Source organism: Vulpes vulpes, chromosome 4 (genome assembly GCF_048418805.1).
Source record: "Vulpes vulpes isolate BD-2025 chromosome 4, VulVul3, whole genome shotgun sequence".
In the NCBI taxonomy this organism is placed as follows: domain Eukaryota; kingdom Metazoa; phylum Chordata; class Mammalia; order Carnivora; family Canidae; genus Vulpes; species Vulpes vulpes.
The window spans coordinates 130,213,178-130,501,535 of NC_132783.1; the positions used below are offsets into that span (position 1 = coordinate 130,213,178).

At 35.2% G+C, this 288,358-nt stretch overlaps 1 protein-coding gene and 1 non-coding gene across 3 annotated transcripts; one reads left to right on the forward strand and one right to left on the reverse strand.

Moving 5' to 3' along the window:
- Positions 1–13,161: 13,161 nt before the first annotated feature.
- NIPBL (NIPBL cohesin loading factor) lies at positions 13,162–214,264 on the reverse strand. Of its 2 annotated transcripts, none has more exons than XM_026016660.2 (47): positions 213,729–214,264; positions 125,750–125,892; positions 123,558–123,723; positions 121,085–121,212; positions 117,156–117,255; positions 116,436–116,587; positions 111,124–111,284; positions 110,092–110,188; positions 106,223–106,849; positions 98,549–100,174; positions 80,811–80,993; positions 76,161–76,358; positions 75,836–75,907; positions 75,657–75,746; positions 73,995–74,098; positions 71,160–71,246; positions 68,461–68,692; positions 67,339–67,490; positions 66,692–66,772; positions 65,855–65,955; positions 64,151–64,289; positions 62,218–62,300; positions 61,497–61,629; positions 60,494–60,637; positions 57,878–57,967; positions 56,595–56,809; positions 56,382–56,484; positions 55,656–55,754; positions 55,422–55,568; positions 52,608–52,742; positions 51,652–51,750; positions 50,240–50,293; positions 36,757–36,865; positions 35,150–35,286; positions 31,342–31,482; positions 31,155–31,248; positions 30,573–30,727; positions 29,967–30,057; positions 28,356–28,529; positions 27,768–27,958; positions 24,889–24,996; positions 24,219–24,419; positions 20,269–20,415; positions 18,190–18,464; positions 17,135–17,309; positions 15,021–15,209; positions 13,162–14,457 (listed from the first exon to the last, which is right to left on the reverse strand). In XM_026016660.2, exons 2-47 carry the CDS (start codon positions 125,811–125,813, stop codon positions 14,092–14,094), a joined length of 8,415 nt encoding a protein of 2,804 aa, XP_025872445.1. In that variant the 5' UTR covers positions 125,814–125,892; positions 213,729–214,264; the 3' UTR covers positions 13,162–14,091. The 2 variants fall into 2 exon arrangements, with proteins under 2 accessions (XP_025872445.1, XP_025872446.1); XM_026016661.2 differs by having other exon boundaries at positions 14,980–15,209.
- On the forward strand, positions 33,860–33,961 carry LOC112933558 (small nucleolar RNA U13). The gene has a single exon (XR_003237691.1). It is a non-coding gene; the product is annotated as a small nucleolar RNA U13 (small nucleolar RNA).
- Positions 214,265–288,358: the final 74,094 nt, after the last annotated feature.

The window sequence follows — 288,358 nt, forward strand, 5'->3', positions numbered from 1 at the left end:
ACTGTTTTGTGCTGCATGGTGTCTAATGTCTAACAGCAGTTTCCTCACACATGATTTTGTCCAGCTTTGTGGTTGAGACAGGTAGACTAGTCAGGTAGCAGTTCCTCTGTCATAGGTGGAAGAAGAAGTCTTCTCTTAGGGAAGATCCACACAGTAAACCTGAAAATGAAGGATGAACAGGACAGAGAATATCAGCAGAGGACTGATAACCATAGGGAGTCTCACCCCCTAGCTTGAGTACATCTTCAGCCTTAGAAAAAACTGCAATATGGGGCAGCCCCGGTGGCCCAGCGGTTTAGGGCCACCTTCAGCCCAGGGTGTGATCCTGGAGTCCCGGGATCAAGCCTGTGTCTCTGCCTCTCTCTCTCTCTCTGTGTGTCTCTCATGAATGAATAAATAAAATCTTAAAAAAAAAAAAAAAACCTGCAACATGATGACTTTGCTTAGTATATCTAAACAGAGGAATCATCCAAAGAAGTGTTTTAGATCCGTCTAGACTTCATGCCCTCCATACATGGATTAAAGGGAAGCATTTTCCATATATGGATTTTAAACATCATACTTGGGAAATATCTCTAGTTATCAAAAGTGTTCCCAGTTTCTCAAAACTGAATCTTAACTTTGCTCACATTTTATCAGAAAATGTTATACAGGGACGCCTGGGTGGCTCAGTGGTTGAGCGTCTGCCTTCGGCTCAGGTCCTGATCCTGGGATTGAGTCCCAAGTGGGGCTCCCTGCATGGAGCCTGCTTCTCCCTCCGCCTGTGTCTCTGCCTCTCTCTCTGTGTGTGTGTCTCTCATGAATAAATAAAATCTTAAAAAAAATATTTTAAAAAAAATTTTTAAAAAAGAAAAAAGATGTTATACAGCAGTTAGCATGGTAGTATCACCGAACCAAAGGATTCTGGGTGAACTTGGGATGCACCAGCAAAGGAAGCTCAAAGCTTCTGCCAAGAAGCTACATACTTGGACCTGGATTTAAAACACTGAATTCAAGGTTCCCTGGGTGGCTCAGTTAAGCATCTGCCTTCGGCTCAGGTCATGATCCTGGGGTGCTGGGATTGAGCTCCACATCGGGCTCCCTGCTCACTGGGGAGCCTGCTTCGCCCTCTGCCCCTCCTTCCCTCTCCTGCCTGTGTGCTCTTTCTCTCTCAAACAAATCTTTAAAAATTAAAAACAAAAACAAAAACATTGATTTCAGACTTCCCTACTTTCTCACTTCAGCACCCATTGTTTCCAGCCAGTGTCCATACCTGATAAATGTTGGACTAATGACAAGCCGTTACTGCTTATACAATTTTCCATATGCCAACAAATAATTATTAGATACTCTGCTTTATGTGTTGCTTAGCTTTTCTCTAAGAAATCAAACCTTGGACCTTGCTGAGGACATACGAGAAAAAAGAAAATGCACTTGACAATTGCTCAGAAGTCACACTGGGTAGCCCTCCAGAACCCTACTTTCCTGTAAGCATTGCTCTACACTGACCATTTGTGTTCAGCATCTGGACTGTGGCCCTATGCAATGAAGGAGACCCTTGGTAGAAACTAATGCTTTCCTTTCCATACAAGTATTTGATCAGGGCAATAAGTGAGAGGGAAAATTCCTGTTAGGTAAAGTTGGTTTGTGAGTTGGGAATGAATGGCTCAGCCTTTTCCTATATATGTGGGCTGGGGGGCCAAGATATGTGACAGGAGTTGCTGAGCTGAAGGGAAATTTTCTCTATAGGGTCTTTAAAAACAATGATCCTAGGCAGGAGTCCAGCTTTCTAGCTGATCACCTTAGAGCAGATATCAGCAAGCCTGGCCTACTCTCTACTCTTAGAAATTAAGGCATCTATTTCTTAAGCAGGATCCATGCCCAGAGTGGATCCCAATGCAGGGTTTGAACTCGCAACCTGGAGGCTGTGATGATTTGTAAAGACTAAAATACTTATTTCCTGGCCTTTTACAGAAAAGGACTCCCCCAGGTGAAATCCACCTACCTATACACTCAGAACCTCAATAAACCTTTTGGTACTTTGCTCTGAAACCTGAAAGGTGAGATGCCCGGGTGGCTCAGCGGTTGAGCATCTGCCTTTGGCTCAGGGCATGATCCCTGGGTCCCAGGATGGATTCCCACATCGGGCTTCCTGCATGGGGTCTGCTTCTCCCTCTGCCTGTGTCTCTGCCTCTCTGTGTGTTCTCATGATAAATAAATAAAATCTTAAAAAAAAAAAATAAAACCTGAAAGGTCAGTTAGGTATCACCAGACACATGGAGAAAGCCTTCATCATGAATGGTCGAGTTAAATGGGCAAAATAATAGAACAGGTCATATAGGAACTAAATGTGGCTTATTTTCGTGTAATCTCTACACCCAATGTGGGGCTCTATAGACTGAGCCAGCGAGGCACCCAGAGAAACATTTGTTTTTTGAAACAAATTGGAATACTCAACGACAAAGGAAACCCTATTCCTACATTTCCATACGTAGTTTCTGTTGAGGATTTTTATTTGATCGGTGAATGTCATGAGTTCAATATCAATTGATTCCCATGTTTAAAATGAGTGCAATACATGAGTTAAAACCCAAGTGAAGGGGGGACACCTGGGTGGCTCAGTGGTTGAGTGTCTGCCTTCGGCTCAGGGCGTGATCCAGGAGTCCCAGAATCAAGTCCCACATCAGGCTCCCTACAGGGAGCCTGCTTCTCCCCCTGCCTATGACTCTGCCTCTCTCTGTGTCTCTCATGAATAAATTTTTAAAAATCTTAAAAAACCAACCAACCAAGTGAAGGGGTGCCTGGCTGGCTTAGTTAGTGAAGCATGCAATTCTTGATCACAGGGTTCTAAGTTTAAGCCCTACATTGGGTGTAGAGATCATTTAAAAAAATAAAATCTTAAATACAAGTATATTTGTGAGGCACCTAGTTGCCCCAGTCAGAAGAGCATGAGACTATTGATCTTGGGGACGTGAGTTTGAGACCCATGAGAGGTGTAGAGATTACTAAAAACAAACAAACAAACAAACAAACCAAAAACTCAAACAGGTGTATTCGTGACTTTCATTTCTGCCCCTGTTGGTGGTGCTTTGGAGTGACAGGCAGCAATTTCTCCTTTGGTAGGCTGAGCAGATTATTTACCTTGCAAAATCCACATGGCAGATGGATCTCAAGGTCTAGATTTGGGGCAGATGATAGCAAGCCTGCTTGTGGTTGCAGGTCCAGGCTACAATGTTATTTATTTATTTATTTATTTATTTATTTATTTATTTATTTATTTAATAATGATAGTCACACACAGAGAGGGGGGGGCAGAGACATAGGCAGAGGGAGAAGCAGGCTCCATGCACCGGGAGCCCAACGTGGGATTCGATCCCGGGTCTCCAGGATCGCACCCTGGGCCAAAGGCAGGCGCCAAACCACTGCGCCACCCAGGGATCCCTACAATATGTTCTCTACTCTGGCTCTATTGACAATAAAACGTAATTTTACCTCTATCTTTCAGACTCCAGTTTATAATTCTAATCAGAACTTGAAAGGTGAGGAAGTGTTTTTATCAGCCTCCTTAAATCTGAACATATGGTGCATTGGCTGTGACTTGAGCTCAGGCCTCTAAATGCCAAGTGAGAAATCTACTTTTTAATCTGACAGATATAAGGGGATATTGAATTCAACAATAAGTTACTGTACAAGAGGAACAATTAAAGAAGAAGAAACTCTTTGAAATTTAAAATACAACTGAAATAAAACATTTCATGGAAGAGTTAAAAGATAAAGTTGAAAAACTCTCAAAGATAGCCAAAAGACCCCCCACCCCCAAACTCTAATGGGCAAAAAATAACTGAGAAGGGGAGCCTGGGTGGCTCAGTCAGTTAGGTGATGGACTCTTTGATTTCTGCATGGGCCATGATCTCAGGATCATGAAATGAAGCCCTGAGTCTGTGGTGAGTCTGTGAGATTCTCTCGCCCCTCTGCCACCTACTCTGTCTCTCAAATGAACATCAACAACTGAGAAGATCAGCCCAGGAGGATTACCTAACAGAAACTACAGAGACACTAAAGAAACTTAAGGGGGGCGGCAGGGTGCCTGGCTGGCTCAGTCAGTAGAGCATGTGACTCTTGATCTCAGTGTCATGGGTTTGAGCCCCATACTGAGCATCCAGCCTGCTTAAAAAAAAAAAAAAAAAAAAAAAAAAAAAAAAAGGAAACTAAAGGGGAAGAGATCATAAAAATTCTCCATAGCTAAGGACACAGATTAAATGATTTAAAAGTCTGTATGTGCCTTACAAAATGAGTTTTAAAGACCTCCATTAAGGGACATAATAGTGAAATTTTAGAATATGGGAAATACACAAAATATCCTAAAAGCTTCTAGAGGGAAAACACAAGTTGTATACAAAGGAAAAATGATCAGTATGGTATCAGCACTTTTAACAGCAACAGCACAGGTGAGATTATAATGAAAATGATTTCAAAGGGAAAATTTTCAATTCAGAATTCTATACCCAGTTATCAATTACAAGGTGAGAATAAAGACATTCTCAAATGATTAATAACTCAACAAGTTTGTTTCTATGTGTCCAGTCTTAGGAAGCTATGGCAGGCTATGCTCCAGCAAAGGAACATTTTAGGCAGAAAGGAGGAAGGCACGGATTCCAGACACAGGTTCTGAATTCAATCAAAAGAGGGGCAGGGAAAGTCTGTTACAACACCTTTGCAGCAGTCCTGGAAAATCAGTCCATACTGGTGCAAAACGTTAGGACAGAGAGCTAGAGGAAGGACTTTCTTGGTGGAGGAACAGGGCTGGGGTTTGGGAGGGAGAGTGGGGAGGAGACTCCAATGATACAACAGAGCACTCCAAAAGAATTACCGGTTACTACCTGGAACTTCTGTGAGTGAAAAGCAAAGCGATTTCACTAAAGGGTACACAAGAAAGAAAACACTCATCTAGTACACTAAATGCTGGTTCCGACTGAACAATATATACATCGTTTTCTATTACATAAATGCTCAGTAAATATAGTGATATCCATACTAGGAGGAGATGGGAGGAGCATAAGAACTAAGTCCTTATCCTTCATAAAAAAGTTAATAGGTCACAATACATAGTCCAGAATTAATAAATTGTAATAGTACATTCTTTAGAAATATAACTACGTAAAGAAAGAGTAAAAAAGTTCAAATTGGTTGCCTTTATGAACAAGGGATTATTTATTTAAATTTAATTAGAAAAATCAAAGCAGGGCAGCCCGGGTGGCTCAGCAGTTTAACGCTGCCTTCAGCCCAGGGCCTGATCCTGGAGACTCGGGATCAGTCCCACGTCGGGCTCCCTGCAGGGAGCCTGCTTCTTCCTCTGCCTCTCTCTCTCCCTCTCTCTCTCCTCTCTGTCTCTCATGAATAAATAAAATCTTAAAAAAAAAAAAAAAGAAAAATCAAACCAGTAAACAATAGAAATTATTATTGCATTAAAAGCCTGTCTCATTAAAATGTTTATCTTGAGATCACTTTGTATAAAAGGCTGGATTTTAAAGATTCAATGAACAGTTACAAGCTATGCAGAAATCCACCAAGGCTACTTTTCTCCTTTTTGGATAATGTCACGTCTTTTGATTTCTTTCCTCACTTCAAATTGTGGTTCTTCCTCCTGGGCTGTCCTCCAGATGAATCCTGTGTAAGTCACATTGCTTCTATGAGGTACCCACCCAGGAAGGCTTTTCTCACTGCATCTTACAAAGGAAATTCACACCTATTCTCTCCTTATTACAACTTAAACAGTATCTAACCAAAGCTATGTGACCCAGGTCATCATCTTAAATAGTTTTACACACGAGGCCACTTCTCCTGCCACCTCTACCCCTACCCAGTTATCACCATCTTTCACAGGGACCGTATGGCCTCCTCCAATCACTGTATAAATTGTAGCCAGTGAGCATCTAGAAATGCAACTCTGATTTCACAAATGCAAATCCCTATTCTACTCCCACCCATCTTCATTTCTTTCATGGTTTCCCATTGCTCTTAGGACATCCTTAACATGGTCTGGTCTACAAAAGCATGAATTTAGCCCATCTAGGTCATCAGCTTCATTCTAGTCTGTCTTGCTCTCTGCCATCCCCGGGAACCATGAAGCTTCAGAAAGTACCTTTGCATATGCCGTGCCATCAATCTGATATTCTCCTTGCATCACTTTCCTACATCTATTTTTTCCTCTTAGAGTTCATACCTCAACCATCATGTCCCTAAGGGATGAACTGCTGGGAGGAATTAAAAATTATTTCCCATTTCTTAGTGGTTCAGCCAACACTGTTTGGTACCTGTTAATACCTGTTATAGCTATTTCATTCAAGCTTTGAGGATTAGTTTCACTTGAAGGAAGCCTATCTTACCTCCCCCAGCCCTCCAGACTTCAGTGCTACATACTGTCATGTATTGTTACTTTTCCTCTCAAGCACTCTCAATTGTTATTTAATAACTGTATAATTGTGTACTTTGTGGCTCATTTCTTGTCTCTCCCACTGGAACACAAACTCATTGCCACTGGCCCAGCACAGTTCATTGCTCATAGTAAGCACCCAGCAAATACTTGGCAAGTGATTAAATTTGTAGAAACTAATAATAACCAGTGTCAGTACCAAATGATCCCTAAGAGAAATCATTAGTAGGATAGGAAAGAAGAATCCAATGTTTTAAGTGCAGGAAAGGATAGAGCCTGTGATTTCTTGATCTCTCTCCAATGCCAAACATCACCTCTTTACTAATCCATTCCTACAGTCACACCCTTACACCTCGTTTCCAGAACCACCCTACTTCAGAAATCTCACACATTCCTTCCTCTGACTTTATCACCCCATTGTTTCATTTCTGCTACTCCCATTATACTTGCTTTTCCACTTCATGGAGGCCTCTGACCCTTGATGCTTCCCTTTTCTCTCAATCTAGCTGAGTTATGCCCCCACCCCCACTCCCTGTTCCCAATCCTGGCTCAGAGACAAACCACCTCTTTGTTGAGCAGCTGGCCCTACTGGAGAAAAATAACACCATCATGCATTTGGGCAGCATCACAGTTGCCCACAATGTAGCCAGTGAGGGATCTTTCTGAATCACAACCCCGAGTACATTACAACTAGTTAAAGCCCCTCCAAACTAGAGTGAGGCCTGTCAGACCTGCTTCTCTCTCCAGCTTCACTACTCAGCATTTCAGTGTCTTCGTCTCTTTCCTGACTGGCCATTCTCCCTGACAAGACTCCCACTCATTTCTCAAGGTAATTGGCTTTGCTCTCATTCTTTCTGCAACTACTTTCCCTAAAGGTTGCCCTTTACATTCTGGATGGCAGGATCAATAATTTTTCAGTCTTGATCTTATTGCTGCATTTCACATGTTCCTTTCTCTGTCCTTGAAATTCTTGAACTGCTGACTTCTGGATTCTTCCCATCCCCCTCTATTTCTTCTGTCTCCTCCACAAACTCATTGACCTCCTGTTGCACCTTAAATGTCTGTAGTCTCCAAGGTTCCTCCCTTGGCTCTATGTTGCTCATTCAACAGCTTCCATGCTGAGCAGTCCCAAGTGCAGTCTCAGCCCAGAGTTCCCCACCAAAGGTGTCATGTTCCCCTTTTCGATATCATCTGAACATCCCAGAGATATTCACTTCCAACATGTCTAAACATAAAAATTGAAAGTAGAGAAACCTGATAGCTATCCGCAACACCTCTGTCTTCTTTGACCTCAGTCAGTTAACTGTCAGGTCCTGCTATTTTTATTTCCTAAATAGATCTGCAGTCTCTCTGATCTTCTCCTTACCCCTACACTGCCATCATCATCCTCTTCAGGCTCTCACCATCGGAGATGATTGCATTAATAAGTATCCTTTTCTTGACACCCTCAAATCTACCCTCTACGTAGCAGCCAGAGTGAGCTTTTACTAATACCTTGCTTAAAGTGTTTCCAATGCCTACACATTAAAATTTAAGTTCTAGAAAGTATATACTTAGCTCGCTTACTTTCTATAACTTCATCTTTTGATACTGTACTCCTCACAAGCCAGTTTTTCCACAAAGTGCTGTCTCCACTTTCAGAATTCCATCCCTCATGTCCCTGCTTAACCAAACATTGTGATGATCCAAATGGGCACAAAAGACAATTAGTTTTTTTTAAAAAAGTAATCTTTGTGCTCAATGTGACATTCAAACCCATTACCCTGAGATCAAGAGTCACATGTTCTAATTTCTGACTGAGCCAGCCAAGTGCCCCAATTACGGGTTTCTTTAAATAAGCTCCCATAGGGGTGCCTGGGTGTCTCAGCTGTTGAGTGTCTGCCTTCAGCTCAGGGTATGATTCCAGAATCTTGGCATCAAGTCCCTCAACAGGCTCTCCTCGAGGAGCCTGCTTCTCCCTCTGCCTATATTTCTGCCTATCTCTGTGTGTCTCTCATGAATAAATAAATAAAATCTTTAAAAAAAAAGAAGCTCCTATATAACATACTAGGTGATTTGACTTGCCAAACTTCCTATTACACTTATTTCACTAACACATGGCTTCAGACCATGTTCTGAATTCAAAGTTAATACTCTTTTCACCAATCCAAGTTTTAGTCTTCTCCATCAGCCCGGGTAAATTAAATAAAATAAAAACAGAACACATAAAATCTCAAATTTTACCTTCTACACTTACCTAATAGGATGGTAGGCACCTAAAAATCTTAACTAGAAAGTCAATCTTTTGAAAGGTACAAAAAAAAAAAAAATCCACATTTAGTCATTAAGTTGTCTACATTCAGTTCTTACAGGTGACTGAATAAGGACTTTCCAGATGAATCTTCCTTGTAAGAGCAACTGATCTGGGAGCTAAGAACTCTGAGAATTGGGCAGCCCTGGTGGCACAGTGGTTTGGGCCCACCTTCAGTCCAGGGCCTGATTCTGGAGACCCGGGATCAAGTCCCACGTTAGGCTCCCTGCATGGAGCCTGCTTCTGCCTGTGTCTCTGCCTCTATCTCTCTGTGTCTGTCATGAATAAATAAAATATTTTAAAAACAAACAAAAAACCCTGAGAATTGTTCTTGGCTCTTGGTACTAAGTAGTTGAACGCAGGCCCTTGAACGCAGGAGTTAGACACATTGACCCCTCCCACAGTTGTAACTTTTGACTCAAAAACTTAGCTACTAATAGCCTTCAGTTGACTAGAAACCTTACTGATAACATTAATACTCAATTAACAGGTTTTTGTGTTATATGTATTATATACTGTATTCTTACAATTAAGCTAGAGAAAAAAAATCTTAAGAAAATCATAAGGAAAATTGTTACAGTATCTGCATATTAAGTGGACTTGCACAGTTAAAACCTGTATTGTTCGAGTCAACTGTAGCTTGTAGATATCAATTCACCTGTTTGAGCTTCAATTTCTCTTAACCTATAGTTCATGGATTTCCAAGGCAGATCATACATGTAACTGGGGTGGGAGTGACCATGAATCCCTTGAAATTGCACAATTCTGTTCAGTTTTCTAAGTAGAGATTTCAAGGTTTTCATTAGATACTTATAAGAGGTTCATAAATTCCAAAGTGGTTAAGAATGGCTGGGTTAAATTTCTCTGACCCCTCATATTGAATGATTCTATAAATATTTTTTAAAACTATGATCCATTATCGGTTTAAGTCTTATGACAAACTTAGATTATAATTACTCTTTCCTGTTATGCTGTAAATCTAGTAAGGTTAGGCCTGAATTACCATTCTAAGCAAGTTATGATGAAGACAAACTTTCTCTGTCATTTCTTGCAGAAAAAAAGGGTGAAGACAGTAGAACTATATGACAAAGGAACAGAAAATAACTTTTAATTTCTAAAGTTCTAAATGATGGAGAATAAGGACTGAAAAAAGCCAATACATAGAGACAACATTACATTCAGCAAAAACTGCAATGCCTAAAAACTATATAATAAAAAAAATAGTCATAACCTATTGTCCACTTATTTCAAGCTACTGGTGGATAGCAATATTTCTGACTAACATGGGAACTTGAATCATAGGACATCTTCTGTTATGTATTTAAGCTTCTGTTTCCTTACTTTAGTTCTTCATCTCTAATTGCCTGCTTGGCACTTGCCAACTAAAATTCAAAGGATGAAAGGCTTATCACCATCGTTCTTAAAACTGGACCCACTTCCTTACTTCATTCTCTCTGTAATGGCACTCCTGTTTGAGTTATGCAGTCTTAAGAATTAATACATAATTCTTAAGAAAAAGGTAAGAAAAAGGATTATAAACCAGAAAATAACTGTCATTTCTCTATTTAGAATCAACTATTTCTTAACAACCCAAGGACAAATGACTCAGTTTCTTCATAAAATATTTATAAAGAATAAAAGGCAGATGAAGAAATCTATAGATTAAGACCTAAAACTAAGAAAGACATCATAGATCAAATGACGTATCTGGGATTTGTTTCAGTAAAATATGTAGGAGGATTGTATATGGAGTATAGCTGACATAAGCTTGGTCAGAAATTCAGAATGACTGAAACTGAGTGATGGGTATGTGGTGATTCTGTAACAAAAACTTAAAATCATTAAAAAAAATCCCCCCCCCCCAAAAAAAAATCCCGGTAAGAAAAACAATTGCATGCACACTGCATCATTGCAAACAATGAAGCCATATACAAGTGGAGTCTCACAAAAGGGGGGAGTTGGTGGTATTCACTCAATTATCACATAAAATACACGGGAATTGTATGACCACTTGGTCAGTAAACTATGCAAACTGGAATTTGTTGGTCAGTGACCTCTCATACCAAATTTACGCCAACTTGTTGTGTAATGAATAATATGCTTCCGATGACAAAAATTAGCCAAGGGGTTAAACAAACATAAGTTTTAAAATGAGCAAGGCAAACAGCCAAAGGTTCAAACAAGTAAGATTTTTGTAGAGCAAAATTTACTATCAAGTGTTTGAAATTACATGATCATTTCAAGTGAATGATCTGATGGGTTTTATATTTGCAAAGGTAACTTTATTACAGTTTCTATCAATATTCTGGAGACGCAGACTACTTGGACACTGCACTAGTGACCAAGATGAGCTCTTTGTGCAACAACATGGGGTGTATGGAGAGAAAACCATATATCTCCCTGTCTTAAGTTCACCTTCTAAATGAATGTCTGATAACTTTGCTCAGTGTTCGTGAAATCCACATTGGACAGAAAAGCTGGACTTACCTGTCTTCATGGATAGACTATAGTCGTCAATAATTGCCTGTGTGCTTCAGTTACCTGCTAATAATTCAAATATTCAACATATCAACAAAGTGAAACTACATATTAATTTTTTTAAAGTTCAGAATTTCTTTTACTAGAGATCACTAAATTATTTTCTGCATTTGTATTTTGGTATGGATTTTAAAAAAAACCATCCTTCAAAAAACAAGAAACAATTTAAATAATACAAAAATTTCATATTGATATATTAAAGAGAAGAGGTATTTGGCAGTTTTTATATCAAATATAACATCTCCTTTTCAATATAATAAAATATAATTTGGCAAATTACAGTATCAACAAACTATAGATTAAGATTGAACTGTGTAGGGCAGCCTGGGTGGCTCAGTGGTTTGGTGCCTGCCTTTGGCCCAGGGTGTGATCCTGGAGACCCAGGATGGAGTCCCACGTCGGGCTCCCTGTGTGGAGCCTGCTTCTCCCTCTGCCTGTGTCTGTGCCTCTCTCTCTCTCTCTCATGAATAAAGAAAATTAAAAAAAAAAAAAAATAAAGATTGAACTTTGTAAATCTTTACTATAACTGAGAAGTTTGATTTTGTAGATTTGACTGTCAAAGCCTTAACTATTTTACTGTTAAGGCCTAAAAAATTCATATCTGAGAAATCTACTTTTTGAAAACTTTGGTTTAAGGCTTAAGGCTTATAAGTTATACCAACACTTGGCTTACATTAATAGCTAAAATACTGGAGCTTAGAATATATGGAAAATACCTTAACACAGCAATTCACGAGGCAAAAAGAAGCTGTAACTACTGTGTGCCTACCCCCTAAAGCACACTCTAAACAGGATCCCCACGTATATACATACTAAGCATCCTTTAGGAACAGGTTTACTTTCAGCAAGGATCATTTCCTTTAATGCCTGATGTTCAATTACCTTAGAGTAGTGAGACAATGACTCCAACTTCAAATTTAAATTCCTATTCTACATTTATAAGGAAATTACTGAATCTGACACTGAGACTCAGTTTTCCTTATCTACAAAAGGTGGTAACATATTTAATTAGTAGAGTTTTTCTAAGAATTAATAATAGCACACATGATTGTCAGGCTCATAGTATTCAAAATTGGCTTTTTTTCAAAAACTGCATCTTTATTTTTTGGTACTCTACAGGCTGTACTTTATATTCTTATATTTTTTCTAATTACTTATTGATAAGTAACTGTTGTTTTCATAGTCCTTTACTGATTAAACATACTTCAAGGGGGGAAAACCCAATCTAGTTTTGTTCTACAGAGTTCACAGTAAAAAGGAAGTGCAAACATGCAATTAAGTGGATGAAGAAGAGTGGGAAAACATTTCTTTCAAGAAAATGTTCTGAAAGAATTCCACATAGGAAATAGATCCTGAAAAGTTATTTTCATTGTGGTTTAATAGGTGTTCACAAAAAGGTATTTTGTGGCAATGTCACTCTTCCTCACAAATTGAGTATTTTCATTTATTGGCCAATTTCATAAAACTTAACATTCTAGAGGTCAACTTTTGAAAACGAACTTAAAAATAAGCACACATTGTTTAAAAACTTAAATTTGAAACAGATCTTCTCCCCTGTAATTTTAGGCATTACTATTTCTGAGCATCAACTATGCAGATCAAATGATCAAATACCCAAATCTCCCCGTTTGTAGTAACAAACAACTGTTCCCCAAAGAGGTATAAAATGTTTAGAATAGAAAATGAATAAACATCTCAACTAGTAAAATTACTCCTTTTTCTGCATTAAAAAATAACTTGTGAAAAATGTAATTACGAAGTTGTCATACTCAACTCTATTTCTAAAATAACACACGGCATAATTTTTAACTAAGAGAATGCTAGTTTCCCAAAATAGCATGACTGTTACCTTTTCCCGAGGTTTAAAAAATAAATATTACCATCATGACATCACTAGAAAGAAATTGAAGCATACAAGGAATAAACTATAGTTTCTTTTTATATCAAAATGTACTCTTGAAAATGTGTTTGGCACAGTGCTAAATCATATATAGTTAATACTAAATATTGCAGGATACAATAAAACCCTGGAGTTAATTGTTTACACCCTCTTATGGGAATGAAAATAATAGATACCAATTATTCAGAAGTCAGCCTATACAAACTGTATAAACAATATTTTATGTTTTGCTTTGAAAACCAGTGATATAATAAATTTTACATAAAAGACTGCAAAATAATATAAATGGATTTAAACAGATCTTTACAATAAGAAATTCAAATGGAAACAGACAAGTAACAAAGAGAAGTAAAAAAATTTATTGCAGTATTCGCTCCACCAGATTGCCTGGGGATCCCTTTTCTCGTATTTTTTTCAGGGTGACCTAATACATCAAAATCTACATTTACAAAAACTCCTTCTGCAGATAGGTCATAGATACTGCATGCTTTTTTTTTTTTTTCAACAGAATAAATTATATATCCAGGAGACTCTGCCATTTTACAGCCTGGAAAAAACAATGCTTCCCTGGAAACTGGGCTAAGCTAAAGAAAGCCATCCGCTGCTAGGTTAAACTCCAAGAACACTTTATTAAGAACATTAACAGACTAATTTCCAACATTCACTTGTTTATTTTTTAAACAGAAAGTTTTTTTTCCAAGATATAAACAATTTTTGTTAAACTATAATACAGTGGGAGTAAAAATGAACTGAGAATCTGTTTCTGCTGCACAACAGCGAAGGGAGCTCCCACAAAAATGTTTGCCCAACATTTCCTTCTTTTGTTCCTGCATCCCAGGTTCCATTCTTACTCTTCATAAAACTGATTTTTTTTTTGCCAGAATGTTGATATTTCAAGTTTTTCTGCCTTTTAAAAAAATTCCTGTAAATTTGGCTGCATGTACAAATTCATTAGCTGGAAGTCCCATCCTTGGCGGCATACAGGGATCGTAAAGTCTGAACAACTTTATTAGTCAGCTTATTAGCACTCGTTAGAGCAATTTTTTTGTAAATAATGTCTGACTCTTTAATAGTGTCTACCCAAGGCACCAGTTTGCGGCCATCACGGCGCTTAGCCTCAGTCCAGGAGCCACTGTAGGAGCCTGCCATCCACTGAACACTGAAGCCATTGCTGGTTTTCTGTACTACTCTTGCAATTTGTGGTCGATCTTTGTACTTTGGACAGCAAATAGCGATGACATCCATGACGTCAACACTTTCATTCATCTGTGCTGCCAACTCCGTAGAGTCTGAATTTCGTTTTGACCTTCTCAATGACTAAAACATTGGGGGGGGGGAAAAAAGACGAAGTGTTACACAAAAGAATTTTAGTGAAATTTTTGTTTTTATTGCTTTTAATCCCTTGACGCCGGGAGTTGGGATTTCCCAGCACACTTCCATTGCCGGCAATGAGACGCACCGTGACCGCCAGCGCCAAGGGGTTAACATATACTTGTAAAACCATATAACTCTTAATTTGTACCCGTGTCTTTACTCTTATTGATATATAAAATTATATATACATATGAACCATAAAGCTACATAAAACTTAGCAACAGTAAAAAAAGATAACACACATTAATACAATCCAAAGAAAAATTAATAACCCTTTATGCTGGATAAGTCTCATTTCTGTTTTTTTTCTTTTTTATTGTCTTTTATGTTAAACTTTCTACAAAAGGATGTATAAATGGTTAATTAGAGAATCTCTATCTACAAAATGTTTTCTCTCATAAGTATTACATTACTTGGTGTACATTTAATAGACTGACATATATAAGCACATAAAAATCATTTTACGTAATACGCTGCGAAATACGTTGACTCCTCCTCCGCCTCACCCCTGAAGTGCCTCCTCCTCTATCCTCCCCATCACTTTCATCATCTTCTGTCTCTGCTGCTGCATTATTTTTAGGGCTGCCTCCTCCAAGCAGCGAGGTAATTGCTTTGTTCCGAGCATTTGTACTAGCTGACACCTCCCCTTCTTCCTCCTCTTCATCAGGGTCCAGATGTTCCATGAGAAGTTTGAACTACAAAAATTAGATATGAATTTAGTTAAGTAAATAATCTCAAAAAAGATTTTTAAGTCCCTAAATGTTTCTTTTAAAAGTTTTTTTTTCCCTAAATGTTTTCCAGGCAGCAGTCAGGTGTGGGTATTAGTTTAGTGGCTAAACAGACTAGCTATTGTCCAAGACAGGGCCTGGCAAATATTTTGTATAAAAAGCCAGATAGTAAATATTTTTGGCTTTTCAGGCTATATGGCCTCTGTCACAACTACGCAACTCTGCTATCATAGCGTGAAAACAGCTAGAGACAATACATAAATGAATGGGCATGGCTGTTTCAAAAACACCTTATTTAAATGGGCAAGGGGAAAAATTAAAAATAAACAGGCAGCAGGGCCAGATATGGCCCATAAGTTTGCTGATCCCGGTCCAAGTCATCAAGCAACCAGATGACTAATAATTACTGATGGAGGGACGCCTGGGTGGCTCAGGGGTTAAGTGTCTGCCTTTGGCTCAGGGCGTGATCCTGGAGTCCCAGGATGGAGTCCCACATCAGGCTTCCTGCAGGGAGCCTGCTTCTCCCTCTGCCAATGTCTCTGCCTCTCTCTGTGTGTCTCTCATGAATAATTTTTAAAAAAGAATTACTGATAGACATTTTTCAAGTTCTCTGTTCCCTCTGCCCTCTGCCAAAATAAGAAGATATAAGAGGAAGAAAAAGGATGTTAAACAATTTAAAAAGAGGATTAAAATAATTTTTAGCTTTAGAGTATAAGGTTTGCAGTCTATGAATAATATGAAAAACATTGCAGATTTCATTCTTTTTTAAAAAAATTATTTTTAGAGAGTAAGAGGGAGGGAGAGAAAGTGCGTGAGTGGAGAGAGGGTGGTTGGAGGAGGGAAGGAGAGAGGAAGAGGGGAAACAGACTCCTCGCTGAGCAGGGAGCAGAATGCAAAAGTGGAGTTCTGTCTGGCCATAAGGAGATCATGACTTGAGTCATAACCAAGAATCAGACACTTAACTGACTGAGCCACGTAGATGCCCCTGTGTAGGTTTCATTCTTGGTCAAAAATATTATTAGTTATGTTCAGCTAGTTGCTTTAAGTTGATTAAAATAAAAAAATATATTTTTTAGGGACAATCTCAAAACAAAACAAAACAAAACTCCATGTTTTTAAACATAAAACTTTACTGTGGTAAAATATACATAAAACTTACCATTCTAATGATTTTAAAATGTTCAATTCACTTCCATTAAGTATATTCATATTGTTGTGTAGTCATCATCACCATCATTTCCAAAACTTTTTTATCATTCCAAACAGAAACTCATTCTGTACCTATTAAAACAACAGCTCCTCCTTCCTTCCTGCCCCCCAGCCCCGGGTAACCCCTATTCCATTTTCTATCTCTAATGAATTGGTCATTTTAAAAGCACATTCTACACACACATTTTCTCACATATTTGTTAACTGGTTATGTATGTAAGGGTATGGTATATATGATACAAATATATAAACCAGTATTATACTTCTGTAAGAATACATGAATAGGTAGTAATACTGGTTGCCAGGAAGGAGAACAACAGAATGGCTGAGGAGGGCAGGAGGATGACTTTTCATGACTTTTGCTCTTATGAACTATAAACCATGTAATCTACTGAATTAAAAAAAAAATCCATATGCGGGCATGGTTTTTTCCTGAAACTTGCCCATAAACTCATTCTCACTAAAATAAAATGAGTAGTGGGCTGGCATTTCCTAAGACAAAATATGATGCAATGTGTGAAATGGGAAAGGCAAGATTCCCCTAAATCATTAAAACCACATAGAGAAAAATAATCTGAAAGTTCATGAATTTTCCAGGTAAGAGAGAGAACCATCTCCCCCAAAGAATTTACTTTTCATAAAAGTATTATTAGAAGGAAATATATTTTGGTTTTACTACTCACATCTAGATACTGTTTTACTATACTCCTCTTCACATCTTCAGTGATTTTAGAATTAGCCATATCACTCCGCAGGAAGTCCAGTGTTTGTTTGGGATGAAAATGAACTCCTGTTTTCCGGTTTATCGCTTTATCATATACTTTTGCAGATTCAGATGGAGAGTATTTCTGAATTTTACTGTTTTGGGAAAACAAAGGCATTAAAATTTTTTCAGGCATTTATATTGAAAGTGATTGTAGTTAAACTTCATTTACTAATAATTAAACTTTTTGTCATACAGATTTCGACCAGTGAACTTGTACACAAAAATAAATATAATTTTAAAAAGGGAAGTAAAGACATAAAGGCAAAGATTAAAAAGAGTAATATTCTCTCGTTTCCATCAGTATTTGTCTTGAGTAGAGGTATCATTAAACGAAAGTAATTTCTCATGTCTGTTTTTGAATACCATGATTGTGACTGTAGAACAGTTTCAATATAAATACTGGTTTACCTCCTACTTTCTTGCCCTCCAACTATTCATCCTCTACACAGCAGCCACAATGTTTACAAATCTGTTTCATATTATTAACAACTCTGGCTTAAAAATCTTCCCAACTTCTTAGCACCGCCCCAAGACCTTACAAGGTTTTACATTATTTTTAATTAGTTGCCAACATTTAACACCATTTGGGTTTTATTGAGTTCAGCTTGGTTGGTCTATTCTTTACTTGCAGCTCTTTAAAAACTTAAATTTGCAATCTATTTTAAGATTATCCTAATTCTCTAATAAGATCTATTTAAGGAAATCAACAAAATAAGTCCTTTCATTTATAATGCAACTAGGGAATGCTTTTCCTCTTTTCAATAAATGAATGTACAAATTGTGGCATATTACACAACAAAATACTATATAGCAACAAAAAGGAACAAATTCCTTCTTTTAAAAGGAACTTTTTTTTTTAATAAAAGGAACATTTTTAATATGAAAGTAAATACGCAGTCAAAACTGGGTTTCATGTTTCTTTATAGTTTGAACAGGGTAAAGTTTTTTCTCTCATTGCTTATGTAACCTTACCTATCAGAAAATCCACAAAGATTCTTCAAATGTTGTTTTAACATCAGAAGCAATAAAATACCCTGGGAGACATTTGCAAATTCAATTAAAGGAGCTGAATTTTCTGGCAAACATTTCATCACTGAATTTATATCATCTTCTGAATCTGAATCTGAATCTGAATCTACACGTTTCCGTGACTTCCGAGGCCTGGAAACTTCTTCTTCACTCTCACTTGACTCATTTTCCTTACTAGGTGATGATTTTCTCTCTTTCCTTTTGTCTTTTACCATTGACTGAAAAGAAAAAAAGAAAAAAAAAAAAAAAAGGAAAAATAGTAACAAAATACCATTAAAAAAATTATGCTCTATTCACAAGCTTCAAATAGCATCTCTAAATTAGTATTTTATATGTTGAAACTCTCTGACTTTCCATAAACAACAATTAGGTTCCAAGACTAAACAAAATCACATAGAATTCACTCTGATTACCCCCTCCCTAAAAGCCCTTATCAAATATCAAAGGGAAACATTTTTGTTATAGGATAGAGGTGAAAGATAAATTGGTTATAAAAGTATTGATTTGTTACACAGGTTAAGCCACTATAGAGAAAAGGCAGTAATCATAATTTAAGTAAGGAAAAGGATGCCTGGCTGGCAGTCAGTAGAGTACGTGACTCTTGATCTCAAAGGTCATGAGTTTGAGCCCCAAGATGGGCAGAGAGATTATTATTTTTTTTCAGAGAGATTATTTTTTAAAAATAATACTAAATATAATTTAACTGAGGAGAATATAATAGGCTTGAAAACCCCAACTTTTATCAAACTCTCCCTTTTAAGAACTTTTCAATAAGATAATATGCAACTTTTTCTTAAACAGTTAAATTCTATGTTTTTTTTTTTTTTTTTTTTTTTGTACTTTATGAAACTGTTAGCTCTTAAAAAGAAATAAAGTTAGCTGGATTTAAGAGAGGGAAAAGACCAGATTACAAGGCAATTATTAAAAATGTAACTATTAAAGAAGAAATATAAAACCCGAGGAACATTTACAAGTATGTTCACAACAGTAAGTGAAGTAAAATAAGATAATATGATGACTAAAGATTCTGGGAAATTATTAACTTCTCAAACTTTAAGGACCACCTAGGGTTCTGTTAAAAATGCAGACTGTTTCAGCAGGTGTAGGGTGGGGCCTGAGGTTCTGTAGTTCTAACAAGATCTCAAGTGAGGCCAGTGCTGCCAGGGTCTTGGTGCACACTTCAAGCAGCAAGGGTTTAGTTACTTCTGTAATTCCAACCCTTGGGTGTTATAATAATCTCCCTCATTTACTAGTGTGATCAAGTGGAGTTCTGAGCACAACAATTTTGTAAAATGAGATCTACTTGTATCATCAGGTACATGAAAATATTGTAATTAGGTTTTAAATAATTTACTGTGTGCCTATTATGTCTTTAAATGCCATATCAGGTGCTATTACAATGAAACCAATTATATTTCCTCCTAAAAACCACAAGAGAAGACATAAGGTTTATAATAAACTCGGTAAAGATTCTGGGCACGCAATACACCAACTCCATTATGATGTTAGGTGTTCAGGGATACAGAAATCAACAGTATTACACATTTTCTGTTTTTCCATATAAATAAGCTATCTATCTCTATTTATATCTCTTCAAGTATACTACTGTAATCTATAGCATTACCAGATTTACAGAACAGCAAGGTGCTTTAAAATGGGGTTTAAATGAACATATGAATGAACACCAAACACTTAAGATCAGTGCTTAAAGTAAAAGAAAAAAAGAAGTGGGATGGCTTATCAAAAGAACAATCCATATATAAATAAATATACATATATATGTATGTATATATTCCACTTAAATGATCTGGAATGGAATGGTTTTAGGTCTTTCTTAATAGACATGAAATGGCAACCCACTTCTTCTCCCCAATTCAAGCACTGCCCAGATTTTAATATATTCATTTAGAAAGACTTTATATACCTGTGAAAAGAAAAAAAAGAACAATGGAAACAAAACAGTGAGAATAGCATGCCTACACTTTGACAGATGCATTAAGAATAGTAATGTGTGTAACTTACCTCCTTGAATGACTGCAGTAGGTTACTACCAGAAACTGAGAGTGTAATGTCTATATGATGCATTATAAACAACGGCTCTTCCTGTGTCTGGTATGGAAAACAGGCTAGATTGTCTGCTATATACAAGAGCATATTCACTTCTGTTTTCTGTAAATTTTAAAAAAAGGTACACGTTTAGTGGATAATCTAGAAATCCATCCAAAAAGCCTTTTCAGACAAAAAAATGTTAGAGGGCACTTTCACCTCAGTTAATGTTTCAGAAAGAGAAGGGTAAGGGAGGGAGGGAGAGAGCAGGGGAGGGAGTTAAGAAACAGGGATGAAGGGGAACAGAAATGGATTTTATAAAATAATCTTATACCCATTTAAAGAGATTTCATAATGACTTATACCATGGACCTTAAGAAGGGAAGAGGTGAAATTTTTTAGTGTACCCCAGTGGAATTCCCTGAAGTTTTCTCAGAGTATATGGAATCTTTATGATAAATCCATACCACATCAGAAAGTATACATATGAATTCATAGTGATTTGTCATTGTGCTTCTAAGACTTTAACCCATATGGAGATCAGTTACACACAGTTACTATTCTGCCCTAAAAAATAAGCACGAATCATAGTACTAACATGTAGGTTAAAAAAAACATCATACTAACATGTAGGTTAAAAAAACATTAAAGTTCGTGTATTCAAAAAACATTTGTCAGCTTCCTCTATGTACATAACTCAGAATACCAGTCCTTCTGACAGGGCCATTCCATAGTCTCACATGACAAAAACTCTGATAGGCAAAATTTAAGGCAAAAGTTATGGCTACTACTAGTTGTTTGCTTTAAAAAGAAGTAATAGAGACTTTTAGCATTTCTTTTTTCTTTTTCTTTTTTTTTTTTTTAATTTATGATAGTCACAGAGAGAGAGAGAGAGGCAGAGACACAGGCGGAGGAAGAAGCAGGCTCCATGCACCGGAAGCCTGATGTGGGATTCGATCCCGGGTCTCCAGGATCGCGCCCTGGGCCAAAGGCAGGCGCCAAACCGCTGCGCTACCCAGGGATCCCAGACTTTTAGCATTTCATAATCATATAAAATATAAACAGAAGGGCATATTAATAAATTCCTTTAAAACACAGCTTAGGAAAAAAAAGAAAAAGAAAATACAGCAATCAAAATACACTTCCTCAAAAAACAAAAAACAAAAAACACTATCTCTGCCATCTCACCTATCCTGCCATGCAAACAACACAAAATCCAATGGTGGCATGAGCAACAACAAAATCCTATAGGACAGAAGCAATAATCTTGCCATCACTCTATTTTTTATTTTTAATTATGTATCAACACCCATGTGTTGAAAGTTGGGGAAATGCAGACATAGAACTCCACCATGTCTATTAGTTTTAACACTAATTTATACATACATATATATATATATTTTTCCTCCTAAAACTGAAAATGTTCAGGACTACTCTGAATAAACCTTTTTAAAACTGAAATTCTTCAACTTTGTTCATAAAAAAGTCCTATATTGCTCTTTCCTTTCAAAAATCAAATTTCTTAAAAGAATCTTAAGCTGCTCTTCCCATGTCTTCCCCACTATTCTTCAATCATAATCAAGCTTGTGTTCCCCTACTGCTTGACTGCTGCCATCTAATCTTGCCCCATTTCATTTTTAAAAATATCTTATTCTCCTTGACTTTTTTTAAAAAAAAGATTTTATTTATTTATTTATTCATGAGAGAGAGAGAGAGAGAGAGAGAGAGAGAGAGGCAGAGACACAGGCAGAGGGAGAAGCAGGTTTCATGCAGGGAGCCCGACATGGGACTCGATCCTGGGTCTCCGGGATCACGCCCTGGGCTGAAAGTGGCGATAAACCACTGAGCCACCTGGGCTGCCCTTATTCTCCTTGACTTTTTTTTTTTTTTTTTTTTTTATTATTTATGTAGTCACAGAGAGAGAGAGAGAGAGAGAGGCAGAGACACAGGCAGAGGGAGAAGCAGGCTCCATGCACCGGGAGCCTGACGTGGGATTCGATCCCGGGTCTCCAGGATCGCGCCCTGGGCCAAAGGCAGGCGCTAAACCGCTGCGCCACCCAGGGATCCCTTCTCCTTGACTTCTGAGTAGCACTGGACGCTACTCTCCACCCTTTTCTTCCTGAAACTTTCTTCTTAGTTTTCTCTTCCTACCTCTTTGATTACTCCTCTTTCTATGTCCTTCTCAAGCCAACTCCTTTCAACAATCCTATTATTTCCTCAGGTGCTCAGGACAAAAACATTCCAGTTACCCATTGACAATTCTCACACAGCCTCATTTAATTTATTACTTCTCCACAACACTTCTTTCCTTTCCTACTGTCATCAAAATAGATCAGTCCCTGGTTACCTCCAGGATGAACACAATGCTAAGAAATACATGTTCCTAAAATGCTCTTTGGCATCTGTCCTCATCACTTTATTCAAATGCTTTTTTTGGATTTTCACTGTCTACAAGATCCTCCATAAACCAAGCTTTATTATGACCTTTCTGCTCCAGTCAAATAACAATCTATTCATTATTTCCCACACATTCTTATCTTTGTGCCTTTATTACGTTTTTATCCCTTGCTTAAGTAGTAGATTTATCTCATCTAACTCAGGCCTTCAGTCATTTGTTCCTCCTCTGACATCCTTTGTTGGAAATAGTCGGGAGACAGCACTGCATTATGATAGCTGAATTTCCAGCTTAGCATTGTGCATGCTGGGTGGACAGAACATTGAGCTAATGACATATAGGAGGCAATGAAACCACACAGGAATGAAGTTTAGGAGACAAGATAAGGATTAGGGTAGTATCAATAGTATAAACCACCTGAACTCAGAATATGCTAATCTTAACTGTATTTACTTCCTTTAAATTGTGTCCTATCTCCGTAACTGGAGGGAGGAAAGATCCTGCGAGGGCAAGACTACTGTATCATACCATTTCCACTCTTAGAATGATGTCCTACACACAATGAAAACTTAATACTGATGATGTTATGATGATGGTGGTGGTGGTGATGATTAAATTATATTCCAAGTATTTCTGAAATAGATGCTTATAATATTTGCTAGATATCAAAAAATTTCATGTAGTCCTTAAAAAAAGAGGTCTAGTAAGGCATCTATATTTGGCAATTTAAATTTTGTTTTATTGAAAGAAAATCTGGTTCAGGGATAACAAAATCAATTTATAAGTGATTAAAATACAAAAAATACTCCAAGCGCTTTTTTTGTTCTTTTCAAAGCTTTATACACACATAGACTAACTGGTAAGCTCTATGTGGGCAGATGTTACATCTGTCCTATTTACTATTTTAACTTCATCTCTTACCACAATAATTACCACACATGGTAGTACTGAATAAATATTTGTGTAAAGTGAATGATAAATTAAGAGGTAAGCTTAAAGAATAGGACACCCTATTTTCTTGGCTTATGGTCCTGGCCAGTGCAACTTGTGCAATAACCCAAAGGGTCAAAATTGTAATTACACAAAAGTGGGCTCTTCATTAAGGAAGTTGAATAAATAAGGATTTCAGCAGCCAAAAACCTACAACAGTTATTCTAACAATATTTGAGTGTGACAGAAATAAGTGAAATTTCACCTTATTTATTGAAGTAACCTATCCCCACCCCCCAAGTGATAGTTTAGTGATATAGCTTATTTAAAGTTATGCTTAAAGGAACTGTTATCAAAGTTTTAAGATACTCAGCATGGAGATACAATGATACTTTATCCCTCACTGTATTTTACACATGCAAAATTTCCCCTCCAAATTTGACTACATACCTTGAAATTAATATACAAGATGTAAAAAACCCCATTTAATACAGTCACTATTATTTACTAAAATGGTAATATTTTCAAAATAGTGACTACTTAAGGCATAAAATTTATTAGAACATTTATTTTCTTAAAATAGTAAATTTTTTATGCTTACAGCTGTGTCATCAAAGAGGTTGAGTAAAGAAATTAGAAAGGCCCGTCTGTGTTGGCGGTTTCCACGGATCATGGAGTAAAGGTGAGAACACAAAGCACTAGAGGACTCATCTTGCCTGAAACCCCTTACAGGATCTTTTAGGCATGTGTTGATTGCTTGTTGTACCTGGTAAGACATCTTCATACCAGCCACTGCTTTCATCTGAAATCAATAAAAGCCTCGTTATCGAGATGGAAATTAAGAGTCAAATTAAAAATATACTTTGAAAAAGCTAAATCCACTGTTTGGCTTTCTCATTTAAAATAAAACCACAGGACACAAGTGCTGGAAGGAACATCAAAGATCATCTATTGCAACCCCCTCATTTAATGTAAGAAAAAAATCAAGACCCAGAAGAGCTGTTACTGCCAAGATCACACAGTGAAGACTAGAACCCATGCATCCTTATTTATTCGGGCATGCTTGCTGGACTATCATCTCTAGTTCAGTCTTAGAAGTTAATCTTAAACAAGAATAAACACCTTGGGTGACAAACTTAGTTGCATGTTTAGAAATAAATACTAAGCAAAATATTTTATGCTAATTTGAATATGGGCTGGACATTTGTCAAGGAAATGGTATACCATAGAAAGATGTTTAAATTCAGGTTATACAATTTAAAAACACATACATGAATGAATCCAGCATATTTTTTGTCTATTTCCACAAGTTGCTGATCAGCCTTGTTCCTCATAGCTGGTTCTGGGTCTGTTCCCATAGCAATTAAATATGGTACACACTAAAATAAAAATAAAGGTATTCTTTTAGTGCAATAAATAAATAAATAGGATTTATAAGGCATCACAGTGGTAAAAGCTCTATATGTATCATGACATATGTTAAAATTCACTGTATATCTAGGGTATATGTCTTTAGTTTTATAGGCCTTTCTACAAATGTCGTATCTCAGTGTTCTTTTAAAAATGACTAATCTGGGGTGCCTGGGTGGCTCAGTTGGTTGAATGTCTGCCTTTGGCTCAGGTCATGATCCTGGGGTCCTGGGATGGAGCCCCACATAAGGCTCCCTGCTCAGCGGGAGCCTGCTTCTCCCTCTCCCACTCCTCCTGCCTCTGCTCTCTTTCTCTGTCAAATAAATTCAAAAAATCTTAAAAAAAAAGAGAGATTTATCTTAAAGCAAAAGAAAAAAAAAGTGATGAAGCGTCAACAAAAATAGTGATGTGGTGAAACTGAAACAATTTCAGTGTGAAGTAAAGGTTCTTTAAACATAAAGAGCTCATACATTAAGAATATCCGTTTAAGATTATGACATAATAAAAATATATAATCCAATAACTTTTCAAGTTTGACTGAATTTGCTATGTAAAGATAATGTAGGGCAAAAAGTAACTTGTCTTTCATATTCAAAACTAGGAAGATATAAAATTTTCCAAAACACTGATTTTATATAGAGCTTTAATGATCAGATAGTCTGATAGCTAGTATTTTGATAATAGCCTTATTTACTGGCTTTCTTTTTTTAAAAAATATTTTATTTACTTATTCATGAGAGACATAGAGAGAGAGAGAGGCGCAGAAACATAGGCAGAGGGAGAAGCAGGCTCCACGTATGGAGCCCGACATGGGACTCCATCCCGGGTCTCCAGGATCATGCCCTGGGCCAAAGGTGGTGGCTAAACCGCTGAGCCACCGGGGCTCCCCCTACTGGATTTGTAAAGTCAAAAAACACCTTTTTTTTTTTTTTAGATTTTATTTATATATTCATGAGAGGCAGAGAGACAGAGAGAGAGAGAGAGAGGGAGAGAGAGAGAGGCAGAGAAACAGGCAGAGGGAGAAGCAGGCCCACACAGGGAGCCTGGCGTGGGACTTGATCCTAGGACTCCAGGATCATGCCCTGTGCTGAAGGCGGCACTAAACTGCTGAGCCATCCGGGCTGCCCCTAATACTTTGTTAAATGAATCTGAACCAGTAGTGAGACCTGAAAACAATAAACAGATAAAAAAAACTAGTTTAAAAATATGTCAACACAGCAACAACTGAAAAGGATGATCATGGATTAAATCCTGAATTGGGGGAGAAAGTCCATAAAGAATATCATTTGTTTGGGGCGCCTGGGTGGCTCAGTCCATTAAGTGACCAACTCTTGGTTTCAGTTCAGGTCATGATCTTTGGGTCATGAGATTAAGCCCCATATGAGTTCCATGTTCAGTGACGAGTCTGCTTACAATTCTTTCCCTCTAATCTCTCCCCCTCTGCTCCTGCCCTGGCTTGTACTCTCTCTCTCTAAAATAAATTAAAAAAAAAAAAATCTTTAAAAAATAAAAGAATATTACTAGCTTAACTGGCAAAATTTGAAAATGGAGTGTATATTAGATAATATTGTATCAGTTTTAAATCTCCTGAATTTGATGACTGCATTTTGGTTTTGTAAGAGAATGTCTTTGTTCTTAGAAAATATTTATGCTGAAGTGTTTAGAGGTAAAGAATTATTGTGATATCTCAAAATTACTATCAAATGATTCAGAAAGAATTGTGTGTATGAAGAAGGAGAGAAAGCAAATACAGCAAAATGTTAACATGTGGTGAATATAGGTGAAGAGAATACAAGGGGGTTTGTTGTACACTCTTGTAATATTTTTGTATGTGTGAAATTTTAAACAAAAGTTTAAAAAAGCAAATATAATAATAAAAAGTATAACTAACTAAGGCCATTCAGAGTATCAGCAAAGAATCCTAAGTATCTCAAAAATTTAAGAGTCTCAACATACATTTTATTACATGATCTTATTGATAATGACCCTGAGTCATGAACTGGCTAAATATTCAATAGTGTGTTTTATTTTGGGATATAGGGAAGAACATAACATATTCACATATAGCATATATTAGAAAAAGTTCTTTTTTTTTTTTTTAAGAAAAAGTTCTATAACAAATAGCCAAAATAAAAATTTTAAAGGATACAGGCTTTTGGCTATTTAACAAATTCCCTTCTATAGCTGATGGTACTCTCCTGAACATGTCAGATGGATGGTGTACATATTACTACATCAGCATTAGCTGCCTATCCTTAGTGAAGCTAATATGTCTTTATTATGTCAGTCCTCATATTAACGCTTTGAGGTATTAAGTAGTTGGTATTATTTCCAATTTACAGATGAAGGAACTGAGCTTAGGTAATATAATTTACTTTTTCTATGGGTAAAACCTACCCTGCTTACCAGTCTTAACCCCAATTAACTCTCTTGACATTACAGGCTATGGGTTCTTATAGATATGACTCATTATGGATTAAAACAAATCATCCCTACTTCAAAAATTGATTCCAAATTCATATTCTACCAATATAAGTTAGAAATTTGTTCAAGAGACAATATTGTGAATATATGCGTATTTTAAAGTAATTATAAAACCCAGGAGATGGATTCTTAAGCATTTAGGACAAAAAAACTTAACAAGTAAGATAAAGAACTACTTTTCTCCAATCACAATGTCATCAAATGGTAACAAATCTGGCTCTTTTAAGTAAGCTCTGCTGCTATAAAACATACTTACCTGAACTGGATGAATAAGACCCTGGTTTAGGGTCAATGCAATGACATTCAGGGCAAAGTGGCGTACACTTGATTGGGTGTGAAAAAATGCTTCAAGCACCTGTTTGAGGTAAAGCTGCATGATGGAACTACTCATCCCTGAGGATACATCTCCCATTTCTTTTAGATCTTCCTGTTTTGCAACTTTCTTCCCTACATAAGGAAGTAAACATATTAAGAACATGTATATTAACTTTACGAAACATCAAATTAGACCACAACAAAAAGCACAAAACCATAGCTGGCACACTTGTTCAATGGCTCTTAATCTTGTGTGTATGTCTTTGTCAGAGGCACCTTTGAGAACCTGAGAACTATAATCTCTATCCTACTGCAAAATGTTAACATCTGCATTATACATTAAAATTTAAAAACTATTTTAGGGAGTTTATAAATACCCTAAAGCCTAACTATGGACTTAAGGACTCCTCTTTAACAGAATTTCTTCATATAATAGATAAATAAATTCAGGTGTCCGGATTAAAAAAACAGTCATAGAATATTCTAACTCTAGTCACACTATGAAACTTAAAAATATATTTTTACTTACAGTCTCTATCTGCTTGTTGCATACGTGTATCCTCTTCTTGTAGGTAAGTCTGGAGGTTTTTTAACACTTGTATTTTTAAATTTACTGAAGAGTTCTTATCAGATAAAATGTTATTATATAGATTTTTCACCTCTTGCTCAAACATTAGACTTGGATGTTGAATAAAGGCAAATCCTAAAGAGAGAAAAAAAATCTTGATATATTCATATTAAAATTAAATATAATACTTAATGAAAATTTTGATAAATTATTTAAAGAGCTCCTTATTTCAAAAATTAAAACTTAAAATGACTGGAAGAATATATATGCTAGTGGCCTTACCCAGAGAAGTATTAGAGCAGGTACTTCTTTCCCCATGAATTAAAAACAAGAAATTGCATTTCAAAGGAGAATTTCACACAAGAGGAAACCTTGAGGAGGGAGCAGGGCCTAGTGGCTAGGGGAGTGGATTAGGAGTCAGGTGTCTTGGGTTCTATTCCTGGTCCACCACTGACTTGTAGTGTGACCTTGAGTGAGTCACATAATCTCTCTGTGCCTCAATGCTCCATCTGTAAAATGGGGACAATAATATTTACCACCCACCTACCTCAAAGGGATGTTTTCAGGATTTAAGAGGTAATGTCTGCAAACATTTTTTAGATCCCTAGCAGAAGGTACTACATTGGTATTATTAAAAAATAATTAAAAAAATATATCCAGTTGATGAAACAATAATTCTACAATAAACTAGAGCCAACAATATCTTCCATTTATTTTTTATGGCATTATAATTAGAAGCCACAATGCTGAATCCTATAACCATAATATTCATGTTTTTTGTACAAAATGCTTATTTATGTAAGACAAGATGAAGATCCTTAATGATAGCAAATGTTACTGATGCCAAATAACAAAACTAAACTCAAAGCATAGAGTGATCAGATAACTAATCCAAGGTCACACAGTATAATGTATCATGGCTCAAGTAAGATGTCATTGGTTTAGAGGCACTATTTTCTATATAGTGCTACTTTTTCAAGTCAAAATTTATATTACTTGTTCTCTGAATTAACATTATTAAGTTTTGCCACTTTATATAACTTATGTCCAGGCTGAATATTCAAAGGTACATTTGGCTTGAAGGTAACACTGTAACAATATAACTCCCTAAAGTAAGTGATATATGAATGTTTAATATATTTGCTATAGGTAATTTTCTGAAAGGGATGAAGGAGGAATAAGATACTTAAGATTTAAGTTTATTTAAAGAAATCAGTAAAAATTTAGTGAGGTTTGGGCAACTAAAAACTTATTAATCATTTTTGTTCAAAAGACTAATATCAACCAATTGCTCATGCATATTAAATTATAAAACTTGCTAATGTTACCAAAATAAAGTTTCTCTGACGAACAGAGAAGTTACATGACTTGCTGAAGGTCACCCAGAAAGTCACTGGCTGAGCCAAGAATGGAACCCAGGTGTCTTAACCCCTAGTCCTATTTTCTATATACCAAATCCTACTGAGAATGGAAATATACTTAAATAAAACAACAGTTTAGACTCACATTATTATAAAATTTGCTCAACCTCTCAAACAACCAAAACTATAAAGAAATTTAGACTTAACTCACCTAGACCAATGATAGCTTTCGTTTGTACCTCTTCATCTGAATGTTTGGTAAAATACATCAATAGTTCAAGTACTTTATCCTTTATATTAACCTAAGGGGGGGGGGAAACACATTAAAGTGTATGAAGAAGAGTAACTTTGATCAGTTTCAACTATAAAGGGAAAAAAACCTAAACACAATGAAAATTTCCGCATAAAAACTTTACTGAAGAATAAATCACCAATATATTTATAAATCCATTGATTTTAGAATAGTGACACCCAAAATAAAGGTCTGTGACAAAGAAGTTTGTGACAGATTACAAATAACATACTGCTCCTTCATTGAGAAAGTTAAAAAAAAAAAAAAAAAAAAAAGCTGCTTACCCAGGGTGCCTACTGTTACAAAGCTGATAGAATTTGTGTAATCTTGTTACAAACCAGTAAAAACAGTTCCTGGATCAGAGGCCAGTCTAAGGACCATATTTTGGGTAGCACTGTTTCAGAATTCTCATTAAACCAGACTACTCTAATACTGCTTTCATCCTGGGTCATCAATAATTTTCAGTTCACAGGGTCACACAGTTCTTTTAGAGCATACTAAAATAATTAATGTTAGAATCTTTACCTTACTGTTGCCTTTAAAATCTTCTAGATCAAAATCAAAATGCCGACATAATGCTCCAACAGTGAAAAGAGATCTGAGAAGTGCTGGTTTGTTTGTTAAAAGTGAGGTGTTATTTGGGTCTTCCTGGTGCTGACTTTTTAATTTTGAAATGGCACCTAGTAAAGATAAGTAGTATTTACTTACAATAAACCTTTTATCCTTGAATTATCTTCAAATAATTACTGCTAAGTTGTTAGGATTAAATTTTATTAATGGTTCTAAGTGTCATGCACATGTAGAATTATGAGGGCATGCCTTACAGCCTAAAAGAATTAATGTAAGAAAAAAAATACTTAAGTTTTATTTTACATAGTGGGCAAAAAACTTACATTTACTTATGAGGTAAATTTCTGAAGTAATTATATTGAGTTCTTAAGGAAACACAAAAGGTACTAGAAAATTTGCTTCTGAGAAAGGACCAGAGGACAATCACACCTCTTAAAATTCCCTCCATGCTGTCTTTATCAGCTGTGTTTTTAAAAAGGAGGTAGACATACTACAGGATGTAGCAGACTAATTTTAAAGCCTAGGCACTGAACTTACCATAGTATCTATTGAAACAGGCCCATACAAATTTAAAATTTTGTGTCACTTTATTTACAACTGCCCCAAGACAGCTCACACAATGTTGTACTACCTAAAAGATACAGAAAATGTTATGGTTTAGACAAAAGTTAAAGACAAAGGTCTTTTATATAATCATTACAAACAGGGTAAACTGAATGCTTACAGTCATGCCATATTTGATGATAAGCTTCATTAGATCTTCTTCAATAGTGGCAAGGAAAGTTTCACTTGGATGCTCCATCAGTGGTACAACCAGCTCTAGGATTTTTGCAACATTGCAGATAACCATGAAGTCATTTTGTGTCTACAACGATAAAATTAGTGCTTTAAAACACCAAAATCTAACAAGAAACTATATATACCTTTATGTATTTTGGGACTGAGGTATTACATATGTAAAGTTTCAGTTAAAAAAAAAAGACTTTTAGAAAAGAGCTTTTTTAAGGTATGGAAGGAAGAACATCAGACAATGTCAGGAACTTGGATTCTAGCTCTGCCACTAACTTATCATGTAACCTTTGGGTCGTTTAATCACAATGCTACAGTTATTCTTTTTTCCCTAAAATGCAACACAAGCCAATTCTGAACAAAGGTGTTTAAATACTGAATATTTTACCAAGACTGATACTGTTTTTACGATTAGTATTTTTCAAACTGGTGTATGTTAACCTAGTAGTACTCAGTTGCAGCGGGGAGTCTGTCCCCACAGGATATTTGGCAATATCTGGAGAAATTTCTGGTTGTCACATTAGGGGAGTCAGGGGGTATTTTTGATATATCCAGTGGATAGAGATCAGGGATACTGTCAAGCATCCTATAATACACAGAATAGTTCTTGACAACAAAGAATAATTCAGCCCTCAGTGTCAATTGTGCTGAGGCTGAGAAGCCTTATATTAATGCTTTTTATGATAGATGCAAATACAGAATCCCAAAATAAAGTATAGGACTTTATTTTAAATTTTAAAATAGTAAAATTTTAATTTAAAAAAAGTTTAGAACTTTGACTAAAAACTAAGCAATTTTAAATAAATAGGTGGAACATTAAAAAAAAAAAAACCCAAAAGGTTTTTAGTAAAGAATTTACAATAAAGTCTCTTTAAAAAAAAAAAGTTTCTCATCCACTATCCTCCAGTCACCCAGTTCCTGCCCCAAGGCAACCAAAATTATTAGTTATTTTTGTTAAGTAAGGCATTCAACATGTTGTTATCTACTCAAGTTAACACTCTTTATTCTTAGCAACAGGTTACTGACACTCATTTTGGTCTCTTTGAGCTAATTATCTCTCACTGAATAAAAACGTTCCCACCTTACATTCATCCATCTTTTCAGGACTAAATAAAAACATAAATAAGATGAATGCTTCTAAAGTAACATAGAAATCCTGTCATTTCCTGCCCACTCCCGTCTGCTTTAAGCAATAAGTGATTAAAGTGGTCTAGGGATGAAGAGTTTTCATTAAGATAAATTCATCTGAGCATCATAGTTAAAATTTTACTTTAAAACTACTCTTGGGATCCCTGGGTGGTGCAGCGGTTTGGCGCCTGCCTTTGGCCCAAACCCGGGATCGAATCCCACATCAGGCTCCCGGTGCATGGAGCCTGCTTCTCCCTCTGCCTGTGTCTCTGCCTCTCTCTCTCTCTCTCTCTCTCTGTGTGACTATCATAAATAAATAAAAATTAAAAAAAATTTTTAAAACTACTCTTAACATTTTAGGTATAGAAATCAAATAAAAGAAATAATATCTAGAAGAAAAATTTAAGGAAAGATGGAAATCATGAAGGAAAAGATCAGAAGAATATAATACTAAGAAAACATTCGAAATGACATAAGATGCAACATGAAATGCTTCAATATCTCAAAAACTTAAGAGTAAAGAGTTTTCAAAAAAGGAAAGGAAAAAAGCTCCACAATTCAATGGTAAAATGGTCAAATGATATAAACAGTCAAATCACAGAAAATCAAGTACAAGTGGTTAATATCATAAAAAGATGCTCAACCTTCTTAGAATCAGGGAAGGTAAAATGAAGCAACAATGAACTATCTTTTTACACCTGACTGGCAAAGAGTATAAAAATGACATAGATTGTCATATACTGGTTTCCAAAGAGGCTATAAAACATGTCCATCAGCAATCTGGAAAAATCTATTTAAAAACCCAAACCCAAACCCAAATACTCCCTTAATCTACTAAGTCCATTCCTTAGGATCTATCCCTGGCCCCCCCAAAAAGCACCACTATTTAAAGATACATGAAAAAAAAAAATAAAGATACATGAATAGGAATGTATATAGTGCCTATCAATAGGAAGCAATATAAAAACCTGTCAAAATGGGAAATGGTTAAATAAATAATAAAACATCCATAAGATGGATAATGTATACTTATATAACTTGATTTTTAAAAATCTGGTCAACCAGTTATGCGCGCGCGCGCGTGTGTGTGTATGTGTGTGCAATTACAGAAGCATGGGTATAGTATGTAAGGATACTCTAGGTTGTTCATCCTGAGATGAAGAAGAAGAAAGATGGAAGTAGGATACAGAAAACAAAAAAGATTTAAATGTGTCTAACATATAGGAGATGGCTTTACTTATATAAAACATTGTGTGTATAAAACTATCCAACATTCACCCTTCCTTTTAATATACACACAGGACTAAATAAAAATATATTTATAGATCCTTTTGTAGTTCATAAGCATGATGACTGGGTGTTCACGCTGTTATGTGACATGTGCCTTCCCTCAAACCTTGTTATAATCTTGGCATATTACCATGATTTAAAAGAAAATTATATATATGCATATGTGCATGTATATTTACCTACACATAAAAATTCTACAAAATGCTTTCAAAGTAATCTTGCTTCAAAGTAATATTGGTTCAAACAAAGTCTATTTACACAAGTTACATTATTGTCCAGTTCCTAGAAGCAAACAGATGTGGGGTTGAATTCTAGCTCTGGGACTGGTCAGCTGTGTGAAACTGGGCAAGTTATTTATATTCTCAAAGCTTTAGTTTCTTATCTGTAAAACTAATGATACCTACTTCACAAGGTAAATGAGATAATGCATGAAAAATTCTTCATAGTACTTGGCACTGAGCTCAATAAATATCAGCTACTATTACTGGGCATAGATTACATATTACTCAATTTATTTCTGGATTTAATACAAGCCCTAAAGATAGAATTAGGATCTTAGAAGTATTATATGTTGTTTTTATAGATTTATCTTCTGGTACTTCCTGCACTTAAAACCTCTTAGGTTTTTCATCTAGAACTTGTTAATTTAGGTCACCAAAAAACCAGACCATAGCTGCAAAACAAATCTAGTTGAGAAAATAGTTAAAATTAGCTTCTTAGGAATACTGAGAATGTAGGAAGTAAAAAAAAGATTTACATTTACAATTTTTAGAATATTCCAAAATTTAGTGTTTGTAATAAGTCACTTAACTCACCATGCTGTTGTATAAATTGCTGGATTATTTTATTTTATTTTCGTGTTTAATCTTAAAAACAGAGTATGTACAATATTAAAACTAACATCTCCGATATACTAGATTTTCCATATTCAACATATCTATGGTATTATAAAATAAATACAATATACTCATAAAATATATTGAAATGACAAATGAAAAGCAGATTTAGAATCTAAAAGACAGTAGATTTCCCAATGAGAGGAACTTTGCCTCATTCAACCTTTGAGGTCTTAACAATAGTTATAACATTTAGTAAGCATTTACTGAGGGTTTAACCTGAGGAGCCTATGGAGGAAATGAAGCCTGAACTTCATTTATAATACATCAGAAAAATGATGTCTGTAGATAACTTGCTACAAATATTAGAACATATATTCGAGTACATGACACAGTTAATCAATCAAGTGTGGATGACACAATGTGAATTCTAAATTTAAAATACTTACTACATGGTAAGAAAGAAAAATAGGACAGCTCTATACTTACACTACATTTAGTGGTAAGGTATGGCTGCATAGTCATGGCGTGTTTAACCATGAGCTGAGGTCTTATTTTGCTGAATAAGAACAAAGTGGTTATGCAAGCTACCAATCTTCCAGAATTCACACCTTTATTGTCAGAGTCTGGAAAAACAGAAATGAGATACTAAAATATAACAAGGCAGTGGAAATTATACAGATTTCTTAAATTACTCAATATCATCCCCTGAATTGATTTAGTACATGCCTCAATAAAAGATTAGCGTTTCTTATGATACTAGACTTCCTATATTTTTTTATTATGCATATTACATATATTAAGAATAAGAAATGAAGACGTTGTGCTATTGAAATAGAATTTTACACTAAGGGGTGGAGGACCAAAGTTAAAAAGTAGAATTGAAGTTAAGTTTAGGGATGGGCTTTTGGGAATAAACATGATATTGCTTACTAAAAATGGATGGAAGTAAGTATGAGAAACTCAGCAAAGGGGGACAAAAACAAGTTAGCTAGGTGATACTGTGTTTGAAAGGACTGGGAAAAAGATGCTACAGTGGTAGAAGAATGTTAAAAGACTGGAGTGATGAATTAAGAAGCTGGACCAGTACTACATCAAGAATGGTAAACAAACCGCTGTTCCAGTGGGAGGAAAATGCTGCTAGTTAGGAGACACAGTGGTTCTTAGGAGGCAAATTAATTTTTAGAAGAGATTAGCAATTTTTTCAACAATGACAACAGTATCACCCTTAAAATCTAGGATAGGCAAAAACAGGGGAAACAGAACTAGGAGATAAAAAGAAAAAGAGGTACACATGGAAAATGAAAAAAAATTAAAGAAAAGAAACTGCATAAGGATATCAACAACTTCCTTAGGCGCCATAATGGTACCTCTGCAAGGCCCCCAATTCTGGAGGATGACCAAGACTACCTACTGTTCCTCATCAATGTACATTAGGATATGGGAAGTAATATTAGTCTTGGGTGCTTTAAGCAATAGATTATCAATGATTACTTTTACAGCTTTATGTAATTATTTACTTATATTCTGATTAATGACTTCAAATTTGTGACTGGTAAATATTGTAATAGATAATATAAAATATTAAGTAAGGAATTTGTCAATTTAAAAAATATTAACTGCTTTATCTAGCTCAAGATTAAATGCATTTTATATAACAATTATAAATGATATTAGGAATATACTACAAATCTTTTAAAAACATTTTTATCGTAGTTAAAACAATTTCATTTTGAGAGAATATTTTATATCATTTAAAAGATAACAAACAGTTTTTGGATGAGTGCAACTAGCTAAATATATATTTAGCCCTTGGACTTTTAGGTCTGTTCAACATAACATCTAAAATTATACGCTACTGAAAGATGTACAAGAGATGATGCCTATGCTTTTATTATACTACTCTAGATAATCTTAGTCAACCTAAACAATATAATCTAGGATGCAACATCAAACAAAAAAACCCACTTCATTTAAAAGTGAAGAACTTAATTATTAGGCTAAGCAGAACCAGAAGCAAAATTGAGAAATGTGCCCAAAGTATTTTAAAATATCTTATAAAATCAACTTAATGACCAATATATAAAATGTCTTACCAGCTAGAGATTCCTCATATTTAAGAATGTGCTCAACTAGGTTATCAACAAGTTGAGTACAAGCTTTCTTCACAGGTTTATATGAGGAATCCTCTTCGGACTTCAACAACTATATATGTATATATATAAAAAAAAAAAATCCCGGTATAATTATTCATTAGGCAATAATAATATAAATGCATTAAATGTGTCCATAATAAGCTTTTCAATTTGTCATTAACAATTAATATGGAAAATGCAAATAAACAAAAAATATATAACAGATGTTTTAAAATCTTATAAACCAGTAATTTATAAATAGTTTCAAACAATATTAGTATGAAGTATTTAAACTGTTGTGTGTAGGACCTGAGGTAAGATATGAGAGAAATGAGAAAGGTGACCTTCCTTAATGCTCAGGGATAGGATTATTCTAAAGAATTAGAATTCTATTCTTCATCATTTCAAGTCCTCTGACAGCTCAAAAAAGGTATGAGTTAATTACATTTTTAATATAATTATAACTTCATCTGAATTGTACCTTCAATTCTGTAATTATAAAACATAAGGCTAGATTTCTTTTCTGTATTATCCTTTGTCAAATTACCAATAAGCAATGTTAGAAAAGTGTTAGGAATGATGAGAGGAGGAAAAAGATCATAGCCAAAAAATAAAACCAATTCAAACTTTTATAATCATAGGTCAATTATAAAGTCATCTAAAGTATAATTGTTTTGTTAATATAGACTAGCTAATACAACTCTGGAGGTATTTAAAATGTTGAAATGTGTATTTGATTTTCATGAAGAGTTTCAGTGCTGTCCAATATAACTTGCTGCAATGATGGAAATGTTCTAAGTCTGTGCTACTCAGTATGGTTGCTGCAAGACATATACAGCTACTAAATATGTGAAATGTTGCTTGTATGACTAAAGAATTAAAATTAAATAAAAATAAAAATTCAAATTAAGTTAAAAAAAAACCACGTGTGGCTAGTATTGGATAGCTCAAGTTTAAACTTTCACTATAAGAGGCATGAATGATTAAAACAATTGACAGCAATCAGGATAACATAACACATGTTGCCCCCATCCTCTTTAGCTTAAAGAAATACATCGAAAAGAAAATTTCAATTTTCAGTTTCAACTCTGTATAGCAAATTCTCCTTGTCCTGCTCTATAACTCAATCCTTAAGCAGCTACTAAAATCGCATGCTAGCCTTTTCCAGGCAGGAGCAGAAAGCAATCCCGTCTTTTTCTTTTTCCTCTCTAAAAGATCAAGTATATACAAAAGTATAAATCTTAGATTTTGGTTCATGATACACCATCAATACTGCTATGAGACCTTTTGATTTTATAAGTAAACATCATACTATGACTCCAACTCAAGAACAAAAATATTTTCATGAACTTTTATTTTCCCAATGTGCTCCTTCCCTTATTCCATTTTACTGTGTCACTTCAAGGTAACCACTATCAGGAACTTTAAAATTTCTTTGCTTAAAAAAATTGGGTAAGCTGTATACTGTTTATAGTTTTGCTTGATTTTCAACTTTCTAAAACGTCTCATACCAGATGTAGTCTTCTGGGATTTGCCTTGTTCATTCAACATTATGTCCCTAACTGTAATCCAGGTTGCTGCAAATGACAATGTTAATTTTAACTGCTATACAACAGGTGTGTCAGTACTGCAATTATTTTATCTATTCTGAAGACAGGTTAATTACACTTTTTAGTGGCATAATAAGCATTCTTTTATTTGTCTCCTGGCACACATATTCAAGATTTTCTTGGGTATATACCTTGAAGTGAAATGCTCAACTTTATGAAATAATGCTGTATTTTTTCAAACTGGTTGTAGTATTTTTTTCAATTAATAGTTTAAGAGATATTGTTTAATCCATCTTTTTCCCATCACTTGTATTTTCCATATTACTAACGAGGCTGAACACCATATAGGCCACATGTGCTATTTCTTGTATGAAATGCCTATTCAACTTTTACCTATTTTTCTACTGGGACTCTTGCCTTATGTTTGTAGAAAAGGAGTTCTTCACAGATTCTTAATAATGACCCTTTCTTACATGTTATGTGTGTGTCAAATATCATTTCCCAGTTTGTGACTCGTGTCTTTAAGACGTCTTTTGATAAAAAAATGTATTTCATTTCAACATAGCAAAATTTATCAATCTTTTAAGGTTAATGGTTTTGGAATTTAAGAAATCTTTCCCTACAGAAAGGTCAAAAATATATTTATATATATATATTATCTTCTAAAGGTTTTAAAGATTTCCTTTAATCTATATGGAAGTAATTATTGAGTTGAAATAGGAATCAATTCTTTTAAGATTTATTTATTTTAGAGAGAGAGAGATAGAGAGTGCAGGTGGGAGGGAGGAAGGGTAGAGGCAAAGGGAGAGAGAATCTCAAGCAAGCTCCCGCTGGGTATGGAGCCCTGACCTGGGGCTCCTGGGCCTTGATTTCATGACCCTGAGATCATGACCTGAGTGGAAACCAAGAGTTGGATGCTTAGCTGAGTAAGCCACCCAGAAGCCACCCAGGTGCCCTGAAGATAGGAATCAATTCATTAAAAAAAAAAAAAAAAATTCTTATAGCCAATTATCCCAGCCTCATCTATTGAGAACTCAATCCTTTCCCCGTTAACTGCAGTGCCACTTTTATTTTATAAAAAGTATATCCTATAAGCTCCACATTCAGCATGGGGCTTGAACTCACAACCCTGAGATTAAAAGTCGCATGTTCTACGACTGAGCCAGCCAGGTGCCCCATGACAACGGTTTTTTATTTTGATGAGATCTCTGAACATTTTCCCATTTTGCATGATTTTCATTTCAGGTTTGTAGTTATTTTCTGTCAGATTTTATTCCTAGTTTATTAGAAGTTATCATTCAAAGTTATCAAATTTTATCAAAAATTTTTCCAGTGTTCCCTGGAATGATTATTTATTTCTTTAGTATTAAATCATACATGCACACATGTGTGTGCTCATGTTAAACCAGCCTTACACTTATATATGCGTTAAGAACATGTGTATACATATATACATATATATATATGTATATATATATACACACACACATCTTTATCCATCTTATTTTTGATGTATTTCAAAGTAAACTGTAGACAGTATACTTTTTCCCTGAGATAACATTTACACAAAATGAAATGTACAAATATTCAGTGTACATTTCCTCAGTTAAGTGCATTCACCATTATAATTCAAACTCCTATGAAGATACAGAAAAGTGACCTACATCTTTAATTTGTATCAGAATCATCTGGAGACAATAAAATACAGAATGATGGGCCTACCCTCAGAGTTACTGGGGTAAAGCCTTAGAATTCCTAGATCTAATTAGTTGCAGGTAATCTCAGTAACTTTTAGAACCACTGACATAGACTATTACCATCATTCTTGAAAGTTCCCTCATGTTACTTCCCAGTCAATTCCTGAACCCCTGCAACCACCCTTCTGATTTTTTCCAATACAGATTAATTTTTGCCTCTCCTAGAACTTCATATAAATGGAATCAGAATATGTACTCTTCTGTGTAAGGCTTCCTTCACTCTGTGCAACGTTTTTACTATTCACCTAAGTTGTATGTATCCAACATTTGTTCCTTTATGATGTGGAATACTATTAAATTGTGTGGATAGGTCAGTATTTTTACCCATTCCCTGGGTGATGGAGATACAGTATTTAATTATAAACAGAAACCAAACTGTACCTTCAACACTATTACTTAGAAATCTCCTTAGCTAAATATCCACTTTCATGCTTAAAGTTCTACTGTTCACAAAACACTAGAACAAGAACACAATTCAACCAAGTTCTTTGCCACTTTATAACAAAGACTGCTTTTTCTGTTATCCAATAGCATGTTTCTCATTTCTCTCTGAGACCTCATCAGAATGGCCTTTACTGTCCGTATTTCTACCAACATTCTGTATGTGATTATATGCATTCTCTAAGAAGACAAAAGCTTTCTCTATGTAGTTTCTTTTCTGAGCCTTCACCAGAACTGCCTTTCAATACCTCTTCACAGCAATATCAGCTTTTTCTATTATGTACCTCAAAACTCTTTGAGTCTCTACTAATTATCCAGTTCCAAAGCCACTTGTACACTTGTTTCAGCTGCATCCCATGGTACCAGTTTCTTAGTCAATTTGGGCTGCTATAACCAATACCACAGACCAGGTGGCTTAAGCAGAAATTTATTTCTCATAGTTTTGGAAGTTGGGAAATCTGAGATCAAGGTGCTAGCATCTTCTGGTGAAGAAGATCCTTTTCCTAGCTTGCAGATGAGGATCTTCTTGTTATATCCTTATATGGCAGAGGGGAGAGAGAGATCATCTCTTGTGTCTCTTCTTAGAAGGGTACTAACCTGATTCACAAGGGCTCCACCCTCATGACCTAATTATCTCCTAGTATCATACTAGTGGTTAGGCTTCAACATATGAATCTTGGAGACATATATTCTGTCCACAGCTTTCTCCGAGAAATCCTCTTGAGGAAGGAGTCCCATACTCTATAGAAAATATATTATTAATTTTTCCCCCAACCTTCCCCAAAGGGGCCTATGATCTTTTACCAGGTTAGTACACTGGAGAAAAGAAACTGATCAGACCTTCTAAGTATTATCAGATTATTAGATTATTAGATGCTGGTTCTGAACTGGCACTAATTCTAGGAGACCCTAAAGTAAGAGTGGGGTCTAGAGGTCAGGTGTATAACTCTGGTCTGTTTCACAGTAGTCCAGTGGGTCCCCAAATGCATCCTGTGATTATTTCCCAGTACCAAAATGCAAAATTGGAATAGATATATTCGACAGCTGATAGAATCCCCACATTGGTTCTTTGGTTTGGGAAGTGAGGGCTATCACAGTGAGAAAGGCCAAAGAGAAGGCGCAAGGAATGCTTCTACCCAGGAAAACAGTATATGGAAAGCAATACTACATTCCTGGAGGGGCTGTTAAGATTAGCACTATCATCAAAGACTTGAAGGATGCAGAGATGTAATTCATACCACCTTCTCATTCAACTTGCTTATTTGGCCTGTGCAGTAGACAGATGGATCCTGGGGAATGACAGTGGACTAGCCTAAGCTTTACCAGGTGGTGACTCTAACTGCAGCTGCTGTACTAGGTAATAGTTGAGCAAATTAATACATTGCCTGGTACCCTCTGGCAGATGCCTTTTCTCTCCATCCCTGTCAAAAGCCCACCAGAATCAGTGTGCTATTGGCAGATAGTCAGCAATACACTGTACTGCTCTACCTCAGGCATTTATTAACTCTCCAGCTCTATGCTATAATTTAGCTTGCAGGATCTTGATTATGCCTTCCTTTAATAAGATTATTACACTAGTTCATTATATTGATGGTGTGACGCTGACCTAGTGAACAAAAAATAGCAACCACTCTAGACTTACTGATAAGACTTGCATGTGTCAGAGGGTGGGGAAATAAATCCAACAAAAACTCAAGGGTCTTTTACTTCAGTGAAATTGCTAGGGTCCTAGTGGTGTGGGGTATATTGAGTTATCCCTTCTAAGTAAAGAATAAGTTGTTCCATCTGGCCTCTCCTATATATAACCCCCCCCCCCCAAAAAAAAAAGGCATAATGACTAGTGGGCTTTGGATTTTAGAGGCAACAAAATCCTCTCTTGGGTGTATTACTCTGGCTCATTTACTGAGTGACCAGAGACTGCCTGCACTGAGTGGGACCCAGAAGAGAAAAAGGCTTTGCAAAAGATTGGGGCTGCTATCCAAGTTGCTATGCAGCATGGGTCAGATGACCCGGTATATCCAATGGTGCCTGCAGTGTCAGTGGTGCAGAGGGATGCTGTTTGGAGCCTTCGGCAGGACCCCATAGGTGGACTGCATGCAGTACAAACCCTTAGGATTTTGAAGCAAAGCTCTGTCATTCTCTGTGGGTAATTACTCTCCTTTTGAAGAACTCCCGGCCTGCGACTGGACCTTGGTAGTCACTGAATTAGTCACTTGGTAGCCATTGGCCACCAAACTACCATGCAATTTGAGTTGCCCATCATGAGCTGGGTGTTACCTGACTCATCAAGACATAAAGTTGGGTATGTACAGCAGCACGTCATCATCAAATCTAAGTAGTATATATGACTGGGTGAGAGCCGGCCTAAGGGTTCAAGTAAGTCACATCAAGAAGCAGCTCAATGCCTATAGTTCTCATTGTTGCTATTACTGCCCTTCTCTCTTCCAGCCTGTACTTATGGCGTCATAGGGAGTTCCCTATGATCATCCCTATGATCAACTGACAGAGGGGGAAAAGACTGAGGTGTAGTTTACAAATGGGACCATTCCAAAGTGGATATTTGCCGCAGTAATGTCTGGAACATCCCTGAAGGACGGGGCTAAAGGGAAATTCCTCTACTACGCAGAACTTTTGAGCAGTGCATCTGTTCACTTTGCTTGGAAAAAGGAATGACCAAATTTGTGACTATATATAGATTCATGGTGTGTGGCCAATGGTTTGGCTGGATGGTTAGGGACTTGGAAGGAAGATTAGAAAGCTGTTGACAAGGAAATTTAGCGAAGAGGCATGTAGACAGACATCTCTGAATGGGCAAAAAATATGAGGATATTTATGTTCTACATAAATATTCACCAAAGGATGACCACAGCAGAGGAAGATTTAAATAATCAAATCAAGTGGATAGAACGACTCATTCTATAGGTTCCTTCTCTGAAGATATCAGCCTCTTTCCCCAACTACTCGTTATTGCTCAATGGGGTCATGAACGAACTGTCCATGGTGGCAGGGATGGAGGTTACTCTGGATACAGATTTGCCTTCCCTGCATGCAGTGCTTCTGCCAAAAACTACCACTTTTGGATTTATAGAATGCCTTATCCACTATCAGGGTATTCTACACAGCATTACTTTTGATCAGTGAAGCAGGTGGAAAGAATATGAAATGGCCTTTTGAAGAGTTAGAGATAGCACCAGATAGGTGGCAATATCTTACAGGGGTAGGGCAAGATTTTCCAGAAGGCTCTGTATGCTTTGAATCAGCATCCAGTATTTGGTGCTGTTTAGCCCACAACCAGGACTCACAGTCCAGGAATCTGCAAGGGGTGGAAATGGGAGTGGTATCACTCACTATTACCTCTAGTGACCCACTAGTAAAATTTTGCTCCTGGCAACTTTATGCTTTGCTGACCTAGGGGTCTTAGCTCCAGAAAGAGCTTCCAGTAGGAGACACAAAACTGTTCCCATTCAACTGAAAGTTAAGATTACCACCCACTACTTTGGGTTCCTCATGCCTCTGAATCAACAAGCAAAGAAGGGAATTAGGATACTGGCTGGAGTGATTGATCTTGACTACCAAAGAGTGACTGGACTACTACTCTACAATGGAGGTAAGGAAGAGTATGTCTGGAATATAGGGGACTCCTTAGGGCAACTCAGTGTTACCATCTCCTGTGATTAAGGTCGATGGAAACCTATACCAACCCAACCCAGCCAGGACTACTGTTGGCATAGACCCTTCATGAATGAAGTTATGAGTCACCCCACCATGAACCAAGACCAGGTGAGGTGTTTGTTGAAAGCAAAGGGAATAGACAGTGGGCAGCAGAAAGCAGCCATGACCACATTACAAGGTATAGAAACAAAAACCTTAACTGTCATGAGATGAGTATTTCCTACTTATTTTGTTATGAATACATTGTTTTTTGGAAATGAAGTATGGTTTAAAGAGATATATATGGGTGCCAAGTTGACAAAGTGGATTTGTGATGGTTAATCTTATGTGTCAGCTTGACTGGACCAAAGGATGACCAGTTATTTCGCTAAATATTACTTCTGGGTATGGTGAGGCTGTTTCTATTTTTTTTTTTTTTAATCAGTTCAGCTATGCTGTTTTTTGTTTTGTTTTGTTTTTAGATTTACTTATTTATTCATGAGAGACACAGAGAGAGTGAGAGAGAGGCAGAGACACAAGCAGAGGGAGAAGCAGGCTCCATGCAGGAAGCCTGACATGGGACTCAATCCTGGGTCTCCAGGATCAGGCCCTGGGCTGAAGGCGGCACTAAACCGCTGAGCCACCCGGGCTGCCCGATGAGGCTGTTTCTAGATGATATTCACATTTGAATTTGTGGACTCAGTAAAGCAGACCAACCTCCCCAATCTGAATGGGTATCACACAATCCACTGAGGGCCTGAATAGAACAAAAGATGGAAGAAGGAAGAAATCAACTCTTCTCTGAGTTGGGACATCAGTTTCTTTTTGCACTCCAATTAGGATTTATACCATTGGCTACCCAGGTTCAGGCCTTTAGACACAGACTGAACTATACCAGTGACTTTTCTGGACTTCTAGCTTGCATACAGTAGGTTTTGGGATTTTAGAGCCTCCACAATTGCATGAACCAATTCCTTATAATAAATCCTTTTATCTTTCCTTTCAGGATCCTGTTGGTTCTCCTTCTCTGGAGAACCTTAGTACATGTTCCTTCCATGTCAATCCCTGGCTCCCTTGCAACCACTCTTCTGAATTTTTCCAATACAGATTAGTTTTTGCCTCTCCTAGAAACTTATATAAATGGAATCAGAATATGCACTCTTCTGTGTAAGTCTTCTTCACTCTGTGCAATGTTTTTAATTATCCATCTAAGTTGCTGTTTCAGTAGTCTCTTCCTTATGATGTGGAGTACTGTTAAATTTTGTAAATATATTAATTTTCCCATTCATTCATGGTTGATTAAGTATTTGACTATAAACTTTAAGGAGACCTTGTTTTAGATTACAAAGGCCAGGAACATATGAGATACAGGTTATTCAATTTTTTTCACTGCCTGTATTTTCTTTTTTAAAAAGATTTTATTCATTCATTTGAGAGAGAAACAGAGAGACAGAGAACGGGCACGAGTGCACACAGTTGGGGGAGGGGGAAAGGGAGAGAGAGCAGCAGATTGCCATCTACTGGAGCAGGGAGCTTGACAGATGCTTAACCTCATGGAGCCACCCATGTGCCCCATCTGTATTTTCTTATAAACTAAAAAAGGACCACAGTCTTGGATCATAAGCAATGAAAATGAGTGTCACTAGAAAATCAATTCAATTTATGTGTACCTGTTAAAAGGGATATGATATTGATTTAAATTAGACAACTTTATAGAAATAAAAAAATACAAGAACTTTTATAATAGAAATTTTTCTTTCACATGTTACTGAAAAATGGTAAAAAAATACTATGAATTCGTTATAAAAGTTATATAACTATGAATTCATAAAGGTTATGAAGGAAATGAATCCACATATATTTAAAGTGTGTGTGTGTGTGTGTGTATTTAACATATCAACAAAACTATTTAGTTGGTGGACAGAGCTTGGTGCATGTCTGAATTTGAACCTATTTCATAGTACTACAACTTTCCCTAAAAAACCAAAAAAACCAAAAAAACCAAAAACCGTATCCATGAATTGGGAATCATTGATATATAAGAAACTCACACAAAAATAATAAAAATGAGAAATAGTGGAAACTGGAAGGAACGGAATGTGTATATAAGGCTCATGTGGAAATAAAGTGTGCTAATTATTCTTTAAAAAAAAAACACAACTCAATCCCTAATGTGAGGCTCAAATGCACAACCCTAAGATCAAGAGTTGTATGCTCTATCAACTGAGCCAGCCAGGTGCCCCCATGTGTGCTGTTCTTGACTCAAGAATTTCCAATGATTCTAGTGGTCCATTCTCTATATTCTTCCTAGCGTCTCTTAAAATTTATGCATATATATATTGTTAAAACTTCTAAGAGTGGTTATGTCTCTGTTACATATATAATATTTTGCGCTTTATTTCTTTCATTAAACTAAATTCTGCTTGTCTAATGACTATCATAAGGTCATAGTGTCATTGGTAAACTAAATTGTCAGAAACTAAAGTAAGAAATTAACAATAGGGAGAAAGGACTGAAAGAACAACTAGCTAAAGAGGACTAGAAAGTAAAGATATAAAGAATAGAAAACGTAACAGGTAAGAGATTATAAATCTAGTCATTTCCTTTCTGCTTCTAACTTGCCAGTAATACATATGGATATTATATTAGATCCTTTTTTTTGGAATGCTAAATAATGACATTTCTAATAGCTATAATAAATTCTTATTTATTGTAATTATCAGATACAACATAGTTGTAGAGTCTTTTAGAAATTATGATGTCCAGTCTGGAATAGCTAACATAAATATAACTAAATAGTCACAAGACTCTGAAACATAGAGCTAATTATTTGACTTGAGAGGGAAATGACACCAAATATATTATATAAAATTATGAAACAGACGATGATTTATGGAAGATGATTTAGGAGGAGAACCTAAGATATTATAGACTGAGAACATAAGCAAATACCACAAAGATGTTTAGAAAGGGAATTTAAAAAATTTTTTTAAAGCAACATATTACTGCACACCGTCAGATGACTAAAGTTTTTAAAAAAATTTTTTTTATTGGAGTTCAATTTGCCAACATAGAGCATAACACCCAGTGCTCATCCCACCAAGTGCTCCCCTCAGTGCCCATCACCCAGTCACCTCAATCCCCCTCCCACCTCCCCTTCCACCACCCCTTGTTCATTTCCCAGAGTTAGGTGTCTCTCATGTTTTGTCACCCTCACTGACATTTTCACTCATTTTCTCTCCTTTCCCTTTATTCCTTTTCACTAATTTTTATATTCCCCAAATGAATGAGACCATATGTCCTTTTCCGATTGACTTATTTCACTCAGCATAATACCCTCCAGGTCCCTCCACGTTGATGCAAATCAGACAGCTAAAGTTAAAAAGACTGACAAAACCAAGTATTGGTGAGAATGTACATCAACTGGAGCATTGCTCCAAAATGGCTCAGCCATTTTGGAAAGAGTCTGTCAGTTTCTCACTTACCACATGACCCACCAATCACACTCATAGGAATTTACCCAAGAAAAATTAAAACACCCACCTACACAGAAACCTGTATACAAATATTCATAGTGCTTATTCAGAATAGTCTAAACTGGAAACAACACAAATTTATACATTTGTGAATTCATAAAGAAATTACCATACATCTGTACTGATACTAGTCATCAATAAAAATGAATAAAATATTTATATGCCAGCAACATTCTGCTAAATAAGAGTTTAACACAAAGAACTACATGCTATATGATTCCACTGATATGAAATTCTACAAAAGGCATAACTCTAGTGATGAAAAGCACACTGGTTGTTTCCTAGGGCTAATGGAAGAGGACCAACTACAAAGAGGCATAGAAAACCTTTTAAGAGTGATATTCTGCATCTTGATTGTGCCTCAATAAAACAATTTTGGTTGACTTAAAAATATTGTGAAACATACAGAAGTAAACAGAAACAAATGGACTTAACTAGACACTAGATTGTTGATATAATGATCTCAGGGTTGTGAAATCAAGCCCTCATTAGGCTCCATGTTGAGCATGGAACCTGCTTAAGATTCTCTCTCTCCTTCTCCCTCTGCCCCTCCACCACCTCTCAAGATAAAGATAACTTTTAATAATATATATTTAGTGAGCAATAGATAAAAAGAAATGCAAAGCAATCTTAAAAACTGTAGCGAATAATGTTACTGTTAATACAGTAGGGCAAAACAAATAAGAAATTATATTCCTTTCCCTGGGAACCAAAATATTTAGCCTAAAGGAAAGAATAAAACCAAGGAAATAGACTTTCATAATCAAAAATTTAAATTAAAAAAATCAATATAAATTCTTGATTTATTTTTGCCTTTCTAAGAAATACCTATTTCCTAGCTCTATCCTCTGGGAAAGGTCCGAAGCTATGATAACCCATTAGTGAAGAACATCTGCAGCACCAAATTCTTCTCCCCAAAGGAAATTAAGGCCCTTTGGAAAAATGGCTGATTTCAGGTTTGGGGCAGAAAATGTACAAGTTAAGTTGAAGGCATCTTGTAGAGGAAAAAAGTAATCAGGCTACAAAAAAGTAATAAGTTTATATCAAAAGATACAAGACCAATATGAAGAGACTACCACTGGGCAAAGATAGGACAATCTGAACTCCAAAAAGAACTACGATTACAGTATGTTAAAAACAAAGACAGAGGTGGCTGGGTGACTCAGTCAGTTAAGTGTTTGACTTGATTTTGGCTCAGGTCATGGTCTCAGAGTCATGAGATTGACCCCTGCGATGGGCTGGCGCTGGGCATGGAGCCTGGTAAAGACTCTCTCTCCCCCTCCTTCTGCCCCTCACCCCTCTAAAAAATTTAAATAAAATATAAAGACATACAAATCTATTCATTCATGAAGATGTAAAAAAATGAACAGAATCTTTATAATAGGTGCACCAGGCTGACAACACCTAAACTAAAACACCACTGAATGTGGGATAAGCAAACATTATGTGCCTCCTGATGTGATGCAGTGATATTCGGCATCACCTATGAAGTATTTTTGCCCTCTATTCCCAAAATTGAACTTCAATATTATTAAGGCTCTAGATATAACTAAGAGTTTACAGAAAAAAAAAAGGCGAATAGAGGAACAACTTAAATGACACCAGAAGGAAAAGATCTATGAAATCTAGAATGTGGGACATTCTACAGGAAAACATGTAAGTGGCATGAAATAAAAGAGAAGTGAAGGGTCTAATCATAGATTAAGAAAAGAGACTTAAGAGCCGTATCGACCAAAGCAACTGCAAACCAACTACACAAATACGTTTTTGAGACAATCAGGGAAATATGAACATAGAATATTAGGGAATGACTTAATATTTATTTTGACACAGATGATAATGATATCCTGGTTATTTTTAAAAAGTAATTCTGTTAAAGAGAGACACTAAGGTGTGTATGGTGAAATGATATAAAGTATAGTTGCTTTAAAAGTATTACAGCCAAGAAAAAATAATTTAAAAAAATATAGGGGAGGGATTAGAGATAAAATAAGATTGGGAAAATGCTGATAATTTTTGAAGCTGGGTGATGGGTACTTCTACCTATTTAAAAATTTCTGAAATAAAAAAGTTCCTAGGGAGATGAACATTTCCATTTATGAAATTTTTAAAGAACACGAATTGTGGTTTAATTCTGTACTATCATAGGAAATTCTACACATTTCATAACATGTCAATAATGTAAATATACATTTAATGCAATCTGTAAGTCTGTAGATTTCATGTCTAACATATAGATTAAAGGGATAAGAAAAAATTATCTGGAAGGCAGGAAAGACAGAATTTCAATTACTGATTTAGAAAACTTACTTAAAACAGGCAATTGACTAAGAAATTAAACAGGGATATTAACCAAAACATTCAGCTTAATATACTGAAATAAATGTTCCCTACCAAAAGGTAAATACTTAAAAAATAACTGAAAAGTTTCTTTTAAATCAAAAAGCCTACAAAGAACTGATCCTCTATTAAATTTCATGTTGTTATCAGGAGTCAAAATAACACTCACATTTTGAAGGAGTTGCTCAAACCAGTCATATCCAGTATCTCTGCATGCTGCAACCTAAGTGGGAAAATATGGTGAAACTATCAAGATTAGAAATTTACTTAAAAATCTGAAAAACAGGAAGTAAAACCTTTGCTGTGTTTTAGCCTGAAGTTTATAAATGTCTCAGTGTTCTCACTTAAAAAATTATTTTTAAAGTAAACTATTCTTTTAGTAAGCCAAAATTTACCAAGGTTAAACAATTTAATTCTAAAAATACCAGAGAAGATATTCAAGAAATTAATTTAATGTACTGAAATTAAATACGATATTCAAGAAATTAGTTTAATGTACTGAAATTAAATAAGGTATTACAGGGGAGGTGGATGGGAGGATGGGTGAAATAGGTGATGGGGATTAAGAAGTTAATTTGTTGTGATGAACACTGGTTGTTGTATGGGAGTGCTGAATCACTATATTATACATCTGATGCTCATATTACACTGAATGTTAACTGGAATTTAAATAAAAAAAATATGGGATTACATTTTGAATAACTTCAATTAGTCAGAAAAATATGTAAGGTTTAAACAACACAAATAGAAATGTTTGCTTATTATTTTTCTTCTAGATAGCAGATTTAAAGACATAAGTAAAACAGAGATGAACTTGTAACTGATAATACAAAATTTATGTTCAAAACATAAAAACATTATGGGTCAAAAACGTTTATAGCTGATGTGTATAATTAAACATAATAAAACTAATCTTAACTCATGTTTTCTGAAAAAAGTACTCTCATTTTAGGTTGTTATCCCTGGGCGACTGTTACCATTCATCCTCTACTTCTTTCCCTCTCAATTTTCAATCACTGGAGGAATATGGAGAATTTCAGTATCCGTGCTTAAGTGAACAAATACCAAGAAATGGCTATGTAGAAACACCAACCTCATGTTCCTTGCATCCCTTGTGTATCTCCGGAAAAGTAAAGTATGGGAAGTACAGTTTATCCTGAACAATGCAGGGTTTAGGGATGCTGACCCCACACACAGTTGAAAATCTGTGTATATCTTTGATTCCCCCAAAACTTAACTTTTAATAGCCTACTGCTGACCAGAAGCCTTACCTATAACATAAACAGTTGATTAACATGTATGTTGTATGTTATATACTATATTCTTACAGTAATGAAGATAAAGAAAATAGTAAAAAAATCATAAGAGAAATAGAGAAAATCATAAGAGAAACTTTTACTATTGTACTGCATTTACTGAAATAAATACGTGTATAAGTGGACCTGTGCAATTGAAGGGCCAACTATAGTATTAAGCGTCAACATTAACCAACTAGCTCATCATCGTCTCTCTCTTTGTAAGAGGGGATAGGCCTAATAAACTAGGTCTGCATCCACAGGGACCACATCTCTGAGTCCTTACCACATCAGTGATGTTTAAGATTTTCCTCGTCATTGCTTCTTTGTCATTGTGTGGAGTTGGAGTAAACCAGAGTTTTTGGAATGTTTCATTTACTAATTTCTAGAAGAAAGAAAATTTCAAACTACACAACTACAACAAACATGGCAAAATTCTCAATCCCAAATTCTCATGAAAGCCCAAAACAAAGTTGGGGCACCTGGCTGGCTCAGTCAGTATAGCATGCAACTCTTGATCTCTGGGTCATAAGTTTGAGCCCCATGGAGGGCAAAGAATTTACTTAAAAAAAAAAAAAAAAAAAAGGTTCAAAACAAAGCTATAAATAACTAATCAAAACACAAACTACCAGGAATTTTTGGCATGAATTTCTCAGTTTTTAAAAACAATCAATTAATTTCTTAAAATTATAATCTTTTAAAATTGATACAAATTTTAAATAGGTGATACTATGCCTAGCCTAGAAAATTTGCATAGTACACATTCAAATGTTTTTGATCAAACAAAAAAATATTTTTATTACTTTTGGGGGAGAGGTTCTTAAAAACAAACACAAAAAAACAAATATAGGGACAATCATATACACTTACATTCATTAATGAACTCAAGATTAAACTTTTAAAGAAGTATTTATTAACTTAGAAAACCAAGAACAAACCATTTAAAAATTAAAATAACTTTAATTTGATAATAAACTTCCTGCATGTAATCACTACATTGACATTAAATGTTATAACTGAATTGGTTGAGAAATACCAGATTTTATTAATGTAAGATCTAGAAATATAAATGTATGAAAGTATGTCTTTTTTGAATTTTATAATCTAAAAATGTTTATTCACTTATAAAGGTTTTAGCCTTATTTTACATATATATCAACAAAATTTAGATACAATAAATATTTAAATTATATAAAACACTAATGAAAAGTGAATTTTAAAGTAGTCACCATTTGATCTTACCTTAATGCCCTCTTCATCATTGACTCTGCGAATCATTTTTACACACATTTCTGTAATTTTCGGAAATGTTGGTTGTTCAATACAGATATCTCTTAGAATCTTTATTACCCTTTTCCTGACACTGATACCAGTATCCTAAGAAAAGAAAATTATTTTTAAGTATCGGAAAAATCAAGATGTTCAGGTGTATTTATGTGATAAATTAGAAAATAAATACCATTAAGCAGTCTATTAACATGATAAAGATGGTCTATATATTTCCTCTATGTTTTCTTATTAATATTACTAAAAATGAGTCATATTGTTTTACTTTTAAAATATGATATCCAATACATGCAAAATTATTAAATAGCACCAAAAACAAGATTAGAACCTAAGTTTGCCAAAATTAAATGGGATAACAAATATGAAGCCTTTCAAATAGTGGCACTTAAACAGCATATGAAGTATTTTTAACAAATATCTAATCAAACCATTGTCCCTACCATCTTATAGTTAATAAGAAATACAAGAAACAAAAAACAAATTAAAGCCATGAGGAAATAACAAGACTGACTGGTCTTTTTAAATGAGTCAATGCTGTGGGGTAAGTGTATAGAAAGAGGATATTCTAAATTAAAAAAAAAATTATTCATGAGAGACAGAGAGAGAGGTAGAGATATATGCAGAGGGAGAAGGGGGCTCCCTGTAGGGAGCCTGATGTGGGACTAGATCTGGGAATCCTGGGATCATCACACCCTGAGCTGAAGGCAGAAGCCACCCAGGCATTCTGAGAATACTCTAAATGTTAAAACATGATCACCAAATGCAAAGTATGAACTTTGACTGGATTCTGTTAAAAAAAAAAACAAAAAAAAAAAACTAGAAACCGCACCCCCCCCACCCCCAGTTTTTGGGACAGTTGGAGAATATGAACATAATCTGGTTATTCGATGATATTAACAGAGTGTTAATTTGGTTGGGTGGGATAATAGTTTTGTTTATAATGGCAGCACCCACATTACCCACATTCAGTAGGCTGAAGTATCCACAGAAGAAACTGCAAAATGTTTGATTTAATTTAAACTAATTTAGCAGAAAATATAGATGAAATATGGTGGTAGATACATGATGGTTCACTGTACTTATTCTTAACAAATTTTTGTAATTAAGGAGTTTATCACTCAGGTGACCCAATAATTAAAGAGTTTTAAAAATAAATAAAAAGCACTGGACACTTAATGTATAAAATTATTTCTATTATGCAGTCTGATAATCATGAAAATATTTTAGGATATATTACTTGGGTAGGTGCTGTCAAGAGTTCATTAGCTCTGAGAAACCTACTGATTTTGCCTTTCATTTTTGAAAAGGCTAAGGAACTAAAAGGAAAAAATTTCCTCTACTCTTTCCTGAGGTACTTTGTTTATTTTTTTTTCTTTTTTTGGTACTTTGTTTCTTTTTTTTTTTTTAATTTTTTATTTATTTATGATAGTCACAGAGAGAGAGAGAGAGGCAGAGACACAGGCGGAGGGAGAAGCAGGCTCCATGCACTGGGAGCCCGATGTGGGATTCGATCCCGGGTCTCCAGGATCGCGCCCTGGGCCAAAGGCAGGCGCCAAACCGCTGCGCCACCCAGGGATCCCTGGTACTTTGTTTCAATCAATATTTTATGCTAGTTGAAGCTGAAATTATCTTGAACTCTCAGTCACATAATATTCTTATAGCAGACTAAAGGTGATAAACTCTTGTTACTGTGGAAATACCAAATCTTGTGCTTGATGCACTTCATTTGAGGTACAATGGGTGATGTGAAGCATAGATATTCTGTAATGCCAATGCTTCCTATTTCCTTTTATTTTCTAGGAAAAGGCTTCAGGACGAGAGAATTCCATAACATACAAGGAAAAAATATTTTACAATAGTATTTCTTAAGTTTGATCTTAAGACTCAAATGGTTTTCTCATTTCATTTGCAGGTATCTAAAGCTTGTTAAAATTCAGCTTTAAGGAACATGCAAATATACACAAAGGATCCAAAAATATTGTCAGATACCAAAATTCTGTACTTAGGTTTCAATGAAATAATTCTGTTTATATACATACAAATTTATCCTAGATTCCTGTCCAAAATATTTATGTCATTGTAGTTCCTATCATTTACTCAATGCAAACTTGCATCATTGAAAGGCAGTACTAATGAAAAAAAGGAATCCAATTTTCAACAATGATTTGTTTTACAATATTGAGCAATCCTCTTAAAACACGTTCTTCAGTTCTTTGTTTGGGCCTGGGTGGGGCTGAGGGGGCTTGAAATCTGTATCCCCTGCCCCTGCTGGCTCTCTGTTCAATCATTAGGACTCTTAGCTCTCAGCTCAAAGTAGGGTAGGAATGGAGGATCTTTTGTCTACTTTCTAAATCTGGGAGACTGGAGATTAGAATTTGCCCAATGCTCTGGTCTAGTCACCACTTTCTGGATCTAATTCTTGGCACCAGGAATACCTATTAGCTTCCCTTGCTTTCCAACCCACTGACTCATCAGCACTAGGGTCACAGCCTTAGCTTTTTTTTTTTTTTTTTTTTTTTTTACAGCCTTAGCTTTTAATTTTCAATCTGGTTTAAGATGTCTTTAGGGTATGTATGTAAAATTAACATTGACAGGCTTTCTAGGGGGGAGAAAACAAGAAACGTCATCCTTTAGGAAGTTGCTATAGTATAGATATTAGGCATTATAAATAAATAACTGATATTTACTTTTCTAGTTTAACAACTAAAAAAATGTTGATATTAAAAAGGCAAAATTATATTTGAGTTGTAATAAAAATGACAAACATACCAATATTCTTTCAATCAGCATATCATAATACTGCTCAGCAAGCTGAGGTCGACAAAGAACAAATCGACCTAATAATTCTACTGCTGCTTCTCGAACACTAGTGGAGTTATCCATTAATCGTCCATGAACTCCTCTTTGCATGTCAAGCTAAAGGAAAATAAAATATACTAAGTAGAGCTAATATTTTAACTGGAATGCAGTACTCAAATAAGAATAATTTGTGCTCTTCTTTACCCTTGCTAGAATACTGGGGTCTACAGCAACAACTTCAGATAAACATTTCATTGCTTTTGTTCGAACGGCAATTGCGTTTTCACCAAGAACTCGAAGGATCTGCCAAGCAAACATCGATATTTTCAGAATTTTAGAACATGTAGTGTTTAACAAAAAAATAGCATGAAAAAAAGCGAAAGAAATGACAATAAATATTGTATCTACATCCCTTTAACTTTTATAGGAGTAAAAGATGTTATCTTACTGATTCAAAGTTTTAACTTGAAGGTTAGTACAGTAACGGAGGCATTCTATATTTTAGAGCCTTTCCTTTATTTTGGCATTCTCAATTAAACCTGTTTTTTATTGCTATCTTTCATTTGCAAGGATGTGTAACCCTTAAAACCTTGCTATGAGTAACTAATTCAGGATATATATATATTTTTTAGGATATTTAGTATCATTTAAGTAATAATTTGGTAATTGAATATTTTTATAACATTCTATCCATATCATGTATGTATATTCATACAGATATATACTTATTTATCTGTAAAACAAGAACCAATACGTAAAAAGCATGCCAAAAAATACAGACCTTTAACGAATATGGAACACAGAAATAATTGCTACTTTCAGAATCTTTTAAAATATCTGTTCTCAACAGGAATAGATAGAAACTATCCCACAAATGTCCATAACCAGAAAAATCAATATCATTGCATACATAATTTTGGTCCAGTTTACCTGTGTCAAATAAATATCAAAGCTCTGGGCAAACGGCCTCATAGAGGCCAAGTATCGAACAATCAAACAAGCATCGTCATAGTCCACAGTATCAGAGTTCATCCTACAACAAAAAAATCATTAAATTTTTATTTATTTAATTTTTTTGCAAAGTAGATAAACATATCAAAGACATAACTGAAAGTGTAAAGATGCTTTCTCTCCAGATCTTACTTTAATGTGCTGAACTGAGAAGGTGTGGTTTTGATAATGCTTCTAAGAAACTTTTTCCGGTTTTCAGCTCGATGCATGATTTGACCAGTTGTCTCAACTTCCTTCGCATGATGTGTTCCTTCAGATGATTCTTCATCTTTTTGTGATTTCATTGCTTTTTCTGTTTCCAGAGTCGTATCACGGAACCATTGGGCTATATAGAATTTACGAGAAAACTGAAAAGAAAATAGATTAAGACTTGAGTTTGACTAAATTAACAAAATTTCAAAATGAAATTAGTAATGAAATTTCCAATCCACTGATAAGGTGCTCACTATCAGGAATAAATACTAAGGTATACTTTAAAGCAACTTCTAGCAGATAAATTTTAAGAAAGCTGGAAGGTTTGACTCTCTGATAGAAAATTCATATTTTACTTTGTCCTAACACTTGTATTAATGATGTCAAAAGATAATTTGATAAACACGGTTGTATTAAATCTAGAATACTATCAATTACTTAACAAAGGATAGTATCATGTAGGTCACTAAAATTAGATAAATGATAGGTCAACTGGGAAAGTTTAGAACAATAGGATAAAATGCTAAAGGTAGAGGACTCTAGTTATTTTCAAAATACTACCTTGCTTCTTCAAGAAATACACAACCAATTATTATTGAAATATTTTAACGCTGAGGCATACCTATAATCTGTTTCTTTCAATGCAGATAGAAAGCCAGCAGCAGTTGGCTGAACAGTTATCTCCAACCTCTTTAGATTGCATATCCCATTAGTAAAAAAAATTAAAAAGTACCCTAGTATATGCACATTGCTTCGTAATACAGTTTATAAATTTTACATATAAATCTATTATACCAATAATTTGAATATATAATATATAAAATATAATTAAGGTTTATATTTAAAAATAAATATATACATGGAATTCTAATACCTTCTTTTCATGTGCTAATCGATCACCTCAAGTACAACCTGGGCCATATTCTCTGTGAGAAGCAATGATCTAGCTCAGTCTCAAAGAGAACTATGGAAAGATGTCTAACTATTTCCATGTCACATTAAAACGGGGTGTGTGACATGGGAAACACAATATCTGTACCAGAATTCCATATAAGACAAAATCAATCCATAATTATTCTTTATTGTTTAGATTATCAAGTATTTTTCTGTTTCAAAAATCAGTATTCCAAACAACTTTCCGCTTCAACACACTTCCCAATTTTCTTTCACATCCAATTTGAATTTGATGCTTTATTTCCAAAAAAGAGAGAAAAGATTCCTACCACTAGTGAAGGATCAGTCTCAGTATTTTCATCCAAGTAGTCAAGCAATGCTTTTTGCAGTTGTTGTATTTCATCTTCTCCTCCTGAAACCTACAAAATAAACCAAGAAAGAACAAAAAAGATATTACTAGTGTATTTTAATAATTTATCTAGTTGTAGATACAAATCTGAGGGAAAAACTGATAAATGATAAAAAATGAAAATGTAAGTGTAGCAACTAAAAGGAAAAAACAGAAGAATGGTATTTTTGAAAAACACATTATAAATTGATAGCTGAGACTGGCCTTTATTTTTATGAACTACATGTCTTTTCTTTGAAGGAGGTGCATAGGTAGCAGACATAAAAATTATCAGAATAATGTGTCAAGCATTCAGAGATAAGAAGGTCCTAGCATTGGTTTTTCTGTATGGAAAAAAAAAAAGGCAATTCCAAACTTTTAATCTAAAAATGGAAACTGCCATTATCTGTTTTACTATGTGTTATAGCTTTCTTTGGGATATTAAAAAAACACTATGGAAGATAAATATTTTTATAATACAAAACAGTACTTTATTTCATGTAGGATATTAAACATACAGTAGGTGAGCTGTTCACTTGATCTAGGAGCAGAGAGATAGTGAATCTTTAGGACCTATCAAGAACAATACATAGCCAGAAACTAATTGTGAGTTGACATTCATGCCTATGGCTTATACTACTCTAGCTTTATCATACAAAATGCCAATATGGTTTGGAATATCTCTAAGTAGAAAACAAAGATTACAGTAACCCATATTCTAAGAGTGTGGTGAAATGGATACCTGGAGAAATACATCATAGCACTGTAAACTAGGACACTATAAACTTCCAAAAGCAAGGTGGACATATGTCAAGAATCAGAATATTTACAAATGACCCCTCCTCTGAGTTTTACAGGGTATACTCTACATGGTCATATGTAACAAAGGAGTCCTAGGTCCACTCTAAGTTACTGAAATGTACTTTGAACCTAGACCTTGGTCTCTAAATTACCATTCTCCAAGAAAAAGAACCAGTATTATTTGGTGAAATGGCACACTCCAGGGCTGAGGCAAGGAAAGAAAAGAAGATTGAGGATCCTGAAACATTTTGTTATGCCACAAAGTTCTCAGAGAAAGATGGGAATATCAAAAAGATACAAAAGCCAGCTAAAAGGGCTCTCACTGGTTATATCCTGGACAACTTGAGCATTAAAACAATGATAGCAACAAATTATAGCCTATGAAATACTATAGGAATGGTAGCATTATATTAGATGGCAGTATCATATTAACGCTAATTTCTTGCTTTTGAGAATTGCACTATGGATATTTAAACAAGAGTTCTTGTTTATAGACAACAGACACTAAGCAGTGGTTCTCAAACTTAAGCATTCATTAGAATCAACTGGAGGGTGATCAAAAAACAATGCTGGGCCCACCCCCAGAATTTCTGATTCAGTAGGAGTCCTGAGAATTTGCATTTCCAGCAAGTCCCTAGGTGATGTTAATATTAATGCTTCTTATCCAGGGAATCATACTTTGAAATTCAAGGGTAATGGGGCATTTAGTCTGCTCAAATAGTTCAGGGGAAAACACACACACACACACACACACAGATATGCATGCATGTATATTTTGAAAAAAGGAATGTTACACAAAGATAAAGCAAATATTATAAATTACCAACAACTAAGGAATTTGGGTGAAAGTGTGTGGGAACTCTTTGTACTATTCTTATAACTTTAAAAATAGTTTAAAATTATTTCAAAATACAATGTATACTAAAAAAAAAATATGAGGCATTTCTAATGGCCAGCATGTATATGCCTATGAATGTTAAAAAAAGAGCAGAAAGAAAATGAAAACAGTTTTGTAAGAAGGATTAGAGTTCATTTACCTATCAATTTTCTTTCTTTCTTTTTTTTTTTTAATTTTTATTTACTTATGATAGTCACAGAGAGAGAGAGAGGCAGAGACATAGGCAGAGGGAGAAGTAGGCTCCATGCACCGGGAGCCCGAAGTGGGATTCGATCCCGGGTCTCCGGATCGCGCCCTGGGCCAAAGGCAGGCGCTAAACCGCTGCGCCACCCAGGGATCCCACCTATCAATTTTCTAAGGTAACTTCTAACATTATTATCACCTCACCCACATTAAAAAAAAAAAAAGTGAAGCAATAAAATATTTTCTGCCAAACATGAAGTATCTATCCAATATGATGAAAAGAAGTCTTCCTCAATTCCCCAAATAAAAAGATAATTAAAATGCAAAGGTATAAAATGATCTGACTGGGAATGCTAAATCATCACCTTAGTAAACTAAAGATTCAAATAAAACTTAGTTAAACCAAAAAGAAAACAGCATCTTACATTCGTAAAAGCAGTTCACAGAAAGAAAGTAAACTAAGGATTTATATAAATCACTTGAAACTTCTGTTAGACACTATAATTCACCTTAAGGTTATTAACTTTCTCTGCGGGGCTTTTGAAAAGACCACTTTTGGAAATATAAGATTTTATTTTCAATCTATAAAATGAAATACAACACTAATATAAGACTACCTAAAGAAAGTACTTAACTAATATTTATCCCCATAATTTTAATCCTATATCTCAATACCTGTTTTAAAATTCGTTCTATAGACCCTTGATCCATTTTGCTTGTAACAGCATCTTTCCTTAATCGTGCAGCAACAGTTCCAAGGTAATCAAGAGATGCCACTCTTAAAGCCATCTCTGTTGACTTGTTACTGAACTGATGAACCTAAACATAAAAATAATTTGCTTAATTTCATCAATTTATAACATTTTTAATAGCAATTTATCATATGAATTCCAAATGTATGTTGTATTATCTGAAATTTAAACATTTTCCCCCCTTGTGATATTGTTCCATAAAGTGATTGCCTTTTGAATTTCTGGGATATGAACATTTTCATTAAAAAAAGGTATATAGATTAAATCTCCCTAAGAACATAGTCATTATCTTTAAATGTAGGCTCAACTCCTTGTAAAAAAATGGGATATTACTAAGAATGTCTTATGCTGGAATTCTAATTTCTATGAAGCATTATCTTGGTTTCAGAATAGTATTAAAACATTTTCCAGTTCACAGAACATAAGATCTCAAAAGCTTTGTAACAATTTGCATTGTACAAGTTTAAATATAGTTTAAAAATAAAAAGAGAGATTACAATATTTCTTTACATTTTTCTTGTTTTACATGAGAACTACAAAGTACCATGTTTTCAGAAATACTCTTAATGATGATAAAGAGTTCGTGTTAATCAGTTTCATGCTTTGAAATGAATTAACTGCAGTAACTTATGGACTCAGTGAGTGTTGAGATGCTTTTAACTAACAATACAGTACTTCTAAATCAAAGAAAAGTTTTTAAAGCACCGCTATCTTATGTAATGAAATGAAAGCACCAAAACCACAAGATTTCAAAGTTTTCTACAAGTATTGATAATATTGTGTACAGTTATGCACATGCAAAAAAAAAGATGCAATGGTCATATTTCCTTACACATTTTTAAAGAATTCATCATCTGTGAATCAGAGTACATCCTCATTATGTTGTCTTCTAGTAATCTAATAATCTTTAAATGCTATACTCTTACCAACAGTCTCCCTAACAAACTAAGGAGTAGTTCAGCAGCTGGCCATTCAGGCTTATTGACTGTTGAAAGAAGGTCTTGAACAAAATTTTCAAATAGTGGTCTGTAATCTTCTTCACCTTGCTTACTACCACATCTGTTCAAAGATAAATAATGAAAAGACTATGAATTTAGGTGACACGTCCACCAATACGACTGAAATTTTGTTAACTAAGTTTTCTCTTCTCCATATCTATAACAAGGTATAAGAGTACAGTAAATATAACATGGCTTAAAATGAATCTGTTTCTGAAATTTCATTCTTCCCCTGCTAGGGAATTCATTTATTGCTTAGTATAAACATTAGTTTCCAGCAAGTACACCACATTTTAAAAAATGACTACTCTTTCTCTGAGATTACCACAAATTTTTATGAAGGCCAACTAAATCTCTCTCTACAAAATTTCCTTTCAGTTAGAATACCTCAAAATTGACTGAAGAAAAATTACAGAATTTCAATCTAGTACTTTAACTTTTGGAGGAGTCAAACGTGTAAGTAAGTTCACAAGATTTTAGATTTTTAATACTTCAAATGCCTCATTTGAAAGACTAGTAGATCAAGGGCTAAGGTGACACATTCAAGGTTCAAGTTATGGAAGGAAATTGGATTAACCATTTACCTAAAATAAATGAACGACTTTTTATACCAGGGAAATAAAAATCAGATTATGTTAGTTTTGCTCACTTTTTAAGGAAGATGGAAAGGAAGTTTTGGGCTGTTCTCATGGCTGTTTCATAAGAGTTGGTAATGACAACATCTTGGTCAACCTAAATTGAGAAAAATGAATTTACACAGATATAAGAAATAACCAAAAAATTAAGTTTGTTCCATTGCTACTACGGTCAGGTTATTACTGAAAAGGGGTGATACATTTAAACACTAAAAAGCTTGTAAGGCACCTGGGTGACTCAGTTGGTTAAGCAACCAACTTTTGACTTCGGCTCGGGTCGTGATGTCAGGGTTGTGAGATCAAACCCTAAGATGGGTGTGGAGCCTAATGTTTAAGATTCTCTTTCTCCCCCCTCATTACCTCTCCAAAAAAAAAAAAAAAAAAAAAAAAAGGCAGCAGCAGCTTAAACTATTCTTTTATATACAAAGACAGAAGCTACAAATTAGTAAACACATTTCAATACAAAAACTAAATAAAAATATTGAGTTCATTATAGTTTATTAAAATATGAAAGAATACCAATATGGTTAACAAACGCAGTATCAATAACTTATGATCTAGGTCAGAAGAAAAATTGATTGAAAATACAAAAAGAATTTAGAAAAAGACATTTCAAGTTTGAAGTTTATGAAATGCTTCAACATAATACAAAAGAAAATTCAATTCCTTCATGAGATATTTTGAGATTAGGAAATGAATAGTCAATTCAAATTTTTGGAAACCCAAAGGTGAATAAATACAAGAAAAAGCTCACCAGTTACCAGGAAAATGTAAAAAAATACATGTACACAAGAAATATATGTACACTATTTAATATTCTACTTCTAAGTATATCTTGAGAAACTCTTAAGTTGTGACAGATAACAGTTATATATTTTTAACCCAAGTCAAAAGATTCTGGTATTAATTATTATGTATTAAAAGCAATGTTGACTGAAAAAATTAGCTATAAATATGTCACTGTATCATTTATTTAGGTTTAAAAAATTCCACATCAAATGTATGTAGATATCTACATAAATAAATGGAGGAAGATAAACTTCTCTTGATACCTGTCACCAAAGACAAGACTGGGGAGAAAACAATCAGATTGGGAGAGTGATCTCAACTTTTTTGATATGCATTTTTCACTTATTTATTTACTTAAACATATACTATTATATACATACACAAAATTCTGAAAATAATAGAATAGAGAAACAAAACCATTCCTGTTTCTCTTTAACTTTTTATTTTTATTTATTTATTTATTTATTTATTTATTTATTTATTTATTTAAATTTTTATTTATTTATGATAGTCATACAGAGAGAGAGAAACAGGCAGAGACACAGGCAGAGGGAGAAGCAGGCTCCATGCACCGGGAGCCTGATGTGGGATTCGATCCCGACTCTCCAGGATCGCGCCCTGGGCCAAAGGCAGGCGCCAAACCGCTGCGCCACCCAGGGATCCCCTCTTTAACTTTTTATAATAGTATAAGAACCTGGAAAAATTGTAAGCTTTGATGGATAATAGCTACAAAACCAAAAAGCAAATCTCAGCTATGTGTTACTCAACAGTGAGGGCATAAATTAATCTTCTGCATGAGACTTAGATTAATTATATTACAATTATATGTTATGCAGTAGTATAGATATTACATAGTATAATATTCCCTTGCACATTCATTATCCAACTTGAGACTGAGTGGCTGGTATGAAAGGCTTGGTAGATATTATCATTCCTATTTTATAGCTGAAGAAACAAATTTGGATTAAATCTATACGTCTCATGACTCATAGACAAAGTAGTAACTGAACTCATGTTTCCTAAAAGTTTGTCTCGTGTTCTGCTTGGATCCTAAAGACCAGCCATAAAGCTCTAATTAAGAACTTTAGTTTTATAAGAATAGCAGAGAATTTAAGTGCTTTTTCCCCTAAAAGTACAAAGTTATAAAAGATTCCTTACTTTTTTATTTGAGTCCTCTTCTGAATTAGAGTCCTTCTCCGATGATGGTAAGTGTACAACACACTGAATTAGTTGTAAAACCAGTGCTGTAACCATCTGAATATACATAGGCTCTCCGTCCATATCACTACTATTTAACCTTTAATGGAGAAGAAAACATTTAAATCATACAAAGAATGAAAAGAATTTCATTCTACATGTCATCTATCATCTGAAAATTTCAGGATGCTTTACTACTATTTCTAGGCATTATCTTTAGTGCTTGTAATAGTGTCCTTATGTCTAATTGTTTTTTAATAAATTAGAAAAAACCCCAATTCAATGTGTAAATTAAAATAGTCAAAGGAAAAATGCAATTGTATTTAATACAAATTTCTATATTCTATATGCACTGCAGATAAAGATACATACATGAAAAATATCAAATATTTCTCAAAATGATTTTTATTATTTACTTATTTATTTTTAAAGATTTTATTTATTTATTCATGAGAGACACACACATAGAGAGAGAGAGGCAGAGACACAGGCAGAGGGAGAAGCAGGCTCCATGCAGGAAGCCCGACGTGGGTCTCGATCCCGGGTCTCTAGGATCACGCCCTGGGCTGCAGGCGGCGCTAAACCACCGAGCCACCCGGGGTGCCCTCAAAATGATTTTTAAAATGAGAAAAGTCTTCAAGATTTCCATAAGCCCATGCAGTCTGGTACTCATTTTCTTATTAAAATCTGCTACACAGTCAGCTCTTGATGATCTGTGCTAGGGTATGAAGGCATGGCATAGAATATAAAAAATCGAATTTAAATCTTTAATGCTAAAGATACTGTAAAGGTGTAAGAATTTTCTTATATGTTGATAGCTTTTCTTCAGATTTAATAGACTATATACAATTAATCCAAAAAACTAAAGTAAAAGTAATTTTTTTTACATAAAATAGCCTTCAAAGCAATCTAAATATAACCCTATATGCCAGGTCAATACATTTAATCACTCAGGAATATTACAATAGTTATGATAATGATGGTGATTCCCTATGACAACAAAGACAATAATGTTGACTACAGCAGTAGATAACATTTCTTGGTTATCCTGTGCATAGTGATTTAAGAGCATTTAATCTCCATGTCAATTTTTCATACTGTTGCCAGAGTAATCTTTCAGCTCTCTTTTAATGACTTCCTGCTGTATAAAGAATTAAGTCCAAGTTCCTCATTAAGGCTTATAAAACACTTGAACTGCCTTTGCCTTTTTCAAGCCATATTTCCCATCATGGCTTAATCAGGGTTGATTTTGTCCCTCAGGGGACATTTGCCAGTGTCTGGAGAAAATTTTCATTGTCACAACTGGAAGGGGGTGGTAGTTCTCTTGTCAACTAGAAGTTACAGGTCAGGGATGCTGCTAACCATCTTACCATGTATAGAACAGCCTTTCATAAGAAAGTATTAACTGCCCAAAATGTCAATAGCATCATGACTGAAAATCCCTGTCACAGATTCTTACACCTGAGAATCAATGAACTTCCTTAGGTCCTCCAAATGTGCACTGTTTTTTTCATATATCCAAGCTACTCTTTGTGCTGCTCTGGCTGAACTGCCTCTCTTTTATTTGATCACTAAAATAAAGATTCACAGATGATGAATCAATTCATAAGGACAACAATATAATGTAATTCTTCATGGTACTTGGCCCTTACTATAATTAGTTACCTGAAGTTCCTCAAACTCCTCTTGCTGGTTGGTAATCTTGCAAGTGAAGTAAAAATTTCTTCCAAAATTAACTGCCTATGTTTTTCGTATCTTGAGAATACCTGTTTAGGAATTATAAGATTTCAAATTTAGTTTATAATTCTTTGAAAACAAAAGATATATCACATGATAAAAAATATCATCTGCCATTTAGAATGAAAATGTTAAAAAAAAAAAAAAGAAAATGTTTTCAACATCAATGACAATGATTTAATTTGCACAACTTTCCCATCATTAATTATAACATTCTTGTAGAAGAGTATACTCATTTACAGGAGTATGCTATGTTGGAGATGGAAAGACAAAATTCAAATGATTTTAAACACTTCTGATTTAATTGTAGATATTAAGGAATTATTAACTAAAATGTTGTTAAAAATTTAGAAAGGGAAAATGAAACAAGATGAAATCAGAGAGGGAGACAAACCAGAGACTCTAGATCATAGGAAACAAACTGAGGGTTGCTGGGGGGGAGGGAGAGTGGGAGATGGGGCAACTGAGTGATGGGCATTAAGGACAGTACATGATGTAATGAGCACTGGGTATTATATAAGACTGATGAATCACTGACCTCTACCTCTGAAACTAATAATACACTATATGTTAATTAATTGAATTTAAATAAAATAAAATTTGAAAAAAATTAGAAGTTTAAAATATAAGGCACAAATAGTCCTTATGTTGAAATAAGTCTATGCAAAACTTCAGTCTGCATTAATTTTTCTAAGTTTAGATTAAATGATATCAGTATTATTCTTCTGGGGGGGATAACTAAAAGTATGAATTGATTATACTTACTGCAGTGACTAACTTAATGGCACATAATTGTAGCTCACTGACATTTTCCACAAAAAATGGTGTTATTCCCATTGATGATACCTGCACACGCAAAAAGTAATCAGTATACATCTCTAGTTGATTTCAGTAACATTCTATCTTAACTAAATTCCAAAACATTCATAAACTCTGGAAAAAACTTAGCATTTTCTTTCTCCTTATTAATCATTAGGATCGATCTAGTTCAAGAATTTCTCCGCTCCTTTCACTCTCAAGCACATTAGTATATACTTTCTTTCATAGCCATCATTCCTCTGATCTCCACATTTTGGGTTGATGAATGTCACAATATAAATATATTAAATATAATATAAAACATTTTGCTACTCTGGATGAAAATATCCTGACATATTTCAAAGGAAATAATCTTTTATCTTTCAAAGAATTTAGAGTTTTGGGTTTCTACTACATTCACCTATCTTCCACCCTAAATGTTTCTTTTTAAAACTTCCCTGGACTTTTATTTCATTTTAGGTATACTCTGAGTGGAAAAAATTAACATAGTGCTGGCATTATTACTAAGCAAAGCTATACTGAACTCAGTTAGATCCTCTATTCTTACAATGTTTGATCCAGAAATATAACAAAATGCTTCAAAAAAAAATTACCTGAAGAATTGTTGTGTCTGTAAGAAGCTGTATCTCTAGCAATTCTGATAGGCTGCTAACAATGTCACAAACTTTATTATAAAGCATTACTATTACTCTCTGCTTATGGGTAGAACACTTAGCCCGTTTTGCTTTTGAACTTAACAAGCCTCCTAAAATGAAAGAAAAATTTCAAATAATTTATCAACTTTTAATAATTTTTAATAAATAATAATAAAACTGTTTTCTGAATTAAGGGAACACTTTCTTGGGGGTGGTGGGGGAGTGTGCTACATAAAAATATAACCTGGCAAATAAAGCTGGTCATTTATTAAAACAGGAAATTGTTCTCTAGGGATATTTAGATAGCAATGGCACATTCCAGAGGTTCCTAAATCTTATAAAACATTTATCTTTATTTCTATTTTTTCTTATTGGTGCAGGATAAGATTAAAATTCCCTTTAACTTGTAATTATAAAATAATAAGTAATTATAGATTATTCATAAACCAGGTATATCCTCCTTTCGTTAAATGTTCATGTTAGGGACGTCTGGGTGGCTCAGTGGTTTGGCGTCTGCCTTCAGCAAGGGGTGTGATCCTGGAGACCCAGGATCAAGTCCTACATCAGGCTCCCTGCATGGAGCCTACTTCTCTCTCTCTGCCTGTGTCTCTGCCTCTCTCTCTCTCTCTATCTATTTCTCATGAATGAATGAATGAATGAATAAATAAATATTCATGTTAACTATTTCACTGCTCATTTATAAAGGTTATAAATTCAAGAAAGAATATATATCTTGAATCAATCCATTTTGTAGATAACTAATATTCTACATAAAATTAGGGTGAAGTGATAAATAGAACCAGAAGCCAATATTATCTGGGATTTTTCTCTAACCAGTAGAAATTACTTCTGTTATATGTAAAGATTTGCTAAAGAAATTATACTTGAATAAGAACGGGATTAACTAAAAGTTCTATACTCTTAGTCAAATCAAAGCCAGTATTTATGGCAAGTTATATGATCTAGTAATTTTTGTGCCATTTTAAGTTATTGCATTCTGACCTATTCAACATAATAAAATTATATAACATAATTTTGACATCATACTCAAAAACTTTCAATATAAAAAGGCAAACCAACCTCCATGAGGATCTAATCTGTAAACAGGATCATACTGAGGATAGAGTGTATTCTGCAAATGAAATTTAGTGTATTGTATAACTCTTTCAATTACATCCTCAATATATACAGCTTTTGGCATGTTAGGAGATGTCATAATGTTGATAGTTGTAAGACAGGCATCTGCTGATTTTGTAACTCTCTCCATAATAAGGTCTCTCCATAATCTTTCTTCTTCTTCAGTATCGTTATTCTATAAAATAACATACAGTTAATGAAATGGAAATAAACACATTTATAGGTTAAAATATTTTTAAAAATGATATATTTGATTTTCATGGTAAGTGTTTTGATGTATGTACTTTTTTTTTTTTTAATGAGCTCTACACCCAATATGGTGCTTGGTCTTATGATCCCAAGATCAAGAGTCACATGCTCTACTGACAGAGCCAGCCAGGTGCCCTCATGCATGTACATGTATGTTTATGAACATCAGGAATGAAGTGCTGATGTTACTTTAAGATTTTTGTTTCCAAGTTTTCAAATATAATATATTCTATCTCCTAATTTCACCACTAGATGACACTCCAATAACAAATTCATAGTTATCTTTATCTTCCATGTATTTTATTCAAATCTAAGATAAAGACTATAATTGTATATAAATAATTCTGTCTTATCATATAAACATGATAGTCAAAACTTTGCAAGTTCTGCTTGCTGTTGTGAGAACAAAATGAAAATTAAAACAATGAATGGTAGAGCTGCATTTAAAAAGCAGTTAAATGTTAATCATTCCCAGTATTTGTTTCTCAACAACACAGTATTTTTGAAATAGAGATTAAAAAGTAGTTATTATGCAGACTGCTGAAAATATAATTTATTTTCTAAAATGGATAAATCAAATGATAGAAGATTATATTTTAATTTACACACTAGCAACTCAGTACAATTGGGAAGGAGTGCTTTTAATCTCACTTTGAGAGTGATAATTCTTCTATCACATCCTTACTTATGAAATACTAACTTTATACTCTAGGAATATTTCAAATGCATGCTATTTAAAACTTATACATTGGGAAATGAAACAAAAGCACAATATGTAAAGCAGAGAAGGGCTTTCTAATCACTAATGCCTACAAACTCCATTATTTTTTCCTAAATCTCTAGGCTTTCTTCCATTTTACTGCTTGCATACCTATTTAAGAAAAATATGCTAAGAGTAGCTTTTAATATTAAAATTGCTGTATGGATGAGTCAGTTAAGGAGGTTCATCATTCATGCCAAATGTTAATTAAGACTATCTGCAACACATTAAATAACGCTAAGGCTTCAGGAATTAAAATAATTTCATTAAGACTGAGTCAACCAGCTTAGAACTCTAGATCCTTGAGATTTATTTCAATTTCTTGTCAAAGTGTTTTAAATAAAATTTGCAGACTAAGAATGTAGTAGATTGCCACTATGGGTTTCTCTAAGCCCTTTGTTTCTGATTCAAAAACTAATTTAAAAAGGGCATTGGAAAAATATAGATATATTTAAGAAGCCATACAAATACCATCTGAGATTATTTTTCTACATTTTTTATTCCATGTAGATCACTTAGCAATCTTGTGGCTTTGGCAAACACCAAGAACATTTCTCTCATTAGATGAGATCCAGTGCATGTACTATATATATGTGTGTGTATATATATAATATATACATATCTATTTCCATATATCAAAAATGTTAATAGTGGTTATTGCTAAGAGAATATGGACCTTTTTGACCTTGAGGTTTGGAAACTTTCTGCAACAAGGAAAATTCAGTAATTCAACTCTCCCAAATTCTTATCTTATATTAGCATTAGTGTTTGTATTCATTAATGGTAGAGCTATCAAGATCAATTCGAATACACATATGATTTGAAAGTCTGCTACAATGCTAAGATAGATTCCAGGCAATTTACTTTTATCAGTTTATAAACCATTACATTATGTTGCTACGTTTTTGATATAAAGGTACTAAAATATATTAATAGTTGATGTTAAAATTTATTGAGAACTTAAAATGGGAGACACTGTTAAGCACTTTACATGAATTAGTCTACTTAATTCTTTCAATAATCATTTGAACTAGGTATGAAAATGGTATGTATGGGGTGCCTGGGTGGCTGAGGTGTTTTAAGTGTCTGTCTTCAGCTCAGGTCATGATCTCAGAGTTCTGCATTCAAGCACTCAGTGGGGAATCGGTTTCTCTTTCTCTCTGTCCCTCCCCTGACCCTTGTGCACGCACATGCATTCTCTTCTCTCTCAAATAAATAAATAAAATCTAAAAAAAAATTGTATATAAGGATTATTATTTTAGGATATATTAGGAAAGTAGTATAAGGTTTCTAACTAATTTTCCAGGAAAGGTCAAGAAGAAGAATTACTATCATTTCATAAATGAAAAAAAATATTTTAAACATAATCACACATAAGGAAGAGCATAATGTAAACTTAAACAGTTCTGTAAACTGAAATGAATTTACATCTGTTGTCTGTTTATGTCAAAGCTGTGAATCAACAATGTAATTTTGGATTACTAAAAGTGTAATTTAATAGCACTGCTAATGAATGTAACTAGCTCAAATTAATGACATTTAAAATTTCCCCTATAAATCAGAGTTCTTTTGAAAAAAATTTGTATCTTAACAATAGTAAAGGTAAAATTAACAATATGGATCTTGAACTTACATGATTTAACAAAGTGGAAAGCTTTGACCCATCTTGAATATTCTTCTCCAAGATATTTAGGACTTTCACAGTTTTGTCAGTGGAAAGCTAAAATAGCAATGTAATTTTTTTTAAGAATCAATCATTGGTAAAAGTGATAAATTATTCAAGAAACATGTACAATTATCACCTTTGAGCTATGGAATATATAACAGTACCACCCGCTTAAAGAGTGGGAAAAGAAAATTTTCACTTAGATTCTCTACTTAAATCTGAATTATGTAGAGAATTAATCACTTGTTTCTGAAAGACAGAAAACAAATACAGAACAGGAACATATATACACTACTAACCCAATTCTTACCATAAAGCTAGTCAAGAGTTAGTTTGTTCTGATGCCTGGCTCCCTGTTCTCGTGGCAGTGAAACTGAACATGCATATGAACACACACACTCTTTTCTCAAGTTTTCATCTGTTGATTTAATTATAATATGGTTTCCACACTACAGTGTTATTCAGCAGGTGTCTTAAAATTCAAGGTGGTATTATGAATAAAGCATAAAAGTGTAAATGATGAAAGTTACATATGTAAAGTAACACTTTTTTTTCCAGAAGAAATATTTTATTTAAAAAAAAAATCTGCTATTTCATTTCTTAGAAAGGATGCTTTCTCTACTTAAAAAAATTATAGCCGATTTAAAGGTTCTGCTTGGAGGCAACTGTTATCATATTCTCCTGACTAAAGTTTTAGACTCCTACCATGCAACTACGACTCTCAATCAAACCATCCAGAAGAGTCAAATGGAAGAATCAACAGAATAACTGACATTAAGTACATTTTGATTATCTATGCTGGAGTATAGAAACAAGTTCTCCCCAAATACTGCTTTAAATAATTTCACAACAGATTAAAGTACTAAGACTTTTGGTAAACTATACTTTGAAAAAGTCAGCAAATTCACCTTGTGAGATTGAAATATTAGCTATATATAATTATGGACTTTATGAAACAAAATCTAGGATTGGCAATATCACCTCAGAAAACTGATGGCATTTGCTATATAAAAAAAATCAATACATCCCTCACTATATACATAATATTATTGTGTACTAATAGCACATTAATTATTAGTTAACTAGGTGATATGTCTGCCTTTAAAAAATCAAATTTATGGAAACTCTTGTGCACTGTTGTTAGGAATGTAAAATGGTGCACCCACTATGGAAAACAGTATGGAGGGTCCTCACAAAACTGAAAATAGAACCACCCTGAGATCCATCAATCCCACTTCTGGGAATATATCTGAAGGAAAAGAAAACACTAACTTAAAAAGATATATGCACGCCCATGTTCAAGCATTCAAGTGTCCACTGATGGATGAACGGACAAAGAAAATAAAATGTGTGTGTGTATACATACCTACGTGTGTGTGTGTGCGCGCGCGTGTATATATATATATATATATATATATATATATATATATATATATATATATATAGTCAATGAAATATCTTGCTATAAAAAAAGGAAGTCTTGCCATCTATGACAACATGATTAGTCCTTGAGGGCATTATGGCAAGCATAGTAAGTCAGATAAAGACAAATGCCATATGATCTCACATATGGAATCTAAACCACCACCACCAACCAACCAACCAACCTCACAGATACAGAGAACAGATGGGTGGTTGCCACAGGGGCTGGGGGTAGGGGCTAAAGTGGGTGAAGATGGTCAAAAGGTACGAATTTTCTATTATATGATTTAAGTCCTTGGGATGTAATGTATAGCCTGGTGACTAGTTAATACTATATTGCATATTTGGAAGGTCCTAAGAGAGTAGAAGTTAAAAGTTCTCATCACAGGAAAAAAAATTGTAACTATGTGTGATGATGGATGTTAACTAGATTTATTATTATAACCATTTTGCAATATATACAAATATCAACTTGTTATGTGGTAAACATGAAACTAATATAATTTCAATTATACCTCAGTAAAAAACCCAAATTCATAGCACATTCATTACTTAGAATGGAGGCAATATATAAACAAAAAATGAATAACTGATTATATTTTAACTTGGTAAAAACATCAAAATATTTTTCAGTCTACTTTAAAGTTAAAAACTAGGATATTAAAAAAAAAACAACTAGGATATTATAGACTAGGAAATTAGGGAACTTACAGAGTAGATAATTCTGTGCAACAGGGAACATGCCCCTGGTTAGAAAAGGGGGGAGGACTTGTCTTCAAATTATATTTGCACAGCAATTACACAATAGTTTAGGGAGTAAATGATGGCTCATAAAGATTATGGGAAACCATTCCTTGATGCTGTCAGTATTGTTAGAAGTTATTATCAATGAAAAAATACTCTGCTATTCCATTTGAATAAAATGAGACTATTTAGCAACAGAGGGCTCACAAGAAAGACAACTTAAAAATCATAAAGCCTACAGCAATGAGGCAAGGTATTTATTACAGTTAATATGTTGAAACTGTAGCTTTACTCTGTCACCATTCACAATGACTAAGCAAATGCCAAAGAAAAATTTAGTGTATTTCTACATTTAAATAAATACCTGAGACAATGATAAAATAAAAAACAGTAGAAAAAAAAAGTCCAGGCCCATGCTTCTTTCAATGCAATAATATGGTTTTCTTTAGAATAATTTACAGATTACTTCTTTGAGTCTTGTTTTTTAAAAAAGAAATAATTCAGTGAGACTCTCAGACGGTAATCGTAAATTGTTTTCATTATTTACTTTATGTAAACTTTGTAATCTACCTTGAGAAGTTTAATATCAAATATTAGCATTTAAGTAAATATATAAATTTTTCTTTACTGAGATACCTTATCCATTATACCCATTGCTTTAATTTTAGCAGATTCACTGCCGAGTTCATTAAGCTGATGTTTTCCTAAAAGAAGTTCCTGAGGAATTTCATCATCATCACCTGAAAAACCAAACCAAACAGTTTAGGTACAATAAATAGCTCAAAATAGTAAGCTTAACTTTTTTAAATAAAAATTTTGGACACACAAGCAGATATAAACAAACTAAACAAGTAACAACCGAAGAGGCCTCCATAAACCTCAAGCAAACCCTGAATGAGAGAAGACAGGGATTAAAATGAGAATTCTGACTAAGATGGGGGGAGGAGATAGGTCTCTTATCTTCACTACTTTAGATATACTGTTGACCCTTCTCAACCAAGCTCTCTGCCCCCACCCTCGAGGCTGACCTGTATGGACTACATCAACAGTCTCCCATGCCCTCTGGCTTCTGTTTGGGTTCAGCCAGTGGGGTGCCCTGTCAGAAGATCAAAGAGAAGGAGAGTGAGGTCAGGGTATTTATATCCCTGACTCCTTCCTTGTAAGGTCTCCTCAGGCTAACCTTTCTGACCAAAAGGTTACTGCTTTTTCTCAAGGCAGTCTACAACCTTATTTTCCCTACAGAATGAGTTTTAGTAACTTCTCTTTACCCTTGTTCCTTTTAGAGTAGGGTTGGTAACAGTCCCATGGTTGTTAACCCTAGATTCTGGCACTATTCTGTTCCCAGTTCTCTAACTGGCCTCTTTGTAAATTAGTCCTCCTCAAATTATCCTAATTTGAGAGTGCCATCTGTCTTCCTGTTGGGATCTTAAATGAGATGGAAGACAGCTGTTCAGCACACAACTGGAAAGTTTTTGAAATGATGAAAATGGTACTCCAAATAATGGAGAAATGCATTAAAGATACTTAGGCAAATAACTCTCACAAAACACTTTTAAAATAAAGGGTAATATAATACAAAGGGTAATATACTTTTCAGGTATTTTCAAATAGGTGGATTCATATCAGAATTATTGTATGTTATATGGCTTTTGTATAAATTAGACACTAGTGTTTGTACAGCTGAAGGTGGCATGGATTTGTAGAGACTAGTTCTCAATACTGTAACCAGTGTTACATTTTTATATTTATAGATATGATCTTTACATATTATAAAAGGAACATATGAATATATTAATCATACTGTATTCTAATTGGTTTACTATTTTGTTTTCCATACTAGATTCTGTATTACTTAAAGCCAGGGACTGGGGTATTTATCTTTGCATCTCTAGCACTTAATATACTGCTGACAAAGACTAAGTATTCAATAAATATTGGCTATAAGAATTACACGAGCAGATGCATGGGTTCCAATTTCTGTATCCTTGCTCGTATTAGTACTCTCCTTATCTAGCACCAATTCAAGTCTCATTTGAATCAATGCAATCAAGTTGCATTCTTGGAATTCCTAAGACACTACCAACAATACTTGATTTTTTTTTAATACTTGATTTTTATACTAAAATTTTCAGTTTCTTGATAACACAGACTAAACTTGACTCTATAACTAGATTTTAAGTTTCTTGAGAGCACAGACCATGCCTCTGTATACACTGTATTTACCTAGGTAAATAAGTATATATTTAAAACTGATTTTATATTTAGAGGTTAAAAAAATATATCTTAAAATGATTTTACCAAATGCAGTAAAATCCATATCTTCTAAATTATCCAAAATATTCTCTATTGAGGCTGTGAATCTCTTAAAAGTTGAAGAATCCATCATTTCTACAACAGAGAAAAAATAAAAACTTATTATGTTCACATTACACATAGAAAACTAAAGTTGCAGACTGAAAAACAAACTAAAATGTTACCTTCAGGTGTAAGTTTTGGTTCATAAGCTTTCCTCTTCTTCTGTTTTTCTTTTTTCTTCATTTTTCTAGCAACTAAAATAAACAAAAAGAAATATTGAAATACAGGAATGACAACTTAAAGTATTTCTATTTTTGCTTCTAGTTTCCTCCAGAACATTAAATACTTGAATAATAACCACTGCCATTCCAAACTAAATATATACTTTTGTCTTGATTAGCAATGGAGTTGTTAATTAACGTAAAAAAGGTATCAAATATTCTTCAAAGTTAAAGCCCTAAATTTAAAGCAGCTTATGTAAGAAATCCGTTGACACTGATGAATTACCCTCACTAAGGCTCGGAGGAGGAGAATAATCTTCCATGTCAGAATCTGAAGGGCTTCGGTTTCGATAACGACCACCACCTGAACTTCTTCTTCCTTCATGAGAGTGGCCACTTCTCCTATGATCCCCAGAGCTTCTTCTGTCACGCTCTTCATATTCCCAAGCTTTATCATCATCTTTTTTATGTCGTTTCCTAGAGGCTAAAAGCAAATCCCCATGACAAATAATTTACCTCATTTAAAAAGAATATTAAAACTTGTACTTCACAAATGAACCACATGGGGGAAAATCATTGTGTGGGCCTAGGAAATTGAGTCACTCTGTTTAATCAGAAATATAAATTACGGTATAGAAATGGTATCACTTATTTTAGCATTATCTATTATTTTAGATTTAAAGATTTTTACGTGAATTTGGTCTGCTAATAAATAGGAATGTTCTGGGAATTAAACAGCATTCATTTCAAAGAAAGGTATTCAGTAAGTCAGTAAGGATAGTATTACTTAACCATGAGGATTAATTAAGGCATATAAAACAATCTTTATCAAGGATTTGCAGGAAAAACAGAAACACTTTAAAGCATTTGGATTATTGACGGGGAGCAGGGTTTGGAAGAAAAGTAAACTTTTGAGAAAGTGCTATAGAATATAGAGTAACCACATATACCAACAATTAAAAGCCAAGTTAAGCCCACAATTTAGGTATAAATTCAATAGACTCTGATAATCTTGCATCACAGGCCTTCAGAGATAGAATAAATCTGTACAGTTGTAAATATTCATATATTGAATTCAGTTCTCTCCAACAGTATACTTGCTTAAGCCCAAGGAGAAAAGCTTTTAAGCTTACACATGCTACACAAACATATATATGTATGTTACCTTCAGTCACTTCCCCAATCTTCCAAGGGTCTAAGCATTCATTAAAAACACCAGTACTGACAGGAACTTCTAGGCAGAACTGGCAAACAGATTTCATCTGACACATCAACTCTGATCAACTGGTAATAGCTGCCTAGAGCATTATATTTCCCCAAGAAAGCATCATATTTCCACAAGAAAGACTGATTAGAAATGTCTGTCCTGTGAGAGCTGGAGAGCAGTACAAGTGACAAATATTTACCATACCCCTTCTAGGGTAGAGCATCACCAACTTTAAAGTAGGATAGAGAACTGATGTGTCCTGTGTCTTGGCATCTTGTTGTTTTGACCACTTGTTGGTGACAATGAAATACTTCCTAGTCTGTTGAACTAAATGTGACTCCCTTTCTTTGAATTGGTTTCTATTTTGAATCCCCAATTATGATCAATATCCAAATACTTAAAACAAAATTCTTGCTTGAGTCCCCTTAAATCCTGAGATTTAAGGATGCCAACCTTTGGCCCATGCACTCTATCTATGCTTGTGCTGGGGACTTTATTTGTGGATAATCAATGTCCATAATCAATGTCTATACCCTGGCTAATCTTACCCTGACATGCTGCCTTAACTACTCCTATTCAAGAATCTACTTTGATTTCTGGTTCTGGACCCTTCTGTCCAATCTACTGATAGCATAGCAGAAAAAGATAATTTTGTTTCCCCTTCTTTTTGGTCATAGACTTGGCACAGCAAGATAGTTCATTAAAAAACAAAAACAAGAACAAAAAACCAAATGTAAATGCATATATTTAAATCTCCAATGATTTTCTTTGTAATAAGGCATAAATTTGACATGAAGTATGAGGAAGAAAGAATTTTCCCCTTATACATTAGGGTACACCCCAGGACATTCTCTTAGTGAGAGACTGCCTTATAAACTAACATAATGTGTGTGTGTGTGTGTGTGTGTGTGTGTGTGTGTGTTTCATAGAAAAAGGTCATCTATGTAGCATTCACTAAATATTTTTTCAACAAGTACTAAAATACTACCAAATATGAGGAATAACAACTAAGAAGCTTGTTCAGAAATGTTTGAAAGTAGTATTCTACTTTCTAATATGACTTACTTAGTACCTTTTGAATTTCAATTTCATCAGAAATTCATTTCAAGCATTCAATTCTATGATTTGAAAATGCTTGAAAAATCTTACATTCGTCATCAAGAACATACAAAAATACTGTATTGGTAGTAATTTTTATAGGCCTTTAAGATTTTTGTTTCACATTCATTAAACTTTAGGAAATTTGGATAAAAATGAGATGGCAAATTAGGAAAAAAACCCACCCAACTTCCATGATACAGTGTGTTGTAATAAGGCTATCAGGATTGTTACTAGTTTCTCTATTGCTTTCATAACCCTGAAAGAAATAAGGGGGGAGCTCAACAGACAGGTAGGTAAAACATGCCTTGAATGTCTCCCATCTTCCCTTTCTAAATTTCACCTACATCGCTCTTTAACTTAGGTCTTCTCTCTCCTTTCCCCAGCAATCCAGTGACCTTGTGTTTGTGCTATGGTTACCCAAATTTATGTGGCCCAACAACTTTTAAAGATCTATGTGGCCCTCAACCCTTCCCCAATCCTTCAACAAAACAATTGCCTTAGTTTTAGATTTTTAGGAAACCAATTTGATTAAACTGCAATAAAACCTTAAGTTTCAAATAAAGTCTCTCTCAAAGCAGCAAAATGCTTGAGCTTATGTTCTCATAATACTTTTACATCTTGTACTACACTGTATTTTTACTACATTCTTTTTGCTGTGGTATAATGAGAGTTTGGTTGTTTATGTCAACTACCAACTGGAATACTTTCATTTCTCAAATCAGTGGCTCCAGAGTCAATTTTTCTGTAGTTACTTATATAGAAATAAACTAAGAAAGACAGGCAGCTACTCTGAGGTCTCTTGAAGAATCCAGAGAAACTTCTCTTTTGTCTAGCAGGTTGAAGCTGAGGTTCTCTAACTAATACTAAGCTTTCAATACACTTGGGAAATATCTAGATATAACAGGATCCATGGCTTTATGATGACACTCTCAGCTTCCATAAGATTTTTCCACAACAGGAAAAGAACAGTGGCTGCACTGATGACACACATCAGGCATGTGTGACTCTCTCCCCTATTTTACACCTGTTGGGCATTTCTGATTATGCTATTCTTTCTACTGAACTGTGAGGTAGCTTCAAAATTCTCATCGGCTTAGCAATGCAGGGAGCCACTCTCAGTTAAATGGAGTTGAATTGTGATTTGAAATCAATCTGCAGTTAAAGAACTCCTCCTTCTTAGCTATTCCCTTTAGAAATGGGTGATGTTTTGAGGTGGGCGGGGGGAAGGAGGAAGAGTAAAGGAGAGGCATGTATATAAAGGGGAGTGAGTTTCTGGGCCACCAGATCTCCTTTTTCCTCTTCCTTTCCAGAGCATATATTCCCATATGACCAAAATGTTTGAGTATAATAAGAAAAGTATTAACTTTAGCCATTGAATGAAATATATTGCATGTAAATACATCTCATAACAAATTATAACAATTATACATATAATTAAATGTCAGATTAACTTTGCTATATATTTTATTTCAATTTTAAAACTTTGTTCATATTTGTTCAATATTCATAGTCTACTCCTCATAGCTCAAGAGCTCACAATTTAAAGAAGATCAGAGTAAATGAACATAAAAAACTTTGGAGGAGGTGAAGGATTTCCATCAGCAATATACATTTAAAATTGGCAGCATGCATCTGTCCTTCCTGCCCTTGCTTGTCACACCTCAATCTATGGAAACTAGGTGGAAAAGGTAGAACACACTGGTGGTCTTCCCACTTCTTTTGGTCATAATGACTAAGTCAGTTGGCACACAAGTGAAGATCTCCCATAGTCTGTTTCCACTGAATGCCGTTTAAGTCAAACAAGGTTGCTGACCCCTCTTGGCTAGGCTCAATTCTCTTGCTCCAGAAGAAGGAAGATAGGGATAAAAGAGAAGAACTTTTTCAGTGGACCAGTAGGAAGACAGGCGAGGTATAGCAAGTCTAGTGCAAAGACAGGTGATCACAGTGTTGTAGAGAGGTAGCTGTGTAGTGAAGAAGCCAGCTCTGGAAAACAGTGAAACAAGGGAGGAATTCCAGGACACAGCTGGGCAAAAAGGAGAAGCCAGGTCCAAACCACACAGATAATTGGCAATGTGGCTAATTCATTCATAATTTAGTGGTAGTATGGTTTTAAATATTTCTTTACCTGGCTATCTCCTATGTGTCCTTCAAGACTCAACTCAAGTGTCACCTCTTCCAGTAAGCATTTCCTGAACCCCAAAGTATAATTTTGATGCCAATCAATGTGCTCCCATAGCATCCTGGATTTACTTATTATCACTGTACTTTTTTCACTGTGCTACAACTGTTTACATATTTCCCCCTTTGAAGGCTCTTCAAAGACAGGGGCTACATCTTATTTGTATTTTTATTTTCAGTGCCTAGCATATAGTAGGAACTCAATAAATGTTTGCTAAATATAGACACATACCTGTGTTATTTGACACTAATTATGGCTCATTAATTTTTTTCTTGGTGCCAACTGATCTCATCTTTTGCACATTTTTTAAGTATAAAGAAAAAAACTTGCTATACTATGTTAAGAATTAAGATCACTGTACTCTTCCTAACCCCCCAAATTATGAATGAGACAAACACATCAATCTACTTTTTAATTCTAAAATAATAATAAAGTTATGTGGTACTTACATTCAAAAGCTTCATCACTATCATTATCTTCATCTGAACTGATTTCAGCATATTTTGGCTTTTCATTAACTGTGCTACGCTTGCGTTTATTCATTTTCACGCGTTCACAAAGTGGCATGGTGGATTCAATTTCTGCCAGAAGTTCAGGGGGTAATTCTTTTAACACTGATTGATCTATACTACCTATTAATGAAAGGTAAGAAAAGAATTTAAATCTGAAGATAAAAGGGAAATTTTAACTAAAATAACACAACAAAAATGAAATATTAGTATTCATATAAGTTTTCTAAGTCAGTTTTGTATTCTAACAAAACACATACTTAAAACTGTAATAGGCTTCACCCTGAACTGATAATGCAGTTTTTATACATACATTATATAATAACTTAAAAAAACATAGGGTAGTTATATCATCAATTTTTGATACAATTCCTTCATCTGTCTGTACAGACCGAAACCTTTCTAAAATGAGAGATCCACTGGCATTAACCAGTCTATGTGTAGTAGGGGATTCATCTCACATTCTTGGTAGCACCGAAATTTGTGTTACAGAGATCTGGACCAGTTAGTTTGAAAGTAATACTATCTCTCAGTGCAAACTGGAAGAGTTGGAAACACTTATCACACCCTTCTCTTCTTCCTCTATGATGTTGGTGGTTGTGTACTGTGATTGGGATAAGAATTTTACATGCTTTTACCTATCAGTGTCTATTTGAGAGGCACAGTAATCTCTTTAGTATTATAAAGAACTCCTTCAGGGATCCCTGGGTGGCGCAGCGGTTTGGCGCCTGCCTTTGGCCCAGGGCGCGATCCTGGAGGCCCAGGATCGAATCCCACATCGGGCTCCGGTGCATGGAGCCTGCTTCTCCCTCTGCCTGTGTCTCTGCCTCTCTCTCTCTCTGTGTGTGACTATCATAAATAAATAAATTAAAAAAAAAAAAAAAAAAGAACTTCCTCAGACAGATAAACCAATATGTGCATTTAACTGAAGATAACAGAAATGTGAAACGCAGGATCAATAAAAATATATTAAACTATAGATATTTATGGTTAAAAATAATAAATTCAAATGTTATGAAGTAGGTTTGTATTTTCCCATGAAAGTCTAAGACAGGATAAAATTATACCAACATAGTAACATTAACACAAAATTTACTACTTAATCCTACACACATATACACAAGTACACTAACAGTTGCTATGAAGAAATAAATTCTTAATATCCTACTGAGAGCTTAAAAACAAAGAAGTAGCAAAAGCTATTTATTCATGATAATTTGTCCTTGATGACTACTAAAGATGACAATTTTAAATTACTTACCCTTGCAAATCTTTGAGTGGAAGTATAAAAATGATGTCTTACCTGCTGAATTTTAGAAATTAGGAGCAAAGAGTACCTTAGTGGCTTATAGCACAGAATATTAGTAATAACTATAACCAACCTTAACACTACAACATTCAAATGATAATAGTACTTATGTAAAGGATAAAAATAAGCCATGACAAAAATGAATGGGTACTGATTAAGACAATTTCAAAGTTTCAATATACAATCCTAATAATTTAAGAATAGCAGAACATAAATTATTAATCTCATTGGAAGAATAATCCTTTTTTATTCTTTGTGCAAATTTCATTCAACATCATGAAGGAGTTATTTCAGTAACTTTTAGTCTTTTAAGAACACACATAGCAAAGTAGCAAAAATTTTTACCCAACAAAGATGTAATATTTGTGACTGGTAATATTCCAAAGACTTCATTGCTGAAAATCCTGACATACTAATGTTGAGTGTACCTTATCTGTGTTATTCTCAAATCACACATTTCTCTGGGCTTTCTTAATTCAACTGTATTTTATCAACGAGGTCCCCTTTTCAGAATATTGATACAGGTAAAAGAAACCAACGTTAGTTTTGGACTGTCCATACATTCAGCCCCAAGGTAAACACAGCATGCATTTCATTTAAAAGTTTTTAATGTCTTGGGATGCCTATGTGGCTCAGTCAGTTAAGTGTCTGACTCTTAATTTCAGCTCAGGTCATGATCTCAGGATCCTGAGAGTAAGCCCTGTGTTTCAGTATGAAGCCTGCTTGGGATTCTCTCTCTTCCTCTCCCTTTCTCTACTAAAAAAAAAAAAAAAAAAAAAAGTCCTTACTGTCTTGAACACCCCTAATTAAATGTGTGGGTTTTTTGACAGAAGGATCATGTTTTCTAGTATTTATCTTCCCCTTTCCACATGACCTATAATATCAAATGTGTATATGTGTATATATTAATGATCAATAAATAATTTTTGACTGTCCGTCATTCACAATTTCCTATGATTACTTACAAGTATATTTCCTGTATAACTATAGTTTATGGGCAAATGAAGACATTTCCCAAATTTAAAACAATGGAAACGCTTTTCTTTTTGCACTACCTAAAATGTTATAATCTTTTTGAGTCTTTAAATACAGACAGCCTTCAAAGCATTTGGCCTTTAGCCCACCACAAAATTTTTTAAAAAGCATATTTCCTGATTATGTTCTGCTTAGACTAAATTCCCATTCTCAGAGATATAGTGACCTGATACTAATATCCCAGAATTAAAATTATTCTGCAGATAAATATACAATAGATAATCAAGGGTCAATATATATATATATTGGTACTTGTACTCTCTTTATAATGGTTTATTATATCCCCAGAGCAAGGAGTCTGCTCTCTACTTAAAAAAAAAAAAATTCCTCACAAGAGCCAGACACAGAAAAACTTATGTCATATAATTGATAAAGTAGGCATCGAAGTTTATTCACTGTAGTTTACCATCTCTTAGTCCCTAACTTAGAAAGAATGCTATCAGATTTAAGAGCTTTTCTATTCCGTAGATCATTTTAGCTTCTATATAACTCTGAAAGTTACAGCAACATAATTCAAAGGCCAAATGTTTCATTTCTGAAGATGACCCAACTTAAAAAAAAAAAAAATCCAGGAATGAGAAATGTCTCTCAATGTACCATCCTCCAAAAGTGAACTCTGGTTCATTTTGAATAGAAATACCTATTCCACAGGTTCATGCATTTTCTGAATCAAACATCTTTTCTTCCTTTTTGTAAAAACACTATAAATCGACTCAGCCAGATCCCTTGATTACAAAGGGTAAGAGATAAAATGCTTGACTTTCCTCTACTCACAATCAGCATATTTAATACATTATCAAGGACTGAATAACTGACTCAGCTTAAATAGATATGAATAAATAGCAAGTACCTCAAATGATACCTATGATGTATTTGGTTATAGTCTTTCCCCTGAATTAGGAAATAATCCATTAATTGCAAAAATAATGTCTACTTCTTAACACAATGATTTTATAAATTATTGTTGCTTGTGGAATTATTTGTTCTTAAAAACTTCAGATTACTAGTACTTTATGATCATCTTTCTCACCTCATTTCTCCCATGTCAGTTACTTTATTCTTTAATTCAGGTGTTTGAATTACCATAAAATTTTAAGTTATTGGCCCCAGGGGATAATGTCAGTTAATAAAAATTTTGTGAAGTACCACACTCAGCTTTTGTAGCTATATAGTCCATTAGACATATTGCACCTTTTTTTTTTGTTGTTGTTCTCATAAGGCTAAAAGAATACATTTACTTTTAGATGTGCTACATTTTAGTAATCCTGGATTTCAAATGTAAATCATTCATATTAGCAGAGTGAACAGATTATTATAACCAGACTACTAAATACTAAAAGTCTCAAAGAGCCACTAATTTAAGAACAGTTTTTTTTTTTAAGTGAAAAAACCACCCTAAGATTAAAATAAACCACCTCAATTAATGAACTCTTTAGGACTGAAGATTCAGATAATGGAAACCAGTCATGTTCAGAAACAAACCAAGAAAATTCACATAAACCTCCATATTATGTAAGTCATAAAAAACATCTTAGGTATAATGTAGTTCAGTGACAATTCTTCTAATAACCTACACAAATTACAGGGGAGTAGCACCAAATGGATCTTTAACTAGAGTTCTAGGAGCAAGCCCTAAGTTTGGTTCCCTGCTCAGGGGGAGTCTGCTTCTCCCTCCTCCCTCGGCTCTGCTCCTACCCCCGGCTCATGCTCACAGGCTCTCTTCTCAAATAAATCTACAACATGAAGAAGAAAGAAGAAGAAAGAAGAAGAAATGCATCCAAGGAGCATAAATTATAGATTACATAGCTCTGAAATATGGCATAACAGTTGGGAGGTAGGAACAAAAAGCAGCAACCTAAAAAAGATGTATGGTTCAACTAGGAGATCAGGACATCGAATGTTCCTTTCACAGGGATTCCAAGGTTATAACCTGATGGAAGTTCTAGGAGTAAAGAAGAAGCCTATGCCAAATCCTCAGTGAATATAGGGAAGATTGGTGTCAAAAGTTTTGAGGACACAAAACAATGACCTTAGGGGAAGAACTTTGACATATGTATTTTAGCAATTATAGTTAACCCCTAAACAACACAGGTTAGAACTGCACGGATCCACTTCTACACCAATTTTTTAATACAGTACAGTTCTGTAAATGTATTTTCTTTTCCTTATGATTTTCTTAATAACATTTTCTTTTTATTAGCTTACTTTAGTGTAAGAGTACAGTATATATGTAATATACAAAATATGTATTACTTGACTTTGTTATTCCTAAGGTTTCCTGGTCAACATTAGGCTGTCAATAAATTTGGGGGGAGTCAAGAGTTATACAGGGATTTTAAACTATGTGGGAAGTGAGTGCCCTTTGCCTCCATATTATTCTAACATCAACTGCATTTTTTTAAAAGATTTTATTTATTCGAGAGAGTGTGCCCGCGCAGGTGCACATGCACGTGTGCACATGAGTGGGGGGAGGGGAAGAGGGCAAAGCAGACTCCCCTCTGAGCAGGGAGCCCAACATGGAGCTCAAGCCAGGAACCTGGAATCATGACCTAAGCCAAAAGCAGATGCTTAACTAACTGAGCCACCAAGGCATCCCCTCAAACTATATTTGGAAGGAGCAACAGCAAACTAGGAGAAAGGAGATTCTGCTTTTCAGTGTTAAGGCTCCTTCAATGAGTGAAAATGAGGAAAGTGAAACTCACAGTTTTGTTTTGTTTTAGTTAGACTCTTTATTACAAGCACTTTCTCTTAACATAGGAAGAAAATGGAACACATAGGATGGTTTCCAGCGTGGCTCAGGATTTATCTTTGACTATACTTATTGTAAGTGATTCTGAGGAAGGTCCAATAGAGAAATAAGGCATAAGTTTCTCTGCAAAAGATTCATTGAAGGTATATAAATATGATCTGCTACTCAAATTGTAAAATGAAACCTCTCCTAACTTGTAGTCCAGAAAAATGCCAATCTGTCTGAGGTTTCTGGAATCCTCTTGGCCAAGCATACTAGCTCAGAGCTGAATTTGCCAGCAGCCATTGTTCGGGGATGGGGACAAAACAGCATTTCTGGGGAAGGACTCCTTACACACACCTAAGGACCATTCCTCGGTGCCTCATACTTCCACCTGCCAGAAATGCCTGCTGGCGTCAAATCTCTCACAGGGAGATGTTAACAGTCATCAGGGTAATAAGAAAGTAGGATCTGTTTAATACCTGAAGATGAAATCTTAATTTAAGAGAAAAGAGCATCAGGGAAACTACCTCCTCTAGAAGAGAAGAGTCAGGAAACAGGTTTGCTTTTTTTGTGATGGTTTAGGATAAATGGAAGTCATGTATAATGAGATTATCTGGTATAATGTTGCCTTAATTTTGATAGAATCAGAGAGATTCCAGGTATTGGCTGAAGGCCTAATAATGCTTATTCAGGATTACAAAAAAAAATTGTTTTAAAGATTTTTTAAAGGGAAGAATAGTATTCATCATTGGCTAGAGAGGGGTGGTCAGGATCAAATCTGCAGCTATTCTCTTTCTGATGGTCTCTGAGAAATACTAAAACTAATGCAAACAATCATTATATAATCTCTACCCAAAGAGATTATAACCTAGAACTGGTAAGCCTCCTTTTCAAAGTTAACCAGCAATATTTAAGTTGTAGGCTATAGCCCATAAGCATGTTGTGAAAACAGTTTTATGGGTATCGACTAGCAGTTGTTTTAAAATGAAAGTGAAAAGGTCAGTTTTTTGCTTGTAGTAAGGGTGGAGATTGTTAACATGTGTCTCTATGCATGTATTAGTTCACAACATGCATTTTATTTCTTAGAGCAAAATCAAAAAAGTTTTAAAGTCTTTTAAGTTTTATGGTTGCCACTTCTTTCAAAATAGTTGGGTCAATTCAGATTGAAAAGGTCCTTCTAAGTAATCAAACTCAAGGTGTGGACTCTGCCCACTGTTTCTTAAGCTATAGGTTCGATGAAAGAGAAATAACAATTTGAATAAAATATTCAGATTTAAATTGGTTTTACTCATTATAAGTTGACAGGATAGTGATTATCCACAACCCCCCCCCCCCCCCCCCCCCCCCGCCAAGATTTTACTTATTAGAGAGACAGACAAAGTAAGTGCACAGCAGGAGAGGGAGAAGCAGATTCCCTGAATAGAGAGGCAGATTTGGAACTGGATCCCAGGATCCTGGGATTATGACCTGAACCACAGGCAGATGCTTAACCTACAGAGACATCCAGGGGCCCCAGGATAGTAAGTACCTTGTATTAGAGAGCTTAATTACCTAAGCCTATAATTCTGATATAAAAGTTGCTGTTTATTTATTTATTTATTTAGATTTTATTTATTCATGAGAGACACAGAGAGAGAGAGGGAGAAAGAGAGAGAGGCAGAGACACAGGCAGAGAGAGAAGCAGGCTCCATGCAGGGAGCCTGATGCGGGACTCGATCCCGGGTCTCCAGGATCATGCCCAGGGCCGAAGGCAGGTGCTAAACCGCTGAGCCACCCAGGGATCCCCCAAAACTGCTGTTTATTTTTGAAGCCTCATTACAATAAATTCTGGGGCTTTCAGATGGAGCCCTGTATTGGACTCTGTGCTGAGCAGGGAGTTGGCTTGAATATTCTCTCCCTTTAGCCCTCCCCTCACTCTCTCTCTCACTCAAATAAATAAATATTAAAAAAAAAAACAAAAACACCAAAACCCACCCCCACCCCCAAATGAGACAACTTGACTCATGACCATTATTGAAAAGATCAAGTTCTCCACAATGCTTTACACAACAATACTTTTAGGAGAAACTGCTATGCATAAGGAGTCTGAGACGATGTGAAATGATTCAGGCTTTGTTTTTAAGTTCTGTAGGTTTGCTTGTAGCTTACTGAAATACGGACACTGAGAATCTGCTAACTTGTGTAGAATATACAGTACACAGCAAATGGAGTTAAAAATCCTTTTACCTTTTCATATTATTCATGGAAATTTATTCCAGAAAATTTATACAACAAAAAAGTTCTATGAAGGAAAATGTTTAGATCAGTTATATCTATTGTAACATCATTTTCGAAATGAAAATTCTTTTCTAGGGATGCCTGTGTGGCTCAGCGGTTGAGCATCTCCCTTCGTCTCAGAGTGTGATCCCGGGGTTACGAATCAAGTCCCACATTGGGCTCCTTTCAAGGGGCCTGCTTCTCCCTCTGCCTATGTCTCTGCCTCTTTCTCTCTCTCTCTCTGTGTCTCTCATGAATAAATAAAAATAAAAATATCTAAAAAAAAAAAAGAAATTTTTTTCTAAATCCTGAAAGCAGTTCTTAGTTGTTCTATATTGATAATTATAGAAAAGTTTATCCACAAAATGAAAAGATTTCCTGATTGACATGCAACAGGTATAAAATATTTTAAAAGCAATTTTAAGTCAGTATATACTTGTTATATATGTTTTACATATTTATTATATATTAACATATTAATACTATATAACCCACTAAATGAGGTATTTTCAGATATTAAATATCCCGCTTAAAATATTATATTTGACTAATTTCATACTGCATTCATAAATACTGGAAAAGAACTAGACAATGACTTCAAAACTCATTTCTAGGGGTGCTTGGCTTGTTGGTTAAGCGTCTGCCTTCAGCTCAGATCATGATTCCAGGGTCCTGGAATCGACATTCATATCAGGCTCCCAAACCTTCGGGGAGTTTGCTTCTCCCTTCCCTCTGCCCCTTCCCCTCCTGTGCTCTGTCTCTCTCAAATAAATAAAAGATGAATCCTTTTATATACACATATAAATACTCAAATGGCAAGGGAAAATCCAAATTTTAGGTCTCTTTTGCTACAGAATAATTTAGTTATTATGTTTACCTACATTAAAATTTCTATTTTTTTTAAATTTCTATTTTATATCTATAGTAAACACAGCAAACTATAGTCTGTGGGGTCAAATTTGTTCATCAAACATTTCTGTATATCAAGTTTTATTAGAATACAGTGACACACAATCATTTATTTGTTCTCTATGATTGCTTTTTTATTACGATGTTAAGGTAAGTGGCCCACAAAGCCTAAAATATTAATGATTTGGGCTTTTACAGAAAGTTTGCTGACCCCAGATCCATATCATGTTATTCTTTAATTCAAATTGGAACAAAGTGCCCCCCACCCTTGCCAGTGTAGTCATTATAGTTACAGTCTGTACATTTGAGGTCATAGAAACTGGTTTATTTAATGAAGACAAAAACCAAGGAGTTGGACTATAGCAATTGAAAAACACTATTACAGAAGAAGCAAGCAGAAGATTCTAAGAAAAATCTGGTTTTAAGAACCACAATTTTGATATTGACACTGGTACTACAAAGATTTCATCAATGTGCGCCTATTATGTTACTATGAGGGAGAACTATAAAAAGAAACGGATCAAATGATTCTTTCTTTGATATGTATGCACAGGGAGAAAATAAATAGTGCAAGCATAACCTAACTTTGTATCTCAATTAGCTATTAAAAGAAAACAAACTAAGCTCAAATTTAATAAAAGAAAGGAGATACTAAATACTAAAGCAGAAATAAATGAAATAGACTAAAAATAGAAAAGATCAATGAAACTAAGAGCTGACTTTTTGAAAAGATAAACAAAACAGACAAACCGTTAGCTATACTTACCAAGATAAGAGGGAAGAGAACTCAAATAAGTAACATTATAAACAAAAGAAGAGGCATCAAAATGGATACCATACAAATACAAAAGTCCCTAAAAAATATATATATATATTTATATTCCTAGAAACATATAACCCACTAAGATTGACTCATGAAGAAATAGGAAATCTGAATAGATTATTAGGAGATTGGATTAGTAATCAAAATCCTCCCAAATAAAGAGAAGCCTAGGACCAGACAACTTCTCTGGTGAATTTTAACAAACATTTAAAGAATTAATACTAATTCTTTTCAAACACTTCCAAAAACAGAAGAGGAGGAAAGGAGAGAACACTTCCAAACCAGTACTACCCTGATGACAAAACCAGAAAAGGGCACTGCAAGACATGAAAATTACAGGCCAAGGGACGCTCCATCGGTTAAGTGTCTGACTCTTGATCTCAGCTCAGGTCTTGATCTCAGGGTCGTGAGTTCAAGTACCACATTTAAAAAAAATTTAGGCTAACCCTCTTGTACTTGTGATAAACGTAGATTCAAAGTCCTCAACTAAATACTAGCAAACAGAATTCAACAACACATTAAAATAATCAGGATTATATACCATGGTCAAGTGGGATTTATTGCAGAATGGTTCAAAATCTGCCACTCAATGTGATACACATTAACAAAATGAATGATAAAAATCATATGATCATCCTAATACAGAAAAGCATTTTATAAAATTCAAAATCCATTCATGATAAAAAAAAATCTCTCAACAAACTATATATTGAGGGAATGAACATTAATATACTAAAGGCTATATATAAACCCACAGCTAATATCATACTGAATGGTGAAAAGCTTTCCAAGATAAGGAACGAGATAAAGATGCCCAATCTCACCGCTTTTATTCAACATAGTACTGGAATTTGTTAATAAATTTCTATGCTCATGGATTAAAAAAGAATTAATGTGGTTAAAATGTCCACACTCCCCAAAACTATCCACACATTTAATGCAATCCCTATCAAAATTCTAATACTTTTTATAGAAAAAGAACAAACTACCCTAAAATTTGTACAGAATCACAAAACAGTCAAATAGGCAAAGCAAGCTTAAGAAAGAAGACTAAACACCTTGGGGCACCATGCTTCCTGATCTTAAACTATATTGCAAAGAGCTCTAATAATCAAAACAGTATAATACTGGCATAAAAACACATATATTAAAAGAACAGAGAGGGCAGCCCAGGTGGCTCAGCGGTTTAGCGCCGCCCTCAGCCTGGGCGTGATCCTGGAGACCTGGGATTGAGTTCCATGTGGGGCTTCCCTGAATGGAGCTTGCTTCTCCCTCTGCCTGTGTCTCTACCTCTACCTCCCACCCCCCTCTGTCTCTCATGAATAAATAAATAAAATCTTTTTTTAAAAAATAAAGGAACAGAGAGCCCAGAAATAAATTCATGCGCATATGGTCAATTAATTTACAAAAGAGTAGCCAAGAATATTCAATGAAGAAAGGACAGTCATTTTAATAAATGGTGCTGGAAAAACTGGACAGCCACATGCAAAAGAATGAAACTGGACCACTATCTCACATTATATATAAAAATCAGCTCAAAGTGAATTAAAGACTTGAATGTATGATCTGAAACCACAAAACTTCTAGAGGAAAACAGGTGGTAAGCTCCTGGACACTGGTCTTTGCAATAGTATTTTGGATTTGATATCAAAGCAAAGGCAACAAAAGCAAAAATAAACAAATGGGACTACATCAAACTGAAAAGCATCTACACAACAAAGAAAACCACTGACAAAGTGAAGAGGCAACTTACTGAATGGGAGAAAATAAGTGCAAATCATATATCTGATCAGGGGTTAGTATCTAAAATCTATAAAGAACTTACAACTCAACAGCAAAACAAAATAATCTGATTTAAATAAAAGTGAGCAGAGGATCCGAATAGACATTTTTCCAAAGATAACATACACATTTATGAAAAGGTCCTCAACATTACTAAGCATCAGGTAATGCAAATCAAAACCATAAGGAGATATACCTGTTAGAATGGCAAAAAGAAAATAAATAACACATGTTGGTGTTCTTTATGGAGAAAATGTAACCTTGTGCATTGTTGTTGGGAATGTAAATCAGTGTAGCTACTATGAAAAACAGTATGGAGGTTTCTCAAAAAACTGAAATAAGAACTACCATATGATCTAGCAATACCCATGTCTGGGTAGATATCCAAAGGAAATGAAATCACTATCTCAAAGAGATATGCTCCAAAACCTGACCCACCATGATCACTGAAGTATTATTTACAATAGCCAAGACATGGAAACAACTTAAGTTGTTTAGTCTATTGACAAACCAATAAAGAAAAAAGTGTTATATATGTGCACGTGCACACACTCGAATATTATTTACCCATAAAAATGAAGGAAATCATATAATTTGCAATAACATAGATGTACTCTGAGGGCACTGTGCTAAGAGATGGAAGTCAGACAGTAAAAGACATATACTGTATGATCTCATTTATATGTGTAATCTTAAAAAAAAAAAAACGACTCACAGAAACAGAGAACAAATTGGTGGTAGACAGAGACTGGGGTGGGAGGTGAGTGGTGGGTGAAATGGGTACAGGTCAAATGGCACAAACTACCAGGTAGAAGAAAAGTAATTTCTGGAGATGTAATGTATACTATGGTGACTACAGTTAAACAATACTATACTGATATTTGAAAAAGTTGCTAGGATAGTAAGTCTTAAAAGTATTCATCACAAGAAAAAATAAAACCGTGAAGTGATGAATGCTAACTAAATTTACTATAGTAATCATTTTGCAATTTATACATATAACAAATCATGGTACACTCTAATAAAATGTTATATTTTAAATATATTTCAAAAAATAAAAAAGAAATGGTGGTAGCAATGTCTTCAAATATACTGTAAATATAAAGTATATACACATAAAAAGATTTTCCAAAATTACTCTCTTCATTAGATATTTAATAAAAATGGCATAATGGCATTTCTTCATATAAAAACATTAGATTTTGGCTCTTACTAGAAGATTGATTTTGGTCCTCATAACTGAATAAGGTAGGAAGAAAACTGGTTTCTCCATCTTGAAAGTGAATGAACCAAGGCTTTGAAAGGCCAGGATTTATTCAAAATTCTGATATCAGTGCTCTTTGTACTATCATTTATAATGGAGTTAAGAGAATTTTCAATTTCCAACATCAGAAGCTAGAGAAGGCTAGTTTTTTTGTAGGTAGAGGAGGGGATCTGGATTTAAAAATCCACATTAAAAAAAATCCACATTATATCATATTATACAGTATATCATAGATAGTGTGTTATATACTATTACTCTATTATTCTAACATAACGAATTCTCTAATTCTAAAAAAAAAAGTTATTGAAACCATCCTCTACAAAAGGGTTGATATAAATATTAAGATAATGATGCCTACCTGATATTATCATACTAAATTATACTATGTACTACTACATTAGACATACAGTTGACCTTGAATAACATGGTCATGATCTACACAAGTCCACTTATACACAGATTTTTTCTAATACAGTATAATACTATAAATTTATTTTCCCTTCCTTATGATTTTAATAATGTTTTCTCTAGCTTACTCTATTATTATAAGATTATAGTATATAATATATAGGAATACAAAATATATGTTAATCAATTGTTTCTGTTATCAGTGAGTTCTGGTCAATAGGCTGTTGGTATGTTAAGTTTTAGCAGTCAAAAGTTTTACATGGATTTTCAAGCGCATGGGGGCCAACGACCCTAACATCCATGTTGTTAGAAGGTCAATTATACATTAGACTATATAATAATATTAACTTATTACTACAATAATATATTAACAATTTAATATACTATGACATAGTATACTATCATCTTTCAAGTAGGTATTTGTTATCTTAGCACAGGTCTCAGGCTCTTGGAGGATTTCAGTAACATTTTTTAGAGCAAGAGGGAATTCAGTATGTTAGAGTACTGATTGTTTCTTCAAAAATAGGAGGTTCTTTCACAATTATTTACCCTCAACCATATTTTATAACATATTTCTAACATATCGGAAAACCTTATAGAAGCTTTGTCTTTGAGCTGGCTTGAGAAATGGAAAGAGAAAGATAAAAAAACACCTCTAGTAAATTTTAATACATTTAATTTTTATGAAAAAAATTATACTTAATCTCTTTAAATCAGGAGCAATTATTAAGCAAAATGTGAACTAAAAATTTTCTATGAACAGAAATCATGGACAAAAGTTTTCAAAATACTGCTATAAAAATCACACCCAACAACAGTTAGGTATATATTATGCCTTCTGTAATAAATATTCTCCAAATGTTTTCTAAAGATACCATTGATAATAAGGTCTTTACAGAAACTGAAAATTTTGGTTTATTGAAAAGGATTTTATAAAACTGTTCAAATGAATCAAAATAAATTTCTACTGCAGCACTATTAAAGATTCTGAATATTACTTTACGAAGAATTCCTCAATTTAGAAATTCATCAACTATGCCAAAAATTCACCCTGAGACAGTAGTTTCTCTCAAACTTACAGAAGCCTAGAATCTCAAACACAATCCAACTAGATTGTTCAATGCCACATAAAAGGCAGCCAATTAATGTACTTTTGTGATCAATACTGAGTAGTGTAACTGGTAGTAGTAACTGAGGCGAAATAATGTGACTGCAACCATTACCTAATCAAATGAACACTAGATTTTAAACACTCTTGACTATCGGAGCTGCTACATTAGTACACATTCCCAGTAAAAACCATGTTCAGTAATGGTTTAACTGTTTAAAGGCCATGATCTCAAACAGGGATGGTATGGGATATTTCTGAAAAGTACTGAGTACAAGTGATGTAAAGCACTAAACTTGTTGAAAGGAAGTAGGTGGAGGCAAAACAAATTATTTCCTTGTATATAAAGGTAAAATATTGTGAGACACTCTGGAATTGTTAATAACCAAAATCAAATTGTTAAGGCTTGTAATTACTGATACTAAGCTGTTAACAATATGTAACATGCCAGTCTTAAAGACTGCCTAACTTTATATTATTTTAATTGGAGATATATTGTACATTAGGGTATATTAGGATAATATTCTGAATAAAAATATTTTAATAAAGGTTATTTTTGACATTTAATATACTGAAGTATATTATAATAGAAGATCTTTTAGAAATTTAAAAGGTTTTACAAAGATTATGTTGGTTCTCCATACCCATCCCCTGCTTGAAGAGGAAGAAACAAGGTAATGGTAGGAAGACAGAAGATGATAGAAGCATCATGAGAGTAGAAGTGATACTGAACCAATCTATAATAGCTATAGAGCAAAATAAAGGGAAAGGGTAATTAGACATAAGTAAGAGTAAGTCTTCTTGGGATCTTAACAAAAAGTAGGTAGTTGACTGGGTAAAACGAGTTATTACAAAGTTTAGGAACAGAATGCTGAAAATTATGTAGCTCTTGAGCTAGGGTCTATTGGTGGGAACATAAAAGATGAATACACAATTTTAATCTGCACACAAAGCCTTTTCTGAAACATGATGGCAATACAGTCACTCAACAGTTATTAAATAAGCTCTAAGTATGTACTAGGTATTATGCTAGGTACGAGGGATATACACAGATCCCCACAGAAATCAATTAAAATATAACTATGCAAATTTACATATAATATGTTCACACAGATGACAAAAATAACCAATACATATTAGGAGTCATAAATCTATATCCCTATCATTCTAAATTTATCGGCTTAAAGCATACTCAAGGAATTTTAAACTACCCTAAAGAATGAATATTTTAAATATGGACATCAGGTAAAATATATAAAAAGATGGAATTTCATGGCTCTTCCAAAAAGGAAAATCTACCAAAAACTTTGGCCACGGGATCCCTGGGTGGCGCAGTGGTTTGGCGCCTGCCTTTGGCCCAGGGCGCGATCCTGGAGACCCGGGATCGAATCCCACATCGGACTCCCGGTGCATGGAGCCTGCTTCTCCCTCTGCCTATGTCTCTGCCTCTCTCTCTCTCTCTCTCTCTCTCTCTCTGTGACTATCATAAATAAATAAATAAATAAATAAATAAATAAATAATTAAAAAAAAAAAAAACAACTTTGGCCTGAGAAATCAACCACAAAACTATCACAACAACATTCAATCTAATTCCTTTACTCAGAAAAAAACACCAATATGTCAGAATATGTGATTTTCTATAACTCTCCAAAAGAAAATTCCAAGTAATGTGTATTACACAAAGGACCAATAATTCTCAACCGTGCTTCCCATTCATGTAATTTTAAAAATTCACTAGTGTGTAACTCTGCTATTGCTAACTTAGTAGCAGAGGTCTAAAACAAAACCAAAATTAGTATATTAAAAAGTAACAGATATGAATTCTAAGGTATAAATAAAACCAAATGATATCTACATGGGATCTTGAAATAAATCTAAGCATTAAAATAATATTTTTTGATGAAAAGGTCCACTTAAGTATAATTGCAGATTTAGCAATATAAGTGTGTATATATACGTACCTGCACATGTATACACACACACACACACACACACACACACACACACCCTACTCTAACAGGCAGACACACCCAGAAAGCCTACTTAGTAACATGAACATATCAAGTATACACATTTGTGTTAAAGGTACATTTATGAGAAACATGGATTAGTATTAAGAAGTTTACATTCACAGGCAATGAAAAAACCATGGAAAGAGTACAGCAGTTACTATTAGGAGTACTGTGTTAGGAGCTATATTCATTTCTTGATGCTCAGTTGTAAAGATTCTTTGTTAGGACAGAGCTTAGAAAGCAAGGGTAGCATAAGCTGACAGAGGGCAGGGGAGAAAAAGATGGTCCAGATCAAGGGACAAGAGGGTACCACTTTCCATCTTTCCATCTAACTCTTCTAAAATTGTATACCTATACTCTTTAGTTTACACTGTATATAAAGCCACTCCCAAACTTCCAGTAAAAAATTTAAAAAACAATCTTTATCTAAAAGAAAACAATTCTAGCGATGGCCACTATATTCTAACAACTTCTTTTACATAAACAATTCTGAAGAGATGCATTCAAGTTAATTAATAAAGACTAAAGTCTTAATTTTTTTGTTAAGTCTGACAGCTATAATTTAAAATCTGAAAGTTTTACAAAAAAGTACAAATGTTAGTGACAGACAATCTTTTTTCATTTTTAAAACATAAAACCAAATAGTGAAAAACTAAATATTTGATAAAGATCAAGTAATAATAAAAAAAGACTGATTATGACAAGTCACTTCTTTGAATACACAGTTCTTAGTGACACTATGTTCTAATTGAGCTTTTTTTATAGACAAGATACAACATTTTACAAAAATAATAACAACCATTACACCTTTTGGATCTCCTAATACACCACAGTACTATGTAATACAACTTTTTGTGATGATGAAAATGTTCTCTAGCTGTGTTAATAAGGGAGCCACTTGTCACATGTGGCTATTGAGGATATGAATTCTTAATTTTATTTAAACTAATTTCCATTTAAATAGCTAAAGAGGCTAGTGACTATCCTATGGAACAGCATAATTCAAGAGCTTATTTATAAGTAAATATAAATCTAAATTCTTAATGAATCTCTTTCACAGAATGAGAACTTAAAAACCTCTATTGCCTTAAAATCGGTATCTTCATGTATTTATATCACATGGGCTACATAGGTCTTGGTACACACCATCATCAAATTTTATATGTATATATGTAAATTATATATACATGTGTATACATGTAGATACACTTAGATATTTTAAAAGCAATATACAAAGGAACACAAAACTATATTTTCTGCACAAACTGCCACTGTATTTTCAACACTTAAGACTTTTTTCCTGAAATAATTCTACTCAAGTAACCAAAGAATTTAACTCAGCAACCATATAATAAACAAAACAAAAAAACCCAGCCCCAAACCTCACCAACTAGTGATTTAACCTGATTAAAGAGGTTGACTATTCCTTAAGACAAAAAAGGCAAAACTATGCATTTTTTAAATAAAATATCTGTAACTGACCACCTCTTCCACAAAAAGGGAAATAACCTTTCTATAATTTCTAAATTATATAAATTTAAACTATGCATCAACAATTAACTCAGAGATAGGTATGTAAGAAAACAGCACTATGAGACACAATATTCTTAAGAACTTATAACATTGATTTTTGTTTACGATATAGCTTTAGAGATGTTAGAAATTAAAATTCAATTTACTACCTCCTTGTAGAATGAAATATCTCTATAGTCTAAATAGCTTTTTAGAAAGTTGTTACATTTATCCATTCTAATCATTCATTTGATTAATGAGCAACTTTCAAAAATACCTGAAATAACTAAACAACAAAAGAACTTAGCTCTGTGTACCAAAGTAAAAATCATGATTTATAGTGAGTAGTTCAAGTAGGGGTAGAAGACAAAGAATTTTCAAACAACTTTTTATTTATATTGCTGAAAACAATTCACTGTTTTATATAAATGTCATATTTTCCTGTAGCAGTGTTTTTTATAAATTTCAATTTTTTAAATCCTTAGTAACCCTAAAACTCAAACAAAAACTAGATAGAAGTATTCTTACCTTTATTTGACTTTGATGGTTTATTCTTGATAGGTTTAAGGGAACTTCTTGATTTATCTTCTCTATCTTTAATAAGTTTCTGAACATCATCCAAAGACAGTTTTTGTAGGACAACTACAGGCTTAGCTCCTTTATTTAGATCTTCAACTAATCCCATTTTTTCTACTTTGTCTTTCTGCTCTCCTTTCATTTCCATTTTCTTTGTCTCCTGAGTAATATTACCATCTTTATCCCTCTTGATTTTTGGAATGACAAAATTTTTCAATGCACCAGACCTGCCCCCCAACAAGTAACTTGGAAATTCTGCCTTATTGTCAGGATGCGTTTTATTACTGTCTACTTTACTCTTATTACCCTCTGTCCTTTTGTCATCTTTACTGTTTGGTGATTTAAAACCAGGCTTATCAGGTCTTGATTTATTTGAATCTCCTTGTTTAACACGAGGACTGTCAGGCCTTGATTTTTGCTCCCCAGAAGATGGTCTTTCCCTTGAGTCCCCTGATTCATGTCTATGTTTTCTTTCTAGTTTATCAGGTTTTGAACCATCAGATTTAATGCCATGTTCATTTCTATTAGAGGATCTCAATGTTTCTGGTCTTCGAACCCTAGACTGATCCCCCCGATGTCGCTCTGATTCACTTCTGTCATCTGATTTTTGTTTACTATCATGGTCGCGTCTTAATGACTCAGAAATAGATCGCCCATCAGGTCTCTGCTTTAAGGCTTCAGCTCGTTCTGATTTTAACCGAGGTGAATCAGATTTAATATCCTGTTTATGTTTAGACACTTCAGGTTTTTTCTCTGTTGATGGCTTTCCAGAATCCCTCCTATTTTCATGTCTATGTTTTGGTGTTTCAGGCCGACCTTCATTTTTTTGCTTTGGAGTTTCAGGTCGGCCCTCACCTTTCTGCTTTGGAGTTTCAGGTCGTCCATCACTCTTCTGTTTTGGGGTTTCAGGGCGCCCATCACTCTTTTGTTTTGGAGTTTCAGGTCGGCTTTCACCCTTTTGTTTTGGGGTTTCGGGTCTTGCCTTTGTTGTTTCTGATTTGCCATTATTTTGTTTGTTGTCATTTGGTTTTATGTCAGACAGTTTATTTTCATTCTGTTTAGGTTCGACTGTGGTGCTCTCATTTTGTTTGGATTCATTTGTTTTGCTCTCATTCTGTTTAGGTTCTTCTGTTTGTGTCTCAATTTTAGTTTCTAACTTACTTTCACTTGATTTTGTCTCCACCAATCTGTTTTCATTTGGTTTAGATTCTGCCAATCTACTTTCATTTTGTTTCGTTTCACTCTTTGAAAGCTCAGAATCAGACTTTTTTTTAGGAGTCTCAGGATGGTTTTCTGGTGTAGCTTTAAGATTTCCAATAATATCTTCCTGAAGAACAGAAATAGGTGCATCATTACATTGTTTGATTTCTTCAGGCTTTTTTATGGAGTCTGAATCCTGAGTTATAGAAGCCTGAGAGTCCACTCTTCCTGCCTGATGAAGATCAATGCTAACCATTAATGCTGGCCTTGACCCATTTCCCGTAGAACCCGTCTCCTGAGAAGCTGGTCTATTACCTCCTGTAGCACCCCCAGCCTCCTGTGGGTAAGAATCTTGTTTTCTTTTTTTCAAAGGCTTATCTGAAATTTAAAGATAAATATTCAGTATCAGTAATAGACATATATTCTTATTTTATTAAAAGCCATATGGACTTTGATATTTAATCCACAATGTTTTTTAAAATGTGGTGAATGCAAATGTCAATATGCATGTATAAAATAGCAGGCATGAATCACATAATATTTTTAAACCAAGGTTTAAGGAAATATTCATGCTTGCTGTACCTCAATAAATACTAGCGACTATAGTAACAAGAATTTAACAGCATATATGTTGAGTATATAAATAAGCCCAAGAGTATAAAATAAATAGAACTTATCATACATTAAACACAAACATATATTTATGTTTGTATATGTAAATGATAAACCGAATTCTTCACATAAGAATAAGGTAACCAGTTATAAATCACATGTTCTCATTTAAGATCATTTTAACCATCAAACCAAAGACTAAGTGCACCACATCTGCTAAGATACAAAATAGGAAACATAAGCTTTTACAACATGTAAGACAAATATGGAAAAGGATAAAACCCAAAAGAAAATAGAAATCACGCCACTGAAAAAACGTAAATGAGGAGACTAAAGGGAAAAAATAAACCCAGTTTAATAGTTTGTCATTAACCTCTGATCCTGGATTCAAATTCTTCAAGGTATCAACAGCACAAATGGAATTTAAAAGCTAATACACAATTAGAAGTATATTTAAAATAAGGAAACATCAATATTATAAGTATAAAAGTGAGACGCATATAAGGACTTTTTAGATAAATCCTGTCTTAAAAGCCACTTCTACTTAAGAAAAATGCTTTGGTTTTTCAATGCTATGTTCTAAAGATCTATATCTTGGCCTCAGTAAGAAATAATTTATGGTAAACTGAAATGTAAAGACAAAAATACACACAAACACAAATCTACCACCACAATAAAATGTCAAAGTATTTTTAAGTCATGTATTTCTGTGCATGATTCCACTTGACTCAAGAGGCTGCTAGGTCATTTTCTATAAATTGAATCTCTAGTTAGTTCTTGGGAATAGTTATATTATAGCTTAAAGTTCTGTCTGCTTTTAATATTTACTTGCTGAATTGCCTGGCTTTGTTTTGATGGGCATTTTAAATCATTTTTATAGGAGAATCTCTAGATTCCCTTATGATATTCATTAATGTGATATATCATTTAAGAAAAACAAGGTTAAAAGTCAAAATGACCACTGAAAAATAACATCTTATTGTTAGAAAACTAAGTTCGAAAAAACAAAAACCCTTAATGGTAACTGCTTTTATACACCAAAGTTCCATCATTTTGTTTTAAAGTGAGATGCAGCAGTCCATTCTAGCTTAAAATCTAGTAAAATCTTTTACTAAAATTTAACTCAAATATTTGCTAGTAATTTTTTGCAGACATAGGTCATTCTGGTTCTTAGTTATTCAGAAGTCAAGTTTACTGTCATATATGTTCCATTTGTAAAATACATGATATTAATAAAGTATCTTACCATCTACTTTTCCCAGTTAAAACTACGCTGGCAAGAACTTATATGAAACTTTCTGTCTCGATACTTAAGAAAGCGCTCAGAATATTAATTTATGTTTCCTTAATTTTATTTTGTAATGTTTTACCACACAAAATAATCTTCATATCTTGCCATAGGGCACACCAAATCATTATTATCTCATAAATGGGATGCTTTATCACCTTATACCCTTTAGCCTTTAGGACTAGAATCTAGAAATTGAATAGTATAATCTAGTTGAAGATTTTTATATTTTTCAATGAAACATGCTGTGAAAGCCATTAAAATGGTAACTTAAACACACTTAAAAACCATAATGACATCATAGATCTCAGGCAACTTGAAGATTTCTCTCAAGAAATCTGTGGCTCATTCTTTTATTAATATGAACAATCAGTCTTTCTTCTGAACATTAACATTAAAATATCTTGAAGGCTAAATTTTAAAGGATTACAAAATACCCAAGAGTTTATGTATCATTAACCTCATTTCAATTATCGTTTATCATTAAAATGGAAATTTAGCATAGTTTAACTTCAAAAAAATTGTTATGTTTGATTTAGTTAAACTATAGATGCTGTGATTATTTATAATAAAAATGTATGAAAGCATTTGCACATGAGTAATATATTAAGATTGGGAAAGACCTTGTAATTTTTTCCATTATGCACAATAAATTGCTAAATACAAAATTTTATTTTTTCAACTATTGAAAAGTACATCACCTCTTCTGTAAAACTGGGAAAAATTCCATTACTGCTGCAAGGATTCTTGAATATGTTAAGAGCACGCAGGTCTGATTCACTTGATCTGATTCAGTTCCACCATGAACTTATTCCTGTAAAGTGGCTCTGAATCTGCACATCACTTTTGTCTATCCACTTTTGTTATTAGTCTTCATTACATCATAACCTTCACCTAATGATGGAAAGCCATCTCTATAAAGATTAATTTCAATATCTGGGACACTGATTATCTTTAAGCGCTCTTCAGCATTGGGTATCACAAGTTTAGCTATCAGAATGCATACAATCTTGAAGAAAATGCATACAGAAAGATACCATCATTTCAAAACCAACAATATTTGTCATCTAAGATGCTGATATGTAAATAAGATCCAGCCGTTAGAGAAATTCTGAACTTGAGTATGCTTATAGGAAAACACTACATCACTTGCTTAAATCTACAAGTGATAACTGAAAACACTTAGAACAACACAATTATACACATAGTAGCCACTTATGAAAAATTAAAACATCCCACCCCTAAACCGTAGTATAAACTAAGTGGCTAACTGTCCTATTTCCATCTAGTCTCCTATATCAAATGACAATAGATCATTTATGTTTTATAAGGGTTATAGTGTAAGAATACTGTAAAATTATAAAAGACATTAGTAGCTAGGCTAGGCCATTCCTCATACTTACTAACTTGGAAAGTGGACCTTGGGAAAAGATGAAATAGGCAAAGATGACAAAGAAACCCCCTCTTTGACAAAAGAAAGCAGGAATTTTCAGCACATGAAGGATATTAATGTCTACAATAGGTCATCCCGGAAGCAAAGATGAACAGCCTTTAAAATTAATTTATGTAATTAGACACCGAAAATATGAGCAAAAGATTGAGCAAAAAGGTCCTTTAAGAATATTATAAAATAGTAGGTTACAGAGAGTTAACCTATCAGTGTATATAAAACTATCCAAAGAAGGGAGAACAGGCCAAGGGACATAAATACGTAGCAGCCAGAAAAGTGTCCTCTATGTGTGGAACAGAGGTACGTTACGTCCTGCCACAGCCTAGGTAAAATATTTCTTTTTCTTTTTTTTTTTTTTTTGGTAAAATATTTCTTAAGAGTACTCTATCCCTTTTCTTGAACTCCATTTGATCAAACAACCATGTGTGTTAAACTTTCTAATCTTATTTACAAGGCATAGTTTTTTTCATTTCTGGTCTATTGAAAGGAATGCTTCTCTCATTACAAATGAATATAATGGAAAACAAGATCAGAACCTAGAACAGAACTCTCAGTAAAATAAGTAGTCTTTTTTGTTCCTTACCACCATCAATACAATAGTTACAAAGTTCTCAGTGCCATACCGTAGAATGCAGTAAATATCAATTTCACAATTTAGTCCTAAAATGCAGTGGTAACTAGTAATAAACTCATTTCAAAGAAATATTTCATTTCTCAAGGGCTGACTATAAAATTACCACTTCAGAAAATGTTGTGTTTACTTATGATCCTACCTACAGTCTTAGAGCAACATACCAGACCCTTATTCTTTCCAAAATCTCAAGATAATTGCTTATGTATAAAACACTATCCCATCACACAGTGCAGAAACTGAATACAAAATGAGGTTCAAATCACAGATATTAGGTGGCACCTAAATTCCAATAAAGCCACAAAATAATGGAAGACACCAAATAATGGGAGCATGGCTTTCAGCAAACAAGTCAGAAATGACAGCACTAGTATGAGGTTGGCAAAATCAACATACCCAATTTGGGAAAATACACATACTAACTCATCTAAAACAAACTACAAATTAGGTAGTTTCAATGAACATCCATTGCTTTAATCGTTATAGCACCAGATACCTCTGTAGGTCAACTTACAGAGTTCAAAATTGTAAGTCCTTTCTGCTCACTCAACTCTTCAATTAACCTTTGTTATGGCCACACTATCATAGATTACAGAGAAAACTGATTAAATAATTAAAAGTAAAATATACATTACAAATTTCTGAATGAACAGTATGCTGTTTGCTGAATTTATTTCACCTCACAAAAGTTAGTAGTCTAAAATAAGTTTGCTATTATGCAATTAGCCATATTTACTATCCTTATTTTCACTCAGTTTTTAAAACTTCAACAGATTGATACAATAAAAGTTCAGGAAAGTAAAAAAAAAGAAAAGAAAAGAAAAGAAAAGAAAAGAAAAGAAAAGAAAGAAAAAGAAAGGAAAAGTTCATTATTTCTTGTTTCTGTTCCTATTATTAAAAAATAGTTTAAAGAATTAAGCTCCTTTTTGAGAACATAATTTCCCAAAACAGATTAAAACATCATGTAAAAATTCATTTATCAAAGCAACTAATATTTATCAGTCAGGAAACTACAATTTTATGTTTCTTGCATAACTGTCAGAGAATTCAGGGATTTGGGATTAATACTTTCAAGAGAAGTTAAATAATGCTGCTTTCTTCATTTGCCAGGCATATACTTTTACAAGAGGTTAGAGGAGGAGATACATTTTGGAATTCATATAGTTATTGTTTCCTGAACTCCTCATTACCAAAACAAAGAATAAACAACACTATATAATCCTTATCATCAATAGTTTGACAATTAAAAAAAAAATTCAGTTCCCTAGCTCTTAAAATAAACACTTCTGACAGTCTCTTTTGCACCAATCTGTGATCTAGGCACTTAGCAAACATCAAAGTTCAACAATTACTAAATAATGTCTATTTTTTCAGTAATGTTAAAAAGACCCATAATGATAGGAAATACAAATCTCCAGCATGTTTCTTAGCCTAGAAACACAATTATCTACAAATGATCCTATCACATAATTAACAAGATCATATATAAAAAGGAGTTCTACCCAACATTAAGAAGTTTCATTTTAAAAAGGAAATATGATTACTATATATCAACCCAGAATTTTGACTATGAAATTAAAGCATAAAGTATGCTTTGGTTTGGGTAGTCAAAAGTGTATATGAATCTGTTAAGACATCAAATCCGTAAAATCCATAAATTACATAATTTCAACCACAGATTCATCAATCTATCAAAAATTTCAAGAGTTTTATATATAGTATACACCAAATAATCAAGAATTTAATAGGGACTTACTTTCGATTACAAATTTTTATAAAGCACAAAAAAAGCCCACAAATTCATAGAATGGGTGTCTTGAAAGTACACCCTACTCATACTCATCCTACTTAAAACTCAACACTACTCAGATAAAAGGGAACACTTTAATCACCAACAAAAGATCCTTGAGGCTTAAGGTTTGCTACTTAATATTAATTTAAAATTCTTTCTGTAATTTTTTTTACTAAAAAACCAAACCCAAGTTTTATTATTAAGAGATGGTAGGACTGGAAACAAAGTGAAAAATCTAACTAAATAAACATACACACAAACTTTTCTTAAATGTACTGATTCAAATAATTCTATAGTGGTTACCCTTGTTTTGACAGAAATAAGGTGAAGATGCAAAACTATACTAACATAACTTCTGGAAAATAAATGTGATAGAAACACTAATGTTCATTTGAGTAGACAAGCACAGGTAATATCACTTGATAATAGGTGACAGACCAGTGATACATAACTACCAAATCTCAAATAGTTGTTTCAGATTTAAAAAATGAAATCAACTTCTGCGGTATGAGCATTAGCAAGAAAAATAACTGAGAGACATAATGAATTCCAAAATATAATAATAATAAAAAGGAGTAACTAAAAAAGCCTTTTTTACAGTATAATTACATATCTGCCCAGAGTATGAAGGGATAGTAATGAGATTATTTTACCTTTGTCTTGAACTTCTTTTGAAAAGCGCTCCCTTTCAATAGCTGATTCTCTCTCTATCCGCTCAATTTCAGCTAATGCATCCAATTCCACTTCATCATATATAGGTCCCTGTTGTGATACCTGCTGCTGATTCTGTACCACAGAAGTCTGGGGCTGTTTTGTAGCAATTGAAGTGTTCTGTTGTAAAACAGGCACTTGATTTGCTGGAAGGAATGCTGTTTGTTCTTGCTGCGACAAACACTGAGCAGCATTTAGTGGGCGGTTTACATCCTGTGGAGTAATGGGTGTTTTTGAAGTCTGTCCTGGGTACTGCACATTAAAAGGAATATCATTTTCTGAAACATTGCTATTTTCCATACCAGAAAGCATATCCTCTTGCTGGTCCATGTCTGAAGACCTTACACGAGAAAGTCTTAATGTAAGTTTAGTAGAGTCCTTGGATGGAGAACTAATGATATCATACATTGCAGCTTTCTCACTCTGGTCTTTTTCATCCTTGCCTAATTTCATCTTCTTTTGCTTCTTTTGTTTTCTTTCTGGAGAATCTAGCAAGATGTCTGGTGGAACATCTCGAGGTGATGAACAAGGTAGAGGCTGAGACTGAAGGATTAAAGGTGGTCTTGATCCTGGAAAAGCAATTCAACAGGAATGAACAACTGTGCTAGTTTTATATTTTCTTACACTGTGATAGAAACATTAAACAAGTGCAATATAGGAACGCTAGAAAAAATACCAGGAAATTATCCAATTTGGCAACTTATTTACAAAATACAAAAAGCAAGCCTAAGAGCTTGTCCCCTATGGTATTTGAGCTTCCTCGTAGATGATCCAGGTTTAAGCTGAAGTATGAATATTCCATCTTCCAGACCAGTATTATGGCATTTCTATTTTTGTTCCTATAAAATATACTTAGCCTGAAAATAGCAAAGGAGTTCACTGTTTCTAAAGATGATATAACACAAATATTTTGGGCAAATATTCTCATTCTTTCACTTATTATCTAAGGAAACTGACAAGTCTAAAGTAAGAATAAGTCTGTCAAATTATAAAATAACAAATTAATCCTATTACACTATCATGAATATTTACCAGTAAAGAAAGTGGAAACAATTATAATCTTTTGGATCTTCACTTACTTCACGAACTGGTGGTAAAATATTGATTTATACCTTTATGTGGTGTTCTCTTTCTCCCTCCACTTAACATCATTCACATACTCTCTTCAGCTTGCTAATCCTCCTTCTATTAGAAAAATATGCAAGTCCAGCAAATTTCAAGGCTCAATAAAATATCTTCAGCCCAGATCCCATTAATTTAACAAATGCTATATGATACAAAGAAGCAGGAAAATAAGCTAATCAAATGGAAAAATTCTCCTACTTAAAAAGCTTTTAAATGAGAAAAAAATTCATTGATACGCTTCAGAAATGAGTATAATTGTTACATTTCTTATCATTAGATTATAACAAGTTTAAAAACCCATAGGAAATTATAAAAACCAGGATGAAAAGTGCTTTATAGAAAAAACTTAAACCTAGACTTGTCTTAAATTAACATTTCAGTGTTTAAATATAATATGTATGATTTTTTCCATGATACATATTTGCCCTTTCAATTAGCAATGTTAATATATTTAAAGTATGATATATAAAAATATAACTTTTTAGAGAACATATCTATTAGAATGAGATAAAGATGCAACTGGAGCAATTTACTAAAAATGTTAGTTTGAAATTATATCAATAGATAGTGGTTTTAGACAAGTTTATACGGGATGTTAAAAAGAAACGAAACTAACATTTTTTGGGCCATTTATTTTGTGTTATAGCTTGTGCAAGGTGCTTCGCACATCAATTCATTTAAATAATTTACAACAACCTTGATTTGTAACATTATCACTATTCTGCAGAAAGGAACATGAAGCTTGTAGAGGTTAAACCTGCTGAAGGTGATATAGCTAGCAAACCTGAAAAATTTAAACCTAGATTTTTTTAACATCTGAATTATAATACACCATATTGCCTTTTATTTAAAATTTAAGTGACAAATTATATATATTTTAGAACAAACAATTCCAACAATTCATCTAAAAATCAAATTGGACTCACAATGCATTCAGCCTTCAAAACAAGTTGGAAAACAACCTCGTGAACAGAAGTAAAGGTTTCTAATGAACAATGTGTTCATGAAGTTGTTTTGAAGTTTTTTTCTATCTAAAGTTATCCATTCCATCCATCCATCCTCAAGAGTTTGAGGAAAAATAGGCTGATTATCTAGATCAACCAGCTATCCCACTGTTACTCCTCCCTGGCAGTCTGAATAATTTCTCACCCTAACAATACTTGTGAGGTATGTACCTAACTTTGATGCCTAACCTACAAATAGAGTTATTCTGAAAGTTGCTCTCTCTTTCATAAGCTGGGTTATTTTTATCCCTGAAAATTCATAGAATTATAGAATAAGAATGGCTCATAAAAGTTCAACTTTCACCTCAGGAAAAATGTGTTCCAACTCTGTGATCAGAGACAATCTGTGAAAAAAATACCGTTATGATAAGAAGCACACCAGACCATGATTTATCAGGCTAGAATTAGAAATTCTTATGGATAGAGAAAGTTTACTATCAGCTATATTGCATTAATTAAGCTAATTCTTTAACATGGAATATAATACTCTTTCCCAATAACTCTGGTAATTCAAATTATCACACTTTAATTTTAAGTACTTCTAAAAAAAGCCCAAACTTGGACTTAAATTCACAATTTTATGAATCTAGTATACACAAAAGTCCATACAAGATTCTTTGGGAATTTGAAGATAAAATTCACGCCCACAAGATAGTATAGGATAAGTTATTAGAAAAAATATAAAATGGTTTGAGAAGATTAGAGAAGGGTCCATGGAAGATCACCCATTTAACTTAGAACTTGAAAAGATAGGATTTTTAATAAAAAGAAATGAAAGTCTGTGTAAAAGATTTAGAGAAGTAGTATAGAATAGGCCTCATTTTGACAAGTGACTACATGACAGGTAAGAGACAACTTTATGATGATTCAGGACTGGAATGGCATTAATAGAAATAGGAATGGCAAAAAGAACAGTGAGAACAATTTTGAAAATGAATTTGAAATACCAGCTAGACACGAGGAAATTGTCTGGAAACAAAAAAATGTAACTTGGGACACAGGACTACAGCCAAAGACATTGATTTGGCAACTCTATTCATGAAAGTAATCAATGCTGTTACTAAAACTGAGTAAAACAGCCAAGGAAAAAAGTACAACAGGAGATTAAAAAGTCTGATTACAGAAATCTTGAGGAATGAAAGGACAGAAGAACTAATGAAAAACAATAAAAGAAATGAGGAAAACTGGTGGAACTGATATGAAATAAGTTTTTTTGGGAAGGTGGAGGATGGGGAAAGTAGATCAAATTTCAAATGTTGAAGAGAAGGCTGTGTTTTGAAAAGATCATTGGATTTATCAGTGAGGACGATACTATAAATGTTTGAAAACACTATCAATTTATAGGGAGAATTACAGGTTTGTTTCTTTCCTACAATAAATGAAAAACAATAAAGAATAATTTTTGGTATCTGCAACTAAGAAGTTTGAGCTCTTTACTCAACTTGAAATATGAAATGCTAGGGGCACCCGGGTGACTCAAGTTACTTAAGCGTCAGACTCTTGGTTTCAGCTCAGGCCATGATCTCAAGGTTGTGAGACTGAACCCTGTGTTTGGCTCTGCACTGGGTGAGGAATCTGCTTAAGATTCTCTCTCCCCACCACACCCTCTACAACTAAAAAAAAAAAAAAAAAAAAAAAAAGGGAATATGAAATGCTGAAGGAAATTTTAGTTATAACAATACCTTTAGGAGTTCCATCACTTCCAGCAGGGGAGCATACTGGTTGTGGAGACCTCAAAGGAAAAGATGCAGCATTCCTCATTGTTGAAGAATCTCCATCCTAAGAATAGAGTGTAAAATTTATACCTAAGTGATAGGAGAGGCTTTAGAGAAGTTTTAAATGACCAATAAAAGACATAAACTACTGACAGGTAAAGTGTTGGTATTCAAAAGCATAATTCTTCTGCACTTTCCTGTTTTCTTCATGGTAAATCTTAGAAGAACTGAAATTGTATCCAAAAGAATCAACAGCCTATGCATGGCAATGAATAAGAAAACTGGTATTACTACTATGCTCCATTTTCGTTTACTGTTTTCTACAAAAGGAGCTGTGAACACCCTCCCAGGCTATAAATGTCTAGAGGGCAGAGTTCACGGTTATCTTTGTTATCCTTATACACATGTAACTTATCTGATAACACCAGCAAACCAATAACATATAACTTATTTGATAATACCACAAAAATCAATTCTAGCATGTGGAATATCTTAAAACACCAAAGTAACCTTAAATTTCAGAGAATAAAGTTTTGTCCATGTCTTAGAGAGAAAAAGAGCTAAGTGCTAATAAATAAAGGTTCATTATTTAAAAGAACATTTTTGCATAAAGAACTATTTAAAAATGAAACTACATTTTGTTAAGAACCAAAACTTCTACACCAAGGACTGGCAAACTTTTTCTGTAGAGGGACAGATAATAAATATTTAGGCTTTGTGGGCCACATACAGTTTCTGTCACTCACTATTCTTTGTTGTTGTTGTTTAAAATGTAAAAGCCATTCTTATTTGTAGGTCATACTATTGGCCAGTTTACCAACCTTACTCTAGTCTATGCTCTGTGGGTATAGACCACATTGTTCATAGACAGATTCTCAGACCTAGTATAAATCTTGATATATAGTAGATACAATTTAAACTGTGAGATCAAAATGCTAGGTTATGAAACAAATATCAGGACTATTTTATTACCTCAACGATAACTAATATATTACATACGTCACTACTTAGCCTGTGCACCATGTGTAGGTAGTCGTCACTTGAGCCATGTCTAGGATTATCAGCATGATGATTAGCTGAATTGCCAGACAACGGACCAGAAACTTTATTATCATGTATGTTTCTCAAACCACCTGCAACAATGGGACTTGATACTGATGCTGAAATTAATAAGAATAAAAACAAAAAGCTTTATAAAAATAAACTGTTAAAATTCTTAGAGAATAACTGTTCACAAAATATTTTAAACATACATAAATTACAGAAAACAATATAATGAGCACTCATGTACTACCTAGAGCTTGATCAGCTCTTAACACTATGCCATATGTCATTCAGATCCATTTTTGAAAAGAAATAAAAAATCAGATAAGGTTGAAGCTCTCCATATATCTGCATATTCCTCTCCTGTTTCCTTTCCTTTACTCCATAAAAGTAACCACTATATTGAATTCACAGCTCACTTCATGAATATCTTTATGCCTTTACTATAAATGAATATATTCCTAAATAATACAGAGCACTATTTCACATAAACTTTACATAAATGGTATGCTATACATATGTCCTTCTATAATTTCCTTTTTATTTCATTATGTTGAAATTTATCCATCTTTATATATGTAGTGTTAAATTCACACATTTTATTTTTATTTTTTAAATGTTTCTTTTTGTTTTGTTTTTTATTTATTGAGAGAGAGAGAGAGAGAGAGAGAGAGAGAGAGGCAGACACAGGCAGAGGGAGAAGCAGGCTCCACGCACAGAGCCCAATGTGGGACTAGATCCCGGGTTTCCAGGATCACACCCTGGGGGCTGACGGTGGCGCTAAACTGCTAAGCCATCGGGGCTGCCCAAATTCACACATTTTAAATAGATACATATATTCTGCTGTATATTATATACAATATCCCATTCTTATATTCAATGTTTAGATTGATTCAGTAATTTTGTTGTTATAAACAGTGCATATTTTTGTACATGTATACATGTACTTGTATTGTACATTCTTGGACATGACTTTTTAAAAAAATGTGTGTAGGAGTGAAACTTTTGGATATGCCCATTTTTACTTTTATTTGACAGAAAGAGAATGAGAGAGCACAGGCAGGAGGAATAGTAGAGGGAGAGTGAGAAGCAGGCTCCTCACTGAGCAGGGAGCCCCATGTTACCCTATGATCATGACTTGAGCTGAAGGCAGACACATAACGAACTGAGCCACCAAGATGCTCCCAGATATGCCCATTTTTAAGCCAGTAAATAGTAACAAATAGCTTTCCAAATTACTTATGTCCATTTGTATTCCACTGGTAGTACATGAGAGTTCCTATTGCTCTATATTCTTGTCAACAATGTTTGTCAACCTGAGAATGGAAAAGGTCCCTGATTTTCATTTTAATTTTTGCATTTCCTTGATTAATAGTGAGGCCAAGCATCTTTTCATACTGGCCATACTGTATACTGGCCATTCAAAATTCCCACCTTAACATAAAAATAATGAAAAGATAGGCTTCCACATTTTCTTTTTAAAATTTTAGTTTTGTTTTTTTCCACACTTAGATCTTTAATCCATCTTATCTTTCTGTATAGTTGAGATAAAAAATTCAGTTTTACATTTTTCCATATAGATAACTGTCTTAGCAAAATTTATTACAGAAAAACCAGTTTTTGCCCATTAAGATCTAATACCATATGTGTCAAGTTTCCATTTGTTCATGAGTATGTTCCTAAGGCCTTTACCAAATTCCACTTCACCATATTTTACTCTTCCACAGACCAGTAATATTACAGTAAATCTTGGTAACTGTTAGATTGAGCTACATCTCATTCCACTTCAAATTATCCTGCTATTCTTGGACTTTCATTCTTCCATATGAATTTTTAGAAGATGCTTAAGTTACACAAAACCCTGCTTGGGATTTTTATTGATATTGTATCAAATTTACAGATTTGGAGCAAATTTTTAATCTTTACCCTATTGAATCTTTCCATTTACGAAGAGGCATAATTTCCTTTTCTTAGGTTTCTTTTATCTCTTTCAAAAGTTATGATTTTCTCCACAAAAGTCTTATACATGTTAACTTTTTAAAGATTTATTTATTTATTTTAGAGAAAGAGACAGCATAAGTTGGAGGAGCAGAAAGAAAAGGAGAGAGAGAGAATCTCAAGCAGACTCCCTGTTAAGTGCAGAATCCCAGGTGGGGCTCAATCCCATAACACCAAAATCACAACCTGAGCCAAAACCAATTGTGTGCCACCCAGGTGCCATTACCTTGCTAAATTTACTCCTAGGTATCTTACGGTTTTCGTTGAAATTGTTGATGGTATTTAAAAAGATTATACTTCAAATTACTTATTTTAGGTGTATAAAAATGCAACTAAATTTCATTATAATGATCTTGTACCCAGTAACAGGATACTTTTTTGATTCTATTATCTCATATGTTGCTTCTCTTAGATTTTCTATGAAGACAATCATATCACCTAAAAACTGACACTTTCATTCCTTCCCTACCAATAATTATTTATTTTTTATGCTTATCTTCTTGTATTAATTAAGACATCTACTACCACACTAAGTGATGATTATAGACTCTCATGTCCTATCCTTGACTTCAAGAGGAATGTTTCTAACTTTTTACCCCAGATAGATAGGCTTTATCACAGAAGGATTATACCACTCTATTCCTATTCAGTAAAAAGCTTTTTTTAATTTTTAAATAAAGATTTTTACTTATTTATTCAGACACACAGAGAGAGGCGGAGACATAGGCAGAGGGAGAAGACATAGGTGTAGGGGATTGATGTGGAACTCAATCCCAGGACCCCAAGATCATGCCCTGACCTGAAGGCAGATGCTCAACCACTGAGCCACCCGGGTATCCCAAAAGCTTTTAAATCATAAATAAAAGCTGAATTTTTTGAATGCTCTTTTGGCACCTATTAAAAGGCACACAGGATTCTTAACCTCTTACTTTGTGTTAATTATCTAATATTAATCCATGTATTCCTGATAATACATACAGTTTTATAATACAGGCTGCTGTCAATCAGTACTGCTAATTTGGTTTGGTAGGGATTTATTTAGAGATTTTGTTTCTATTTTCATGGATGTTGACAGGTCTATAATTTTCCTTTCTCATACTTTTCCTCATTACACCTGATTTTGGTATTCATATTATTATCTAACTATATAGAATGAACTGGGAAAATGTTGACATTTTTCTTTTGTCTGGAATATTTGAAGAGTAGAGTATCTCTCTTTTAAATACTTGGTAGAACTTACAGATAAAATTGAGTTTTATTCCCTTCCATCTCTTTAAGAGAAAATTTGAACTACTAAAGGCTGCATATACATTTTGAATTATGACAGGTATTTTCAAAATGCTCTCTAAAAAGATTGTACCAATTTATATCCCTATAAAGAAACGTAGGAAATTCAAATTTCCCTGCACATTTGTTGATGCTGGGTATCACATAACTAAAAAATATTTACTAAGCGGTTGACACAGAATTTTATTTCATTTTAATTTTGATTTCCATCTCTAATTAGATCATGTTCTGAAGAGAAAAGAAAACATGAAAGATGTATTTGGGACAATGGTGAAAACTGAATACAGACTGCATATTAAATGACAGTACAGAACTATTCTTAATTTTCTTAGAGGTGAATTATTACATTTGGTGTTTATATAATTTTTTTCTTCTTAGCAGATGTATTGAATGGCAAAGACTTATGATGCCTGTTGATGAAAGAGTTCACTGTGCTCATCTTTCAACTTTTCTGCACAGCTAAAAATTTTATAACATAAGGTTGAAAAAAATGTTTTAAATGTTATCTTCCACATACTCTAAATTTCCATATATATTTGCCTTATTTCTGGATTCTTTTCTGTCCCACTTACTATCCCATTTGTTCCTTACCACACTACATTTTCTTATTTATGATAACCTTAATATCTAGGTGGGGCTAATCCCTGAATAACATTTTTAGTTTCTCAAATACCTGAGAATTTCCAAGAAATGAGTCATTACTGAAAAGGCAGATGCTCAAACTAATATTTCTCTTTTGATTTTGTGATTTCAATTTTTCTTTTGAAAAAGCCGGGTTTATCTTGTTTAAAAAACAAGAGTAATCAAAGCAAAAGTTTATGTTCTTTCCTACATATATGAACGTGTATGTGGATATTTCTGTAAAGAACAAATGGGTCCTTCTTATAACATTTTCCTTTCACTACAGTTAAAATGTTCCTCATACTTTTGTGTGCCAGAGTATACTAGTATTTCACAAGTATCAAGAAGCTACAAAATATATGCATACTCATGTTCAGCATTCAAGCTAAATTCTGTAATTTTGGAACTATCTATTCCAAATGTGTGATCTGCCTCCTAGTTTTCCCTTAAATTAGTGTATAAAATAGTCTTAACCTAGTATTTCATTATCTAGAAGTTTGCTGTTTTGATCAATGCCTAAATTAAAGGTTTGTAAGTTACAAAGTTTATAAAGGATGTTTGACTCCATGCATAATAGAAAAGAAGAATATATACAGGAACTTATAATTGATTGCAAATGTTGAAAATTGCTGTTAATTACAGGGGACAAAACACAGATAGATATTTGTTATATTTCCTTTTGTACTTTTTAAAATTTCTCAAAAAAAAGGATATGCTTTTTCTTCTTTTTAAAGATTTTATTTATAGGCAGAGGGAGAAGCAGGCTCCCTGCAGGGAGCCTAAAGCGGGACTCAATCCCAGGACCCCAGAATCATGACCTGAGCCGATGGGAGATGCTCAATCACTGAGCCACCCTGGTGCTCCCCTCCCTTTTTTTTTTTTTTTTAACTTTTAGGTATATACTTTATTTATACTACTAATAAAAACTTATTTAGAAGCCATGACATAGTCCCAAAGCAATATAACCTTAAAAAGACATATTATCAACTAATTTCAATTGAAAACTAGTAATCTAATTCCAGAAATTTTTGCATCTAAGATTATTTTTTCTACCAGCACTGTATTTACTTCATAGTAAAATTTTCACACTATTTATACGTTAGCAATTAAAACATAATCCTTTTTTGGCTTAGTGCTATGTAAGAAGAAAGCCCAATTAAGAAAATAAATTCCTAATTTCATAACTATAATATATTCCATTGTATAATAACCTAATATGACTCAATAAAGAATCATATGACAGGGATCCTTTTACCTACCAAATGATGAATTTCAGGATAGTCTTTTAGTTTGTATTTTAAAAAATCATAAAAAGAAAAAATAAATTACAGGCATTCCCTATAAATAATCAACTTTCTTACCTTGCTGCATCTGGGGATGTGTTGTGTAACTTGAAGGATGGGAATATGGCATGTATCCTGCAGGGCTTTGTGGGGCATATGGACTAGGCACTGGGCTATTTTGTTGTGGCATAAATCTGTTCCCAGAGCTTGTCTGTGGTGGCACAAACCGGCTAAAACCCAAAATCCAAATAAACAATATCAGGAAATGAAATAAATATGCTACTCTTTGAGATTTCACAGTCATAAAATTCTCCAAGCTCTGATCTGTATAAAACAAAATCTATATGCACAGTAAATTTTGAAAAATAGAGAATTTAAAAATTATTTATGGTTCATAAACTAAGGGTTACATTAAATAATTTGTAAAAACAAAACAAGTAATTCATTTTTACTTGCATATAAGTATCTATTTGTTTAAGATAATATAGTCATGCTCCTTTATCAATTAAATTGTCCTTTATAAATATTCTTATTTATCTCAAACACATTATTTTAACACATCTTTTGTCTGTGTAAAATTAAGTCACAAAGATGGTAGTTAATGCAATTAGTATATTAGAACATTATTGAATCTAACATTTTAAGACAAATGTTCATGTGAATTACTATTTAAGGCTAAGCATTTCAACTTTTCAATTACATATAATTCACCATTACCTAAAGATATAAATACAGTGTACATCCACAAGCATATTTATTACAGAAAATAGTACTTCATAAAATGATGCATGTTATTACCTGGAGGGGCTATGTGAGATAGTGGTTTGTTGATAATTGGAAGATGCAGGACTACTGTGCATGGAATTCTGAGAAAGTTTATACTGAGACATCATCATTCCTACATAAAAGTGGAAAACATGTTATTTTAATAGTAAAATATCCTTTAAATAATTTATAGTAATGGCTCTATCATAAATATTTCAAAAGTTCTTTCCTTTTTTTGACCCACATATTCATTTTGAAGAGCAAAACAGAGAAGCTAAGTATCAAGTACAACCAATGTTACCAAAACATCCTTTTACTATATAACTAATCCAGGACCAGAGATAGAGATTTAAAAAAAAAAAAAAAAAAAAAAGGTACTTGTTTACTTAATGTCCTGTCATTTAGCCTTATAACTAAAAAGAACCTTTAGAAATCACTTTATGTGACCTCTGACCAAATACCAAATACTACACAATTCCTCCTACAATAGGTCCTTGGGTGGTTTTTCCATTATATGGAATACTTTATTACAGACATCTCCAGTCTTTAGAAGCTTCATTTCACAACACCATTTGTTTCACTGTGATTCAGATCTCAGTTTTAAAATACTATTTTACTGAAGAGCCCAAAGTATGAGTTGCTGTGATTTCCATATTGATGTTTTGATGTGAAACAGAATGCTCCGATTCTTTCTTCCACAATAATTCTTTGCCACATAGTAAGGATTAAATGAATATTTGATTAAAAAATGAAAGTGTGAGGATAGCTTTCAGATTCTCATATTTCTTTTCAAGCTAGACACTGTCCCTTCAATTATTACACAAATGGCATTTTGTTATACAGGAGATGCGGAAAAATTCAGTTATTTAGACATTTTAAAATAAAAAATAAAATCTATGATTAACCCCGAACTTTCTTATGATACCAATGATATGATATTCTTTCTTATGATAGCCAATCTTTTGGGGAGCTATAAGTATCACATTATATTCCCAAATTCCATTTCCTACTAACTGATATGAAAAGTGCCTTTCACAGCCAAAGAAACAGTCAACAAAACTAAAAGACAACCTACAGAATGGGAGAAGATATTTGCAAATGACCTATCAGATAAAGGGCTAGTATCCAAGGTCTATAAAGAACTTATTACACTCAACAGCAAAGAAACAAACAATCCAATCATGAAAAGGGCAAAAGACATGAACAGAAATCTCACAGACGAAGACATAGACATGGCCAACAAGCACATGAGAAAATGCTCCGCATCACTGGCCATCATGGAAATAGAAATCAAAACCACAATGAGATACCACCTCACACCAATGAGAATGGGGAAAATAAGACAGGAAACAACAAATGTTGGAGAGGATGTGGAGAAAGGGGAACCCTCTTGCACTGTTGGTGGGAATGTGAACTGGTACAGCCACTCTGGAAAACTGTGTGGAGGTTCCTCAAAGAGTTAAAAATAGATCTGCCCTATGACCCAGCAATTGCACCCCAAAGATACAGATGCAGTGAAACGCCGGGACACCTGCACCCCGATATTTATAGCAGCAATGTCCACAATAGCCCAACTGTGAAAGGAGCCTTGGTGTCCATCGAAAGATGAATGGATAAAGAAGATGTGGTCTATGTATATAATGGAATATTACTCAACCATTAGAAATGACAAATACCCACCATTTGCTTCGACGTGGAGGGACCTGGAGGGTATTATGCTGAGTAAAATAAGTCAATTGGAAAAGGACAAACATTATATGGTCTCATTCATTTGGGGAATATAAAAATTAGTGAAAGGGAATAAAGGCAAATGGAGAGAAAATGAGTGAAAATATCAGTGAGGGTGATAAAACATGAGAGACACCTAACCCTGGGAAATGAACAAGGGGTAGTGGAAGGAGAGGTGGGCGGGGGGATGGGGTGACTGGGTGATGGGCACTGAGGGGGCACTTGGCAGGATGAGCACTGGTTGTTATGGTATATGTTGGCAAATTGAACTCCAAAAAAAAAAAAAGAGTGCCTTTCACCAAGAACATTCAAACAGAAGTTAAATGCCCATTTGCCAGGAATACTGAAGAATGGGACTCTAGCCCTAAAACAGTAGCTGAATGAGATGAAGGCTCAAAATCACCCCAGAATCTACCACTAGCAGTGTGTTTTCTTTTATATGAAGTCTGAACTAACTTCTGAGCTTTCTGTTCCCACTCCAATTTGGTACTAAGTGTGTTCCATAGCTTAATAATTTAATTACTAAAAAAATAATTTAATTACTATAATTATTTTGGTTATTATTATTTTTTTTTGAGGGAGAGCAATTCTCTATGAGATGAGAGCTAAAAAATATCTGGGACAAGTTGGAATTACTAGTTTGACAGCAATGGCTTTATTAAAAAAAAAAGAAGAAGGCAAATGAAATTTCTAAAAGTCCTTTCTGATTATTTCAAAGTTCCAAAGAATTAAAATAAAGTGATTTGCATATTATTAAATTGGCTTCATATGTGTGACTCCCATTTACATTTAGCAAACAAGAATCACTTTTTAAAATTTTAAGCCGACTATCACCAGGGAAATGCTTAGGAAAAAAAATCATAATATGCACTAAATCAATTCATTTTTTAATGCTAAGTTTATGTTTTCACAAAATATGATATGGAGAAATCAATATTTTTGAGTAAAATATAACCGCAAGTAGTATAAATTACAAAATGTGTGACTGAAAGATGAAAACTCAGTTTTTACTAGAATGATTTAGTACCCAAATTAAGTATTTTAAAATGTTACATAATGTAGTTTAAATAGCTTTGGAAGACATCTTTTATTCAATTTTATATCTATTCACATTATCTTAAACTTAATGTTCCTATCCTGTAAGTTTTTCTTCCAATCAATGATCTCTCCGTAATTTCTTTCATTGCAACATTCTTTCAGAGCATTTTAATTCTAAATTTACTTTCACTATGCCTATCTGTCTCCTCCTACAGCAACCTAGCTTGTTGGTTCTGGTACACAGATAGTGTAGTCCTGCAGATCTGCCTTCAATTTGATGAAAGGGGAATTTGGGCAGAGGCATTTCTACAGATGCAATTTAGGGAATGGATAGTAACTATACAACTATTTTAAAAAAAACAGCTCACAGAGACATTTACAAAATTAACAAATACTATTTTAAAAAAATAAGACAAAACTAGGAGATGGAGTGGAGGGCTTCATGGAGGTATTGTAAATAAAATTGACAATATTCTTGAATACAATTCATCAGTTAACTAAGTCGGACCCTCTGAGTTGTCTAACCTCTTCCCTTCTGACTATTTTAATTTTGAGAGGCAAATAAGTACCTGGGCTTGTCAGATTTAGTAAAGATGTTCATGGGTACTCCTTGACTACATAAAAATTTTATCTATGTTGAATATCATACTCTTCTGCTTTTTATGGTATTTATTATAGATTTTTTCCTTAATAATACAATAATACTTACAAGCGTACTTTTCTGTTGCTATGGCAACAGAAGTGTTAAACCAGTTACTATATAACTGAATGTAATCATCAGTACTAAAATTAATACTTGGTATAATTATTTATACAAGTACTACAAGTACTATATATTGAAAAGCTCTATATATTTTTATTATTTGATTAATGAAAAGATTCCTTTCTTATCAATTCCATGATTTCCTAAAATAAAAAAGACTTCTAAAGCTCTTTGACTGAATAAACGAATACATTCTGAAATATTTAACAAAATACACTTCTAATTCCCAAGGAATTTAGTTACATATTAAACTGCAAGAATATTAACACCCATTTAGTTTCCTACTTTCTCTTGGCTGGATTCAAGGTATCAACACAGCATTCAGAGACTAGGCTACCTTATTAAAGGAGACACTTTAATTTAATTACATGCAAGCTCTGACAGGAGAGCCACAAAAAAATACAATAATATAAAATTCAATGAAAAATCTCACCACTTTGTACATATCTGTTCTGCATACTTTTCTCCCTGAAAACATTAGGACTCCTTGCCAGGACGGCCTGCAACAAGACTGGTATGTCACCTTCTGGATCATCACTGCCAAGGTTATCTTTCAATTCTCTGGAATTAAAAAAATAAGTATCAAAAATTAAAATAGTGATTGAGAATTCCCTATTCTATGTTTTAGTTAGATAGCAATTCACTAGTGAAATTCAGAAAAGACTGAGGTAGAAAATCAAGAACTTACAGCAAAAAAAAAAAAAAAAAAAAAAACACAAAAGATGTCTATCAATTTCACGGATTTCAAAGATGCTATTCCTGGAATATAGTTATCAAAATGACAGTGAAGAGTTCTTCTAAGGAAAACATTTTTCCTCATTTTATTTTAAACAGAGTGAGAGGGGACAAAAAGGCCCAAACATTATTTTATGGAACTATGAGTTTATTTAAGAATGTTCTCATTAGGGACACCTGGTGGTTCAGCAGTTGAGCATCTGCCTCCGGCTCAGGACGTGATCCCAGGATCTGGGATCGAGTCCCACATCAGGCTCCCTGCGAGGAGCCTGCTTCTCCTTCTGCCTATGTCTCTGCCTGTCTCTTTCTCTGTGTCACTCATGAACAAACAAATAAATCTTTAAAAAAAAAAAAAAGAAAAGAATGTTCACATTAGTTTCAAAGTAGAAAACAGAATCTACTCTAAAGTATTCAAAATAATGGATGATATAATTATCAGAGATGATAATTATGCACAGAAGCTGATGTTTGGGTTTAGAATATATTTTCTCTCTTACATTTGAATATGAGTCTGCCTTTCTGAGAATGTTCTCTGAATGAAATAATGCTGCCACACTGGTTAAGACAAGACCCAGAGATTATGTAATTTTTCCATCTAATATTCTTTTCTCAAATAAAGACATCAGGTAGCAAAAAACCCCAAGCAAGTGGTTAAGCATAGTTGTAATTGTCAATATACTTGAAAGTAAGGAGCAAATTAAATTTTCAACGATGGAACATAAATGGTAAAATGAAATACACATAGTGTTTTCAACTTTACATTCTACATGTCTCTGTTCTGCTCATTAAACCTAATAAGAAAGATTTATAAAGATGGTGTCCAATGATAAATTTCAATTATCTCTAGGGCAATCTTAAAGCAGTTCTCCAAAAAATAAATCATAAATGTATATGTGCTATTTATCTTTCTAAATATTTGGTGATAATTATTAAGTATGTATAGATATAAATAGTAATATAATATTTAGACACTTCAATTTCTGGAGTGACATTATTAGTATTAGATTTCCTTTTAATTTTTACCAATTATTTCTCAGTTTTTCCATCAACAACTCACATTAAATATATTACTGGAAGAGTCATCACTTCTCCATTATAATATGTTTTATTCTCATACCTCTAAATAATGAATCTTTAAATTAAAAACAAAAATTAGGGATGCCTGGGTGGCTCTGTTGGTTAAGCTCTTGATTCAGCTCAGGTCATCATCTCAGGGTTCTGGGACTGGGCCCTGTGTTCAACTCCATGCTCAGTGGGCAGTCTGCTTGAAGATTCTCTGTACCTCTCCTTCTGCCTCCACAAACCCCTGCTCACATATGCACTCTCTCTTTCAAATAAGTAAATAAAACTTAAAAAAAAAAAGCAAAAATTAAAAAAGGAAGAATACATGAGTACCACTGTATAAATGAGATGTGAAGGGATAAGAGTGAGAGATTTAGCTTTTTTTTTTTTTTTTTTTTTTAAGATTTTAAAGTAATCTCTGTACCCAAGGGGCTCAAACTTACAACCCTGAGATCAAGAGTCACAAGCTCTATAACTGAGCCAGGCACTCCGAGAAACTGAACTTTTTATACATTTCCATGTTAAGATATTGTAAGTATGTACTAGTTTTGCAGTAAAAATTTTTAAAAGTATATTCATATGCAAAGATTTTATAAACAAGATATATAACTTATGTTTCTGTTATTTTAAAAAATCTACTGTGTGAAAATAAACACTTATGTTCAGATGGTATGATAAATCCTAAGGAAAATTACTCTCAATTTTGTAGTAGCCATCCATAGAGGCAGTCCTGGAGTTTTGGTTAACTTCCTTTGGAAAGCATGTGAGCCTATTCCAAATAAAGCTAGTAGTGTAGTCCCTAGTGTGTGGGAATTATATCCACTCTAGCAATACCAAGAGGGTGACAGCTTCTTGAGCAACTTTAGACCTCCCTGCCCCAGATCCTTGATGAATCCCAAAATTATTCAAAAAGAGTTGAAAAGATCTTCATATAGCTACATGGGTCAGAACTATCGTCTCAAAATAACAATAAATCTCATTGTAAGGCTCACTTGGATATTCATATATTTTAAAACTAAACTATGTATGTAAAATTTCTGAAATAAAGAATAAAACCAGGAATATTGACTCTCTTAGACCAAAATTTTTCACTTTTAAATTATACTTACATGTGATCTGTTGATACCTGGTTGAGGCTATGGACAAGCTGTGAAACCAAATTATCATCCCTACAGGCCAAAAGGCAGTTCACCTCTTCTGCTATTCGTGCATTAAAGAGAAGGCTCTTTGTAGTTGTAGCAGGTAAAGGGGATGGAAGAGGCAGCTGGTTCAGGACTATTTGGAATAAAATCAGATTATTAGAACTTGGGGGACTGTAAGAAGTCTTTTCACAATATTTGCTTATAAAAATTTGCTTACAAAAAAAAAATAAAAATAAAAATTTGCTTACAAATATTTTGGGATTAAAAAAAGTTACAAATATTAATGTGACAAATTATTAAAATGCATTCTACCTCTCCCCCAAAAGCCCCAATCAACTCTATAGAACCCTGAAACATCACTTGGGCAGTAACAGAGTTTATTCCTCTCTAAGAATAAAACTCAACTCCTTTATAGGCATGACTTTCCATATCTTAAATCTTTATTCATTTAATAAATGAGTAGCCAAAAAGGTAGGCTTAAAAAGTAACTTTTAAGAATTGAGAATACATTCATTAATCTCATTTATTTTTGCTTCTGAGATTTATCGGAATCACTAGTCCCATATAAATAAACCAAGTAATTATACCAAACTTTTCACCAGATAGACAAGTATTGTGTTTTTTAAAAGCTTAAGTATACATAAAAAATAAATAGATCACTTTAGCAGAAGGACATTTATAGAATAGGGATTCTGGAGGAAGCCAAATATCTAAGGAGTTATGCTTTCAGTTATAAATTCCTAAACCATTCTCTCCTCTCTTCATTCTACTCTAACAGCAAACAAAAGGACATAAATGTTTATATAGTAGTTTAAATTCAGCTATTTACTGTCTCTTCACATAATGGAAATCTATTCATTTGTCTAAAGTAAAAGATAAGAAAGTTAATTAAAGTATCTTTGTTTTTGGCTTAATTTCTAATCACCTATACAGTGTAATAGGCTGGTCAGCCCCAGTGGCTAATAACAGGTTTTTTATCAATAAAAATACAGAAAACAAATTATTACTTAATAAAGGGTTTATTGGGCAAACTCTTTATATAAGGTACAACTGAGCTAACAGGGAGGATAACCAAAAATAAATCCCTGGTAGTATATCTGATTTGGCACTCCTATATGAGTTTATGCTTTACCTATACCAAAATGACAATGAAAACAGACAGTTTCAGAAGTTTTCTTACCTGTGTTATCCTAACTCCACTAGCTACTTTCTTATCTCAGATTTTACAAACTAGCCATGTTAGTTTCCTAACCCCAAAGCTATCAGCTATTAACTATTTTACTTCCATTAAAACCAGTTGGAAATTAACAACAACAGGAAAATAATATCAAGGACTACTAAGCACAGAATAAAACACATCTTAAAATTATTTTCTCATAGCTCCTTTACTATAAAGCCCCAAAGCTTGCATAATGTGATATCCTCATCTTCTACTCTTCTCTCTCCTATCCCTTTTTCCCTTTATTTCGTCAGATAGGATGACACTGGATTAACACTATAGGCTGTTTTTTGTATCATTACCCAGGGACTAAGGATTCAAGTTAGAGTTGGCTACCATAAAGTCCCTAAAAAACTGTGTTATACTAAGTAAATCTCAAAAGGATGACAAAGGTCTTTGAACTTAAATGACCAGAGTAAAAGGGGCTGCTGATATCTATGACAAACTCCCAACAGATTACTGAAGATGACATCCAAAATGAACATTGCTAAGAAATTAGATTAAGTTAAGCTATCAACCCTTCTTTAAAGGACAGTTTCAGTTACCATTTCTAGAAATGCTTTTTAAAAAGTCTATATTTGTCCCTATATGCGAATCCATGCTTCTTCAGTTTTAATTTTTTCTTTAATGCTTTGTCTCATCTTTGGTCTTGACTACTGCATTAGTCCTTTTATTGTTTAAGACCTTTAAACAAGCAAATGCCATCATTTTCTAATGGTTCTAGGATCAAACAGAAATGATCCTATATTCATTGACTATATTAATTTTGTTACTTTACATGCATGACAATAAACCAAAGGAATAATGTTGTCATTCAAAATCTAGCATTTTAAATAATTTGTTATTTATGACAACTACAAATAATTTTTTTCTATAGTCTCTCTTAAAATCATTGTTAACACAGAATAGAAAATAAATTAGATAAATTAACCAAACTTACGGTCTGTGAGACTAGCAATCCCCGCAAGAGTAGTGATGGGGACATGGGGCATATCCCCATTCATCCTGAAGTTCTGGAATGGTGTTGCCTATAAAAGTACTTAGTTCAGGTGCCAGCTGTCATTACTTTCCATTTCCCAAACACTGCAATAAAAAAAACCAGACAATTATTTGTAAAAATATATCAAATATAATACTATTAGGGAAATGCCTATAAAAAATAAGATATTCTGCTTTTCTTGTTTGTCAACCTATGTAACAATAATAGCTACCATTCATATATATGTTATCATACATTAGATCCTGCAAAGTGCTTTGCATATATTGACTCATTTAGTTCTCACAACAACATTATAAGGTATGTACTATTATTTTCTGCATTTTACTGGTGAGGAAATTAATTAACAGGGAGCTTAAAGTAACATGTAGGGAAAGATTAGAACAAAAGCAACCTGGCTTAAGAAGCCTGTGTAACCAGTAGTCTATATTACTAAACTGAGATACTCAATTTTGACAAGCACTATGATTCTCCACATCATAAACCATTAAAGGTTTCAACTTACCTTGCTAGCTATGTCTTTTACTACTGTCCTACATAAACCATCCTCTTTAACCACACTGATCAGATTATCTTGAATCCACCTTGTATTTTCATATTTGTATTTATTTACCTATATATCCCCCTACCTGGGTAGCCCATCTATACTTTAGCCTTAATCCTATAATTCTTCAAGATTTAGGGCAAGTTCTTACTATACTTCATGAAACTTCAAATTCAGCTAAAAGCCTATCTTAATCTAACCTTCACTTATAGTTCAACATTCTTTTGTAAATAATTATATATTCCTTTGTGCCATTTTTTGAAACTTATCTTGTTTCATTCTTATATAATTAATGTTCATGTGCTTACCTTGTCTTCCCAATTACCACTCCATGTTCTTTGTATCAACCAATCACATAATTAATATACAACCACATAAAGGACAGAGAAATGTGTTAACATTTTGATGTTCCTATATAACCTAGTTGACTTAAATAGTCAGTTTTATTATGATGTAATTCTGTTTGTCTGTGTGTACATTCTGTAAAATTCCTGAACATGTTTTCCATTCTGCTCAATGTCCCCCAATTTTTCTCATCTTAATTTTAACATGTGGTTTTTGGAACCTTTATTTTTCCTTAAACAGTGTACTTACCGAAGAACCTTTTTTGGAGTATACAATACAACATTTTAATAAGGTATACACTAATCTAAGATATGCTTTTATTAAATAACTTTATAAACTCATTAGTAAATAGAAGTCTACTGCATGTCAACTAAAACACAGTGCTACAACAGAAAACGGAATTATAATTTCCAGTTTAAACATCTTTCTTGAGGTTGTATCTGCTTATCAGTCACTGTTAAGAGAACCTCTAAGTTTTGAGTTGTAAACTTTAAAATAGTGAAATGATACAACACTAATAATTCCCCTTACTCACAATAATTTTGCAAATAAGGTTTTTTTTTTTGTTTTTTGTTTTTTTTTTTGTAATAGTATACAGGGGTGCCTAGGTGGCTCAGTAGGTTATGCATCTGACTTTTGGTTTTGGCTTAGGTCATGATCTCATGAATCTGCTTGAAAGGTTCTCTCCCTCTGCCCCTCACCTCACACATTCTCTTTCTCAAATAAATAAATAAATCTTAAAAAAAAATAAAAGTAGAATTATACAGGTAGCTAAAATTAAGAATTTTCTTGGGACACCTGGGTGGCTCAGCGGTTGAGCATCTGTCTTAAGCTCAGGGCGTGATCCTGGGTCTGGAGATCGAGTCCCACATTGGGCTCGCTTCTTCCTCTTCCTAGGTCTCTGCCTCTCTGTGTCTCATGAACAAATAAACAAAATCTTAAAGAAATATATTTTCTTTTTCCTCAAGTTCATAAAACATGTATGCATGGCTTAACAGAATTATAAAGTAAACATCTATAGAACCACCATCTAAAAAGTTAGCACCTTAGTTCCTTCTATAGTTAACAACTACCTTGTCTTTTTGGTAATCATTTCTTTTTTTTTTTCTTACACTTATGTTCTTCATATGTACAAGAAATTCTTTTCTAGTAGCCAGCCAAGGATACAACTCTGCTTTACTCTAATGAATAATGACATAAAGTTTGCTAGTAGGAGCCCGCTGAAAGGAAATAGTACAGGAAATAGTATAAGAAAGATATAATACTGGCTACCTTACATTTGCCTTGTTATACTGGGGACTTCACTCTTTGAAGTTATTAATTTGGTTAACACTGAAGATATTTAAGGAAGCAATGCAAATTTAGCGATTCTATCAAGCACTTAAAAGAAAAGAATTTAAAATGTGACAGAAATCACCAAAACGTGACAGATTTTTTCTAAATTTAGGCTAATAAAAAAGTTCCAGTTTATGCTTAGTAATTAATGGGAAAAAATAATTGCATGCAAATTATGTACAGAACAGCACAAAACATCTTGTTATTTTTGTATGACTACTGTAAATGTAAATTGCTCTACTCAAACAGATTAAGTAACAAGTGACCATGTTATTTAATTCAGAGGACAGGAACCAATAGAGAACAATCTGCAAGAGGGTTCCACTGTGGGCTAACTAACTTTACTCTGTTTTCCTAAATCCCAGGTAACATGTAAAGCAGATCCAACCCAGGCTAGAGTTTTTAGCTCCAAAAATGATTTAATTAGTTACCACATATGGATTAGGAGATTAATAAACTTAACCATAAGATCGTTGTGCTTTATAACATGTTATTACTGTGATGTCAACTGAAAACTGGAAGTAAGTGGGGAAAGAAAGGAAAGCAACAATGCTTTTTTGGTTTAAAGTACTTGAATGTACAGACTGAGTAGGTGACTACTGACAAATATATTTACACCTCACTGCTGAACTATGCAGATTTCATTGGAAGCCAAGCTTTTGAAGAACAGGAGAAGACTTTGGTAGAAATGGACTTACAATTTTAGCTAAAGTCACAGATGTTGATGAATATGAGTAATTTGTGGAAATGCTGCTGCCTATGTTGGAAAGTGATCAGAGTCCACCAAGAAAGAACATTCCTAGAATTCTAAAAAGGAATATGCAGAACTCTAACTAATTAGACATGACATTTCTGGCTCTGGATTGGGCAGTGTTGGGTCTACCTGGCTCTATAAAAGGATAGTATCAAAAATAAATAAAATAAAATAAAATAAAATAAAATAAAAAATAAAATAAAATAAAATAAAATAAAATAAAATAAAATAATAAAATAAAATAAAATAAAATAAAATAAAATAAAATATAAAATAAAATAAATAAAATAAAATAAAATAAAATAAAATAAAATAAAATAAAATAGGGACACCTGGGTTGCTCAGCGGTTGAGCGTCTGCCTTTGGGTCAGGGTGTGATCCTGGAGACCTAGGATCGAGTCCCACATCGGGCTTCGTGAATGGAGCCTGCTTCTCCCTCTGCCTGTGTCTCTGCCTCTCTCTCTTTCTCTGTGTCTCTCATGAATAAATAAAGAAAATCTTTAAAAAAATAATAAAATAAAATAAGAGTATACTATCTTTCATGAAACTGCTGAAACTGAAGCTGAAAATTATTATCCCGGGGGGAACAATGTGTTCAGAAGGAAACGGTAACCAAATGGGAAAGGAGATTATAATGAATGCTTTAGAACTGTCACTTAAGGCAGTACTTTAGTTAAAATTTATAAATGGTGATCAATTAGTGGATTGTAAAATAAAATCAATGAGTTGAGATCAACACTGAGAGAGACGGAAGGAACAGAAATGTAAGTTTACATTGCATACTGCCAGGTAAAATGTCTAATTGTGGGTCACCAAGGCAAAGCAGTGTCAAAGTTGCCAACTGAAAGAAATGGAAGAGGGAGCGGGAACATAGAAGCCCACCTAAGTGGTGATGAAAATGCAACAAAATAATGCATATAAATCACCTGACATACTACCTGGAGTGTAACAGAGATCCAGAAAATTAGCAGTAACACTGCTAACTAAAAAAATACACATCCGGGAAAACAGGAGAAACAAAGGTGAATTGGGAAAAGGAGGTCTTTTCAATAGTATAATAAATCCCTACTTTGGAAAGATATAAATTATTTGAAGTTCCAGTATATAATTCACCATAGTGTTACAAATATGTATAATCATTGTAGGAAGGGCAGCCCCGGTGGCACAGCGGTTTAGCGCCACCTGCAGCCCAGGGCGTGGTCCTGGAGACCCTGGATCGAGTCCCACATCAGGCTCTCTGCATGGAGCCTGCTTCTCCCTCTGCCTGTGTCTCTGCCTCTCTCTCTTTCTGTGTGTGTGTGTGTGTGTCCCTATGAATAAATAAATAAAATCTTAAAAAAAATCATCGTAGGCATACCCACCTACAATTACTTGATTGTAATCGATAAGGTAGCTGAAATAAATATTGGCAGTAAAAAGTGAGAAAAAAAACCCTAAATTTTGTAATACTAAGAACTAAGTCAAACACAAAAAAACTAAACAATTGATTTTAGAATGGCTTAGTTTAATTAAAATAATTCTAAATTAGTAGAAGATACTATGGTAAATTCTCATTTCAACCCATTGTAATGAATATGATGTAGACATCTAAGCACTTGACAAGATTTTTAAAGGCCCTGGTTCTTTGTTCATTTAATTTCACTTTAAAATTTATGGTTTCTTGATACAAACAAAAGAAACGCAAATGAAAAATTATTGGCAAAAGTTATAGTAATAATATTCAAATTGGGATGGATTTGGAATAAAAGGTGCTCTCATAATCTAACGGTAGATAAACTTTCCTGGACAGCCAGAGTGTACTCTATAAGCAAGAAATGTGTACCATCTTGTCTGTACAACAATTCTTCAGTAGTGAAAAACTGCTAGTAATGATAACATTTACTGACACCTATCTAATAAAAATTAAATAGGTAAATATACTCTTATTTAATCCTTATATGACACTGAGGTACTAATATTACAATTTTACTTAATGAGGAAAGTGATGTACGAAAAAATAAGTAATTTGCCTAAGGTCATACAGCTGAAGTCAAACTCAGGCTGATACATGGACATTTTACATAACAATTAAAATGTCCAACAATATTATTAAAGTTTAACAAGACTTATATAATAAATGATGCTCAATACACAAAAGATTACTATACACTAATTAAAAATCATGTTGTATAGTCAATAGAGATGTGAAGAAAGGAAATAGTCACACTGACTGGGTTTGAATCCAAGTCATACCATCTTTCTACAGTATTTAGTCCTTAATTATGGTGCAACAAATAATATTTATAATATTTATTTTGTAACATTGTGTCAGACACTATGCTAGGCAAACAAAGGGTAATGGTTGTAGTGGTTAACAAGAGGGAAACAGTACCTACCCCTCAAAAATTGAGTTTGGCCACAGGCATGTTGTAAAGGGGATAATCATCCAGGGGAGGAGAGAAAGACTCACTGAATTAAAATCTGAACCAATTTTACTATGGGTACTCCATATATTTTAATCCTTCCACAATCTGCATCAACTTTAATTAAAAACAAAAATTCACGAAAAGATACACAACATATATAGCTAGCTGAAAATAATACCAATGTATGTACAGTTCAAGCCCCTATTTTAGCTTAAAACACATTCTTATGCAAATGACAGTCTAGGCATGAAAAACATTCTTTTTAAGAATATACTTTAATTTAAACCATTAACAGTGGTTAGGGGATGGGATGTATTCTGGGATTTTGGGGAATTCCCATTTTTGTAGTATTTGTATCTGTTCTACTTGAGCATTTTTAAAAACTATCAGAATATTACTTTTGTACTCAGAAAAACGAGGACATAAACATGTATAAAAATGGAAAACATTAAAATCAATCTTCTAATAACTGCCGCTAAATGTACACAGATGTCTCTGAGATATTTAAATAACCCTCTATGAAACCTATGTTAAGAATCTACTGTATGGAAAAAATAAAAAAAGAATCCATTGTGTGAAGGCACTTGCTAGGTGCTAAAGACTAACAGAACATGCAGGATGCATTCATAGACACTTTAGCCAGAGCATAAGCCTAGAAAGATGAACTGGAGCTTGCAAAGGGGTTTGTTTTGAAGTAGTGACTGTTTTTCTTATTTCACATACTCTTGATATAAGTGAACTTTAAACTTTCAAAAAGACTAATATAAGTGACTATAAGGAAGATGGAGTGGCACAGAGAGAGAGAATGGAGGCAGAAAGTTGTTGAATACTGCAGTACCGACATGGAATAATGGTCTGATTTTGGACTTATTCAGATTAAAATGCTAGTATAATATCTAGTTGGAGATGTCTAAAGTAGAAAGCTGGAAACTCCACAACTAACAAAAGCAGTCAGAATTACAGCTGTAGTTATGAAAATGATCCACAGAGGACTGATAACATCCAAACTGTAATAACAGGAGATAGGCAAGAGACAAGGTAACATTGTGGGTGGAGATTTTTTTTTTAGCACTTATGTGTGAGACATATATCTTTCCTTAATCATTACCAAAGTCAGAGGGTTGTGAAGATTATCTCTATCTCACAGATGCAAAAATGAAGGCTCAGAACCTAAACGTTTGCTTTGTCTGTGGTTTTACAGACAGCACAGAATAGAGCTGGGATTTGAACTCAGATGTTTCTAACCAAACCTTATATTCTCATACATATCCGATGGACATAAAACCGGGAAACATCTACACTGTTATGACAGAAAGATAAACCAATAAAAGGTAAGGAAATTGTTCCTCAGAGAAACTAAATGTGTATTCAAGGTCTCATAGCTAGTAATTGACCGAGTCAAGACTAGAATACAAATGTTTGGATTTCTAGTTCAGTATTCTTTACACTATGTTGTCACCTTTCAGGATTATAACATTTTGAACAAACTGAAATTCTACACAAGTAGAATATTTAGCTAATTAACATCTTTCTTCCTCACCAATGTTATTATATTATTTCTGAGTGGTGAGGGAAGGAGGGTTTAAAACCAGTATATTTTTATTGTCTCAGTTTATATTATGTTGAACAGTATAAGCTGCCTCAAATTCTTTTGGGAAAGAAGTGGAATATAAATCCTAAATAGCCAGATAAGTAAATAAATACATCTAGGTTGTACTACTCACTATTTTAAACAGGTAACAATGACTCTCTTGAGAGTGGCACCTCTTTAGCAGAATCCTTTCACTTTAGTTAAGCTACCTGCCTAAAATGTACTGAAGAATAAATACTTCACATTCTGTTTAAGATACTTCCAAAAGATGTTCCTCAAATCCTAGCTCAAAAACAGTTCCCAATCAGCCACACTGTGAAAATACTCACTTCTTTAAGACATTTCTATTTTTCTAGAGTTCTAAGTTATTTCCATTAAATAACAGAAACACAAAATAAAAGCAATAGATAGATAGATAGACAGACAGACAGACAGACAGGCAACACAGCTCTTTAATGTACTCTTTGGATACATGCTTTGCTTCTGGAACCCTGAGCTTTCTGCAGCCACCATGCTGGATATCAATAAATGTGTGTTATTCCTGTGTGTATTCTAGTAATGAAACTATATCATAATGTATGTAATATGTAATAAAAGATATAGTTACACTATTAAGTACTATTAGAAAAATCACAAATCAGGCTGAAATTTAAGGGTGTCTCAAAAATCACTTTAAAGAGTATGTGTATGTTCACTGAGAAGTATAATAATTAGTAAAACTTTATGTATTTCTATAATCAGTCTTCTTCCTTGTTCTTATCAATTTGTTTCACATGCATTTTTATATAAACCAACTGTAACAAAAGCTCATAGAACTTTAAAAGGTCCCAGATGATTATTAGAGTTAAATTGACTAGCAGAGGCCTGCTGAGTAGTTATACTATGTCTAATCTTAACAAAATATGCAAAAATACAAACTGCATCAGGAAAAAATAGTCCTAGTCCTGGAATTAATATTTTTTTTCTTTTTTTACAGAGAAGCCATGGAGAAAATTTCCAGTGCTGCTATGAATTATTTGAGTTACTAATCCATGTCTCCACACCAAAAATTTTACTTCTCACTTTCTGTTCCACTGCAAAAGAAATGGTCAATCTTAAACCCTTAAATAAAGGTTGAGACTGTGCTTATACCATGAGAATATTTTCTATATTAAGGTATTAGAAATGAAAGTTCAAACAATGGAGATTTTATTTCCTTCTAAGTGAGGTTTAGGACTATGCCATTAAGATGTAGGTCTCAACTTCTGGCCATAACGCATTTGATGATACATGATTGATTTAATCTGAAATAAAAGACAAAATGCTTTTATGTGAAATCACCAAATGGGCCACAAGAGGGCACACTTTCAACTACTATAAAAATTTTAAATTCACTTGCTTTTAGAAATAAAGATCGCTTATCTATTTTTCTAATTTTATTTTTTTTAAAGATTTATTTATTTATTCATGAGAGACACAGACTGAGAGAGACACAGAGAGAGAAGCAGAGACATAGGCAGAGTTCTGAGAAGCAGGCTCCTCGCAGGGAGCCAGATGCAGGACTCAATCCCCCATCCTGGGATCACGAACTGAGCTGAAAGCAGGCGCCCAACCCCTGAGCCACCCAGGCATCCCATATTTTTCCAATTTTAATTCTAGTACAGTTAACATATAGTGTTATATTAGTATAGTGCTTCAACAATTCCATACATTATTCAGTACTCACCAAGATAAGTGTACTCTTAACCCCTTTCACCTATTTCACCCATTCCCCTACCCATCTCCCCTCTGGTAGCCATCAGTTTGTTCTCTATAGTTAAGTCTTTTTGTTTTTGTTGTTTGTGTCTCTCTCTCTCTCTCTCTTTTTTTTTTTTTTTTTGTTCATTTGTTTCTTAAGTTCTACATATGAGTGAGATCATATGATATTTCTCTTTCTCTGGGCTTAGCATGATACTCTTTAGATACATTCATGCTATTGCAAATAGCAAGATTTCATTCTTTCTTATGGCTGAATAGTATTTCATTGTACACACAAACACCACTTTTCTTTATCCATTTATCTATCGTTGGACACTTGGGCTGCTTCCATAATTTGGCTACTGTAAGTAATGTAGCAATAAACAAAGGGCACAGGGGTGCATATATCTTTTTGAATTAGTATTTTCATATTTTTTGGATAAATACCCAGTATTGGAATTACTGGATCATATACTACTTTTTTTTTAATATAAAGTTCACATTTTTTTTTTACTAAGTCCATCAAAGATTGGCCAGATTCTCCTGAATTTATTATTCAATACCATTAGAAAGCTGTAGATTCCAAGGTTTGCAATTTTTTTTTTTAAACGCACACAAGAAAACTTTTTGGGGGGATAAATATAAAATATAAGAAATCCCTCCTTGCACCGAGACTTCTATATTAACGTTAAATTATAAAAGTATGTAATAGTCTTATCAGTCATTTTGGTTCTGTTAGCTATTTGAATTTGGCTTCCTTAAAAATCTTTTCAAGAAACTCTGGCTTTTTTTTTTTTTTTTTTAATCTCATTAAGTGACATAGTCCCTAGGAATAACGAATTCTTCAAGACAACTTAGGAGGAAACCAAATGGAGTATGTTTTATACTTTAGGAAATTTCTCTAATTCAACAGATCATTACTTAGAATACCTAAAAGAATAATTAAGAAAGAGCAGAGGAAGATATGCAAAAAAATCATTATCACTTCTGCATTATCTGCATTATTGATCCCTTCTCTGTCCTAATTCATTCAAAGATAATCATTCCAGCAGTTCTCTTCTCTCATTCATCATCAATTTTCCCTCTTATTGGATCATTCCAATCAGCATGTAAACATCGATATGCTGTTAAGTTCCCCTACTCTTACACACAAAAACACCCCAAACCCCTTATATTGGACCCCAGGGTCCCTTCAACTGCTTAATTTTTCTGCTCCTTTTTACAGAAAAATTACTTCGGTTGTCTATACTCATCTCTAATTTTCCTTCATTCTATTGAAATTATATGTGCTTTTATTCTCATCAATCCACCAGGTGTCTTGTCACAGTTAATAAGAGCATCTACATTTCTAAATAAATGGACAGCCTCCTTTGACCTACCATTCAACAGAGTTGATCATTCTCCTGTTTGAACAATTCTTTTGTTTTCCAACAAATCCTCCTAGTTTTTCCTCATACTAGGTTGGCCACCCTTAAATTTTGTATTGGTCCCTTTTCATCCTCCTGTTCTTACTTTGTTTTTGTTTATTTTTAAAATTTTATTTATTTATGATAGTCACACACACACAGAGAGAGGCAGAGACACAGGCAGAGGGAGAAGCAGGCTCCATGCACCGGGAGCCCGATGTGGGATTCAATCCCAGGTCTCCAGGATCGTGTCCCGGGCCAAAGGCAGGCGCTAAACCGCTGCGCCACCCAGGGATCCCACTTTGTTTTTAATCTCAATCAATCTCATGATTTTAAAATAACACCTGTGTACTGATGACTCCCAAATTTATTTCTCCTATTCTGACTTCTCCCCTGTATACTAGACTCATATACCCAATTGCCAAATCAACATCTCTGCTTTAATGTCCAGTAATTATAGGTCTAGAGGACAGGCTGAAAATCTTTACTTTTAAGAATATGAATTATATGTATTAGCTAAAAGTTCTTTATTAGGTATATATTTTGCAAATGTATTATCCCAGTTGTTTGCTTGTCTTTTCATTCTCCTAATAAATTCTGATGATGTCCAACGTATCAATTTGTTCTTTACGGGTTTGGGGGTAGGGAGGTGGTGATGATATATGACTGAAAAGGAGTATGTAGAAATTTCCTGGTGTGATGAAAATGTTTGTCTTGTTTTGTTTAAGAGAGAGAGAGAGAGAGTATGTGTGTGTGTACATTCACGTACAAGCAGGTGGGGAAGGGGCAGAAGAGGGAAAGAATCTTAAACAGGCTCCATGGCCAGCACAGAGCCCAACCTAGACTCCATCTCATGACACTGAGATTATGACCTCAGCAGAAATCAAGAGTTGGACGCTTAACTGACTGAGCCACCCACAGATCCCAAAATGTTCCGTATCACGAAAAGATACTGGTTATCTGAGTGTCCTCATTTGTGAAAATTGTAAAGCTTTCTGTTTTTCAGTATATATAAATATTACCAAGTTCCAGAAAACTGTAAAAGTAATAATGATAACTGAGCAGTGGTTGGAGAATGGGAAGAAGTACAGATGAAATCCAAATGTTTATTAAGCTGAGTAATGGGTATTGGGCATTTATTATACTCTTCTATTTATTTAGCATGTACTTAAGTTTTCTATAATAAACTTTTTTTAAAAAATAAGGGAACTTTTTTTTGTTAGATGCAAATATCATTTTCTGCAAATCTATTACCGCCAAACAATGTGCTATAGACTAAATATATGTATTCCCCCACAATTGTTATGTTGAAACCTACTCCCCAGTGTGAAGGTATCTGGAAGTGAGGCGTCTGAGAGGTGATTAGGTTATGAAGGTGGAGCCCTCATGAAGGTAATGCCCTCATAAAGGAGACTCCAGAGGGCTCACTTGCCCCTTCTGCCATATACAGACACAGCAAAAATACAGTTTATGAACCAGGAAGTGTGCTCTCAGAAGATATCGATCTGCAAGCACCTTGATTTTGGACATCCCAGCTTCTAGCACTGTGAGAAATAAATTTCTGTTGATTATAAGCCACCCAGTCTATAGTATTGTTATCAAAGCTTGAATGGACTAAGACACTATATTCCCTTCAGGCTATATTTCTGTAATTGATTTTAAAAACCCACAAAAGAATCCAAGACCCAAACATAACCATTAAATAATATGATTAATGAATGTGGAAAGATATTGGGGTGGCTCTTCAGGGAAGACAGACTTTTCAGAAGTCAATTTAAATAATTAACAGCTCCCTACTAAGCAGTTACATTTCAAAACTATTTTAAATAGTTCAATTTACAGGGAAAGGAGTACTAAACAGAAGTGATTTCTAATTCACATTATCTATAGTAATCTTTTTCACGACTTCCTTTGGACCCCTTTACTATTTTATAGGATATAAATATATAAATTCAGAATGTGTAGTTTTCTAAATTTGTAAGCTCATGTTCAATGAACTAATCATAAAATGCAGGTTTTCATAACATCAGAAGCCATATTTTTTATATAAATGGAAAAAAACAGTTCTTTAAATTCTGCTACTACATGTCAATCTTTCATTAGGATAAGTGGATTTTAAATTTTTAAAAAAAGATTTATTTACTTATTTTACAAAGGGGGGTGGGTACAATTGGTTAAACTTTAGACTCTTGGTTTTGGCTCAGGTCAAGATCGCAGGATGGTGAGATTGAGCCTCACGTCAGGCTCTGAGCTTGGCGCAGAGTCTGCTTGAGATTTTCTTCTCTCCCTCCCTCTGTCCTTTCAGCCCATGCTCACTCAAATGAATGAAAGAATGAGAGAGAGGAAGAATGTACATGAGTGGGGGCAGGGGAGGGGGAGTTCCACCAACTGAGCCACCTAGGCACCCCTGGATTTAAAAATTTTAAGGGAGGTTTTTAATTTATTTAATAATCACAGTTATACAAAAGTAAACTGTCTATGAAACTTAGAATACTAAAAAGAAAACAATAGCAACTACATACTGAGAAGGTTAACAGAAATGCAGAATTAAGTGACTATATATGCTATAGTATCATCTCTAACATAAAGATGTCAAACAGCAAAAGCAGTTGAACTCTTTAATTAAGTTCTTAGGATATCTTAATATCTTAGGATATCAACTAGATAGTGATTTCCTCAGACCAGAATATATATGATAGTGATTGTACCTAAGATTAAGAAGAGAAACCTTATCTCATGTTACAGGGGATTTCTATTGCTGTTTAAGAAATCTAAGTAAAACTGGGAGGGGGTGTACAGAAAAGAGGGATATAAAAAGATAGGCTTCTCAAATAATGTTTTAACACAATTAACTAAAAACAAAACAAAACAAAAACACAATTAACTATTACACATAAACTCAAAAGCAAACTAAACTTAAACTAGAAATAAAACACTTTCAAAAAAAAAAAAAAAGAAAAGAAAAAAAAAAAAGAAATAAAACACTTTCAAATTTGATAAGAATCCTTGAATTGCCAGAACTTAAGGAAGTAGTTCAGCTTCTCTTTACCAGTGCTTATCACTGGGTGATGAAATTTATAAGTGATTAATTTCCTTTTTCTTGCTTATCTGATTTCTTATTTTTTCAAAGAAAGTGATACTTTATGCATTTGCAATCATTCACTTAGCACCTAACACCAAGAACAGGACCTGACAGATAGTGGGTACTATGTACACAGTGGTAAAAAATCAGATATGGTTAATATCTTCATGGAGTTTAAAGAGTCCAGTAGGAGTGATATTATGAATAATCACCATGTAACATATAATTACATACTATGATATATTCCACAACAGTAATAGCAATAATAATACTTAGCCTCAACTATATGCTTGGAACTGTTCTAAAGAATTCACATATTTAATTTCATATTAATTTATATTGAGTTCATTAAGTCATATTTATTTTAGTTCATTTAATACTTATCCTATTAAAGAGACACTACTATTTTTTTAAATTAATTTTTATTGGTGTTCAATTTACCAACATACAGAAAAACACCCAGTGCTCATCCCGTCAAGTGTCCACCTCAGTGCCCGTCACCCATTCCCCTCCAACACCCGCCCTCCTCCCCTTCCACCACCCCTAGTTCGTTTCCCCGAGTTAGGAGTCTTTATGTTCTGTCTCCCTTCCTGATATTTCCCAACATTTCTTTTCCCTTCCTTTATATTCCCTTTCACTATTATTCATATTCCCCAAATGAATGAGAACATACACTGTTTGTCCTTCTCTGATTGACTTATTTCACTCAGCATAATACCCTCCAGTTCCATCCACGTTGAAGCAAATGGTGGGTATTTGAGACACTACTATTACCTTCATTTTAAGATACAAAACTGAGGCATATAAAAGTTAAGTAACTTGCCAGAGGTCTGACTCCAGAGTTTCTGCTCTTAACATTCCAGAGTCCATGATTTTTCTAAATGAAAAGGACAGGGCACTTTGAAAGAAAAAAAGACAGTAACCAACTTTATGTTGGAGGTGCAGGCAGTCACAGAATGTCCCATTAAGGAAATCTCATGAGTAAGAGGCAAAAAGGGAAAAAGATTTGGGGACAGGGAATGATTAGTATGTTTTAGTCTCTAAAGAATGACAAAACCTAAGACAAAGGAAAAGATTATGTGGCTGGTACTTAATAATGGACTGCCAAGGGGCTTTCGATTTCTTGTCATACCATTTAAAAAAAAGTAATCTATTAGCCACTGATATATATATCTTAACTCCTGAACATGGCAACTATAGTTGCTTAATTTTGAATCTATTTCTCCTTTTTCACACAGCCTATATATACTTCTTAAAAATATTAAATTTAAAATCACTACTTTTGCATTATTAGTCATACCTTTAAAATACTAGAAGAAACAATGGTTTGTCACAAAGTATGAAAATAATTGCTTCAGAATAAACTTTAAAGGATAAACCTAAGTGCTAAGTAAGAAAAGAAATTAAGCTCATGGGTATATGTGGAATGAAAACTTAATGTTCATGCAAAAACTTGCACCTGGATAAGAGCATTCTCTATAATAGCCCAAAACTGGAAAACAATTCAGATGTCTTTCAATGCATGAATGGTCAAGCAAACTGTGGTAGATCTACACTATAGAATACCACTCAATAAAAAAAAGAGAGAAAGTATTGATACATAAAACCTGGAAGGATCTCAATGAAATTTTATATTGAGTGGAAAATGCCAATCTCAACTACATGATTTCATTTATGTAACATTCTAGAAATACCAAAATTATAGAAATAAAGAACAGATCAGTGGTTGCCAACAAATAGAGATGAGAGTGCATATATGTGGCTATGAATTGATAGTACAAAGGAGTAGTGCTTATAATGATCAAACAATTCTATATGCCCAGCATGGTAGTGGATACATGCAACAACATGTATGATAAAACTACAGAACCACACAAAGTGTGTAGTTGGCTTAATCCAAATGAATAAATGCCTGGATTGCACAAATGTCAGTTCCTGATTTTGAAACTGTACTAGAGTCATTCATATAGCATGTTACTATTGGGGAAGGCTGAGTTAAGGGTGCACTACATATCTCTATACTTTTTGTTTTGCAACTCTTATGGATCTACAATTATGACACAATAAAAAATTACTTAAAAAAGCAATTAGAGTCTGTGTGTTCTATATAGTATCTAGTTCATTCACATTACTGACTTTTATTATTGAACCAAGTTAAAACAAAGTTGATTTAGAAACTACAGAACAATTTGTAGGCAGAATATTTTTTCTTAAATTTTTATTTTTAAAAACTTTTAAAAGTTGTTTAAAATTTTTGTCTGAAGGTTTTATATTTTTTGGGTTGGGGAGATAACTTTAATTTTGATATAATTTCAAACTTACAAAAAATTACATAAAACTCACATACAAGAAGCTGCCATAACTTTCACCCACATTCACCAATTGTTTGTATTTTTACCTCATCTGCTTTAACATTCACAATCTTTTTCCTTGTCCCACTGTGTGTGTGTGTGTGTGTGTGTCCCTGAACTATGTGAGAGCAAGCCAAAGATATGGTCCATTCTTTTAAATACTTTAGTATGTACTTCCTAAGAACAAAAACATTCTCTTAGGTAAACTACATTATAATGAACAAAATCGGGAAATTTAACTTTTGTAAAATCTAACTATCTAATCTAATAATAAATAGATGTAATCTAAATAAATAATCTTAAAATATCTAAAATTTTAAATAATCTAAAATATCTAATCCACAGTTTCTATTTTATCAATTGTCCCAATAATCTCCTTTTATAGCTATTTTTTTTCTTGGTTCAGGAACCAATCCAGGGTCACATATATATTGCATTCAATTTTCATGTCTTCTAAGTCTTCCTGAATCTAGAATACTTCTTTGGACTTTTTTTTATTGACCTTGATATCTTTTAAAAGTATGGGCAAAGTGTTTTGTAGAATCCATCAACTTGGTTTTATGTGATGTTATTATTTAGATTCAGGTGATGCATTTTTGGAAGGAATATCAAAAAGGTGGATTTTATGTACTTCTTAGTGCATTACATAAGGACACATCTGATATCAGTTTTTTCCTACTATTGGTGATGTTAACTATAATCACTTAAGGTGGCATGGGCCATGTTCTCCACTGTGAAGTTATCCTTTGCAATTAGTTAATAAGGAATTTGCGGAAAGATATTTTGAGACTATATAAACACCTGATTATTTATTTATTTATTTATTTATTTATTTGAGAAAGAGAGAGGGAGAAAGCAAGTGCAAGTGGAGGATAGAGGGAGAACCAGACTTCCGGCTGAGCAGAGAGCCCAATGTGGGGCTTGATTCCTGGACTCTGAGATAATGACCTGAGCCGAAGGCAGACTCTTTAACTGACTGAGCCACCCAGGTGCCCCTAAACATGATTCTAAACAAACTTTTACTCTCGAATTTTAACACATTAATGATTTTCTATCAATCTGTTATATTTATTAATTAGTATTCTATTGTAATAGAGCACTTTCCTTCTCATTCATTCATTCATTCATTCATTCCTATCAGTATAGACTTGGGGTTTTTTTATTCAATGGGTTACAATCCTTTATTATCATCATTTACTTTGATGCTCAAACTGTCCCAGATTTGGACAGTAGCAGCTCCTTCAAGCTGATTTCTGTGTCCTTCCGTTACATCCTATCATCCTATAAGCAATTCTTTACTTTCAAGGCAGTAAGATGTTCCAATCTCATCTCATACTTTTCCTACTTCAGTAGTGGAAATCAGCCCTTTCTTCAGGGAGGAGCTCTGGTTCTATTTAGTGGAGAATAATATTTAGATATAGCGCCAATTTTAGATATTATTATATCTTTTTAAGATATTATATCTAATAATATTTAGATATAGTGCAATTTCTGCTACTGGTATTTCACTGTAGGCTAAGTTTTATTTCAAAAAGGAAATAAAGTTAAATGATAATGAAGCTAGGGCATTAAATGAAAAGTAGAGAATCAAGAGAAAATAAGTATGTGAAAGTGTGGGTCTCAAAATAATACAAAATGTGAACAGCAATGTATTAAGTTCCAGAATCACACAATCTTATATTTGAAAATTATCTTAGGGACAATAGAGCTAAACTGTCTTACTTTACAAACAAGAAAACCAAGACCTAGAGATGTTAGGTATCTTGACTGAGGACACAGAAGCAATTATTAGCTAAAGTCAGCAAAGTCTCAATTCTACGTTTATCAAGTTCTGCTCTTACACTATTTATTAAAAAATATCTATTGAGTGCCTACAATGTGCCACTGTTGTGTCTAGAGATACAGTAGTGAACAAAAAAGACAATAATCTCTCTGTCCTCACAGAACCTAGATCATAATATGGAAAACTAGATCAATTGCTTCATTTCATCTGTCTTTAGGGAAATGCAAATTACAACCACAATGAGATACAACTACATTAAAATTAAAAAGACTAATCATTTCAACTGTTCGAAAGGGAGCACAGTAAACAATAGGAACTCTGATACAATGCTGGTGGGAGTATACAAAACTGGTATAATTGCTTTGGGTAACTGACATTACCTATCTATCCTAGGTACATATACCCAACAGAAATTCAGTTACTTAAAACAATAGTCTCTCAACCTCCCCCTAGAACCAGGGGGCCAGGAAACATGCTGGTCTCTTGGAGATCCAGAGGCACAAAAGTGCAAGCCCAATCCCCCAAGTGCTTTTCAAGCCTTTGGTCCCATCATATCAACTAATTCTAATGGTCAAAGCAAGTCCTATAGCCAAATACAAAGTCCAGGGGTAAGGAAATAGTCTCTGCCTTTTTAAAAAGGAATGGGAAGAACTACACAGTCACATGGGAAATAACTTGGATACATGGAGGGGCAAAAAAACGTAGGGTTATTAATGCAGTCTATCACTCCCACTTAATCCAAGGTTTCCAGAGATAGGAACTGGTGGTTTAACAAGCCCTCCAGGTGATTCTGATGCATGCTAAAGTTTGAAAATGACTGGGCTCCACAGACTGCTGGGCCTCACCCCCAGAGTTTCTAATTCAGTAGGTCTTGAGTAATACCCAAGGATTTGACATTTCTAACAATTTTCTGAGATGATGCAAATACTACTGATCCAGGGATCACACTGACAAATACTGGGTTAGGAAACAGGGAAAGCCTTCTGAGGAAAGTATCTCCTATAATGAATTTTGAAAGTTTGGCAGGAATTGTCAGATAAAGAGGAGTAATATGGGTGTTCTGGGCAGAGGGAAAAGCAGGTACAAAGGTAGAAAGGTGTAAAAATGCATGACAGGTTTTGAGAAATTTCTTATTCAGCATGAATGCAATGAAAGGTGTGGACATTGAGATTAAATAGGCAGAAGTCAGATCATGAAAAAGCCTTAAGTGTTAAAAAAAAAAAAAAAAAAAAAAAAAGCCTTAAGTGTTAAGGAGTCCAAATGTGACTGATTGCTGTAGACAACCATGGAAGGATTTTATCCTGAGAAAGTGATACAAATGGATCCTGTAGCAGTGGAGGTAGGTAGGAAGAACTGCAGTAGGAAATACATCAATGAAGCAATGAGACCCGTAAACCAAGACAGGGCAAGGTAACAGCAAGAAAGAGATACACAGGAATAAAAGAAAGAAACCAGGTGACAACTTGGATGTGGAGGGTAGGTGAGACAAAAGCGTCCAGGATGACTTTCAGATTCTGGCTTGGGCAACTAAAGGTGTAATACACACATACACATACATTATTAACCATATAAATCAAAGCTTGTTTCAACCTGTAAGGATTTGAGGCAGTTTACCAGAAAAAATAGGATAAAAATAAACCGGTGAAGGATTCAGGGCAAGGGATACATTTAGATAAATTAAAATGGCACAAAGAAAAGCACATTATATTGCTCTCCAAAACTCCAAGAATTGGCCATCAAATGTGCTTAGGTTTCCTAGTTAGCAAGACAAAGGAAGAAAATACATAGGGTCTGTAAAATATGAGTAAATCAGTTATTCAGAAGCACAGCTTTTCCAAGATACTGTAACCTGAGAGAAATTTCACCAGTGAGTCCTCATAAAGAAGACTATGGATAATACAGGTTATGGAGAAAGTTCTTGAAAGCATTCCTAAGAAACCAAAAATCTATTTTGGGTCACTCTTTCTTTTCTTTTAAAAAATTGCATCGTAATGCACAATTCAGTCAAAGCAAACCTAAAAGGGGCCAAAATCATGCAATCTAAGCAGACAAATGTCTAATGGTATGGTTTAACCTCAGAGTAAAATATCGAATATTCAGGGGAATGGACAGAATGACACCTATTAGTCAGTTCTCCTTTAATATATCTTCTTCTAACTGGGCTTCTGCAAATTTGAGATGGCCCAGAATAAATGGCTGAAAGCAAACATTTGGTATTAGTAAGAACAGAAATATATGTTTTCTTAATCAAGGCAAGACAAATGAAGAAAAAATAATTTTATGAAATTTAAAGAAGCCTATCCAAAATAGGTTCCACTTCCACACAGCAGCCTCAGGCAGGTTAGAATCTCCTGAAAAAATCTGATTCTATTCTACATCATGGATGAATGAGTGGGTCATGGTCCCAAATTTCAAAACCAGTGCTACTAACTGCAGATAAATGCTGTCTATTGCAATTTTCACAACCTGCAAGCCCAGAAGTTGATAAAACATCTTACTCTAGGCAATGCTTTGTACTACCTATATAGTTTAACACACCACAAATTTTCCTTCATAGGAATGACTATGTATACATAATTTTACTAGGCTGCCTAATTGTAGGCAGTATGTGGCCTATATTCTGAGAGATATAAAGGAGAATGGAATTTGTATCCACTACATGAGGAAGGTTGGAATACAATGCTAGTGAGACTTTTGAGCATACCTTACTAATATCATTTGAGTCTGAACCATGTAAATGTTTTACATATTCAAAAAACTAACATTCAATCAAAATGGATTAAAAAGTAAATCCTGGGATTCCTGGGTGGCTCAGCAGTGAGCGTATGCCTTAGGCTCAGGGTGTGATCCTGGAATCCTGGGATTGAGTCCCACATCGGGCTCCCTGCATGGAGCCTGCTTCTCCCTCTGCCTATGTCTCTGCTTGTGTCTCTCATGAATAAATAAAATCTTAAAAAAAGAAAAGTATACCCTAATACTGTATACAAACAGCAACAAGTGAACCAAACTGTATTACCAAATAATAACATAATCATGCAAAAATTTAATCCAAGTAATTCTGACCACCGCACTCTGACTATATGACATTAGTGGGTGTGGGTTGAACTGTGCCCCCTCCAAATATGTCCATCCGGAACCTATGAATGTGACCTTATTTGGAAAGAGTATTTTCTGGTATTAGATAAAAACTCAAGGCCCTGCACAAGCACTAGGTATAAGATTGTAATATGATTGTTGAGCAAGTTCATATTATTAAAGTGATAACATCAGGAAGTCATAATGGAACATAAAGAGGTGCTCTTAAAACTACAATCTTTATATGCTAAGTTTATATTAGCAGCTTCATGTTTGTTTTTATTGCAAAGGGAACCATATTTTAACAGACTTATTATCAGTTACATTCTAGAATTCTCTTCTACTCCCTTTCAATAGTCTTATTAAGAAGAATTCAAAAAGTAGAGTTGAACTTTTACACAGATTGTAACTCAAAATTCTTGGAGAAATCTAGAATAAAACCCAAATCAAATCCATAAAAAGCTGGTAATGTTACTAACTTCTCAAACATAAATGCTGTGGGACAAGAAAGGTGAAATAAAATCCAGCTGGTCTTATCTGGTAATTTTTATTAATTTCTGAAACCGTAACTCAAATTCTGCTCAGCTGTAATTATTAAGAAGTAAATTCATTATCAAAAATTACCAGTAAATTGATATTAAAAACAAATTTCTGCTTTCTGCATGTTATGGTCTTAAGTTTACAAGCCTCTTTTCCTTCTTGAAATCTATTAGATTCTCATTCCTCTAACACCCAAGCGCAGAAATGAAAAATGTCTCTACAGCTATCTGACCAAATGTTAGTCAACAATGGGCAAGTTTTAAATAACCACTATGCAAACATATAAGGTAAAATATTATAATTTCCAGACACTTTTGGCCAAGTAGAATCACAGAATTTTTTTTTTTTTTTTTTTAAATTTATGATAGTCACACAGAAAGAGACAGAGAGGCAGAGACACAGGCAGAGGGAGAAGCAGGCTCCATGCACCGGGAGCCCGACGTGGGATTCGATCCTGGGTCTCCAGGATCGTGCCCCGGGCCAAAGGCAGGCGCCAAACCGCTGCGCCACCCAGGGATCCCAGAATCACAGAATTTTAAAGGCAGAAGAAAATTGATAGTTATTAGTTTAACTTGTCTATTTTACATTAGAAACAGGAAAGCTGCATGTTTATAAACCTTTTGGGGAGCAGTTAGTAGGGGGAAATATCATTACTACAGCTAGTATAATGAAGAAACTGGGAATTTATTTTAGCTATGAAATTCACAAAAACAACACTCAATGTAGGTTCTCATGCCACATTTAGTTAGATACAAATTCTACTAAATACTGACCTGGATAGTTAACTAAAACCAAAGAAAACATAACTAGAACTGACAACATCATAGCTTAATATAAAATAAACAGAATTATCAGTGTATATAAACTTATGGTTTAGAAAACAGTATTTTTTTTTAAACTTAGTACCACAATTCTAGACGAATCTAGCTTACTTCTCATTTTCTACTGCTATCTTGGGATAAAAATTCAACTTAAAAAGTAGTTTGTGGGGGTGCCTGGGTGGCTCAGTTGGTTAAGTGTCTGCCTTCAGCTCAGGTCATGATCCCAGGGTCCTGGGATAGAGCCCACATTGGGCTTCCTACTCAGAGGGCAGGCAGTCTGCTTCTCCCTCCCCCTGCTCTTGTGCACATGGGTGCTCTCTCCCTCCCTCTCCCATAAATAAAAAAAATCTTTTAAAAAATCTGCTAATTAAAAAAAAGAAAGTAGTTTGTGATAAATTGAAATGTATGTTGTAATCCCTAGAGCAAAGTCTTAAGAAACTAACTCTTAAAAATGGTTAAAAGAGAAAATCAAACAGAGGAATTTAAATGGTACACTAAAAGAATACTTGACACAAAAGAAGGAAGTAAAAGATGAATGGTAGGCATAAATCCAATTATATCAATAATCATATTAAATGGGAATAGATTAAACATGCTACTCAAAAGGCAGAGATTATCATACTGACCCAAGGACATTACTTCTACAAAAGACATTTCAGATTCAAAGATACGAATAGTTTGAAAAAAAGAATGGAAAAGGTATTCCATACCCACAGTAACAATAAGAACACTAAAGTGGCTACAGAATAGCAGATCAAATAGACTCTGAGATAAATAGTATCAAGGACAAAGGGATTATTTCATAATGATAAGAGTCAATAAAATGTCAGCAATATAGGACATTTATAAAAACAGAGCCATCAAATATATGAAGCAAAACTGACAGAACTGAACGAAGAAACAGAAAATCAGCAAGGGTGTAAAAGATTTGAACACTAACTTGACCTAACCTTACATTTATAGAACATTCCACCCAAAACCTGTTCAGAATACACATTCCTTTTAAGCACACATAGAACTTTTTCCAGAATTGACCACATGCTGGGCCACAAATAAATCTATGTAAGTTTAGGATCAAAAAGGATATTTCCTGACAATAACAGAATAAAATTTAAAAACTCATAAAAGAAAGAAATCTGGGGAAATCCATGGGTTAAAGATGATATCAAAGGGAAATTAAATATTTTGAACTTAATAAAAATGAAAACACAACATATCAACCACTAAAGCAGTGTTTATTGGAAAATTTACAGATTTAAATGACTAGGTCAGAAAAAAAAAATAGTCTCAAATGTATAGACTAAGCTTTTCACCTTAAGAAATCAGAAAGGGCAAATTAAATCCAAAGCCAAAAAAAAAAAAAAAGAAAGAAAAGAAAGAAAAATATCAAGGAATTCTAGTTTGTTCTTTGAAAAACCAAAAAACAAGAACCAATAAAATTGACAAACCCTTAGACAGAATGACCAAGAAAATAAGAGAAAAGCAGGCACAAATTGCCAAAACCAGGAATGGAAAGAAGACATCACAACTGACCCTTTAGAAATCAAAGGGATCAAAAAAAAAGAAAGAAATCAAAGGGATCATAACAGCATATTATGACCAAGTCTAAACTAACAAATTAGAACTTCTATTAAAAACAAGAAAATCCAGGATGGATTTCCCACGGGTGGCTCAGTGGTTGAGCACCTGCCTTTGACTTGGAGTGATCCTGGGTCCGAGATCGAGTCCCACATTGGGCTCCTGCAGATAGCCTGCTTCCTTCTCTCTCTGCCTATGTCTATGGCTCTCTCTCTCTCTGTCTCTCATAAATAAGTCTTAAATTAAAAAAAATAATCTTTAAAAACAAGAAAATCCTAGAAAGACACAAATTACCAGAACTGACTATAAGAAATATAAAATCTGAATAATCAATCTGTAACAAACAAGGACACTGAACTACATATAAAAATCTTCAACTAAGACAGGCTTAGGAAGACACAGGTTTCACTCATGAAGCTTATGAAATATGTAAGAAACAATTTATTCTATGAGGTATTATTACCTTGATACCAAAGCCAGACCTAGACAACAAAAGAAAACTATAGATCAATATCCATCATGAACACAGATACAAAAATCCTTTTAAAAAATTAGCAAACTAGGGGTTCCTGGGTGGCTTAGTTGGTTAAACATCTGGCTCTTGGTTTTGGCTCTGGTCATGGTCTCAGGGTCCTGAGGTGGAGCGGGCTCAGTGCTCAGGAGTCTGCCTGGGATTCTTTCCCTCTTCCTTTCCACCTCCCTCTGCTCCTACACACATGCTCTCTCTCAAATAAATACCCCCCCCCCTCCCGGAAATTAGCAAACTAAATTCAGCAACATATAAACAAGTATTATACATTTACACCAAGGAAGATTTATCCTGAGAATGCAAGGTAGGTTTAACCACCTGAAAATCAACTTACATAAAACACTATATTTATAGAATAAAGAATAAAACCCACATAATCATTTCAACAGATGCAGAAAAAGCACATGATAAAATCCAATACCCATTCATTATAAAAATGCACAAAAAACTAGAAATAGAAGGGAATGTCTTCAATTTATTGAAGGGCACCTATGAAAAGTCTATAGGTAACATCATACTTAATGGTTAAGGCTTCCCACCCCCCACCCCCCAAAACCAAATAACAGAACAAGGATATTTGTTCTTACAACTTCTACTATAGGTTCTAGAAGGACACTAATGCCAAAAACAGTCAACTTTAAAAATAAAATTTAAAAGATATTATATACATTCAGATTAGAAAAGATGAGGTGAAACCGTTTATTACCAGATGACATTATCTTATATGTGGAAAATCCTAAGGAACCACTAAAAAACTATAGAACCAAAAAACAAGGTTAGCAAGGTCACAAAATATAAGATCAATATATAAAACTCAATTGCATTTCTATATTCTAGCAAAAAATATGAAAATGAAATTAAGAAAACAATTCCATTCAAAATAGTACCACCAGGAACACTTCAGAAAAAACGTTTTTTTAAGAAGTAGATTTGTACAATGTTACAAAACAATGCACTCGTAACATTCGTCCGCCCCCACAAATGACTCTGGACAGCAAATCAGTATAGGAGAAGTGAGACAGAGCAAGACGCAGCACTCTCCTATTTCAAACAATGTCACAGAGACACAGGATAAAGCAGTGTGGTTCTCGGGCCCCCAGCTGTCTCCGTTGGTTAAGCATCCAACTCCTGACCTCACCCCTGGTCGTGATCTCGGGGTCATGGGTTCTAGCTCTGTGCTGGGCTGTGGACGAGGCATGGAGCCTACTTAAACAAACCAAACCCACAGGGGTGTGGTTCTGGCATAAGCTGAAGGAGAATAGAGAGCCTGGAAGAAAATGCACTCCAATAAAAAAGAAAACCATCTAAATAAACAGAGAAACATGAGAAACATCCACGCTCAAACTTAATATTGTTAATATGGCAATTTTCCTCAAATTAATCTACAGATTCAATACAATCTTTATCAAAAAATCCCAGCTGGTTTAAAAAAAAAAAAGAAATAAACTGATCTTAATTTTACATCAAAATCAAAAGATCTAGAATAGCCCAAGCAATTTGAAAAAGAACAATGAAGTTAGAGGACTTGATATTACTAATTTCAAAATCTGGTAAGAAGTTACAGTAATCAAGACAATATGTTATTAGCAAAAGTCTAGATGTAAGGATAAGATCAACAAAGAGAACTGAGAGCCCCAAAATAAATTCTTATATTTATAGTGGGACTGATTTTCATAAAGCTGCCAAGATAACTCAATGGGAGAAAGGATAGTCTTTCAACAAATGGTTTTGGGACAATTGGATATCATAAGTAAAAAAACAAACTTAGACCCTTTTCTCACACCATATACAAAAATTATTTCAAATGGGTCAGAGACTTAAATGTATGAGCTAAAATGATAAACCATCTTAGTTCTTAGACAACAAAAGCATGAGCCATAAAAGATAGAAATGATAAACTGGACTTCACTAAGATTAAAAACTTTTGCACTTTAAAGACACCAACAAGAAAATAAAAAGACAAGTCAGAATGGGAGAAAAATATTAACAAATCACATATCTGACAATGCATTTGTATTCGGAATATAGATGAACTCTCACAACTGAATAAGATAAAAATCCAACTTAAAAGCAAAAGACTTGAGACATTTCACCAAAGAAAACACGTAAATACTTATACCCACAAAAAAGTGAACATTATTACGTATTAAGAATATGCTAATTAAAACCACATGGGATACCAAGACACACCTACTAAATTAGCTATTTAAAAAAGACACATAATATTGTGTTGATGAGAATGTAAAGAAACTGGAATTCTCCTCCCCCCCCCCTTTTTTTAAGAAATTGGAACTCTTATACACTGCTGATAAGAATGTAAATTGGTACACTCAACTTCTGAACACAATTGGGCAGTTTCTTAAAAAGTTTATCATACAACCCAGCAATTCCATTCTTAGGAAATTACCTAAGAAAAATGAAAACATATATCCACACAAAGACTTCTCCGTGAATGTTCAAAGGAACTTTATTCATAACAGTAACAAACTGGAAATGATCCAACTGTCTAACAAGCAGTGAGAGAATAAACAAAATATGGTGTATCAATACAATGAAATGCCATTCAGCAATAAAAAGAAATGAAATACTAATACATGTTATTCTATGGATGAATCTCAAAAACATTATGCTAAGTCAAAGAAGCCAGATGCAAAAGACTACATATAGTATGATTCCTTTTGGATGAAATAACCAAAAAAATTTATAGAAACAGAAACTAGATCAGTAGTTGCCTAAGGCTGACGAAGGGACGTGGGAGCTGACAGCTGACCACAAACAGGCTTGAAGAAAATTTTGGGGGTAATGGGAAAGTTCTAAAACTGGACCATGTTGATGGTTGCACAACTCTATAAATTTATTAAAAGCCACTGAATTATATAATTACAATAGATAACTTTATATTATGTAAATTATACCTCAGTGAAGTTGAAAAAAATCCAAGTAGAGATATTACCCTCCTTTAGCTAGCAATAAACATTTTGCCATAGTTCAATATTTTCTTTTTATTTTAATATTTTCTTTTTAAAAAAGATAATCATATATAATAAACTTGTACATATTAATCATATACTAACAATATCTGAGAATTTAAACACAAACACTATGATTTGGTAGTATTAATTAGCTCTAATTTGGACTTGCCTAAAATTTCTTATGAGGAATAAAGAAAGCCATCGTGATATTTAAACAAGTTCATACACTGTCACCTGCATGTAGTCAAAGACTATTTCACTTACCCAAGGATGGCAGTTACATTCAATATAATTACCTTGTTTTGAATAGAATCACTGATATATAAGACTAGAGAGACATTTTATAAATAATCTAGTACAATCCCTTTATTTTACATATAAGAAGCAGCAAAGAAATGAAACGATCAAGAGCACACTTTCAAAGTTAATTGCAAAGCTTCTCAGTCTTTATCAATCTTCTGACTTTCCTGCTTTTTCTGTGCACTATGGTTTTACTGAAAGAAGAAAATGATAGATGGGGCGCCTGGCTGGCTCAGTCAGTTAAGCATTTGCCTTCGGCTCAGGTCATGATCTCAGGGTCCTGAGATTGAGCCCTACATCAGGCTCCCTGCTCAGTGGGGAGCCTGCTTCTCCCTCTCTCTCTGCCACTCCTGCTTGTGCTCCTCTCCCTCTCTATGTCAAATAAATAAATAAAATCTTTAAAGATTAAATTAAAAAGGAAGAAAATGACAGAAGATTATAAAAAATAATTACAGGGAAATATCCAGTTAACAAGCTAAGTAGATGATTAATTTTTCATCATATGAACAAATCTCTTGTAACTCCAAATTGCTGGTTCTTTTTATATTACACAAAAAACCAAAATTTTACAGAGCCTTTTACATATTTATGTCATTTAGTACTTAAAACATCCTAGTAAAAACATCTTCATTACCTTATTTGAGGTAATGGAGAAAAAGCTAAGGTTCAAAAGAACTAACTTGCTATTTGCCATAGGTAGAAAGTTCATAGATGATAATGCCAGAATATAAAAACTAAATCTCTTTTCAAAGCCCATTTTTTTTAAATTAATTTTTATTGGTGTTCAATTTACCAACATACAGAAAAACACCCAGTGCTCATCCCGTCAAGTGTCCACCTCAGTGCCGGTCACCCATTCCCCTCCAACACCCGCCCTCCTCCCCTTCCACCACCCCTAGTTCGTTTCCCCGAGTTAGGAGTCTTTATGTTCTGTCTCCCTTCCTGATATTTCCCAACATTTCTTTTCCCTTCCTTTATATTCCCTTTCACTATTATTTATATTCCCCAAATGAATGAGAACATACACTGTTTGTCCTTCTCTGATTGACTTACTTCACTCAGCATAATACCCTCCAGTTCCATCCACGTTGAAGCAAATGGTGGGTATTTGTCGTTTCTAATGGCTGATTAATATTCCATTGTATACATAAACCACATCTTCTTGATCCATTCATCTTTCGATGGACACCGAGGCTCCTTCCACAGTTTGGCTATTGTGGCCATTGCTGCTAGAAACATCGGGGTGCAGGTGTCCCGACGTTTCATTGCATCTGAGTCTTTGGGGTAAATCCCCAACAGTGCAATTGCTGGGTCGTAGGGCAGGTCTATTTTTAACTCTTTGAGGAACCTCCACACAGTTTTCCAGAGTGGCTGCACCAGTTCACATTCCCACCAACAGTGTAAGAGGGTTCCCTTTTCTCCGCATCCTCTCCAACATTTGTTGTTTCCTGCCTTGTTAATTTTTCCCATTCTCACTGGTGTGAGGTGGTATCTCATTGTGGTTTTGATTTGTATTTCCCTGATGGCAAGTGATGCAGAGCATTTTCTCATGTGCATGTTGTCAAAGCCCATTTTCATTTCCCCAAACTTCTTTCAGATACTTTATAGCAGTGGCCCCCAAAACAATCACTTTCAATAAATAGTGTTTGTGTGTCCAATATATATGAATTTAGTTTATTAGAAGAGTCACAAAATGGACATTTTAAAAGGATAAGATTAAAAAAGTATGTCTAGAGGGGCACCTGGGTGGGTCAGTCAGTTAAGTGTCTGACTCTTAATTTCAGCTCTGGTCATGATCTTGGAGTTGTGGGATGGAGCCCTAAGCTGGAGAGCCTGCTTGGGATTCTCTCTCCTTTTGCCCCTCCCCCACTCACAAGCAAGCACACACACTCATTCTCTCGAAAAAAAAAAAAAGTATCTACAGGTTCTGATTTCCTTTGCAACAATGAGCCAAATTATTTTGCACACCTCCATTTCATCTCACTACATCTTTTCCAGGATACATGTACCACTTTACAAACCACCATTCTAGCTACTACTTTATTTTTCCAGAATTGAATACCATCCTCCTTTTGAAATTTTCTTCTATTCTTGACACTTTGCTCTCATTTAAAAGCTTTAATTCCTGTATTTCTAATTTCTAACTTAATTCCTTTATTAAACTTATGTTTTTCTATTCTTATTCTCTTGTATTTCAGGCTCTTGAAATTGGAAATGCATCCACTTAAAATCTCAAATAGCTCCATCTAACAAAGCTAGACATTCTTAAAATCAAGGCTTATAAGTGACTAAGGGAAAAAAATTATATGAAGAATTGAAAACTATAATATTTCTGAAAGACTGAAAGTTTTCTGTCAAAGGTTTACAGTGTTTAGGTTGGAAAAAAGACTTAGGTAAGGAGAAACAATATAGTTCCCTAATACTAACACTGGCTATTTACTTACTTACTTACTTACTTACTTACTTACTTATTTATTTATTTATTTATTTAAGATTTGAGAGCGAGCGAGCAAGCATGCAAAATCAGGGAGAGGGGAAGCCAGAGGTAGAGAAAGAATCTCAAGCTGGCTCCTGGCTAATTGCAGAGCCCTATACAGGGCTAGATCTCAGGACCCTGAGATCATGACCTGAGCCAAAACCAAGAGCCAGACACTCAACCAACTGAGCCACCCAGGCACTCCAACACTGGCTTTTTAATAAAAGCAGAAGCAATCTCTGAATTTCACAGAAAGGGAAATTTGTTTTTTAAGCTAAATAAAGTTCATTTAGACAACTGCTGATCAGTGTTATAAAAAATGATGAAGGCAGTAATCAGGTTTGGTAGATACTTCAAGAATTCAGTGACTCTACAATATGCTCCGTTAGAAGTATGCTACAAAATATTCCTATCTAGCTTAAGATGCTTAAATAGATCTGGCATTGGATTATCTTTTACCAAGATAAGGACACATAACTAAATGTGAAGTAAAATTTTGCTTCTCAAATTCAGTTTTTATTGTCCAATTCCTTCCAGATGTTAGAAATCTTTCTCCTACCTAATCAAAATTGTTCTCTTATAAATTGACATATAGCCACATCATTATAAACCAGTGTTTCTCAAAAGTTTAAGATTCTCCATTCCCAATCAACATTCCCTTCTTGGAGGGTAGTAGTAACCCTATGTTCTAAACTATCTTTCAACTTTATACCAATTTTTTAAATAATTTGATAAGCTGTAGATAATGTGTATTTCTATTACCCAAGAGAATCCATCTTCTTTAATGAGTCTCTACAATATTTTTAAAACATAAAAGAGACAAAAGCAAAGTTGGAAGAAAAGGAGTTGGTCAGGATAGACATTCAAAAAAAGATTGAAAACTAACAAATTTGGTGACTGTGCTAGTATTTGGTGCTAACTTCACAGAGAAGACTACAAGCCGTTGTAGACATGGAAAGCTCAAGATAACTATAGCTAAATGCAAGTGGGGAGAAGGAAAAGTAAAAAGAGGAAAGGAAAATGTAAGGAAAGGAGGGAAAAGAAGAAGGAAGGAAGGAATGATAGAAGTAGGAAAGAAGAAAGAATTAAAGACATTACTAAAAAAATTCTTTAGGGACAAACCACTGATTTTCAGAGTAGTATAGTTATCTCTATACTACACAGGAAACAGCATCGTTAATAATGTAGTTTTAATCTATTCCTGGTAAGTTCAATTTGGGCTATTACTATATATCCAATCACTTATTTATCAGATGTCTTCACACTGACCTTCATGGGCAACTCCAATTAATGCAGTGCCAAAATGATAATGCTACTCTATCTATCTTTAAAACCACTGCTTGACTTATTCTTCTAAAATTGGCTTATGTAATCTCATGTTACCTCTATTCTAAAGCACACTGCTATCCTTGCATTCTGCACTGTAATTATTTTTTAAAAGATTTTATTTATTTATTTATGAGATACAGAGAGAGAGAGAGAGATCGAGAGAGAGAGAGAAAGAGAGAGAGAGGCAGAGACACAGGCAGAGAGAGAAGCAGGCTCCATGCAGGAAGCCTGCTGTGGGACTTGATCCCGGGCCTCCAGGATCACACCCCAGGCTGAAGGCAGCATTAAACTGCTGAGCCACCGGGGCTACCCAGCACTGTAATTACTTATGTAAATTTGAGTTTCATGGTAAATTATGAACTACTTGATGGCATAGATTTCTTTTTTTTAAATCTTTCCGGTACCTATCACAATACCAGTCAGTTTTACATGCTGAATAAACGTTATGCTCAGCTGTTGGCTAAGTAATTTACCACACACATATATGGTGCACAACCAAACTGACTTTTAAAAAAAGATGTTTAAAATTTTCTATCAAAATAAAGATCATCTGATCAAGAAAGGTTTTTTCGGGACATGTGGGTGGTGGCTCAGTGGTTGAGCGTCTACCTTCAACTCAGGCGTGATCCCACGGTCCTGGGATAGAGGCCTGCATTGGGCTCTACCACTTTTCCCTCTGCCTGTGTCTCTGCCTCTCTCTCTTTCTGTCTCTCATGAATAAATAAATTAAAAGTGTAAAAAAAAAAAAACCGTTTTTTCCTTGTGTTATCTGTGCTTGGAGCTCCTAACACCTGAGGCATATAGATGTACTAATATTAAAGGAGTCGCAAAGTCGAATGACAGTGACCATGAAGACACTTCAAATGAACAAAAGCAAAAATGGATAGAAAACAAAGGAAGGCAGTGGTAATCTGAATGCCCAAAACAGCAACTCTAATGAATTGTAGCCACTTGGGAATTCAGGTCATGTGGCCAGATCTTTAAGTGTTAAAGAAGCTTAATATCAGTCGTGTTTCTTCCTTCTTTTTTCCTTTTCAACAGGGGTTCCTATTTTTAAATCTTGGCCATTTTCTTTTTTCCTTTTTTTCTTTCTTTCTTTTTCTTTTTAGGTTAGGGTGAGGCAGAAGGAAAGAGAATCTTAAGGGGCTTGATCTAACACCCTTGAGATCATGACTTGAACAGTATAGTCAGATGCTAAACCGTCTGAACCACCAGGCACCCCTCTTTTTTAAATAACGTATGAGTCAAGGAAAACAAGTCTGCAGGACAGATTTGGACTGCAGGGCATCAATTTGTGAGCTGTGAAAAGAATGTAACGTCAATTTATGACAGATTATTTGGTTTGGTTCAACGAATCCAAATATCACTTTGATTTTTTTACTTCTTGCCTCATTCCTCACACTCTTATCCATGCAACCCTTCCTATCTTTCAATATGATATAATCATTTTGGATTTTAGTTCCAGAACGTCTTCTTTCTGCTTTGCTGCCTTTATAAATATTCAGCATGAGAAAGTAGTCGCTTCCTCAAATGTTAAGTATCCCTTCCCCAATTGCTTATGCTCCCTCCCTAATTCCTACTACTCTGGTTACTGCCTCAGGAAAGCATCTCTCTACCTTCCTAGATTTATGTCTTCTGTTAAACATATTCTCAAGTACTCTGTGCTGTTCCCAAAAGCACTTATAAAACTATAATGAAATAACCATTTCTGTAACTAGTTGTTTAATAACTAATTCCCTACTTGGACATCAAGTTCTAAGAAGCAGAAAATGGGTATATCTTGTTCATTATTATATGCTGATCAAGCACAGCAAGTGATATGCATCAATATTTGAAGGAATGAATAAAGGGTCATTTCTTGACATCACATAAAGAGAAATGGAATTAAGTAAAAGATACCAAAATTTGAACTTTTCTCTGAGACAAAAGAGGAGATTTACACTTAAAAAAAAAAAGTATATTCTTTATTCAGCTTAACTACTCTATTCAGTACCTATGATCTCCCTATTTTTTTCTACTAGATCTGTCTAGTACTAAAAATTGTTGTATTATATCTCTCTAATGCATATGCTGAGTGAAATGAAGTCAATGGGAAAGACAATCATCATACGGTCTCATCAACATGTGGAATATAAGAAATAGTGAAAGGGACCATAAGGGAAGGCAGGAGACTGAGTGGGGAAAAATTAAAGAGGAAGACAAACCATGAGAGACTCCAAATTCTGGGGAAACAAACAAAGGGTTGCAGAAGGGGAGGAAGGTGTGGGATGGGGTAACTGGGTGACTAAGGAGGGCCCATGATGAGATGAGCACTGGGTATTATATGCTGGCAAATTTAATTTAAATAAAATAAAAATAAATAAATCTAATATACACACACGATATAAGTGTTATTTTGTCAAGCTGTTGTTACATTTCAAAACATTTTTTACTTTATATATTTAGCTATTTGTTTAATTTATAAAAGCTTTTGCCTACTGTATTTTCTTGACAGACTTTCTTTTTATTTATCCGTTTTTCCAATTTTTTGGATTTAGTATTTTAACTTTAAATTCTACTCTGTCTGGCATTAATACTGGCATTCCTTTTTTTTTTTTAAACTTTCATATCCTTAGCTCAACTCATTATTTGCATCTCCTCAACCACTTTATTTCTTTTTTTTAAAGATTTATTATATATATACATATATGTATGTATACAGAGAGAGAGAGAGAGAGAGAGAGAGAGAGGCGCAGAGACACAGGAGGAGGAAGAAGCAGGCTCCATGCCGGGAGCCCGACGTGGGACTCGATCCCAGGACTCCAGGATCGTGCCCTGGGCCAAAGGCAGGCGCCAAACCGCTGAGCCACCCAGGGATCCCCAACCACTTTATTTCTTTACTCTGCTTTGGTAACTTCCCTGCCTCAAGGATTTTAAATATCACACATGCTAATGACTCTAACCTGAACCCAGACCTCTCACGTGAACTCCAGACTAAGATATCCAATGGCTTATGTGACACCTCCAATGTCTAACAACCATTTCAAATTTGAATATTTTCAAAATAAATTCTTTACATTGTTCTTCACACCAGTTCCTTCAGCAACATTCTCCATTTTGGTCAAGGCAATTCATTTTTCCAGATGCTTTGGCCAAAAATCTTGGTGTTATCGATACTTGATTTTTATCTTTCTCACTCTACTCTTAAAAAAAGACTTATTTTAGAGAAAGAAAGAGAGAGAGAACATGAGTAGGGAGAGAGGCAGAAGGATGAAGGAGAGAAAATCTTCAAGCAGATTCCCTCCTGAGTGTGGAGCCCAATGCAGGGCTCAATCTTAGGACGCACAAAATCCTGGCCTTGAGTGGAAACCAACAGTTGGATGCCTAACTAACTGAACCACCTAGGTGTCCCTCATCCCACTTTTGGATCATGAACTTCTGTCTTCAAAATATGTCTGGAATTCAACCATTTCCAGCCTCCTAATTGGTCTTTTCTACCATTGCCACTCTTCAGCAATTTAACACAGCAGCCAGAGATTCTGTTAAATATAAGCCAGATCATGTCACTACTCTCTGTTCAAATCCATTAATACATTTCTTTCTCATACATACCTTTCATTCAGAATAAATGCTAAAATCCTTAAAGTGACCTACAGGTTTTGAATAGGAGTTACATTTCTTACCCAGAAATTTGCTTTGATATTCTTTTTTTCCTCAGTAAAATACAAGCCTGTATCTTATTTTAGAAAACATTATTTATATAATTTAAGAGTTATGTAAGTTGGTAAGAAAAGACGTAATGTTGGCTCAGAAGCTAAGAAATGAAGCAGAGGATTCTTTGTCTTTCCTCAGATCTCATACATCTACAATTCATATATCTGAACTCAAGAAATGTCAGATGAAAGCATATGGTTTGGGGCACCTGGGTGGCTCAGTGGTTAAGTGTCTGCCTTTGGCTCAGGTCGCGATCCCAGGGTCCTAGGATAGAGTCCCATATCAGGCTCCCTGCAGGGTGCCTGTTTCTCCCTCTGCCTATATCCCTCATGAATAAATAAATAAAATCTTAAGAAAAAAAAGCATATGGTTTTATATGTTAATCATAAAAAATATTAGAGGGAAGATATACACATATTTAGAAGGAAAAAAGGTTTATAGTTCCAACTCCTTTCAAATCAAACCAATAAACATTTTGCTTGAGTTCCAGGAAAAGATCAACTTTAGTTACAGCTGCTCTGATTCTAACAATAATTGTTTAAATCTGTTCATGGTAGAAAATACATGAAAACCCATTTGCCTACTCTACCACCAATTCATTTTTCACTTGAATTTACACTATCTAGAACAACTGGTGTGATTCATTGTGGCAGATTAAAAACAGCCACAAATTCTTTGCTAGTCCTCACACGGAGATGAAGTCTAATTTCCCTCCCTTTGAATCTGGGCTGACCTCACTGACTTTCATGGTGAATAAAATAGAGAAGAAATGACCTGAGATCCCCAGAGTTAAGTCATAAGAAACTTTGCAACTTTCACTCAGTCATATTACACTCTCTAGGAGCCCTGCTTTACCATGTCGAATGTCAGACTACCACAACACAGTCATGCAGGTAATTTTGTGTTCTGTGATTCTGCTTTGATTGATGTCCCAGCTTCTGGCCATCTCTACCCAGGTGGCACTCATTGCAGGAGGCCATCTTGGACCATATAGAGAAGTCAGATGACTACCTCCAAGTAATCCCATCAAAACTGCATGAATAAAGCTAAGCCCTACCAGAATTCTTGACCCACAAAATAGTAAGACATAAGAAAATGGTTAATTTAAGCCACATTTAATTATGGGGTACTTTGTTACAGAGCAACAGATAAATGGAACATTCGGGAACATTTTTATTAAATGGTAACAAAAGGTTTAATTTCACACTTAATACTATCTGTATCCCCACCCCCCTTTTTTTTCTGGGAACTAAATCTATTATTTTAACTTTATTTCCCACTTTATTCCTTAAAACTTAAATGACAGCATATAACTAACTTTATATCTTTTTGTGATTAGGACAGCGAATTTTATGGTTTTTAAAGGTTTTTGTAGCAGCAAAAAAAAACCCCTCACAATCTCATTTTGTACCTAAAAATTTTGTTCACTGAACAGTTTATAAACAATCAACTTCTCAGTAAACATTTAAAAATATTTAATCAACTAAAGTATAAAGACAAAACTTCCTTCTACTTAGACAACAAATAACTGATATGTGATTAGGAGGAAGGAGCACTACTGTCTTGGGAAGAAGGGAAGGAAGTAATACATAAGTAAAGAAAGAATGAAAATATTTAATAAAAATTCAGAGTCCACTGTCATAATGCTATGTTTTTTTTTTTTTTTAAATTACTTGATTCACCCTATTAAAATGGCCCAAATCTGAACACTGAAAACACCAAATGCTGGAGCAATAGGAACTCCTACCTTATTCTTTTCTGGAGGACACCTAGGAGGATATTTGGAAGACAGTTTGGCAATTTCTTACCAAATTAAACATAATCTTATATACAGTCCAGCAATCATACTCCTTGGTATTTACCTCAAAGAGCTGAAAACTAATGTCCATACAAGAACCTGCACATGGATGTTATATTCATAACTGCCAAAACTTAAAAAGGAACCAAGAGGACTGTCCTTCCAAACATAAATGAATCAATAGTGGTACATCCAGGCAATGAACTATTATTCAGGACTAAAAAAAACCAGATACCAAGTCATGAAAAGACATGAAGAAACTTAAATGCATATTACAAAGAAGAAAGAAGTCAATCTGAAAAGGTTACACACAGTATGATCCCGAATATATGACATTCTAGAAAAGGTGAAATTATGGAGTAAATAGAAAGATCAGTGGTTTCCAGGGGTGGTGAATAGACAGAGCACAGAGGATTTTTAGATGAAAATACTCTGTATGATATTATAATGATGTATATATTCATATACAGTTGTCCAAACCCATACAAAAGTCAACAATGAACCCTAAAGTAAATTATGGACTCCAGGTGATCATGTGTCAATGTAGATTCATCCTTAGTTTAAAAAAAAAAAAGTATTCTGATGACTGATGTTGATAATAGGGGAGGCTATACACGTGTAGGGATATATAAAAAATCTCTGTCCCTCAATTTTGCTGTAAACCTAAAAAGTGCTCTAAAAAGTCTTTAAAAACTGCTTGATTTAACTTAAAAAATGACATCTACATTGGTGAATGTGAGGGGATAGAGACCAAAGAATACAAATGTAATACACATATACTTGTTACTTATGTAAGTCAATTAACCCTTTTGAGATCTATTTCTTCATCTGAAAAATGAAGAGAGTTCCCACAAACTTATAGAGACAACGTACACAAACAAAACATCTTGCACAGGATGGGCCACAGTGGTGGATGAAAGTTCAGTAAGTATGGCTTCAGAATCACTACTATTATGGTTAGAAAAGGGCATAACATATAAAACTTGTAACACAGCAACCAAATAATGAAAAACATTTACAAGGCAATAAAATTATATTTTATTTAAAGTATAAATAAAATGCTGTAGTTGTCACATTCAGTTAACTAGTATTAAACAACTATCATACTACCCCAGGTACAATGCTATCATAAGAAAGGTGTAACCTGACAGAAGTATTTTAAGGCTAAATTCAATTTTAGTATAGGTTAATTAAATGATAGATGATTACAGAAGCAGCTCTATCACTGACAAAAATGAAATCTTGAGGAGGAAAAGTATAGTTAACTAAAATCAACATAAAATCCTAATTAATTTTAATCAAAAGAATAAGCTCTCATCTGCAAAACTGAGTACTAAAACATCAGCAAATAGGCATTTAAGAAGTGCTCAAAAGTAGTAAGGTATTTTTGAAATAAGCCAAAGAGATTAAGTAAAAAAAAGGTGTTTATTCTCACAACCAGGAAGGTAAGGTCAAGGGAATGAGGAGGCTACTGAAGCAAATAAGTCAATGAACTGAACTTAGGAATAGGTATGAGAATGAGAAGACAATATTCATAAATGATACCTAGCAAAACAAGCAAAGCAGGAGATTAACAACAAATTTATGACCTGGAAGTCTGGGAGACCGGAGTATGAAAGACTATGTTTTGGTCTATTTGGACAAAAGGAAAAAAAAAAAAAAAAGCAGAGATATGAGTGTGGAACATAGAAAAATAAACAAGAAAAATTAAAGTTATATAGGATTTATGAACTTGTTCTAGCTCAAGAAGAAAAAGCCCTTAAACAACACTGAATAGTGGGTAAGAACAGAGGGTTTAATTATAATTCCACCACTTACTAGTGAATGAATGACTCTGGGTTATTAGCCTCTTTAAAGGTTTCCTCAAATATGAAGGGAGGCTAATAGTATCCAAGTCATAATTATTTTATTTTTTTAAAGATTTTATTAGTTTTTTTTTTGGGGGGGGGGTGTCACAGACTTCTGCTGAGCAGGGAGCCTGACATGGTGCTCAATCCTAGGACCCGGAGATCATGAAATAAGCCGAAGGCAGATGCTTAACTGACTGAACCACCCAACTGCTCGCTTAGTTATTTTTAAATATTAAATGAGATAGTATGTAAAAATCAAATGTAGAAAGCACTAAATAAATAAACATTAATAGTTTTGAGATACATGATATAGTGTTTTAAAATATTAATATCAATACAATTAATAAATAACCCATTCATTAAATATTTTCTTTTTTTTTTCATTAAATATTTTCTATATGCTAGGCATTTGCTAGTTTACTTTATATAAATTTTAATCTTCACTACATTCTTGTCAGAAAGATACTGACTTCTCTACTTTACATTTATGAAATACCTATGTAAGTAGACAAAATAGCTGCTTAATAACATTGTAAAATATTTTCCTTTAGAAATTCAATATTGTGTCTTAACCTGATGATATTAAGGACACAAGACATATAAAATTACATTAATAAAGATTCTGGTATAGTTGAAGTAGTCAAAGAAAAAACCTTTCAGAGACCTCCCTCTGAGAAATATCACAGAAAACTGAAGCAAAATGAAAACATCTGTGGTAGGGATAGTGAAAGAAAATCATGAAAGGGAATTTGAGAAATCAGAGTTTAAGAAAAATTTATTTCATATATTAGCTACACTAGAAATTTTCTATTATTAATAATAACAGTAGCTAATGCCTGCTATGCATGCTACTTGCTGCTTTATATTCAGAAAATTTAACTTTCATGGCAATCTTGTAACGTAAATATTCATTCATCAAAAATTTATTGAGTACCTACTGGGTGCCAGGCATTGTCCTTGCCCTGTCCACAGCTGATTATTACAGAAACTGAAACTCCTTCAAAGAGGTTAAGCAGTTTGCCTAAATTCACATAGCTAATAATGAACAGAGTGAAAATATGGACTCAAATCTAAAACTGGTCTTACCAACTACACTTACTGTCTCAGCACAATAAAAATATAAATTCTGTAATGCTGACAAACTATATACAAAACTACAGGAAGTTATATAAAACTTCCTCAAGAAAAATAAATATCACATTATTTAATGCTTTATTAATAATTAAATAATTTAATTTGAAATCAATAACCTTCCTAAATGCAGTTACGCTTAAAGGATTTACTTGGATATTAGTTCAAGAGGAAAATGGCTATTGTCCAAAGTTAACAGCTATATTCATAAGAGGTCTACATTATCTGATCTAGTTTGATTGATTACTTAAGTGTTCCTATTAACAAATCAAAAAAATCATAAAGAAAAAACAATAGATCTTGTGGAAATCAGCAACAAATTATAACAATGCCATCTATAGGACAATCAGTAGAACGCACACAACTAATGAACTTGCAAACAATTCTTAACTATCTTCATTATGAATTTTTTATTATGAATTTATAGAATGAAATTATTCATCAGTAAAACTCTGAAAAACTGGATCTTATCCTACATAAGACTAGACTGGCAGGATTCAATTTGTAATTCTTATGTACTATTATTTTTGAGCTTCTATAAATACACCTACAAGCATTACTTGGATTTTATCGTTTAAAAATATACAACCCTTTAAATCATATTCAAGGCAAAAAGTCAGTATCTAACAGACTTACACAGAAAGCCAAACATGTCAGGACCAAACTAAGTTATAAGTGACTGAAAAAAAAGAAAAAGGTATAAGTGACTTCCATGGCTGCAGAAAAAACTTAAAAAAAAAAAAAGATTTTATTTATTTACTCATGAGAAACAGAGAGAGAGAGAGAGAGAGAGAGAGAGAGAGAGAGAGGCAGAGACAAAAGCAGAGGGAGAAGCAGGCTCCATCCAGGGAGACCGATGTGGGACTCAATCCCAAGTCTCCAGGATCACACCCTGGGTTGAAGGTGGCACTAAACCGCTGAGCCACTTGGGCTGCCCCAGAAAAAACTTCTGAAAATAAAATTTTACAAGAGTATTCATCAGAACACCTACGTTGTAAAGTAATATAACCAAATACCAGTATGTTTCAGGTCACAGAAAAAAAGAATGAATGTCAAAGTATGAAACTGGTCAATTTCTCCAAAGAATCTTAAGAAGTAGTTTTAATTTTTTTTTTAAATTTTATTTATTTATGATAGTCATACAGAGAGAAAGAGAGAGGCAGAGACACATGCAGAGGGAGAAGCAGGCTCCATGCGCCGGGAGCCTGAAGTGGGATTCGATCCCGGGTCTCCAGGATCGCGCCCTGGGCCAAAGGCAGGCGCCAAACCGCTGCGCCACCCAGGGATCCCAAGAAGTAGTTTTTAATAAAAACTATTTACACCAAGATTACCCAAGTTACCAAATTAGGAGACACCAGTAAAGATAATGCCCTTAATTTAATCATGTAGGGAAAGAAAAATAAATAAATAAATGAATGAACGAATGAATGAATGAATATAAAATTTCAACCTGAGGAGCATCACTGACTCACACACAGAAGTCAAGTTTCAACTGGATTAATTACAACAAATCCTTTCTTTAAAATGTATTTTTTCTTTAACTTGGTCTACAGAGATATTACTGGAAAGTACCTAAAAGTACTTAAAAGTGATGGAATAGAAAGCTGCAGTTCAAATCTACAAATATACTACCTATCATCACTCGCACTTTAAAATTCCCTTTATCAAAAATAAGGTAAGGAAAGGTAAACCAGGAGTTTGGTTTTTGACTTGTCATTTATCCTGGCAGACAAAACTGCCATGGTACATAAAATTATCAAGTCTAGGCATATTGACACTATCAGATAAATTAGGTGATATATGAACCAGACAAAAAAAGTGGACCTCAAAGGTTCTTACTTGCCTAACTTCATAAAATGAGTAAGTAGGAAAGTCAAATCCAGGACTTTCAAATAAAACCTAATATAGGTTTTATATTACTGTGTAGTAGTCCCAAATATCACAATTAAAGAGCCAAAGTGATTCCAGAGAAATTAGATAGACGTGTGCTTGACACTTTTCACAGTGCATACCAGGTTAAAAGTATATATATACTAGTGGTGAAAGGAAAATCTAACCACAGTTTTGTTTCACAAACAGATCTTATGGACTAAAAATTTTCTAAGAATATAGCCCTGAGGCACCTGGCTAGCTCAGTCGGTAGAGTATGCAACTCTTAATCTTGGGGTCCTGAGTTCAAGCCTCATGATGGGCACAGAGCTTACTTCAAAACAAAACAAAACTATACTCCTAAAATTGGGCAACCTCAAAATGAGTTTTAACCTAAACTACGAATAGCATGATTTTCCTTATTCCAATGTCAAACTAATAGATATGTGGAGGGTAAGAGACAAGAGTACAGAAATTATAATAAAGACCCAATTTTTTAAAAAGGGGTCAAAATCCAAAGTCATTATATGAAAAATAAGGGAGAAGGAAATAGGCAGTAAAAGAAGCTGATAATATACTTTTAAGAATCATACTGAGGAAAACATTATATTTCAACAATAAAAGAATCATTTATTTTCCTTTATTAATGAATTACAATTTATCAAAAACAATATTAAATAAAAAGTTTTAAGGCATTAATCAATTTTGTACTGATCACATTCATTTTGGAAAGCTGGCTTTTCATAAAATAACTTTATAGGATTTTATTCTGGAATAAACTAGTTCTCCTTTACCTGAGGGCAAACTAAAATTCTTGCTATTTTGTGTGTGTGTGCGTAAGGCTGCAAAATTGGGGAAAGTCAGTGACAGTATGGACTTAGCTTCCTAAGTTCTCAAGTCCAAAATCATTACTTTTGATTCTGACTTGGCAAGAATGTAAAGAAAAATAATCCTCAGTGGAATGGTTATGTTCATTCCATGGTAAGAAAGAAGGCAGGCATGGTATTACAAGATAGTTCCAAGCAAAGACAGTCCTTTTTACTTTGCTTTGGTGTGACTCTTATAATAGGATAAATGTCATCAGATCATTATGGTTCTGATGGTAACTCTGCTATAGTTTTGGGATTTTAGCCTAGATTTTAATATCTCCCACTCCATTTTCAAAATAGTATTCAAACCAGAAGCTGTATGTACTCATGGAAATATCGGTAATGATTTTTACAGGAGATGAAATTTTACCTTTGAAGGTACATATAAATGTACTCTAGGCCCAGGGGTAAATAAAATATAATTACTTTCTTTTGGTAGGTGTGAAAGGGTAGGAAGGCACTAAAAAAAGATCTAGAAAATTAGAGTATATTACTTGGCATTGAGGAAGAATAAGTAAATCTGGAAGTTTCTTTTAAATTTTGTTTTAAGATTTATTTATTTAGTGGGGAGGGGAAGAGGAAGAGGGAAAAAATCCTCAAGCAGACTCCCCACTGAGCAGAGCCCTACGCAGGGCTTGATCCCAGAACCCTGAGATTATGACCTGAGCTGAAACCGAGAGTCAGATGCCTAACTGACTGACCCACCCAAGTACCCCAATAATCTTAAAGCTTCTTAAAGAGGAGATAAAAATGATCCACTGTAAAATGTAATTTATAGGTCCTGAATGACAAAATCAAAATAGCAAGAGTAAAAAATTTTGTAGCAAAAGCAAAGAACTAGAATGGAGAACAAAGTGGCTATGGTGACATACAGAGAAGAGGTTGGAATACAGATCTCTAATTCTGAATCTAGGTATGACAAACTCCTTCCAAGTTTGATTTAAACATAATGGTTAAATATTATAGTTAAACCCTTGTTAAACATTAGGATTGAAATGTTCTCAAAAGTTGCTGAAAACTAGTCAATAAAGTATTTTAAGATGAGACAATAAGCTCAGAGAGTCTTTGAAATAAATTGTTAGAAACTAACAAAAAGGTATGTAATGTCCCAGACACAGGTTAAAGTTGCCAATGAAAGTATGTAAGGTAGCCAAACTATTGAGATGAAGAGTGCAGTGGTAGAGGTGATCATGGAAATAAGCAGCACTTTTCTTTGATGGAAAACAATTACAAAATAGCCAGCCACTAGTAGCAAAAAACATAGTATGATGTGTCCATTTTTCAGAATACATATGAAACAGCCTTTAATTATTTAAGAACAATATTTCTTATTCTACAGTAATATGTTCTTTATTATTAAAAAAAAAACACCAATGGGGATCCCTGGGTGGCTCAGTGGTTTGGCGCCTGCCTTCCACCTAGGGCAAGATCTGGAATCTTGGGATCAAGTCCTACATCGGGCTACCTGTGTGGAGCCTGCTTCTCCCTCTGCCTATGTCTCTGCCTCTCTCTCTCTCTGTCTCTCTCTGTGTGTCTCTCATGAATAAATAAAATCTTAAAAAAAAAAAAAAAGAACACCAGAAAGATTTCCTAGTTCAGTCTACTATATATATAAAGCATCAACTCTAAACATACAGTCTAGTATCAAAAGTTGAGTCTCACATGTCCTCACAATTTGATCTTGACTCACTCAAGGTCTACTTGTATGATTTCATCATATCTGAGTATCATCTGTGTACCATTATTTAATCTTTTTCTTTAAAATGGCTACTTACTGAAAAGCTTCGATAAAATAAGATGCTTGTAACAAGTACTTCTCAAGTGATAACAAACCTATATGCCCTTCAGTTCTGCTATCATTATTTTATGCTATCCTGTTCTTTGGAAATATTTGCATCTATGTCACTTCAGAAGCTTTTTCTTTTTCAAACTTCTCCTTTTTAGCCACAAAATCAGAGATGTAAGGTGTAATAGCTATACTTTTCTGCTATTTGTACCCCTGATCCTGCACAGAAAAGCTGCTTGATGTAATAACCAAAAAAATGATGAGAACCTGTATCCTAGGAATGGCATAGTAGTATAAACATCAAATGTACAAAGGAAACTTCAGTGAGTTCCAAATATAACAATCACAAACTTTCCCAATTAGTAGGTGGCAGAGACTCCTGCCACAATCCATTTTTGGGATTTATAAGATCAACTAGAATACTGGGCAAAAGTTTTTAGAAGACATCCAAGATAGTTCTGGTTAAGTCTACTTTGGGCTTAATGGTTACAAACACCTGTTTGTATGGTACTCAAAAAGAAAAAAAAAGTTCTATTCCTGTGAACATTGCAATTAACAAGAATCCGTATGTCAGTGTGGTCAGAAGCTTTCTCATCATGTATATGGATTAATTTGCTATTGTTAGAAAAAAAAGTAGAGGATTCTTTGCTTATGTAAAGAAATGTACTTCAAATGAAAGTATTTTGCTTCTCAATCATGCACATGCCAATAAAGACTTTGCCTACATAACCAAAAGCATCTTTTTAAAAAAGATTAATTAGAGAGAGAGAGAGAATGTGTGAGTGAAGGGAGGGGCAGAGGGAGAGAAAGAGAGAGAATCTCAAGTAGACTCCCTGCTATGCATGGAGCCAGGTATCAGGCTGGATTCCAGGACCCTGAGGATCATGGCCTGAGTTGAAATCAAGACTCGGCAACCAACCGAGCCACCGAGGGACCCCCTAAAGCTCTTTTTACTGCAATAAATATTGTAAACTTCATCACAAGATATGTTCAAAATCATGCTTTTCAATAAAGGATGAAAATGAAGTTTACAGAAGCACATGGTGAAACAAGAGAAATAGAGATAATGTAAGGCATAAATACATTAATGTAATGTTATCAACTGACATATAGAAAGACTCCTTTTATTCTCAAGTTATCTTTCCTACTTTACCAACTTGAATGTTAAAATTTCCCCTTAGCAACATAAAAAGTTGATAAAACAACAGTAAAATTTAACTGATTGGTGAAATTCACTTAATAAACAAAATCACTTTTGGTGAAACACTTTTGGTGTGGTATTTAACACACTGGCATTTCCAATACAAAAATGAAGAGATGACTTTATTTTAGCCAAGTGCTTACCTATGTTTTTGAAAGTTTCAGAGAAAGTTGTCCGTTTCTTCCAACTAAATCTATAATTTAGTAAATAACTTTGGAACAGGGATCATCCTCTAACTTATCAGGAAAACAAACCCAAACATCTAAAGGAACTTGCAATAAAGAAGAAACCTTCTGGAAGGCAATAATCTACCTTTACTATAGAAACTTAAAATTTAGATAAAGTATACTGAGAAAAGCAATTTCACTAATTTTCTTTTTCACCAGGAAATAGATGGTTTGGGGAAAAAAGGAAAATTACCACAAATGAAATGACAACAATTCATTTGCAACAACTGAGTGCAGTCATTCCACATATATTTTTCCATTGGAGATAATGATGTGGTAAAGAAATGGATACCAGATGCATTTCCTTTAAGTCTGTGTTCTACCAATGATAATAAATGATGAAATATTATTTCATTGACAGATAAGCTAACAGCCAGATCCGTAGGGAACTTGATACTGTGCAAAAAATTTCTGATGTTCAATTAGCATCAATTCTACAAAAGAAGAAGGCAGCTCTAGAGATCCTTAGGCATGTGTTGCCACTAAGATTTATATTGTTTTTATATGTCAAAGCAAAGGTCAGAAACCACTTTAAATGAGAGTGATAAATAGGAATTGGGTATTTTTTAAGAATCCTCTTTTGACTTTTAACTGAACAAAAGTTAAAGAAAGTTACTGAACTAATAACTGTTTCAGACATGTTAAGCCTTTACACATTCTTCATATTCATACTAAATTGTAATCCTGCAAATAGTGAAAGTTTTAGTTCTTGCTTACCAATTTGGATGCCTTTTATTTCTTTTTGTTGTCTGATTGCTATGGTTAGGACTTCCAGTACTATGTTGTATAAAAGTAGTGAGACCAGACATCCTTGTTCCTGACTTTGGGGGAAAAACTTTCACTATTTGAAGATGACATGATACTATATATAGAAAACCCTAAAAACTCCACCAAAATAACCTTCTAGAACTGATAAACCAATTCAGCAAGGTTGCAGGATAAAATCAATATACAGAAATCTACTCCATTTCCATACTAATATTGAAGCAGCAGAAAAAGAAATTAAGAAAACAATCCCATTTACAACTCCACCAAAAATAACAAAATACCTAGTAATAAACTTAACCAAAGAGGTAAAAGACCTGTACTCTGAAAACTATAAAACAAAATGAAACAAACTGAAAACACAGAGAAATGGAAACACATTCTATGCTCACGGACTAGAAGAATAAATATTAAAAATGTCTACACTACCCAAAACAACCTACAAATTTAATGCAATCCCTGGCAAAATGCCAACAGCATTTTTCACAGAACTAGAACACAGAATCCTAAAATTTGTATGAAACCACAAAAGACTCCAAATAGCAAAAGGAATTTTGAAAAAGAAAAACAAAACTAAAGGTATCACAATTCCAGATTTCAATCTATATTACAAAATTGCAGTAATCAAAACAGTATGGTACTAGCACAAAAACACATAGATCAATGCAACAAAATAGAAAGCCCAGAAATAAACCCACAAGTATATGGTCAATTAATCCTTGGCAAAGAGGCAAAATATGCAATGGGAAAAAGACAGTCTCTTCAATAAATGTGTCCTGAGAAAACCAGGCAGCTACATGCAAAATAATGAAACTGGAACACTTTCTTACACCATACACAAAACCTCAAAATGGATTAAGGACCTAAGGATGAGAACTAAAACCATAAAAAATCCTAGAAGAGAGCAGAGACAGTAATTTCTCTCACATTGGTCATAGCAACATCTTTCTAGATATGTCTCCTAAGGGGGAGAGTAATAGAAGCAAAAATAAACTACTGGAACTAGATCAAAGTACAAAGCTTCTTTTATAGCAAAGGAAACAACCAACAAAACTAAAAGACAACATACCGATATTTGCAAATGGTACATCCAGTAAAGGGTTGGTATCCAAAATACATAAAGAACTAAACAACTTGGGGTGCCTGGGTGTCTTGGGCAGTTGAGTGTCCAACTCTTGGTTTTGGCTCAGGTCACGATTTTGGGGTCCTGGGATCAAGCCTTGTGTGTGGCTCTGTGCTCAGTGGGGAGTCTCCTGGAGATCCTTTCCCTCTTCTTCTCCCTCTCCCCTTCCTTCCTGTTCCTGTATTCTCTCTCTCTCTCTCTCTCAAATAAGTCTTAAAAAAAAAAAAAAAAGAACTTAACACAACACCTAAAAAATGAATAATCCAATTAAAAATTGGCAGAAGAGGGACGCCTGGGTGGCTGAGTGGTTAAGCATCTGCCTTTAGCTCAGGGCATGATCCCAGAGTCCTGGGATAGAGTTCCACATCAAGCTCCCTATGGGAGCCTGTTTCTACCTCTGCCTATGTCTGTGTGTGTCTCTCTCTCTGTCGCTCATGAATAAATAAATAAAATCTTTAGATAAATAAATAAATAAAAATAAAAATAGGGAGAAGACATGAACAGACACTACTCCAAAGAAGACATACAGCTGGCCAACAGACACATGAAACGATGCTTAACATCACTCATCATCAGAGAAATACAAATCAAAACCACAATGAGCTATCAGCTCACACCTGTCAGAACAGTTAATACAAAAAGCTCAAGGGGCACCTGGGTAGCTCAGTGGTTGAGTGTCTGCCTTTGGCTCAGGTCATGATCCCAGGGTCTTGGGATCAAGTCCTGTACCAGGCTCTCCACAGGGAGCCTGCTTCTCCCTCTGCCTATGTCTCTGTCTCGCTCATGAATAAATATATAAAAATCTTTATTTAAAAAAAAAACAACTCAAGAAACTACTTTGTTGGTAAGGATGAGGAGAAAATGAACCCTCATACACTGTTGGTGGGAATGCGAACTGGTGAGGTCACTGCGGAAAACAGTACGGAAGAATTACACTACTGGGCATTTACCAAAGAATATAAAAACACTAAATCAAAGAGCTATGCGCATTCCTATGTTTATTGCAGCATTATCTACAATAGCCAAATTATGGAGGCAACCCAAGTATCTATCAATAGATGAATGCGTAAAGAAGATGCAGTATATATACACAATGGAATATTATTCAGCCATAAAAAAGAATGAAATCTTTCCATTTGCAACAACATGGATGGATCTAGAGAGCATAATGCTAAGTAAGACAAAGATACCATGTGACTTCATATGTGGAATATAAGAAACAAAGGAAAAAAGACAAACCAAAAATCAGATTCTTTAAAAAATTTTTTTAATTCAATTACCATAGAGTGTATTATTAGTTTCAAAGGTAGAATTTAGTAATTCATCATTGCGTGTAACACCCAGTACTCATTACATCCAGTGCCCTCCTTAATGTCCATCACCCAATTACCCCATTCCCCGATCCATTTCCCCACTGGAAACCCTCAGTTTATTCCCTATAGTTAAGAATCTCTAATGGTGTGCCTCCTTGTCTGTTTTTATCTTATTTTTCCTTCTCTTCCCCTATGTGCATCTGTTTTATTTCTGAAATTCCACATATGAGTGAAATTATATGGTATTTGTCTTTGACTTATTTCTCTTAGCATAATACCCTCTAGTTCCATCCACATCATTGCAAATGACACTCTTTTTGATAGCTAATATTCCATTGTGTGTGTATACATATATATACACACACACATATTGCATATATATGTATACACATATATGTATTATATATATGTGTGTGTATATACATATGTGTGTGTGTGTGTGTGTATATATATATATATACTATACTCCAAATAGCAAAAGGAATCTTGAAAAAGAAAAACATATATATATATATATATGTATATACACACACATCACATCTTCTTTAACCATCTGTTGATGAACATCTGGGCTCTTTCCATATTTTGGCTATTGTGAACATTGCTACTATAAATATTGGGATGCATGTGCCCCTTCGAATCATTCTTTTTGTATTCTTTGGATAAATACCTGGATCATAGGGTAGTTTTATTTTTAACTTTTTAAGGAACCCCCATACTGCAAAAATCAGACTCTTAACAATAGAGAACTGATGGTTACCAGAGGGGAGATGGGTAGGGGGATGGGTGAAATACATGAAGGGGATTAAGAGTACACTTATCTTGATGAGCACTAATATACAGAACTGTTGAATCACTATATATATACATATAACACTGTATGCTAATCACACCAGTATTAAAAATTAAATTAAATTTTTAAAAAAAGAAAAGAAAAATAAATAAAATGTAATCCTCTTCCTTTGCTTCTACAGTTAGGACATGGTTTTAGCGTTTTGTTTTGTTTTTTTTTTTTTCATAAGGATTTTGTTTTTAAGAAATTCCCATCAAGAATTACTGGAGCTAAAACACTATTATTACACCTGACTGTACTGACCTCAGGACTTCATCTAATAGGAGCTTTTAGGCTATAACTTAAATTTATAACTCAAATTTATAACTTAAATTTGATAAAAAGACATAGGAAGGGTCTGTATAGGAATCAAGTCAATCTGAGGAATTTGGTTGATTTTGTCTAATAGATTAAGAACAAACATCCTAAGATCAAGTATTCAAAATGAAGCTTTCTACTGTTTGTAGTTCTATCCAAGATTTTATTAGAAACTAATTTTGAGCCATATCTTAGAAATACAAATGACACTACAGTTTATATAGGTTTAATTAATCTATGTAGATATTTTGAATGTGTTTACAAAAAACAAAACTTTTTGGATATTTGTTTAGAAATACATTAGAATTTATATCCCTGAAAAATGTCAAAATAAGTGCTCAAGAATAAGGAAATGGTTATATATACAACAAATGTTTGATAGATTACAATATTTTATTTTATTTTATTTATTCACTCATGAGAGAGAGAGAGAGATTGGCACAGAGACACAGGCAGAGGGAGAAGCAGGCTCCATGCAGGGAGCCCGACGCGGGATTCAATCTCCAGGATCAGGCCCTGGCCTGAAGGCGGCACCAAACCGCTGAGCCACCGGGACTGCCCGAAAGATTACAATCTGAAAAATACCACCTAATATTATTTTAAAGGTAAATAATGTAAATTTTAAAAAGAAAAATAAAAACTTTGAGGAAATCCCTTTTGAAAAATGCCAAAAAAGTTTGAGTTTAAAATAATATTTAAAAGTAGCTATTCTCGGGATTGAGTCCCACATTGGGCTCCCTGCATGGAACCTGCTTCTCCCTCTGCCTGTCTCTGCATCTCTCTCTCTCTCTCTGTGTCTGTCATGAATAAATAAATAAAATCTTAAAAAAAATAAAAGTAGCTATTACCAAAATTAAAATAGCAAAATAAAATCTCAAAACTATGTAATTTCTCCAAATGATAGTACTCTATAGCCAGGCAAATTACTAAACTTCTCTCAAATTCAGTTTACATTTACTATACAGTTTTGAAAGTAAAAAATAGGGATGCCTGCATGGCTTAGTGGTTGAGCGACTGCCTTTGGCTCAGCGTGTGATCCCGGGATCGGGTCCTGCACCAGGCTTCCTGCAAGGAGGCTGCTTCTCCCTCTGCCTATGTCTCTGCGCCTCTCTCTCTCTCTCTCTCTCTCTCTCTCTCTCTCTGTGTCTCATGAATAAATAAATAAATTTTTAAAAAAGTAAAAAATAAATTTGAGTTATGTGAAAAATAGTCACTATAAAAGCAATAAGCTGCTTCCTGGCACTAAAAGTGATAAAAAAAAATTTTTTTCTTATGGTTTAATAAGCAGAAATATGGCAACATGGCCAATATCCACAGATTTTAAGACTATCAACAGTATTCCTTGAGATGAACTACAAAATGTGACAGTTAATGCTCACCAAATATCCATGTGCTTTCCACATGTCCCAGACCCTTACCAATAAGGCAGAGCCATGTAACTGGTTCTGGCTAAAGCACCATGAGTGGAAATGACCTGTGTGTCATTTCACGGCTGAAACACTGAAGAGCCAATGGGCGAATCCTCCAGCTCTTTCTTTCCCTGAGATGCTCACCATGGGTTCTAAAGTTCCAGATGTGCCATTATACATTGTCAGAAACTCCATCAGTCTCACTTCTTGAGCGACTGGTGGAGCAGGTCTCTTCTTTGATAAATTGTGTTGGCTAAGTAATATGAGCAAAAATAAACCTTGGTTGTGGACTATCCTATTTTTACTATTACAGAGTTTATTTATTAATAATAAATCATAATAATTCTGGTCCACTTATTTAGTAGGCCTGGCTTCAAAGAGAAGAAGAAAAGTCATTTGCTTTAATGTCTTAACTATTTTCCTTAATCGATGGATAAAAACACAAACATAATAAATACCATCTTATCCAACTTTTAATATGCAACCATACTAAAAAATGTATTAAGAACACTAGACAATTATAAAAATACATTTTTCACATAACTAAAAAACTCTTGTAATAAAACTCATTTATTTTATACCTTGTTTTTGTTTTATCCTTTTCTCTATATATACTCACTTTTTTGTATGCTAAACCACTTGACTTAATTGCATTTTAACACTACACCCTAAGAAAAAAGGACATTCTCCTCCACAATAATAAACTGTCACATTTAAATTTAACTTTGATACAACTATCTAATATACAATCCACATGCAATTATCCCAATAATATCCTCAAAAAGGGTAATCCAGGATCACTCAATCAATTAATCAAGGATCACACTGTATTTGATTATCACGTCTCTTTTAGAACAGTTCCCCAACCTGTATTTTGATTTTTATTTCTAAAAATTTTATTTAGAGAAAGAGAGAAAGCATGGGCGTACACACACACACACACACAGCAGGGAAGGGCAGAGGGGAGACAGAATCTTAAGCAGGCTCCACACCCATCACACATGGAATTAGACACGAGGCTCACAACCCTGATATCATGACCTGAGCCAAAATCAGAGTTGGATATTTAACTGACTGAGCCACCCAGGTGCCGTCCCCACCTATATTTTTAATTTTTCAACGTACTGATATTTTGTTAATGCCAGTTGTTTTTAGAGTCTTCCTCAATTTGAGTTGCTTTGATTTTTTCTCATGATTAGATTCAGATGAAAAGAAATTGCGTTTTTATAATTCAAAAAATTATAGAAAGCAAACCACAACAAATCTTGGCTAGAGGGACGCTATTTTAAGTGATACACTGTAAGACATACTCTCCAGGGCAAACATTAACCACTCATACTTAGAACCTGCATGCTGGGAACTCTCCATCCTGACCTCTCCCTAAACCTGAGGCGCATATAATCAACTGATTGCTAGACATCTTCAACTGGCTGTCCTACAGACAATTCAAATTTAAGATGTTCAAAATTCATCTCAGCCACAAAACTTAACTCTACTCCTCTTCCTCCCATATTCCTTTTCTACATTTTCAGCACTTCATCCAATCTCTGAAGCCTAGTCAAGACTTCCCTCTGCTTTACCCCATGTCAAATATGACACCAAAAAGACCTATCAACTTAATCTGTATTTCTCAAAACCACTCTTCTATCCTACTATACTGCCTTTGTTCTAATATTTTAGAATTTTTTTTTTCCCAGACTCTTGCAATAGCCTAATTGGATCCTATCTTTCAGTCTTAACAATTTTTAGATGTAGCTTTCTCATTGTACCAAATATATTTTAAACACAAATTTAATCAAAGAGCTTGTCTCTTAAAATCTTCCAGTGGTTTCCCCTTCAAGAACAAAATAAAGTTCAAACTCAATAGCCTATAAGGTTTTACAAAACTGATATAGCTCATCTATGTCTCCAGGTACTTCTTGACTTGCTCTTGATGCTTTTTCTCAGTTACACTGCTTTCCTAACTGTAGTCATTGCATATCATCTTTATAATTTTGCCAATTCCTCTGGAGCAAAAGATATTTTGGGGGGGATAGAAGAAAAATGACATTTAAAGTTCATTAACTTTTTTCCCCTATGTAAACTTCATAACAAATAGTTTGATCAGGAAATATTTGCCTACCCTCTACACTAGGTGCAAGGTGTTGTATGAAGTACTATAAGAGATACAAGGAGTTAGACATGTACCCTATTCTAAGAAGTTTACAGGATAGTACATAGATTTTTTTCTAAGGTACACACATAATTACAGTTAAGTAGAAAAGCACAAAGGTCATAAAGAAGATCCAAGTAAGTTCAAAGAAAGGAGAAATTATTTGAGTAGGAAAGGCTAGAAGGAAATCAGAGATTTCTTAGAGGAGGTAGAAGTTGGTACCTTGAAGAATATGAAAGATTTGGGTATGAGTGTGAACGAGATAATCACAGCTACTATCAACTCACTTTCTGTAAGGCAACTATTCTCAATCAGTTTTCTGTCCCTACATACATAAGGAATATGACACTTTTCTTTAGTAATAAAGACACATTAAAACCAATTCTCGGGGGCCCTGGCTGGCTCAGTCAGTAGAGCACATGGCTTTTGATCTCGAGGTTATAAGCTTGAGCCCCACATTGGATACAGAGATTACTTAAAAGTGAAATTAAAGGGATCCCTGGGTGGCGCAGCGGTTTGGCGCCTGCCTTTGGCCCAGGGCGCGATCCTGGAGACCCGGGATCGAATCCCATATCAGGCTCCCGGTGCATGGAGCCTGCTTCTCCCTCCGCCTGTGTCTCTGCCTCTCTCTCTCTCTCTATCATAAATAAATAAATAAAAAATTAAAAAAAAAAACAAAAAAAAAAACAAAACTGTTTCTCAAGGGGAGAACAGTAATAAGTGGATGCCTTCTCAGAATCTCATGAGTATCCTCTGGGAAAAAAGCTCTCAAGGTGCTTTCTCCTCCATGCTACTTCCTCTAAATGGGAATCTCTGCTCTTAGGAGGATACTTGATCAAATTCTAGCAAGATTTTCCAGATTCCTATAGTCTTCATACAGTGCTAGTCTAGATATAGATCAAAATAACAAAATCTTTTTTCCTCCTGGTTCAGCTAAGAATTTATCAAAGGGAAGATGGATGACAACAAAAGAATAAAACAAACCAAGAATTTACAGATATTAAAAGAGCAAACATGCTTATTCATTATAGAATTCCTATCCTAACACACAACTCACCACATAAGCTCTTCCCGTAAATCCATTTTAAATAATAACTATAATAACATCTCCCTCCTGGAAGAGTTGAGTCAGTGTAGTTTATATAGTAATTTTTCAGGGCTAGCCCACAGTAGTAACAGATTCTGTATCCCCCCTTTCTTTTAAAAAAGTTAAGTTTATTTCTTTACAGAGTGTAGAGGTATAAAGTGCAAATTATCGGAGTATACAGTCTACAGCTGGAAATATATAAACACAAAACTGCTCCTGTGAGTACATTCAAGATAACAACATCACTAATCCTATCATATGCTCAGAAGACACTGTTTAGTGTGGAAATGGAACAGGCTGAAGCTGACAAAAGGAAACCAGTTTCATAGGCTATGGTAATAATGTGAGCAAAAAGTAATTAGGATATGAAGTAGGGTAAAAGCAGTAAGAACAACAAAGGTATATATGGAAAAGATGTTTTGCAGGTTGGCTCCCACAGCTGAAGTGGAAACAAAAAACAAAACATGGGAGTAAAGAGAAACAGTCAAAACATTACAAAATTTGAGACTAGGATACCCCTGAAGACAGTATGACTTATTCCTCATTAATTACTAAGTCTTTTTCAAAATCTTTCTGGGTAGAGATTCAAGAGTCAGGCTTTCTATTAAGTGCAATTGAGTTGTCTAAAGGAGGAAATAAAGGTAAATGATGGGAGAGCCAACTGTATGCTAGAAGGACAAAGAAAGCATTATTTCTTTCTCAACCTTTGAAAGTCTCTGAAAGTCTTTGAAGTTCTACTTTTTAATTTATTCGTTTAAAAAAAAATCACCTCTCAGGACTCACACATACACACAAGCAGGTACACACATATTTTTTTGTTGTTTTATTTATTTATTTTATGATAGTCACACACAGAGAGAGAGGCAGAGACATAGGCAGAGGGAGAAGCAGGCTCCATGCACTGGGAGCCCGACGTGGGATTCGATCCCGGGTCTCCAGGATCGCGCCCTGGGCCAAAGGCAGGCGCCAAACCGCTGCGCCACCCAGGGATCCCTACACACATATTTTTACTGCAAAACTGGGATCATACTAATCATAATATTCTAACTTGTTTTTTTCTTTAACGATATATTGTTTGTTAACAATCTGGTAAATAAAGTCCTACTTCCTTTTTTAAAAAATAGATGTATGGTATGTATCATAAACTATTCAACCACCATTTATAACCACTTAGGTGGGTGGGGTTCTTGTTCTTGGTTGTGTTTGTTTTACTTCTACTTACTTACATTTGGCTACTACCAACAATACTGCAAATATACATCCTAAAACATGAATTTGTATGCCCTCCAAGATTTCTATTGGCTAGATTCCTTGAAGTTGGGTTAATGAGAAATAGGCATGAGCATTTTAAATCTTGATTGACATAGTAGTGCAAAATTATCTTTCAAGAAAATTGCAGCAAGTCCTCTCCTGCATTTATAAGCCATCAATTGTTGGAATGAAAAATGTTTCCCTAATAACATTGAACCCTAATCTTCACTAATGTCCAACGTAAAGTTTCAACACTACAACATGAAATTAACCAAATTTTAAAAGAGCTAACTAGCATTCTTCTAGAGTAGACCAATGAATTCTCAATGGGAGGTGGTACTCACTCATCAACTGCAAAAACTGTGAGAGGCTTTGGTATTAATAATACCTGAGAGATGAACTGGCAGTAGTGAGTGGGACACTCAGAAGTGAGTGGAGCACTAAACCACATTCCAGCACAATGAATGTTTTGCTCAAAATGCCAACAGCACTCACCCACCTCTGGCTGGGAAATACAGAACTAGACAATTGGAGTGTGCTGTTCAGTTTCAATTATAAAAGTCTGGAATGACAGTCAACAAGGCTGATGTAGGGACATGGTAACAATTTCAGGATGGGATACATATACAGTAATAGTCCTGTGAAGTATGTACAGTATTATAGATTTATTTTCCTTTACCTCATTTCTTAGGTAAAGCTTCAAGTTTCTAAAGGGCCTGTATCTGGTGACTTCTGGAATTCTATGTTTAAACTTTTTAATATTGTGGTTTACTGGTATACATTTTTTTCTAATGCTCTCTAAGATTAAATACACAAGTTTGGCAATGACTGTGCTATTTTAGATGCAACCTTGGACACTGAAAAGAGGAAACTGGAAACAGAATTTACAGATTATTTTTTAAAAGATGCCTGAAGTTCTTCAGTTATTTCTAAAAGTAGTATCTTTAATACCATTTTATTTCTTAAAATCATAATCCCCTTATGGTTCTAATTCTATGTTCCCTATACACTACCTGGACAATAACTAACTATACAAACATACAAGGTCAGCTCAATAAATTTTGAATACAAGGTTGGCCTAACACTCAGAAATTTTAAGAAACAAAACTCAATGAAGACTGGTGGCTCATTTAGGAATCTTCTACAGGACATGACCTGAAGAGGGTCAAAAACATAAAAACAAATAAAACCTAAACACCCATAATACATAAAATGTGATTTGTTCTCCCCAAAGTCAGAGGGCTATCATATGTAAAGTTAACTTAGACTTACCAGATTTTCTTTTTTAGTTGAAAAGACAGTTTCTAAGATTAAAGAACTTTTAAGCAAATACTATAGCATTCTGTGATCTCATCTCTTTACACTCAAATACGGACTTTTACTTTTTAAAAAATGTCTTTCAGCATATAAACATTCTACATAGTGGCAGTTGGAGAGTGCATAATATTTCTGTATACCTCTACCATTATATTAAATGTAATCTTGGGGATCCCTGGGTAGCGCAGCGGTAGCGCCTGCCTTTGGCCCAGGGCGCGATCCTGGACACCCGGGATCGAATCCCACGTTGGGCTCCCGGTGCATGGAGCCTGCTGCTTCTCCCTCTGCCTATGTCTCTGCCTCTCTCTCTCTCTCTGTGTGACTATCATAAAAAAATAAAATAAAATAGAATAAAATAAATGTAATCTTTCTGTGAGTTCACCGTACTGCCTTTGAAAAAAGCTGCATAATGTTACCAAAAATGAATGAATATATTGGTTTTGCTGTGCCCTGTCAACACTGGGTTAATATTAGATCTAAAGCATGTCTTTTTGGGGAAGGTAGGTACCTATTTGGCTACATGTAAAATAAATGTCTTATCATGCTTGTTTTACATTTTAAAAAGTATTTGCCACTGTTCATTTATAATTTGTACTTTGTGTGAATTGTTCTTTACTCATCTCTTTATTGAAATCTTGATGGTTTTCATATGAATCTTAAGTATTTATTTTAGTTATTACCTTTCAGGCCTATTCTTCCGAGGCATTTTTGAGAAGTCTCAGGCTTTTTCCTTTTCGTTCTAAAGATAATATATGCATATTATAAATATTTTTAGGATACAGGTAAAAGCAGAAAATGCCTATAATCCTGTCACTCTAATGCAACTGCAGTATGTTTTGGCATATTTTCTTCTGGTCTATTCTGAGCAAATGCATCTTAGTTTTAGTCCTGTTGCTCCCATAATCTGTTTTCTTTACTTAAGTAAGGTGGGATAATGCATATGATGAAATGCTTCTTAAAGTTTTAACTTTCACTTGGAGTCTTACACAAAACTATTAAACTATTAATTTCTGATGGCTCCGTAATTTTATCACTTACCTGAATCTCCCATAAAAAACACATATTATATTCTTGCAGGGGTGTTGTGAGGGTTAAATGAGAAAAAGCGTGTAAGACTCACCTAACAGAGTATCTTGCAATTATGAGACCAAAACAGAATAAACTTCTTTTTGAATAAAGACACCACAACAACTAAAGTCTATCTGCAAATAGTATACTAAGTAAGTATTCTAGAACCTTGCTACTCTAAGGCTTGGAAAACTGACCAGGAGTATCATACCACCTGGGGGTTTATTAGAAATGCAGACTCTCAGACACTATTCTAGATATACTGAATTACAATCTGCATTAAAAAAGATGCTCAGTGAACATCTCACAGCAGTGTTTCTTAAACTTGGCTACAGACTTGAAACACCTGGAAAACTTTGTTTTGAGTGCCATCCATGGAAATGCTGATAGCAATGTCAAGAATAAGAGCTGGGAATCAAGATTTTAAAAGTTACCTTCCGGATGATTTTAATATGCAGCAAGTTTTAAAACCACTGTTTCAGAATAGAGACACCTAAAGTGACACAATAAAATACACGAAATCCACCTCCTACCAGTCACCATCGGTGCAAAGAAATACACCACAGCATTTTTAGCACTACTCTGAAATTCATTCATATTTCTTATGAATCAATTTTCCTACAGCAAAATCATGCTTAAAAAGCTATCATTTCCTCAAAGAACATAAAGGTAAACTACCAGAAAATATTCAAAATCTAGTACTTTTGAATTTTGTGCCCTTTTCTCTAACACTCAGATTTAGTAATCATTAAGTATTAATTATACTTTCTACTGAAGTCTTAATGAGAACAAGGACATTTTGACAAAATAAAAACTCAGGATGCAACAAAGCCAACTGTTTTATTTGACCAATGTGGTGGCTACTTTCAAGAAAAATTATTAGGTAGAGGGGAAAGTCTATATATACATTGTGATCAAATTTTCACCTCACTTCCTTCTGAAAATTACAAATTTTAGGCTATCAACAAGTAAAACAAAATCTGTTCAGATAACAGAAATAATTTTTTTTAAGAAAGGAGAGGAGAAAACCTTGGGTCTGAGATTATATAAAATGATTAACTAGGGCAGCCTGGGTGGCTTGGCGTGGCGGTTTAGTGCCACCTTTGACCCAGGATGTGATCCTGGAGTCCCGGGATTGAGTCCCTCATTGGGCTCCCTGCATGGAGCCTGCTTCTCCCTCTGCCTGTGTCTCTGCCTCTCTCTCTCTCTCTCTCTCTCTCTCTTTCTCTCTCTGTGTCTCTCATGAATAAATAAATAAAATCCTAAAAAAAAAAAAAAAAAAAAAAGATTAACTAGAAGGACTATTAGCTTCAGCTTCTAAGATCATTTTATTCTTTTAAAGACTTTATTGATTTGAGAGAGAATGAGCGCGTGCAAGCAGGGGAAGAAATAGAGGCAGAAGGACAGGCAGACCACGCACTGAGCGCAGAGCCCAACACCGGGCTTGATCTGAGGACTCTGCCACCATGATCTGAGCTGAAATCAAGAGCTGGATGCTTAATGGACTGAGCACCCTAGGATCATGTTAAGACCACAAATGAAGCTATCTGGCCTGCAAATATGTACTGGGCATCCTTTTGTGCTGTGGGCTGGAAGGGAGACTTTTAAAGACTTAAACCCTGAATCACTTTACTTGGATAGACAGATTTCCTACTGAAGCAAAACCTGGAGCTAAATGGAGCAGTATCCGGTAGAACCTTGGTTCTTTAAGATCTCATTTTGCCGAAGAAATCATTTGCTGGATAACAATTTAGTGGAGATGGAATCAGTGAACAGTACACCAAAGACTTTAAAACCACCAAGACTAATTATTTTCACTGATTCATTCAAAGAACACAGGCAGAATTTTTTAAAAGCCACTGCATTAGTTTGATAGAAAAAAAAGTCATTCTTAATGTAAAGGCTAATAAAGGCAACACAATGATTTTAACAAGATGAAGAATTATGTAAGCAGCTCCCAAGATTGTACTGAATGTAAACATACTCTTGTTAAAATTAATCTTACAACAAAGAGTCCCAAAATATCCTATTATTAGCATCATGGTCATTATTCAAAATTGTTTTGGGAGGTCTAAAAATGCACAACGCCTTTATACTTTTTATATATAGTATTTATTACATATTATGTATTATGATACTGCGTATATTTTTAATTTGTAGAGACAGGTTAAAAGTAGGATTTATTTTAGGGTTGCTCTGTTTCACTGATTTATCACAATATATTGTACAGTGATGATTTAGCTTGATGATATATTTTAACACAGAGTAAGGCATGTCTGTTTTTCCCTCCCCATTCATTAACTCGTATTTTTCAGAAATTTCTTATTTATTTTTTGGATAAATTACAGAAACATTACTTCAAGTTTCCCCATATCTCATTGAAATTTTGATTAAGATATACTAAACTAATAAATAATTTAGGAATCGACATCTTCAAAATATTTTTTCTATTTGTGTTTCTAAAAGTTTTGAAGTTTTCTTTATATGTCACATTCATTCTTAAGACTGATCCAGGATGGGCACCTGGGTGGCTCAGTGGGTTAAATATCTGCCTTGGGCTCAGGTAATGATCCAAGAGCCCTGGTATCAAGCCCCAAGCCAGGGTCCCACTCAGTAAAGGATCTACTTGTCCTTTTCCCTCTGCCCTTCTCTCCTCTCATGCTCTCTCTCTCTCTCAATTAAATAAAACCTTAAAAAAAAAAAAAAAAAGGGCTGACTCAGGAAAGGGGTACCTGGGTGGCTGGGTGGGTTAAACATATGACTCTTATTTCAGCTGTCATGATCTCAGGGATGTGAGACTGAGTCTCTTGTTGTGGGGACCCCCTGCTTGAGATTCTCTCTCTCTCTTAAAAAAATCGATTGATTCAGTATAGAGAAAAGCACAGGGAAACTGCCCTTTACATACATGAAAAACTAAATTTTAAGAAGTCCTTCCAAATTCAAGTCCAATCCTGACCTTACATACATGAAAAACTAAATTTTAAGAAGTCCTTCCAAATTCAAGTCCAATCCTGACCTTATAAACAAACTGTAGGTTTACATACATGAAAAACTAAATTTTAAGAAGTCCTTCCAAATTCAAGTCCAATCCTGACCTTATAAACAAATTGTAGGTTTTTCTGTTCAATCATCCACTATTAAGTCCTAAATTTTCAAACAGTATCCTCCATTAGTGGATCTCCCTCAAATAGGAAAAGACTTCCATATTAGAACCAACATAGAAATGAGAAATATGTAGCAAGAAGCAACCTTATCCCATGAAGACACACTTTGTAATAAAACTATCTCTTAATAGTTAGATTATTCAAATTCATTCATTACTCTTTCCAACCAAGTTTTGAGAAACTACATATTTCTGTTCTTAACTAATAATTTTTATACAATTTACCTGTTAAGCATTAAAAGTATGTATAACACAAACACACACAATTTGTATCCTGCTTTTATTTTTGTTAAACTTTTCACTTTTGCAATACTCAAATCCTTACACTAATTCCAGTGTGTGATGATTGCAGCCCTCACTGATTCCCTGACTAAAGGAAGACAGTAGCTTTAAAAGACAATCAGAGTTTAGAGGGCACCCAGCTATGATGCACCCAGATTCCTGGCCCACAAGAATAGTGAGATAATAAATGTTTACTGTTTTTAAGCTGCTAAATTTTGGGGGGAAGTTGTTATATAACAATAGATAAATAATACAGCATTTGAAAAAAATTCTTAATCATTTAATTTAAAGTATGTATACCAATAGTTTAACAAAATTCCTTTTGCAGAAACTAACATATGCACTATCCTATTTATAAGCACTTCTATTCCTATCATCTCTATGGTATATCATGAACAATCCAATCCGATGGAGTATGTGATATATGTAAAAGCACATACAATTCTGACTTATACCCTGTATTTAAGGATCCTAGAATTTTTGTTTTGAAAGTTTATTATTTTTTTTTAGTAATCTCTACACCCAATGTGGGGCTCAAACTTATGACCCCAAGATCAAGAGTCATATGCTCTTCCATTTTACCCAGACAGATGCCCCAGGATCCTAGAATTTAATCTAATATGCTCCTTTCTAGGCTTATCTATGATCACATCCTTTATTAAGTTTTTTCTTCCTTTCTTAAAATTTTCCCCCAAAGGATATGTCAGAGAAATCTGTAATAAACCCTACTAGGACTCTTGACATGCTATAGGACCTCAATTTTAATATCTCTGAAAGACAGCAGCCTAGAGGAATGATCCCTCATAATCTAAAGAGTATCCTAAAATCACAAAGCAAATGAAAAAAAAAAAAAAAAAACAAAGCAAATGACTGTAATTCAGAGAGGACAACATTGAAATAAAACGTCTTGACACTCACCTACAAGTCTATTTTTAGCTTGTTTGTATGAATTCATTCAGCCCAGCATTTAGTGAGCACTTAAAGTGCCAAAAACTGTACTTAATGTTGAATTTGAGGCGAATAAGACACAGTCCACCACCACCTCCCTTTCCTGACCTATCAAGGATTCCTAGGCTAGGGGAAGAATTATAATATGATATAATAGGTATTATAATAGACTTTAAAGGAAAAAAGTGGGAGAGTAGAAAAGAGAACAAATCCTGTTTAAACAGAGATAAGAAGGCATTACAGAAAAAATGAAATTATGCTGGAACTTGAAGAACGAATAGTAACTTGCTAGGTACCCTGCCAGAGATAGCAAAAATGGTAGTCCAAGGAAAAGGAATAAGTCATGCAATGCAAATGAGATTAGTATGGATTCCCTCCAGAAGGTTCATGGCTAAGGCTAATGAATCAGCCTCTCCAACCTCATTTGTTCATTAAAAAATGAAGCATATACCATATGCTAGGCACTTTTGCAATACTTGAATCATGTTAAGTAACAGTAATAAAGCAATAAACATTATATTAAATTCCTGACCTCAGGGAGCTTATAGTCTAATTGAACTTAGGGGAAGCACACATACATTTTAATTATGCCAACTCTGAACTGCTATGGGATTTCCCTCGATTATCCCATGAGTGAGTCACATTCTTTGTAAGCATCAGTTTCCTACTTTGTAGAGTGGGGATAATATTATATGTAAATCTTAAAGGATTGCAATGAAGATTAAATATTACCAAGTGAAATACTTAAGCAGTGAACTCAGTAAGTATTAGCCATTATTGCTATTACTATCATCATCATCATTGCTAAGAATAGGAATTAAAGGTTTTAGTGAAGAATTCTTCTGTTTTCCAAATCATAAAATAAAAGACTCCTTTCTCCTTTTTGTTTAGCTTTTAGATTCTATAAACACAGTATAAGTATTTGATATTATTATCAAGTAGGGCATTAAGTATCCTAGTCTGTCATAATGCCCCTTCAAAAACGGGTACTGGAAATGTGATCTAACAGCAGCCAGTCTCTGATAATCCTCTGATTTTGAGTACTAGCAGATTTTTAAAACTCTGTGTACATGTGTACATTTAGTAACTCAGGCAGAATGCAATTGGGCCTAAAGTATGAAAAATATGGGTTGCCTGAGTGGCTCAGCGGTTGAGCACCTGCCTTTGGCCCAGGGCGTGCTCCTGGAGTCCCCAGATCAACTCCCAAATCAGGCTCCCTGCATGGAGCCTGCCTCTCTCTGTGTGTCCCTCCCTCTCTCTGTGTGTTTTTCATTAATAAATAAACAAAATATTAAAGAATAATAATAAAATATGAAAAATAAAAATTAAAAATAAGCTGATATACACAGGAAGGGATGTTCTGAAGGGCATGAAGAAAGAGATTTGCAGTTATTGATGGAAAAAGAAAGGAAAAAAGAGGTGCTCTGAAATGAAGAAACAATCATAGAAAGGGTGACTGAGGTTTAAAATTGAAAAGGGTCACTAACTAGGAGCTAAAAATGTCTCTGAGACAAGATTTCAGAAGCAATCCTTTGGAAATAGTCTATTATTGGTTATTTTAAACCTATTTAAAAGTTTATTTTTAGGGATCCCTGGGTGGCGCAGTGGTTTGGCGCTTGCCTTTGGCCCAGGGCACGATCCTGGAGACCTGGGATCGAATCCCACATCAGGCTCCCGGTGCATGGAGCCTGCTTCTCCCTCTGCCTATGTCTCTGCCTCTATCTCTCTCTGTGTGTGACTATCATAAATAAAAATTTAAAAAAAAAAAAAAATAAAATAAAATAAAAGTTTATTTTTAAAAGGGCACAATACCATCCAAAGTTTTAGATGATTTTCTTAAACTAAATTTTACTCTGTAAAGTCCTACTGTTCAAAACTCAACAAACCAAACCCAATACAAAAGTTTGCACTGAATACAAGATCCCACAAGAAAGATATAACATACATTAAAAAAAAAAAAAGATATAAAACTCCTACATAGGCTCAATTGAAAAGAAACACAATGCATATTAATTTTTAAGTACCCATAAGGCAATCACATCACATCTGTTATTTTTATATGCTGGTAAGATCTAAGAGAAAACAGAAGTCTCCAACACAGAGAAAACAACCTGGAGTTATTTTACTCTTCACAACTTTTGCCTACCCTCTCTTTAAGCTATAATTTCCTTTTTCTTTTTTTTTTAGATCTTTAAAATTAATTTAGAGAGAGTATAAGCAGAGGGAAGGGCAGAGAGAGAGAATCACAAGCAGACTATGCTGAGGGCAGAGCCCCACAAAGGGCTCAATCTCATGACTTTGAGATCATAACCTAAGCTGAAATCAAGAGTCGGAAGCTTAATCGACTGAGCCAACCAGGTTCCCCTAAGCTATAACTTCTTGTCCTAAAATTATTCAAAGAGCTCTTCCAGGACTTCCACTTTTACTGTGTGTGTCAACTGTCTTTGGACCCAAAGCTCTTCTCTACAAGGTTTTTTTTTTTTTTTTTTTTAAAGATTTTATTTTTTCATGAGAGACCCACAACATACAGAGAGGCAGAGACATAGGCAGAGGCAGAGGCAGAAGCAGGCTCCATGCAGGGAGCTGGACGTGAGACTCAATCTAGGGTCTCCAGGATCACACCCTGGGCGGAAGGCAGCACTAAACCGCTGAGCCACTGGGGCCGCCCTACTCTACAAGCTTTAAGAACCAACTTTTCAAAGTAAGGACATCAAGGAAATTTTTGAAACCACAACAAATTAGGCAATACAACACTAAAATAGGCAAATACTTGATTTGATTTCCAAAACCAAAGACTTGAGATTTTCTGATATAAAATAAAAATTCATTTTTAAAATTACATAATAGTTATTAATAGTTTAAGGATCAAGTTAGTATTTTTTTTTAAAGATTTTATTTATTTATTCAAGAGACACACAGAGAGAGAGAGAGGCAGAGAAACAGGCAGAGGGAGAAGCAAGCTCCATGCAGGGAGTTTGATGTGGACCCGATCCCGGGACCACAAGATCACGCCCTAGGCCAAAGGCAGGTGCTAAACCGCTGATCCACCCAGGGATCCCCAGGATCAAGTTCGTATTATGCATAATATTATCAACTTCAGTGTAATCCCCTCAAAGGGAGCAGACAAGCAGTATTAGTATTAGAGCAATTAAGAGTTCAAGCGTAGGTTTTAGAATAACAAAACTTGGGTTAAAATTTGCCTTCTTCCTGTTTCAAGCTTTGCAATCAAGCCTCCCTAAGCTTCAATTTCCTCACCTGTAAAATGCAAATAACATCTATCCCAAGACATTTTCTGGGAGCATTAAATAATGCTAACGGTAATATATAGAAAGTTCTTGACAATGTTTATTTTAAAAACAGGGACAGAAAGAACTACTCTACCCATCTTTATAGCTATTATAACACCTAAAGGTTAGTGATAAGACCAACATTAGTGAGAAAGGGAGCTAAAACTTAGCTCCACACTTTTAGGGTACTTCACTTATTTAATCTTTTTTGATCAACAGAATATGTCATAAAGTGAACTAAAGTATACCTCTTCAGGGACACCTGGGTGGCTCAGTGGTTGAGTGTCTGCCTTCGGCTGAGGGTGTGATCCCGGGGTCCTGGGATCGAGTCCAGCACTGGGCTCCCCACAGGGAGCCGGCTTCTCCTTCTGCCTATGTCTCTGCCTCTCTGTGTCTCTCATGAATAAATAAATAAAACCTTAAAAAAAAAAAAGAGTATATCTCTTCATTTCTCTAACTGCTAGTGAGGTTGAACATCTTTTTATATATGTATTTACCATTTAGGTTCAATTCTGACTGAGACTAAAAAACAGAAGTTTGATTTTGAGGAATAACCTATTATCGCTGTTTCCTCTTTTGTTCCCAATCAATAGATACTTATTTAAAATCACAAATTGTCTGTATTAACAAAACTCAAGTTATTAATTTTGCCTCCTTGCCTCTCTTCTCTTCCAGTAATCCCATTACCCTCCTTGCCTAGTCACTCTTTTCTTTTTTTTCCTGTACAACTTAAACTTTCCACACTACTGAAAATCACTTACTGACTAGTAGAAGATGAAGACTTTAGAAACTATTAACCAAGAAAATTTATTTTGCATCCATATATACATATTGCTAACAAAGGCATTTATTCTGCAACGAACATTTGAGTAGGCGCTTCCTACAGGTGAAACAAGTTTTAAATACTAGACCACAATTCCTTAATTTTTAATCCTACACTGCAGGTAGATATCACTAAATGAAAATTCTGACATAATGTGACTTCGCTTCTGAGCTATCTAATCTTACCTTTCATATGTGCACAAGTTTTTTCAAGTCACAAAGGCATCAGATTGGACAAATAAGGAAAAATTCTATCTTGTAACTACTTGTAACATGTAGTATTTGGAAGGCCAGAGAAGGGAAGAATCAAAAATATTAATGAACAAGCATAAATTCTCCCTAAAAAAAGGAGTACAAATTAGAATAAAGGAGTTCTTACAGGATACAAGATCAATATATTAGAAAAAGAAATCAACTGTACTGCCATACACTACCAAAATAACAATCTCAAAATGAAATTCTAAAAAAAATTCCATTTATAATAGCATCAAAAAGAAAAAATAATACCTAGGAATAAATTTAACAAAAGAAGTGCAACACTGCACACTGAAAACTACACAACACTTTTAGTGAAAGAAATCAAGGCCTAAAAAAATGACAAGGCATTCCACGCTAATGGATGGGAAGATTTAATTATTAAGATAGCAATACTCCCCAAATTAATCTATAGTCAGAATAATTCCTAACAAAATTGCAGCTGCCTATTTTGCAGAAATGAATGCAGGGACACTAAAATTCATATGAAAATGCAAGATACCAAAATACCAAAAAAATCTTGAAAAAGAACAAAGGTAGAGGATTCTTACTTCCTATCTTGAAACGTTACTACAAAGCTTCAGTAACTATGACACTGTGATCCTGGCATAAGGTTGCACCCCTTATGGTGGATGGAATGGAATAAGATTCAGTCCAGAAATAAATTCTTATATTTACATTCAACTGATTTTTGACAAAAGGTTCCAAGACCGTTTGTTAGGAAAACAACAGTCTTTTCAACAAACAGTGATGGCACAACTGGAAAGTCACATGTAAAAGAATGATGTTATAGTCCTACCTGATACCACATGCAAAAAATTACCTTGAAATTGGTCGGAGACTTAAATGTAAGAGCTAAAACTAAACATAGATGTCTATCTTCATGACCCTGGGTTAGACAGGGTCTTAAATATGACATCAAAAGCACAATCAACAACAACCCAGATAAATGAGACATCATCAAAATAAAAAACTTCTGTGATTTAAAGGATACTATCAAGAAAGTGACAAAATAACCCACAGAATGAAAGAAAGTATTTGCAAATCATGTACCTAATATGGGACTTGGATCCAGGATACAGTAAAAACTTATAATTTAAGAATAAAAATATGGATAATCCAATTTAAAAATGGGCAAAAGATGAGAAGAAACACTTCTCCAAAGAAGATATATAAATGATCAATAAGAAAATGAAAAGTCGCTCAATATCATTAGTCATTAGGGAAATGCACATCAAAGCCACAATGAGATACCACTGCACACCCACAGGATATCTGCACTTAAACACAGAGTAGTAAGTATTGGTGAGGAGGTAGAAAAAGTGTAAATCTCAAACACTAAATATGGAACTTAACTATCATGTAGTCTCTTTGGAAAACAATCAGACAGTTCTGCAGAGTTATAGAGTTAGGGCATGCCCTAGGATTTCCACTCCTATGTATCTACACAGGGGAATTAAAAACAAATGCCCATACAGAAACTTGTACTTGAATGTTTATAGCAGCATTATTTATAACCAAAAGGTGGAAACAACCTAATGTCCATCAGCTAACAAAAAGTTAAGTAAAATGTGGTATACCCATGAAATGGACTATTATTTGACTATAAAAAATGAAGTGCTGATACATGATAAAATATGAGATCAAGTGAAAGAAGCTAGATACAAGCAGGCCACACTGGGATCCCCGGGTGGCGCAGCGGTTTGGCGCCTGCCTTTGGCCCAGGGCGTGATCCTGGAGACCCGGGATCGAATCCCACGTCAGGCTCCGGGTGCATGGAGCCTGCTTCTCCCTCTGCCTGTGTCTCTGCCTCTCTCTCTCTCTCTCTCTCTGTGACTATCATAAATAATAATAAAAAAAAGTTTAAAAAATAAAACAAAAACAAACAGGCCACACTGTGTGATTCCACTCATGAATAAGGAAATTCACAGCAACAGAAGGTGGATTACTGGTTGCCAAGGGCTGGAAAAGGAAACAATGGGGAATGACTGCTAATGGGCATGGGAATTCTTTTTGGGGGGATGAAATATTCTGGAATCTAGACAGTGAAGATGGCTCCACAATTTTATGAATAAACTAAAAACCAATGAATTTTTACTATTGCACAAAGAGTGAATTTTGTGGTTTGTAAGAATGTAGGATATTTTCCAAATCGTTTAAATTTAGTTCAGATGAGCCATATATGTTATCAGCAAATGCTTGCTAAGGGCCTGCTCCAGACAAAACACTTTACCAGGTACCACAAGCAGATCCTGCAGCCAAAGAGTTTACAATCTGATTGAGAATACAAATAATGTAAAATGAGGGATCCCTGGGTGGCGCAGCGGTTTGGCGCCTGCCTTTGGCCCAGGGCGCGATCCTGGAGACCCGGGATCGAATCCCACATCGGGCTCCCGGTGCATGGAGCCTGCTTATCCCTCTGCCTGTGTCTCTGCCTCTCTCTCTTTCTCTCTGTATGACTATCATAAATAAATTAAAAAAAAATAAAAAAAATGTAAAATGAAATAAAATGAACTGTAGCTTGATATATAAGAAAATATGAGGAGTCAACATATAATTTATTTTTTTAATTTTTTAAAATTTTCTTTTTTTAAAGATTTATTCATTCATTCACTCACTCATTCATTCATTGAGAGAGAGAGAGAGAGAGAGAGAGAGGGGGGCAGAGACACAGGCAGAGGGAGAAGCAGGCTCCATGCAGGGAGCCCGACGTGGGACTCGAACCCAGGTCTCCAGGATCACACCCCGGGCTGCAGGCAGTGCTAAACCACTGTGCCCCAGGAGCTGCCCCAACATATAATTTAAATAACTAACTCCTCCACACAAATGTGTATTAGAAAAGAAAAAGATCACATTAACTGAGGGGCAGGAGAAAAGGGGGAAAGTATTATAAGCTTAGGGAGAGAAAAAAGCCTAGGTAATTCTGTTATGCTACCCTCCTTCTTTCACCACCAAAAAACTCATAAGACCGCAAGAGAAAGAAGGTAGGATTTGGATAGATGGAGGAAAAAAAGGGGATAAATGTTCTGATTTAAAGTTATAAAGCAGGAAAATACAAAGTGAATTATCAAAATACAGCAGAAATATATGTATATATTATAAATGTGTATACTGTCATACATGATAGTATAATACAATACTTTTGGAGACATAATTAACTTTAGATATTAGAGATGAGTTAAATCAAGTTCCTTGTGCAGGCAGTTATTATTTGGGATACTTCACTTGATCTGGGGTATACAGCCAAGTTATATTAGGAGTATTCATATTTCAATACCAGATGAACTTGAACCAATTTGATTACTTTTTCTTTGCTTATCAAATATTTTCCTTCCTAATATTTCATTATAAATGTCACAAATTAGTTAATATTAATTTAGGAATATACCTGACAAGGATATATTTTTCATTAAATCACAATGAGAAAGGTAGCTGTCAACTAATAAAAATAACAAATATTTGCTAAGGACTTAACTATTTCTTTTTTTTTAAGATTTTATTTATTTATTCATAGACAGAGAGAGAGAGAGAAAGAGGCAGAGGGAGAAGCAGGCTCCACATAGGGAGCCCAACATGAGACTCGATCCTGGGGCTCCAGGATAACACCCTAGGCTGCAGGCAGCGCCAAACTGCTGTGCCACCAGGGCTGCCCAAGGACTTAACTATTTCTAAGCATTTTTTTTTTTTTTTTAATGATAGTCACACACAGAGAGAGAGAGAGAGGCAGAGACACAGGCAGAGGGAGATGCAGGCTCCATGCACCGGGAGCCCGATGTGGGACTCGATCCTGGGTCTCCAGGATCACGCCCTGGGCCAAAGGCAGGCGCTAAACCGCTGCGCCACCCAGGGATCCCTATTTCTAAGCATTTTACATGTTATTCTTCAGCAGTGTGTAGCCAACATACACAAGATAATGCAATCTGACATTTGAGAAAACTTTTTAAATATAAGGCACTATTAGGAACAGACCAGTCAGTTCATAATTTTTTACTGTATTATAAGTACTGTTGCAAATATGTATTTTAAAACTTTTATTTCAGGGGGCCCTGGGTGCCTCAGTGAGTTGAGTGTCTGACTTCACTGAGGTCATGATCTCTGGGTCCTGGGATGGGGGCTCTGCAATCAACAGGGAATCTGCTTCTCCCTCTGCCCCTCCCCCGACTTGTGTTCTCCTGCAAGCCCTCTTTGAAATAAAATCTTAAAATTTTTCTTTCAATTTCCTAACAATTTCTCTGCCAAATTTACTTACAGTGTCTGCTATGTCAACCTCTTTCCTCAATTCTACGTCCCCTTTGTATCCAGCAACTCCGCTCATTCTTTAGGACTCAACACATCTCTCCATTCTATTTTTAATTCTAATTTACTAATAATTCCACTCACCACAGTTTGCTTCTTTATGCTTCACAAATAGTATTTTTACAGAATAGAACAAAAGAGGGATCTTTTAGGCAGCCATGTAAAATTTGGGAGGGAGGATGAAAATAAATCTTAATACCAAATGCCTAGAATTCATTGCTGAGAATATAGTGTTCAATTAATTTTTGTGGAATGACTGAAAAGCATAAAGGAAGAAAACAGAAACTTAAAACTTATTTTGCATCTCCAGAAAAGTATTACAGTTTTGAAAAATTTTCTAGGTGATTCTGGTGTGCCACTTCTCTGACCAAATCAAACAAAACAAAACAAGTACACTTGCTTACATGTACTTAAGATTCTAGAAAGCACTATGGTTCATTTTGACATTATGACATCTAGTCAATTATTTTTGGTAAATCAGTTTGATTCTATTATAATTATTCTTGCATATGATACTTTTAAAAAGTCACTGCCATTTAATAATTCTAAAAGTAGAGATCTTAATTATATTTGTAAAGACAATCCCTCCATGAGAAAGTAACATAGTTCTCACTAAAATATCTCCTTATGTGTATGGATTCAGTATAAATCTAACCAAAGAAGCAGTGTTCTGATTAACCTGGATAAACAAATACACCAGGAAGGCCCTAGGAAGAGCCTTGTACAATAGAAAGCAGTCATACAAGAACATTCATTTTGTTATTCTACGTTCATAGTAATGTATGATCCATACCCTGAAAAACAAAACCTCAAGAAGAAATGGTATTTTTCTCTTCTGGTAATTTAAACCAACTAAGATTTAAAAAATAAAAACAAAAACACATGGCATCACCCACACCACTTTTAACCCTGATTTAAGACTGAAGAGATCTTCTAGGTCAGCCTTGAAAATCATTTTCAAATAACCATTAACGTGTACAACAACTTGACCAAGCTACTATATTTTTCAATATCCATTCTGCCTAAAATGTGAAAAGTGATAGTGTTTCATAGACTATATTCTTTTTTTGTATCCTTTTAAATTAAAAAATTGTTTTTTGGGAATGCCTGGGTAGCTCAGTGGTTTAGCGCCTGCCTTCGGCCCAGGGCATGATCCTGGAGTCCCGGGATCAAGTCCCAAGTCCAGCTCCCTGTGTGGAGCCTGCTTCTCCCTCTGCCTGTGTCTCTGCCTCTCTCTTTCATGAATAAATAAAATAAAATCTTAAAAAAAATGTTTATTATTGAAATATAGTTGATATACAATGTTACATTAGTTTCAGATATACAACACAGAGATTCAACAGGTTTATACATTATGCTATGCTCACCCCAAGTGCAGCTACCATCTGTTACCATACAATACTAATATAATACCATCTACTGTATTCCCTATGCTGTACTTTTATTCCCGTAACTTACTCATTCCATAACCTTAAGTTTCTATTGCCCACTCACTTTCACTCATTTTGCCCATCCTCTGAATTCCCCTTCCCTCTGACAACCATTAGTTTGTTCTCCATTATTTGTGAGTCTGTTTCTGCTCTTTGTTTATTCATTTGTTTTGTTTTTTAGATTCCACAAGAAAGTGAAATCATATTTGTCTTTTTCTGGGTAGACTGTATTCTAATTCATAGGCAGTCAAAAGTCATTTAACTTATGTTGACTTTAAAAGCTTTGTGCTTATTCTAATTTATATATACCAGAACTATAATAATAAAATGATTATTATACTGGATATTCTCAGATGAGACAACAAAGTAATCCTAGAATTTCAACATGGTTTTAAAGCTAAATTTTATATATCCTTTTAAAGGGCCTACATAGAGTTAGAAATGTCTTCCTTATGAAAATAGTACTCTAATAGACCAATTCATAATTACATACTTTGCCAAAGAAAAGCCTAATGTCTTTTGAGCTCTGAAGACCTCAAGTATTTAGACTCCCATATCCACTTTACACCTGAATGTCCCATAGGTTGGTTAAACTTGACATGCCTAAAACTGTATCATCTCTCTCCCTTCTTCCGCATTATCACTGTACAATTCTTTTTTTTAAGATTTTATTTATTTATTTATTTATTTTTAAAGATTTTATTTATTTATTCATAGACACACAGAGAGAAAGGCAGAGACACAGGGAGAGGGAGAAGCAGGCTCCATGCAGGGAGCCCAACGTGGGACTTGATCCCGGGTCTCCAGGATCACACCCCAGGCTGCAGGCGGCGCCAAACCGCTGCGCCACCAGGGCTGCCCAAGATTTTATTTATTTATTCAAGAGAGACACACACACAGAGAGAGAGAGAGAGAGAGAGGCCGAGACATAGAGGAAGAAGCAGGCTCCATGCAGGGAGCCTGATGTGGGACTCGATCCCAGGACTCCAGGATCACACCTTGAGCTGAAGATGCTCAAACGCTGAGCCACCCAGGCATTCCACCACTGTACAATTCCTAAAAACTTTTTCCTCCTATATTCCTGACTTTAGTGAATGGAACCTCCACATTTCAAGCCCCACAAGTATGAAACTTCAGAATCAAAGAGTCATCCTGGACTCTTTTCATTCTCCATAACCCAATTTACCTACACAAAAATACCAAACTGTACCCAGGCTATTTCCTTAACATATTTTGTAAGTTTCCTCCTCACATTCTCACTGTCTTAACTGAGGACCTCATCAATTCCTAAATAGCTTCCCTAGCCTCCTTTTTTTCTGCCTATCTAATCTCTGCACTGCTGCCCCCCCAAAAAAGTATTTTCCAAATGCAACATACTTCATTATTAAATAATTTCTTGGTTTCCCAATGCTTTTAAAGCAAAATGCAGAATTTGTAAAGGCATATACGTTCCTTCATAACGTCAACTCTTGACCTTCTTTGTAGCTTCAAATATTTATGGCATGCTCCTTTTCCAGCTCTATGTTCCAATAACCTAGGCATCTGCAGTTTCCAAAATCAAACTGTTGCCCCAGCCCCCTAGGTTCCCAAGTCTAATTAATGGCTTTCAAAACTTAGTTTGTACCTCATCTCTAGTCTAAATTAGGTGAGTCCCTCAGTGTTCCTCCTTTGTTAATCTTGATTATTATAATATAATCTTTGTTTATCTATCTATGACTTTAAGATCCTAGAGGACACCTGGGTGGCTCAGCTGGTTAAGCATCTAATTTCTTGATTTTGGCTCAGGCCATAATATCTCTGGGTCTTGAAATTGAGCCCTGTGAGAGGCTCCAAGCTGGGCCTGGAGCCTGCTTAAGATTTTCTTCCTCTTCCTTTGCCCCTCCCCCCACACTTCCCACCATATGCATGCTCTTTAAAAACAAAAACAGAAACAAAACAAAAAGATCCTTGAAGGCAAGGCTAAAGTCTTTTATTTCATCATCTCTAATATCTTATAGTTCCTGAGACACAGGTAACGCTCAATGTTTGATGAACAAGAGAATGAGTATGAGATGTGGCCACGTCCACACCACACTAGATATTTCATACCTCAAATACTAAAAGTACTAGGACCTACCTAAAAATTTACTTTTCTTTTTAGTATGTTCCAAACTAGAGAGCTCCTTACCATTTTTTTTTTCCTGATAAAAAACTGATGATCCTTTAACTACCACTCTATTTCTAGGAAGTTCTAATTTATCTAAATTCCCTTTTTCCATTATCTTTGCTGTCCATAAAACTCCTAAAATCTGAGACCACCTGAGAATCCCTTCAGTTTACAATTGAAGAAATGAGCTTAATGACTGGCCTAAATGTCACTTGGATAGCAGCTAGGTTAGATTAGGTTTTATGCTAATTTCACTATATATCTCCAAATGATACACCTAGTTTGAAAAAGCCTATGATTTTCTTCATCAAGAAATTCAAAAACATGAGGGGCCATCTCAACCTGGATGGTTCAGCAGTTGAGTGCCTGCCTTCAGCCGAGGGCGTGATCCTGGAGTGCTGGGGATCAAGTCCCACATCCGGCTCCCTGCATGGAGCCTGCTTCTCTCTCTGCCTATGTCTCTGCCTCTCTCTCTTTCTGTCTCTTATAAATAAATAATAAAAAGATCTTTAAATAAAAAATAAAAGAAATTCAAAAATATATTGAAAAGAAATCACACAACAGTGGAGAAGAGGAACAGTTAAATGTGCTAAGGATAATCTCAATACGGAATTTGCATATATTGGGGAAAAAGTGCATTTACTGAATGAATTAAAACATGAATGAAAATACAGATTACAGAAATACATATTATTATTATTTCCGGAAATACTATTAAGAGCCATAAAAATGTTCAAACTTTTGGCCCAACTTCCACTTCTCGGATTCCAACTCTAAGTGAATAAAACCCCAAGAGGGGCGGGAAGGAACAGTACATATAAAGATGGTCCACTGCCTTATTTTTTTTCACTGACTTATTTTTATACAGAAAAAAGTGAGAGCAAATAAAATGTCCAACAGAATGACTAGGGAAATTAGGTTTCATCCTCAGACAAAATATTAGATAACTTTTAAAGTTTTTTTAAATTATTATTTAAGTAATCTACACCCCATGTGGGTCTTGAACTCACAACCCCAAGATCAAGTCTCCTGCCTGACTGAGCCAGCCAGGTGCCCCAGGGTAACATTTCAAATAATTATGAACACTACATAGGAAATTAGGAAAATCTTCATGAAACAACCTTTAGAGAAAACACGATTATGTATGTATAATTTATACCACAAATACATGCTTAACCAACATTACATTCATATAAGTATTTTAATTAAAAACCTAGTAGGAAAGACCTAAAATATGGGATTATAGATATTTTTCCTATTTTACAAATAGCATGTAGTTTTTTCTGCACTGCTTTTATAATTGAAAAAAAAAGGGGGGGAAGTCATTAACTTTGAAGTTCTTAAAAGATTCTAAGTTCTAAATCCCACAATTTAGCCTTACTTAACATACTAGAACACTGTACGTAGTTTTACTTTCTAAGAAAACTAAGAGAATGGAGAATTGCTGAACTATAAAGTCTTTATAAAGAACACTAAAATTCTGGTGGCTATCTTCTAGTTGAAAACAATCAGAATCACTAAAATCATATGATAAATCATGTAGGTGGCAGCATGGCTCAACAGATAGACAGCATATTAGAGATTCAGATACTGAACTTTATTCTAGGACAGTCACAAACTTGTTGCAAATTGTCATTTTAAATTCTAGTTTTTAGGCCCCTTCACTTGAATACTGAAGATGTGTAATGGCACTTTGACATATACTACAAACCTTAAACAACTGGAAAAGACTAAAGACCTATAATACTTCTCTCCTTTTCCCATAAATTCTCAATTCTGACTATGTATATTTGGATTTTGCAGGTCATTTTAGCCTTAAGCCTAAAAATTTGTCCCTTAGCAGTGAAGATGGAAATACAGAGGCAATATTTGAAACCAGAAGCAAAGCTGAAACAGGAATTAAAGAGTAGAAAGAATCCAAAACTCCTTGTATACAGATTTTTCTCTTATCCAGCTAAGCGAATCAAATTGTCCAAATACAATCAATTAACTAAATTATATCAGTTCTTTGCTTTAAATGTTGTCCTACCTTTTCTGGGCTTTGTGTTTTCTTTCTTTCTTCTGTCAAATTTACTCAACGTTTAACAAGCCCCACCCATCTTCTGTCACTCCAATTAGTCCTACGTCCCCAAACTGAAATATAATTTAAAATCATTTATTCAACAATTGTTTGTTGAGTGGGTGCTGTACTGTAGGTACAAGGTACCAGAGACTCAATAAAGACAGGGTTCCTCCATCAGCCTTTGTAAACTGCCTCTGGATTGCTCCCATTTTCTCAAAAGCATGGTAATTAGCTCTAGCGTAAAATATAGCACCTATTATTTTAAAGATTTTATTTATTTATTTGACAGAGAGCAGGAGAGAGAGAGAAAACAAGCAGGGGGAGAGGGAGAAGCAGGCTCCCAGTTGAGCAGGGGGCCTGTTGTGGGGCTTGATCCCAGGACCCTGGGATCATGACCTGAGCAGAAGGCAGATGCTTAACCCACTGAGATACCCAGGTGGCCCAGCACATATTATTTTAATTATAAACTCTAGATATAGTGAAGACGTTTACTTTGTTTCTCGAGATACTATCACACTGTAATATGTCCTTTACAAAAGATACTCAGGAATACTTAAGCCAATTACTCTAAGCAGACCCTTTTGTTCAAATGGGGAGTGAAAGGAATAACTTCATATTCTAAGGAAGAAACATTGTAAGATTATACAAAACCACCAGCAATAACTTCACAAGCGAGTAACACAGTTATAACATACATATCTGAACACATTTATAACATACATATCTGACTCCCGCCATTAAAAATGTCTGAACATCTAGCAACTGAATGGTATCATATCCCATTGTATTTGTTTCTTTAGTTTTCTGTTATCTGCAATAAAAGTGAGTTATTCAAGTGAACTTGTTTCCACAGTATACGAAAGTTAATTTAAAAGCTCTTCCTTTACCCTTTCCTCCTACATTCCTAGTTTCCTTTCAATTCAGACTCTGCTCCTTAACACATGAACATAGTATTGAAGTGAATATATACATTTATGAATTACAGTACTCTAAAAGTAAGGTATGGAAGGATAAAGGCAACAAACTATTCTCGTTTGTTGCAAATCTAGGTCTAAAGGACCTAGATTTTAGATTTAGTGGAAATGTGTATAGAAAAGTCTCATTTAGGCTATAAAGCATGAATATTAATAAAGATTACATCTTAATTTTCTTAAAAAGTTTTTTTTAATAATCTCTATACCCAAAGTGGGGCTCAAGTCACATACTCTTCCAACTGATCCAGCCAGGCACCCCGTATATACCTTAAATACTAAAGCCCAAGCATACAAAAAATATCCTAACACTAAACACATCTTTCACAATTGCTTCTAAGTCTTCTTAGAATGCTATAAGTTATTCCAACTGACAAGCTGTATATACACGCCCACTTTACAGATCAAAAACAGAAGAGGGATGGATTCAAGTGATATTCAGAGGTGTTACTGGGTAAACAACTGGGTTGAAGGTGTGGTAAAGGAGAAGGGTCAAGCATGATCACCAACCTTCCAGTTTAGGGAGCTGAGGTGATGGTGGAAACAATCACCTACTTCATATAGTTTTAAGAACAGATTTCTTTCTTTTTTGAGGAAAGAGTGGTAAGAATGAACAATTGAGGGAAGAGTTCATATTTATATACTTTTGAATTTACAGTATTTATGGAGGTGCCTGGTAGACAGATGGATCTGTCTCAAAGAGAAATACATTATTCTGGAGAGATTTGTAAGTCATCAGCATACAGGTAGCAAGCATGTAAAAAGTTGTATGAATAGGTGAGATCAACAGGAGAGATCAACAGGAAGGCAGAATAGAATAAAAGCTTAAGAACCACTTTAGGAATACCAATATTTATGGGATGGGCAGGGGAGGAAGAACTAGCAAGAGTCTACAAATGAAAGGTCAGTTCACAGAGGAAGTAAAAGGAGAGACAGCCCTGAACCCAAGGGAGAAAGGTGTTTCAAAAAGGGAATGGTGAAAAAACAAAACAGGTGGTCAAATAAATAAATTTACTCATTATCTGCCCCATCTTTTCGGTAAACAGCACTGCTACTCTAAGCATTAAAAGAGAGGCACCGACTGTTCTTCACTATAACTGATCCTCTATATTTAATATAAACAACAAACATTAAAGTAAAACATGAACTCAATTTTTGGTGAATTATTACTGTACCCTTCCTCATTTTGTATTCTAGTTTCTATGTGCTAGATGTTCAAAATATGTGATGCTACCTATTTTAATTTTGATGAAAGAGAGAGCAATGTTTATTTTACCTGGCTGATGGAGCATCTACCTTGAAAAGAATTAACTAATATAAATAAATGCCACTTACCAGTAATGTCAATTACAAATTTTTTGGAGGGAAAGGGTAAAAATGAGCAAGTAACATTATGTCCAAAAATAAAGCAGCTTCAAGATCTGAGATAAATATCTAAAGTTATTCAGTCTTTTTTGACAGTAGTACTACAGTTAAAGGGTATTCTAATACAATTTCAAAATGCAGTCACCAAAAAACTACTAATACATAAAACAATGTGGGTGAATCTCGAGAGCCTTATCCTAAGCAAAAGAAACCTATCACAGAAGTCTACATATTGTATAATTCCATTTGTATGACATTTTAGGAAAGACAGAACTATAAGGACAGAAATAATATGTGGTTGTCAGGGGCTGGAACAGGGGTAGGACACTGGTTACAAAAGGATATAAGGCAACTTTTTGGGGTGATGAAAACATTCTATGTTTTGATTGTGGTGGAGGTTTCAAGACTGAACACATTTTTCAAAACTCATCAAATTGTAGACCTAAAAAGTGAAATTTTACTGTGTAAATTGCACCACAATAAGCTTTAAATTAAAAAAAATTTTTCAGTCATATCTCTATCTTACATGAATAGCATTTTTAATGTACTGTATTTCTCATTACAGTTAACTTATCCACATTGTTATCATACACAATACATAAATTAGCAAAGAAAATTAAAACTATAATCAATCTTGAGCTTAAAATAAAGTTATTTGGACACTCTTCCTCGGTATCTTACTCCCAATTCTATTGCTCAAGGGACCAAGACAAAAACTCCTTCCTATACTTTACAATCCTTACTAACAACTAAAAAAGGAACTGTTTTGAGTTTTTCTTTTTGATTTAATTTTACACACAAGTTGTTATGTGTGCATTGTTAAGGATGTATGTAAATAAAATGGTCTTACTCAAGAAGCAAGAAGCCTTAAGATTATATACATATATATATATGTGTATATATATATATATATATATATATATATATAAATCTACTTCTAAATTAGCACAAACATACACTTGCCACCCATTAATTTTAGATTTAGAAATGTTTCTTTAGGAAATATCATATAGCTCAATTTTAATCATTTCAACAAAAATGTATTGAATACTTGCAAAACAGGAAAAGCACTGTAATGGTATTACAGACATAGAGATGAAAATAATATGTCTTCTTGCTCTCAGCTGGTATTCAGTATGGCCTACAGACACTGGAACACATTATTTTATCAAAGAGATACAAGTAATAAACTGATAAATGTTATAACATGGAAACTCACAAAAAAGGCCATGCTTTCTCTTTCTCCTTAAAAGAAATTTCTGGTCTGTGAATGGACATTTTGAGAAGTAACACACTGTCTACAGAAGAAAGCAGGATTGCTATACAAATATATGTTTTTACAGTTAATATCAATACTTTCTCACTAGCATTTTGAACTTATGAAGATCTCAGAATTTGAGGACTTTCAAACTGTTCAAGATTTCATCAAGGAAAATAATACATTACAGAACTATTCACATTAACACCACCACCTGTATTCACTATGCTATAAAAACTTTTTGCTTAGGATATTGACAGAGAAAGGAACAATCACATGACAAAAGAGTAAAAAAATTAATAGAGTTAAATTAAAAGTATATGTCATGTATGTCTTTCAAGATAACCTGAAGGTAGGTTACGGCATACTAGGTTCTTAATTCTTTTCTTAAAGGAGAAAGAATGATTAACAGTAGCTTTTAGGGCATTACATTTAACTTTCAACTTTAGAATTTTCTGAGACAGAGGCAGAAACTGAGGGGAAAAAACCATGTGTATCAATTTTTTAAGAATGGTATTTAAAAAGATGAGGGGGAGTTATACCCAACTTACACTCATATAAAATTTCAACTTGGTCATTACCAAGAAAAAAATAAATTACATGGAGCCTAATTCATATGATCAATTTCTTTAGATGGAAATTGGCAAGCCACAATCCTATCAAATAAAGACAACTAAAACCCTGTTTAAAATTCTTGAAAAGGTTGCCAAGTAGAAATGTTCAGAAAAGTCAGTGATGTATCTTCCTTATTAAGATTAATTTCAAGGACATTTTTGTTTCACAAATTAAAAAGTCAAATATAAAATCTTAAAGATTAGTATTTTTACAGTAAACTATATTTTGAATTTAAATAATGCATTAGTTTCAAACACTGTAAGTTTTTAGGATACCTAGAATCAATAACTTGTTTTAATAGCAGTACTGTTTTTTAACAAGTATACATTTCATCAGCGTAAGACCAAAGGACTGAGAAGTACAAATGATCCAAATAACTGCAACAAAAAGGAATTGAGTATTTCAAAATTATGTCATAGCTTCTAAATTTCTTGGGAGAGGTAAAAGTGTAAAAAACTATTTTAGTAAATTAATTAATGCTAATTCCATGTTTCTGCATACTGAAAATGTTTTTCCTTTCTGCCAAAAGGCAAATATATACAAAAGAACACTTTAGAAATTTGGTGTGTTCACATTAACTGATGTTACACACATGTAAGATGGCAAAACAATTTACCTACATAAACTATGTTGGAAGTTTAATGCGGTCTTTGGAATATTTTTTAACACCTGACATTTTTATAAGAAATAAGTGAATCACAAAATTATAAAGTGCCCTTTCCATATTTTGCCAATTTCCATAAATACAGCATGCATATCGTACTTAAATACATATTTGTGGATACATTCTGTGTAATAGATGAGGTGTAAACTAACAAGGTATTTTATAGAAAAGACTATTCAAATAATCAATCATCTATACGTAACCAAAACATTTTAGAATTCCTCTTCATAATACATAAAAAGTTTCACTGCTTTATAACCAAGCCTACCCTTTTCATCAAAGAATGTATTATAAATCTTGAAGAGGCAGGGTGATAGAATGGAAGATGTTTTAGAATTAGCCATATCGGGTTGGAATCCTACCTCTAACACTTGCTAGATTTGCCACCCTGGACAAGGTTCTTTAATACGATGAGCCTCAATTTCCTGGTCTGTAAAACAAGAACATATCACTAACCTCACTGGGTAGCTAAGAGGTTCAAAACATGATATACAGTGTAGTGGTTAAGGTTATAGGTAAGGCATCAATTTTGGAGTCTTTCCTCTGCTTTCTTCCATTTGTTGGCTACGGGACCCTAGGCTAGTCATTCAAACATCCTATACCTTAGTTTTCTCAAGTATCTTAGAATAATACAACCAGACTCATTTTATATGCAGATTCATGGTAGATGGAAATGACTCAATAATATTACATATTACAAATTTAAACCACTCAATACAGTGTCTGACACAAAAAAGATCTTATTAAATCTCAGTCCTCCTAAACTAAGTTCTAAGTTGTTTTTTTACTGCCTCTACAACTCAAATTCACCCCTGAAGATAAAGATTTGCCATCAAGGACAAAAAAGAAAAAAAAAAAAAGACCATCTCAAAAACTCTAAAAGTATTCACTAAAGGAATCTCCCTCCATAAGATTACATGGCAAAGCTCTAGAATAAGCACACAACTTCCCAAGTTGGTGACTCTGAAAGGACTAACAGTCTTTGGCTATATAAACACTAGAATTTTAAAAAATTACCAGTCATACTAATTTATAGATTCATCTACTATATTACAATTGGTCATATACATATGTATGAATGAAATCACTCTCTAAAGCTGAATTTTCCCTTTCTAGAAATAGATGCTTTGACAATTTCAACTCAATAAACAAAAGTAAAAATTACAGACTGCTTAACATACACTAAAATATAAGATAGCAAAGATTTGCTGATATCAAAAACATTATATATAGGATATACAGTCTGAATTCTATTTTAGTTCTTTGCCTAAAGTACACAAGTTCCTTGACTACATGACTTTTAAGTATTATTGAGTTAACTGAGCAATCAAACAATATGACGATTTTATTAAAACTAGAAATGTGCAATCTTAAATCCTTAAGAAAAAATATAAACCAGACTGATCATTTACTAATTATAAGACGATGGGCAATTTTCTAACTCTTCCAGTTTCTGTTTCTTCATTTTTAAATTGTGGATAACTGTTTCTATTTCCTGAGCTTTTTATGTTAAGTGAGATCGTATTATGGTGACATACTTAACACAATTCCTGGCACATGTTAAGTCCTTATAATCTTACCTAGCTGGCAATGCTATATTAAGAAATAATGTCTTTTAACAGTATCACTTTGTTTTTTTTTTTTTTGGTTTTTTTTAATTTTTATTTATTTATGATAGTCACGCAAAGAGAGAGAGGCAGAGACATAGGCAGAGGGAGAAGCAGGCTCCATGCACCGGGAGCCCGACGTGGGATTCGATCCCAGGTCTCCAGGATCGCGCCCTGGGCCAAAGGCAGGCGCCAAACCGCTGCGCCACCCAGAGTTCCCATCACTTTGGAATTAGAAAGAAATATGCCTTAAAACAATGCATTCTGACAAAACTCAATTCATCAAAACTGACCCTAGATTTACACTGAACAAAATAATAAGACAAGTATCTAAAATCATTTTTATCACTTGGGAAAAAATTTCTGAGCAAACAAAATACTTTTTAAAATGATAATGATGACCTTAAATAAAGAGTCATGGTATTTTTAAAACTGCCTTTAAATCATCTAGAAACACTAAAATTCCACTTTATAAAAACACTTTCAGGAGTCATTATATATTTACTACAAATATAGTTAACTGACTTACATTCTTTAAGAGGAACATAATGTAAATAAATTCAGTCATTCAAACACCAAACATACACACAAGGTCAGGATTTCTAATGCAAAAGTACTATTTTCATATCAGGAAAATACTATCAAGAGACAGGTATTATATCTCCCTAAAAGAAGAGGAAAAAGCACCTTGGACCCAGGTAATTGAAAAAAGTCACATAAGGTATCAGTGTCAGTATTGAGCAACAGCAATACCTAGCTTCAGGACCAGAGCTCACACTTTTCTTAAAACAATATAGTCTAATAAAACACTAGTAAAAACAAGAGAATCCCTTATTCTCACCGAAAACATGAATCTATACAAATTAATATGGCCTCTGAGTATCAAGTTTTTCATCAAAAAATGGAAATCATGCCAGTCACTTCTCTCACAGGGCAATGGGAACATTTAAAAATGAACTCAGGTCACCTTGAAAAAGAATCCTTTTAAAAATTCAAAGAATAATTATAAATGACAACTACTAAAAATAGAAACTTTGCTTAAAAAGTATAGGTTGAAATGATTTTTAAAGGCAGCTATATAGTACCATAAAGTACCACCAAAGCCCACCTAATATGTTCAAGATATTAAAATAAATATCTTCAACTAAAGAGTTCATTACTAGGTTGTTGTTGTTTTTTTTTTTTTACAGTTCCCAGTCATTAATTTCCTATTCATTTTATAGCAAATAAATGTGATCGACAACACTGAAGTTACATTTTTCCAAAAGGAATTTTTATTTACCTCAGTCTTCCCAATCACTTCATATAAACCTAAAATCATATTTTAAAATTCCAGAATTACTCACAAACTATCCGTTTCCTAATAAGCTGCGAGGTGGAGAAAGTTAAATGGAATTATATAAACCTCAAATTCTTTAGTTTTTATTTATTCTTGTATTATTAAATTTTACATCAACATAAATAAGAATGCCAAAATATAAAATAGGTGATTTCAAATGTTTCTATGGCAATTTGATGATGGATCAGTACCAAAAAAATTGAATATCAAATCAATATAGGAAGTCTTAGAAAATACATGTTTGAGGTGGGGGTAGTCAGGCTTCCAAATAAAGATTTCATATTTGAATTGGTATAGCTTTGCTCACAGTCAAATTTCTGAAACTTAATAGTGATTGCTATGGAAAAAACCCAAACCTGGCTTACTACCATACTAAAAACTTTCACTTTTCATCCCCAAAGATAATCTGAAGTAGACAATCTTTCTTTCTTCAAATGTAACTTTTTTCTTCTTAAAGGGGGCAGTATTATAATGATCCCTAGCACAGGTTCAAAATGCTTTCCAGTAACTTCATAAACAAATTGTCAAACGGTTTCAAGAAACAGCATTCTATGCACTCTTCTCCAAACACTAAAAATAACTAAGTATTTAATCCTCAATTTTAATTTGATTTACTAGACTTTCACTACTTTAGAATTGCTTTCTTTTCAAGTAATTATTATAAGTTATTGGTAACAGCAGACTCAAGAAAAACAATAAACACACTGTTGAATAATGCTAGGAATTACTTCTCCAATAATACAACTAACATTAAAAGATGACTTGAACACTCATAGGGTCTTCTTTCACTAAATTAAAATAATAATAATAGTAGAAATGCAAAAATAGCCACTTGGTGACTATCCATACAACCAATACAGGGGAGGTAGAACAGAGTATTCATAATCTCTAGGGAAATACAAAGTATTCCTTCCAACTAAGTTGTCAAAATTTTAAAGTTCAAGTTTAGGTTTTGTTTGAGCTTTACAATGTTTCCTCCTTTAAAAATAACCCATGTAATTGGTTTGGAAAAAAAAACCCCACATATTTTCAGTTTACTTTATTTAAAATGTTTTATGCTATCTTAATGAAAGCTATCACACGACCTGTACTACTTACAGAACACTAAATATGTAGAATTAGGAAAATAAGATCTGGTAAGAACTAATTCACTTTAATTCCAAAGTCACAAGAAAAAAAAAAATCATTCACATAAACAGATATCTAACACACTGATTCAAACATCTGTGTCAGAAAGCTCCCTTTAACTATAAAGCACTAAAAATAAGTTGTTTCTGTTGATGAAAACTAAGCAAGCAGAACTCCTCTTTTCCATTACCTTTAGTAGAAATATGTTCATCCTTTGACATACGTCTCCGTGTTTTTTTTAAATAAAAGTTGTAAAGGCATCACAGGTTCATATAAGGGCCTTTCGAACATTTAGACTGAAACCCTTACCCGGCGGCTCCCCCAAAGTCCCAAACCCTCAGCTTCAGATGTGAAGTGTTCCTCCCTTCTGTATTCCCTCCCCCCAGCAAGACCCCATTCGCCTGCCCCCCACCCGGTGTAGGCCTGAGGCCCTGTAGCAAACAGTGTCTAACAGGAGCAGGCAGCACAAAGACAGGAATGGGAGATTAGTGGGAGGGAGGGAGGCCGGGATTGGGGCTCAGCAGGAGCTTCAGGCTTTTTAAAATTCAAACTGCTCCCTGACCAATACAAATCACGGACACGCTACTGACTACTACACGGATTTATAGCATTAAAAACATGCCTAGTACGTGACAGCTATATTAACTTCACTCTTTTTAACATTTATCCATACGTTTGCCAGAAATGTGGAACAATTTATTTTAAGCAGAGGGCTAAACTCAAAAATAACCTTCAGAAAAGTTACTTATTCTACAATGACAATAATAATTTAATGAGACACCAAAATTCCGAACTAATGTAACACCCATTAGTAAAACAAGGGACTTTGTTGATCAGTGTTGCTTCATTCTAACCAGTGAAAGTTTTCCCTCAGTTAATGTGAGACAAAGTATCCAAAGAGTCTAATGCCAGGTACATTTCTTTTTTTCTATGCAATTTGTATGGCTGAGGACTTTTAAATTGATCGTTTTCCCCTTATACTAACCTACCTTACCAACGCCTCAATAAACAAGCTGTGAACACTTAACTTACTCGTGAACTGGAATTTGTTAAGGCAGAACTGATATTTTTCTCTAGCATTTACAGATACATTTGACCTATTAAAATGACACCTCTCTCATTACACAGTCAAACATCATGGGCACAAACAGCCAATGACAATCCTGGGACCTCACGAAGATCTGCCCTGACATGAAAGGATGGCACCTTCTACATTTTTTTTTTTTTTTTTTTAGCCTCCCTGGGATTTGAAGCCTAACTTTAATTTCTGCGCTTTTAAAGAAAATTGGTTTTTACCTGTACCTCGGTACAATTCTCAGAACATTCAGGGTTCTTTCCATGCATCTCCACGCTGAGATCAGGAAGTACCTGAGTATTTTACGTATAGTCGTTTAAAATCGTCCTTATATAACGCACACAAATCTAAAGTGCCAGGGTAAACCTGTCAAGTACTTTACACTTGCCTTTGAATAAAAAAGTCCATGTGCGACCCACACTGTCAAACAACAACATAAAAGCTCTTGGTGGTGGTGGTGGTGTGTGGCGGGGGGGGGGGGGGGGGGGGGGCATATGCGGTGTCTACCACCCTGTGGCTTTCTACATTCAGTATTCATGTGGGCCATTTAATTCTTTAAAAAAAAAAAAAAGAAAAAGAAAAAGAAAGAAAGGAAAAGAAAACGAGTCTTTATTAACTTTCTAACGCCCAAACAAGTTTCACACAGGGCAAGAATTACCACTGGATCCGCGTCTGAGTATTTACATTTGTCTCACTAACTGAAACTACTTCCTCCCTTCATGGGGTCACAGGGGGAAGAAGGGGGGTTGTTTGTTTCACTGGGACGTTCCCCACTCCCGGACCAGGAAAGTTGTAAATATGGGGACGATCTGGGCACATTCGCCGTGAGTTGTATTGTTTCCGCCTCCTCACTAGCTACGGCTCTTCTCCCGGGCGAGGCCTGTCACCGACCAGCAGCAGCTCCGCTCAGCCCGGAGCTCTCCTAATCCCCGAGCTCAAGTAGATTCCGCTGGCCCGCGGCCTGCGCTCTCCGCCGGGCCTACGCCTCCCCGGCCGCCCGGCAGGAGCCCAGTCCCCGCCACCGGAGCCGGCCGGGAGAGAGTACAAAACCACCGCCACCCAGGGCGGCTGCCACCAGAGAGGAGCGAACTCTAGACTCGCCCGCGGAGGAGACCTGGGGCCGCTAAGGAAACGGCGGGGAGGGGAGCGAGGAGGAGAGACGCTGAGGACCTGGCGCCGCCGCCGCCGCCGCCGCCGAAATAAAGAGCAGGAATTTACCTGGGCGAATCGGCGTCTGAATCCAAGGGGAGGCCGAGGCCGCTGTGGCGAGAGACTATAATCCGGGCCGGGAGGGGGGGTGGCTACGGCTCCTCTTCCGTCTCCTCAGTGCGGGGAACATGTAGAGCCGGGGGGAGACCAGCCGAGAAGACAAATCGCTGCTTCTTCTTCCTCCTCCTCCTCCTTCTCCCACATAGAAACACTCACAAACACCCGACCGGGGGCCCGAGCTACCGGGGGGGCATCGCCGCCGGCCCGGGAACCAATCCTCCTGTCGGCGGGGGCGTCCCTCCCTGCGGCTTGGTGGTGTCGGGTGAGTCGGTACCGACGGAGGGAGGGGGGGGAGGGCGGGGGGGGAAGGAGCCCTGTGTGTGTCTCTCTCTCGTTCCGTCTCTCCCTCTCAGAACAAAATGCCGACCGGAAGTGCAGCTGCAGGAATGACTCCCTCCGCCGGCGCCAAACACTAACAACCACCCCCTCTTCCCCACTCCACTTCCGCCACCGCCGCTGCCGCCGCCGCCGCCGCCGCCGCCGCCGCCGCCGCTGCCGCCGCCACTTGGGCTCGCGTCCTCGGCCGCGCCGCACCGCCCCGCGCCCGGGGCGCCCGTGTCCTCCTCGGGGCGACTGCGGAGATGCTGCCGCGTAGCGTGGAGCCTGCGGGGCGGCGCGTTCGCTGAGGCGCGCGGGCGGGCGGGCCGGCTCTCCCCGGTCTTTATTTTCCCGGAGGCCGACCGGAGCGGGGCCCGAGTGCTGAGGAGGAGGAGGAGGAGGAGGAAGAGGAGGAGGAAGGGCGCGTGCGGGGCGCTCAGGCCCGAGCCGCCTCGCAGGCCAAGCTCGCTGCCCCGGCTGGTGGCCATTCGCTTAGGGAGCCGAGCTCGGGGCGGCCGGGGAGAGGACTCTGCCTGCGATTCGACGGCGACGGTGCTTTTTTTTTTTTTTTTTTTTTTTTTTTTTTGCCTCTTTTTGCTTTTTGCTTTTTCTTTGTAATGGTGTCTCTGCAGTCTGGTGGATGGATGTATCGTAACCCCCGCCCCCCGCCCCCACACCTCGCCTCCGGAGAGGCCGGACTCTACGCCCGTCTCTGCATTATTTCTGCGGAGCGAGAAGGCGAACGCTCGGAGGTGGAGCCGCGTCCCAGCTGGATTGAAGTGGAATCGTGTCTGTGATGCTCTGGTTTCTGGGAATATGCGGACCTTCTCTGGCCGGTGGTGGTGGTGGTGTTTGTGGTGGTGGTTGTTGCTGTTGTTGTTGGCGGTGCTGTTGGTGCTCCCTTAACTGTGGGGATGAAGGCCTGTAGGCGACGCTGTGCGAGCGGGCAGCGGGCGGGCGGCGGGCCCGGAGCGCGCGGGTCGGCGCCCCCCTCTAGGTGTGGGTGGAGCCGGCGCGCGGAGAGCCGCCCGCCCGCCCGCCCGGACCCGGGCCACCGGCCGACGGCGGGCGACGGGAGCGGGGAAGGGGGGGGCGGGGGGAGCCTGGGGCCCGCCGGTCTCCAGCGTCGTTCTCCTCTTTCCGTTTGAAACAGCGCGGGGCTGCGCGAGGCTGCAGCACGGATGCGACCGACCGTGCGTACGGTGCCGGGCTGGGCTGCCTGTGGTCTCCTGCCTGCTGCAGCGAACTTGATCTTTCCGAAGTTCGTAAAATTGAAGTTGGGAGCAGGGGTGGGGGTGGGGGGGTTGGGGTGGCGGGGGCTTTTGTTCAGGTAAAAAGTGCAGTAGGTAAGCGAATTTTACTCCAGCGGGACGAATTTGGTGTCCACGGTTTCGTGGCTCTGGATCATTCGGTGATCGCATTGTCTGTGCATCTGCACGTTTTCCAGTGTGCTGAAAAAGTGAACGGGTTGATTTGCGCTCCGGTGTTCCCATTGGCCTCAGAAGTCACTCGAGAGACTAGGTCAGGTCTTGTGACTCCTTTCCTCCTCACTCCATGCGGTGGCCTGGCAACTATCTAGCGGCGAGGAGAAGCCCAAGTCTTGACCGTGGCCTAAATACCGCGCGCGCGGCTGGGGGAGAAGCCGCCCTGACAGTCCTGCGAGCGGGACCTCTGCCCTCGCTACACCCCGAGCCCGCGTCTTTCCCCCCAAGAATCCGCAGGGCTTGCTCCCTCACCCTCAGGGTTTGGTTCAGGTGCCACCTCGGGGCTTCAGTGCCCCCACGCCCCGAAACTGCAGGGTCCCTGCCCCCCTTGCCCACTTTATCCTGGAGTGGAGGCCTTTTGCATATCTCACGCGTTTATCTTATTATCTGTTTTTACTCAGTAGGACGTTAAGCTCCAGTAGGGCAAGAAGTTCTGTTTTTCTCCACTGGTATTTTTGTGGAGAAAATAATGTCTAGACTAATAATGCCTGACATATACACAGTGGATGCTTAATATTTGGTTAATGAATAAATGACCATTTTAAGGGCCCTGCCCTCCCCCTTGCCCCCACCCCCACCCCAGCAATTTCTGAACTCTAGCCCTTAATGTATGCACTTAGGTGCTACAGAGAACCCTATGAAAGATACGTGAAAACTGAAAAAAAAAAAAAAAAAAAAAGTAGGGGAAAACCAAGTTTATTACAGAGTTCTAGAGAAGGGCACAACTTCTAGACTCACCCTCCACGACACCAGAAGCCCACAAACTAGTGATAATTGTTCTTAGGGTTCTGTAAATGGACTTGCTAGAGGATAGTCGATTAGTAGATCACATGATCATATTCATACTGGGCCAATAAGCTTTGCTCTCTTCCTAAATCACTATTTTTAAAATTCTGTCTGCCTTCTTTCTTGCAAAAAAAAATACAGGCTAATAAAGTCTGTGAGAATTTGGTTGGCCTAGCCCAAATCCAGCACTACTGGAAGAGTTCATTCAGCAAGTATTTATCGGGCACAAAATGTGTGCCAAGCACAGGGATTCAAAAGGTGCATGTTTCTGAGGCTTTATATAAAGGGCCTCATATGGCTACTTTTGGTTACTATTCAGTTATGTTGTCAAGCAAAGCAAATACTAGTGAGATTTATTTTTACAGTTTCCTTCTGAAGAAAAGATTCAGTGAAAGCTAAGGTCATGCAGAGGATATTTTAATTCACCTTTTAGTTTGCTGTTCATTACATTTACTTACCTTTTGACAGCCCTGGATATACCAGGGTATATTAATCATGATTTTTCAAAACTGAAACAAATTGAATGTTTGTATTTCCTATTACTGCCTGGGAAAATAGGCCTTTTATAATAAGGAAGTATACCAATAAACTAGAAACTATGCAATAAGCTTTTGGCCATGATATTCCAAATAATAGTTCGTGTATTGAACTTTTGGAGAAAAAAAGTCTTTATAATCATTAATATAGTTAAATATTGTTTCATAAATCTAACAGTCTGTTCATTTTAAGTTTACCCATTAATCTTAAGAACGGCTTTAAGTAATCTTATCAATGGCTCAGAATGTTTCTCAAAGTAGAAGGAAACAATTCTCTTCCTACATACTTTCTTAAATGGTAAACTAGTAAATTTGCAGGTCTGGGTAACAAAAGTCTCGGCATTATTGTAGCATTTAATTTAAAATTTTAGATATGTTATTTTTTACTTCCCTCATTTATTAAAGACTAGGTGCTAATTAGCTTTATGAGAAGCATCTCATATACATTAGTGAAGGAAAATAGACGAGCTCTCTATCTTTAAGGGTTTTAACTTGTAATTAGTTTATATCACTTTTTTTTTCCCAGATCACAGAATTAAAGAAATGTTTCAATGCGTATCAGAATATTTTTGTATTAAATCAATTAGCATTTTGCTTGCCTAAATTTAAGTATCCAAGTTGAGATCTTGTGTGGAATCTCAATCTAATCTTAGTGTCTTCTTGATTTGTTTCTTGGGTTTTTGTGGGGGAGGGGTGCTTATTTTGATCATCACCATCCATTTATTTTGCTTTTACATTTTTAAATCTTTATGTCCCAAAAGATTTCGGTGACTTATTGGTGACCTTATATTTTGTTGTTGTAGCCTTGATTTGTCAGTAGTTTGTAGCTAGCTCAGTAAACCCTTAATCTGACCTAATATTGCCCCCTTGCTTTAAGTACTGACTTGCACTAATTTTATTAATTTTTTTATATTCCTGGATAATCCGATGTGTATTCTTGATCAGTAAATTACATACGACTTAATAAAATATTTTAAAATGGATTTCAAGGACTAAAAATTGAGTGTCAGCAGGAATTGGTACAATTCACAAATTAAGAACTGAGTAGGTTTTTTGGAAAATATTTATCTTCAAGATAAATACAGTTTGCCATAAAATGATAGAAATGAAATGTTTTAAGAATCATTTCCACACTATTTCATGCCTATCAGTTCTATTCTTAGTGATAAATTTAATAAATTTAATTTTAAAAAGATAGGAAAAAGAGTAAGGAACATGTAGTGTGTAAATGTTTTGTAGACTATTTACACACTACTAAAATATCAAACAACAGTCTGTAAATATGTTTCTGTTTCAAGTTTTCAAAGTGAATATACCTCAAATTGTGTGTAAAGGTTAGGTTATTCAGTGTATTTTATCAATTTTTGTTGAGATGATAGAAATTAATGGATTTTCTCCCTCAAGGACTTTCTTCATCTTGGCCTTCAAGAACAAGTTTTGTTCTTTCATTAATCCTTCTTACCTCTCTAAGGATTTTTTCTAAATTCATAGATTTTTATTATTTATGCCATCTACTTATAATCCTGATTTTGCTATATTTACATTTTTATGTATCTATACATCATACTCCTAAATAAAAGCAACTAATTATACTACATTACAGGTTTCACTGTGCATTACATACGTAAGACCCTTGACAATGGTATTTCTGAAATATTTCAATATAATTATTTAGACTCATTAAATCTTCATGAAAGCCTAATCTTAATGGAACATACGCATGTGCTGAATGTGAACCAGATAATTAAACTATAACATGCATTTTAATCCTAAACCAATTTGGAATAACAGGCTAAAAATGACTTTATCTATGAAAGAATACAAAATCCATTAAAAACTTAACATCTAAATAGGTATGAAGAGAGTGCTTATGATGCTCTTAAAAGCATCTCCCTAGACCAGTGTTTTAAAACCGGATCATGTACCATTATGGGTCATGAAATTTACTGGTTTGTGACTAGCATTTTTTACTTAGAGAAAAGAATAGGATCTAAAAGTACATCACACGTAGCAGTCTGTATTTATTTTTGTGTGTGCATGTGCTGAGGTACCAGGTAAAATCTATTTCTTACTATGGGTTATAGACCAATAAAAGTATATTTAAAAAAAACCTTCAGTTTGGGTTTTCCTTTACTTCCCCTCCTTAGAAAATTAATGCTAGAAAGTTTGCCTGTGTAGTGAGGAGTTTTAAAGGAAGCACTAGGGTACTTTAGACGATGTTTGATAATGGTTTCAGAAAGGTGATCTTAAAGGGTAATAAACTATGTAGAAATGTTAAATATAGTTGAAGTTGTAAGAAAGAATTTCCTAGTAGAGCTAAATTTGTGTGTTTAGATCTATGACTATTTTCTTATTATAGTACATTTTCTATTCTCAAATGCCCAAAACAGCAAAATAATAAATATAAGGCAAAGATATGTTTGTTTCTATTTCTTCCCACCTTCTTTTCAATCTTAAAACAAGTGTTTATTAACGAGCAATAGAAATGCAAAGAAAACTGCTACCTTCACAGAGCAATCAAAAGAACAAGTTATTCTCAGAAAATGATAGAAACTTCTGTTCCCTCTAAAAAAGAACAGACTGTCAATAAGGCTTTTCTTTCTAGCCCAAGTAAATAGTTAACCTTCATTTGCCATCCAACTCTATTTTAAATAAATGTACTTAAAATTGTGTACAAAATTTAAAGGGAATTTAAAAAGAGAATTGTGTATAGAATTTGAAAGGAACACAATATGCTGTATAAATGAAGTGAAAAGAATCAAACAGAAAATGATTATGTTATGCTGGAATGTCAGTAGGTTTTAGACATTTCAATAAAATTTAAACGTTTCATTACTGTTTTGCCTGATTTCAGTACTTTTGACAAGTCTAAGAGCATAAATAAAAGTTTCTTTTCGGACATATGCTGCCAAACTTCCTTTTGATTATAGATCTTTAAGACCTAGTTTAGTTAAAACCTTAACACAAAATTTAGAGAACATAAGAATGTCTAATTCACTTATTAAACCAAAGCTTATACTCCCAAGTATTTCACCAACACAATACATACTTTATTGAACTAAGAAAGCAATTATATTACCAACCAGCAGAGGGAGCCAAGTCAGTCCTGAAAGGGTAGGATTACAAAGGAAGACCACATGACTTCCTGTTTGTTTGTTTGACTGTTTGGCAGCTGTTCTGTTTTTGAGTTTAGTCTACAGAAAGCCAAGTAAAGGATAGAAAGGCTACCAGTGTATCAGATATGTCAGGGCAACAATTTTAACTGTCAAAATACCTTGCAGGAAGCAAGCTGAAAGAAAACATACTTCTTAAATTAAGGACAACCCAGGGAAGAATTTGCAGCATAAAAGAGAATTATTTGAAAATCAGATATTAAAAGCTGAATAAGTAAAATATGCAAACAGTATGATACTGAATTTCTATTACAGATGCTGAAATTAATGTGGATCAGAACAAAGCAATTAAGCAGAGGAAATTCAAGTAGAAATATAAAAGTGGAAATGTCTCAGTATTACCACCTAAGCTGGAAAATCAGAAAACATTACCTTAGGACCATGATGAATTACTAGCCAGATATAACAGTGAACCATTTCTTAATATATCCACATTTACTTGTTTTTTATTATTTTTTAAAGATTTTATTAATCATGAGAGAGAGAGAGGCGGAGACATAGGCAGAGGAGAAGCAGGGTCCCTGCATGGAGCCCGATGCGGGACTTGATCCCAGGATCCTGGGATGACGACCTGAGCCAAAGGCAGATGCTCAACCACTGAATACTCAGGTACCTCTAAATCCACATTGACCTAAAGCTGAAATTGGCCTCTAAATAGACACTTTTTAAAATTATAAAGTTGGTGCAGATAAGGAGGTTCCCTTATATTAAATTTATATTAACTTTGATAAAGAACAGAAAAATTTTAATATAGCAAAATAATATAACAAGATGGTTTATCACTTTAGAAAATAGAATTGTTTCCACTATGCTTTATAAACACAATAAAAAGCAGTATCTGGGGACACCCAGGTGGCTCAGTGGTTGAGCATCTGCCTTTGGCTCAGGGTGTGATCCTGGGGTCCTGAGATCGAGTGCTGCATTGGGTTCCCTGCATGGAGCCTGCTTCTCCCTCTGCCTGTGTCTCTTGCCTCTCTCTGTGTGTTTCTCATGAATAAATAAATAATCTTAAAAAAGCAATATCTGTTTTGTGACAGAGGTATGGAGGAATATAGTTGCTAAATGATAATTGTACTGTCAGCTTATTTAATATTTTCTAAGAACTTCAAAGTGCCTGATATAATGATTAAAGTAAAAACTGGAAAAGCTGGGTGTTAGCTAACTGCATCAAAATAAAAAAACCTAAAGACCCAAATGATTTTAGCCAAATAAATAATAGTAGTCTGGCCACTTACTAATTGCAGTTTGTGAAAACATACTGTTCAAAGCACAGAAAAACAATGGGTTCAGGCAAATTTTAGCTATAGGTACAGTTATATGTTTATTCATTCCAAAAATATATTTCTTGAATACTTAACAATCTCCAGAAGACATGGAGTGTATCTTCACTAAGAACTAGACAAAGTACTTGTTGAAAGATTTAATTTCATTTAAATATGTAAACAAACTCAATATGTAACCCATTGAATCCAAGGAGACAGTATGTAGAAGTGAATCATTTACTATTGAGTACTAGAACATAGATTATAAGCCTTTGTAGGTCAGTTCTTTTATAATGCTACATCATAATATACTGACATATGTATTGGCATATGGTATTAAATCAGTTAATCATGACAATGATATCCAAGAAATAAAATTCATCTGATGTCAGCCTTAGAAACATTTTAATGCCAAAAAACCAATCAGTATTACTTTTTTTTTATTTAAGATTTTATTTATTAGAGAGCACAAGTCGGGGGGAGGGGGGCATAGGGCAGTGGCAGAAGGAGAGGGACGAACAAGCAGACTCCTTGCTCAGCAAGGGATAGGACACAAGGCCCCCAGGACCCTGGGATCATGACCTGAACTGAAGACAGACACCTGACCAACTGAGCCACCCAGGTGCCCCCAATCAGTATTAACTTCTAATTATGTGGTTCTTTTATACACAACTTGTAGTAAATATAGGCTATTAGAATTATATAAATAGCCTGACCTCTCTAATTATATTTTAAATTTTGTTAATGTTTCCACTCATGGAAAAATACTATAATCTTCTAAAAATCACATTAATAAGTGGCAATAGCTTTGCCATGAAACATTTCTTTATGGATGAGAAAAATGGGTTAACTCATATCAAATTCCAATAAAAACTAAACTTTGTCACCAAAGTCAACATTATAGAGTCTAAAATATGTAGTACAAATTTTTCCTTTTTAGCTAGCTTTTATTTAATAATCTAAGACTCTGACTGTAGTGATCAAAGGAAGGAAAAGCAAAGGGCTCATGTCTTACTCCAGAGTAGGGAATGGTGACAGATTAGTAAAAGCAAGAAAGCAACTTCCAGTGAACAAAATGTGTGAGTAAAGGATTTCGCTCTCCCTAAAAAATTAAATACAAAATTTTAGTCAGGAATTTATACCTTAATGTGAGTACTGTTTTAACACTGCTCTTTAGACTTTTGAAATATTTTATTTTCTTTTTGAAAAAACAGCACCAAAACCCGAGTTGCTTTAGTAGTCCCATTTCTCATTTATTAGCTTCTTTCTGTTGAATTCTGTCTTCTGAAGCACGTCTCTAAAGTGCTTTCCCAGTGTTGTCTTCCTAACTCTATCATCAACATACAGTAGCTTTCTCAAATACATGCAGATGATTCCTTATGATCCTGTCCAGGCAAACTATGTAACTTGCTTGATGTAAGGGGAAATAACTTACATTATGAATTTAAAAGAGCTGTAGTGATCCTTGACAATTCTTCATGTGTACAAAAGTATTTTTAATTTGAAGAACTTATTCACATCTTACAGGCTTTCTGTAAAATATCTGGAATACCCATGTTGTGCTAGGAGCTTAGAATTGATAAAGACTTAATGTTTAGTCTTGTGCTTACATTAAATCTTGTGGGCTTTAATTGTACCTATGATATTGCTGTGAAACATCAAAGTTGTGAAATCTGTCTCTTTAAGAAATGCTCATGGAAAACTGGTTTGAAACTATGATGTAACTATTATATTTAATATAATAAAAATATTCTAAACAAATGAGTCTCTAATTCTCCGTGTTTTTAGAATATTATTATATTCTCAGTATATCAGAAGACAATGGGTTCCCTTTTTTCTAGATTTAATGAATATGAAAAGAGTAAAACTACCGGGATGCATTTCCACAGCCTTGGATTGGCAGGTGTTAATAGGTTCCTCAGCCAGTGCAGAGCTGTGACTGTGTGGATACTTGGAGAACTGCTGGGGTATTGGGGTAAGCAAGTAAGGTCACATAGTGCTGGTGGGGGTCTGTAGTTCTCCCTTTACACCCCCTGACTCTCAGCTCTGCTCAGGAGCCCAGGTTCCATCACAGGGTACTGTCTTATCAATCTCACCATCTAAATAGAGATTTTACTTCTTTTTTTTTTTTTTTTTTATTTTAACCGAAGTATAGTTGATTATGCAATGTCTTAAAGAAGTTCTGAATTTGCATATCCAAAGTTGGGGGATAAGTTGTTCTTTACTTATGAGTGTACAACATCTTTATTATTACAAACCATAGATCATTCATTCAACAAACATATGTCCAGCATCTATGTAGTGGAAACAGCAAATAAAGATGAATAACCTGCCTCTTTTCCTCTTATAACTCATCCCAGAGGAAAACTAAATCAAGTACATTTTTAAAAAAGATTTTATTTATTAGAGAGAGAGAAAGCAAGAGAGAGCTTGAGAGGTGGGGGCTTCGGAGGGGGGGTGTTGGGCAAAGGAGAGGGAGAAGCAGACTCTCTGCTAAGCAGGGAGCTCCATTTGGGGCTAGATCCAGGATCCTGGGATCACAATCCAAGCTAGAGGCACTTAGCCAACTGAGCCACCAAGGCACCCCTACATCAAGTACACTTTAAACAGATAATGACCAAGAGTTGTATCAAAGGTGCTATGAAAGTACCAGAGATACCCGGAGGTCTTAAAACCTTCACAGAATAAGTGAAATTTGAACATTAGTGAAGGATAAACAATTTTCCAGGCAGAGGAAGACAAGAAGGAAGGAAATCAATCATTCTAAAGAAAGGAACACATAAAAAAATATAGGTGCATGAGAAAGTTCCTTGTATTTCATAATCTAGAAATGGGTTTGGTTAGAGTGCAGATTATATAAGGAAGATGGGATCTAATACTCCAGTATTAAGTATTTGGATTTTACCCCACACTCAAGGGGTAAACATTAAAGAAATTTTACATCCAAGATAATAGATATATCCAAGATAAAATGCAAGATAAAATTTGCAATTTAGACTAACTGCAAATTCACATTAAAAAGAAGTACCTATTACATTAGGAAAAACAAAGAGTAAAAGTGTAGTGAACCTGGGAATTTCATGCAATTTGGAAATATGTACCCAGCTGAGTATTCTCATCTGGGCTCTTAACGTAGCTATATTACTTTTGTAATTTCAACTGAAACAGAAGCTTAGGCAACTGAATGAAGGAAGGATGGAATGTGAGTGAGGCTGGAGAAATGTGAATCAAAAAGAAAGCTAATGTATGTAGTTCAAGTGAGACATGAGGGCTAGGCTGTAGGAGCAGGGCCTTTATCTTTAAAAAAAAAATAAAGTAGAATCTAGAACTTGTTGGAGTGAGTGAGGAGGATTCAAATATTATTGACAATTCAGATTTAGTTGTCTAGATGGACTCATTAAATGAGACAGACATAGGAGAAAGTGTAAGCTAAAAGCAGAGAGGAATACAAGTAAATCAATTTGGGATCAATTAAATTTGAGTTGCCTATTAGACTCTTCCAGTGAGAACTATCCAGCAGGCAGCTGAAAGTATGTATGGATACTTAGGAGACAGAGCTAGAGATAAAGATATGAGAGTCATCTTCATATAGATGATAGTTGAAGCCACAGAGCGGTAGCCAGAGAGAGTCTATAAAATGAGAAAGAGCCAAAGAATTATAAGGACCACTAAGGAAAAACCAAGCTACCTAAGTTTGCTATGGTTTAATAATCCACCACTTTCCCCCTGCAAAATATGAAAAGGACTCTTTTTATTTATATGACATTTAGTTAAATATTATAACAAATGCTTGGCTCTAAAAATCAATAACCTATAAAATGTTACATTAAATCTGGAAGTTATTCAATTACTGTCTCTCTTACCTTTTACTCCAAAATGGGAGAGTAATAGAACAGAGGTGGATTTCCCAAGAGAATAACAGAAAAGGTCAATGACATTTTAGTTTTCAGCAGCAAATTCTTTGTTTTTTAAGATTATATATATTTTTATTTTTTTTAAAGATTTTATTTATTCATGAGAGACAGAGCGAAAGAGAGAGGCAGAGACACAGGCAGAGGGAGAAGCAGGCTCCACGCAGGGAGCCCAACGTGGGACTCCAGGATCACACCCTGGACTGAAAGGCGGTGCTAAACTGCTGAGCCACCCAGGCTGCCCAAGATTTTATTTTTTTTTTTTAAAGCAATGTCTGTACCTAACATGGGGCTTGAACTCACTCACAACCCCAAGATCAAGAGTTCATGCTCTTCTGGCTGAGCTAGCCAGGCACCCCAAAGCATCAAATTATTCTTTTTTTTTTTTTTAAAGATTTTATTTATTTATTCATGATAGTCACACAGAGAGAGAGAGAGAGAGGGAGGCAGACACAGGCAGAGGGAGAAGCAGGCTCCATGCACCGGGAGCCCGACGTGGGATTCCATCCCGGGTCTCCAGGATCGCGCCCCGGGCCAAAGGCAGGCGCCAAACCGCTGCGCCACCCAGGGATCCCATCAAATTATTCTTAATCACATAACACAACCAGATGTAGAAAGCTTAGTTACAGCTTTCAAACTTTCCAAGTAGTTTCTGTCCATGCTAGTCCAGGTGCCACTCCAACCCAATCCACACTTCTACCTGATTATTCTTGCTGCTTTACTTAAATCATTCCTTCTTGACCTCATTTCTCTTACTACTAACCCTCTAATAACATCTATCCAGTCGCCATTGGTTTCCACTGTCCCCACACATTCTGACTCCTTTAAAAGTGAAGGGTGATATAGTCTTCATTGTTCCTGTCACCTAGAAATAAAACAGAAACTAACTGTGGAAATTAAAATTATGCAAAATATCACATATTCCAAGATATCCATGCTTTTCAAAAGTGAACCATAACAGTTAGAAATCTATGTGGGCCACATACATTTTAAATCATAACAATAGGGGATCCCTGGGTGCCTCAGCGGTTTAGTGCCTGCCTTCGGCCTACAGTGTGATCCTGGAGTCCCGGGATCGAGTTGCACATCGGGCTCCCTGCATGGAGCCTGCTTTTCCCTCTGCCTGTGTCTCTGTTTCTCTCTCTCTCTGTGTCTTTCATGAATAAATAAATAAAATCTTTTTTAAAAAAATAAATCATAACAATAATGGAATTATAGGTTGCCTGGGTGACTCTGTCAGTTAAGTGACTGCCTTCAGCTCAGGTCACGATCTCAGAGTACTGGGATGGAGCCCTGCTTCTGGTTCCCTTCTCATTGGGGAGTCTATTTCTCCCTCTCCCTGTGCCCTTCCCCCCATTCATGTTCTCTCTCTCTCTCTCTCTCAAATAATTAAATAAAATATTTTTTAAAATGACAGTAGTGGAATTATAGTCTATAAACTATTCAAAGTAATTACCCTGTGCCCTTCCCCCCATTCATGTTCTCTCTCTCTCTCTCAAATAATTAAATAAAATATTTTTTAAAATGACAGTAGTGGAATTATAGTCTATAAACTATTCAAAGTATTTAATTTCGGGCAGCCCTGGTGGCGCAGCGGTTTAGCGCCGCCTGTAGCCAAGGGCGTGATCCTGGAGACCCAGGATCGAGTCCCACATCAGGCTCCCTGCATGGTGCCTGCTTCTCCCTCTGCTTGTGTCTCTGCCTCTCTCTCTAGCTGTGTCTCTGCCTCTCTCTCTCTAGCTGTGTCTCTATGAATAAATTTTTTTTTTTAAAGTATTTGGTTTCATAGTATTCAAATAGCTTTATTCAGAAAAAGGTACACAATTATGGGCCAATTACTAATCTTTAATCAATTTTGAAAAATCAAAGAAGATATTGTTATACATCAGACTAAACTTTGCTCAAGAATGAAGGGCTGTTCAACAAATGGTACTGGGACATGTAGATAGTCATATGCAAAAGAATGAAGCTGAACCCTAACTTCATACTATATACAAAAGTTAATTCAAAATGGATCAATGACCTAAATGTAAAAGCAAAAACTATAAAATTATTAGAAAAAAACATAGAGGGAAAGTATACTTAGATATGACACCAAAAGCTCAAGCAACCAAAAATAAATAAATAAATTGGACTTCAAAATTAAAAACACTTGTGCTTCAAAAGACACAAAAAAGAAAATGAAAAGAAAACCCTAAGGAATGGGAAGAAAATTTGCAAATCGTATATTAGATCTTTATCTAGGGATCTATATCTAGAATATATAAAGAACATTTATAAATCAATAAGTAAAATAACAACCCAATTTAAAAATGGACAAAAGATCTAAATAGTTATTTCTCCAAAGAAGAAATACAAATGGCCACTAAGCATGTGAAAAGATGTTCAACATCATTAGTTACCAGAAAAATGCAAGTCAAACTGACAATGAAATACCACTCATACCCACTGGGATGGCTAGAACAAAAAGTCAAGTAACAACAAATACTGGCAAAGATGTAAAAAATATTGGAACCCTCATACACTGCTGATAGGAATATAACATAGTGCAGCCACTTTGCAAAACAGTTTGGCAAAAAAAAAAAAACCAAACAAACAAACAAAAAAAAAAAACAGTTTGGCAGTTCCCAAAATGGATTAAATATCTACTGCTTATCATATGACCCAAAAAATCTACTCCAGGGTTATGTACTCAAGAAAAATGAAAACCTATGCCCACACAGAAATTTGTACACAAATGTTTACAATGGCATTATTCAGAATTACCAAAAAGTGAAAATAACCTAAATGTCCACCAACTGACACATTTGGTAAACAAAATGTGGTATATCCATACAATGGTATATTATATGACCATAAAAAGGAATTAAGTACAGATACATGCTGCAACATGAATGAATCCTGAAATCATTATGCTAAGCTAATTAAATAGACTGCATACTATATGATTCTATTCATTTGAAGTACAGAATAGGGAAAGCTGTAGAGACATAAAGTAAATTAGCAGTTGCTTAAAGCTGGGAGTGTGTATTGGTGGGGGTGGTGAGTGGATGGGAGGGGTGATAGCTAAAGGGTACCAGGTTTCTTTCTGTGGTAATGAAAATGTTCTAAAATTGCCTGTGGTAATGTTTGTATCTGTAAATAGACCAAAAACTATTTGATTGTACACTTTACATGAGTGAATTGTATGGTATATGTGAATTCTATCTCAGTAAAGCTGTTAAATAAAAGAAACAAAACAAAGGCTCTATATAGGCAGGGTACATCCCAATTGTCACTCCAGGTTTACATTATTGAAAATGGCCCTCCAATTCAATTTCCATGGTTTTAAGAAAAAGAATATAATATATAGTAATAGAGTTGGAAAACTCATATTGCAAGAATTTGGCCACAGAGCCAGAAATTCCAGAATAGTAATGTGTGATATATATATTCATCTTCAATATCCTAGGGATACCATAGGTTCTTAGTAGGTATAGTTTGCCTTCAGCTCAATCAGTTCCTCTTAAGTAGAGCCATTTTGACAAGGCAGATGCTTAAAACATTCAAATACAACCCTCTAAAGTCAGCTGCAGAAATTTAAAGCATAATTCATGCTTATGAAAATTTGTGAATTTCTTTAGAAATCCTGACTTTATTTCCACCAAATAGCTTGGCAGTTCTTCAAATTCTGTGATTCCATTTTAGCACAAGGCAGTTCTGATATGGGACATGAATGCACACTCCATGGAACAACTACCCAGTCCCCATGTTCTGGCTTCAATATTAATAATTATAGTTCCTTCACTGACTCATCAGTTCTTTTATTTCTTCACTGCAGTCTTAAGTTCAGTTTAGTCAAATATCTTGCTTGCAACACCAAACAGGAATTATAATCATGTCAGCTATTTGGGCTCTGTTATGGGCTAAACATTTGCGTCCTCCCCTAAAATTCATATATTGAAGTACTATCTCCCAATATGATGCCATTGGGAGATAACCTTTGAAGGGTAATTAGGTTTAGATGAGGTCATGATGTAGAGCTTCCATGATAAGGTTAGTGTTCTTATAAGAAGAGAAAGAAAAAAAAAGTAGAAGAGGAAGAGACACCATAGATTCCTCTGTCCGCCATGTGAGGATATAGCAAGAAGACAGCCATCTGCAAGCCAGAAAGAGAGCCCTTACCAAGAACAAAATTGCTAGCATCATGTTTTGGATTTCCTAGCGTCCAGAACTGTGAGAAAAAGTCTTTGTTCTTTAACCTACCCAGCCTATGGTATTTTGTTATAACAGCCCAAGATGGCTAAGACAGGCTCTGAAAAAGCTAGGTCCCTTTTATCACCAAAAGTTTTAGATCTGAAGTAGCATCAGTATAACTCTCTTCTACGAGTTTCTACAATCTAACCATTTTACTGCATTAAAATAAACCCATTGCATTTAGAATGGCACAATGACAACAGTAACAATGAAATACTTAGAATAATCTGAACAAGAAATATGTGACATCTATATAAAAAATGTATAAAATTTTATACCCAGAGCTATAAAAAATTTGGAAGAAGAGAATTGCCCTTAAATTAATATATAAGGTTTTTTTTATAACTTGAAAATATGATTCTAAAATTCATATGGAATAGTGATGAAAAATGGACACATTTTTAAAAAGAAGAGTTACCGGGGCATCTGGCTGGCTCAATTGGTAGAGCAGGCAACTCTTGATCTTGGGGCTGTAGGTTCAAGCCCCACATTGGGCATAGAGCTTACTTTAAAAAAAAAAGGTATTGGTGGAGAAAACTTGTCTTTCTAAATATTAAAACACATTATAAAGCTAAAATAACTGCAACATAATTGGCATAGAATTTTCAGATAGTTGGAAGAAATTCCAGTATGTCATAACCCAAAGGGGAGGGATAGACTATTTAATGAATGATGCTGGGAAATGGCTTTTTGTAAATCCAGTTTTGTTCAAGCCAGAAACCTAGAAATCTTTCTTAACACCTCCCTCCTTCATGTCCCCATGTGCCCCATCAATTCAATCAATCACCAAATCCTGTTCATTTTGACTCCAAAATATCTGAATCTGTTCCCTTCTCTCTGTCTCCAGTGACAACAACTTAGTCATTAGTTATCACTGGTAACCAGAATTGGCTGCCATTATATCTCACATATTACTACAACTGCCTAATTTCTGGGCTTCTGGCATCCACAAAGTCTCCCTCCAATTCTTTGTCCTGCAGCCACAGTGATCTTTTGAAAACATAAGTTTGTTTTTTTTTTTTTGAAAACATAAATTTGATCATGTAAACTTCCTGCTTAAAACCCTTAAGTGGGGGGATCCCTGGGTGGCGCAGCAGTTTGGCGCCTGTCTTTGGCCCAGGGCTCGATCCTGGAGACCCGGGATCGAATCCCACGTCAGGCTCCCGGTGCTTGGAGCCTGCTTCTCCCTCTGCCTGTGTCTCTGCCTCTCTCTCTCTCTCTCTATCATAAATAAATAAAAAAATATTAAAAAAAAAAACCCTTAAGTGGTTTTCACTACTCTTAAGATAAAGATTAAAATCCTTAACATGGTGCAAGGCTCTGCATAGTGTGTCCTTGCCCACTTCTCTAGTCTCATCTCACATTAACCTCTACCTTAAAGTTCACGTTCCAGACGCTGGCTCTCTTCCCAGTGCTTAGAATGATACCATGCATCCTGTGCCAAGGACTCCACAATTCCTTTCCTTTAGGGCTTTTATATCACTTTGCACTTATACATTCATTGGTGTGACTATTTGATTTATGTCTATCATTAGTATCTAAACTTAAGTTCCACTAGAGTAAGGACCATGTCTGGTTTACCAGCACCTAACAGAATATATGCTTGATAACTATTCACTGAATGTATAACTAAATAAATGAATGAATGAAAAATAAACCAGATTCCCATTTATATTCACTAAAATAAAATACAGATGAAATGATAAATTTAAAATGTTAAAACAAAATAAACTAATTTTGAAAAATTGTAGATTACTTGGGTAAATTAATAGAACTCAAAATGTGAACACATTTTTTTTAAGAAGCATGTTGGAAGAAACAACATTGCTTATAATTTCAAAGAAAAACTTAAATGTCTTCCAACTGAATGTTTGTTTTAAAATATATATAAATATCATCTTTTTAGAGAACATTAGATTATAGGAAAATAAGCACATAATAGAGCATAAGAATCAGAGTGTGTGTATACATACACACACATACATATATATTATGTATTTTCCATAAAATAAACGTTTAATCCAAACGTTTTATTACTGACCAAGAACAACTAAACAAAGACACATACTTTTGATGTTATTAAAGAATTACTCTGAAATATTGCTCAGCATAGACAGATCATTTTATTAAACTTTCATGGAATGGAGAACTTCCATGCTTTTTATAATCTTCTCAGAACTTAAAAGTAATTGAAAATTATCCACTTCACTTTTATTAGATTAATAGGATCCTGAGGCTAAAATATAACCAAAAAAAAGTCTTAAAACAGAAATGAAAGAAAATCTCAATTAAATACCAAAAATCTTAATTCAATAGTAATTTAAAGAATCCAAAATCAAAATGTTCGTAACAGGAGTGCAAAGATGTGAACCTATCAATATATGTAGTACATCGCCTGGGTGGCTCAGTGGTTGAGTATCTGCCTTTGGCTCAGGTCATGATCCCAGGGTTCTGGGATCGAGTTCCACAAGAGGTTCCAGTCACATCCATCTCTACGCAGGGAGCCTGCTTCTTCCTTGCCTATGTCTCTGCCTCTCTCTCTATGTCTCTCATGAATAAATAAATAAAATCTTTTAAAAAAATCAAGCAGTACAAATCTTGAAGAGAATATAAGAGATTTAAACCAAAATTTTGAGTATTTCAAAGCTTAAAAAAGATTGGAAAACTTTTTTTTAAAATTTTTATCTATTTATGATAGAGAGAGAGAGAGAGAGAGAGAGAGAGGCAGAGACACAGGCAGAGGGAGAGGCAGGCTCCATGCAGGGAGCCTGACATGGGACTTGATTCCGGGTCTCCTGGATCACACCCAGGCCGAAGGCGGCGCTAAGTCGCTGAGCCACCCGGGCTGCCCCAATCTAAATTTTATAAATATATATTTTTTAAATTTTTCTTTATTTATGATAGTCACACACACACAGAGAGAGAGAGAGAGAGGCAGAGACACAGGCAGAGACACAGGCAGAGGGAGAAGCAGGCTCCATGCACCAGGAGCCCGACGTGGGATTCGATCCCAGGTCTCCAGGATTGCGCCCTGGGCCAAAGGCAGGCGCCAAACCTCTGCGCCACCCAGGGATTCCCCCCCATCTAAATTTTAAATAGAAAATTTGTCCTAGTGATACAAGCTAAGCAGACTTTTATAAGAATGCTAAATCAGAGACTTTCTTCATTTGTTCCTTAGTAGTTTGCACAGAACTTAACACATACATATTAATATATTCTTAACAGAATCTACTCTTTTTAAAAATGTATCTTTTCCCCAACTATTATTGAAACTGCAGCAGCAACACAGTGCTTGGCTAGCATGCTGTAAATATTTGTTGAATGAATGACCCATACATGATTAGATCTTAATTAAAAATTAAATGTTTCTGGGTTTTACCTCCCTTCTCATACACTATCAGGGCAAGGAATATCCTATAGTTCAGAATAAAAACTAGAAAGAAAACTCATGGAGTGTAAATTGAGATAGGAGTTAATATATTACACATTTTGGCAAGTCACTAACTTTTTTGTGAACAGGTTGACAATATGACATTGTCTGTACCAAATCTATTTTAACATTAATTAATTACATTGAGTCACTGTACCACTATTACCCAAATATTTCACAGAACATTAGTTCTGCAAAATGATCCAGAAATAAAGATTCTTTGGCCATATTTCCTCCTTGATGATTTATCATGCATATCAACATATTGAATGTTCTGAAAAATTCCTCAGTAAAGACACCTGCTAAATTATGTTTAATTCAGTGTTTTTGATCATGACACCCTTTTATCATAAACCTCTATTACTATCTTAATATTAAAGTACTTTTCTGTGGAAAACCAGATTACCTCATTCCATAAGTGATCATTATGCAAACGTTTTGGAAGTGGAATAAATACACATTGTTCAAAGTTTGCTTCCTAATTAAACCAATAGGCCCACATGGTTAAAACAGCGCCATTCTCTTAGTTACATATTCTTAGAGCTTCTGGGTTTTTGTTATATAATAAGTTTGTTATATAAGTCAACACATATTAACATTTACCTTTATCTTTTCAATACTCTTAACAATTTAAACCATGCTTTAAAAGTAATTTGTGCAAATATAAAGTAATTTATTCAGGTAACCCCAGTAAGATTTATATGGAGGAAGAAATGCAATATAGTAAGAATGGGTCCATTTTTAGCCTATTTTCATAAAATAGAAGCAAATATTACATCCTAAAATGTTATATTTTTATGTCTAAGCTTTGTTGTTAATTTGAAATTTCATTTCTATGTGAAATAGAGAATTCAAGCACACACCTTAAACATTTAGATTTAAATAATTAATTGATAGGACTTGGGATAATCATTTAACTCTTACTAATAAGTACCTAACTCTCTAAGCCCTTGTCCCTCTTCTATAAACTAGACATTGTAGTTGTGGCTAACTAATATGGCTAAGGGTAAGAATTAAAGGAGATAACACTTGTAAAGTTTTAGCATTATGTCTAGCATATAATCAATTTTAAATAAATGTTTATGATTATTGTATCCTCTCAAGTTTTAATTCTAATTCTGATATAAGGCAAATTATCCCAAATAACCCAGATTTTGTATTTTTAAAATACTATCTGCTCATAGAACTGATGTAAATATTTTTCAATGAAAAAATAACATTTTTTAAAAACATTCAAATGCCACTGAGAATTTAAAAATGCTTTTCCTCTTTATTGCTCTCCTCTACCAAAAAAATAAAGATTACCAGTTAACTTTTCAGATTTTTCTGAAACTTTCTTTGTTGCTAAAATTATAAACCAAGAAACATCCTTGGCTTTACTAAGAAATGAAGATGCTATGACTAACATACTATAAGACTGTATTAATTTCATTGATAAACTATTCGAAAAATGATTGGTCCAAGTCACAGTGTATTTATGGAAAAGGCAAAAATAATCTCTGCAAGTCCTAATATTCAATTCATCACCACATGAAATAAAAGCCCAGGCTATATATTACAGCTACTTACACCTAAATTATTACAGAAATTGTATATGTACTATAATGTCATTAATTATTGCTTATTATATGCTCCAGAAAAAAATTACTAATATTCTTAAGGCTTTAATTGGTTTAAAAGAAATGATTTAAAAATACTTTACACATCTTAGACTCTTAATAGAGAACAAATTGGAGGTTGATGGGGGAATGGAGATAGGGGATGGGCTAGATAGGTGATGGGTATTAAAGAGGGGATTTTTGATAAGCATTGGGTATTATATGTAAGTAATGAATCACTGATTTCTACTCCAGACCAAAATTGCACTGCATGTTAAGTAAGTAAAATTCAAATACAAACCAAAAGAACAAAACAAAACCAAAAAAAAAAAAACAAAAAAAAAACAAAACACTTTACACATCTTCAATTCTGCTTTGGTTAAAAGCCAAAGAAAACCTGTGATATATAGTGATTACACACACACACACACACACACACACACACACACACTATTTTGGGAGAGCAGCCTAAATCCCATGTCTACATTTATAATTTGGCTCTACCACAAACTAGTAATATGACCCCTTTAAATGAATCTTTGTGGTTAAACTGTTTTCAACTTAAAATAACCTAAGTAATTACTGGTCCTTTACTTAGAGGCAGGATGCTACTATGGGCTAAAGCATGGATGTAGGAGTCAGATCGGGGCTCCTATCCTTACACTATAGTAATTTCTATTAGTTTGTATCTTTGAGAAAATTACCTCCCAAAATGAATGCTCATTCATCTTTTTTCAGTGAAAAGTAGATGGGATAAAGCATGTAAAGTCCCAGGTAGGTGCTGAATAAAAGTTAATACCACTCGGTCAAATCTACATTTCCTTTATTCCTTGTCAAAACTTGACTTTTTCTTTGGACTGAATTCAGCCAGTAACCAAAAATCTATTTATTTCAAATATTGATTAAGTCACAAAAATCAAGGGACATTTAATGCAATTACACATGTAATGAGTAGCCTTCATTGAAAATAATACATTTGCATGAAACTGGAGCTGTCCTGGTAAATCTAAGATTGGACAGTTTTCCTCCTCCTACTGTACACAGCCTGCTTCCCAGGAGCCTAAAATATTTCGGGTGTTAAATGTAACTGCTGATTCTATTTATAGTATTTGAGCACATCCCACGTGCCCTCCCAGCCGTGACCTTCTGCACACCTGAGGGACGAGGTCCAGATCTTAGCATTTCTATTAGCTACTGATAGTTTGGGGGAATTCATGATAGAGGGTCAGATGAGTGCTTATACTTCTGGTAGGAGACGCAGTAACAGGGTCTTGGTGTTATTACAGAATTACCTAGTTGGTAATAAGGAGGAAAAGCTGTGAAGCCACTTACCTGAGCGGGAAGCCTTGGATTAAACCATTTCTCCCAGCGAGTTCCTATTTGGGGAAGAAAGAGGATACCAACTTCAAATTCTCAACGCAGATTCGCTTATTTCATTGCACTGATTTGTTTATGGTAACTTGTTCTATTGATTTCAATGGTTATAGTGGAGTTCTCTTATTCAGTATGGGACTAAATAAGTTATATTTGTAAAAAAAAAAAATCTCCCCCACCACTCTGGGAAAATAGAAGCGTCCACTGGCTGTCCTTGTAGTCCACACTCAGCTCAGCTGGTGAGTCCAGAGTGTGCCTCACTGCTGTGTGTGGTTCTGTGTTTGTGTGGGTGGTTGTGTGTGTGTTTTGGGGAGGAGAGCAAGGGACTGTAAATTATGGCACAGAGAAGACAATTTTCGTATTTAAAGTATTAACTCTTTCTAAAAGATTTTTTAAAAATATAATAAAGAAGAAAAATATTTTTAAAGAATTGCACTTTCATTATGATACTTAAACTACAGTGAACTGGTTTTATTTTTACTTTTTACATAATTTAAGTAGGTTTCTTTGACTACTTTTCGAAATATAGAGCATTAAATGTAGAGTTTAAAGTTTGCAAAAAAATAAAGTGTGAAGTATAATTTTTTTCTAATAAGAATATTTATATTTATATTTTTCTGACTTTAATTTTAATACAAGATCATTGTTTTAAAAGGCAAAACAATGCACAAAGGCATAAGAGTAGAAAGTAAAATCACCTGAAATCTAACCACTTAGAGCTAAGCTCTACTGTAATTTCATTAAACAATATTCTAGTCATCTTAAAATGTATACACACACACAGACACACATATATACACATTAACTATAATTTAATGTAACTGGACATTTCATATACTGCCTTGTGCACTGCTTTCTAATGAAATGCTATATTGTGTACATCTTATGTCATTATTTTATGACTGGGTGGTATGATTGAACAGCAAGTTGTTTATTCAATTCCTGTTGAAGGACAATTAAATTATTTTCAGTTTTTTGTAGCGTATAATAACACTGTAGAGAGTCCTTGTATATAATCTTTGAGTACTTTTCGGTTTCTCTCCTTAGAATAAACTTCTACAGGTGGAATTGTGGGAGCAAAAAAACTATATCCATTTAAAAATCTGGCCAGAAAAATAGATCAATTTATGATTCCAAACAATACAAGAGACTGGCCATTTCTCAACATTTTTAACACATCAGCAAGTGCTACAAGCCCTTTGAAACTTTGATAATCTAGAATATTTTTCTATATTTGCCTTTTTGCAGTTTTATTATTAATTAAGCTGAATATATTTTCTTATGCTTATTGTCCATTTGCATTTCCTCTTCTGACATTTTTCATGTCATTTACATATTATTCTACTGCGGCAGCCATCTATCTCAATTATTTCTAAGAACTTCATGTATTAATATTAAACTCTTGTTTATGTTAACCAATATAAACATGTTTTTGCTAAATTATTTACCTTGTAATTTTGTCCACACGTGTTTTAGACATATATTTATTTAAAGTTCCACATTTATATTTTAATACCATTATACTTGATTATAGAATTTTAAAGTATAAGAAAACAAAGAATTATAAAGTAGATACTCTTCCTCAGGTTATCCTCAGATTGTCCACCAGTTTCTGAGGTATGTCAGGGAGATTGATTGCTTGACTTATCTTCTGGCCTCCCCAAAGTAGTTTTACAAAGGTCTACCCATAAAAGTGTCATTACAATGTCACAACCTAACAATACTGTAACCAGGAAGTAAGTAACCCTAACCCATAAACATTGTTTTATGAAAACAATTTTTTTTCCTTTAAGCTGTTCTTGAAAAAAATTACAAAATGGGATTATTGGATCAAAGGATATAAACATTATATAATTCTAGTTACCTAGCATTGTATTTTTATCAAATGGACAATACTACTAAAATTGTGCTTATGTTCCTTTTCAACTATAATAGCTTTGAGTGTTACAACTATTTTTCTCTTATTTTCATAAAAGAAATACATTGTGGTTTTAATTCATATTTCTTTATTTTTCCACATGCCTCCCATTTGCTTTTGTATATATTTTGTATTAATTTTTTAAAAGCATGATTAAATTTGTCTTTAAAGGTTTAAAATAGGTAGGAAAAACTCAATTCCATTTAAAAATGAATAAAATGTACTTTTTTGAGCAGAAAAAGAAATAAAAATACAAACCAACACATTCTATCATTAATCCCTGGATTCACTTTCCTCTAATCTTTGAAGTCATTTCACATGTATAATCAAATTTCAAATTTTAAAATGTATTTTCCACATTATAGCTAGAATTATCTTTTAGAAATACCGGCTTAAAAAAAAAAAAAAGAAATACCAGCTTAAAACTGCTTAAATAAAAGTCTTCAGTGTTGAACATTGCTTTTCAACCCCTTCATGATCCAACCTCTGTTCACTGTTTCAATTTCAGCATGTGACCTTCACTGTCAATACTGGCCATCTATTATGTTAGTTCTGGAAACTTCTTGTCGCTAGTACCCAGTACACTGTTCAACAGCTTAAAAGCTTTTCCTGCACCCTCTTCACTAATTTATCTTCATTCTTCAGGGGACTCTTGGAACATTATGTAGTTTGGTGCAGGTGGTCAAGGAAGGATTCCTTAAAAATGATAGAGATCGTGGTAAGAAAAATAATACAGAAACATATAGCTAGGGCTTCTCTCAAGAAACCTCATGAAAATGAGGGGTCTTGAATTTAAATTTCACAGTAAACCTACCTCTGGACGTAATACCTGCCTTACTTCTATTATAAGGTCATGGCAATCAAAGGAGATAACAAGATCTGAAAAGAAATTGAAATTTAAACACACTACACAGTGATTATCCTTTTTCTTCTTATAGGAACAACAACAACAATAAAAGTTTAATCTCAATAAATTGATAAATTTTACCTAAGTTGACAAATGGACCTAATAATTTGTTCATTTAATTTATAAACTACTCTATTCTTTAGAGGATGTTAGCCTGTCTACACTGTGTACAAATCAGCCACAGCAATATATTTTGCTTGAATTAATATTTTTTCTTTAAGGCAACTAGTTGCATTTATTATTTTTAAATTTTATTTTATTTTTTTAAGTAATCTCTACACCCAATGTGGGGCTCAAACTCACAACTCAGAGATCAAGAGTCACATGCTCTACAGACTGAGCCAGTCAGGCTCCCCTAGGCTAGTACTAAGTTGCACTTAAAAACACATATTTTGATGGGCCTGTGGCATCCTCCAGGAAGAGCAGTTAAATGATTCAATATGAAAAGTGTAAGACTGATTTTCTGGTCATCGACAGTTATTGGCTAGTTGTCAGATTTTCAATACAACATGTACTTGTAAAAACAAATTCAGCTGATAAGTGATGGAGAAGAAGGGGCCAAGGAGCAGTGGGCTGAGTAGAGGGCAAGAAGAGAGTCTCTTGGAGAAGAGAGAAAAGAGGATGAAGACAAACTCCATCTATTTTGCAGTTTGTCTTTGGACTAGCCTGGTACCAACAGGCATAATGATGAGCATCATTTTTTATACTGTTATGGAATATTTTTATTATTTTACTTTTCAATTGCTTTAGTTATATGCAAATGAAAGTTTATTCTAATTTTTTGTAGGTCAAAGTAAAATAAATCTATAATAGACACTCATCTTGAGAATTTATAAATATTTATATGTATATTTGCCTATATTTTAAAAATTATTTTCAAAGTATTTCTCATAGTTATTCATTCATTCAGTTACCAAATATTTGTTGAACACCTAACAAATATTTACTGAGGAATCATTTTAAATGCTAGGGGTGCAGTGGTAAACAAAAATGTTTATATTCTAGTGGGTAAAAATAGTCAATAAAAGAACAAATAAATATTGGTGTGCCTGGGTGGCTCAGTCCGTTAAGCATCTGTCTTTGGCTCAGGTCATGATCCCAGGGTCCTGGAATCGAGCCTGGCATCGGGCTCTCTGCTCAGCCAAGTGTCTGCTTCTCCCTCTTCCTCTACAGCTCCCCCTGGTTGTGCCCTTTCTCTCTGTGTCAAATAAATAAATAAATAGAATCTTTAAAAAAGAAAGAACAAATAAATATTGAATACACAAGTGTTATATTGTGAAGAAAAATAAAGAATATAAAGAATGATGGCAGATGGTCAAAGCAAGGTCTGTCTGTGGAGATGGCATTGGAGAAGAGAAGTAATGAATTGAGAAGTGAAAAAAAAGAGAGGTGAGCCATGTGAGTATCTGGGGAACAGTTTTCTAAGCAGAGGAGAATAAGAGTAAAGATGAGTAGGATGTACAAGATGAGTAAGAGCTTGGCATGTTCCAGGAACAGCAAGAAGGCTGTTTTGTTTCTGGAAGAGTAGTTTCTGAAAGAATGAACCAAATGACAAATCCCTGGAACTTTCATCATAAGGGAGAGAGAGAGAGACAAAATGGATAACCATCACATAAGTACATGTTGGGTGGTGATAAGTGCTATGAAGGAAAGAGCAGGTCAAAAGGGGGAGGAGAATGAAACAGGGCTGTTTTAGATAGGGTGGTGAGAGAAGGCTCCCGAGAGGAGATAACATTTGAGCAGCATCTTCAATGAAGAGAGGGAGGGAACCACACCAGTATCCGAGGAAGAGTGACAGGCAGAAGAACAGGGAGTGCAAAAACCCTGAGATGCTTAGAGAAAAGTAAAGAGTGTGGAGGAAAGTTTGCAAGAAGAAAAAAATGGTAGGAGGTGAGATTTGATTTGTAATCAGGAGCAGAATTGCTTGGAGTTTGTAGGTCTTTAGTCAGTGAGGAGGGTAGACATCTCACTGAGGATAAATCTAAAGACCTACAAACAGTAGACAGTTATGAGCAGGGGGGTAACATGGCATGATTTACATTTTAGAAGGATCACTCCGTCTGTTTTGTTTAGGGGACAAGGATGGAAGCAGGGAGACCAATTAGGAAGTTATCTGGGTAGTCTAAGTGAGAGGCAAAAATGTTTGGATTAGTGGAGGTGGTGGGAAGGGTTCAGAGTCTGGATATATTTTGAAGGAAGAGGTGACAGGATCAAAGAATGGATTGACTGTGGGATATAAGAAAATAAGGACCAGCTGGACAGAACTTGAAAAATTATGTATTTATAAATGTAATTCAATTGGAAAGGCTTACATTTTAATTATTCAAAGATACTGTTAATAATACAAATACAGATTTGACCAATCCATTCAACTAAGTTCCTTTCAATGTGAAGGTTTGATTGAAATGTGAGAAATAATTCTCGTTTGCCTTTTATTTAGCATCTGGCCCATAAACATAGCACTGATAATTCAACCACTTGGCAACAAATTCACCAAATACTTGTTAAGCTTGGCACTATGCCAAGATTTGACGACACATGATCAATAAGGTACTGATATGAAATATTCAATCTTCAAAATTACTACTTTTAGGTAGATACTCTGACATTAATATCTATGCTACTGTTTTGTGATGTAATATTATATAATATCACAGAGTACTTTTAAAAATAAAAATGTTCCCTATTATAATGTTGATATTGGGAAATAGGGCTTCCCTATAGACTGACTTAGTGGTTGTGGCCTTTATCTGTAAATTATTTTAATTTTCTTGGGATACAGTTTGATTGAAAATCCATGTAAGTTAGGGTGGCTACCTACCTTACATGGGTGGCTGGGTGGCTCAGTCAATTAAGCATCTGCCTTCACTCAGGTTATGATCCCTGGTGGTGAGAAGTCTGCTTCTCCCTCTCCCTCCACTCCTCTCCCTGCTTGTCCTCTTTTTCTCTCTCTCTCTCTCTCACTCACTCTCTCTCTCTCCTTCAAATAGATAAATAAATGACCTTAAAAAATCCATGTAAGGGAATAATAAGCCATATGACAAAGGAGTTTTTGCGTACATTTGATTCAACTTAATGATGCTTGGGACGCCTGGGTGGCTCAGTGGTTGAGTGTCTGCCATTAGCTCAGGGCGTGATCCTGGAGACCCAGGATCGAGTCCCACGTCAGGCTCCCTGCATGGAGCCTACTTCTCCCTATGCCTCTCTCTTTCTCTTTCTCTCTCTGTCTCTCATGAATAAATAAATTTAAAATCTTAAAAAAAAAAACTTAATTATGCTTGATTCAGTTTTTTATCTTCATTGACCAGAGGAAAACTATTTGAAGAATCCATCATTATCTAACTTTTATCATTACTACCTAGCCAGAATAGTTATCTGGTTATTTTGGAAACATTCTTAATTCATTAGTGAATGTTGCACTACCTTTTAGGACTATATCTCTTTATAACCATACTACAATATTTAAAAAAAATATTTCCTCTCTTTCATTCCTTTTATAGTGTCTAGAATATCATTGCTGGCTCTCTGTTTCTAAGAGTTGTATGATACCTAAGTGAATGCTCTGTTAGTGCCACATAACTAATTGTTATGATAAACTCAAGTCTAATTTTAGCTTATTTTACCAAATTACAGAGATAAGCCAGCCTTTATTATTAATGAGCTGATTTAAAAAAAATAAATTTTTGAGGCACCTGGGTGGCTCAGTGGTTGAGTGTTTGCCTTTGGTTCAGGTCGTGATCCTGGGGTGTTGGGATTGGATCTCGCATCAGGCTCCCCATAGGGAGCCCGCTTCTCCCTCTGCCTATGTCTCTGCCTCTCTCTCAGTGTCTCTCATTAATAAATAAATACAATCTTTAAAAAATAAAAAAATTAACTTTTATTCTTGCTGTTGGTCTGTACTAATCAATGAAGAATTGTTTTCTAATACTGATTCAGAGAGGAAAAGATGGATTTAGGGTTATAATGTATGCCTGTCATGCTTCTGATTATTTTGTGCATTGTTTTTATGTATATTTTAGAGCTAATTAATATGGGAGAGGTGTTCAAATCAGTAACTTTTTCATTAGGACTTGTGCAGCCCTTTTTATTTTAAGCATTAGAACTTACCTGGAATTATTTTGATATCCTGATAGAATTCCTGTAAATCCTTGCCTCTCCAACATTCAGCCTTCAACAACTCTGAATCTTCAAGAATGACTCTGAACCCATAACTAAACAAAAGGAACATTGCACAGAAAAATGTCAAAGCAAAGTTCAAGCCTACTGCATCATGATGATTGGATTGACCACAGCAGCCAATAAACAGACAAACAAAAGAGAAACCACCAGGAATAGTTGTGCTAACTTTTGTCTGTTAAATGCATGAATCAAGGGATTCGTGAAAAGACCTGGAAGAGGAAAGAAAAGAAGAGAGAAGAGTGGAGAATGAATGCAATAATTACAGAAGCAGCAGAGGTTCAAAATCACAGAAATGCTGAGAAGCAGCTATGAGCATAGGTGGCAACAGAGAGCCCTTGCAGAGTGCAGAGATGTTCAACTGCAGCTTACCTGCTCTGGGGTTCCGGAAAGCACAGGACAGCTCCTCTATGAGGGTATTTGCAGGAGAGAATTGCCACACACGTCTAACATTTTTATTTACTTATTTTATTATTATTTTGTTTTATTTTATTTATTTAGAGAGAGAGAGAGTGCGTGCATGTGCGCAAGCTGAGGGGAGAGGCAGAAGAAGACTGAGAGAGAGAAAATCCCAAGTGGGCTCCATGTTCAGCACAGTCCCTCACAGGGCTCTATCCCACAACCGCATGATCATGATCTGAGCCAAAATCAAGAGCTGGGTGCTCCACAGACTGAGCCACCCCCGTGCCCAAAATATAAACCTTTTATTTATTTATTTTTAAGATTTAATTTATTAATTCATGAGAGACACCGAGTGAGAGGCATACACATAGGCAAGAGGGAGAAGCAGGCTCCCTGCAGGGAGCCTGATGGGAGCCTTGATCCCAGGACCCCAGGATCTAGACCTGAGCCAAAGGCAGACGCAGGTGCTCAACTGCTGAGCCACCCAAGTGCCCCAGATAAAGCCATTTTAAACGCATATGCTACATATCTGTAAAATGTAGTAAATTTCTTTCATGCTTCCATGGAAGAGAAACATACTTTTTTGTTCTGTTGATGAGAAATGCTAAGTAATAAATAGTTTAGTATTTCATGAATAGTTATTTATACCATGATTTTTTGGTGAAAGAAAACACCTGGAAATGTCTTCCTTATCCGTCAAAACACTGACTTACAAATACAACAGTTTTCTCTCCTATCACCTAAATTTGTTGTGCATAGTAAAACGGCAGACTTTTAAAATCTAAAGCACGGGATCCCTGGGTGGTGCAGCGGTTTGGCGCCTGCCTTTGGCCCAGGGCATGATCCTGGAGACCCGGGATCGAGTCCCACATCGGGCTCCCGGTGCATGGAGCCTGCTTCTCCCTCTGCCTGTGTCTCTGCCTCTCTCTCTCTGTCTTTGACTATCATAAATAAATAAAAATTTAAAAAAAAATAAAAAAAAAAATCTAAAGCACACTTCTGTCTTGAATAATATTTGTAGAGTGAGATAACGTATAAATAAATATAAATAAATAAAGTGACTAAATGAAGTTTGTATTCTTTGCAATTAGTTTTAGAACCTTTGTAATTAGCTACCCGAAATAAACGCTTTTGTATTTAACTTAATAACCTGGACTTTACTGAATTCGTATTTTTGTTTCCTTTTTACTGTGTGACATTGTCCTAAAATGTATTAATGTGAAAAATTTGATTTGTATATGATTCACTTTTCTTTAAATCCACTAAAATGTCATCAATTTAATAGTTTTACTTTCCTCACGCGGAGCATTGAAAGGTAACTTCTATTAGAGATTTCTATAAAAAATGACTCAATGTAAGCCAAAAAAATTAGTAGTCCATGAACTATGTTATTTCTGTGTTATTTATGTAAATAATTTCATTAGAAAAGGAAAGCTTTACTGTGCCCATACTCTCCTGATGAAAATAGAGAAGTTCATATGTTCACTGGAAAGGAAGCATTGTAACGTGGCAAATGGCCAAGAAAGCCTACAGCTTAGCTCACTTCTTCAGGATTATATAAGGATCTCACGCACCCATATTCCTGGGTTCCACCTTTAGAGACTCCAGTTTGATCAGTTCTGGGATGGGGGTGTAGAGCCTGCATTTCTAACAAACTTGCAAGTAATTCTGATGCAGGTGATCTGTGTGTATCCATTGAAAAATCCCTGTATAAGGGCAGTTAGCACTTGATTTTAAAATCATACTAAAAAAAATAAAAAATAAAAAAATAAAATCATACTAAAGATATAACTATCTGATATCCCTTCCTGAAAACACATTCTAATGTTGATAGTGGGATTTGGAAGGAGATTGAATACTTTAAAAGTTGGCACATCACAGTGATAGGGAAAGGGTACTTAAAATGAGGACTTTGTGGGTACTTAATTCTTCATAATTTCATAAAGCTTCCTTTATAGGAATAAAATCTCCCAGAAATGAGAATAGGTACACAACATAAAAGAGGAATAAGAATGGGAGATGAACACATTTCTCTTTAGAAAGGGGTATCAGTAAAAGGTTAAGATAGTGCCTGAAGTTAAGTGGAACAGGCAGGTTATCATCTTTTAATTTTCAGAATATCAGTAAAGAAGATTTTCTGCTGCAAATAACCGATTACTCAAACATCAATTACATAACCCATAAAGATATTTGATTATCTAACCAAATAAGAAGCTTACAGATGGAGGTTCCAGATATGGAGTTCAACGACCAGGCTCATTCTTCTTTGCCATTCTCAGAATGTTGGCCTGTTGTTCCAGACTTACCATGTTATTATCACTTGAGGGCTGCATCTTCAAACATTCGAGGAGGAAAGAAGGGATCATCTTAATTTGAGCAAAATCCTCCCCAAAAGTGTACCTACCAGATTTCCCCTCCCATCTCACTGATCAAAACTAGCCAGAACTGGGTCACACCAAACATTGACAAAGGAGAATGAAATTTTACTCCTGGTTTATATCAATTATGGTTTATGCCTTGATCTGGAGGGAGAACCTACCTTCTCTGATTATGCTGCTGCTAGAAAAAACCCAAGGTTCTTTAAGTTGATATATAAAGTATTTTTTAAAATGAGGAAATAACAATGGATAGGCAACCAATCATATCTTCCTTGGTTTTGAAATTAAAAATTTGGATTTTAGTGGTGGTTGCAGAATCCTAGAAATGCATTGAGAGTGCGATAGAGTAGGAGGAAGAGGTTATGGTCAGAATTGCTTATGGGGATGGCAGTAGGTGGGGTAGTATGGGAGTGGGTATGTGGGAGATGACCTGGAGAAAGAGTTGTCTTTCTTTTTTGATATTTTGGTCAGTCATGCCCTAGTTGAGGATGACTTTGTAAGAACTAGAAGGTTTGTAAAGCTTGTGTTGCTACGAGAAATAATAAAATAAAAATGACTTTAAGCTTATAACATTTGTAAACTAATAATGTTGGGTTATTTCCAGAACCTGTTTGTAAATTTGTTTATTGCAATAATCTAGTATTTTACCACCTTCCATTTAAATATAAAACAAAGTATTCTTTCAGCTTCTTGCAACTCACATGAAAGACTATGGTAAATAGTACTGTATAGTGTTTGCTTTTATCTTCAACTCTGGAGATCACACGAAATATTTAGACATGTTGGAAAACAGTGTCAGCCATGTATGTAATGCATTTATTTATTTTATGCTTTGCTTTGTTCCAAAAATACTTGAAGCCACAGGAAGTGGCTTAAAAGAATGTGCCTAATACAAACAGGTAATAAGCAGAAATGTCAGCCTAACACCTAAGTAGGACAATGTTACTGTTTTTTAATTATATATAACGCAAAATAATGACAATGAACTTAACCTTTTCTAAGACTAATGTTAGACTTTCAAGGATTATTATTTCAAAATTAAAGTTAAAATTATTATAGGGGTGCCTGGGTAATTCAGTCGGTTAGGCACCCAATTCTTGATTTCAGCTCAGGTCATGATCTGAAAGTTGTGAGATCAAGCCCCACATCTGGCTCCGCACTCAGCAGGGAGTCAGCTTGGGATTCTCTCTATCTCTCTCTGCCCCTCTCTACCCTGCTCTCTCTATCTCTCTCTAAGATAAATAAATAAACCTTATAAAAAATTACTGTAATTGGGAAGTCTTTGCTTTCAACTTTGTTCTCATTAGACTTCTTTCAAAAAAGGATTGTTTCTTTTGTAACACTTTCAGAACAATCAAGTTGAACATTAATATACATGTCAATACACATAATGGTATTTAAGGTTTACTTTGTAAAAATTGAATTTCTATTTCAGAAGTAGAGTTTGTATTTAATAACTATTGACATTTTAAACATTTAAAAACTCTATTGATATGAATAATATAGAAATAGGTATTGGTTCATCTGACATTGTAATCTCTTTCTTTTTAAAAGATTTTTATTTATTTTTGTGGGGATGGGGGAGAGAGACAGAGAGAGAGAGAGAGAGAGAGCATGAGCAGGGGGAGGGGCAGAAAGAGAAACAGACTCTCCACTGAGCAGAGAGCCCAAAGCAGGACTCAATCTCAGGACGCTGAGACCATGACCTGAGCCAAAGGCAAATGCTTAACTGACTGAGCCACCCAGGCGCTCCTGTCATTGTAATACCTTTACAGATATAATACCTTTAGCATTTTACGAGGAAGTTGAATTTAATTTAATTGGAAATTGCTGTTGCTTCAAAATAATCAGTGCAATGCAATACTCTTCAACTTTAATAACTGTTTTAACAATATCATCCTTTCTTGAAATATGAAAGAAACAGACAGTAGTGTATAATATTGTCTTTTTATAATAAAGCCTTACAAAGTGTCCACTCATAAGGACACAGTTTTCCAAACTGAGGAAAATGTTGCTATGAAAGAATATCATAAGAAAAAACCAACTACAGCCTTGCTTTGGAAAATAAATGCTGGAAAATGGCCCAATAGTAGGGATTCACTTGGATTTTTTCCAGTTAAGCAATAGTAAAGATTTTAATCTCTTTTTCCTTCAAAAATGAAAAAAACCCCATCTGTTTTAATGGCTTTAAAATTTTAACCTTAAGTCCTTCAAAACAATTAGAATAGCAGATTCCTTCTTCATCCCAGACTTCATGATGGAAAACAAACTCAAACTAAATTATAGTGGCGATTTTTTCCCCAACTGTATATGTACGTGTGTATGATTTGAGATACTTGTCATAATCATTTAAAATCAGTTTGAAGAGCTGAAAAGTGAATTAATTGAAATAACTATCTGATTAATTATCATTCATTCAAGAGTTTCTAATTATTTAGGCTAATGATGGGCAAACACAAACACATAAATCAAATAGCATAAAAAGTTAATCTATAGAGGTTGAGTTTAAAAAGAGCATTCTAATCAAGTCTGGGCAGATGAAGATTAGATTAGGCAGTGACTGCTGAGAGTTAAATATTAATGAGAAATGCGCTAAAGTGTACCACATACTTGATTTCTTCAAAATTTATTCTATGTGCATTATATTTATCATTTCACTTAGCAGTATTACGGAAATATAAGCATTTTATAAGAAGTTGTATTTTGGAAAGGGAAAAAAAACCTGGATAGTTCATGATCTAACATGATACTCAGGTAAATATACCTAAGGTAAGAATATAATTGTGATTGATACATAATAGATGTTTGATAAATATTTATTGGAAATGAATATGATGGGTTAATTGGGGCAGCAGAGCTATATGCAGATTAAGGTCTCAGAATTATTCAGTTAAGAATAAAGACCTTGAACACTATTGATGATAGTAATATCACTGTTGATGAGGAGCAGCTGCTCTATTACAGTTATTTGACAAAGCCATGCTTTAAGGAAATAAAGAAAAACACTTGGGAAACAGAAAAAGGTAATAATTGTTAAGAGAGGTTTGTCCAGCATAGTTTTACTATTGTTCTATCTAATAATGTTTGACATGACTGAGTCACGTGTATTGCAAAGCCAGTTTATATTCAAAGCTTAGTATTGTAATCACATTGTTTCAAAGTCCATCTGATATATATGTAATGAGAGCCATAATTGTACTTTGCCCCTTGGTCTTTAGACAACAGTAGTAACATGATCACAAAAATGGATATTTGAATTACTACTCATTTTATACAGACTGGACTAGGGTTAATGTGGGTGGATGGGGAATGGGCTGGGGATGGTGGACAGGAAAGAGGTTGAGTCTGTGAGGGGAGATTGAGCAGTGCAGGAAGTTATGCCGAGAGCACCAGGAAGACCGACTGGTCGTACGTCATTACCTTCTGCTTCAGGGATTGCCTATGGCCTGGTGTTTTGGGAAATTCTGGCTAATGGACTTGTTCCCACACTTGGGAACTCAGAAAGCAAAGACAGAGAAGGCAACATAAATGATGCATCTTCCCTGATGAGTGAAAACTTGACAGATGGCTTGGTTCTTAGCTTCTGACCAAGGGTTGCTGATGGGCAAATAAAACAGAAAAAGCGGTGACTAATATCTAACTTTCTCAGAAGAAGAACTGGGTAGTCACAAAATTTCCCCTCCTCTTCCTCCTTTCTTTCTGGAGTTTTGTTTTACTGAAAGGGGACATCTATATGTAAAATTAAGGGCTGTTCACTAGCCCCCAAATCTCCAAATCCAACAGGGAGAGAGAAAGATCCTAAGGGTGTTAAGTACAGAGGAGTAGCTTTGGGGAATGCACTGAAATATCTGATGGTGTCAACATGTTAATACCTCTAAGACACTGGGAAGGAAGCTGTCATTCACATTTTATTCATTTATTCAGTGAACTTTATTGAGCACCTAGTATTTTCTCTGAGCCATTTTATAGATATAATACAATTCCAAGGACACTAAATGTGAATTCTGTTTAGAGACCAACAAAGCACTCCTTGTGCTTGCTGTAAGATTGCTCCTTCCCAGGTCTCTTTGAATCCATCTGTAAGGTCAAGAGGACACTCTGGAAAGCCACTACTCCCTGATCACACCTTGCCACCTTATCTGCCTTGAGCCCACTGAAATTAATCTCCTATTAAAACTGCAAGTAACTATAGTTCTCATTCCAATTCATTTCCCACTCTAATTCCTACACTGTTCATATCACCTATTTTATTCCTTTCTTCCACCTTTCCCTGACTTCTGAAACCTATAATACCATTTCCTGTGGAACTTATGATCCATCATCAATAAACTGCTCTATACCTTTAATCGTCTCTGAAGGTTCCCTTCACTTCCTTGGTCTAATCAAAACCTGACTCTCTCTGAGCCTCCTATTACACTGTCAGGCTGTAAGACATTTTTCTTCCTTACAGTTGGGGGTTGGAGCAGGAGTACATGTCCTCTCTGTTCCTTTATCACCACTTTCAGAGTATTCTCACTCCCTCTTCCCTAAAAAAATACTCAGGTATGAGTTTCATATCATCAGACTCTTCCCACTATCTCCATTTTGCTTCCATCTACTGGCTGTCCTGGTTACTGTACTTGATTTATTGGTTTTCTGACTCACTGCATGCTACTCTTATCTTAGTTCTTGGTAATGTGAAACATGGGTGATCCTTCCAATGCTCTAGTTCCTTGGTTCCTTCATATCTCTCTTCCAATAATCTTGACTTCTACCCTGCCTTAGCTCCTCATGTCCATAATCATATCCTAGACCTTATCATTACCAATCATCGCAATGGCTTCATTATCTCAGTTTTCTGCATTCTCTTCTCTGACAACCACTCTCCTAAGTCCTCCTTCTATACTGTGACTCTAACAAGGCTTGGGTCAAACCAAAACCTACAGTCCACTGACCCTACCATTTTTTAGCCATTCCCTCTCTTCCTGTTGACCACTTTTCCCTCCTTACTCAGTACTGATTCCATAATCAAGCATGTAATCACTCACTTTTATTCATCTGCCAATCCCTTGCCCTTCTCTTTTATCATAAGGCCTTAACACAAGCACAACCTGGGTAAGCCAGCTATTGCCTACTTTTGGTTTCATTTTAAACCTGTGATCCGGTAGCCTGGGTGGCTCAGCCGTTTAGCGCCGCCTTCTGCCCAGGATGTGATCCTGGAGACCCGGGATTGAGTCCCCTGTTGGGGTCCCTGCATGGAGTCTGCTTCTCCCTCTGCCTGTGTCTCTGCCTCTCTCTCTGTGTGTCTCTCATGAATAGATAAATAAAATCTTAAAAATAAAAATAAAAAAATAAATCTGTGATCATTAACCACATTGGGCCTTTAATGATTTTTGAGAAATGTCCTTTATTCTCCTAGTCCATTTGCTTTCCCAATCTCTTGGATAACAATTGCTTACCTTCTGGTCTCTCTTCAAATCCCCAGCATCCCTGCTCACATCTTTTGTGAAGTCAAACATTAGTCAAGTCAAACATTACTTTTGGGTGAATGGTATGGGCTCCTTTTAAAGACCAAGCTCATCTTCTCTTGTTTATTAAAATGCACCACTTGCAGTTCTTCCCTCTCTTTCCTACATTATCATCCTCCCCTCACTCTTTTCAGGGTGATTCCCATGAGCATATAAACATTCCATTTTGTTCTCTCATCTTTACTTCAATCTAGAAATATGTATATATATATATATTAAAGTAGGCTCATAAGTAGTATACAACACAACATGGGGTTTGAACTCATGACCCTGAGATCAAGACCTGAGCTGAGATCAAGAGTCAGGTCCTTAACCAACAACAGACCCATCTAGATGCCCCTGGAAAAGCTTATTGAGCATTTAGTATTTACATCCACCAGGACTGGAGGAATGGAAAAAAGAAAGAATCACTGCATTACTGCCCCTACAAACCAAAGATAGAACTTTACTAAGAAAGATTTTAGAATTAAAGACTGTAGATATGAGTTATAGTACTTTAATATTACCTGTAAATTTCCATAATATCAGCTTCCTATTGCCTGGGTAACATCTATAATAGAAGTCATTTTGCTCAGAGCAGAATATTTTATGAGCCTTTCCACACTTTCTATCTCTAGAAATGATAAATTTGAACTTTGTTGTGAATTCTTATGTATAGTAGCTTGCTATTTTCCTTACAAACAACAGGTAAGATTCTGCTCCATAAATTAAGGCCACAATTTATTGAATTTATTATTTATTGAATTTATCAATAAATTTACTGATCACCAGACTCTTGGCTGACTGTTTTCATCCATTTGTTCATTAATCCTTATAGCAATCCTATGAAGCAGGTAGAGTTCCTCAAATTACAGGTAGAAAACTGAGAAACAAAACTTTTTTTTTGTTTTGTTTTTTTAATAAAGCTCTCCCCATAAGCTTTATAAAATTTTAATTTTAATTAGGGTAACATACAAATTCTTTGAATAGTCAAACAAGAAAAAGTATGCATGCAGATGGTCTGAACTAAATAAATCATGTGCACTTGAGAATGAACACCGTCTTATGAAAGAGAACACGTCAATAGCTACAGTGGATTTATTGTGTGAATGGTTTCTGCAGGACACCAGAAACCCCAGGCAATGACAGGACAATTTAGCCAACAGACAACTGGTAGCTTTAGGGGATATGCAGGGAGGAGTTCATGGATGAGAAAGGAGGAGGAAGTGCCCACTTATTGTCAGATAAGTAATGCTTTTTAAGTTAGTTTTTTTACTCTCAATTTTATGTTAAAAATTTTTTTGAATCTGTAGAAAAGTTGAAAGAATAGTACAATGAACAACCATATACTATTAACATAGGTTCCAAAATTAACTTTTTGCCATATCTGCTTCTCTCTAAATATTTATATTTTTTCCTTATTTTGGAAGTAAGTTAGTTGCAGACATCCTGATTTTTCAGCCTGTAATGTTCAAGAATAAGGACATTCTACGTAATAACAACCAAATAATCACACTTAATCCATTTAACATGAATCTATTATTACCTACTATGTAGTTTGTTTTCAAATTCTCTTGGTTGTTCCTATAATATAGCATATAAATCACTTTAAACTCTGCTTCAGAACCCAATCATAGATCCTACATTGCATTTAGTTAAGTCTTTTTAGTTTTCTTTAATCTAGAACACTTTCTCAGCCTTTTTGTCTTTCATGACATTGATTTCACAGAAGGATCTAGGCCGGTTGTTTTGCAGACTTCCTCAATTTGGATTACTATGATTTTTTTATCTTACAATTAGATTCACAATAAACATTTTTTGACAGCAGTACTGCATAGATAATAAGATGAATTTTAACATATATTAGATTTTCTTAATAAATGTATTACAACTATGTTTTGCTTTTGTAATTTACGTGTACATTTTAAATATTTATTTATTTTTGCTTATAATGCAATTTTGCTTAAAACTTAGATGAAATGTACTCTGTCATGAATAAGAATTTTTTTGCAGATTAGCAAATTACATATTTTCAGTGACAAACTTTAAATCTTAATTTTTTTTAAAGTAAGCTGTATACCCAACATGGGGCTCGAACTCACAGGCCCGAGATCAAGAGTTATATGTTCTATCGGCTGAACCAGCCAGGTGCCCCAGTGACAAATTTTAAAATTAAGAATGAATGCAACCTAAAATGTGTGAATGTAATTGGTTTAAAATATTTATTTATTTACTGTGTACAAGGCTAATAAATGCACTATACTCTCTATGTCTGGGTGATAAAGAAGTTCTAATAATGTTAACCCTTTTTAGTAAGTCTTAATACATCTTTGCCACAATGCAGAGTAAAACTAACAAGGTGTTTGATAAGAAATGCCAAAATTGTTAGTTGTAGAAATAGGAAATAGAAAAAAATCTCCCAAAATAGCTCAACATTTATTTACAAAATTTTAATGTGTGCTCTACACTAACAATGGTTGCTGTTTATTATCTTTTACATGTATCTCCTGTAATTAGCACACAACTTAAGAGGGAGGTTTTGGAGGTTAGAAACAAAGAAACTTTTAACCATTATACAAAGTCTCTGGGTTTTTTTTTTATCAGTCTACAAAAATGCTTACATTATGGGACGCTTAAATAATGCTCACTTCCAGCTCTCTGCTATAGTCCTTGAAAGAAGACTAACTCCACCTGCCACCATTCCAGAAATCTCTCTCATGGAAAGGAAGTAGGGGAATCTAGAGACTAAATCATTTAACTTCCCTCTGGCCTTCCTCTTCCCAACTGAAATCTAGATCTGAAGTTCCTTTCCTTTCGAAGCTACCTTTCCAAGTGTTAGATGTTGCCTCCCTGCTGGAGAAATGAACATCTCCTCAGGATCTTGATGTACCTCATTAAATTTGCAAAGCCATTAATCTAAGCTAGGATAATTAAGGATAAATTGTTTTCACCTATTATTTTGCTTTTAATAGAATGTTGACCATAGTTTTTCCTTAGCCACTATTTAGTTTTTCTGTGACAAGAATACTCATTATTAACATTATTAAGTAATATTACTCTGGAATTTTCGGTCAATACAGACATAATCTTTAGGAAGGAGAAGTACATTTTCATTTTTTACAGATATTACAATTAGATATCAGTGAACTCTCCAAAATCAACTAACAATTATTGAAAATGAAAAGCTTAGATTTGACATAAACATATATTTTAAAAACTCTTGCAATACACCAGTAAAAACAAATCAGAAAATAGAACAGAAAAAAATTGCATTTAGAATAGCTATAAGAAACATAAAATAATTAGGAATACCAAAGTATGAGGTGTAAGATAAACAATCCAAAAGTATATAATAAAGTTAGCCTATAATGTTGTGGTGATACAAAATAGAAAGATCACTAGGACAGAATCGAAAGTAGGCAATCAACCCAGTATTCAAGAAAGCATTAATATATGATAAAAGAAGTATCACATATCAATGGGCAAGAGAATATTATTTTTGCTGGTGTTCTGACAGTGGACTAACAATGACCAGAGTCAGTTTTGTTTCTAACCCAATACTGTAAACCAAAATATACTTTGCATGGTTTAGAATTACATGTAAACATCAAAAAAAAAAAAAAAAAAAACTTATGTAAAGTGGCACCTAGGGACACATCATACTGGGACTATGTTGATGGTACCGGTGGAGAACAGTTACAAAGGAACTCATTGTGAAGAGTAGAACACAGTAGTCCAAGGACCAGCAGGCTAAGGGGATTGTCACACAGATGGCTCCTTAGGAAGGACTTCTTGGGAGAGCTGGCCCTTGGACAAGGTGTCATATTTGGGTTATGGAGAGGAAGGGACACCCAGGAAGTGGCACACTAGCAAAATTACGGTGATAAAAAAAAGCCAGGCACTGAGGAAAGAGTGATGTCCCAGGAAGGGGATGGAAACTCTGAGAGGGTGGAGATTTGCATCTGCTTTGTTTGCTGCTGACATCCCCCCTCCTTCCCCTCCTCCCCCCAGGACCCTGGTGGTCAAGAATGGCTGCCTTGGGAAGTAGCCAGCTTCTGGGTGAGGAAATTCACTCTGCATGTTGGGATCTGGGACACTGAGAAGCCTCTGAGCGGCGACTACTCACTGGTGAATGGGGTAAAAAGAGATAAAATGTAGGAGAATCTGCACAGTGAAGGCATTTTTAAGTATAATAGCAATGGACGAAAATAAAAAAGGAAAGGTGAAGAGAATTCTTTTAAAGAGAGTTTTCAAAAGATCTGTATTTTATGAAGTGTATAAGTCAAACAAAAACCAAATGGAAAAATAAAACAAAAAAGGGATAAGGTCAGTACATTGAAGATACTCTAAAAATCATTGAGACATGAGGATTTATCAACAAATAGGACAAGGAAATGAAAATTTTCACAAAACAACAATTACAAATGGCCAATTAACATTTGAAAAAATTATGTTTTCTTGATCATAAAAACAAATTTTAAATAATATATTAATGACTTGTTTGTCTTTTAAAAATTAACTAGTAAATGTTGATAAGGACAGGCAACTTTTTGGGAAAGTAACATATTCAGAGGGTTTTAGATTGTTCATATCTTTTCATTCCTAGGATCTGTTACACTCCTAACTAGTAGCTATATTAAGAAATCAGAAATGCTGGCAAAGCTTTTGTGCAAAGAGTTTCTTCTCAGTGTTATTTACATAATGAAAAAGGGAAAAATCTATATAAGTAATAATATGGGAAATATTGTTATCCACATAACAATAATATATATGAAAACATATAAATAAAAAATATATAAAAATAAATAATAAGATATTATTATCCACATAATTAAATAGTAATAAAAATGATTCAACAATTTTATGATTTTCAAACAATTTTAATGATTTGGAAAGATGTTATATGTAATAAGAAAATAAAAGCAAAAAAAACAACAAAAAAACAAAACAAACAAACAAACAAAAAAAGAAAATAAAAGCAAGATGCAAACTTTAAAAAACTGACTGATGCCAAGGTGTATTCTAAACTCCAAGGTGGGTGTGAATGTTATGAAAAAAGAGAAGAATAAACTGAAATTTACACCTTTGTACAACTAGTTTTGCTGTTTTCTCTGGCAGCCTTTTCTGTCCTAAACAGGTCTCTGAGGATAGTCTTATTCTTCTTGTTTATCATTTTATTTTTCAATAAAAAGTATTAATTTGGTGTACTATAAACAGTTACACCAACAGCCAAGATAGCTAAGAAAGAAAGCTGCTGTTTACATTCTCTTCCTTAATGAGTGTTATGTTTGCTTTGGCTAAATTGCCACTTTGGCAAATTATCATGTTTTGTTTTGTTTGTTTGTTTGTTTGTTTGTTTGTTTTTACATTTATCCATGTAAAAGTGATGTATAAGTTTAAAGAAATAAAGACTTAATATTAACTTCTAATTTTTAAGTCAAATTCGGAAATGAATGTTGTAATGATTATATATTTTTTAGTTTATTATAAAAATACCTTTAAAATAAACTATGGTTAAATTAACAATAGTAAATTAAACATTGAAGGCAGGAAATCCAACGAACTCTCTTATCATTAGTGCTTAGCTGTCAAAATGCCTTCATAATAGGAGTAATTTTTAGTTCGTATCTTCACCCAGTGTCTGATTTAAATTTCAGCATGATCCTCTACACCTGATGTGTTAGAACAACCAGATTTTTAGAATGAAAAAAATGAAGTGTGTGAAAAAATTCGCTTGAATACTACTACTAAAAGATTTCTCCAAATGTCTGGCTAAGCAATCTGATTGTTCGGGGAGAAGAGGACTTCTGGACGCTAGTGTATGCCTGAGGGATCAGAGAAAACCAGAGTCTAACAAGTAGTACAAGTGCTATGATTCACTCACTTATTTGACGATTTAAAACTGTGATAAGAGGCACACAAAATGTGGTGTCAAATTCAAAACAAAGTGTGGTGATCTGCCTTGTTTTCAACTTGTTGCTATCTGATGAAAACACTTTTCCACAAGCAACGCTGATGAGCAGATGGTGCTAATAAGACCAATTAAGTGCTAAGCTTCTGGAAATGTTTTTTGTTGAGTGACATCTTCAGACTGTTTTCTGTTAACATATATCTTAAGCCATGTGTTTCTAAGGTGCAGTAGCATTAATACTTATGGTCACTGGAATTTTCATTTTCAAGAATATAGACTCAGACAAGACCAAAAAAAAAGCCCTCAAACTCCCCCAAACCCCAAAAACCTTCTGCTTCAATTCCAAAGACAGTATGTGAAGTGATGAGATTTTCTGGGACTCTGGGCGACTTGGTCTAGGTCACTGGTTTCCAGTAATTGGTGCATGAAGAACTTTTTCCATAATCTAATAGCATGAACACTCTTTGCTGGCACATTAGTTGCTGAGAATTAGTTGGTTAATCAAAAAAGTAGTCAATGCAACTAGTGGATAAGTCCTAGAGACCTAATGCACAGTGTAGTGAGTATAGACCATATTGTATTATAATCACCAAACTTGCTAAGAGACTAGATCTTATTTGTTACAATCACTAAAAAGAAATGGTAATTATGTGATGTGATGGGGGTGCTACAATGGCAATCATATTATAATATATAAACGTAAATTAATATGATGTAGATCTTAAATTTATACAATGCTATAGAACAAATATATTCCAATTTTTTAAAAAGTGGTTAAAGGGAGAAAATAATGCCCAAGAAATACATAACATGTCTTAAAATTAAGACTGGCATATTGGGCATTCATTCACCAAATCTTCAGTGGAACCAAGTTGTTCTCTTTGAATTTTGGCTCCTGATCTATTAGAAGTTTTGAATTTTTCTTTTTCTTCTTTCTTTTTTTTACACAAATCACATTCATTTACAATATCTTCAATTTTATGATTTCTATTTCATTAACATGGAAATAGACTATAAAGACACCGCAGAACAGTCTGAGTGCAGAATCTTCCTGGAGTTTTACAACTAAATTTTTTTTTTTTACAGTTGCCTCACGTGCATGTAATTTGATAACATTTTAGCAACTTAACAAATATTTATTTATTTATTTGAGAGAGAGAGAGAGAGAGTGTGTGTGTGTGTGTGTGTGTGTGTGTGTGCATGTGCTTACATAAGCAGGGGGAAGGGCAGAAGGGGAGGGAGAGGGATAAGCAGACTCTGCCCTGAGCTCAGAGCCCCACATGGGCTTGATGTCATGACCCAGAAATTAGGACCTGAGCCAAAACCAAGAGTCCAACATTTAACTTACTGGGCCAGCCAAGTGGCCCTAGCAACTCACCTTTTAAGCATTTTTAAGGATTTGACTTAGTTTTCATAGAATCAGAGCCTAACTTATTTGCACTCATTATTTTTCATTTTATGTAATATTTCATGGAATTATATAATTATAATAATTAGTACAACTAGCATCAACAGACTTGAGGATAAACAGTTGACTTTTGGTTTGCGTGAGCCTCAATGTACAACCAGGTTTCCTAGAACCAGGTTTCCTAGCTTCCTTGAGCATTCAGAGCCTATGGGTATCAGTCAAAATGTTTGATCTTTAGGCTCTCATTTAGGGAATTAATTTGAAATACTTTAATTTTATGCTTTATGTATTTTATCTAAAAAGGTAAAGTCAAAAGAAAAGATAGTGTAATCACAAAAAAACTTAAGGATAGTAGTAATTTTAAAGTAAAATTCACAGAATAAGACAACAAAGCGACATGCTAGAATAAGTGATGTAGTTGAGTTATAATTGTGAAAGAAGTAAGTATTACATTAGTGAAATATTATCTACCTTAGCATTTTGGGAAGATTTATACGATCTCAGGGGAAATAATAGTCAAAATTCCAGAGCCTAATTCTAAATACAGAAACAATAACTTTCATGTACTACAAAAGCAATGATTGTGTGTCACTGTGACTATTTCAGTTAAGTAATAAAAACAAAAACATGCTTTTCATATTGCTTATCCATTCTTCTACTTCATCTAGTTTCACATTTTCTGCACCAGTTTATGACTGCATTTGTATTTTCTACTATCACATTTTTTAATTTTTTTAAATTTTTTTTTAAATTTTTTTTTTTTTATGATAGTCGCACAGAGAGAGAGAGAGAGGCAGAGACACAGGCAGAGGGAGAAGCAGGCTCCATGCACCGGGAGCCCGACGTGGGACTCGATCCCGGGTCTCCAGGATCGCGCCCTGGGCCAAAGGTATCACATTTTTTATAGCAGGTTGTATGGCAGAGTTTTATCTTTGAAATTTCCTGTGGAATTACACAAAAGAAAAAGATCTTGCATCAATAGTTAATTTATCATTTTTATCAACCTCTGAGGAGATTCCTAGGAAATATAATTATGCACTTAGACTAAGAACTTACTAGATAGCATATGAATACAGAAGAGAACTAACTACCCATGGAAATTTCTTGGAAGGTTGCCTATGCCTTAAAAGGTGCAGAACTGGTAAAATAAATATTTATTTGGCATGTCTAACTTCCACAGCTGGATTAGTGAGTGATAAAATACACACTGGTTCAGTGACTATTGTTGCTATCTCTTCCTACTTTAACTGTACAATTACTTATTCTAATAGCACCTGCCTTTGGCTCAGGTCATGATCCCGGGGTCCTGGGATCAAGCCCTATGTCTGGCTCCCTGCTCTCGGGGAGCCTGCTTCTCCTTCTCTTCCCCGCTCATTCTCTCTCTCTCTCTCTTTCTCTTTCTCCCTCTAATAAATAAATAAAATATTTTTTAAAAAATCCTATCAGCAATACACAGGGTTCAAATTTCTCCATATCCTTTGCCAACACTTGTTATTTTCCATTTTTAAAATATCCTAATGGGTGAGTGGCATCTCACTGTGGCTTGGATTTGAATCTCCCTAATGATGTGATGTTGAACACTTTTTATGTGTTTGTTGGCCATTTTTATATCTTCAGCTAGTCCAGTTTGCTTGACTGGGTTAGAGGATGGAGGCGATTCAGGTCTTCACTCTGAGAGGTTTGAGACATGATCAGTCATTGAGGATTATGACTGCTGCAGTCACCTGTCCATAATTATTTCTAGGCATGGAGACACCAAGAGATGCCCTCATGAATTCTTTGAGTTACAAACATAATCCAGCCTTGCTTCTTGTGGTAATTACGGATTATTTTCTCTAACAAAAGAGTAACCTCTTTGACTGCTGGTCCACTGCATGAGGAGCCCAAAGAGATGGGTTGGTAGTCAGAATTTCTAGTTCAGTGTGTTCTTTACTATATGTGTTCTCTTGAGAATGAGGATTTTAATCTGGCAAAATCTAGAGTTTCAGAGAGGGAAAGCACAGAACCTGAAAATATGTCACTGTCACTGATAATGATGGTGAAAGAGATTAATCTCACTTCTTGTTTTCTGGACCTAGGTATTCCAACTACTGGGGACATAGCGTCATTTATAGATGACTGATTTAAAGCTTTCATTACATTTTGGGGACTGTGGTCTCCCCCATTGGCTTTCCCAGAATGTTGTCCTTGAATTGGAGAGTTACTTGAGCCTATAAAAAGTTTATTCAAGCATCTAATAAGATAGATGCTTTGGGGTAAAAAGGTATGTGATAAAACCATTATATCTAGTGCTCATGTGCCTGCTGACACACCACTTTGGCCATAAGATGTGTCCCTTCATTAGAGGTAATGCGTCAGTTGCAGTGCTGATAGCCCAGTCCCTCTATAAGCCTCTGGAACTGTTCTCCCATCCCCTAGCTTAGCCAACATAGTAAGTCAGAAGTAATACCACAGTCCAGAGAAAATGCAAAGTCTAGTGCCTCCTTCAATACTTAAAGAATTTAGGAGTGGAGATCTCCATAATATCCCTGTGCAATACACTTGTTTAGTACCTACAAAACCTTTCAAACAAAAACATTTCAGACGACCACTACAGTCATTACCACCACTAAGTACCATAGTTCCTGCATATTCCAACACTTCATCTGTATCTCAATCTTTCACAACTGAGAGTCTTGGGAACTGCAATGAGGTCTTACTGCTGTCTGTGATTGATCCAGTTGCCAAATCCCATCCTAAGCACCTGTTTTCTAAGGCTACTACTGGTATTAATGGTCTGAGTGTAGTGTCTTAGATCATGCTTTCTAGGAAATGTACTCTGAGGTGGATTTGAAATGCACAGGGTTTGTGCTTGCTTTGGCAGCACAGATACCAAAATGAATAATGCAGGGGGGGTTACTGGGGAGTGTTCTCAAGATCACAGGTGAGGGAGTAAGGAAAGCAAGAGTGAGCAGAGGAAGAAGTTCAACTGTGATGCAGTTATAACAAAGGGTTTGGCAGATCTCGGAAATCCCTGAAGCTGAATTTGCCCTTCAGAGAGGGGCTACTTTGCCCCCAGTCATTGGTTGGGCGGTGGGAGGGGCTGCAGCGTGGGTGAAGCAGCTCCCTTTGGCCACTGGCAATATCCTGAAAGTTGAGCCACCAGTAGTCAACAGTCCCAGCGGTGGCAGAGAGGGATGTTGTGGGCCAAGGGCAGAGCTGGGTGGTGCACCACTGCACTCACTACACTTACAGTGAAAGCAGAGTTGAGAATAATTGCATGGGAGCAGATATTCTATTTGGGAAGTAATCTCAGGGAGTGACAGGAGGGTGAAAAAGGAGGAAGGAAAAGCAGTGCAAAGATGTGCTATTCATTTGGTTGCTGCTTTCACTTGGCTCTGCGAAATCTTCTGAGGAGCTGTCGGAAATGTGTTCCAAAAGTTTCCACCTGGGCAAAAAAGAGAAGCATTTACCGACTGGCTCTCATTGGTTAAGGCTGAAGTCATTAAACATCCCTGTGGTTCTGGGTCTCTCGTGCTTGAGTGCTGAAAATGCCAAGAAAAGCTGCTGTCGGGTTGCATCTGCAGGAAGCTTGCATCTGTAGAAGCCGGTATGGGTGGCACCTGGGTGGCTCAGTTGGTTGCGAGTCTGCCTCTGGCTCAGGTCATGATCCCAGGGTTCTAGGAACCCAGCCCAGAGTCAAGCTCCCTGCGCGGCGGGGAGTCTGCTTCTCCCTCTCCCTCTGCCATTCCCCCCACTTGTGCTCTCTGGCTCTCTTTGTCAAATAAATACACAAAATCTTAAAAAAAAAAAAAAAAAAAAAAAAAGAAGAAGAAGAAGCCAGTAGGGAGTGGGTTGCCTCAGAACAGGGTTGAATTGAAGGAGTCTGCAAAAGGTATCTGGTGCCTCTGGATACTACAAATTTATAATCTAAAAAAAAATTAGATTCTCTTACAGGAATTTATACTAGAGAAATTTGTGCTTAGAGATGCAAATACCTATTTGATAGTCTTTGGGGCCAAATGCCTGGTTTAAGGCCAGGTTCTGAACACGTAAATGAGGCACCTGTAAATATGTCATGTCTCACATAGGGTTGCTATGTGAGAGTATTAAACATTCCTGAGAGTATTAAGTAAATTAAACCATGCAGTAGGCTTTGGAAAGTGCTCTGCACAGTGAGGTTTCTATGAATGCCAGTTATTATTAATATTACTCTTACCAAGGATATTGGTTAAAGTTACTATTAGTAGTGACAAAAGATGACAAACAACCTAAACAGTAGGTAAAGAAATTACAGAATGGCCATATACAGGAAACTATCATGTGCAACATATGTTGTAAGTGGAAAAAAAAAAAAAACTAAAGGAAAGCCAAATGTAGAAAAGAGTGTCTAGTTTGTGCTCCTATTTGTATAAAAAGCACATGTAGGTACATGTGCCATAGAGATTATTAGTTTACCAAATGCTGGTTCTCTTCTGCTTCCTGGGCACACAGAAGATTGCTCTTTGCAGTTAAGTGGACCATATGATTACCTCTGGCCAGGGTGAGTCCAAGCATGAGACAAAAGCCCCTATGAAACCTTCCAGCTCTCTTTTCTTGGAAGCCACATAGCTCGAATGGCAGTGTCACAAGGTGATGTAGCTTAAACATGTAGTTTGATGCAAAACTGAAAACCTTTGTTGTGTCTAGCCACTGAGATACTGGGTTGAATCAGCATAACCCAGCCTATCTGGCTCATATCATATGATTCTGCAGAGGAGTCAGAAAAATGAAAGCACTATTTGCTCCTAGGAAAGAAAACCGGGGGCTCTAGAGCCAGAGGTTGGGGGGAGAATTAATTTTGTCCTCCGTATATTTTCATGTTACTTGAAATTTTTTTACTTGAATTTTTAAACTATAAGTGCAAATTAATTTTTTTTTTAATTTCAAGAAATTCGGGGGTGCTGGTGTGGCTCAGTCAGTTGGGCATCCCATTCCTGATTTTGGCTTAGGTCATGATCTCAGAGTCTTGGATTTGAGCCCTGTTTAGGGCTCCATGCTCAGAGGGGAATCTGCTTCAGATTCTCTCCCTCCCTCTGCTCCTCCTCCTGCTCATGCGTTCTCTCTCTCTCTCTCTCTCAAATAATCAGTCAATAATTAAAAATCTTTAATATTAAGTACAGTTTGGATTAGACAGGAACCATCAACCTTCCCTAAAACTTAGGAGAAGGTGCAGCCCGCATCCCTCTCAAAACAAACAAAAACGAGACACAAAACAACTCCCCTGCCACCAAAAAAGACAAAAGCACAGAAATAATTTAGCCAGATTATGTTATTTTCTCTAAGAATGTTCAGCAGCTAGAATAAAGATTCAGGAAAAGAGCCTTTTGGACAAGAAAGGCAGTAAAGATAGGAGTGGGGTTTGTGGTAGTGGATGGGGAGAAGGTAGTGGGACTATAGCACTGGAGTTCTTGAAGGAGTTTACACAGTGGTGCCAGAGAAGTAATGTGGAGAAAGAAGTGCTCGTGTTTGGGGAGTTAGACACCTGAGGAAAAAATTTTGTTAGTTATAATGAGGTCTGAGAACTGGCAATTGAAGTAAAGTGAAAGGCAGCATAGTTTTGATATTTTAATGCAACTCCTATAAAATTTGGTCTTGTTTGGTATCCCATTATGCTTATAACATTCTGAGTGATTTCAAAATACACTGCATATTCCATAATATAGATGGTGACAAGGAGAGGAATCTTGATCATTTTCCTTCAAGAGCTTTTGCAAAGAAATTTATGATTTTTCTGAAAGTTTTATCTGCAAAGGATGGTATGACATATTGCTCATCAATAGTGACCCAGCTGGATATTTGCAGGACAGCTATGACAAAAAAGGATGGCAGTTTCACAATAAGGAGGAATAATGGACAAGATAAAAGATAACCTTGACAGAGAACTCAGTTAAGAGGGAAATTAGAAAATATTTAAAGATCCTGATTCATACCAATGGGCCATTCTGTAGGATTCCATCTAAAATAATAAACCATATTTATACAAATGATTTTCTTGAGTTGCAGGAAATTTTTCTTAGTGAGTAAAGAACTATGGCATTTTGGAAAATAGATAGAAGATTTTATTAACATGAATAATAGACCCTTCCTCAATAATACTATAGCAAATGTCGTGGAAGAAAACTAATCGAGCAAAGTAGTTATCCAGCACCTACTGTGTGCCTGGATGAGGAGATGGGCACTGTTTGAAGAGCTATGTGATCCCCGATTTTAAGGTACTTTTGGTTCATTTGGAGAGATGTGGACTAATGGTATATTATTACTCACAAGGATGATGGAAATAAAATAAGATAGTAACCATTGATGAATTACAAGGTAAAGAATAAAAGTCGTATAAAAATTCAGAGAAAGGTGAGCTCAGGGTAGTTGAAATATATGTTGAGGGCTCACTGGAAGTTGCTGTTAGCTGGGTTCAGAACCGGAAGCCCCAGGTTAGAATCTGCTGCTGTCATTTACTAACTTGTGACTTTGAACAAGTTGGCTGAACTTGCCTTTTTCTTGATTTGTAAAGTAGGAACGATAGTATAAACTTTGCAGTACTTTAAAGAGTGTGCCAGTCCCGGTCCTGTTGCTCTCAGATCCACCCGTGTCTTGCCCTTTCTGTATCAAAGTCTAGTAGGGGTGACAAGAAACTACATTTCCTGAGTGCTCTTCCCTGAATTGTGTCCTGCCAGATTTGAGCTCCTCAACCCCCTCACAATGATTGGATCTGGAGATAGTTTCTTAGGAGATAATTAAGGTTAAATGAGGCATAAGTGGGGGGGCTCTAATCCAATAGGGCTGTGGCCTGGATGGCTCAGTGGTTGAGCGTCTGCCATTGGCTCAGGGCTGATCCTGGAGTCCCAAGATCGAGCCCCCAATCAGGCTCCCTGCAGGGAGCCTGCTTCTCCCTCTGCCTATGTCTCTGCCTCTCTCTGTGTGTCTCTCATGAATGAATAAATAAAATATTTTTTAAAAAGAGGAAGAGAGAGATCTCTATCCCTCTCCTCTATAGGTGAGGACACAGCAGGAATGCAGCCTTCTGTAAGCCAGGAAGGGAATCCTCACCAGAAGCAGACCACACTGGCACCTTGATCTTCCAGAACTCTGTTGTTAAAGCCACCCCCAGTCAATGGTATTTTCTCATGGCAGCCCGAGCTGACTCAGAGTGTGGGTTTCCACATCAAGAGGCTCAGGCAATAGCAGATACAGAAGAGTAAAAAGTGGGAGGAAGAGAAAAGCCAGACTCTATCCCTCCTCTCTGCCTCAGCAGTATCTCCAGCCTTTTGCCATCACAACTCCCTGTATTTAGGCTGATCTAGCTTCTAGCTCCTTCTGGGGAAGTCTGGTCCTAGACTGCAGTAGCACCAACTCCTCTTCCTTTTGTCTTTCAAGACTTGGGGTATTTGTAGCTTTCTGCTGTTACTAATCTCTGGGGGGGGGGGGGCTCACCGTCTCTCACTTTGTTACTGTCAGGTCTCCCATCATCTGTGCTATCAATTTTCTGGGTTAAATCCCCCTCTATTACAAATATGTAAATATGTTGTCTGGTTGACTTTTGACCAAGAGAAAGAGAAAATCTTAAAATGGAACACTGTGAAGCTGTAATATGCCTTACAAGCAATAAATATATATATAGAGATGTCATACTGCACACATCTATCTTTGCCCATCCTGCCCATGATGCCTGATGACTGTGTTTGTGATATGTCTTCTTTGATCTAATTGATTATTCTGGAGGACTCAAAGAGGGATCCTCACAGGTCACAGTATTGACCTAATCACAATCTTCTCAGAAACTGGAACTAAAGGACAAAGAGGGACATTCTAGCCAGTGGTGGTCACTAGGGCTGAGAAATCAAGCTATGAAGTTCATGCCCATGTTCTGGTAAGTAAAAGAATCTAGTTGACAGATGGGACCAAAGAGTAGGTCACATGGTTCTTGAGAAGTAGAAAGTATAGCCTTTGTTCCAGATAACTTTCAACTCCCCAATATTAGTTTTGTATGGGCTTGGTATTTCTATTTCACATTTCATGAGATTCTTTTTTTTTTATTCATGAGAGACTCAGCTATATATATATATATATATATATATATATATATATATATATATCTAGAGAGAGAGAGAGAGAGAGAGAGAAAGAGAGAGAGAGGCAGAGACATAGGCAGAGGGAGAAGCAGGCTCCCTGCAGGGAGCCCAGTGTGGGACTCAATTCCAGATCCTTCAGTCATGCAACTGCTGAGCCACTCAGGCGTCCCTCAACAGATTCTTTAAATGCTTTCCATAAAGGTACCTTTTTTGGATATCTGTTATCTGTGGTTCTGAGTCCTTCACTAGAATACCCCATGCATCTGTGTTCACACACACACACACACACACACACACACACACACACTTCTGCAGACTTTGAGCTGCCTTTAAAAGTACTTAGTTTGTGATTAAGGAAAGAGACATTTATGTGGAATTCTGTTCAGGATGAACAACATGAGCAAAAGTTCATGGTTGAGAGAGATGAGATTCTAAAATATCTGGTTGACTGCTTTGCTTGTGTTAACTAACATGTGTTAGTTTACCAATATGTCTAAAGGCAAATTGTGTTTAAGTTAAATATAGTTGGAATTTTATAGCTCTTACTCTACACAGTTAACTAATAATGTTGGTGTTCCCTGAAGGCTGATTTAAAATAACATAATTATAACATCCACAATAGAGCAGTAATCATTACATTAAAATATATTAAAAACTAAATTTATAAGCAGCATGTTTCCTCCATGCCCTGAAGGTCATGCCACCAGGTTTCTGCAAAATTGGGTCAGGAATAAAATGCAGTAAAGAAGGGGCTTTCTCTGGAAACTCTCCTATTTGTAATTTCTTGAAGGTAAGTTTTTGAAACTCAGGGCACCTAATGGATCTTAACTACAGACACAATACAGTTTTTTGTGTTGCTTTGTTTTGTTATTAGGTGTCCTGCGGTCATTCATTCCCTACCCAAAGGAATCTTGCAACAGAGATGAACATTCCTGTGTTGATCAACTTTTTACATTCTAAAACAGGCTGGAATCTGTTTTTTGATGTCAATGTGAAAATGTCAATTTTCAAGAAGGGACGTGAATGGAAATGTGAAATATGCTGCCAGAGGAAAGTCCCTGCTAGAAAGTTTAAAAGATATTGATCAACTTCACTTGCCTGGAAGTTGTTTCTTATAAAACAAAGCATATTTTTGGACACAATATTTGCATGTGCTATAGTGGGTTTTAGCTGGTTACACAAATCCATTTGTTAATGTACTATACTAATATTTATTGTTTTGCATTGCATTGTTGTTGACGTCTATATATATATATATATATTTTAAAGATTTTATTTATTTATTCATGAGAAACACAGAGAGAAGCAGAGACATAGGCAGAGGGAGAAGCAGGTTCCCTTCAGGGACCCTGGGATCATGGCCTGAGCAAAAGGCAGACACTCAACCGCTGAGCCACCCAGGTGTCCTGACATCTATATTTTAAAAAAGATTTTATTTCTTTATTTGAGAATGAGAGAGAGAGTAGGGACAAAGGGAGAGAGAAGGAAAAAGAGAGAGAATCTTGAGCAGACTCCATGCTGGGCATGGAGCCCAATGTGGGGCTGGATCTCATAACCCTGAGACCATGACTTGAACTAAGACCAAGAATCTGAAGCTTAACCCACTAAAACACCTGGATGCCCCTCAACATCTTTTAAGTCTTTGGTGCTCTTCTTTAATTTCCACTCACTCTTTTTACAGCACCATGAGATGAACATGCTCCATAAGCCCATTGGTCCCAGGAGGTGGATGAGAAACACAGGAAGCAGAGCTGCCTCAGTCAAGCCGCCCCCAACAAGCACAGCCTACACCAGCCAACCACAAGCTCATGAGCTAAATAAATACCTATTGTCATAAGGGTAATGAAAATTTGTGGTTATTTGTTAAGCATCATTATTGAAGCCATAGATAGCCGGTATAACAATAACGGTAGTTTATTACTGAATTCAGTACTTCCAATAGCAACCTTTGATTCCCTCTTTTGTAATTGTGACAAAGATAATAGCTCCCCTAGTGAATTAGTTTTTGGTGTTCTGGGAATCATTCCTGAAGACCAGTCTACTCCAGTTTTTAATGATCTATTTCCTTTTCTGCTTAAAATAACTATACCACCTCACATCCATTAGGATGGCTACTACAGAAAAACAAACAGAAATTAAGAGTGTTGGTAAGGATATGGAAATATTAAAACACTTTCGCCCCATTGGTGGGAATAAAATATGGTGCAGCTGCTATAGAAAACAATAAGGCAGTTCATCAAAAAACTAAAAATAGAATTATGATCCAGCAATTCTACTTTTGGTATATACTCAAAAGACTTGGAAGCAGACTTGAAGAGATATTAGGACACCCATGTTTATAGGAGCATTATTCTCAATATTCAAGAGATGCAAGCAGTCTACATGTCCATCAATAAATGAATAGATAAACTGTGGTATAAACACTTGCCTTAAAAGTGAACGAAATCTTGACACCTGCTACAACGTGAATGAACCTTGAAGGCATTATGTTAAGTAAAATAAGCCAGCCACAAAAGGACAAAAACCATATGAATCAATTAATGTGAGGTACCTAGAGTAATCAAATTCAAAAAAAAGTATAAGTATACTCTGGCTACCCTCCACCCTCTGGCTCATTTTGGGATCAGAATAATACAGTGTAGGACCAAGACTGCTGTTTACCCCATTACCATCTATGTAATAGTGTGAAGAAGGAACTAGCACAAAGGGGTATTGGTTTAACCCACAGTAGATAATGTGTTGTACATGCCATCATCAGCTTAAATGTGTCCCTGGAAAATTCAGTGTGCTTTCCTGAACCTCTAGTTGCCAGTAATTGCATTTTGCCTGAAGGTTCTTCCTTCTACCTCTAACCCCAACTATAACCATGGAAAACCAAGTTGCCCATCTAGAGTAGGCTAGAAGTGGGAAGAAGAGTAAACACTCTGCGCCCTCACTTGAGTAGTCCTCAATCATTGACTCTTAAGATTTTATGTATAAATACTCCAGCTCTCTCATCTTGAAGCTGGGGTAATTCTGAGACATATGTTTTGTACCATTTCCAAGGGTTTCCACTCTGGAGGCCAGGGTGAGCTCTAGCTCCCGTTGTGGCAGCAGGTCTATTGGCTACCCTCCTTTCCCTTCTTTTTGTCACATCCCCACTTCTTTAACTGTGTTACCTTTACTTCCCAAATAAACTACTTGTACTCAAATCCTTGTGTCTAGGTAGAACTCCAGGGAAGCCACCATGGGAGCTTTGTTCCTTAAGTGTCCTGTGAGTCCCTGGCACTAGTGTCACAGTACCTGCTTCCCCAACTGAATAGCGAGATAACCATGTCCACTTGGGTGAGAGTATTATACCTACCACAAGATAAAACCAGGAAACTCATGGAGCCTTTCTGGTGGCACTCTGTGTCCCATGTAAGTTCATCCATCCCTGTCTCACCTATTCTGTAGGAGAAGAGCAATGGTGCTTCTTCAGCTTTTCCCCAGATCACTGGGATCTAGGATTTGAGCTGCCTCAGGAAGTCTGAAAATGGACCTGAATTCCTTCCCAATGATTTCCAGCAGGAAAAGTCAGGAAGTTCTAGTGGGATAAACTGAGATGGGTATAGGCTAACTGGTGGGGACAAAGAGAAAATACGGGAAAAGCAAAGCAAAAGGGTGGAAGACAATCACTAGAAGAGAAAACCCAGGACCTAACTTTCACTTGTGAGCACATGTGTTGGTTTACATAGTGTGTGATGAGTCAGCCTGGGTCAAAGGTACAGGTGGAAAGGAAACATAAAGCGCCTTGATTTTCTCATATGAAAATTATTTTAGTATAGTTCATAAGATTCTTGGCCCTGAACCCTACTCATTTCACCTTCTGCATCAAAACTGGATACATTCAAAGGAGGTGCAGGTGAAGGTTGGCCTGAGGAGTTACTCCAGACTCTACCTCCTACTTTCCCTATCAAGTTTTGTTCTCCCTTGTTCCTATCTTATTGATTGCATACCCATACCCACATTATCTCTGCATCACCAAGAAGACTGGTAACTCTGGCCCTAACTTGGAGGAACTCATAACCTGGTTGAGAGCCATATAATCAGATTCAAATAGTATGGTAGTAAGTGCTAAAAAAGGGACCTAACTTACATGCTATGGAAACAGGGGGCAAAGCAGCTTATTCTAGCTGGTGCCATTGAAGATAAATGAACAAATAGAAAGGCCCTGAGAGATGAAGAGGAGATTTCCAAGCTGAGAAATACTGCAGAGACATTTCAGGCAGAAGGATCACTATGCCTTCTCTTACCTGTGTGATTCTTGGGATCTTGTGGCTGGTCATGAACTTGAAGACTCCACATATGTTCCTTAACAGCTACTGGGGGAAAGAGAATCCATTTGGAAAGTTAGCATTTTGGGAAAATAAGTGTTTGTTTTTTTTTTAAAGTTAACTCTTTTGAGAAACCATCTCTAAGTATAGCTTCTAAAAATGCAGGTCTTTCTTTCTTTTTTAAAGATTTTATCTATTTATTCATGAGAGACACACACACACACACAGAGAGAGAGAGAGAGAGAGAGAGAGAGAGAGAGGCAGAGACATAGGCAAAGGGAGAAGCAGGCTCCGTGCAGGGAGCCCGATGTGGGACTTGATCCCAGGTCTCCAGGATCAGTCCCTGGGCTGAAGGCGGCGCTAAACCGCTGAGCCACCCGGGCTACCCTTTTTTTTTTTTTTTTTTTAAGATTTTATTTACTTATTTGACAGAGAGAGAGAGATCACAAGCAGGGGAGGAGGGGCAGCCAGAGGGAGAGGGAGAAGCAGGCTTGCTGCTGAGCAGGGAGCCTAATGTGAGGCTTGATCCCAGGATCCCGGGATCATGACCCAAGCTGAAGGCAGATGCCTAACCGACTGAACCACCACCCCAGGGCCCTGTAGGCATTTATTTCTTATGAATTGAGAAATTTAATGATTTAGCCACATAATTTGAAATTAACACCCACAGGAAACATTAATGAGGGTCAAAGCACAAGTACAAAGTCAACTTGATGTGTATATTGCTTTTTGATTAAAGAGAGGGAATACCTAGAGTTCAAATTCCAAAAGCAATTATCGAACAAGTTTGGGCAAGGTATCAGTTGAGGCCCTGATTTTTCACCTAAACACCCCTGATTTGCTATGAAGTCATTTCCTCTCTTAAAGCATCACTACAAAATGAAAGTTTGGGGGAATTTAGAAAAGAGGGTGATGTACGGGGTTACTTTTGTTGCACAGCTAAACATATATTGAGGACCCTCTTCTTTTTTGATGGAAAAGTTTAAAAATTTAGGAATGCCTTTCACTGCATTTACTGTTAAATGAAAAAAAATTACTTGAATATTTGTAAGATATTTTTAGGAGATTAGATACTGTGAACGAGAATAACTAATAATGAATATGTAATTCTCCCCAGTTCTACCATTTATTAGGAGTCTGTGAGGTGAGTTACATTTTGGGTTACTGTAGTTGGTAAGGTCCTTTCTGGCCCCGAACTCTGTTCCTTTCTTCTTCTTCATTCACCTTTTTATTGTTGATGGTGGGGAATTATTTTACCTCTTGGGAGTCATATTTGAAAATGTAATATATTAGTTAGGGATCAGATTAGATCGCTGTTGAAAAGAGCCCCCAATATACAGTAGCTTAAACAAGACATTATTTCTCTCTGACATAGAGGTCTAAAGGGGCATTCTAGTGACAGTATGATCTTATCCTGGTGTCAGAAGCACTATCTTGTTACTCTAACATTATCAACACTCAGGTTTTAATTCCTTGGTTGAAAATGGCTGTTTCAGCTACAACCAGTGATCAATTTATTGTAAAACTAATGAAGATTCAGCTTCAGGATCCTTCATTTGCATGGGTCCTTTCCATGTGACATGTAATGTTGGAGAGGCTACAGGCTTTTCTGAGATATGACTGTAAGGATACTTCTTGTGTCATAGGCCCCTCTGGCAGTCTGGTGAAGTCTATGGACCCCTTTTCAGAATAGTGTTTTAAAAAGCTTAAAGTATAATACATAGGACTAAAAAAGAAGCTAAGTATACTAAAGATCAATAATCAAAATATTTTAAAAATTTTATGATACAGAGGGGCGCTGGGGTGGCTCAGATGGTTGAAGTCTGACTCTTGGTTTGGCTCAAGTCATGATCTCAGTGTCCTGAGATGGAGCCCCACGTGGGGCTCCATGCTCAGCAGGGAATCCCCTTGAGATTCTTTCCCCTTTCCTCTCTCTCTTCCTCTGCTCCTCTCCCCTACTCTCGAATAAATAAGTAAAATCTTTTTTTTAAAGAATTTTTTTAAAATTTTTATTTATTTATGATAGTCACAGAGAGAGAGAGAGGCAGAGACACAGGCAGAGGGAGAAGCAGGCTCCACGCACCGGGAGCCCGACGTGGGATTCGATCTCTGGTCTCCAGGATCGCGCCCTGGGCCAAAGGCAGGGGCCAAACCGATGCGCCACCCAGGGATCCCAAATAAGTAAAATCTTAAAAAAAAAATTGTGATATAGAAATATATGTGCTTCTTTATTACACATTAAACAATCAGATCTAGTGACGAGACTAATAACTACCCTAATTTTGAACTTGTAATGAACATTGAAGATATTTCACAAATCTGTATTAATTGGAATATCATATGAGCATATATAATTCTACTGGTGACAAAGTCACAGGCAAAGAATACAACTATGCTTTTGTCTACATTTATAATAGAAGGAAAAATTTTAAGTCACACTCCCCAAAGTTGGAGACCCAAGTGATACATTTTCATGGATTCTGTATTGGTTCCCCTAATTATTGGCCAACAGTTATCCTTATATTTGACTGTCTTTATTTTCCATTTCAGTTTCTCTCTGTGTTTACTTCTTTTCATTTTCATCAATATATATTGTGATTATCTCAATTCCTCTGTTTCAGTAGCTCAACTTTTTTAGTAAAGACTATTATGTCTTTTTAATGTTTATTTGCCTTTTAGTGAATTATTTTTTTTTAAGATTTTTTTATTTATTCATAGAGACAGAGACAGAGAGAGAGAGGCAGAGACACAGGCAGAGGGAGAAGCAGGCTCTATGCAGGGACCCTGATGTGGGACTCCATCCTGGGATTCCAGGATCATGTTCTGAGCAAAAGGCTCAACCACTGAGCCACCCAGGGATCCCTTTGGTGAATTACTTTATTCATCATTTTCCCTTTGATTCACAAGCCCTTTTTAAAATTTTATTCTCATCTTTTATTTGATCTCTTGCTTTCTTTAGTTGATATTCTTATTCATTTTTTTTATGCAGTGATGCAAATTCAGGGAGTTTCCTTGTGTTCCTTGAATTAGATTTTCTTCTAATTTGAGCATTTTGTCTGTTTCTTCAATGTTTCCTTCTACCCTGTGTCTCTCTCTCTTTTGATTTTCACTCTTTCCTTCTTTCTTTTTAAAAACGTCCAGATTAAGTTTTCATGGTTGTCATTTTATTCTTTTTTATACTTGGCTCTGTCCAGGCATACATTTTATTTGCTGTGATACAGTGCAAGTGATTTCTTGACTTTCACTCTGCTGTATCTGAGACCACTTTTCCCCTCTGAATTGTAATTAGGGGACTGGGGGTTTTGTTCCTTATTTACTCCTCTATAGCCTGAGGAAATTTAGCCTGGAGTGTGAATGTATGTATGTGTGTGGGGTCTTTGTTTTCTCATCTAGATTTTGTTGAATACCAACCTTCACTCCACTATCCCAATGGAGCATACCATGTACAGCATTGAAGTCTTTGCTTCCGTTAAAGAAAACCAGCATTGGTCTTCACTTTTCTTGTTTTATCTTCTTTTTTTTTTTAAGGCTTAACTTTTACTCATCCAACATTTTTTTTTAAGATTTTATTTATTTATTCATGAGAGACACGGAGAGAGGCAGAGACATAGGCAGGGGGAGAAGCAGGTTCCCTACAGAGAGCCCAATGTGGGACTCAATCACAGGACTCCAGGATCACGACCTGAGTCAAAGGCAGACACTCAACCACCGGGCCACCCAGGCACCCTTATCTTCTTCTTTTCCAGTTTCCATTTCTGCTTTTTGAAAAGAAGGATGAAGAAGACGAAGAAGAAAAAGGAGGAGAAGGAGGAGAAAGACAAGAGTGGTTATTGAGTTTGCTTTTCTTTAGACTTGAGATTAGTGAGAATTTTTCAAATGCATTACAATGTCTGGATGGTGGAAGTGGTGTTAGGAGCTGAGCTACATACTCCTCAGCTCAACTCCAGAATCTCCTGCTTCTTTCTTTGAACACCTGTTTTTGAGGTTTTAGCACCAGTTTAATTACCTTTTCTTGTTTGCTGGTTCCTAGTAAGTTTTTGGATCATTCCATTAGGTGAAATAGGATAGAAGTTCTTTGAAGAAGTTCTAATCTTATATTGTATCCCAGAAAAACAAGCCTCAGTTTTAGAGCAATAAAATGGACCTATGTATACCTAATTCAAAGAGCTGTTAGGACAAAACAACGGATTGATGTTTACAAAGTGCCCAGTGCTGCATTTGGTATGAAGAAGGCAGGTGGTAGTTGATGGAATTCATTTAATTTAAATAAAATGAATTATTTGTCCAGTATACCAATAAAGCTGGGAAAAAAATAAAATGAGTAACTTTAATAGCATCTTTATATATACTACAAACTATGAAATATGTACATTTACAAATTTCCTCAAGATATGTGTATTAAAAAAAAGATTTTACTTATTTATTTGACAAAGAGAGAGAGAGAGAGAGCACAAGCAAGAGGAGCGGCAGGCTGAAGGTGAGGGAGCGCCCCATGCAGGGCTCCATCCCAGTACCCCAGGACCATGAACCTAGCCAAAGGCAGCTGCTTAACTGACAGAACCACCCGAGCATCCCGATATATGCATATTCTAATACTCAAAAATATGAATACATTTATTACAAAGGTACATTATCAATGCCGACAACCAAAACAAGTTTTATACTTAGGCCATTAACTTAAGATTGACCCGCTAATTTATTTCCTGAATTGTGATCTTTTTTAGGTGAGTCAGGGGAATCAGGAGAAATCATGGTCATCTGTAGGAAACATGTCAATATATTTGCAGCCAATTTCTGATTATCACATGGGGATTTTCTGCCCGTTTGATTATCAGGGCCTTCCAGATGATGCCCAGAAAACAAAACAAAACAAAACAAAACAAAACAAAACAAAACAAAACAAAAAAAGATTCTGCTGTTTGGTATGGTGCAAATTAATTTTTTTCCTTTCTCTTAGTGAAATCTAGACCAGATGGTGATTCCCAAGCAAATGGGGAATCTTCCCAAAAGAGGGAAGACCCTCTTATTTAGGAGTCTATACAGATAATCTCTTTCCATACCAACTCTATGTTAGAAATTTGTGCTGCCTCCTGTGGGTGGGAATGCAAACTGGTACAGTAGACAGTGTGGAGGTTCCTTGAAAAGTTAAAAATCACGGGTGGGTGGACGGGGGAAATAGGGGATGAGTATTAATAGAACACTTATCATAATGTGCTGAGTAATGTATAGAATTGTTGAATCACTATATTGTACACCTGAAACTAATACAACATTGTATATTAAGTATATTGGAATTAAAATTTTAAACTAAAAAAAAAGATATCTTTTCTGCCTCTTCCATAAGCCTCCTGAAAGAAGGACACATTTGGCCTTTATTAAATGAAAGGAGGCAGGGAAAACCTTGTAGAACTACTCATTCAAAGAATCAAGTATATGTTGTTTGATAAAAATAAAAATTTATATTAGAATGACAGGGAGGACAATGTGAACCTTTCCTCCCATGTTTCCTTCTTCCCTTATTTTTCCATTATACAACTGTAAATTCCTATGCAAGGAGGAATTCAGTCTTGTCTTTTTTATTCCACTTTCTGCCCCTATCACCTAGCAGAGCAACTGACACAATAGTAGGTGTGTAAATAGTTTTTTAATAAATCAACATGTGTACTTAATGTGTGAGCTAAACATTCCTATCTGATTTACAGACATCTTTTATTAAGCTTGTCAGATCTAAAAAACATTTTTCATTTTTCTGAGGAACTATACATACAATTAGAGGACTGTGCAACTAGTCATTATCTAATGCTATCTGAGGAATTGCGGTCACAACTGTTCTTGGAGACTACACTATTTCCAAGCTTCCTTATAGTTAGGGTCAAGTGCATCATTTTGCTTTATCCTACTGGGCAGACTAGATTCTAGAGCCATTTGAAGAGAAAATTGTGGGTGTGGTCATCATAACTTCCCCAGGTATTGATAGTATTTATAGTATGATTACTAGAGATTCCTCAGACTTCATATCTATGTCCTGACCACAGTCTTCTGTCAAAAAAGAAAATGGCTGTATTTTATTATTGGAGTGTGTGTATGTTGAAAAATGCACTTGACCAATATAGTCAAAGAGTCGAGAAAAGGCCATGATTCATTCCTTGGGTGTTCCCTTTTCTGGTTGATGGGTGGTTTATGTTAGTCAAGGCTATTGCATTCTCCAAAATTAACAGGCGCGTACCTACATATTGTGTTTTAATATACTCCTTTCACAACTGGTAGCATTCTTTACTTAGGATCAAAGGATATTCAAATGCTGAAAATGCTTTGCACTTTCTAGTCTCCATCAGTTTGTTTATCCTCACCCCTTAATGGTAGATGCCATCTGTTGTTCTTATAAATGTGTTGAGGTCACATTTATCCTTTAAAGCCATATCAAATGCATTCATATATCATACAGTGCTTTTCATTATGGTTCAATTTATCTTAGCTTCTGAAATGGAAATTACGTATATGTAGTTAGAGTAAAAAAGAGTCCAGAGCAGTGACAAGAAGTCAAATAGGTGCAGGCAGACCAGAATGAAGCACGTTGAAAAGACAGCAATAAGAATTTGATGATACCTGCACTGGGAATTTATCTTGAGAATTTAGCATCCCGGGGATCCCTGGGTGGCTCAGCGGTTTAGTGCCTGCCTTTGGCCCAGGGCGCGATCCTGGGGTCCCGGGATCGAGTCCTGCGTCGGGCTCCTTGCATGGAGCCCGCTTCTCCCTCTGCCTGTGTCTCTGCCTTTCTCTCTCTCTCTATCATGAATAATTAATTAATTAATTAAAAAAAGAATTTAGCATCCCTACTTCATTCACTATTATCTTTCATGTTCTAGTATTTTCCATTTATTAGGCAGGTTGCAGTGGGGATATGGGCTGTGTCTTGTGATATTCTGCATATCTTTCAATATATTAGTGTTGAAAATTGTTATGGGCTCACACAACCGGGGCCTAAAAGAACCAGTCAAATCAAGTGAAATGAGCTGGAAATTTTTAAAAAATATTTATTTTATTAATTTTAGAGAGAGAGGGAGTTTAAGGGTAAGGGGCAAAGGGATAGGGAGAGAGAAACACAAGTAAACTCTGTGCTGAGTACAGAGCTGACTTGGAGTTCCACTAGGAGCTAAATATGGGGCTTGATCTCAAGGCCCTGAGATGAGACCTGAGCTGAAACCAGAGTCAGACACCCAACTGACTATGCCACCCAGTCATCCTGAGCTGCAGGATTTTCAATGAACTTTGAAATGATTGCCAGCAAAGCCAATATTATTCTTCTTGAGGTGACCAGATCTCACTTATTAGCTACATGAATCCATTAATTAATACAAGGAAATTTTGTGGGCACTTGCTCTACATCTATAGCTAGTTTTCTTGCAGGATGTTGTGCTAAGTGCTATATCATTTTTACTGATAGGGTTTAGTGAACATACATACATAAACATACATAAAAATTTTAAATTTCAAAGTGATGGTTTGGGACATTAGAACAAATATGAATGGTTAATGCAATTTCTTAGTTTTTGTGACATAACCATAACTTCATTAGGAACTTCTCTTTTGCATTGTCAAAACACGTCTGAAATATCTTGCTAACTGATACTGTTGAATGAGGGTGGTCTCTATTCACAAAAGGGAGGGCATACCACTTCTCAGTGGGAACTCTTTAAAAATAATTTCACTGCTCTTTTAAAAAATATGTAATGAATTGAAATTATTCTTAAATATTTAAATTCACTTCTTCAATGAATTCAGTAAGATAAATCAATCCCTCCTTACTCCTTTACCTGGACACTTTTAATTTTTTAATTTTTTTTTATTTTTTAAGATTTTATTTATTTGTTTGAAAGAGAGAGAGGGAAAGAGCATGAGCATGAGCAGGGGGAAGGGTAGATGGAGAGAGAGAAGCAGAATCCTCACTGAGCAGGGAATCCAACATGGGACTCAACCCCAAGACCCAAGATAATAGCTTGAGCCAAAGGCAGACACCCAACTGCTCAGCCACCCAGATGGCCCTATTTATTTCTTTAGTAATCTCTACACCCAACATGGGACTCAAACTCACAATCCCTGAGATTAAGTCACATGCTCTTCCAACTGAGCCAGCCAGGTACCCCCTACCTTGACACTTTTAAAGTGATCTACCTATATTTTAATTACTCTTGGGGCCTCCTGCCTTGAAACAATTGTAGAATTTTATTTTTCACTTACAAATAAGATAGGTCATTGATAATCACTTAGTATGAAAAAACACGGTATCCATAGTGACTATGGGGATAAAGCTTATCTCCATATTAGCTTGAGTAAGGAGTGGCACATTAACCTTCATGAAAATTTGCCTTTGAAGAAGAAAAATTAGGATGATAGAAGAAAGATTAAAGAAATGTGATCAGTTGCCAAAGGAGATGAGAGAGCCTGATTTGGGGTTGCTGGAATCATTACTAATGATGAGAGGTATTTTATAAATGTTAGATATTTTTTTTAAATGTTAGATATTATATACAAAATGCATAAAAATACACAAAATATACTTTCACATCTGTAGAGAATTGTGTGGCCATTTGAAATATGTCCACAAATTCTTTAACACACCTCCCTTCAAGAAGTGGAGTCTAAATTCCTTCCCCTTGAGTGTGGGCTGGACTTCAAGATTTGCTTTTAACAAACAGAATAAAGCAGAAGTGATAGCATGCAGCTTAGGAGACAAGGTCATAAAGGGCACTGCAGCTTCCTCTTTGTTCTCTCTGTCTTGGATTGCTTGCTCTGGGAGGAAGCCAGCTGCTATGTTTTAATTAAGGACACACGGGCAGCTCTGTAGAGAGACCCACACAGTGAGGAAGTGAGGCCTCCTGCAAATAGCAAGTTAGGATCTGAAGCATCTTGTCAACAACCTTGTCAGTGAGCCATCTTGGAAGTGGATCCTCCTGCCCCAGTCATGCCTTCAGGTGATTGCAGCCCTCGCTGATATCTTGACTGCAACCAAATGAGAGGCTCTGAGCCAGAAGCACCAAATAAATCTGCTTCTGAATTCCTGGCCTGCAGAAACTATGGGATAATAAACACTTGTTATTTTAAGCCACTAAATTGGGGAGGAGGGGATTTGATAGATAATGAATACAAATTCCTAAAATAGGATTTATTTTCAAGAAACAGAATTAATTTCAGCTGCTTTGATCTAAAAGAGGTATAATATACGAAGTTGGAAGGATTGAAAAATTGGTATTTAGGCCATATTTACAGAATCATACCACTATTTTCACCTATAAGAGGAACTGCTACCTCTGCCACTATTAGGACAGTGAAAAATCGAGATGCTCCCCCTAAAACTGCTGACCTCAACGAAGCAGGAAGCCTCTGCTACTGTTACCACTGCTACAATACCCACAAAGCTCCTACCTGGATATGGGAATGTGGCTGCAGAATAAAACCAGCATGTGTATTTCTAGAATCAACCAAAGCTTCAGGAAAAAAAAAAATGTCTCTGCTTTACTTCTGCAGTCCAAGTTGCATGAATATACATCTGGTTGGGGAAAATACAACACAAAACAAAAACCAAATTAAAAACTTGCCTCTAGGACCCTAGGTGTATTTATAGCTTTTTAGCTTCTGTAGTGCAGGAAAGCACACCATAGGTATTGGATATTTTTGTGTTTCTATAAATATTCTTGAGCTTTGTTCTTCAACATAGGTAAGTTGCTTGAACACATTTCGATCCTTCTGAGTCTTGCTTTTAGGATTTGCTAAGCTATGCTTAGCCTAAGGCTAATTTTTTCTTATGACTGAGGCAAAAACCTCCCAAGTACTCTACCCAATGCCCTTGTGGATTATGAGGTTTTCTAATCTAGTTGGTGGGCACCACTCCACACCCAGTGTGGATGCCAGGTACTGTTTTTTTCTAACTCTTCCCTTTGCCTAAGATATTTTCCTCACACACACAGGATGATCATTACTCTCCTCAATCCTGAAAGAATAGCCTTTGTGGATCTCTGGGGTCCTGTCAGTGTGCAGCTCCGTCTCTGTATCATCCTGTGAGCTCTGTCACTTTGCTCTCTCTAGACTTTTAGTCCTTTCTCCTTAATTCAGGAAGTCCATCTGGTTCCACCTGGGTTTCTTCACCCTGCACTACAGCCTAGAAACTCTCAAGCCAGTAAGCAAGGGTAATCATAGGGTACACCTCATTTGTTTCCTGTTCCTCAGAGATCACTGTCCTTCCTTGCCTGATGTCTAGCGTCTTCAAAATTGTTTTTTCAACTACTTTGTTCTTTTGTTGTTATTGTTGCAGATGAGAGCATAAATCTGCCCCTGTTATTACATCTTGGCCCCTTATTGATTTTTTGATCAAAATCTGTATCACATCCCATAGGAAAGAATTCCAACCCAACACATGTATTATTTCCCAGCTGACACCATAAATGTCTACCTCAATTAGTCATTCTACTGTTTTACAAGACTGATTGCTACTGTGTGCTGGAATACATGGTAAGATCATTGTTTGCCATAGGCATTGATTCATCACATACCTTCTTTTCTGTACATTTAACTCTTTGGTCAATAGTTGAGTGAACAAGGCATTTAATAAGTCTATGGATGGTAGTACTGGTGCATATACGACAAATAGGAAAGATAATACATTTCCAGAATACATTTCTCTTCATTAGGATGATCTCTGCTTCCCTATGATGGAAGGTTTCCAATGTGGTCAACCTGCCACTAGGAATGAGGTACTGTGTAGATGGGCTCAACTGCTGGTTTCTGGTTGTTGGCAAATTAAGTTGCTGCAGTGGAAATAGCCAGATCAGCCTGGATGAGGGAAAGTCCATTCCTCCCACCATGGCTACCTCTTCCTAAGGCTATTCAGCAAGTACTTGATGGCTGGGGAAAGAATTTGACTGACATCCATGAACAGTCCTACTTGTCCTCCAGATTTTTAAGTCACTTAAAAATCTATATGGTTGACTTGTAGTTATCATTCACAGGGCACAAATAACTTTTACACTTTAGGCCAATTCTGAGAGATTATCTGTCTGTTATCTATTGCTTTTTAGCAATCATCCCAAACTTAATGGCTGAAGAAAACATTTACTTTGCTCAAGAATCTATTTAGGTAAGTCTCACAGGGATAGTACCTCTCTACTGTACTTAGCGCCACTAGTAGTGACTTGAAGGCTGGGGCTGGATTATTCTAAAGGCTTGGTCACCCACATATCTGAGGGTTGATGCTACTATTGGCTACATCTTCAGCTGGGGTGGGGCTGGAACCTCTAGATGTGGCTTTTCTGTGTGGGTACTTACTTTCCTCACAGCACAGTTACTGGGTTCCAAAGGTAAGCATAAATGTCCCAGGAAGAGTTAAAGAAAGCTGCACTGTCTTTTATGACAGCCTTAGAAGTCACATGACATTGCCTCTGCCACAGCCACAGACCTGCCAAATTCAAGGAAAGGGATCACAGACCTCATCTCTCAATGGGGGAATGTCAGTGTCACGTTATAAGGAGTGTGTATAGGATGAGATATATTGGTGTGGCCATCTTTGGAAAATAAAAATCTGCCCGTCCATCGTGCACTTCTCCTGTGGACTTCCTTATTATGAATTTTTCATTCTTGTCCCTTCCAAGATCTTTACCGTATAGCCATATTGGTAGCCCTTGCACATGGATTGATACTGATCTATATTTCTGAGCACATCTATTTCCAAGCAGAGGATAAACATATGTACTGCTCAGAGTTCTTGTCACTGAATGTATCTGCCTCATTGTCCATCATAGCCAATGTTGAGTAGCACTATAATGCTGAGGCATTCCTTTTATGGAAGGTGCCAACATGTTATGCAGAATGATCTGAAAGCCTTTCTTTAATTTTCTTATTCCCTAAGCAATTGTCATGGATGGGATGAAGGGGATATGGCAGGCAGTGCATCAGGAGTAGGAGTACTGAGAATATAAGCTATGTGTTTGTGAAAAATGCTGGTGTTGTTAGAACCTCCTTGAGCCTAATCTTTTTCCTTGAGGAGGGAGTACAGCTGCACACAACTTTAGCGATTGATAACAGTTCCGTTCCTGACAGGAAGAACAGGTTACATAGCCACTTGAAATCCAATGGCTAGGTAGTATGGTAGGCTAAATAATGGCTCCTCAGTACATCCACATCCTAATCTCTAGAACATCCATGGTGCCTTAAATAGCAAAAGAGATTTTGCATGTGTGGTTAAGAATCTTGAGATGATTACCTAAGATTACCTGAGTGGATCCAATATAATTACAACATTCCCTAAAAGGAGAACGCAAGGGGAATCCAAGGCAGAGCCAGAGGAAAGAGCAATGTAATGATGGAAGCAGAGATTGAAATGATGCCTTGGGAAGAAGGAGGAAGGGGCCAGAAGCTAAGGTCCAGTCACCACAAGCACAAAAAGGCAAGGAAGTAGATTTTTTTCTACAGAGCTACTGAAAGGAACCAGTTCCCCTGTCAACACCTTGACTTTAGTTCGGTGAAATTGATTTGACTTCTGACCTCCAGGACTGTAAAGAGAATAAATTTGCATTGTTTTAGTCTACTACATTATCTTCCTGTAGCTGCTGTAACAAATTACCACAAACTTGGTGGCTTAAAATAGCAGAAATGTATTCTCTCATAATTCCGGAGGCCAGAAATCTCAAATCATTATCACTGGGTACAATCAAGGTGTTGGCAGGGCTGCACTCCCTCTGGAGGCTCTAGGGAGTGTCTTGTCTCTTCTAGCTTCTGGTGGCTGCTGGCCTTCCTCAAGGCTTGTGGTCACATCCCCCCAATCTCTGCTTTTCTCTTCATGTTGTCTTCTGTGTATCTTCTCTTCTGTCTTCTGTGTCCTTTCTCTCTCTCTTATGAGGACACGCATGATTGCATTTAGGGCCCACCCAGATAATCCAGGATAATCAACCCATTTCAAGATCTTGAACTTAATCACATCTGTAAAGACCCTTTTCTCCTATAAAGTACCTTTATGGGTTTCAGAATTAGAGCTTGATATCTTTGGTTGGTCATCATTCAGCCTACTACAACCAAGTTTGTGGTAATTTGTTACTGTGCAAATGATACAGGTAGGTACTAAGTCTCTACTAGGGCACAGTAGCAAGCCAAAAGCTGTTTCTCAGAAGGAAAATTGTTGTCTTTAAGGAGAGCGTGGTTCTCTTAGGAAACCCTAGGAGCCTGGACAGTGGTGTGGTTCTTTGAATGCAGCTCTTCAGATCTGCCATAGACATTTCAAACTTTATTGAATATGTTGTTGTAAGGGGCACATGTTAGCCTAGACCAGTTGGAGAACTTTCTCTTTCTCTCTGTTCCATGTAAAACAGGTTGAGGGTCACTTAGTGGATGGCCAGGTACCATGAACTCACATGGCACCTCTTCTTTCATTTTTGAGGAGATATTCTGACATGTTCCAACTATTGGACTCACGGAAACTTCTCTAAAGTAGCAGGACCCTGACTTTATCTGCCACATGTGTGTGCCTTACTAAGGCATTCCAGTCCTATTAACCATTTGCTATATATTCTTTCAAATCCCTTTATTTTTATTTATATATACTCATATGTATTTACTTCTCACTTAGCTACTCTTCATCTTTTTCTCACTGAAAAATGTACAGTAGTGGGTTAACCAATGCTGACGTCCACTCTCACCCACAGAGTCCCCTGTGAATTGAATGAAAGAAAGACATTTTGGAATGAGAATGCACAATATGATAACAGGCATCCTTCTTCAAGTTCATTTAAGCCAGAAGCAAAAAGAATTGGTGTGGTTTGTCTTTTTTGTATTTGGGGAATTTGCAGGTGGGTCTGACTAGTAGATCCTTCTGTTTCTGAGCCAGATGTGCTCACAAATAGAAGTACCACACATTTACCGTATGTATGCTTGTGTGAATGAATTCCTCCCTCATTAAAAGCTGAGGATTGTAATACAAAGCAATATCCTCTTTCTTCATTTGACAGGCACAACTAGGTGATGTGAATATTTATCTTTCAATGGATAATTTCCAGGAGAACGAAGAAGGAAAGAATAATAAAAACTAAAATAGAAGGGGGAAAAAAGGATATGTGTTTGAGAAATACCGCCTTGGTTGCATTGTAGAGAATGGAGTGGAGGAGAAAGAGCCAGGAAGACTAGATAAAGGCTATTGCCATTCAAAACAAACAAAACAAACAAAAACAACCAACCCAGAATGAAATACTGATAGATGTAACAATATGGATGAAACTTGAAAACATTATGTTAAGTGAAAGAACTCAGACACAAAAGGCCACATGCTGTATGATTTCATTTATATAAAATGTCCAGAATAGGCAAATCTATAGACAGAAAGTAGATTAGCAGTTGCCAAGACTGGAGAAGGGCAAAGGGGAGTAGGTGGCAGGATGATTACTAATGGGAATGGAGCTTCCTTTTGGGGTGATAAACATGTTCTGGAATTAGATAGTGGTGATGGTTGCACAACTCTGTGATTATACTAAAAATCACTGAGTTTACAATTTAATAGTAAAGGAATTTTTTGGTAGGTGGTATCATATTTCAACAGAACTGTTAGATTTATTTTAAAAATCAAAGCAAGATATCAAAAGAATTTTGCCTAACAAATAATTTCTCTCTTTTTTAAAAGATTTTATTTATTCATTCATGGGAGATAGAGGCAGAGACACAGGCCGAGGGAGAAGCAGGCTTCATGCAGGAAGCCTGACGTGGACTTGATCCTGGGTCTCTAGGATCAGGCCCTGGGCTGAAGGTGGCACTAAACCACTGAGCCACCTTGGCTGCCCCTAACAAATCATTTTCTCAAACTTCCTATCAGATGTAGCATTTCCCCAAGCCTTTGAAGAACAGACCTATGTGGTAATATTACAGGTAGTTTCTTTTCAGGACCATTTAATTAATATGGTGGACAATCTAACAAAAATGAAAGGAAAATGTCACCAACAAAATCAAGGACTTTTACTTAATTCAGTTAATGGACAGGAAAGATAAAAATCTTCTGATACTAAAAGGTTAGGGAAAAACAGTTTGCCCAACTGAATCATAAATCGAATTATAAAAGCCTCAGCAAACATTAGGAATAGTAATCCTCAAGGAAGCAAATTCTCCTTTATTTATGGTAATTGCTATTCAACATAATGGACACCCATTGGTGCCTTTCAGAGCATTCCCAATGTTAGCTTACGGTAACTGGGGAAAGTCCTTTATTATAAGACAAATAAATTATCTTAAATAAACAAATAGGCATTTTGTTATAGGTGGGTAGGCCTCATCATGCATCATATATATAACTATCCAAACTGAATTTGGGGCAATTTTCAAGCTTTTGTTTGTTTGTTTAAAGAAAATCGAGCAATATAGTAGATTTGGTGGATGTTGCAATGTCTATCCTATATCAATTTCCCCCTTGTTTCTTACTAACAGAACCCTGATTATGTTTGGAAGGGTGTTGTGGGCTGACCTGGGTCCTTTTCTTTCTTTCTTTCTTTCTTTCTTTCTTTCTTTCTTTCTTTCTTTCTTTCTTCTTTCTTTCTTTCTTTCTTTCTTTCTTTCTTTCTTTCTTTCTTTCTTTCTTCTTTCAAGATTTATTATTATATATATTATTTGAGAGAGACAGAAGGAAAGAGTGGGAGGGGGCAGAGGGAGACTCCAAGCAGACTCCCTGCTGAGCTTGGAGCCCGACACAGGGCTCCATACCATGACCCATGAGATCACAAAACCAGGAGCCAGATGCTCAACCAATGGAGCTACCCAGCTGTACTGTGAATTGTGTGCTTTTAAGATTCATATATTGAAGTCATAGCCTCCAGTACCTCACAGTGTTACTGTTTTTGGATAGGACAATTAAAGAGATAATTAGGTTAAATGAGGTCATTAGGGTGGGCCCTAATCTAATATGACTGGCATTCTAATAAGAAGAGGACATTTGGATATAGATTACACTCAGAGAAAAGACCATGTGAAAATAGAGACAAGGTAGCCGCCTACAAACCAAGGAGAGAGGCCTCAGAAGAAACCAACCCTCTGACACCTTGATCTTGAACTTCTAGTCTCTGAAACTGTGAGAAAATAAAGTTCTGTTGTTTGGACCAAGTACTCTGCATACTTTGTTATGGCACCCCTAGCAAGCTAATATAAGGGGTAAAAAAAAATCTTTATTTTCAATTTTTTTTCAATTTGCAAGCATGGGTGGACATGACTGAGCATTCTGGCCAAGGATATATACAAGCAGAAATTATTCCTTGGTTAACAATTTGCTAAAACTCTCTTGAAGAGGTCAGAATTAGCTCCTAGGTGCCCTTTGCTCTTTTCTTTCTTCCTGCCTGGAATGGGAATATAATTCTGACAATAGAGTAGCCAACCTGGGACCATGAAGCAACAGCCAAGGATGGCCACATGGAAAGACAAGAGACCTGAAGGTATCATAGAGCCACTGTACCAACCTGGAGCCACCTAATTTCAGGTTCTTTCAGATGAGAAAAACAAAACATTTAATGTGTTTAGCTACTTTTTTCCCTTTCAAGTGTCTACCTCCCACAGCTGAATGTAATTCCTAAATGATATCACAGATACTTAGTACATACATATTTTTAACCTAATGAGAAAGAGAATTGTGCTATATTGGGTATAGGTGAAAGATCTAATTGTAAATTATATGGAACATGAATTTATTTACTTCCAACCATCTGCTTAGCTATGCAGTTACCACCTTCTCATTTGTGAGCAAATTTTAAATGAGATAATTAAACAGAAAGATACTGACTTTTTATTTATTTAAAGTGGGCAATGATGCTTACAAATGCACTCATTCAGTATTCAAGAAAATTTCAAAGGAACTATGACTTCATAGCCAGCACATTTAGATGTGAAGAAGTCTACTGCTGTGATCACTGGAGTAGGTTTTAGAGTGGCATCATGGGATTCCTTATAAATTCTCTTGTAAATTGTCATATGGGCAACCTGACCTCTGGCTCATAAGTCTGTGTGGTCTGCGGACTAGCTGTGGGTCTGCAAACGTTATCAATGAGCAAAGAGATGGGGAGATAAGGAACCTATCACTAAATGTAGAAGAACTACACCACTGTTTAGTTCGGGTTACTTGCTTACATGTTTTTTGCAGGACTTCTTAATGAAGGAAGCAGTATGTTGGCTTACATTCTGGTGCCAGCTCCATATCTCATTGCAGCTTGGTGAGTAGCACTTCCATGGACAACTTGCGTAAAACTAGCTAATCATGGCAGGAGGTAAGGCTGTGCGTGTCTGTCCTCCATGACTCACCAGGATGTCAGTCCAATTAAAATCATATTTCTATTAGGTCCAGACTGTAATGACTTTGAGCCCCAACTCTCTGTATTAGGAACTTGGCCATGCTTCTGAGAATCTCTAGAAAACTGTCTCATATTTGTTCAGGAAAAATTCACTCAAGTCCTTTCACTTTGGTTGCTAGCCAAGTCATCCCAGCATGGCCTATGGTGCG

Excerpts from the sequence above, each read along its gene's own strand:
- NIPBL (XM_026016660.2), bottom strand. The coding sequence starts at position 125,813 with ATGAATGGGGATATGCCCCATGTCCCCATCACTACTCTTGCGGGGATT. Across the intron at positions 74,099-75,656 it reads TATGGATTTTACTGCATTTG|GTGATGATGATGAAATTCCT; the intron begins GTAAAATCATTT and ends TTGGTTTTTCAG. Across the intron at positions 35,287-36,756 it reads ATATGAGGAATCTCTAGCTG|ACTCTGACAATAAAGGTGTG; the intron begins GTAAGACATTTT and ends CTGTTTTTCCAG.